Source organism: Caloenas nicobarica, chromosome 5, assembly GCF_036013445.1.
Source record: "Caloenas nicobarica isolate bCalNic1 chromosome 5, bCalNic1.hap1, whole genome shotgun sequence".
NCBI lineage: Eukaryota > Metazoa > Chordata > Aves > Columbiformes > Columbidae > Caloenas > Caloenas nicobarica.
Genome location: NC_088249.1, coordinates 47,244,038 through 47,532,395, shown reverse-complemented (window position 1 = coordinate 47,532,395; position 288,358 = coordinate 47,244,038). Strand labels below are relative to the sequence as shown.

The following is a 288,358-nucleotide window of genomic DNA, read 5'->3' as shown; positions in this document are numbered from 1 at the left end:
TTAGAAGCAGAGTCAGGCAGTGCAAACACATGCGATGTTAGAATGGGAAGCAGTTTGTCATGAAAGGATACTTTTGAATCTTCTACCTTTCATGCAGTTGTGTTGCAGTGGTGGCACACTGAACCTCAGGAGATTACTGTAAGAGTGTGACTGCAGTGCTCTTTGCTGATTATTTACTTGTGGGAAATTACATCCTCTCTTAAGACAAGGCAAATGCTACATGGATGAAGGCCATTTTCTTCAGTGCAGTGTCAGCAGCCTAAGCATTGGTGCTGCTTCTGCCAAGAAGTGTGTGTTGCCTTAGAGTCAAAACTGTTAATGGTGCTCCAGCCTTATAAACTACCTCAGTGACCTGGTGGAACCAGACTGTGAAGTCTTTTTAGAAGAACATTTACTCTCAGGCTGCAGGCCACCCAAGTGGTGGATTGTAGTATGTTGTTTGTCCAGTTGTAATCAGAAGTGGATTGTATAGGGAATGAAAAACAAGAACTGAAATCTTATATTGGATCATAGTCCTACTCTTGTAACTTTGCAGGTTTTTTGATTTAAATCATGCTCTGGCTGTGTTCAGATGAGTAAAACTATAGTGAGGAAACTGCACTGCAAGAGGCCTGGGGACTTGATGCTTTACCACTGGAGGTAGAGATGGTTTGACAGTCCCATAAGAGGAGCAGGATATGGAAATCCTGAGCTGGCCAGTCTGCTCTGAAGATGAGAATTACCAAGAAATACACTACATAGTTTCAGAGAGGTGTTTTTCTAAGCAATTTCTAAATGATTCTCACTTTTGAAAGAAATACAGATTTTACAAAAATGTGTAGTCCTCACTCGGCATGCAATAAATGTAAATCATCTATAGTGAAGTACTTTGGTATAGGAGAGAACCTTTTCCATTGCAAAGCTGAATTTGCCCCTTGCTTTATTTGATATTTACTTGCTGGCACAATAGCTCATTAAAGATGTTCTCCAGTTTGAGCGTGTGTATGTTAGGCAGCCAAGCATGTGTGCCACTGTTAGTGCTGAAGAACACTGTTCTGCTCCAGCTTCTTAGGAGCAGCTGTTCCTGCTCCAGTCCTCTCTACCTGATGCAGGCCTGGAGAAACCTTTTTGCTTCAGAGGAAGGTCACCACCCTGCTTTGTCTCTGTGCCAGGAATGTGCTAAGCAGTTACGGCATGTTATCAAGGAATGGGTTTATGTGCCATTTGCAAACAGAGAAAGGTTTTAAGGCATTTGGATGCTCAGTTCCCATTAAAAATGGAGAGGAATGGGCATCTGAATTCCCCTGGCAGCTTCCAAAACATCAGTCCTAGTGGTAGTATTAATTCTAATTCATTAGTACTAATTATAGAAGTGCTTCCAGGAATGAGTGGATGACCTGCTCAGCCTGGTGGTAGAGCTAAAAGAGGAGGTAGAAAAGTTGAGAAGCATCAGGGAGGCGGAGAGGGAAATAGAGTGGTGGGATCAAGCTCTGTCCTCCGTCAGACACGAAAGGCCACCACCAAGAACCAAGACCAAGAGAGTCCATTACCCTCCCCCCACCTGACCGAAGATGGTAGGTCAAGGGAAAGGGGTGAATGGAAACAAGTCCACACCCAAGGTAGCAGGCAAAACATCCCCTTGCCCACCCCACACTCCCAGGTGCCTCTATACAACAGATACAAGGCTTTGGAAGAGGAAGGCCAGTCAATGGCTGATGAGAACGAAGGACCATCTACACCACAGGTGCTCACACGATCTGAAAGGCCTACCCCCTGTATTACAACCACCTCCACAAGAAAGAAAAGGAGGGTTATAGTTGTAGGTGACTCCGTTCTGAGGGATACAGAGGATCCAATATGCCATAAGGACCCTCCTCTTAGGGAAGTCTGCTGCCTTCCTGAGGATATCACCAGGAAACTTCCTAGCCTGGTATGACCCTCAGACTACTACCCATTACTGGTCTTCCATGTGGGTGGCGATGAAGTTGTGACCCATAGTCCAAGGGCAATTAAAAGAGACTTCAGGGCCTTGGGGCAGTTGGTAAGGGAATCAAGAGCACAGATTATTTTCTCCTCTCTTCTTCCAGTTGCAGACAGTGACATTAGAATAAGCAGAGGGGTGCACTCTGTTAATACATGGCTCTGTGGTTGGTGTCACCTCCACAATTTTGGCTTTTTTGCTAATGGGAAGGCCTACACAGCACTGGGTTTGCTGGCATCGGAGGGAGTTCACCTTTCACATAGGGGGAAGAGGGTCTTTGCATACAAACTAGCAGGGCTAATTTACAGGCCTTAAACTAGATATGATGGAGGAGAGGGATGTAATCAGGCTCACCTGTGACATGCTGTGGGTGAGACACCAAGCATAGAGGGGCAAGGTGAAGAAGGCTTTAAAATGATGAGCTTGGGGGTGGGGTCCAAAGTGGTGATGCTCATGTAATCACGTTCAACTGGGGAATATTCCTTATCTGCCTCCCAAGATGAGAACCAGAAGGCTAACCACCTCAAGGGTACACATGGCTGTGGTGGATCTTTCTGCACCCCTCATGGGAAACCCGCACACCTGAGTACTTCTCTGAAGTGTCTATACACCAATGTGCGTAGCATGGGAAATAAACAGGAAGAAGAGAGATACGTGTTCACAGGGCCATGATCTCATTGCTGTTACAGACACACTGGCCCTCAGGAATCCCAGACCCTAGAGGTAAGAGAGGAAGTGTGGAAAAAGGAAGACTTTCCCTTGGTTGAGGAGGATCATGTTAGAGATTGTTTACACAGACTGGACATCCACAAAGCCACGGGCCCCAATGGGATGCACCTGTGAGTTCTGAGAGAGTTGGCAGATGTTATTGCTAAGCCACCCTCCATAGTCTTTGAAAGGTCTTGGAGAACAGGAGAGGTGCCTGGGGACTGGAAGAAAGCTAGTGTCACCCCAGTCTTCAAAAAGGGCAGAAAACTACAGGGCAGTCAGCCTCACCTCCATCTCTGGAAAGGTACAACTTATTCTGGACATCATATCTAAGCACGTGGAGGAAAAGAAGGTTATCCGGAGTAGTCAGCATGAGTTAACCAAAGGGAAATCATGTTTGACCAACCTCATACCGTTCTATGATGGTATGACTGGCTGGGTAGACAAGGGAAGAGCACTGGACATTGTCTACCTTGACTTCAGCAAGGCTTTTCACACCATTTCTCACAACATCCGCTCACAGGCAAGCTCAGGAAGTGCAGCCTGGATGAATGCACAGTGAGATGGATCATTAACTGTCTGGATGGCAGAACTCAGAGGGTTGTAATCAATGGTGCAAAGTCTGGTTGGAGACCTGTAGTTAGTGAGGTTCCCCAGGGGTCAGTATTAGGGGAAGTCCTGTTCAACCTGTTCATCAATGACCTGGGTGGAGAGACTGAGTGCACCCTCAGCACGTTTGCTGATGATACCAAACTGAGTGGAAAGGTTGACTCACCAGAAGGCTGTGCTGCCATTTAGCGAGACCTGGACAGGCTAGAGGACTGGGTAGAGAAGAACCTGATGGAATTCAACAAGGGCAAGTGTAGGGTCCTGCACCTGGGGAGGAATAACCCCAGGCACCAGTACAGGTTAGGGGTTGATCTGCTGGAAAGCAGCATTGCAGAGAAGGACTTGGGAATTCTGGTTGACAATGGGTTGACAAAGGCCAATGGTATCCTGGGGTGCATTAGGACAAGTGTAACCAGCAGGTTGACGGAGGTTATCCTCCCTCTATACTCTGCTCTGGTGTAGTCACATCTGGAGTGCTGCATCCAGTTCTCGCCTCTCCAGTTTAAGAAGCACAAGGAGTTACTGGAGGGAGTCCAGCGGTGGTCTACACAGGTGATTAGGGGCCTAGAGCACCTTTCTTATGAGGAAAGCCTGAGAGAGCTGGGTATGTTCAGCCTGGAGAGGGCTGAGAGGGGATCTTATCAACACGTACAAATATCTGAAGGGTAGATGTCAAGACGATGGGACCAGACTCTTTTCCTTGGTGCCCAACAATAGGCTGAGGGGCAATAGGCACAGACTGAAACATAGGAGGTTCCAACTGAATATGAGGAGAAACTTCTTTGCTTTGAGGGTGCCAGAGCACTGGAACAGGCTGCCCAGAGAGATTGTGTAGTCTCCTTCTCTGGAGACATTCAAAACCCTCTTGGACACATTCCTGTGCAGTCTACTCTAGGTGAACATGCTTTAGCAGGTGGGTTGGACTAGATGATCTCCAGAGGTCCTTCCAGTCCTAACCATTCTGTGAATGAACCAGAGGTCTAAGAGGAGAATAGTTGCTCTCTGAAAGACTTTGATTAGCCATGTTTGTACAAGAGTCCACTTGACCACAGTGGGAATTTTGGTTTGCTTTGTTTAGATTTTTGAGAAAATGTTAGGATTTGGCCAGTATAAGGGTAGACTCTTGCTATAGTTTCCCTCTTAGCTGTTTTTTCCAGCTAAATTAGAGTGCATGTGTCTTTTGAGCAGTATAGCTTGTCCATGCAAGCAGTTGTGCTAACCAACTGTCTCCTGCAGCAGTCAGAGGCAGGACTCTAGTGGACGCAAGGGCAGCAGGATCACGCCTGGGCTAACTTGCTGCATCTCAGCTTTGTGTCTGCAAATGTGCTGGTACTTCATGTTGAATTTGCCATTTGTAGTTGTAGTAGACTGTTGTTCTTTTTGACTGACCTTCAGGAATGCACTACCAATTCCGCCCTAGCTACTGTTGCATGTAACTGCAGCTCAGTTTTGACCATTAATCATTAAAAATTAAGATGTAAATAGTTGGCCATTTTAGCCGAATACCTTTTTCCATTCTCGCATCTAATGGCTCCAGAGTAGATAATTTTGTTGTCTGGTCTAGAAATGAAAAATTTTTGCAGTGCTGCTTTTTTATTTATGGTCACACATAGAAAGTACTCAAGTCCTGAAATCCCTCCAGATGTCTCTGTGGTACTTCTTCCCTACTCTTCTGAGGATGTACCAAAGAGGGAACTCTATATCCTGCATTTAGATATAAATGCTACCCACTTTCCTAATTTCTTAAATACATTTTTTTTTGACACTTAATAGTGGAAAAAAGTACTGTTCAGTATTTCTACCCCATTTACTATATGATGTGAGTTGTCAGAAGAGACATTTGCTGTTGCAAAATAAACTCCCCTGAATTCACTGCTCCAGAGGAGCCTGAAGAAGACCAGGCTGAGAGCCTGGGGCATTACAGAGTATGAGATAGTTTAACTCTGACCTTGGAGCTCTTGCCCATTAGAAGGGATGGAAAGCTGCCAGATCTCATGTTTGCATGGGCACACCAGGTAAACTGCGGCCATAGGGTTTGGCCCAAGCTCCTTGGCTAAATGGAGTCCTTACCACTCCAGTGCAATGTGTCATCAGAAGGCCTCTGAGGACAGGGAATTTGCTTTAACATAAATACCTCTTTGCCCATTTTGTTCAGTGTATTTGGCAGGGAAATTGCTAATGAGCCATGATAATGGGTGTGAGCTCCCAAACATTTAAGCAGAACTAACGAGCAAGCAATAACTGTAACCTTTTGTCTTCTGTTTTTCCCATGTCTTCCAATGTGTATTTAGTAGTAAAAAATGTTCCTGGGCCTTGTCATCTTTTGTTGTTGTTGTTCATTATGTGGCATCGCTGGGATGCATTCCTGTCTCTAATGTGAGCCAGCATACTACTTACTTAGTAGATAATCATGGAGCTCACCCTTGGCCACTGAGAGAAACTGGAAGAGTTAATTATGGAAACCATCAACTGTTCAACTTCTAAGACTGAAACAATATCAGCATGTGATACTTAATGAGGAGTGAAGCAATATGAACGCATTTTGTTCTGGGAGTTTTGCCTGTACTTTTCAATCTTTGGGGCAATTAAGTTGGAAAAGTCTTATTCAAGATAGATGTTTAAACTATGGTGATCATGTTTATTGGAGAATCTCAGCCTTAATATTTCTCTCATCCCAGAGGGTGATTCCCACATTTGACATTAAAAAAATCTAGAAAGCAGAAGTAGAATTTTTAGGTCCCAGGTCTAAATTAATGAGTAGCACAAAAGTTTGAAACTAAGAGGGAAATATCACATGGCTGTCTAGAGAGAAAACAAGAACTGTCAAAAACTAGCTTGAGATATACTCAAAGCAAAGGGAAGTAAAGCAAATAGAAAAAAGATCTTGCAATAAAATAATCACAAAGCAAGGAAACAATGAGGGAATGGGTGAAGATGCACTATGTAATAAACATAGGTTACAACTAAATGTAACATAGGTGAAGCTCCAAAAACTAAGAAACTGCTTTGCCTTTCTGTTCAGAAAAGATGATTTGGTTGGACTTGATCAAGCCAATACCTTTCCACCCTTGTTAAATACCTGGGGTGAACAAAGGGAAGGTGACTAGTAGCTTTGAGGTACGAAGGAGAAGCAACTACCACATTCAAGGTGGATGCAAAACTCAGAGAGTTAAGTGGACATCCCTGACAGGTTGGTTATATCTTTTCCAGAATTCTGCTACAACTTGTACATTAAGTCCTAGTGTGGAAATAAAGATTATTATTTTTTTTTTAATAAATCTCTGAAGTCTGAGTTTACACCATTTGACTAAAGAACAGAAAATCTCAGGGACAGGCAGACATGCTGATCTAACCTCAGTACTATAGACCAATTTGGGAAACAGAGAATGAGCAGGAACATATGCAAATTGGGAAAAAATGCAACATAGCATTTTCAGAGATTGTGCCAAATTTATATGATATCTTTAAGTAATGAAATAACTGATGTCCTTGGCAAAGAAATGCAAGAAACAGAAATTATTTGATGCCATGATTCACAGGGAGTTAGATAATCTGGAGAAGACAGGGATTAGAAAGTAGTACAAGCACTTGGGTAATGGGGAGATGGCAGGAAGTGATACTGTAAAGGGAAAAATGTTGGAGAGAGATTATTGAGACTTTATCAAGGAGCAGTCTTGGGACCAATCTTGCTTAATATTTTTATTAGTGGCTTTGGCTCAGAAAGTGGAGAGAGTTAATAAAATAGCTTTCTGTTACTGACACAAAATTGTGAGACACGCCAATAAAAGGAAGATATTGTGCAAGTAGAATTGGATGACCTTAAAGATAAAGCAGTAGAAAGGTTATGAAATGGAATGGTATCGAGTACAAGGTTATTCACCTAAGGATTAAACAACCTACTTTGCTATAAACTGGTCACATAACTTCGAGAGGAATGATGTAGAGAAAGACGCTAGTGGCTTGGTCCAAATAAGACTTGCTGAATTTTCTTTGTCTACAAATTCAGTTTTTTATTGCAGAAAATGACTGGGATAGTCTTCTGCGATATGTTTTTTGAAAATCTGTACTATATTTTGCAGCATGAGATGCCAATGTGATGCAGCTGGGGAAAAGGTGAATGCAAACCTATTTGTGGAGTCATTCAAGAGGAGCACTAAAGCTCTTCTGTATTCTGGAATAAAGGCTGCAGTTCTGGTCACTCATGTTCAAAAAAGATGAACTTAGAAATATGTTTGGTGATGGTTTGCTTTAATGAAAAGGTAATACAAAGGGAGAAGATTTGTCTCACATAGTAAAATTATGGTAAAGAGGCAGTCTGTAAAACCAACAGGGATTTGCCCTGTGTATTGGAAGGAATAATTTAAAATAACAGACAGTCTTGGCACAAGAACAGTGAGCCATAGACTGATGCTTAGGCTAAATATTAGAAGAAACTTTTTAACTGTAGGAAAAGCGAGGCTCTGAAGCAGACTTGCACTTATGGAATTTGGAACAGCACAACTTTGTTCCTGTCAGAAAAAAGAGGCGAAAATACAACTAGTTTGAGATGGAGCCTGGTCTGGACAGGTTGTATTTACCTGTGTTAGAAGGAAACAGGGCTTGGGTGGTTCGGGGGAGTCTTTGCATCCTGGGTTCTGTATTTTATCCTAGGATGAGTGAAGAGTGAACGAACTTGCCCTGTGTCCCTCGAGGTCTCTGTTTTACATACATAAAGTAGGAATCACTCCACATTTGTGCTAAAGAGCATAATTTTACTGCACTTGGTGCTGCACTCCAAGAGCTTAACAGGAGAGGAAGCCATTTGGCCAGGGAGATGTTCACTGAAGCAGGTGAGAGGTGTGTGCCAGCAGGTAAGAATCTACCTGGCAGCAATGAAATGACAGGATTTTCAGCAGTCTTTTAAATGAGAGCATCTTTTAGGACCTCCTGGAAACACATTGAATGCACAAAAAATTGCAATTCAGTTCTCTCTAGAGAAACGGACCTGTGCATCATGGTGCATAGTGTATTTCTAGGGAGGGATGCTTAGATGTGCTAGAGGCGTTCACCTAACTGTCTTAATGACGTGAATTTTTTTAATCTTACTTATCCCTCTTTCTGTAGTTTCCTGCCTGTCTAGTTTTCAGATCGCATTATGAAATTGCACAGCTCCCCGTTTGTTAATAGGTATATTTATAACTGCTATAATAAAATTTGTAGGTGTTCAGTTTTATAAAAGGAGGCACCTGAGCATGAGCCAAGGGCAGCCTAAGTATTTTTTCTGATCTGAGGGAGTCAGGTGATTGTTCCTGGGAAGAAGACCAAATGTTTATGACTTTCATGCAAAGCACTTTTTAAAAAAATCCAATTTATTCATGAACAAATTTAACATAAAATGAACAACTTATAGAAATAATGATCACAAATCATGTTTCTGTTGCTGTTTTTGAACAAAACCTTGCTTTAGTGTGTCTTTGTCTACCATGAAGTGACTTGTAATCCACTGCAGGTACAGCATCCTCTCATACCCTGTCTCTTCCATTATTTTGAGGAATCAAGTAAGCTGACATTTGATCAGTTTGATCATGTCTGTGTGCTGGAAATGTAGCAAGGTCCAGAACATTACAGAAACAACAGTATCAATCAGTCAGTGTTTGAGTGCCTGCATCTTTTCCCTAAACTGTAGAAATGGACAAAGACACTACCTTTGTGTAATAATTCATTTTTCTGCCTGGCCCTGATCAGAGGCATCATTCCAAGATGCTGAGTGCAATGTTTGGAACAGCACATTCTTGTTCTTGCAAAAGATCAAGCTTGAATGGCACCGAATAAGGTTGTCTTTCATGAAGTAATGAAATAATGCTTGTCAGCTGTTTCTTGCAGGTCACTCCTGTCAGGCTGTGAGAATTAATTCAAACTAGCTTGACATGGACAGTGCAGTGGAACACTGCACAGTGCTGTGAGGCAGGAAGAGCCACCAGGGGAACGTATGGGGCGGTGGTGCAGCTGGAGGCCTTGTGGGCATCCAGCATCTTCGCCACCCTGCACATCTCCTTGCTTCTCCTTAATATGCCTCTAGTGCAGACAGTTGTGACCTTTCCAGTCTCTCCTCTTTACTTTTGGATTTTTAGGTACATCTGTGATATGGACTAAAGGCTTTCATGCTTGTGCTGGAAGTTGGTTTGGTTTAAAGGAAGTCATCCATGCGACAACATTCTGCTGCTGTGAGTGGAACAAAAGATGTTTCACATTATTAAATGTGTGACTGTCCTCATCTCACTGGAGCTCTGATGCATATGGCTAAAAATGCTCTTACACGGGCTTCCACTGGCCCTGAAATCATGTTTCTTGTGAGACGCTATGACAATATGGAAAGAATACGGGTAGTATAGATACGTTGTTTTGTATGATTTGCATTACAATGCATGTAGTGGTCCACAGAACACAAGTAGAAAACAGCCAAGAGGTCTGACTTTTTAATGATATTTTTAAGTACTTTGAAAATATGGCAGCCAATCTCCATACAAAAGAGTCTAGCACTCATATTGTCTGCAAAGATCTCCTGGAACATCTTTTTAACTTGTGGAAACAATTTTTAAAAAAATCAGTATTAAAACCAGAAATGTGGGCTTTTAATTAATTTTGTCCCTTCTGGTCTCCTTGAAAAGTGAACATCAACAGCAGAAGTCCAGGACTTTTTTCCAGCATACTTTCATATTGCCCTGTAATGTGTCTTCCAGAAACTTCTATCAACTCCTTAGCAAGCCCACCTGAGGCATTTTTCTATGTACGGAGCAGTTAACATCACATTCCTACTGTCAGTATTTGGACATTTCATCCTGCAATGATGCTCTGTAGTGCTGTCAGGAAGTCAATATTCCCAGTCCTGTGATGTCCAGAGGTTTTTCATAAGCCTGACCTTGTGTTCCCTGGGGAAATGAATCACTTTCTCCCAGTTTCTCCTGATCCAGCCTCAGTTTAGGGCTTTGTAATGCTTAGGAGACAGTGTTGTCTTCATATTGTTAACTATCATTAATGATGCGTGCTATTGATGCATTGGCCATTGAAGCTAGAGCTGGTTTCTGTAGCCTGGATCACAGTACACAGGAGAGTGCAAAGTTGTGCTGAACACCTCTTGTGCTGGAATAGCATCCAGTTCTTTCACTGTCCCTGTCAACAACTTTCAGGCAGTGACACGGCCATGTTTTTTTGCTGCTGACCAGATTCTTAGGTCCTGGCTCTTAAGAATTGCTTGTCATGACATTGGATGATCCAGCAAATCTAGAAGGGTACTGAAACGACAGAAGTTAGGGCTGACTCAACAGGTTAATAAAAGCAAGCATCCAGCTTGCTGCCTTCTGGTTGTGTGTGTTAATCAAACTATAAACCACAGGTTTCCTGCCCAAGCCCTGTTTTGGAAGGTGTAGATTCAGTACGCTGGCTTTTATGTTCAAGTTGCATTAAAAGTAGCAAAATAGGATACAAAATGCTTCCTGTGGATGTCTGGGGCTTTTTTGTTTGGTTGTGAGGGGTTTTTGTTTGTTTGTTTGTGGTTTTTTTGTTGTTGGTGGTGGTGTTTTTGTTTGGTTGGGGTTTTTTGTTTGGTTGGTTTTGGTTTTTTCCCTGGAAGCAGTTTGAATATAATTTCTTAGTAGCATTTTTGTCCTTTTTCTGAGCAAAATGGTTTTGTCTCTCATTTAATTTATTGCCATGGGCCTCCTATTTCTGCTGCATGCTGTGATGAAACACCATTTGGGTATGTTCTCAATGCTGACTCCACTGGGAGGAGACCAGAAATCTCATTACAGAGTTGCAAAGACTTTGTGAGATTGAAATGTCTCCTGTAAATCCATTAGTGTCCATATATAACTTAGTCTTCATGTTTCTCTTCAACGGTATCCTCCTTTCTTTAAAAACTTAAACATGACCCTGTATAACTCCTTCCTCTTGGAACAGCAAAAACATTTGCTCTTTCATGAATTTATAAAATGGTTTTAATTGTAAATCAAATTATGAGTTATTTATTTGCCTTGGCAATCCAAGAGAAGAATCAGTCAATTGAACTCACGTGCTTGGCAAAGCAGCATCCGAAGGACAAACAGTATCCTCGGTTTAAACAGCATCACTGAGTGTGCTTGTTGTATGCATGTCTACCTAACCACCAGCCCTCTGGTCAAGGGCCTAATTGAATTTCAGAAGTCACAGTGTCACAAAGGTATTGATCTCTATACTTTGTTTCTCTACCTAAAACTTCTCTCAAAGGAAATGTTTTATGCAGTACCAGCAGTGACAGTTTTGGTAGAGAACAGCTGCTGCTATTGAATGGTGTATGTGCCAACCTGTCAAACTGGGGTGTTAACAACTCTGGCTTCCTCTTTGTCTGTCTTTACAGGGCAGCTTCTCCTCCTCCTCCTCAACAGCACATGAAAAAAAGAACAAACCTGGATGCAAGTAAGTAATCAATCTAATCCAAACAATGCAAGGGGTTAACCAGACCCTAAAGAAATGGGACTTTATAGATCTTTGTAAACCTTAGGATAAGGAACAACAGGTTGGTTGCATAAAACTATGTCGACTTAAAATGAGAGATGGAGGTTGCCTCTGGGAAAGGGCCTGTTAGCTGTGACTTCTTTCTGTGATTCATATGAAAGGAGTCTGTGGCATCCTTGTGGTTACCAGTGAGGTGTGAATACTGATAAGAAGCAAGCAGTTCTAGCAGACACAGCATGAGGCAAAGGGTAGATGCTCTGCATCACAGGAAAAATTTCTTCTGGCCAAGCCAGAAGTGCATTATTAGGGGAATGCTAGCATGGTTGCTGAACCTGTGAAATTAATCATTTGGGGACTTTGCCCTTTTTCTTCTCCTTCTTTCTTATTCATTGTCCAGTCCTAATTCTTTTCACAGTGTCTGCATGTACATCATAGTCTCATCCCAAGAACTTGCTGTTCAGCTGTGGAGAGACTCTAATGTTGTCTGTCTTTCAGAGGAGATGTTAAGATTGTGTATGTGCTCAAATGAGTGCTGCCACACACCATATTAATGCTGTGGCAGCTTATAATGAGGTAGACCTTAGTCGTCCATCTGTCTTTCATGGAGGATCTTGCATATCTATTATCCTCTTTTCCAAAAGAAACCGCAGGCAACTAAAATCATCCCAAGGTCTCCCTGGCTTCCTGCTTCTAATCTACATTCTCAATAATGAATCAAAACTGTGAGAGGAAATAGTGTTTGGTCCTATGCTTTTTAGAGGCCTGGGGCATGAGAGCAGGGAATAAAAGAAATAAGATATACTTATAAACCAAAAGCTCAGAGTACATTCATTTGACAATTCAAGGTCTTACTTCTGCAGATACACTGATGTAAAGAAATAGGTATGCATGCATCATGTCCTTTATTCCTCTTTCCTTAATGAGAGACTACAATGCCGTAGCCACTTACAAGTGACTTTAATATGTTTTTCCTATTTTATCTTATTCTTTTCATGCAGTGTTTTGTATGCAGTTGTTTTTGTGCTGAAGCATATATTTTTGTAGTTCCTTTCTGGATTAAAAGAGGGAAAACACAATGAAATAAGTTTCTAGTTAAGCTAATGCAGGTGTGTTTGGTAGGCATTCAGCATCTCTGCTGCTGTCGCTGGATAGGCTCTAACCTCTGAAGGCAAATGAATGTTAACAAAGCCTGACATAAGACTATCCACCACTTGAGATTATCCCTCTAAATGAAAAGCAGCTCTGGAAGTCAGATAGCCTATGATCATTTGCACTGCTGAATAGTCAATGACAACAGAAAAAGCTGAGGAGGGATGTCCAGCGAATGGGACTTCAGACTAGAAGTCCCCTCTCCAGACCTCAGTTAACAATCTGGTTTAGCTGTGGAGGCTGAAATGCTGCTGCCTTAGCCCTTCTCCTGCCAGAGCTTCATGCTAAAACAGCTGCTGAGTGGGGCACATTTCTAAGTCAACAGCCCTCTGTTTCGACACAGACAGAAAGCTGCATCAGCCAAGGAGCATATATGCGTCCCTCTCAGCCACCCCTGCTCCGCCAGCAGCAAAGCCTCAGAGAGTGTGAGACAGACAGCTGAAATGAGAAACCACTTTAGCCAAATGGCAACTCTGCCTTTGGCTACAGATGCTGTGAAATGGAAATGTACCTTTTGTTTATTCCTTTCAGGTTTCTCTCTGGGTTGTTCTCTAGGAGTCAGGTCTCTCAATGAGGGACTGTTGTGTACAGTGCTTTAATAAAGCAGAGACCTGATCTCCATAAAGGCTCTTCAGTACAACTGTTGAACGAGCTGTTCCATTTAAAAATACTTGCAGCAGGCTCTTGGGTGAAAAAGTGGCATCTCTGAACTTTTGTGTAAAGTGACCATTTGCTTCCAGGGAGCATGTTTATGTGTGTATTATACATATTTACACAAAGGTGTGTAAGTGATGCATGAAACTAAGATTGCACTTCATCTACCAAGTGAGAAGAAACTTAGCTTTTGTGGGGGGTTTCTGGTGGTTTTTTGGTTGGTTGGTTGATTTTGGTTTTGGTTTTGTTTGTTTGTTTTTCCTGTTACTGATTGCACACTAAAGTAAGAAGGAATACAGAAGAAGTTCAGCTGGCTTCCTTGGTAAATCATGCCTTATGTTTGGATCAGGGAAGGTGACAGAGTCTGAATTTTCCAAAGCAAGTGTGAAATCTCTGGCAAACAACGAGGCAGGTAATAGTAAGTATTTTGGGAGCAGAAGAGAGCAATTTTATTATTGGCTTGTTCTTGAAGGCACCTCTCCCAGTGACAACCTAATGAGTAGCACACATATTATCATTCCAGCCACTTTCCCACTTGTGTGCAAGGTGTAGGATGGCTTTGATTGCCCCTTGAAGGGTGAACACGCACTTGAACAGCTCCTTGCTTGTTTTCAGACATCTGTGTTTTTGTTGCCTCCAAGAGGATCACATCGAAAATGTCTCAGATTATTTAACAGAAAGAGGGAACTACTGAACCTCAGACTTTTTCTTACAGGGCCATCAGTGCTGCTTTCTTTCTCAACCAGATAAATAATACATTCTCTTCATTGAATATTTCACCTCTTCTTTTTGGTGTGTGTGGTTTTTTTGTTGTTTGTTTGGGGTTTTTTTTGTTTGTTTTTTTCTGGTCTGCAGTCCTACTGTGTCAAACATCATGGTGTTTAAGACAAAGCTAGGAAATTAAGTGTGTATACACATTTATACATGAGTATAAGGCTGGAGCAGCAGATAGGCAGATTTCTGTTAATCCTAATGTCTCCAGTCAAAAGTTTTTATCTGAATGTATGAGGGGGAGACAAGAGGTGATCTTCTCTTGGACTGCCAGACGAAAGCAAAACTTTGTACTGTTTGAAGAAATTGCTCAAACTTCTTCCTTGCTGCTATGCACACATCCATCTGAGAAAAGGCAGCATGTCTGACAGAAGTGAAAAGATTATTCCTGAGTGAGATTTAGCACAAAGCAGTTGGGTAGATTTGTTAGGCATAGTCTCCAATGTGAAACTGTCATGTGAGCTTTGGAAGTGCGTGGCTGGTGTGGGAGATTTTGGTAGTGTCCATTACTTCTGTTTTGGGGTTGCCCATCCATTAAGACTGCACACAAGCTGATTGAAATAAGGCTTGCCACTAAAAAAATGAGAGGAAATTCCGCCCTCAGCTGCCTTGGAGGTGATGGCCCCTGAGATGCTCTTCCTAGGCTCAAGCTCTTAAGACAAAAGCTTCATTCACAAGAGACCAAGCTGGCCTCCTTCCTCTCCAGCTACATTCCCTCCATCAGCACTTCCCGGTTGCCTTCTACTTCCTCCTCTCACCACTGTCCACCTGGGAAGCTCTCTGCAGGTCTATTGCTGCCTTCCCTGCGATCACCCCCTTGTACAATGCATAAAATGTGGGTTGAGTGTTTGTGGTTGTTTTCCTACTCTTTGCCCTCCATCGCCTCTCAGAAGACGGATGGGTTGCAAAACAGACACTGTGCAAGATAAACACGCCACAGAAATTTCAGTATGTGCTGCAAAGTGGAGATGACTCACTGGGATTCCCCGGCAGAGTAGTGAGCTGCTGTGCTGCCACTCACCACAACTGCTCAGGATAGGCCTCAAGCCTTCCCTCACGACTGCTCATGACCACCTTTTATATATCCAGATGGTAATTAAAATGCAGGAGGTTTCTGGAGCAGCTCTGTTTTCTAAACATAAATTCATTTTGCGTTGAATGTACTTACTACAGCAGTAGCAACTATAACTGGCGAACGGAAAAGCAATTAGCACCTTTTCTATGCACACAATTAATAGATATGCAATGGTATTGAATGCAATAGGTAGTTTATTGCAGCAGAAGCATGCCACACTGAGGTACTGATCTGAATGTACATACATGCATCAATATTTTCTGTGCACTGTATTACTGTCCCTTACCCAGAATGTAGTGTGGTATAGCCCCACATGTTCATCTGCAGTGAACCAAGACATCTCTTGGGTCTTGAGATTTCTGAGGTCTGTGGCTTGCTGAAGAAGGGTAAACTGCTCACCAGGATTGCAGATCTTGAGCTGTGCCATTAACATGGTTTGTGGCCTTAGGAGTTCAGTTTCACTCCTGCCACTTTGGTCCCTTTTGCTGTGAAATGGAAATGAGGGCACTTGCCCTGTCTGTAGTGCTGTGGTGGAACTTTGCTAATGTGCTTGCAAATCTTCTGCTCAAGGGCCCAGCAAAACTGCAAAGGCAGAGCTGTCTGGCTTCCATGCCCAGTGTCCCTGTGTCCCCAGACACCCTGGGGACAGAGCAGACAGGACAGATCGTGGAAACCTGGAGGGTTTGTCGATGTCTGAACAGGCTTTCTCTGCAAGACCAGTGTGCTAAGAGAAACAGCTTTGAAGGATTTCATCAGCATGCAGGAGCCTAGCTTGTTTTACCTGTAGCTTGCACAATTGGAAGAGACTAGAAGATGGACAACATAATGTCTGTTTTGCCAAACTTGTGATTTTTACCATCAAAGTCCCTGGTGGATTATTAGGCATATAGCCATTGTACTAGCACTCTGGGTGACCTTCATCAGCTCTTGGTAGCTGCCCCAGGAAAGACTAAGGACTGGAAGGTCCTGGACACCTGACCCAGGTCTCACTGGCAGGACTTTCTGCAGGGTGAGAGATTGTGCCTGTTTTGAGGCTTAATGGGGCATCAGCCTCCATGGATGCATCAGCAGCATGTTTCAATGACTCTGAAGTCAAGAATCAAAAGAAGCAAATGAATTTGTCGTTGCAAATTAGAAATTGATTTCAAGGGTGCAAGTTGCAACTAGACTCATAGCATGAGAGGTATGGGCCAGGTCTCTCTTCAGCTGTTAGCTGGGACTGTCCTTACCGGCACCTTTCTTGCTTCTGTTAGTTTCCATTGTCTTTCCCCTGCATGTCTTAATTAGCCATGTAGATGTATGTAGATGTGCATCTGTGTTTGTAGCTGAACAGGAGCCAGGCTAGTAAATGGGTTCACGCAGGCTCCTGAAGCCAGAATGTGCACTCTAGGAGGTTCCTATTGATGCAGAGCGTGTCCACATGTGCCTGCTTTTCTTCTTTTTTTTCCTGCTGATTTTTTCCTAGCAGTAATGCAGTATTCTTTATTATCAGCCCATCACCCACATGTGTTGCTAGTCCTGTTTGTTTATGAAAACAGATTTCTCTGTCTAATGTCCTCCTTACTGTGGAGGTCCAGTTGTTCTTTGTTTCAGCGTAAAATGGGTTACTGACTACAGCAATTTGGTAGGCCCTGTTAAATGCCCCAGTCTTAAGGATGTTTTCAAGAAAGAGAAGAGAGAAAGAGGAAACCAAACTCTCATTTTACCTTTCTCTTGGAGGTATCACTGGACAGTCAAGGCTATGCCTTTGAAAACATAGGGGCTGCTCAGGTTATGAAATTCTCAAACATAAGATCAGCATGGATGAGCCAGGGCATAGGGAGATGTGTGATCCCATTAATCATTGCAGTGCAGCTGCCAGCTCCCTGATTTTAATCGAGGCCTTCTAATATTTATGGTGTTCGGAGGGTTTTTTTCAGTACTGCTGATAGAGGATTTCGTTCCTCTCTCATGAGGCCAGACACAGACAGCAGAGATGCGAGCTTAATTCAAGGTTGCTGAATGACTTGCAGTTACTGGAGGAAATTATGTTATTCAGCATTGTTTCCCTTCTGAATTCACTGCCTTGGCAGCATCCTGAGGAGTTTTGCATATTTGTCTCTTTAAATTTCATGTGCCTCAGAATGCTCTATCTTCACAGTTTCCAGTCCTTGCATTTTAATTAAAGATCTACATGGAAATAAACAGTCTCAGAGGGAGCATCCTTCCAGTATCCCTGGCTTGAGAGGCTGAAGCAAGAGTGGAAGTGTTTCTTAACAAGGGGAGGAAGGAGAGATTGGAAAGTATGCTGTTGCCAGTGTAATAGGTTGTAATTTGAATTTGGAATTGATTTGAATTCAAATTACATCTCAAATTATAGATTTTAAAATATTATTATGCTTAAAAGAGCTCCTTTCACTCACAATGATGTGTCTGTCTAGGGACACACTTCAGTGCTCACTTGCAAACAAGACACATACAGAACTGCAAATTTTCACACCCCCCTTTGCCTCTTTTACCCCTTCTCAGCTGCTGCTCATTACCTTCTTTCCAGCAGGAAAAAAACAGGGATGTTTGGAGGAGGAGAACAAAACAGACTCATCCCTCACTATTTGCAAGGCAACAGTGGCCTACTTAAACTCTGCCTTCCTGTGATGTGGCAGGTGAGCCGGATTTTCCAGAGGGAGCTTTCTTCCGCCTTCACAGACCTGCATAATTGCAAATGGAATGAAAGACTAAGAACCACGTGGCCACTTGCTCTCTCCTCCCACTATCAGTGGGATGAGGAGGCAAATCTAGGGAAAAAAAAGGTGAAACTCATAGGTTGGGATAAAAACAGTTTAACACGGCAGCAAAGAAAGAAATAATAACAATAAAAGAATATACAAAGCAAGGGACACACACTGCAATCTCTCACTGCCTGGAAAACCAATGCTCAGCCTGCTCCCAAGGAGCGATACCCTCTCCTGGCCAGCTCCCCACTTTATATACTGAGCATGATGTCATATGGTATCAAATATCCCTTTAGCTAGTTTGGATTAGCTGTCCTGGCCGTGTCCTCTCCCAGCTTCCTGTGAAAATTAATTCTATCCCAGATGAACCTAGGACATGTGCAAGACAGTGGAACTGACTATGGGTGTTTATGCCAATATATCTGCTTTGATTTATGTGGCATTGATCATCTCTTTATAATAGAGTTAGTGTGAGCGTAATCTACCTCCCTCAACACGGCTTGATGCTGCATTTCTTTTGCATCTGCTTACTTTAGCAGTTCAATAGGCAGCCCTTTGTCTACGCTTTGTAGGTCAGCTGCCATGCAAGGAGCCTACATGTGTGCAGTGCCTAATTGGTCTCTCAGCTCTTTCTCACTCTACTTTGTTTTGCTTACAGACCTCATCCTTTCCCTCCCATTTTTCTTTCCCAGGAGGAAGGCAAGACAATGATGACAATGCATCCTCTGCTAATGGGCTCTGCTGAAACAGTGATTTTGGCTCCAAGGGAGACTTAACAGGTGTCTTGCACTTCACTTACTGACCTTCCTCAGTGAAAAAGGGAAAAGAAGGATCACACACTTCCAGTGATTTGAACTTTTTCCTGAACCTTTGCTGAAGCTCTTCCTGCCCTGGCAATATCTGTAAATCAGCTTAGGCTTGTTTTTTACTCTGTGACCCCGCAGCATCTCCCACAGTGCATAAGGCAATGTGATCGGTCTGCATTGACTTCTCAGAGTTTCAGAGCAAGGATAGTAAGCATGAAGGTGCTTAGCTGGGAGTTTTATATGCCGTTACATTAGCTAGGTTCCCAAACCCTTCTGAGCTAATGAGAGTTTTAGAAGGGGCTTAATTCATCCTAAAGATCTCATCCTTACATAATACTTGTTAGTTAGAAACTACTACAGACTTAATATGACTTCATTTGGAGAATGAGCAGGAGCTTATTGTTAGAGTCTAGGGATAACTGCCTCATGGTATTTAAGCACCTTAGCTCCTCTCACTTTCTGTTCTCTTCTTGCCATAATAATGCTAACAGATTTTTTTAAATGATAATAAAGTTGATTGATATTCTGTGCAAAGTGCAGCTCAGACCTAGTTGATTAGTCAGATATTTTTAAATCTGTTTGGATTTTCAGTAGTAGAAGAAAAGGCAGACAATAAGATCTCACTTTAGGTTTAATGCTAATGGAGGCTGTAGATGCAGTTCAAACTCTGCAAGGCTTCTGGTGGGAATGTTTTACAAAAGACACTTTGTATCCTTTGGAACAAATGCCACCAAATAGTGGAATTTATTTCTTAATTATTTTTCCAGGGCCCCTCTGTTTCCAGCATGCTCAGAAACACTTCACATAGAGACTTGCTTCTTTGGAATGGCATGAGGAAGGAACGGCAGTGGGGATTTGCTTTCTATGCGTGGCATGGTTTGCCTTGTCTGTATGAGCTCTTTTTTGTTCCTAGGATACACTTGCTTGACTTAATTTATGGGCTTGCTTTATTTTTTTTTCCCTTTGACTGAGATCTGTTTTGACTTTCCCACTAAGCTCCTTTATGAGCAGGGGCGAAACCAGCAACCCTGAATTTATTTAAGTGGAATTAAAGCACAATCCTTGTGCTGATGCTGGGGCTGGCCTGCAAAAGCATGCTCAGCCTCCTGAGGTGCTAAAGAACCTCATGTTTCATTCAAAAGCCAACTGCGCTGAATAGCAGAGAGCCAATTCTGAGAACTGCAGTGGGGCTCTAACAGAAGTAGCAGCACAGAATGAAAGATGGGGCTTTAAAAGGCAATGGGATATAAATTAAAAAGATAATAGAGTTAACCAACCACATTACATTAAGGGCCCGGCTAGTTTTGTTATCCCAGAAGCAAGGTCTGAAAAATGATGTAGTACCTCTGCTCCTGTGGTGCAATAGTGACTATTAAAAATGGGTGAGATAGTTAATGCACATGTAAACATTAAGAGTCATTTTCATTAATAAAAATGAAATTCACCTTCTTCAGTAGCATGAATTGCAAATCTTTCTGTATTGAATCATCAGCTGATGGTCCTTGAAAATTCAGCCCTACTTTGTGTCTTTGCATATATTTTTCTTGTTCATATGCATGTTATGTTTTGATCTTCCTTGTCCCCTTTTACAACGATGCAAACTGAAGCTTTCATCAGAAATGCAAGAGAGCACAATATAAAAACCTGTGGCTATCATGAGCATGGCAAAGGTACCAGGCATGTAAGAGGCACATCTACCCCAGCAAAAGATGGTGTTTCTGTCAGTGTTCAGAGTAGCTTTGGTAGCTGGTTTATCAGTGTGATCCTGATGCTAACCCTCATGCAGTAGATTCAAAGTGGTTAGCTGGAAGACAGTCTTTTGGTGTAGCACCCATTGTATTGGTGGGTGAAGGGAACTCTCCATGTATGTGGGACAAGGTCTGTTTCTTTTTTCCTTGTTTTTTTCCCTGAGAAGAGCCAGGGGTAGAGTTCGAGAATCTGCCTTTTCCCTCTCTTAACTGGTAGGCTAGAACTACTGTGGGAAACACTGTGAGAAAACGTAATGTCTGTTCATAAAAATTTGGTCTCTCTGCCTGATGTAAATAAACAAGACAAAAGATAAGGTAAGTTAATGAATCTTCCAGTCCTACTCTTGAAAGGCACAGATGGCTTAGGAGATCCAGTAACTCCAGAGAGGCAAAGGCTTAAGATCCCTTCTCATGCCTGTAGAAGGTGGCTGCTAGATCAAAACTGAAGCTGGCTGACTGGAAGTGACACAAGAGAAAGTTCTATATCCCATCCTGTACTACTCCTGCTCTGCAGATTGCAGTAGTGGTTCATCCTCAGGAGTGGTTACTCCTACATTTCAGCTGACACTAGATTATCTTGAAAAAATAACAGGACCTTTATGTAAAACATCTCCAGAGTATCCTTCTGGTGCTAAAGGTCCCAGAAAACTACTTTTCATAGTGGCTTTAGTACAACCACATATGCTGTGAGTTAGAAATTTTTGACCCTGTCAGATGTTGGCTATGTGCAGCTGGGCTTGTGTTCATCTCTTTTTATTTAAAAAGGTTAGAAGGCGAATGAGTGGTATAATGTAATATGTTATTTGTCTTGTAAGGAAAAAATACAGCGTGGTCTCTAGAGTCTTCCCTACATTTTCTACTTTTTTTGCTGTAGTCATTATTGGTCCCAGGATTTTTACAAGTAGTGAAATTGAAAGCACACAAACAAGAAAGAAACTAGACAGAAAAAGAATTACTCTTGTTGTACCAGGTGGAGGTGAATTTATAAAGATGATGGCTGGATACATGGCTGCTCCCTGAGGAAGAAAGCCCATTACTGGACTTCAGGGTACTGATGATGCAGTGCTGGGCATTTTACTGTCTTCTCACATGTGCTCCAAACTGAATGCTGCAGATAATTATTCTTGATCATCAGCTGGCAGGAATTACATTAGAGAATTTAAAGTCAGCTTTCCTGCAAGGCAGTGCCTCTATCGTAAAGCTATGAAGCGTGCAGGTGTGTCTGCACAACAAGGCAGAGGAGTGATTATAACACTGGCAGCTGGCCTGGGTAGCAAAACTGAAAATGTAGCATGAGAGGCATCAGCAAATGCTAACAACTAAGGTAAAGACATTGGCTTGCACACACCAGTGTTTTGCTGGACCCTTCATCAGCTTGTGCTGTCTTTTTTTAAAGTGTTTCTTCTGGTTAGAGAAAAGCTAATACAGCTGGCAACCCTATGTCACAACCAACCCTTTGCTTTCCTAAGGAAACCCTTCTAGTTGCCCTGACCAGCTGGCAGGTCACTGGAGTGCTCAGAAATGGGCTGGGCCACACAGATCATGCTCGTAACATTCCTGAGTTAGTTATCACTCCTGAGTTTGTTATCATTCCTGTGTACAGGTGCAGAACAGTTTGTATGGTGGCCCTCCAACAGTTAGGCAATTGACAAACCTTGAGGATGGGATTTTCATGACAGAGCATCAGCTCTTTGAATCACATAAGGTAATGGCAATCAGAGAACTGCAGCAGTTCATTGTTAGGAGCCATCAGCCAGATGAGGCTTACTATAGGCTGGGGTTGTTTTTTGGGTATCTTTTGTGCTTTTGATTAGAAGAGATCTTGATTTCTTCATTTAGAAATGTTAGCTGGGGAGCCTTTGTTATTTTTTAGTCCACAAACTTACCTTTCTTACAGAAGATTTATTTTCCCTTCACAGAAAATTTCTACTCAGTCTCCTCCTGGTAATGAACAACAGCAAAGTGTCTTGAGCGATGCACACCGCTAACAGGAGAAGCAGCCGATGTTTCCTCCTGTTACTTCACTTTAAAATTTCTTTGATTAACCTTGATAATGTGATTTTTTTCTCACATACTTCTCCCTTAGGAATTCACTGCTTGTCACATCTAATGATTTATTCACTCGTCAACCTTTTTTTTAGGTGGACAAATATCCTGCAAAGATAAGGCACTGGCCTTTGAAAATACAGTGCCAATAACTAAAATGAAGAATGTGTTACAGTAAAAAGTAGAAATATGGGTCTAAAAGCCACTCTAGTATTTTCAGTGATGGGAGTAATTGGGGATTTCAGTTTAATAATTCAGTGCAGCTGAGCTTAGTATATGTTAAGAGGTAGAAATGGTCTTTCAAGAAGAAGGATTTCAGGGGTATAGTTAACAACTCAATCTAGTATACCCTTAAACATGCTGCTGGAATTGCTGTAAAATAACCCAGTAGAGTTCTACAATTTCTGAGCCAGCTTTGTCAAAGGAGGAACATGCATCCTGAGTGACGATTATGCAAAATGAGGGGAACCATCTGAGAAGAAGCCAAAAAGCCTGGAAATCCCAGCCCTGGTGCTTGTTCCTGCCATAGTCTGCAGCAAGTCACTTCTCATCATTATTGGCTTCTGCACAGGTGACAACAGAGGGGAGGCACAGCAGGCTGCGGGGAAGACCAAAGACCTGCCTGACCACAAGCTTCCACGATGAAGTGCCTCTTCATGACACAAGCCCTCCAGGGTGCACCAGAAGGAAATCCTTTCTCTGTTTCTTAAGAGTAAGTCAGTACAGAGAGTGGGGGAAGAAATCATTGACGTATGGGTGAAATATAGCTGTCCAGGGAGCAGTACCACCTACTGTCTCCCACAGGGTTGCTAGAGGAAGCTCTCCCCAGGTACAAAGCTCTGAGTAAGTGCAGTGGTTGTGATCCAAAAGCCTCAGGAGGTTCCGGGCCAGCTTCTCCCCTTATTGAACAGGTTTTAGGGCATCAGAACAGCTTCAAAATTAAAGGGCCACATGTATCATTAGAGTCCAGTCCTGGAAATTGTACTCACAAACACTGTAAACAGATGGCTCCCTACATGCAGTTCCATGCGATTCATGACCTTGCTGTCTGTGCAAGTGCTGTGCTAAAGAGCATTTTCAGGTTGGACCCCTTAGTTCTCATCATGTCCTGCTCACACAGGAACACTTGCGGTGGAAGCTGTGATCTTTACCTGTTTATGTTCATTGGCTCAGTAAAATTGTTTGAAACTATTAGCTCTGTGTAGCCAGGAGAGCAACTTGTCAAAACAGTTTGTTGGGTGTCCCTTTAAGCATCACGAATATGTTTGATTGACATTTTCCTCTTTATTACGAAAAGATTAAACCTGTTCTCCATTTAGGGTGTGAGGCCAAGCCTCACTGAGGTGTGGCTAGGAGGCAGGTTTATAATCTTCCACTCAGCTACAGAATAGATCTGCTTTGGTGTCCTCTGAAAATGGGAGGGGTACTACTACCCTGCTCCCCAGCAAGGATGTGCTAACTCAGGGTTATAAAACAAACTGGAAATCCAAAGCACTCACTAAGGGACAAGGACTTGGGAAATATCCCTCAACTGTTTTTTTTCATGGCCTCCAGGAATGTGGTGTGTCATGGTGCCAAATGTACAGGCCTGGGGCATTCCTTTAGTGTCCTTCTGTACAAAGATTTGTCCCTGTGTATGTGAAACTGGGCTATGGTTTCTGACTCCTCTTGGCTGTTTAGATGTCTGTACAGTTTGAGCTGCCTCTCTCTTCGTGGCCAAAATGTGTCAGCAAGTCTCCTCAGGCACAAACCTGAGGGTTCTTGTGTTTCTGCCCTCTGAGTTCAATTTCTTGCTACTTCTATCTAGAATCGCCCTGAAAGAGCTGTGTGCGGTGTGCAGCAGCAGAACTGAGCAGCCCAGGCAGCTCCTCTATGCCCTGAGCTGGTTGCAGGTGGGGAGTCTGCTCACAGCTCTGTGTGGGCTGGTCCTGAGATACTCTCTGCTTCCATGTTTGTGTCTCCCCACAAGAGCTGCCTTCCCTGGTGAAAATGAGGCTGTCATTCTGTGTGAGGAGACTATGAAGATAATAACCATGCCAGGATCAGAAGCTGTTCCTGGACCAGCCATTTTTCTCCCCTGCTGACAGGTGTAAAAACATCTGTCTAATAGATTTAGTTCAGATTCTGATTCAGCAAGATGCCTTAAGCATGTGGACAGGTCTCTGGGCTTCTTCCTGCTCTAATGCTGGTGTTGGTAGGGTCAAACTCAACTGCTTTATGTTGCAGTCAGATGCTGGAAAAAACTTATTTCCTGTCTGTATGTTAGGTGGATGAGTTACACTGCAGTTGTATGTTACAACTGGAATGCATGCGTTGTGTGAAATATACTGCCCTGACTTTGCAGTGATTATAATACATATGGAAGTTAATCAGGCTTTCTCACATTTGCTTTGCAAGGTTTGTTGTATACCTTGCTTCTATCCCTAACTTTCTGTTGACAGCGACAATGAGTGAAACCAAGCTCTCTGCCCACTCTTTGAAGTCATGGAGTGATAGTACACAAGTGGTCAATTGCTTTGCATATAATCTACACTTCAACAACTTTCTGTCCTTCTGTTTCTCATTTTAGTTTCTGGGATAACCTGAAATTATATGGGAAGGTTGAGGGGAGGCATTTATAGCCATTCAGTACGATCAAGGAAACCATTGATGTGGAGGAGGGGGGAAAATTGGGTCACGAATCTTTTAGGGAGAATCTTCTCTCTCCTTGAAGTGCCAGGTTCAGTCACAGGCTGTTGGGTGTACTGTAGCATTTGGTGGGTTTTATGCTTTTTTAATCATCTGCCTGATTGTGGTTGTGGTGGTGGTGGTTTATTTGTTTGTTTCTTTTTTCCCCTCATTAGCTTAGCTTTGTGATATCATGACAAATTTCAATGAAAATCATGTTTTCAATCCAGGATCGGACATCTCAGCTTCCTCTAAATCAAAATTTGCCTTGCACTAAAGACTATAGTCTAGAAACTCTGTAAAAATCCGTAACCAGTAAAGAAACATGAGAGTATGCTTAGGGGAAGTTTCTAAGCTTTTTACAGCTAACAGTTGCTACATCAGGTACCAATAGGCTACACAGTGCCATCTTAGCCCTTGAACATGAAAATGACACTGTTTCTATTTTGTTCCTAGATCACGTTTCTTAGGTGCTGGTGCATTATTCAGATTTGCATGAATTGTATTTTGTTTTGACCTGGTCTGTATTGCATTGGTTGCCAAAATACTGAATAAGGCTTTATCAGGGAGGCAGGTCCTCAAGTGGTCCACTTCCCTGTTCTCAGGATCCGTGGCCAGGTTTTATCTCTGCCAAAAAGAGCATTTCTCCTAAATATTGCCACTAAAAAAAAATCTTAAACTTGCAAACATTCATGAAATTGAAATGCTGCAATAGAGATTTTCACCACCTCTGTGCAGATATTATGGGCCTCTCTGTTAATTTAGCTTCTGAGACTGTTGATATGAACTCCAATTAATTTCTGTAAAGGCCACAAATCAAGTCCCATCAAAAATAGAGAGCATGGCACAATATCATTATTGCTTACCTCCAAATGAACCTGAAAAGCAAAGCAATCAATCCAGACATAATTGCCAGTGTGACAAATTAATTGTTCCTGAGTGACTGAGGGCCTCTTCCACTGGCAGTCTGTCAGTCTCAGAAACAGCAATGCAATGTGGCAGCCCTCAGGTGGGATGAAAACACCCTTTCCAGCAAATGTCAATTAATAGCAGTAGGTTGTTCTTTCAACATATTGCTGCACCTCTTTCAAACATATTGCTGCACATCTCTAATTTCACCATGACCAGATGGAGATGCCCTGTGCAGTCTGTAACTTCCTGGGTATGACCAGGATCAACCAGTCTTGGCTAAGCTCTACTTCAGCCATATGGTTAAGCCATAAGCAGGTACTTAAAGCGTGAGCTTAAGTCCTGCTGAATTAAAAATCAGTCAGATACTTAAGGGCTATATTTAAAATGGAGCAGTGAGGGAGGAAGGGGACACCCATCTAGCCAGCCAGATCAGTTGAATCAACCCTGGTGATCAGTGTGGTGACAGATGTCACAGCCAGATCACCCTCATGCCACAGAACCACAAGGCCAGCCACCTCAAGGGTATGTGTGGCTACAGTGGATCCTTCTGCACCTGTCATGGGAAACTCACATGCTCAATTACTTCTCTAAAGTGTCTGTACACCAACACACATAGCATGACGAATAAACAGGAAGAATTAGAGATCTATGTGCAGTCGCAAGGCCATGATCTCATTGCAATCACAGAGATATGGCGGGAAGACTCACATGACTGGAATGTTGTCATGGAAGGCCATGTACTTTTTAGGAAAGACAGGCCAGCAAGGCAAGGTGGAGGAGTTGCCCTTTATGTGAGAGAGCAGCTCCAATGTATTGAACTCTGCCTAGTGGGGGGATGAAGAACAAGTTGAGTCCTTATGGGTAAACATTAAGAGACAGGCTAATAAGGGTGACACAGCCGTGGGTATTTACTACAGGCCACCTGATCAGGAAGATGAAGTTGATGAGGCTTTCTACAGACAACTGAAAGTAGCCTCACAACCACAAGCCCAGGTTCTCATGGGGAATGTTCATCACCCTGACATCTGCTGGGAAGACAACTCAGCTAAACACACACAGTCTAGGAGGTTCCTACAGATCATTGATGATAACTTCTTGACACAGGTGGTGGAGTAGCCAATGAGGAGTGGTGTGCTACTGGACCTTGTCCTAACAAGCCAAGAAGAACTGTTTGGAGATGTCATGGTTGGGGGCAGCCTCAGCTGCAGCAACCATGAGATGGTGGAGTTCAGGATTGTGCACGGAGGAAGCACTAAAACCACGGACTTCAGCAGGCCAAACATCGGCCTCTTCAAGGTCCTACTTGGAAGAATCCCACAGGATAGGGCTCTAGAAGGTTGGGGAGTCCAAGAGAGACAGTTAATATTCAAATATCACTTCCTCCAAGCATTCCTATGAGCAATAAATTAAGTAAAGAGAGTAGGAGGCCAGCATGGATGAGTAAAGAGCTCCTGTCAAAACTCAGATGGAAGAAGGATGTATATGTAATGTGGAAGAAGGGACAGACCACATGGGAAAAATATAAGGAGGCTATTAGAGTATGCACGGATGCGGTGAGGAAGGCCAAGCTCCACATGGAAGCAAATCTGGCCAGGAATGTTAAGGACAAAAAGAAGGGCTTCTTCAAGTACATCAGCAGCAAAGGGAAGGTTAGGGAAAATGTAGGTCTGCTGCTGAATGAGGTGGGTACCCTGCTGATGGAGGAAATAGAGAAGGCAGAATTACTGAATGCCTTCTTTGCTTCTGTCTTTACTGCTAAGACCAGCCCTCAGGAATCCCAGACTCTGGAGGTAAGGGAGAAAGTGTGAAGAAAGGAAGATTTTCCCTTGGTTGAGGAGGATCAGTTTATAGATCACGTACACAAACTGGCCATCCACGAAACCGTGGCCCCCAATGGGCTGCACCAATGAGTGCTGAGTGTCCTGGGTCATTGAGGGGGGGCAACGAGAGGACGTGGTCTGAGTCAGGTGACCACAAATTGACCAATGGGAGTATTCCATCCCATTCACGACTTCCTGGATTTACAAGGTGGACCCGAAGGACTCTCTCTCTCTTCTGCTGGGTCTCCTGCTGCTTTGCTTCGTCTCTGTGTTTTTCTGCCATCCCTGCAAGCTGAGGCCTCGTGACAAACCGAATCTAGTTCTGGCTGGCTGAAAGATCCTGCCGATGCAGCTGCTGGGAATTGCAAGTCTGGTTCTGTAATATTTGTTCTGCTTTATTTTTCTCTATGTTTATTTAGTAGCGTTAGTAAAACGTTTTCAAATTTTCCAGCTTGCTTCTCTCTGTTCTTCTTTTCCTTTCCTCTCAAAATCGCCTGTCCTTAGTGAAAAAGGGGGAGGGGGGGGGCGCGGAAAACGGGAGAGGGGAGGAGGGTTAAGGAAAATACATCTGCCGTGGTTTTTGATTGTCTCCCCACGATCAAACCACGACAGATAATTGGTGGAGAATGCGGGCAAAACTGAGGCTCAAGAAATAGTTAATATTTTGCCACTAAAAAGGGGTGGGGCCGCCCGCGCCTGGCGCGTTTTCTTTGTCTGGCGGCCACGTGTTTGTGCTCAGCGTTGCGCGGCGCGGCCACGAGGTGGCGCTGCGTGCCGTGTCTTTGTGCGCGACTCGTCTCGGCTCAGCCACGTGGTGCGGCTCAGCTCGGCATAACCACGTGTTGGGGCTCGGCTTGGCGCGAGATTTGGAGATCTTTTGGCTTTTAAAAGTGGTCAGATGTACCTTTCAATTTTCTTGGCACGGTGCCAACTCATAGAGTTATGAAACTTGTGGGTCTGAGTGTTTAGGATATTATTTGGTGGTATTAAGGCAGAAGTGAATTACATTGGTTTGAAAATGCTGTGGTATAATTTGTATCAGTTATTTTCTACTTTATGGATTGCAATACCCTATTTATGTTGGGTGTTTCTTGGGAATAGAATCTCACATTATATCACAACAAAGAACTGGACAATGCTTATGATTGTACTGTGTGGTTTGGCATTGGCTTACTTTATTATATTGCAACCGATAATGAGTTTCTATTCGTTTCTGCTTTACCTTGAGAAACCTCCGAGAGGGGTAAAATCCAGCTATGTGTTTGCTAAATGGGCTAGCGAATCTTTAGAAAGGTTGACTAATCATACTTTCGCCTTCTCGTTTGAGCAGATTACCAACATTTTTGAGTGCTTTGAATATCCGTGGAGTTTTGATAGAACTATAGCGGTGTTCTCTGCCATGACGAATGTCCTAGTATTAATACTAGTGTTAAGAGAAATTATATTAAATAGGAGGTTTATGTCCCTTTTGAGCAAAGAGAGTTGCACGGTGTCTGTTGAAGCTGGAAGGGCAGCTGAAGCTGCAGCTGCAGCCACCGCACTCCCAGTCGCAGACACCACGGCTACACAGGCTCAAGCTTCTTCCTTGACTGTGGATGATGTTGCTTGTCCAAAGGCTAATAGGGCCCCTCCTTCCTCAAACACGGGGCATGGTTGCTGTTGCAACAATAACAACCCCTGTGATAATGGTGAGCCCATATCAGCATTAGTTGCCGGTTGTGAGAAAGTCACTAGAAAGGCTACTTGTACTGCAGATGATGGCAACAGGCCAGACTCATCCCAAGGGGCATCATCAAAGGCGGAAGCGACCACTACTTGGTCCTTTTCTCCAGGTGAGCTGAGAGATCTGCGAAAAGACTATAGTCATCGTGATGGCGAGAATATTGTAACCTGGATGCTCCAATGCTGGGATAATGGGGCTGAAACGATAGAACTGGAGGGCGGAGAAGCAAAACAGCTGGGATCTCTATCAAAGGATTCCACCCTTGATAGGGCAATTGCAAGTGAGCACAACTCCACTACCCTCTGGACCCGACTCCTGACAGCTATGAAAACAAGATTTCGTCACAAGGACGATTGTCAGTGCACATCAGGAAAATGGAATACTATGGAGAGAGGTACCCAGTTCCTGAGAGAATTAGCTGTGCGAAAGATCATCTGTTTTGGGCCGAACAGCCAAGAGGGGATAGACCCAGATAGAATCGAGTGTACACGATCTGTGTGGCACAGATTAGTACAAAGTGCACCACCTTCATATGCTAAGTCATTGGCAGGAACGGTCTTGTCAGCTGGTGTTAGACAAAGTGTTTCTGACATGATTGAGCAGCTCCGGGAATTTGAGGACAGCCTTGCTGGTTCTCTACGGGCTTGTGTCTCTGCTGTGGAGAAACTGTGTGAAAAATCTGATGACTGGTTTGAAAAGCTGCTGCAAGAAATCAAAGTACTCAGAGAAGACACACACGCTTCACGAACCAATGTTGCAGCTATTAGGAGAAGGCGTTTCCAGTCTCCGGAGAGAGAACAGAGGCAGACCAGCACCAGAAGTTCACTGTGGTCCTTCCTACATGAGCAGAGAGAAGATATGAATAAGTGGCATAAAAGATCTACTTCAGAACTTCAAGAACGAGTACGTGAGTTAAAAGGGAAAATTCCTAGGAAAAGGGCTGCCCCAGTTTACAGAAGGGATAGAAGAGATTCTGATGCTTGTGACGGAACCTCTAATTCACACTCAGAGACTGTGCAAGACAGAGATTAGTGGTGCCCTGCCTCCAGCCAGGCGGAGGAAAGGGATAACAGAGTTTATTGGACTGTACAGATACGATGGCCTGGTACAACGCACCCCGAGGAGTACAAGGCTTTGGTGGACACTGGTGCTCAGTGCACGATAATTCCTTCAGATTATAAAGGAACGCAATCCATCAATATTTTTGGAGTGCCTGGGGGATCCCAGGAACTGACTGTTGTAGAGGCTGAAATGAGCCTAACTGGAAAAAACTGGCAAAAGCATCCCATTGTGACTGGCCCAGATGCTCCGTGCATCCTTGGCACAGACTACCTCAGGAGAGGGTATTTTAAGGACCCAAAAGAGTATAAGTGGGCATTTGGTATAGCGTCTGTGGACACTGAGAAAATTGGACAGCTGTCTGATTTGCCTGGTCTTTCAGATGACCCTTCTGTTGTAGGACTGCTGATGGTTGATGATCAGCAGGTGCCAGTTGCTACCACGATGGTGCATCGTCGACAGTATCGCACCAACCGGGACTCTTTGATTCCTATTCAGAAATTGTTTCGTCAACTAGAAAGCCAGGGTGTGATCAGTAAGACTTGCTCACCTTTTAGTAGCCCAATTTGGCCAGTGTGTAAGTCTAGTGATGAGTGAAGACTAACTGTAGGCTATCATGGCCTGAATGAGGTTACACCACCGTTGAGTGCTGCTGTGCCTGATATGCTAGAACTGCAATTTGAACTGGAGTCAAAGGCAGCCAAGTGGTATGCCACCATTGACATTGCTAATGCATTTTTCTCTATTCCTTTAGCAGCGGAATGCAGGCCACAGTTTGCTTTCACCTGGAGGGGCATCCAGTACACATGGAATCGCTTGCCCCAGGGGTGGAAACAGAGTCCTACCATCTGCCAGGGTCTGATCCAAACCACTCTGGAAGAAGGTAAAGCTTCAGAACACTTGCAGTATATTGATGACATCATCGTATGGGGTGACACAGAGAAAGAAGTCTTTGAGAAAGGTGAGAGAATAATTCATATTCTTTTGGATGCTGGTTTTGCCATAAAACATAGTAAGGTCAAGGGACCTGCACAAGAGATCCAGTTTTTAGGAATAAAATGGCAAGATGGTCGGCGTCAGATCCCAATGGAGGTGATCAACAAAATTTCAGCTATGTCTCCACCTGCTAATAAGAAGGAGACACAGACTTTCTTGGGTGTTGTAAGTTTTTAGAGAATGCATATTTCTGACTACAGCCAGATTGTGAGCCCTCTCTATTGGGTGACTCGTAAAAAGAACCAATTTGAGTGGAGACCAGAACAACGACAAGCCTTTGAACAAATTAAGCGTGAGATAACTCATGTGGTGGCTCTTGGACCAGTTCGGACTGGATTAGATGTTAAAAATGTGCTCTACACTGGGGCTGGAGATAATGGTCCTACCTGGAGCCTCTGGCAGAAGGCACCAGGAGAAACCTGAGGTCGACCCTTAGGTTTTTGGAGTCGAGGATACAAAGGATCGGAGGCCAATTATACTCCAACTGAAAAGGAAATACTTGCAGCTTATGAGGGAGTCCAAGCAGCTTCAGAAGTGATTGGTACTGAAGCACGGCTCCTCCTGGCACCTTGACTGCCGGTGCTGAGCTGGATGTTTAAAGGGAAGGTTCCCTCCACGCATCATGCAACTGATGCTACGTGGAGTAAATGGATTGCACTGATCACGCAACGAGCTCGAATTGGGAGTCCTAATCGCCCAGGGATCTTAGAAGTGATTATGGACTGGCCAGAAAGTAAAGACTTTGGGATGACCCCAGAGGAGGAGGAAGTAACGCGTGCTGAAGAAGCACCACCGTATAATACCCTTTCAGAGACTGAAAAGTGGTATGCCCTGTTCACAGATGGATCCTGCCATCTTGTAGGAAAACATCGAAGGTGGAAAGCTGCTGTGTGGAGTCCCATATGACGAGTCACAGAAGCCACTGAAGGACAGGGTGAATCTAGTCAGTTTGCAGAAGTGAAAGCCATCCAGTTGACCTTGGACATTGCTGAACGAGAAAAGTGGCCAATACTTTATACTGACTCATGGATGGTGGCAAATGCCTTGTGGGGGTGGCTACAGCAATGGAAGAAAAACAACTGGCAATGCAGAGGTAAACCCATTTGGGCTGCCACACTGTGGCAAGACATCACTGCTCGGCTAGAGAGCCTGACTGTGAAAGTTCGTCATGTAGATGCTCACGTGCCTAAAAGTCGAGCCACCGAGGAACATCGAAACAACCAACAAGCGGATCAAGCTGCTAAGATTCAAGTAGCTGAAGTGGATTTGGACTGGCAACATAAAGGTGAACTCTTCTTAGCAAAGTGGGCCCACGATGCTTCAGGGCCTCAAGGTTGGGATGCAACCTATAAATGGACTCGTGATTGAGGGGTGGACTTAACTATGGACACTATTTCACAGGTTATTCATGAATGTGACACTTGCGCTGAAATCAAACAAGCTAGAAGGTTAAAGCCTGTATGGTATGGGGGGCGATGGTTATAGTATGGAGAGGCTTGGCAGATTGATTATATTACACTTCCACAAACTTGTCAGGGTAAGCAGTATGTACTGACAATGGTAGAAGCAACCACCGGATGGTTGGGAACATATGCTGTACTCCATGCTACAGCCCGAAATACGATCTTGGGCCTTGAAAAGCAAGTCCTTTGGCGACATGGCATGCCAGAAAGAATTGAATCAGACAATGGTACTCATTTCAAAAACAGTCTTATAGACAACTGGGCCAAAGAACATGGTATTGAGTGGGTATATCACATTCCATATCATGCACCAGCTTCTGGGAAAATTGAAAGGTACAATGGTTTGTTAAAAACTACACTGGTGGTGGAACCTTTAAAAATTGGGATTCACATTTAGCAAAAGCCACTTGGTTGGTCAACACTAGAGGATCAACTAATCGAGCCGGGCCTGCACAATCAGAAATTCTACGTAGTGTAGAAGGAGATAAAGTCCCTGTAGTACACATGAAAAATACGTTAGGAAAGGCAGTTTGGGTCACTCTACCTCAGGCAAAGGCAAGCCCATTCGTGGGATTGTTTTTGCCCAAGGTCCTGGTAGCACCTGGTGGGTGATGCTTAAAGATGGAGAAGTTCAATGCGTACCTCAAGGGGATTTGATTTTAGGTGAAAATAGTCAAGACTGAACTGCATGATGTTAATTGCCATACTAACAGTGTCTAATAAGTGTCTTTCAGATCAAGACAGTGGCAATGGAACCAGAGCTAGTTTCTTGGAGTGGCGCCTGACAACTTCTTTGAAGTTGATGTCTTTAACCCACAAACAGTGGTCATGAGATGTACTAGATGTGTGATAAGTGAACTTAAATGAGTTTTTCCAAAGGATGGTCCATGGACTAAGAGAATGATGAGCTACACCTGCATATATATATGTATATAGTTGTTGTAATTAATTAGATCTCATTGATAGATTGTATTAATTAGATTGTGTTGATGAGGTTTAAATATGCCATGAATGGTATGTTATAAGGGGTGGAATGTCCTGGGTCATTGAGGGGGGGCAACGAGAGGACGTGGTCTGAGTCAGGTGACCACAAATTGACCAATGGGAGTATTCCATCCCATTCACGACTTCCTGGATTTACAAGGTGGACCCGAAGGACTCTCTCTCTCTTCTGCTGGGTCTCCTGCTGCTTATGCTTCGTCTCTGTGTTTTTCTGCCATCCCTGCAAGCTGAGGCCTCGTGACAAACCGAATCTAGTTCTGACTGGCTGAAGGATCCTGCCGATGCAGCTGCTGGGAATTGCAAGTCTGGTTTTATAATATTTGTTCTGCTTTATTTTTCTCTATGTTTATTTAGTAGCGTTAGTAAAACGTTTTCAAATTTTCCAGCTTGCTTCTCTCTGTTCTTTTCCTTTCCTCTCAAAATCGCCTGTCCTTAGTGAAAAAGGGGGAGGAGGGGGGGGGCGGAAAACGGGAGAGGGGAGGAGGGTTAAGGAAAATACATCTGCCGTGGTTTTTGATTGTCTCCCCACGATCAAACCACGACACTGAGAAAGCTGGCAAATTTTATTACTAAGCTGGTCTCCATCATCTTTGAAAGGTCTTGGAGAACAGGAGAGGTGCCTGAGGACTGGAAGAAAGCCAACGTCACTCCAATCTTCAAAAAAGTCAAGAAGGATGACCCAGGAAACTACAGGCCAGTCAGCCTCACCTCCATCCCTGTAAAGGTGATGGTACAACTTATTCTGGATGTCATCTCCAAGCATGTGGAGGAAAAGGTTATCAGGAGCAGTCAGCATGGGTTCACCAAGGGGAAATCATGCTTGACCAACCTGATAGCCTTCTATGATGGCATTACTGGCTGAGTAGACGAGAGGAGAGCAGTGGATGTTGTCTACTTTGACTTTAGCAAGGCTTTTGACACTATGTTCCACCACATCCTCATAGGCAAGCTCAGGAAGTGTGGGTTGGGTGAGTGGGCAGTGGAATGGATTAAGAACTGGCTGGATGGCAGAGCTCAGAGGGTTGTGATCAATGGTGCAGAGTCTAGTTGGAGGCCTGTAGCTAGTGTGTTGCTTGGGGTTCAGTATTAGGTCCAGTCTTGTTTAACCTGTTCAGCAATGACCTGGATGAAGAGACTGAGTGTATCCTCAGTAAGTTTGCTGATGATACCAAACTGGGAAGAAGGCTTGATACAGCAGAAGGATGTGCTGCCATTCAGTGAGATCTGGACAGACTGGAGGACTGGGCAGAGAAGAACCTGAAGAAGTTCAACAAGGGCAAGTGTAGAGTCCTGCACCTGGGGAGGAATAACCCCAGGCACCAGTACAGGTTAGGGCCTGACCTGCTGGAAAACAGCATTGCAGAGAAGGATGTGGGAGTCTTGGTGGACAATGGGTTGACAGTGAGCCAGCAATGTGCCCTTGTGGCCAAGAAGGCCAATGGTATCCTGGGGTGCATTAGGAAGAGTGTGACCAGCAGGCTGAGGGGAGGTTCTCCTCCCCCTCTACTCTGTCCTGGTGAGGCCACCTCTGGAGTACTGCGTCCAGTTCTGGGCTTCCCAGTTTAAGAAGGACATGAAATTACTGGAGAGAGTTCAGTGGAGGGCTACAAAGATGATTAGGGGTCTGGAGCATCTTTCTCATGAAGAAAGACTGAGAGGGCTGTGTCTGTTCAGACTGGAGGAGGGAAGGCTGAGAGGAGATCTTATTTATGCTTGTAAATTTCTGAAAGGTGGGTGTCAAGTGGATGGGACCAGACTCTTTTCAGTGATGCCCAAAGACAGGATGAGGGGCAACAGGCACAGACTGAAACATAGGAGGTTCCATATAAACATGAGGGGAAACTTCTTTGCTTTGAGGGTGCCAACACAAGTTGCATGGGAAAGCAAGCACATCAAAGCAGCATCTGGGCTGTTAGAAAATTAACACATGAAGAACACAGTATATTATTTGTAGAAGGTTTTAAAATAGAAGCTTCCGTGTCTCCATCTGTACAATGGAAGCAAGAGCATAAGCGACTTTTTAGGAAAGTGATTTCACAGTAATCTATGTTAATCTCTGTAAGATTTTGGGTTGATTTCACATTTGACCTTTTTCCATTCTTCTGTCTGTTGAACACAAATCATTAATGCCCAGGGCTTACAGATTAAAGATCACATTTACGTAACATGACTATTTAAGAAAACCCTCAAATTATGTCCTGTGGCTTCAGTTTAAATGCAGTTCTCAGCTAATTAGTCTAGTAAAGTATCTATGTTTATAAACAAAGAATAACTATAGTATCCTGGTGGAGATCAACAAAGGAATTTGGAGAATGCAAGTGTTGATAATCATAGTTCCTGCGCTATAGTTAGCTGGAGCAGACAGACGGCTGCCCTTAAGTAGACCTCTTTTGGTGCCAGGAGTGTTACATATAGGACAAAAGGCTGTAGAGCAAATTGCAGGATGAAAGGTCAGATTCTGATGGCCCACCTCATTTTATTCAGTCCTTTCTCAGTTAAAGTTATCATGGAGCATTTCCCAAAGAAAATCAGGAAGATTCACAGGAATCTTAAGTAGATGGAGACCAGGATATTGAATTTCTTTTCTGAGAGGAGGCTGAATTTCTTTTTTCCTTTTTTTCTTTATTTCTTTTCTTTTAACCTCTGCCTGAATTGCTAACTAATCAATATCAGTAAGGTAATTCTGCCTGACTATACAGGTATTCTTGTGTGTGCATTTAGGTACTTTTGGTATCTTGAAGAACTATGTTTTTTAACACGTCATTCCTCTGGCTTGGTGTATGGGAATGTAGTGAAAGATTTGGTGAGGAGGTTGGTTAAATGTAAATACGCTCAAGTGACTTGCACCTGTCTGTAGGAAAAGCACATACATCACACTAATTGTTTTACTGACCTTGTGTGCTTGATGAGTAGAACCTCTGTCTTAGATAACATAGGCCTGTGAGAAACTCTAGGCGCCTTATCACTATGTCTGAGATTCCTGCTTTGTTGTGAGAAAGAGCAGGAGGCTGCGCTTGCCTGAAGCCTCGAAATCCAGGCGAGCTCAGCAGGCTCAGTGATCTTCCAGCAGGGCTGAACTCACCAGCGCCTGCGTCCCCCTTGTGTCACCTCTGCCTGGGAGCTCAGGTGCGACTTTGGAGATCCCCCGGTAGAGAGGTAACTAAAATAAAACTTGCTCTTTGCAATGCATTCGTGGCCTCTGGCTTTTCTTGTGACGTGCTTGCGTTTGTTTACACACTTGGAAAGTAAAGAAAACCTTGTTTCTCTTTGAAAGCAAACAAACACCACTACCACCACCACCTCAACCCTGATGATAGCTTCTGTTTTGGCTTTGCATTGAGCTCTTACTTTATCACATAGACTTTACAAAGCATACATAGGATGATCTGCATGTCCCAGATGATGAACAGAACTGTGCTATTTCAATTAGACTCTTTCCAGAAGGATGTAAAAGGCCCATCAGTCTGAAGTATTAGCAACATCAGCATTAATTTTAGTGAACTTAAAGGCTAAAGGGTAAAACAAGATTTTTCATAGAAATTACTTCAAACAACTGTGAATCCCAGGTCTTCTTTTTTTTTAATGCGTTTTCTGTCTCTGCATTGAGAATGTGTATGCTGCTGGTGGCTGCAGGCTGGTCATCCAGAGGTGCCAGCTTTTGGTTTGCTTTGCTCTCTGAACTCACCAAGCACTTCCACTGACACTCATCTCTACAGGGAGATAATGAATGAAGCATGCCAGTGGTCAGTCTTAATGACAGAGATAGAAACAGAGAGAAATGCTGCTTGAATAGACCCAGTAACAAGCTTTCAATGTGACTTAGATGCTGCTGCCTCCATCACAGCCAGTCTCACTTTGCTTTTGCTCTTGCAGTTTAAGTGCAGACATGGGCCTCTGCAAGAGCAGGAGGTTCATCTCAACCTGGTGCTCTTAAATAATCTATTTTACTGAAATGAAATTTAAAAAAAAAAAAAAGAGAGTGTGTTATACATCAACTTTATACCATCTTTCTTATAGCAGAGGAAGAGGGGATCTTGTTCACACCCCAGTGTGGTTGGAGCAACCCCGCTGGGGTTGATAGCATGTGAGGAGTTCACCATGAACTCAATGCCCTTGGGCGAAGCTCTGGATCCTAAACTTGTAGTGCTGCAGCATTCACTTGAGCCTGTACTTGTGCTTTCAGGCACTTGTCTGCCTCCCTTCCTCTCCCACCATCCTCACCAGGCTTTGGTTATAACTGTAATAGGAACTGACACTCTCCCGAGGGCCACATCAAATTTCTTGAAGGCACTGGAAGCTGAATGCTGGCCAAGAGGACTCCCCTGCCTGAGACTTCACCTCCTTCTTTCACTAAGCCTTAAATAATGAAATCTGGTAAAACAAGGCAGTTTAAGTATGTACAGCATTCCTTATTTCCTCTTTCCTTAGAAGGCATTTTTTCAGGCAACTTTCTGGAGAAGCTGATTTAATTATACAAGTGTAAGGTGCTACTTATCACTTGATACCTCTCTAGCCTTTGTACATAAAGTCGGACTCAAAGCAGGGAAATAATTAGAGTACACACATGCACTTGTAGTATCCCATTTGCCACTGTTAGCATGCACTGCAATATGGTGGTGCTTCACACACCAGAGCAAACTGGCAGGAGGGTGACATGAATAAAGGCTACTGTTACTAGTTCCTCTGCATGTTTGCAATTTCTAATGGCTGCACATTTGCAGTGAACATGAAGATAGTTGGGTTTCTAAGGCTGTGAAATACTTTGCACTCAGAGGGATGAACATGGGCTGTGAAAAGATGTCAAAAGCAACCGAGACAACTCTTTACCCACTAGCAGCAGCACAGCTGAGCCCTGTTTTTGTACTCTGGTGTGTCAGAGGAATAGAGGAGATAAAAGATGAGGCTCAGGCACCAGCTCAGCAAGCACCTTCCCACAGTGCCCGGCCTGCCATGGAGAGCAGTATGGGGAGTTCACAGACTTCCCAGAGAGTCCTTTTCCCCTGACATCAATCCCTGCTGTACAGCAGGAGGTAGGGATGGTTTTGCTTCCAAGCTCATCACAGCCCAATGATTTCTGTCCTGAGTAGACCAACAGGTCAGCTGAGGCAGCATCCTGCTGGCAGGACCTGCAGCTCTGGTTGCTTTGAAGGAAGATGCAACTACCTCAAGGGGACATTCTTCCTGCCTCCAGCTTGTGGTCAGCCTGAGAGCTGATGAACCCTGGAATTTTATCTCAGCTAAGAGAGCTGCAGATACTGTGGCGATGAGGAACGATTCATACAGATGCAGACAGAGATGCACAGGCACAGAGTTCTTGTTAGCAGTGAGAGCAGAGCTAAGGAGAGCTGGGCCAGGCTGAGCTGACTTTTATTTACAGTTCTCAATTTATAGGTTTACAGATACGGACCTGGACTAAGAGGTTAGACAGGATGTTTTTAAAAAAAAATGTTACCCCAAACACACCACACTTGTGACTGTTTTCAGTCATGTTCCCATGCATATCTCATGGGCGGTGTTCCAACCCACTCATTCACACGCCCAGGCCCAACATTCACACATCATACATATGGGGGCAGTTTTCCGACCTGAGATTTCATTCTCACTGGCCTGGGCTATCACTCCTTACACTCATAAAAAACATACTTCTGTATAATCTGTCCAAGGCCCTTTAGCTGGAACCACACATCCTGCCGTTCCCACAGATACTGTTCTGAAACACCTCGATGCCAGATCTTTGTTTAAATCTTGCCTGCATGCTTTACCTCTGTAATAGCTGATGGCTCTCACAGGTCAGAAATCATCTGCTACAGTGATACTCAACCTGTGTCTGTAGTGCCTCCACTGCATCTCATGCAGCCTAGCAGTAGCTCCCCTCACATATGCTGTTTTTGAGGTAGGCAGAGAGCTGATCACAGTAGGCTGTGGACTAGAACAACACCAGGATGAGCAGTCACACTTGCCCCTGCTTCTGTTACAGCCAAGAAGGAAAATAAATATGCTCCTTCCCCTCAGGCAGCTGGGGAAAAAAGAAACCACAGAGGAGCACCACAAAACCATCACAGGACAACATCTGCAAATGCTGTGCCAGGAGAAAAGGATGTCTTTGGGATCAGCTACTGGGACTGGGCTGTTTCCTAGGACTAGCTGCTCAGCGTGTTCCTGCGATAGATAAACTTACTCGACACAGACAGGGTCTATGCTCAAGAAAAGTTTATTGTAGTAGAGATAAGCAAAGCAGCGCTGGGTACGTGGAGGAATCTGCTTCCACCTACACGCGCACCTGAAAAAGCTTATAGTGGTCATTATATACCCCCACTTTGTGATTAAAATTCTCTATTTTTGGGAATTATCCCACCTACTAATACATATTCATACTAATAGAGATGCATGCTCTGTCTTGGTGTTAGGGTCTTCTCTCCCCATCTGGTGGTTGTCAGGATGAAGGCTCTCCTCTTCCTCAGTTTGTCCTTTATCTGAACTCGGGGGTCCTTGTAGAAAATATCACTGTCCTTCTGGCTTTTGCTGACATTTCTATTATCTCCCCCAATTGGTCATCTTCTTGTCCTTCAGTCCACGATTTATCTGTTCCTGTTCCTGTGTTTCAGTACATCTGGTTTCCTCAAAGAGACTCAGAACATCCTTATCAATAACATGAGCCATCTGCGATCTCATTTAACTAGCAACAGGAATCACTAGGTCACTCTGACATTTACTACAGTCCTGAGGAATTTCCTTGAGTATCTTTTATTTCTATTTTTTATATATATACACTAGTAGAGTATTAGTATTTTGTTATTTTATTAAACTGTGTTTCTCTCAATCCAAGTTTCTCCCTTTCCTTTTGAGTCTCTCTCCTGTTGGGAGAGGGCAGGGTTGGGGGAGGAGGTGAGCAAGCGGCTATTGTGGTTGTGTTGCTAGCTCGGGTTAAACCACAACAAATAGCTGGCTCACAAGTATTTTAATTAGTCCTCCAGGCTCATGCTCTTCTGCCTGAATTTGTAGCCAAGGCAAGGGGATGCACCTCTTCAACTATCCTTTTGGTGCATAAGTACTTCTGTTCTACAGGCATTTATTTTTGAATATATCACTCCCTTGCATCTGTAGCATTACACCTGTGTTAGAAGAGCTTCTGATCACAGCTAAATGAGCTCTGCTCTCAAATTCTTTATTAAATATAACTTTACCTGCTGTTAGAGGGGTTAAATTGTGATATGGTCTAGTGACTGTAAAACCAGTGGTGGAGAGAAGACGCAGAGCCTGACTGGGCTACTGCTTTTGCTTGATATCTGCTTTATAGGGCACATTCAAAATGCACCCAAAGAATGCCGGGCACCTCTGGAAGTTCTCCAAAGGCAGGGAGCAGCCTGTGCTGCAACCGTAATTCAGCAAAGGCCAGGGTGCACAGCACGCACATCTCCTTGGTGAATAAATTCATGTTTCAGCTTTTCTGAAGACTAAGGAAACATTTAATAATTGCTTCTGAAAAGCTGAGAAAGAGAAGGGCCTGAGAAGGGATCAGGTTAAGGCAATATTAAATAGCAGGTCTTACTCCTGGAATGTTGAAATGAGGTTTGGACCCACAATCAAAAAAATGTGGTGATGCCAGAGGTGTCTGAAGAAAAAACTTTGGTCTTTCACATCAGCATTCAGTGGGTGCTGTGCTCCTGGGTTACCTAACACAGGCTTTTGCATTTCACTAGGGGGCTTTATAAGTAGCTAATTGTTTGCAGATGGATGTACCCAAAACAGAAAAGTCCTCAGCTGCCATGAGCTGAGCTCTTGTGTGAGCCCCATGGTGCATGGGTAGGTTTGCAGGGCCTGCAGTGCAAATGTATGCAGTGGTGCTGTCTGCAAAAAAGAGGAGCATACGCTGGTGGTGCCACTTCTCTTTTCTGTGTAACGCTTCTGTTATAGTCCCTTTCCTGGAGCAGGACTGAATTGAGATGAGCTTCCTCCACCACTTCAGATGCTCTGACCTGCCCACCTGTAAGACGAATGCTGCAAGCAGCAAACCATGGGGTATTTCAGTATGGTTGCTGAAGCTTTGTGCTCTGCTTTGTGCTCCCTGTTTTAATATAACCATAGAATCATTTTGGTTGGAAGAGACCCTCAAGATCATCGAGCCCAACCATAACCTAACTCTGGCACTAAACTGTGTTCCTAAGAACCTCATCCACATATCTTTTAAACACCTCCTGGGATGGTGACACAACCACTTTCCTGGGCAGCATGTTCCACTGCTTCACAACCCTTTCCATGAAGAGATTTTTCCTAATATCCAGTCTGAATCTTCCCTGGCACAACTTGAGGCCATTTCCTTTCGACCTATCACTGCTATTTGTGAGAAGAGACCAACACTCTCCATGTTACAACCCCCTTTCAGGTAGTTGTAGACAGCAATAAGGTCTCCCCTCAGCCTCCTTTTCTCCAGGCTAAACAGCCTCAGTTCCTGCAGCCGCTCCTCATAAGAATTGTTCTCTAGGCCCTTCACCAGCTTCGTTTCCCTTCTCTGAACTCTCTCCAGCACTTCAGTACCTTTCTTGTAGTCAGGGGCCCAAAACTGAACACAGTATTCAAGGTGGGGCCTCACCAGTGATGAATACAGTGGAACGATTCACTTCTCTAGTCCTGCTGGCCACACTCTTCCTGATACAAGCCAGGATGCTGTTGTCCTTTTTGGCCACCTGGACACACTGCTGGCTCATGTTCAGCCGGCTGTCAATCAACACGCCCAGTTCCTTTTCCACTAGGCAGCTTTCAGCCACTCTTCCCCAAGCCTGTAGTGTTGCATGGGGTTATTGTGACTCAAGTGCAGGACTCAGCACTTGGCCGTGTTGAGCCTCATACAATTGGCCTCATACAATTTTGGGTCAGGCTGTGCATTTCTGGAGGTACCCAGATGTTATGTTCAGAGCTGCTACCTTTATTCTTTTTGTGGTTATAGTCCGAGATACGGTTTTGATGTTGGTTTTGTTTCTTTGTTTTCTTCCAGTGACGCTGTCTACCCATGAATGGACCCACAGAGAAAGAGACCATGGTTTCAGGCAGGCAGCATGGGTGGATGGGGCAATGTGTTTCGGCTCCAGGACAGGAATTCAGGGTTTTATCAGTTGGCCGAGTGCCTAAACTAGGCTAAAACATCCACTGAATCTGGGGGGAGCATGGCTGGGATCCTGCCTGTGATCACATGCACAGCCAGCTCCTGGTGTTCCCAGAGTTGCTAAGTATTTAATCCTCTGTGGGCTGAGACTTGAAAAGATTGTGTTTAACCTCCTCTGAATGGGAAACACTCTTGATGGGGTACAATGGAAATATAAAATCAAGTTCAAAGAAACACAGGAATGTGGCTTGCCAGACTTGGGTATAGACTGCATGGATTTATAAGGATGTATCCCACCCTCCTATTTGATCATTATCATGTTGCAATGAGTGGTGAAAAGCACATGGCTGTGGTCAGCTTTTCCTTCTCTAGCACTGGGAGGCTCCCAGCAGTGTGTCAGGAACCTCTTCAGACCACAGCAAGAGAGATGTCAGACTTTACAGCCGGGACTCAGCAACATTTAAATGCAAATATTGCTGCTTTAAAATTTTAAATTCCTTTATACTTTGGGAAAGTCCAAATTTGAATATTTTTCTTCAAGCCCCTGATGATTCTCCAGTGGTCTGAGTGAGCTTAACCAACCAACCAACAACAACAAAACAAAACAGCAACAACAAATGATCCACCACCACCACAACAAAAACAAAGTCAGGTTTAAAAGAGCAACAGTACTGAGCAGACCTTGTATCCAGTGGGTTGCTTCATCTTTTCTTTACAGCCAAATGTCAGAACTGCAGGCAAAAATATTTATCTCTGTACACTACTTGAAAAGACCGTGAGGAGTCATGGCTTCTCCTTGCTGCTGTTCTATTCAGCAGCTCTGGGGAAGGTAAAATCCCTCCATGAGCAGATGCCTCAGCTCAGGCTACTGAGAGTGTCCCCTCCGAATATTATCTCCCTGCTGCAAAATTGCATTGCTAACTAATACCAGCTGAGATCTTTCCATAAGGGACTAAATAAATAAGGGCTTCTCCCTGGCCCAGACTTGTTGCAGAAAAACCACCCACAATGTGTTTGAGGGGAAAAAAAAAAAGAAACAAGCTTCCTAATGTGCAAATCCAAAGAAACTGAAAAGGATTAATTCCTCCCTGTTGAGGTATATTGCAAACAAGGGCTTTATCTTCCAGCTTTAGAAAAGGCAGTGTCTTTCTTTAGAGCAGGTCTGGCTCCTCATGGCAGAGGGGTTATGGCAAGGAACAAGGGGGTGAAAGTGAAGCAGCCTGGCTGTGGTGGACCCCCCAGCCTGTCCCCCTCTGCAGGCAGAGAGAGAGGTGGAGGGTACTGCTATGGTTCAGGTAGGGCTGGGGGGCTGCCAGAGCCACCCGCTTGCACACCCAAGGACTGCTGCAGCTGGTAGACCAATGCCAAACACCTGGGGCTACACAGCTTTGTCCACCACATGCAGTCTTATGCTGGTGCTAATGTGAATTTATAGTCTGAACCAGCTTCAAACTCCTGCTTAATGTTAGCATCTGGATTCTGCAGGGCACCACTCTGTGTGGTCCTGGAGAGACACACCAGCAGATGGCTCCTGTGAGAGCCATGCAGCAAAGAGGCAAAACACCCTAGAGGAGGCAAAAAAATCCTCCGTATTTCTAAATGAGGAAACTAAGGCATAAAGCAGCAGACACTGGAAAAATGTCAGAAATAAATCCTCTGCCTCCACCAGGAAGGCGACGAGCAGTGCAGCCATGTGTGGGGGCAGGCTGTGGGGAAGCAGCAGCACCATCACCCTGAGCCTGGGTCTTGATGCAGTTGGTTTGGGTACACAGCAGCTGGGAAGTGTTTGGGTTTAGTCCTCATGCCTCAGGCCTGGATGTGGCCCCAGAGGTTTTCCCAAGACCACTGCAACCTCTTTGCTTGTGGCTGTGAAGACATTGGGTCCCCACCATGTGCAAGGAGATGATGAGGGAGCTGAGACCTGATGCTTGAGCTTCAAGAGCCCACACCACATGTGAACCACAGAGGACATTCTTCCCCACCTTGCTCCCTACCATCATGCTGGTGTCTTCTCCTCAGCCTTGCTGGCAAGACCCTGAGAAAAAGGCAAGGGAGAAAGTGTAGCTGAGCACTTGCCCTGTCCAATGAAGCAAAACAAAACAAATAAACAAAAAAACCCCACCCACCTTTGGAATCCTCCAGGGCTGAAGAAACAACTGACATGTGAGGTGTACTAATGTGTCCTGATGGATCTTTAGTGGGAGGCAGGAAAAGTAGTGAGGCCTTTCCTGGCAAGGAGAGCCAGCTGCCTACTCTGCTGAAAGCAGAGAAGTTGTGAATGCTGCTGTTCCTGCTGAGGGAGGTACGACCATGCAGGAGTGCTATAGCCACTGGGAGAGCAGGGAGCTCAGGCAAAGGTATCTGTACTGACACCCGGAGGGTGCTGCTTTGATGGATACCAGCTCACTCTGGTACGGTGGGACTTCTTTCATTTCTAAAGTTGCAGTCAGTAGTCACCAAACCTGAGGGTATCTCATTTCTGATACCAATTTCCTGCCCTGACTGCTGATCCAGACCATAATCACTTTGATTTTTCCCAGGGCCAGGCAAGAAGCAGGCTGGAAATGAGTTGAGAGCCAGGGTCAAATGAGAAAGAAGTATGATCCCCCAAGGAAAAACATTTCTTAGTTAATGAAGTGTGAACCCAAGTGGCGGGGAGTGGATGAGCCACCAACCAGTATTGATTAAACATCTGAGTACTCTGAAATACAATGAAAGCCACAGCCATCCTGGCTGGGAGCCACAGTGTGGGGCACAGGGGCCAGCCCAGTGTAGTGAGGTAATTAGAGGCATCAGGGTCACATGTCTGTCCATTTCTGGTGTTTCCATGCTCCTCCCACTTTAAGAAGAGGTGAGGCAGGAGAAAATGTGGCACAGGTCATTTTTCCTGATTGGAATTGCAGTGCCACTATATTTTGTTGTAGGTAGTGTCACAGGGCTGGGAGGAAATTCCAAAGCCGTAAATCCTGCTGGTGTTTGGCTGAGCACATGGGGAAGAGGGGAGCTAGCAGGCAGCTTCTGCCCAGTGTCTGGAGAGTCCAGGGTGCCCTTTGTGGCTGCTCTGACAGCCACATTTATCACATGCCAGGGCCCAAAAGAAAAATGTGCCACTTGTTTTATGGTCAGGAGGAGCCTGTCTGTAAATATTGTGTTCATTCTTCTAATAGGGACACCATCAGTGGCTGGTCTCTTATTCATTTTGGAGATAAAGTAAATCACGAGATTCATTTCCCTTTTTTAAAAAATTTTTTTATTTTGGATACCCTTGTCAGCAGTAAAGTATATTATATACACCATAAGCAAAAGCCCTCATGCTACAAAAGAAAATATATTAATTTAGGAAGCCGCTTCATGCCAGCAGTTTTTAGCATCTCTGTTTACTGCTGGCTGGTTCTTCCTAGGCCTAGAGACAGGTCACAGCCACTGGCAAATCACTTGGGCTCCACAAAAAGCTTTTTTCATAAATAAATAGCATTGTCCGATAATTTAAGTTGGTGGGAACTTACCATCCTCCCTGAAATGTGGAGGGTGCTGGTTGTGGAGCCAGGAGCATTGCTGGAGTAGCAGCAGGGCCCCAAAGCACCCCATATAGCCTGGGACTCCCAATTCCAAGCTCCTGTCCGGTCTAGGGCATCCCAGGGCCAATCTGAAAACCTGCTGACCCCTGCAGTGTAAAGATACATCCTGGGGTTTGGCCAGCCTGTGTTGGTGTAAGCCCTCCTCTACCATTACCACAGTTCCAGAGGGAACAGCCAGTGGGTGACCAGGATCTGGAGAACAGGTTATACCTGGCACCTTTGGAAGCTCAACTCTGTCAAGCTCCGACCACTAAAAATCAAAGCTGCTCAAACAGATAAGGAGCTTTGTCAATGCAGTAGCTATATTCAAGATTAGAGTAGAGTGATGTCCCAGATTGGATTTCAAGTGCAAACCCTGGGAAAGTTGTTTGCAGAAGGTGATGAATATTGTCACTATTGAAAGGTACACTTTCGTAAGTTTACATGGGAAGTGTATCAAGGAGTTTTATAAAATATCCTTATCTGTAGTTACAGGAAACTGGCCTGGGTGGTCCATCAAGCTCCTTCTTTATACTCCTAGTAATCTTCAAGATACTTACCTTGTAGCCAGTAAATGAACCAGCAGCTTGTGAAAGATGGAGAAGCAGAATGTTATGGTTGCCCATGCCTGTATCCAATGGGTGGGTGGCTCTTCTGAGGACTTTGGTGCAAAAGTAATTGCAGTTTTTGCATTGTTGAAATTTGTCATTTGATATTGGAATATATTTTTAAATAAATCTGGTTTTGTTATATATCACTTTAATGTGCTTTTATTGCTTTATGGTTTTTTGCTACTGACATTACTTGCTGTTTATTTTATATTTATTTCAGACTATAGAAATTATGTTAGACAAAAAGCAAATTCATGTAATTTTCTTATTCAAGTTCAAAATGTGTCATTAAGCAGTGGAGACAACTCGCAACATCAACAACGCATTTGACACAGGAACTGCTAATGAATGCACAGTGCAGCAGTGGTTCAAGAAGTTTCTCAAAGGAGACAAGAGCCTTGAAAATGAGGAGTGTAGTGGCTGGCCATCATAAGTTGACAATGACCATTGAGAGCAATCATCGAAGCTGATCCTCTTACAACTACACAAGAAGTTGCTGAAGAACTCTATGTCGACCATTCTGCAGTTCAGCATTTGAAGCAAATTGGAAAGGTGAAAAAGCTCGACAAGTGGGTGTTTCATGATCTAACTGAAAATTTAAAAAATAATCTTTTTGAATTGTCATCTTCTCTTATTCTACACAACAACAATGAACCATTTCTTGATTGGATTGTGACATGCGACCAAAAGTGGATTTTATACAACAACCAGCAATGACCAGCTCAGTGGCTGGACTGGGAAGAACCTCCAAAGCACTTCCCAAAGCCAAACTTGCACTAAAAACAGGTCATGGTCACTGGTTGGTGGTCTGCTGCCGGTCTGATCCACTACACCTTTCTGAATCCCAGCGAAACCATTACATCTGAGAAGTGTGCTCAGGAAATCAATGAGATGCTCCGAAAATTGCAATGCCTGCAGCCAGCATTGGTCAACAGAAAGGGCCCAATTCTTCTCCACAACAACACCCAACCACACGTCACACAACCAACACTTCAAAAGTTGAATGAATTGGGATATGAAGTTTTGCCTCATCCGCCATATTCACCTGACCTCTAGCAACCGACTACCACTTCTTCAAGTATCTCAACAGCTTCTTGCAGGGAACACTTCCACAATGAACAGGATGCAGATAATGCTTTCCGAGAGTTTGTTGAATCCCGAAGCATGGATTTTTCTGCTACAGGAATAAACATGCTTATTTCTCATTGGCAAAAATGTGTTGATTGTAATGGTTCCTATTTTGATTAATAAAGATGTGTTTGAGCCTAGTTATAATGACTTAAAATTCACAGTCCAAAACTGCAATTACTTTTGCATGAAGCTAATAGGCTCCAGGCTATGTTTTCTTGTTCGGCTTTACTGTAAATTAAATAACCACATACACAGAAAACATTAAAAATACCTCTAAAGCAGACTACACTGTTTTTTCTTTTTCTTAATAACTAAAATGAGTGAAAATGAGCAAAATGGAATCTTAGAGTTAGGGATACAACTCGAATCAAATTAGCCAAGTCACGAACTGGCAGCAGGACAAAATGAAGTCAACAGCTGATCAAATCATCAAACAAGTGCATGCAAGATTTGAGTAATGAAGACACACAACATATGATGAATTTTATGAAACAATGAGCACTGCTCCTCCTTACTCTAGTTGCACTTATCACTTGCCCACACATACTTTCTTTACGCTTCCTTAAAATCTTTGTCTTTTTTCCTCCGAAGTAACTGAAGAAGCAAAGGTAACTTTGTTTATTCTGATCCAGTTAAGTTACCTTTTGATGGTGGACGTTTGGTGTGAAACCAGCTGAGGAAATGCTAAGAGCTTGCAAAATGAGAATGGTTGGAGTTTATTCTTGTTATTATATACAGCACGACAGTCTTATTAGATAAACCTATTTCACAAGACAGAGGGTCAGATTTGTCTGTAGAAGCAGGAGAGGAAATCAAGGGAAAGCTCTCTCGTCTGCTTTTCTTGAGAGCTTAGAGAAGGTTCTGACCACAACCAGCTATTGGGACTTTTGCCTTAGCCTAGCTGCAGCCCCTGAGCTGCTCTGATGCAGCCAGGGCTACACGGGCTATGTTAAGTGGTAAAGGAGAAGCAGCACACGTCAAGCTGAAACCTAAAGAGTGTGACAAAGGGGGCTTAAGCCCTAAAAACATGATTGCCATACATGCTGCTATTTTATTTGAGGTGTTCAGTGTGGGAATGTAATGAAACATCTCCTAGTTATTAAGCTAAAGAAAGTAGGTGTGTATCTAGAGGCAGAGAAGAGCTGGATGTGCACAAGAGTTCTGCAATATGTCCTCAGTCAATCTCAAATTCTTATTGGCCTAAACATCAGCTTGTGATCATATATCTACTTTTTCCACTGAAAATTATGGTAGCTGTCTATGCATAATGTTTCTTCTCTTGTTCAGATGATTAGAACTGCCCTATGTGTGTGAGGGAGAGAAAGCTCAAGGATTTAGGATTTGTGGGTAAATTCAGATACATATCATTTTAGATGCTATATATCTGCTGTTGTACTACATGTTTATTTACAGGCTCTTGCTGTCACAATGAAGAACAGCCTCACAAAGGCCCCTCAGCTGTCCTAGTGCCACAGAGATTCCTTACTCCTTCCAGTTTGCATGTCCCATTTTCTCAATGTGACATATTTATTACTAGTTTCAGTCTTGCACAGTAAGCCTACCTTACAGACTGTGCACTGTAAAGCAGGAGAGAACACTTAAAGAAGACAAGCCAGATGGCATGGGGAATTCCTCCAGGCTTGTTCTGAGATGAGGCAGAGACTGTTAGATGCAAGTTTGCATCCTCTGCAGATAAGCTAACAACACACCTGCCAGTATTGATTGCTGAAGAGCTGAGCTGAAGGCACTTTACCAAAAGAGGCTGCTATTATTTGTAGTAGGAGAAGATTGCCCACATACTGAGACTCTTTTGGCTTCAAGTGCCTCATTCAGCATCAGAATGAAGGAATGAAAGTCAGATGAGAAGACAGTTCATGAGAGCTTCATGGGGAAACAGCATTGTTACATTGAGCCAAACCAGGACTGGAATCAGTGAAAGCTCTTGATGGTAGCTTCACTGCTCCGCCAGCAGCGCACAGTAAGCTCACAACTCAGGATTGCTTACAGTGAACATACGTCAATGCAGAAAGCATTTCGCCACTGTGCTTGCTGTTAATTAGCTTCAGTGATGCAAAGAAGCTGGAGAATAAGCGGTAGCAGAGTCTTCAGCCTGCAGGGACACCAGCATGCCTCATGGCAGTTGGCCACCTAATTTGAGGCTGCTCCCTCCCAGGCTCCTAATTCTGTTTTCTGAAGTGACTGGTAGATCTCCTCACCATCCAAGGAGTTCAAGATAACTACCACGGAGCTGCAGTTCGCTTCCTAATTGTGTGAATGAGAATTTTCCTTTCCAGAAAACCTTATTTTCTATTGTCCGATTCAAAGGAGGTTTGTTTCCTTTCCAACAGGTACAAGATTCCTCAATATGTATATTAGCAGTTATTGAGCATACTAGGGACATGGAGCTTCAGGACAGAAAGGGAAGCATCTTCCCAAGAATGTCTGCAGCAGCAATATAATGGAAGAAATTTTGGTCCAGAAATAGAAATTAAAAACACCCCTAGTAGAAATGTGTCCTGGGAACTCTAATGATCAGTGGTAGTCCTCTGTTTTACACCTCACTTGGCGAGCTGTTCTCATGACAAACAGTCACCCTAAAACTACAGTAAAGCAGAAGAAAAGCATTGCTTCCTCAATCAGCGACTTTGACAAGGGAGGCTCTGGAGACAACTCTAGGAAGCGGAGGAGGAAAGGGGGAAGGAAGAGGTTGTCTGTACCTCTGTGTATGTGCATATGCACCCTTCAGCCCCTGAGGCTGGGCTGCATCTCGTCTCCTTAATATTCAGTCTATTCAGATCTGTTCTGGGACACCTTCTCAGAATTGCTCTTATTTGCAAGTGTGAGATGACCTTATTCCCCTTTATATTGCTGCTGTCTGAATGAAAACATCAGTGGAGAAAGCAAAGCAGCGCAGTAGGCTGGAAAATAATTTGTGTACAGTGCATGTGTTCCCATCCTGAGCTCCTGGGCCATTCTACTTTGGCTGTGCTCTTTGGCCAGTGGGTTGTGAGACACTTGCATGTCGAGCTGCGTTCTGCCACTTGGCACGAGCCTGCTCCCCGAGAAGCTGGTGACAAGGAAAACTCCTGGTGTCAGCACATCCCCAATGGCTGCGTTTCGTCTGCAAGTGAGAAAATAGGAGATCCCATGGCAGGAACTTCCCAACAGCTGTGGCCCCAACAAACTCATTAGTGACCAGCTGACCTTGATGAGGCAAGATGGGAAGCCCCTCAGCCCAGGTGTTGCCACAATACAGCTGCACTGTCCAGTGTTTCAGGCAATTTGGACATAGGATCAACCAGCACTTGAGCAGGAAATATGTTTTGGTGGTGAGCCTGTCAGCTCAACAGACAACTAGCATGAGCATACCTCCTCCCTGACTTGCCTTTGCAGCTCTGGACCCTCGCTATTGCACTGTATGTGGTCTGGGCTGCCATCAGGCATCTCAAAACCCACCTCTATGGGTGTGCATGTGTGTGTGTAAATCCCTGAGAGCACGGGAGCTTGAGCTGAGGAAAGGCAGATTCACCAGAAGAAGGCAGGAAGGATTTAGTGTGCAAGCATGGAGTTTCTAGAGTCTGGCATGAATGGGGTGGCTTTTGTGGACAGAACATTACCTCTGAGTCCCTGCTGCCACTTCTTGGCAATACTGGTTTTCCTAACATAATGCAGGACACAGCTGGCCAAACCTACAACCAATCCCTCGCTGCTTTGTGGGGTCCAGAGCACTTTGCTGGGTGGTGCTGTATGTCCCCCTCATGCCCTGTGGTGGGTGCAAGAGTCGGTCCGAAGACCAGTTTCTGCCTGAACATCACCATCATGACTTGGAGAACAGATGGACTGATAGAAAGAATTGGACAATGACTTGGAGAGAGGCCTGAAGAAAGGAATTGTGTTGTGCAGGTCTCTCCAACCCGGGGGCTACAGGTAACAATGACTGCTGTATGGGCTCCACCTGCTGCCTGAGACAAACTTGCCCCCACCTCCTGAGAGGAATTGTGTTACAAAGGCCTCTCTGACCTGGGGACAATAACTGCTGTCCAGAAGATGGATTTTCACCTGTTGTCTGAGCTAGACTTGCCCCCTACCTCCTCCCTGTAACAAAGGCCAACGAAGAAGAGCATGCGCAGAGGCTCGGCAAGGGTCTTGAGGTCACTCATTGGACCAGTAAGAGACCCCTGAACCGAGGCGACGCAGGCGCAGACGGGTTCTGGCAAGCAAAGCGAGGACTTTTTGGGCCTGCGCAGTTAAGCCTGGATTGCGCAACAAAGGCAGAGATTGGCCTCAATCTATGGGAGTGAGGGGGTGAAGAAGCATAAAAGACAATTCCTGACAGGACATCCTGGAGATCTCCCCACCGAAGGATCCCGGATCACGATGGAGGACCGGAAGGACTCTTCTCATAGGACCTGAGACCAGAGGGACGCCTTTGAAACTCATGGTGGTAGCTATAATCCAAATTCCCCCTTTTTCTTTTTACCTTTCCTTTTTCTCTACTCTCTCTATCGCGTGCCACTTTACGGGCAAATTAATAAAGCAACACTGTTTGATTGAATTATAACCCCTTGGCATTTTGGCTGCCTTAATTTTGCGCTTCGAGATCAAGGTAAACAAACCATCACGAGTCCATCACCGAATGGACCGTGACAGTGGGGCATGCACAGCACCCTGCCGAGTGCTGCCCTGGCTGCCAGTGCTCTCCTGGGCGTCTCTGAAGTTCAGACTCTGGGCAGTGAAAGTGTGGGTTGATCCATCATTTATTTCCAGTCTTTGACATCCCTACTGTGCTGTGAAACCATGGAAAAACCAGGTCCCCACTAACTGCAGGCAGCAAACTCAGGAGTCAAAGGTGTAGTTAACAAAACTAAATAAAACAAAAGAACCCCGAAAAGAAGTAATACTGCACTGGAGGCAATGCAACAAGACATTTTCAGGAAATTCCTGCTTGGAAGCATTTTGAGAACATGCCGGAGACTTCATCTCTTAGATCACTGTCTCAAAGACAACTGAAAACTAGTAGTGAGCCAAAATCATTTCTACTGGCCAACAGCTTGTTATAGACAGTACATTAGTTACAAACTCGATTCCCATTTTTTGGGTCCCTCTTGCCACTGTTTGTACCCTGCTCAAGGACAGTGATTTTCTGACACACTGGATGAGTGCTGCCGTCTCCCCGACCATGGCTGCCTAGGGGCATGGCTGAGGTTTTCCATGGGTGAATTGTCACTTTCTGGGACCCTGTGTCCCTGGGTGATCTATACCCATGGTGCTCAGTGGCTTTAAACACAATTCTGGGTGTTTGGTGTCTCTCAAAATTGAAACATGAAGGCGACTTAAAAAAAGACGATGCTGAAATTTGCAGGGCTCATATGGTGCAGCTCACAATTCCACATGGCCACAGAGGCTCAGAGAAGGCAGAGACAGCATGGCGCAAGATACCAAACCATCTGGTCTCGTCTTTCCTGTCTTTGGGCTGGATTCTCATCTCCAGTGACATAGTGGTAGTTCCCTTTTCCTTATAGGAGTCCCTCAGTTTTTTCCATTCGTCTCACAGTCTGGCTCTAGGTTTTTTGTTCTGTTTTGGCACCAAATAAGAAGACCATAAATTCTCCTCACCATTTTTGCAGAGGGCACATAACCAGAGCACCACAGCCTTTGGAAGCAGTCCTGTTAAAAAGAAGAGTAAGGTGATGGTGTTAGAAAACATCCTCAGGGAATCCTTTTCTACTATCGGCATTTGAAAGATGATCAGCTGTTAGATAAATCTACCATAAAATATCACTTAGTCCACTTATGCCAAAGTGGGTAGGTCAAAGGTGGTCATAATCATTTGCAAAATGTCCCTTCAGGTTTACAGGCTAACCAGTCAAGGATGTGAGATAGGAAGTAGTGGGAGTGGAGATTTTAAAAGTTGTGCTGGTCCAGAAAGCACAGCCATGTTGTGATGCCCACCCAGTGTTTGTTGAGGATGCACTATGCAACAAGGGATCGGCATGTCCCCAGATGCTCCTGCCCTTTGTGACTGTATGCCCAGCACGTGCTGCATCCTTGGGGCAGGGGCAGCAGTACCAAGGGAAGCTTGCTGGAGACAAGGAACATCTCCAGCCAAGAGAATTTCAAAAATGAAGTTAAAGATTTGGTTTAGGTGCACCTTGCATCCCTGCCCAATTGCCAGCCCCTGTCCAATGGCCTGAAGTAATGCCATTTTCCCCAATGTCTTTTTCCACTCAAAAGAGAGGCTCTGCTTGTGGGGAGCAAATGTATGAATGTGATTTGGGTAATCAGTGAGGCTGAGGGATCATGCTTAGATCAGAGAGGGAATAATAAGGTAACGAAGGGGAAGAAACAATCTTCAAGTGCTGCTTCTTGTAATCAGGCATTAGGGCTAATGCAGCATCTTTCTGTACCCATGTATGATCATTGCATTTACATTTCTTGCCTCAAGACACAACCAATTTCAGGACATATTTATAAGCTGACAATACCTGCCTCTCTGAGGTGAGTGCAGGGCATTTCCTCTGCTGCAAGAAGGCAGCCAGCTGTTTCCAGCAGCGTGTACGCTGTATGCAGGGCAGGACCTTAGCCAGGTTCTGGCCATCTGCAGGGGCAGGTACTGAGAGAACAGTGGGATGAGGAAGGTCCTCAACATGAGGGGCAGGTGGCCGGCACCTTTTCATCTTCCTGGGGGTTATTTCCAACACATGTTTAAGGCAATTTTATTACTGAGTACAATATGCACTCAACTCCATCTAACTGTGGGGAAAACCCACTATAGTGGCCTCCCTGCACAGGCACTGCTGGTGTTCCTGTGATGTGGGAAGAAAATAGTCAGAGCAGCCACCTGCCTGGAGTTTATTTGAGCAAAATCACCTTTCCAAGTCAGCCGCAGTCTTCCTGTGACCCTGGCAGCTTGGTTGGCCTCTGAGGGCTGCCCAGGTTTCAATGAATAAGACACTGATGTGATTTGAGCTGAGCAGCACTGCAAAGAGACAACCTCTTGTAAGGACAAGTAATCCCCCCACCAAGAAAAGGTCTTTTCTTTCTGTTCTATAGCAAATAAGCTAGAAAATATCTTGAAAGAAAATTTTGTTTCCATTAAATACGTGGGACAAACTTTTGCCCTTTTGGAGTCTGCTAGTTCTACTCAGGCTCTGAGTTCTTACACTGGTCAGAAGTGACTCAGGAAAAAGCACAGCATCTCTCATCTATATTGGCCCAGTACAATCTGTTCTTTGTTGCTCCCCCTCTGCTCTTCACCTCAATGTGAAGGTATCCTGTGCTTAGGCTGCAAAGGAAAAATCCATCATTTTTTCTTCTTGCTTTAATTGTGCTTTCCAAATGTTGGTATATAGCCAAAGGGCAACATGCAACTGCTTGTATAAACTTTAAATAGGCCCATTTGCTCTCACTGTCTAAGTGAGAGGTCCAATCAATGTCAAATGTGGGCATCTGTTGCTCAAAGGAAATAGTGGTGTCAACTTGTCATACTTTGCTCATGCTCCTGCATCCTGTGTAGTGAAGTGGCAAGCCACACACAGCTGGAATTGCTGCCAACAGAAGAGTAAAAGTCAATAGGTGAAATCCACACAGTGCCTCATTTGGATCTTTGAAACTGGACTCATACAGGGCTCCAGTGTTGTGTGACCTTTTGCTAGGCTGCCAAATAGAGCTGATTTTTTTCTTTTATGTGAAAACAAACAAAAAATAATCTGATTTCAAAGGATTCATTGTCAAAATGCTTTCCATCTGTGCAGCATTCTGTTTGTTATTTGCTTTTGTCTTCTGTTCCCAAGGGGTTAATTAAGATATGTATCCTTCCTAGGCTAATTCTTTGCTGCAAAGAGGCTGAAAATGCAGATTTGTTTTTAACTAGGAAAACATAGCCTTATGTCCTGAATCGCCACTGACAGAGCTGGAAGCAGCTTATGAGAGCAGTCAATATATGTCCCTCCTGATGAAAAGTTCCTTCTTGAAAGGCAGACCGTGTGTTTTACACAATATCCCTTGCTAACTGCCCATTTCTCTGTTATTCACAAATCCTCGAGTTCCCTGGAAACCCTGAATATTTTGACTGTGTTTACAGTTTTGACTGTCCAAGGAGGTCTAATTCTAGTTGCAATTAATGCATATTAAGACACATACATACAGATTTGTTTCACAGTTTGCTTTTAGACTCTGGACAGGCTAGGCTGCTGTACCACGGCATGGCTGCTGATGCATGAAGGGTTACATCCTTTGAGTTTTATCTCAAGCAGTGAAGTTCAACATTTCCTGATTCCATAGAAGCCAATATGTTATCTTGCAGTGTTAGGGTTTTCTCTGGATTTCCTGAAGCAGAGACTAAGACATGCATTCCAGAAATTCTTGTTAAATAAATAATGTACTTGTAAGGCACAGCAAAGAGAGCAGCTTGAGCTGGATGCTTCTGGAGGAGGGACCCTGAGCAAAGAAAATGTTTGCCAATTACACCCTTACATTTTATAGTTTCCTACTCCTCACATGTCAATTCAAGCCAATTGTCAAACTAGAATCTGGGCTCTCCCCATTCTTCATTGGATCCTTTCAGTTTTGTCAGGCAGGACATTTCTTATCTCCGTCTTTTACCAACCAGACTGGATGTCAATTCTAAATCCTGTTTATCAGTTGCTATTTTGCACCTGCAGCTGGGAAGAAAAATAAGTCCTTGGCAATAACCAAAACATTGTTCTGTTTGTTGTCTGCTTTAGATATGCTGTTCTGTTCCTTTACTTATCTCTAGAGATGCAGTACCTGTTGACAATCAAAAGTTTCTTTATCTTCTGGCTTCAACCAACTCTGGGGCCTTTCTAGGCAGAAAGTTTGAAAGTTCACAGTTTGCAGCCTAAGCAAAGTTAGTTACTTATGCTAAGTGAGTTATGCTAAGCAGTTTCTAAACAAGTTCTATAAGAAGCAGTATACCAAATAAGCTAATAAGCTTATAAGACAGTCTATTCCCTAACATGTAGTTTATGGAGAGCATGGGTGAGCATCTAAACATTCCTGCCTCAGGGACCTGGTTATTGCAAGGGCTTTTGCAATGTGTTGTATTCACTTAGAGTCCCACTTTTTAAAGAAACAAGAGTAAGAACAACAAAAACAGAAGTAAGGGGGTGGGAGGAAAGGAAAAAAATTAAAAATCTCCAGAAAAGCCTGAGGGTCAGAAAGTGTGGGTGAACTTACAGGCCTGGTCCAGAAGACCAGAAAATTCAGTGGGGTCTGCTGCAGTAAGAACAACAAGCCTTTTGTCTCCAGGCTAATCAGAGTGTCATCATTTGGCAAACAAGTACCAATTTTGTGACAGCAAACCCAAAGTACAAGGACCCTCCAGGTGATGCCCTCATACAAGACCATGTAACAGACCAGAGCCATACCCACTGCCAGCCAGCTCCAAGTCTAAGGATCTTCCAGCGGGGTGCCATGGGTGGCAAGTCATTACAGTCCTACTTGCCAATGGCCTCTTTCTTGCTGAGCCAGGAGAGATTCCTTATTTCAAGAGAAGGGTCTGTATCAGGACTATACATGGGTATGTTTCTTCAAAAAGAGCAAAGGCAGGCTGTCATCAAAGACATCCCAGTCCATACTGAATTCTTAAGAAGAGCCAGTGGAAAGATAATGTCAGTGTAAGGATTTCTGCAGCTCAGTGTCCAGCCTATGAAGACCATAGGCCCTACTTTCTGACTCAATGAGCAACACGGAAGATAAGAGCATTTTGTCACCATTGAAAAGATTAATGTCGAGCAGGAGGATTAGTTCTCTGCAGCATAAGAGATTAAGTTTGGATTTTGCAAGCTTTCCCATTATTGGCTTTCTCCCTAGACAATCCCCACAGGCCTGTATTACCCTCCCTGGCCAGCACTGAATCTCAGGGAGTGTCTCTCAGCTGTATTTCCTTTTGCTCTAACTACACATTAAAGCAACCATTGCACTGAGACTCCGCTTCACTGTGCAGATTTACTTAGCCTCTTCCACACACCTCCAATGATAAAACTTACCTTCTGTACTAGAAAGGGGAAAGAAGCAAGCTTTCTCCTGCCAGGCAGAGGGCCCTGGCCACAAGTCCTATCCCTGATCCAGCTGTGCCAGCCAGAGGTGGTACCTCCTTCTCCAGCTGTAGCCACCACTGTTCATCAGCTCTTCTGGCAAACCAGTTCATGTGAGCAGTCATGGTCCTGCTCTAGGCAAAATCAAACAGAATATCTCACAGTGACTACTTATATTGTGTAAACTAATCCAAGTTGTGTTGCCTAAAGTGAATTAAGGGGTGCTGTGACTGGAAAGTCAGGGGAGAAAGCAATTTGTCATCCTTTCTGAACCTGCTGAAGGAAAGGCTTCTTCTGTATTCGGGCATCTGCACTGCCAAGAGCCAGGAGCAAGACACAGGTATATGCCAGATGGAGAGCAGAGGGGATGTGATAGCAAAGGATGTGCTGACAGCCTCAAAATGCAAAATGCCTATGGTCTGACTTCACCTAGGAGTGTATGGTCCAGCAGCTGCCGCTGTTTCAAATAAGCCTGGGAGGTTCCTCGATTCTTCTGCTCTTAAGATAATTTTCAATGGTGTTTTTTGCCTCACTGGTTTAATGGCCTCACCCTGGGCAAGGCTGAAGGCAAACCTGCCACTCGCTGGCCAGGGCGCAGGGTGCAGAGCCCACACGGATGATATCTCCAAGCATTTTGGCATTGTGCTTAGCTTGGGTCAGTCCATTTACCATGGTCTCCTCCAGACAGAAAGCTTGTCACAAAAAGACTGTGGTGACCAAGACGGAGGGCCTGCCCCGAACCGTGGCTGTTCAGGTCTCCGGCTGCAGGGAGTGCCAGAGCCTGCTGCTGCCGGGGGGAGGGAGGTAGCATTCCACCTGCATGAGGTGTGAGCACATGCAAGATCTGCTCCGCATGGTGGTGAAACTTAAGGAGGAGGTCAAGAGACTGAGGACCATCAGGGAGTGTGAAAAGGAGATCAACTGGTGGAGTAACTCCCTGGTGTGTCAGTCAGAAAGGTCCCAGGGAGACATCCCCCAAAAGGTGATGGACCCCCTGCCCAGTCAGGCAGAGGGGGAAGACCTGGGAACCCCAGGTTCCAGTATAGGTTGGGGAATGACCTATTAGAGAGCAGTGTAGGGGAAAGGGACCTGGGGGTCCTGGTGGACAGCAGGATGACCATGAGCCAGCACTGTGCCCTGGTGGCCAAGAAGGCCAATGGCATCCTGGGGTGTATTAGAAGGGGGGTGGTTAGTAGGTCGAGAGAGGTTCTCCTTCCCCTCTACTCTGCCCTGGTGAGACCTCATCTGGAATATTGTGTCCAGTTCTGGGCCCCTCAGTTCAAGAAGGACAGGGAACTGCTGGAGAGAGTCCAGCGCAGAGCCCTGAAGATGATGAAGGGAGTGGAGCATCTCCCTTATGAGGAAAGGCAGAGGGAGCTGGGTCTCTTTAGCTTGGAGAAGAGGAGACTGAGGGGTGACCTCATTAATGTTTATAAATATATAAAGGGTGGGTGTCACGAGGATGGAGCCAGGCTCTTCTCGGTGACAACCAACAGTAAGACAAGGGGTAATGGGTTCAAGCTGGAACACAAGAGGTTCCACTTAAATTTGAGAAGAAACTTCTTCTCAGTGAGGGTGACGGAACACTGGAACAGGCTGCCCAGGGAGGTTGTGGAGTCTTCTTCTCTGGAGACATTCAAAACCCGCCTGGACGCCTTCCTCTGTAGCCTCATCTGGGTGTTCCTGCTCTGGCAGGGGGATTGGACTAGACGATCTTTCGAGGTCCCTTCCAATCCCTAACATTCTGTGATTCTGTGATTCTGTGATTCTGTGACATGGGGTGGAATAGAAGAATTCAGTCTATAAATGATTGGCTACAAGATTGGTGCTAGAGGCAGGGCTTTGGGTTCTTTGGTAATGGCTGGTTTTATAAGACACCAGTCCAGACAGTGATAGGTGGGAAAGGTTTATCTCACAGGGGCAAAAGTATGCTGGGTCAGGAATTAGCAGGGCTCAATGGGAGAGCTTTAAACTACATTCGAAGAGGGCTGGGGTTGTAGCTGGGCTTGTACCAGTGGGGCAGCGCTCTAGTATTGATGAAGACCAGGAGGCCTCCCATGCCCCTAGGGTGAAATCAGTGTGCTCAGCTCGCTCCCTGAAATGCCTGTACACCTATGCACGCAGCATGGGGAATAAGCAGGAGGAATTAGAAACCTGTGTTCAGTCAGGAGATTATGAGCTGGTGGCAATCACAGAGACATGGTGGGACAGCTCACATGACTGGAATGTGGTCATGGATGGCTATGTCCTTCTCAGGAAAGAAAGGCCAGCCAGGAGAGGTGGTGGAGTTGCTCTTTATGTGAGAGAGCAACTACAACGTATTCAGTACTGTCCAGGCACAGATGAGGAGCGAGTTGAGATGAGGAGCGAGGTGAGAATTAAGGGGCAGGCTGGCAGGGCTGATACTGTTGTGGGTGTCTATTACAGGCCACCAGATCAGGGTGAGGAAGTTTATGAGGCCTTCTACAGGCAGCTGAGAACAGCCTCACAATTACAGGCCCTGGTTGTCGTGGGGGATTTTAACTACCCTGATGTTTGCTGGAAGGACTGCTCAGCCAGCCATCCACAATCCAAGAGGTTCCTCCAGTGCATTGATGACAACTTTCTGATGCAAATGGTGGATGAGCCAACTAGGAGAGGAGCGCTGCTGATCTCATTCTCACTAACAAGGAGGCTCTGGTTAAAGCAGTAAAGGTTGAAGGCTGCTTTGGTTGCAGTGACCATTAGATGGTGAAGTTCAGGACCTCATGTGGCAGGAACAAAATACCAAGCAGAATCGCAACTCTGGACTTCAGTATGGCCAACTTTGGCCTTTTCAAGCAATTGCTAGGGGAAATCCTGTGGGAAAGGGTACTTGAAGGTAAAGAGGCCCAAGATAGTTGGTTAGCATTCAGGGACTGCTTCTTCCAAGCTCAAGATCAGAGCATCTTGACGTGTAGGAAGTCAAGGAAGGGAGCCAGGAGACCTGCTTGGTTAAGCAGGGAACTGCTGCGTAAGCTCGAGTGGAAGAGGAGAGTTTACAGATCATGGAAGGAGGGGCTGGCCACTTGGGAAGAATATGAGGCTGTTGTCAGAGGATGTAGGGAGGCAACTAGGAGAGTTAAGGCCTCCTTAGAATTAAACCTTGCAAGAGGGGTCAAGGACAACAGAAAGAGCTTCTTCAAATACATGGCAGATAAAACTTACACTAGAGGCAATGTAGGCCCACTGATGAATGAGGTGGGTGCCCTGGTGACAGAAGATACAGAAAGGGCAGAGTTACTGAATTCCTTCTTTGCCTCTGTCTACACTGCCGGAGGCTGTACTGAGGAACCCCGTACCCCTGAGGTAGTCAGGACAAAGGAGGAGTCTGCCTTAGTTGATGAGGACTGGGTTAAGGACCAGTTAAGCAATCTGGACATCCATAAATCCGTGGGTCCAGATGGGATGCACCCACCGGTTCTGAGGGAGCTGGCTGAAGTCATTGCTGGACCACTCTCCATCATCTTTGCCAAGTCTTGGGAAACAGGAGAGGTGCCTGAGGGCTGGAGGAAAGCAAATATCACTCCAGTCTTCAAAAAGGGCAAGAAGGAGGACCTGGGTAACTATAGACCTGTTAGCCTCACCTCCATCCTTGGAAAGGTGATGGAACACCTTATCCTTGGTGCCATCTCAAGGCATATCAAGGATAAGAGGGTCATTAGGGGCAGTCAACATGGCTTCATCAAGGGGAAGTCATGCTTGACCAACCTCATAGCCTTTTATGAGGACATAACGAGGTGGATAGATGATGGTAAAGCAGTGGATGTGGTCTATCGTGATTTCAGTAAAGTATTTGACACAGTCTCCCACAGTATCCTCACAGCTAAACTGAGGAAGTGTGGTCTGGACGATCAGCTAGTGAGGTGGACTGTGAACTGGCTGAAGGAAAGAAGCCAGAGAGTCGTGGTCAATGAGGCAGAGTCTGGTTGGAGGCCTGTATCTAGTGGAGTCCCTCAAGGGTCGGTACTGGGTACTATTCATTATATTCATCAATGACTTGGATGAGGGACTAGAGTTCACTGTCAGCAAGTTTGCTGATGACACAAAACTGGGAGGAGTGGCTGACACGCCAGAAGGCTGTGCTGCCATCCAGCGAGACCTGGACAGGCTGGAGAGTTGGGCAGGGAAAAATTTGATGAAATATAACAAGAGAAAGTGTAGAGTCTTGCATCTGGGCAAGAACAACCCCAGGTTCCAGTATAAGTTGGGGAACGACCTGTTGGAGAGCAGTGTAGGGGAAAGAGACCTGGGGGTTGTGACAACCTTGAAGTGCTCCCTCCATCCTCAGCAGAACAAAGGGCTATGTTATGCCTTAAATGTCTGGTTTTTGTTGCTTTGGGAGGAAAAGATAGATGACATCTCATCTTATCTTTCCCAAAGTTTTATGGCCATGGAGGCAGACACCTTGTAAGATAAGGGTAATTAACAGTGTTGCTGTGAAAGGCCTCATGGCCTAATTGGGATGATAGAGATGAACCATCTGTCATACAACCAGCTACCAGAAGAAACCACGAACCAACAGCCAACCCTAACAGGCAAAACAACTCACTTCTGGTCAGTACTGTGAACTTTCCCCTAGTTTGAAGACCCCAGACCCATTTCCAGAAGAGTCTTCCTAATTAGCATGAAGAGCGATCAGAGGGAGGAGACAAACCACCCTCTCCTATCTCGCATGTAAATGAACTGGGTTACAAAACGACCTCACACATGATATGAGTGGGTGGTGTGTAAATCTTCAATGTGTCCCTCCCCTCCAGAGGTTGTCGCGGGACCGATGTACCTGTGGAGTGGTGATATCTTACTCTCTCTCTCTCTCTCCCTTTCTCTTTCTGATGTCTTAGTTTTCCTCCCCTCTGTCTCTCTTCCTTTTTCTTGAACATGTAAAAGTAATATCATTTTAAGTTCTGCTGCTGAAGGCTTGTTAAGTTTTGCATTATTGCCAATCCACTGTTTTTAGAAGGGCTTTTGCATCAATGTATTGTTAAGTTTTGTGTTATTATAACATACTTTTGCCAAGTCACTAATCGCTGTAATCTGTATACCACCATGTGCTTTTAGTAAATTCATAATTAGACCCTCGGAGTGATTGTCTGTCATTCAGTTCACATTGCTGTGCAGAATTACCCAGAGCTGACTCACACCTGATCTCATCTGTTGAGTCAGGGCGTGTGTCGCATTTACAGTTAACTCATCCCTCATCCCCTCTGCTGGGACGGGACAGGGGTCCTGGTGGACAGCAGGATGGCCATGAGCCAGCACTGTGCCCTGGTGGCCAAGAAGGCCAATGGTGTCCTGGGGTGTATTAGAAGGGGGGTGGTTAGTAGGTCGAGAGAGGTTCTCTTCCCCCTTTACTCTGCCCTGGTGAGACCACATCTGGAATATTGTGTCCAGTTCTGGGTCCCTCAGTTCAAGAAGGACAGGGAACTGCTAGAGAGAGTCCAAGGCAGAGCCACGAAGATGATTAAGGGAGTGGAGCATCTCCCTTATGAGGAAAGGCTGAGGGAGCTGGGTCTCTTTAGTTTGGAGAAGAGGAGACTGAGGGGTGACCTCATTAATGTTTATAAATATGTAAAGGGTGGGTGTCACGAGGATGGAGCCAGGGTCTTCTTGGTGACAACCAATGATAAGACAAGGGACAATAGGTGCAAACTCGAACATAGGAGGTTCCACTTAAGTATGAGAAGCAGCTTCTTCACAGTGAGGATGACGGAGCACTGGAACAGGCTGCCCAGGGAGGTTGTGGAGTCTCCTTCTCTGGAGACATTCAAAACCCACCTGGACACATTCCTGTGTAACGTCATCTAGGTGTTACTGCTCTGGCAGGGGGATTGGACTAGATAATCTTTTGAGGTCCCTTCCAATCCCTAACATTCTGTCATTCTGTGATTCTTTGATTCTGTGATTCTGGGTCTGTGTTCCACTGACTGGGCAAAATGCATAGAGGCATACTTCCTCCTATTTGTGCTAAATGCTTTAATCTCATAAGGCAGAGTCCCCGAACTGGCGGAGCTCTACCTGTTGGCAAAGCTGCACTTGAAGGAAGATCAAGGCTTTGCTTGGGAATCTCAGACTTGCTTTGATTGTTTGCCTAGTAAGGCTTTGTATCATCATAGGGTCAAATATGCTTTAGAGACAGTAAAACTGAGTCACAGAAGAGAAATGGGTGTCTAACTTTACACACGAACACACGCCAAGCCAGAGAACATGAATCTCAGTGTATTAAAGGTCAGGCTCCCAAACTAATAAAACAATTTAATTATCTGACATCTTTTCATTAATTATATATTTCTGTGCAAACTTGGGACCATTTTTAACCTCCTTTAAATTCATGTTTTGGAAAAAAGGAAGTGCTTCATGAGGTAAGGTGGGTGGCCAGCTCTGATTCTCACACCTCTCTGTTTCATCTGTGTAAGAAATAGCAAAGGAGGAGCACGGTGGCTGCTCCAACCCGTGGCTGGAGGGACACCGCTATGCCAGGTGTCTCCTGCCACACTTGCTGGACTGTCTTCAGCAAAGTGCTGTGGTTCCTAACAGGCTTTCCCCCTAAAAACTGAAGGCAGGGTGAGGAGGAGAGCTTGTGTCTTTATTTATTACATAGGTTTTAAAACACTGAGTTTTTTTAGTCTTTGTATTTCCTATATTGCTATTCCTCATGACAATTCTACATCAAGCCTCAGCAGTCAGGTTGATTCTAGGCAGCCAGGGACAAACGTGGCATGGATGGGGCAGCCTAGGGCACTGGGATGGAGCCTCTAATCCACAGGTGTCAAACACATGGCACACAGGCTGAATCCAGCCCTCCACCTTGTTTTATCTGGCCTGGCACTTTGTTTCCACCCATCAGCAGTGCCAAGCTCCTTGTCCCCATCACCTGTGCAGCGCGTGTGACATGCATTGCACTGCAGGAGCAGGAGGCCGTAGCTACAGGAGAGCAGTGAGCTACAGGAGAGAGGTGAGCCTGTGTTAGAAGAGTAATAGGTGAGACTGATGTGGGGCACTAGTATGTGCCTTGGGGCATTGAAAGACAAGACAGACAAGAATTACATGGGGAGGGGTAGCAGGGATGGGATGCTTAAATGGGTACTCTCAACTAGGCAAACATTTCATTTAATTTTTTAATAAATTAGGCAGATACATGAACTTTAGAAATTACGTGTTATTTTTTAAAAGTACCTGTAAAAAGATACTTTGTACCCAGCAGCCATGGTTCCACTCATGAATTCTACATTGTTTTCCACGGATACGGCCAGCTCTGCAGTCCAGCAGTGGTGGCCACGCTTGCACAATGACATGCTAATGTCATTTAATAATATGTCATTTAATAACAGACAGGCTCTGGGGCATGAGCAGTAGTTAGGCATAGTCCCACAGTCCCAGCCACTTGCTAAAGTTCATGTATCTCACTAATTTATCAAATGAAATGTGACTGCCCAGTCGAGAATACCCCTTTAAGGGGAGATGGCTTGAGCAGATGGGGTAAGAAGGAAAGTGCCTGCTAGGATTTGTAATGGTGAAATAAAGTGAACATCTCTACTGGGCGGAGCCGGGGGTGGTGGAATAAGGAGAATGCTCCTCATGGAGGCTGATAAAAGGAGAACATCAGTAGGCATTTCCACCCTCAAAGGAACATTCTCCTTATTCCACCATGGAAGACTTTCTGGACTAATCCTATAGTGTGAAATTATTTTCTCATTCCTGGTGTAAGTCCTCATTCTCTCTTCTGGATGCAGGTTAAATTCAAATATGTGTTTCTTATTTTTAATAGCCTTCTCGGTTTTTGGTTTTGCTTTTGTTTTTGAGGTGCCTGCTTTTGCATTTCTCAGATGTTTCCTGTAGAGACAGTCCTCAGTGATTCCCTACAATGACACTCATGAAGACAGATTATTAATTATGAATCACAGATGCCATGAAGAATTCCCTGATATCGCTACCAAGAGGGAGCTGGAGGAGGTAAGAGTTAAGGGAGAAAAGCAATATCATAACAAAAGAAGTTTGTTCAGTCCTACATCCTTCAGGAAATTATCTTGTTAATGTAGTGTTGCAATCTTCTGAGAGTATCTCTCTCCCGGAAGGACTTCTTGGAAGCTCTAAGTGCCTTTGGTAAGCCTTTGCATTTAGGCCATACATCTCTGGTACGGATCATTTAGACACTCTAGCTCCTGCTTCAGAACAACAGGGCAGACCCTAAGCATTGGTTTAACTCTTTATATTTTATTTGGGACAGGATTGATGCAAGGCAACAGTCTGTAATAACATGCTGGACAGAAGTCTTTACCAAATAACCCAAAGCAATCAACCCAGTGGCCATGCAAGTGCAGGACAAGCCCATGCTAAGTATTTGTGGAACATCTCATGCAAAACTCTAAGTGTAACACAAACAGTAGTGAAGCTATTCAATGGGCATTAGCACCAGCTTCTAAAAAATTAACCCATTGGACTTTGGGGATGTTCTGTTTTCAGATCCAAATTTGCGCTGTTTTTTTATGAAATTCCAAGCCAGTGAAAACTAACTTTTGTTTTCAGCTCAACTCTGACTCACATCTGTGAGACACTTATGTCACCAGAGCTGATTCAGATCCACCTGAGTTGGTGGTGACTCTTGGGGATCTGAGTACACACTGCTAAGTGGGGAAACCCAAACCTTCCCTAGCGCAGGATCTCCGCTTTCTGCACAATCCCTGTTACACAGCCACATGCAAAGAAACAGGGAAATGCTCTTTCTTCTACATCTGCTCCTACACCTACTGTTAAACTGGTACCTTTTATCTGGTCTTAGCTCATGCTGAGGTTTGATTTTAAGCCTACATGATACAAATAGCTTCTCTAGTAGTGATTCCATGGTGTTTCCCTACACCCATGAAGGCTGTCCTTTGTTTCTTGAAGTCAGCTGGATAGTCCTTTACCTGATACCTTTACCTGATACCCTTGTGTAACATGAGCTTCATCTTGGTGTCCCACCATGTGTGAATGTGTGGCTTTGCACAGCGCTCTGTTAATTACAGCTGGACTGTAAGCAAAGACCCATTCTCTCCTAGTCAGTGAGACAGAAAAGAACATTTCACAAACACAATCTGTTTTGTGCTATAACTCAAACATGCTGCTTCTATTGGACAGAGAAAGAGAAGGGGATTTTTGCTGAGGAACACATGCCAGCCAATGATGGACCAGAGGGGTCTGCTGGCTGGAGAGTTTCAGGTGTGACCGGAGCTGCCAAGGCTCAAATTCCCATCCTGGTTTGTGGCACAGTCATTCATTTTGCTGTTGGCCCTGCTGATGCTCCCAGCAGCCTCTGGATCTGAAAAGCCCTTTGTGCTTCTGGCAGGTTGAACAAAAACCAATGCATGCATAAAAGAGGTCACTTTGGATTTCCATACAGACAGGTTTTCTTTTTTTTCTTTTTTCTTTAATGAGATTTCAGGAGAGGGTGAGGGAAGGTGGCTAAAAGAACATTACTATGTAGCTTGTAATTGCTTATACAACTTTTTAACCTATCTGCATTAACAAAAGCATGACAGAAGAGAGGCAAGGGGCTGGCTGCTCTCTGGAGCGTGGTAGGGAAGGGCAGGGATGCACACGGGAGTGGAGAAGGGCTCTTCTGACATTGCATGTCTAATCTAATCTAAGCCATAATAATTTCCTACTGGCTCAGCATCAGTCACATCATTAGCCTAACACTGAAATTAGATCTTGCTTGTCAGTGACATTTGCTTTCCTATTTGGACCATCTCTGCACTGCAGTACTTCCTGGCTTAATTCATGTGGGACCAACAATCCCAGTTACGTCGATCCAGATGTAGCAGACAGCTTTTACTGAGCACTCCCTGCAGACCAGGGAAACCATCAAAGTGAGTGTTTCAATATGCCACTGCTCTCTTGTGTAAAGTAAGAATGACTCCTTGTTACAACTTGGGGTCTTACTCCCTTCCAAATCCCTGCATTAATCACAAACAAAGAAACAAACAGCAAATACTAAAAAGATATGTGAAGTGTGAAGCATATCCATTATCTAAATCCATACTATATCTATGTCTATGATGTGTGCAGTCCAGCTGAGACAACTGAGCTAGGGGGCCAGATTCATTGAGCTGTTGCTCCTCTTCTTCTGTAAGGCACTAGGAAATACAGATGCAGTATTTCTGGCCCCTGCATCAGACCTCTGGTCAAACAAGCTTGTGTTGTGATGTTGTGTATTAAACACGGTTTAGGCAGCACATTTCTCAGTTTTGAAGCGTCAAAGTATTCAGAAGTTGTAGCAAGGAAATGGGAGATCTGCTTTCCTCAAATCAGGGCTGCCAGAGCCACTATACTAACAATGCTGTAAACACCGAAATTTTCCCTTTTCCCCACACACCCAAAATGATGTGTCATTAAGGGGTCTTTGCAATAACCAGTTAGTTCTTCACACTTCTGAAAACTAGAGAAACCTGGGTAAGTTCCTGTGTACATCATAAATTTCTACAGAGCTTTCCATGCTTCTCAGGGTGCAAACTTCTCACAGTACTCACTACTGATAATTGCACCTCAGGGGTGGGAAAAGGCATCCGAGCCCCAGTTTGAGAGCCTCCTCTTGCCCCAGGAGGCCTGCAGCTGAAAAGGTGCTGGGTCTGGATCTGTAAGTAGGATATGCTTCACTTCAGGCACAGGCAGTCTGATGTTTTACTGTAAATGTATGAACTGTGACACTGCAAGGAGGATTCATCTCCTCTTAGCTCCAGACATTTCCAGTGCAGTTGTTTCCACTGAAGCCAGACATTGTGGGCTTCTTTCACATTTGACGGAGAGAAACAGGCATTTCTGGGGATTTAGCTCATCCTGAAGAAGATGTTTAAAAAGTCAGATGAGCCCTAGAAGTGCTTTCTAGGAGGACTTTATCCTTAAACATCTTAAGGAACATTAGTCATTGAAAAGACTGAATTTTTTTATAAACTCCGAAGTCTAGACTACCGTTTAAAAATATAACATTTTAAACAAGCATTTTAATGCGAGCAAACGTTCAATTTACCCTTGTTAGCAAATACAAAATGACTTAATTCACAGTTTTTCAAATACCAGCCAGGTTCCCAGTTAGGAACTGCAAACACTATATAGATTATCTTCTCCTGACATCTTGTTGCCTTGCATTTCTGGAGGGCTTAGAAGAGATAAGGTGGGTTCCTTTCTTCACCTCTTACCTAATCACAAAGTAATTTTGTGGTCAAGATGATTTTTAAATGTGTCTGATTAAGGACCTTAGCATTCAATTTGAAAAGACTTAATTTAAGAACTAGCACCTAGAAAATTCAGTTTTAGCTTAGGTCTTATTTTCCTATGGAGGCTTTGGGGTCCTGGCTATTCCATTTCCTCCTGCCTTCTATTTTTAACAACTTGCCTGCTTCTTGTTACATTTCCTCTACTCTGTATACAAAGGCATCAGTGTGAGATAGCACTGAATATTTTGTGAAAATATATTAAAAAAAATCCCACATATGCACATAAAAGGAGGCTTTCATGATATGGTTCTTTTCATGACCTGGAGCAAGGAAGAGGCACTCTGCTTTTAAAATAGCTGTTAAACTGGAGGCATGAGTTAAACTCTTAGACCTTCAGGTGGCATAGACACCATAGGTGTTGTAACATTTTACTTTAGCTGGGGATTTACACACATAATGTAGTTTTATGACATTTTCCTGCAAACTACAGCAAATTTTCATTATCAAGACATATCAGTTTGACTTTTGTTATTTATTTGTTAGAACCTCTTTAAGGGAGAGCTGGAACCAAATTGCTGTAGTCCTAGTAGGGGAATTGTACTGATCTGGGCATTCATTTATTATCTACTGCCAAATAATCCTCTCCATTTGCTTGTCTTTATCTACTTTAGATTCTGGAAGTGGCCTGGAAATTTCACAGACTGACATTATATTAATGTAAGGTATTGATATACTAATTGTCCAGGAGGCAATCAGAAGACCTGGGGACAACATAATCATCTTGTTGTTCTACATGCTGCCTATGATTACTTATTTTGAAATCATTAGCTGAAAATACTGACATGTTAGGTAATGAACAAAACTCAGGTCAAAGAAACAAAATTACTTTTGAGTTAAAAAACAAATAAACAAACAAACAAACAAACAGAACCCCTGCAAATGCAATGGATTTCTAATGAATCTCTCCAGAAAACACAAGTACTCAGAAGGCCAAATATAATAAAACTGTGATCTGAGTGGTCGAGAAGTGGGGGGGTGAGGAGCTTGGAAAAAAGAACTCTGGCTTTGTAGCTACATGTCATGGTTTAACCCCAGCTAGTAAATAGGACCATGATAGCCACTCACACACTCCCTCCCACCCTCTGAGTGGGACAGAGGAGGGAACCAAAAGGGGAGAAACTCATGGGCTGAGATAAAAACTGTTTAATGAGACAAAAAAACCCAACCAACCAACCAACCAAAAAACCCTCTACTATTACTAATATATATAAAATGAAACAAAATAAAACAAAACAAAACAAAACAAAACAAAATAAAATAAAATAAAATATAGTCAGTGCAATCACTCACGAATCTCCAGTTGTGCTCAACAGCCAGTCCCGGAGAGGAGGGCACTCTGGTCTTGAACATCTGATCAAGAGAGAGCAAAAAGGTAAAAGGCAGAAAGGCCCAAAGCCTAACTGTAAAGTGGGAGAACAGCCAAAGAACGAATTAACACCAAACTCCCAATGGAATGGATATCCTGAATGGAACTAATTGAACTAATGAACCAGAAAACCCAAACTCATGGAACCAACCAGTCAGAAAGGCCAACTCCAATTATATACCAAGCATGACATCAATGGTAGGGAATACTTCATTGATCAACCCGGATGTCAATCTAGGTGCTGTCCTGTCTCTGCTTCTCTCCTACCAATTTGCACCTGCAACTGGACGTCTGAAGAAGTTCTTAATTTCCCTGACAACAGCCAAGATATCAGTGAGTTCTTACATTCTCTTCATACTAAGTCAAAACCACAGCTATCTACTGAAATAAAAACATTAATTCTATCCCATGGAAGAAGCAGTGTTGTCGTTATTCTCATAGTATATCTGATCAAAAGGCCGTACTAGCTATAAAGGAGAAAAGATTCTAACTGCATGAAGAAAATTAACACAACTGCAGTTAAGCCAGCATACTAGTGAACTATAACTATAGAACTGACTAATTTATATATACATTTATAAATATGTAAAATGGAAAGGATGTAATTTTTTGAAAGTGCTTTTACTTTGCAATTGAATCCTCTAGTGTAGCCCTCTGCCACTCTGCAGCGTAGGATTAAAAGGTAAAACAGGCATCATAACTTTCCACCAGGGTTACTGATTTTGAACTTTTTCCCTTGTAGCAGAGTAGCTGGAATTGGAAATTTGCTTGGCTTGAGCAAGCGATGTGAGGATGTGGAATCATCTAGAGACAGTGGCACAACCACATATGTTGGGGGCAATGGTGCTGGGAGTGGGAAAATTCCTCTGAAAATGCTCCAGCTGAAATTTAACATAGCTCAGAGTAAAATGAGGAGAAGGAAAAACAGCTGTGTGCTGCCTGAGTGATACAACTCAGGGGTGGGATCCTGCACCTTTTGTGTAATCAGGGAAAACACAGACATCACCTGGTAATACTTCCAAGTTGCCGTCATGGTGGGCAGAGTGATGAGCTAAGACCCTTGCCCTGCTGCCAGGCTTTACCCTGGGACATGCTGCTAATGTCATGGCATTACAGCCTCCCACTGTGGCTGTGGCAGTAGAGGAGAGCTCAGAATCCCACAACTGCATCCCATTGCACTAATAGTAGAGTGATTGTGCACCACCACTGATGCAATTTGTTCAAAGGAAGAGCAGGGCAGGACAGAACTGAAATTGTGAAGCCCAAGTTTATGCCTGTGGCACAAAAAAGAGGAGAAGGATTTTCACCCCCCATTCCTCCCCACACCTAGGTAGGAGGTAGGCAGAGGAAGTGGATGAGGGTATAAACACACTCTCAGAGTGTGGGGTGGTCTTCTGGAGCATAGCACGACAGCTTGCAGGTCAGTAAGAGGGAGCTAGGCAGGGGATTTTCTGTGCAATGGAGAACAGTTTCATGTTGCTCAAGGTACAAACAAATTGAGCCTTTTCTATCTCCAGTTTCTGAATCCCAAACAGAGAATGCTATTACAGCTGCAACTCAGGCCAAATTGGAGCTGTACAGCATGGGTTCTTTGCATATTGTGTGAAGCAAAAAATGAAAATTAATAGGCCAAAGATTCAGGGCCTTCCCTTTCCATGGTACTAGAACAGAAAAGCCAGCAGCTATTGTAGAGCAAGGAGTTTCTGCACATTTTCTAACATACTGAGACCTGGCAGGAGAGGAGGAAGAGGATTTAACATTTAAGCCAGCTTAATTTGCACTACCAGAACATCCCAGATTGGATCCATCATAACCTACTCTTTCTGGTTGCTCATTAAAACCCGTTTTGCACAAAGAATATGGAGCAGCTTGAATCTGCAGAGATGAGTCCTAGTATTAGCTGTTCAAGTGGCTCAGGCAGCTGTGAAGAGTGAGCTCCTGGTAGCACAGAGGCAGGCCACAGCAACTGAGCAGATGCCTGAATCCAAGCCAGGCACATCCCTACATCAGGGAAAGGTTTATTAGTTTGCCCAGGTGCTTCCTGTCGCTGCAGGCTCTGGAGCCCATAGTATGCAGAGGATGGGAGAGGCTTATCTCACTTTTTGAGCTCCATCATATTTCGGTTTGCTTTTTTTGAGAAGGCTGCCAATGCAATCACACATCTGAGAACTGTTCCTTACTTTTGATCTGATCCTCATGTTTTCAACTGGCATAGTGACAAGGACCACACCAGTACATACAGTTCATAACCCTTTACATGTTAAGATGCTATGAGATAAGCATACAAGTAATATGAGGGAATCCGAATACCTATTATGACTCCTGCTTTGAAAACTTATCTCTGACTCTGTTTTCTAAGGAGAATAATGTTGCAACAGTCAGGAGAGCTTTAAGCTTCATGCAGAGCTAAAGATCACATCATTGCAAAGCCATAAGGGAGACAAATTCTAATGGATAGATGGATATAGGCTGATACGCTAACATATCTGTATAACTTGATAGAGGTTAATGATGATGACAAATTTATAAATGTATTTGGATCTACAGTTATCGTTTTGCTGCACTATTTTAAAATGATATTATTATTACTATTTTGGATCCATCAAAAAGCTGTTGCTAAGCACAGTTCAAAACTTCCTGGCTTGCTATGTGACATTTCAGTCATATACAAAATATTACGATATATCATTACAAATTTTTATCCTTAGTTAACACAGTCCTGACTTTTCATCACCATCAATCCTGTCACTGGGCATGACACATATAAATGACTAAAATTATTTTTTTTCAGAGCACTATTCCCAGATAGAAGCCGGCAAATTTAGCTTGCATCTAGAGACATGATGGCATTTTGCTCTTTTGCCTCAAATCAGTGTGAACTCCCTAAAAAATCAATTTCTATATTACAGGACTGATTGTGAAAAGAAATATGAATTGTATACTAAGCTGGTTAGAAATGAGAAACGAAAAATTTGAGCACTAGTATCTCCCAGGGAGGCCAGGTTCTCTTGAAGATGCAGACCCTCTACAATGTACTTCTAAATAATCCTTTGTCCCCCAGAGTGAGAACCAACAGGTCTGCCAATATGAGTTGAAGACACTCTGCTATCTACAATAACCTAAAAAGTGCACTCTTTAGGCTAATTATTGACAGAGATTAGTTTTGATAAACTTTTGGATTTTTTTTTCCACAGGAAACCCTTTATGTTATTGGTTATCATTCATGTGGGCATCTCAAAAGAATATGTAACCAAAACCAGGTTAAATTCCACAGCCCTGGTGGCAGATTTGCATTACAAAGATAAAATCCCTACCCCTTGGCAACAGAGTAATATGGAGAACTTTATGCCAAAGCCAGATATCCTCACACCTATTCTATTGTCATCAGAAGTCCAAACTTGGACACACAGTTTGCTGAAAGAGCACCTGATTTATTCACAAATTTGCCACAAAGACATTCCTAAGCAGGACCAAATACAGCTATGATGTAGATGGAGAGAAAGTCTCTGTATCTCTTCCATCTAATTCAGCACCTGTCCAAGACAGTACTTCCATTACATTCCTGGGACAGGAATTAGCAGGGCTCATTTGGAGGGCTTTAAACTAGATTCGAAGGGCGATGGGGTTGTAGCTGGGCTTGCATCAGTGGGGCAGCATGCTGGAATACATAAAGACCGGGAGGCCCCCCATACCCCTAGGGTGAAATCGGTGTACTCGGCTCGCTCCCTGAAGTGCCTGTACACCAGGGCGCGCAGCATGGGGAATAAGCAGGAGGAGTTAGAAACCTGCATTCGGTCAGGAGATTATGATCTGGTGGCATTAACAGAGACATGGTGGGACAGCTCACATGACTGGAATGTGGTCATGGATGGCTATGTCCTTTTCAGGAAAGACAGGCCAGCCAAGTGTGGTGGTGGAGTTGCTCTTTATGTGAGAGAGCAACTACAATGTATAGAGTACTGTCCAGGTGTGGTTGAGGAGCAAGTTGAGAGTCTGTGGGTGAGAATTAAGGGGCAGGCTGGCAGGGGTGACACTGTTGTGGGAGTCTATTACAGGCCACCAGATCAGGGTGAGGAAGTTGATGAGGCCTTCTACGGGCAGCTGAGCATGGCCTCACAGTCACAGGCCCTGGTTGCAGTGGGGGATTTTAACTTCCCTGATGTTTGCTGGAAGGACTACTCAGCCAGCCAGCCACAGTCTAGGAGGTTCCTCCAGTGCATTGACGATAACTTTCTGATGCAAATGGTGGAGGAGCCGACTAGGAGAGGTGCGCTGCTGGATCTCGTCCTCGCTAACAAGGAGGTTCTGGTTGAAGCAGTAAAGGTGGGGGGCTGCCTTGGTTGCAGTGACCATGAGATGGTGGAGTTCAGAATCTCCTGTGGTGGGAGCAGAATACGGAGCAGAATTGCAACCCTGGACTTCAGCAGGGCCAACTTTGGCCTTTTCAAACAATTGCTGGAGGAAATCCCGTGGGCAAGGCTGCTTGAAGGTAAAGGGGCCCAAGATAGTTGGTTAACATTCAGGGACTGCTTCTACCAAGCTCAAGATCAGTGCATCCCGACGCGCAGGAAGTCAAGGAGGGGAGCCAGGAGACCTGCGTGGTTAAACAGGGAACTGCTGGGCAAACTCAACTGGAAGAGGAGGGTTTACAAATCATGGAAGGAGGGGCTGGCCACTTGGGAAGAATATAAGGCTGTTGTTAGAGGATGTAGAGAGGCAGCTAGGAAAGCTAAGGCCTCCTTAGAGTTAAACCTGGTGAGAGGGGTCAAGGACAACAGGAAGAGCTTCTTCAAATACATGGCAGATAAAACTAACACCAGAGGCAATGTAGGCCCACTGATGAACAGGGTGGGTGCCCTGGTGACAGAAGATACAGAGAAGACAGAATTACTGAATGCCTTCTTTGTCTCTGTCTACTCTGCCGGAGGCTGTCCTGAGGAGCCTCGTACCCCTGAGGCCCCAGAGGAAGGCAGGGCAATGGAGGAGTTTGCCTCAGTTGATGAGGACTGGGTTAGGGAGCAATTAAGCAATCTGGACATCCATAAATCCATGGGTCCAGATGGGATGCACCCACGGGTGCTGAGGGAGCTGGCTGAAGTCATTGCTGGACCGCTCTCCATCATCTTTGCCAAGTCTTGGGAAACGGGAGAGGTGCCTGAGGACTGGAGGAAAGCAAAAGTCACTCCGGTCTTCAAAAAGGGCAAGAAGGAGGACCCGGGCAACTATAGACTGGTCAGCCTCACCTCCATCCCTGGGGAAGTGATGGAACACCTTATCCTTGGTGCCATCTTAAGACATAGCAAGGATAAGAGGGTCATCAGGGACAGTCAACATGGCTTCACCAAGGGGAAGTCGTGTTTGACCAACCTCATAGCTTTTTATGAAGACGTAACAAGGTGGATTGACGATGGCAGAGCAGTGGATGTGGTCTACCTTGACTTCAGCAAAGCATTTGACACCGTCTCCCACAGCATCCTCACGGCAAAACTGAGGAAGTGTGGACTGGATGATCGGGTAGTGCGGTGGACTGTGAACTGGCTGAAGGAGAGAAGCCAGAGAGTCGTGATCAATGGGGCAGAGTCTGGTTGTAAGCCTGTATCTAGTGGAGTGCCTCAAGGGTCAGTTCTGGGACCAATACTGTTCAATATATTCATCAATGACTTGGATGAGGGAATTGAGTGTACTATCAGCAAGTTTGCTGATGACACCAAGCTGGGAGGAGTGGCTGACACACCAGAAGGCTGTGCTGCCATCCAGCGAGATCTGGACAGGCTAGAGAGTTGGGCGGGGAAAAATTTAATGAAACATAACAAGGGAAAACGTAGAGTCTTGCATCTGGGCAGGAACAACCCCAGGTTCCAGTACAGGTTGGGGAATGACCTATTAGAGAGCAGTGTAGGGGAAAGGGACCTGGGGGTCCTGGTGGACAGTAGGATGACCATGAGCCAGCACTGTGCCCTTGTGGCCAAGAAGGCCAATGGCATCCTGGGGTGTATTAGAAGGGGGGTGGTTAGTAGGTCGAGAGAGGTTCTCCTTCCCCTCTACTCTGCCCTGGTGAGACCTCATCTGGAATATTGTGTCCAGTTCTGGGCCCCTCAGTTCAAGAAGGACAGGGAACTGCTGGAGAGAGTCCAGCGCAGGGCCACAAAGATGATGAAGGGAGTGGAGCATCTCCCTTATGAGGAAAGGCTGAGGGAGCTGGGTCTCTTTAGTTTGGAGAAGAGGAGACTGAGGGGTGACCTTACCAATGTTTATAAATATATAAAGGGTGGGTGTCACGAGGATGGAGCCAGGCTCTTCTCGGTGACAACCAACAGTAAGACAAGGGGTAATGGGTTCAAGCTGGAACACAAGAGGTTCCACTTAAATGTGAGAAGAAACTTCTTCTCAGTGAGGGTGACGGAACACTGGAACAGGCTACCCAGGGGGGTTGTGGATTCTCCTTCTCTGGAGACATTCAAAACCTGTCTGGACGCCTTCCTGTGTAACCTCACCTAGGTGTTCCTGCTCTGGCAGGGGGATTGGACTAGATGATCTTTCGAGGTCCCTTCCAATCCCTAACATTCTGTGATTCTGTGATTCTGTGTGATCTGTCCCTACTTCAGCTTCCCTGAAGCCTTCCTGTGGAAGACACAAACTACGTGAGCCATGTGGACACTGCCATCACAAGTGGTTTCACTAAATGATGTTTGATGTCAGGAGACTGGAATGTCTATAGATTAGAGGACTGATAATTTCATTTCAAGGCTGTGCAGAAGGTGAAGCTGCGTTTGAAAACTAAAATCCGGCAGCAAAATCCCACATCTTTTAGTGTAGTGAAGGAAGGAAATATATAAGCCTTCTCTGACGAGCTTGGCTCTGAAGAAAATTTCCCTTTCTAGTCACAGTGTGCAAAGATACAAGAACTGGCTTTCTTGTAACGGATCCTGCCAGGACCACAGGCCAAGCACAGCTCTTCATTACTCTAGCATAATTTACTGTGAAGCTAATAGAAGCAAGAAAATAACATTTTTTTCAGAGTATATTCCTTGTTTGTTCTGATCATCGGCTGGTATCCTGCATTACTGGTAGCTATTCAGAATCTACCCTCATTCTGAGCAACCTGAAATTATTTATTTATCCTTGCAATACTTTTGTGGTGTAGATGGCCTGTAGTTTCACTGAGAGTTAAAGCATGGTTGACAAGAGTGACTTGCTAAGGCCACACAAAGTCTGCAGCAGAGCTGGGATCACATCTTGCTTCCAGCTACAAAACCAGAAATCCACCCTGGTGATATGAAGGCAGTTCACATGAGGGTAAAGTGAAATTAGAGTGTGCGTTGTTGATCTGAGGTCTGTGGTCCCACTCAGTTACAGCTACTCAGACCTCTTGTTTGTGGGCTAATCTAGTTTGAAGTTTGCTAGTGTTCACATACACCCACTCAGAACTGACAGTGCACCTACATGTAAGATAGCTAGAAACAGGATTTAATTAGATTATAGGATGGACTGTGGTGATCAAACACAGGGCTCAGCTACACTTAGCTAGCCACTTTCATCCCCTTTTCCCTTTATTTTCCCATGTTTTTTCCTCCTCGATCCACCTGAAACCTTCCCTTTCCCCTCTTTTGCTCCTCGCCCTAAACATTGTATATTAATTCTTGCACATTCCCAAAATGCTGTTCCCATTGCATCCCATAATGTGCCCTGTAGGCAATAACCACCCTTAGTTTTCAAGGCACCTGGGAGACAGTTTCTTGGTTGGCTTATCTTGGCAGGCTTCACACCAGGTTCCAAGGTCTAATCAGTCTTCTCTGATGTGCTTGGCAGCAGCCAATGTTGTGCACCCTATTTCGCCTGATGAGATTACTGAGGTTTCTTTGCCTTTGCTCTCCCTGCATCTTTTTGTTTACAGGGATTACACTTTTAACTAGGTAACCCAATACCCACAAGTTAACCATGAATCACACTGGATCCTTTATCCTGTGTTGACCAAGAAACTAAGGTGAATAAAATGCTTTCACAGCCTTAACCTGAGAGCTTTCTACTTAGCCTCTCAGTGAATTAGATCTTGTTTTTTGGTAACGGCCAAAGAGGCACCCATCCACCTTGCTTCATCTCTTAACCCCTGTTGCTGCATGTAGTCAGGGTGAGCTGGTCCAGGCCCATTGAGTGGTGAAACGGGCTGTGCTGGGTTGTCACACTGGGACCCCAGGTAGGAAGGGCAGTGAATGGGGATCAGAATCCTGGCAGGCACAGGAAATTCCCACAGCCACATCCCTCAGTGTTCAGAATCAACTCTTTCATCTCAAGCCCCCTTCTGGAAACTGGTTCCCAAGGTGACTTCCACATAGGAATTAGCTATCAGGAGTTAAAATACTATTAAAGAACTAACAGAAGCTGAATCTGGATATTTGAACAGAATTCTTATTTTACATAAAAAATTAAATTCATTTTTCCAAATGATGTGAAATCCTTACCAATAAATGTCCTCAAGCTCCTCTGACTATATTAAACATGAATTCTAAGAATTCTGCTTGAAACAGTATTTTTGTGCAGATTAGCTAAACAGTTTAAGAAATCATTTGGCAGGTTTTTACTCTTGTCAGCTGGCTTTAATTCTTAGCTAAAATACCTTCTGCACTAAATTTTCTTCTTCAGCTAGTAAATACATGCTGCAAGCTTTTTAGGGAGTTAAACTTCACTCTACGAACATGCAGATCTACTTACACACATGACACACACACAGGGGAATACTTTACAACCAAAAGGTACCACTTAGTGAACAGGCAGCGATATTCCCATAAAAGCAGAATGGCTCATGCGCTAATGTGGGTTTCTTCACTCCTGGTCACTACATACTGAAAAATAATGTTCTTCAAAACAAGGCCCGCTCCTCCTCCCATTGAAGCCAAGTGGGATCAGGTTTGGGCCCTTAGGCTGAAAATGCAATTTAAGTTTCTTAAGTGCTGGGTTTCAGAGGTTTACAAGGATATTAAATGCCACAGGATAGCCCTGATTAACTGGCTATGATGAAAATGTCTTGTCTTCCAGTTAGGGAATGAAGATGAGAGGAGCGTCAGAAAGTGGAAAGGGAGGCTTTTTCAGAGCACCATACCCCTTCCTTATTTCAGAAAGGGCAGAGTGAGCATTTATGTGCCTCACAAAGATATAGGCTGTCTGCAGGGGTGCAGCTCTGACCTAAACTCTTCCAGGCATCACTAAAGTGCTCCTGCCTGCTGCTACACGGCAAGTGGGGCGTTTAGTGCATGACACGCTAATGCCAACACAACCCTCCATGGTCCTCAAAACTGGCTGTAGGTGTCTAATGCACAACAGTTTTAAGAAAGATGAAGCAGTTCTCAGTGTGCTGTTGCGATGCACCACGAGCAGCTCACTGGTCGTTGCCAGCAACAACATCCCAGTGCCACCAGCCAGGCCGAAACAGAACCGTGTGATCTGCGAGCACTGCAGATGGCAGCCATGGAGCAAAAGGCCGGGTCACCGGCGCGGCCTGCAGGGCTGTCGTGCTTGGCGACGACCCGAACTGCGCTGCCCGCTCTCCTGACTGGGAGAGAGGGATGACCCTGCGGGGCTGGCTGCCGGCAACGCCCCATTCACCGGGGGTCCTGGCTGGGTTTTGCCCGCCAGACTTCCCGGCCGACTCTCAGGCCCGGGGCGTGGCCCCTCGCCGGCCCCTCAGCGGCGCCCCGAGCCCAGGCCCCGCCCCGGCGGGGGTGCGGTGACCTGCCGGCAGGCCGGGGGGCCGGGGCGGTGGCAGCCGGTAGGCCCGACCGTCCAGCGGGGCGGGGCGGGGCAGTGGCGGCACCGCCCTCTGGCCCTCCCCCGCTTCCCTCCGCCCCGCCGCCAGCGGCCGCAGACTCCATCGGGGCAGGACTGGCGGAGTAGCCCCAAAGTTTGCGGAGCGGCCAGTGCTGGGGCCATGTGGCTGCTGTGGCTACTCCTGGGTTCGGCGGGTGAGTGCGGGCAGTGGCGGCGTCCCGGGGCGCTGCCCGGGAGCGAGGGGGCGTGCTCCGCTCGGCGGGGGAGGGCGCCAGGGCCTCCCTCCGCCTCTCCTCGGCGTCTCGTTGCGGGCCGGGCTGGGAACGCCGCCGTCCTCCCCTCCCATCCCCATAGCTCCTCTCCCCTCCCCTTGGCGGGCCGGGCGCGGGGGATCGCCTGCCCCCACGGCTCGCTGGGTGGGCCGGGCCGGGCGGTGATACCCATGGCGGGGGTGTGCACACGTCGGCCTCCCCTCCCTCTCTCCCCTCAGGGCGGTCCCGACGCCCCTGCCGCCGCTACTGTAGGGTGTGGGAGGTCGGCGTGAGCGTCGAGCCCGGAGTGGTGGCGGGGCCGGGACGGGCGGGAAGGTTCTGGAGCGGCCGCTGGGGTCGGGCGTCCCAGGGCCGATCGGGGCGTCGAAGGCACCGCCGGGCCAAAAGGGCCGCGGCCCCGGTGGTACAGGCTGGGTCAGGCCGACCCGGGCCTTCCTTCCGAGGCTTTCCGAGGCGGAGGAGGCCGTCGCGCATGCAGCGGACCCTCCGCCGCTCGACAGACGGGCCGGGCTGGCGGGACCGCGGCGGGCCCTGGCCGGCGCAGCGCCAGGGTCCGCGCACCAAGTGAAGCGCTGAGGCCCTGCCTGGGTTGGAGTGTTGAAGTAGGATTTCCTACTTTTTGTTAATACTCAATTTTGTATAAGTTATTTCCTCCCTCCTCCACGATCGACATGTATCTGTCAAAGTCGGCGAGCTGATGATGTTCTGTGCGGCTTTGCTGCAAGCATGAATTATTTCTGCAACATGATCTTAGCAGGTGCTTTTCCAGACAGCATAAGTAGCTTGCCTGCATGCTGCTGTGTGTGTTCCTGAATCGCACCTTGGCGATGAAGTGATGACACACAGTGGGTAAAACTCAGATTATGAAGTTAAATTTTTTTTGAAGAGTATTTGTTGTCATGAAGAACTGATACGTTTCACAGCTTCCATGATAAATAAAAGTTTGGGTTGAGTTTGATGTAGATGGGTAGGAAGGAGGAGGAGAACTGTAATAGGACTTGCACTGTTAACTGCAGACTTCATCTGTAACATTTTTTAAGTCTTGTGTAGGTTTGTGGGTGTTTTGCAAAACTATTTCAGTGGTTCCTTTTTCGGAATGCCTCAGGCAAAGCTCAGGTTTGTTTATCTGCATTGTGTTACCTTCTTCCTTATAAATTTCCATTTTACTACAGTAATGTTGCCAAAATTTCACCTAATTATTCATAGCAAGGTATATATTGCCATGTGTTGAATATATTTGCTTGTAATATTACCCTTAGACTAACATGGAGGGTTCCATGCTACAAGATACTGATCTTTACATAGGAAGATTTCCCAGTCACCCACATCCCATGTTCCTGTTCCGTCTTGGACTGGGGGTAGTGACCAACAAGACCTGTCTCTTATAGGGAAGTTAGTACTTCAGCTTTTCAGGTGCAAACTTGCTCAATAGTTACTCTGCAGTTATTTAACCAGAGGCTATGGCTTACTTTGGGGCAGATTCAAAGAGCTTTCTGAAACTTTTTTTTAATGTGTTCTGTTTTTAAGAATAAAGTATGCAGTCTTTAGGGATTTGGTTCTGAATGTTGCTTCCTCTGGATATTTTGGCATACCTGCCAAGCTTCCCACAGGGAGAATTTGTTTCTGCGTGGCCTTCACTCTGTTTTGAATTTTAGTTCTGATAACTCCTGAAAATATTTTTTTTCCTGTTGAACCATTTTTGGGTACAGATGGAAAACCTTGAAACCATGGGGATCAATTTCAGTTAACAGACAATAAACACTATATAGTGTCTCTGTCTGAACAGTTCTTTAGTCTGCAGAAGTAACTGTTGACTTGGATTGTATGAGCGAAGATTTGCAAAGAAAAGTTTGATCTTTCATTTGCATCTTTATTCTTAATATGCTTTTGATCCTGAAAGGGTGCCTGCATGGGAAAGGTTTAATTTTGTTATGGTATATAATGTGAACTTATACCAGGCTGGTTTAATTTCAGTTTGTAATTGCAACTGATAATTGATCAGAAAGACTGTTGATCTGAAACTTTAAATTCTGTTCCCTGCACGGGAGCTCCCCAGTCCCCTTGCTTTCTTTTTCCAGTCTCCGCCTCATTTCAAGTCTCATCAAGCTCTCAGGCATGTGCACACACATGCACACCCAGTCTCTTTCATCTGTCTGTACTCTTGCCAGTAGAAGCAGATTGTGCCCAGCTCTGATCCCCCTCCTGTTGTTCTGTGTGTGCCATGATTTGACCCAGTTCCCAGCGCTTTGCTTTGGCTCAGTGTCAGCCTGGGAGTTCTTGGATATAGGTTGGGTCCTGCAAGGATACCAGTTACCAGCGTAGACTGTAACAACATCATCAGGATAAGTAATGTAGAATCAATTTTCTTAGCTAGAAAACAGACATTTATGTTTATCTTCTTATATATATATAGAGAGAGAGAGAGCATATATATACAAATATATATATTTTTCTTCTTCTGAGCTATACACAGTTACAGTGAGTTTAGGAAAGGATTGCTTCAGAGAATTGCAAGTACATTATAGCAGAATAAACCAACAAAATGTAAACAGTCTCTAATCGAAAAATGAACTCTTTATAATCCTGACCACCACTGTGCTGTATCTTCAAGACATTTTTTTTTTTTCCCAAAAAACCTAATTCTACTGAATACATGTTGAACACAGTTTTATGTAATTTTTTCTTCAACCTGTATCATCCATTAAGGAGAGAAATTATGACAGGAGTCACAAATATTTAGGTAAATGAACTGCTTTTAAAAAGTATGATTACAAAGTGAGTGGAAAAAGATTACTTTTTTTTCTGACAAATACAAGCTTTTCTTTTTTAGGTGTGAAGTAGGTCTTAAAAGTATCAGTCTTCAACTGGCTGGAGAGTCAGAATGCAGTGCACAGCTGGAATTCCTGAGTAGAGTCCCCAAGATGTCACAGTTCAGTGTAAGAATCTTTCTGATGTGTAAGTCAAATACATAATGTAGATGTCACATCTCTTAAAATATACTCAACTTGCTCTGTATTAAGGGGAGGCTTCTGTGTCTTGGTTCCTCAAGTCTTTTGGTCTAATATTGTTGGAATCAGGACCCTGTTCCACAGACAGCATAAACATGCAGGGCCACAAAAATGCTTTCATTGCAATTTGCAACTACATCTCAAAAGCTTAGAACAGAATATCTCCAAAATCAAGACGGGGTAGGAGCTGCTTGAAGAGTAATGTTACCACATTAATCTGCATTGTGTAATGTCCACTAGCTTAAGACTTCCACGTGCTACTAAGGAAATACCTGTTGTTTCCTTACATGGGTCTTCAGTGGTATTGCCATTCAGAAGTATTGCTTTTAGTAGAATATATTTGCTGAAAACCTCTGTGTACTGCATGGGAAGACTACTGCTGAATACTTTCTGCTCTGCTGCAGTGTAAGTAGAGGAAGCAAGAAAACCAGTCTCTGCTTTGAGACTCGTACCTGTCCTGTGTATCCAGTAGATCTATTTTGTATTTTGATACAATCCTACAAACTCCTAAACTGGGTCTACCGTAACCAGCGTTTTTTCTCTCTCTGAGTACACAAGGCTTGTATGGCATGTCAGTGTGTTAGAGATGGACAAGGATTCTTGTAATAGCTTTGGCAAGTAAAGAAACTTCCAACTTGGCAAAGTAACAGGAGAAATAGGTGATACACAACAAGCATTGGATATTTGTTGAAGACTTAAGTCTGCCAGTGGTCATGATGAAAGCAGCCAGGAAGTACTAACCTTAGTGCAAAGCTCCATATCCATGCTGGGGAGAATGGGATTTCTCACAGGAGCCAGCGCCCACAGACAGGTTCTCGCAGGTCAGTTTCTGGTTATTGGATGTTTCATGTTTGAGACTGTTATCAGATTTTACTCTTGCAAGTACATTTTTGATGCAGGGACTGAAGTAAAAAGATAACGATTTTGTGGGTTTCATGTAAAGTTCAGGGATTTTGAATATTGTCAGGGAAAGGCATGTATCCTTGGCTAGATTTCCATAGGTTCCTGTTGCTTCTTGGGTGAGGGGAGTTGCAGGGCTCAGGAGCTTCCAGCTGTCCCATCTCACTTGGGATAACTTAGCCACAACAGTAGCCTGCAGTTGCCAAGGGCTGTGAGGGTGAAAGCATGATTGCAGTTTTGCAGTCACATGTTGTGACAGCCTCACGGTTTCTCTTGGTCCCTCCTATAGTCCCCACCGACAATCCGCAGAACTATGGAAATCAAGGGGGTATGCCTTTCCGTCCTTTGGCGATAGAGACCCCCAAAATGACAACTTTGCCTCCTGGACGAGCCCCCAAATCTCAAAGAAACTATTATCTTGCTTATAATAGGCTCAGGCAGGATCTCTCAGCAAAGCATATTTTATTAACGATTTTGCAAAGCCTACCTAATGTTCTACCTAATGGTAGGTACACTGAACAGGGCAAAAAGCCCTTGCTTATATTCCTCTAATCCTGGCCATAAATTCCCTCCCTGGTTTCCCATTGGTTGGGTACTACAGGGTTCACAGCCTATCCGACGCTTCCAGGATGTCCTGCCTCAGTTTACCTCTCTCACTACTCCAATTCTAATGAGCCTCTCCCCTTATTTATTTATTTCCATTTAAGGTATGATTTCTCGGCTGTCTTACCTTCTCCCTCAGCTTAATTTTTAACCACTTTGCATTCTGCAATTAGTGCAAGGAGGTTTTGTTTTACATTCAAGGTCTGATAGCTGGATGTCCCTCAGTGCCCTCTCACTGGATGAGGCCTCAGATCCACAGCTGTGAAAACAATATTCCTCCTTCAATAGCTCCTTGCAAGTGGAGATTGGTAACTATAAAATAGGTAGTAAAAATGCACCTTTTGTACAAACGTGAAATAAAATGTTATAAACTTACAGTCTGCAGTGCCTAATACACTGAGAAACTAGCAAGCCCCATACTTTGGATGAAAAAATTTCCTGGTGGTACTATAATATGTTTATTGTGACAACAGTAAACTGCATCCTACCTCCCTTTGTATGCTGATTATCTACCAAGTGAGGAATAAAATGGCTCCCTTTGCTGTAAATCTGGCACACTGTAACAGGGAGATGATGGTTTTTTAGGCAGCAATGATGAAATGAGCTTAGGTTCAAGCATCTCTCTGTCAGGGCAGTAGTGTAGGAAGGCCTAATACAAAATCAATTTATTCATCTGTGGACAGACTTAGTTTGTGTCGTGTTAGTTGTTTTGTTTTGTGTTGTGTGGGGGTGTGTGTGTGGTTTTGGTTGTGGTGTTTTGTTTTTTGGGTTTTTTTTAATTTAAGTTTGTTTCTCCAAACAGGTAAATCTTACCAGAATAGTTTCTGTGATGTATCCTGTTCTGTGGTTGCTCTTTCTGTCTGTGTAAGCAGTAATGGAACAGACCTGAAAAATCTGTAGTGTGAGATCCACTGTGATGATAGAAGTGCTCTCCATTTTAGTTTCTTGTCTGTTGTGGAAGCTAATGATGAGTTTTATGAATTGGTTGGAAGCCTTGTAGGCTGTCAGTGTTCTGTTGTCTTACCTGCTGCTAAACGAAGCTATGGATGGCCTACCTTTAGTAGAAGGCACTCTGTGATAAGTATTTAAACTGGTGTTTTCAGGGTTTGAACTTGAAAATGGTTTCATTAGCAGCGGGTAGGTTTTGAAGATGAGGAAAGAGAAAGATCTTGTGTCTCAATAGTTGTTGGTTTTGGGCAGTTTTGTCTTTCAAGTATTAAAGGAAAACTACTCTGGCAAGATCTCATAACAGGATATGCTAAGATGTGAAGTGGAATATTTCAAGTGAAACCAGTTTTAATGATGTATTTTAAGGTATCTCTAAAGAGAAACAAGGAATGACAGACTGCCCTATGCCTGGAATGTAAGTAGCTCATGGCTGGAGGTAACTGTATAGTCAGCCATTAGTATAATCAGTTTATCATGAATTTATTTTTGAGGGGGAGCTCATATGTGTTTAAAAAAAAAAGAGGAAAATTCAAACAAATAGCTCAAGAAAAAGAAAAAAACTTGGCAAACACCCTTGCAGAAAGCAAGTTCTGATAATGAAACTTAAAACTTATATGATCAATAGAGGTATGCATTTATTGTGGACTGATGTGTATCCAGATAGTTGCTTATTTGACATGTAGAAACTTGCTAAACTGCAGTAACTTGATTGCATATTTGAGTGGTTTTTTTTCATGCAGCCTCTTGTGCTTGTAAAACTGTCTGATTAAAAAGGTAGCTTAAGCCAGCCTTATATTGCATGCAGTGCTGGCTATCAGGATAGAAAAGTCCTTCTAAGGGAGAAGGTGGTGTAATGCTAATTGGTGTGTGTTTGTTTTTTAATTTGCACGTGGGAAATGCTGAGGCAGTGAGGAAATTTCTAAATGGAGCTGTTGGTATCTGCTCATACTTGTTCTCAGCTACTTGCACAGATGTCCACATCTTGATTGCAAAGGAACTAGTGGAATCGGATACCTAATTTAGCTGCAGCTTATACAAATATGTCCTCTTTGAAAGTTTGGTAGAAATAATACTTACTTCCTGTTAGTGTGAGAAATGTGTTGAAAGACTGAAGAATCATGTCGTGGGTAATCAAAAGGGCCCAGATGAACAAAATAAAAATGGAAGCAATTTGTGGGAGGGTGGCTGGTGGGAACTTTCTTCTCTGTGATCCTTAGGCCTTCTTCCTGCCATGGCCTGAACAGCTGTAAATTTGGGCACAATTACAACATAACAACAATACCTGCTGTATTTTGTGTATGAGTAAACAGTTGTGTAAGTTGCCATGTCACAGTGAACAGTGAGCTGAGGTAATGAGTGGAAGGTGGTATGGCTGTGAAACTCAAATTATCTATGCGCTGTAAGAATGAGCTTTTAACCTGCTGTATGGGATCATTTGGGATTAGGGGTTGATGAACTCATAGCAGATCTGGGGAGGTCCTGATACTGTGTCCTCTTAGCCAGGAGGTTTCAGTTTTAAAATGGATTTCGTATCTCTCGGGCAGCCTGTGAGGCTTAATTTATTAAAGGTTGGCAGGTGTATAAGTTGAATATGGTTGAAGGGTGCTGTTGTGTTATGAAATAGTTTGTTTCTATAGGACCAAAAGGACAATTTTGCTGGTTTTAGTGCTATATTTTGTATTGGTCTTTCTGTTGTTGTTGTTATTGTAATTATTATTATATTTTCTTTGGTTGAGATCCTGAGTTGTTTTTTTCTTTTAAATTAAAATCCCCAAGTGCCACACCTTGCTATGTGCCTCTGGTGTTGGGATGTTACTTTTCATTTGCTTAGACAGTTTATTATTCCAGATGGCTCTGGGGAAACGTGTTGGGGAAGATTTCTGGTTTGGGGCTCTTTAATAAAAGATTTCGGATGGGAACCAGTTACATCAGATGAGGTAGCCTATGTCAGTCTATATTGAAACAGCTGAGTTTGTTGGATGGAAAGCTCATTTTTAAGTAACGTTTTCCTGTGGGATTTTATCTCTGGTTTTGATAAAATGCAGTAATATTACTGCAGCAAGTAGATTGTGGTCCCATTAAACATTAAGATGTAAATTCTGGCTACGAAGTATAACTTTGTGCTCAAGTTCCTTCAATCCTTGGAGTCCTTTCTCTTGTTTTATATGTTTTGCCTGAATTTATCACTTAAATTGTTGACAAGTCAGATGACAGAGCTCCAGACAGAATGCAGTTGGCAGCCGTATCTGTATCAGCTGAAGACTTGTACACTGCTGGTTGGACCTCTTCAGAGTCTTAGTGCTGCAGGATCTACTCCAGGTTGTATTAATGATCAGCAGTATGACTTTGGGCAAGATCTGTTTCTTTCCTCACTGTACTCGCTTCCTTTTTACCTGCTTAATCAGGTTTTTTTTGACATGAACTCTTTCTTCCCATCTTTCTTTTATGCTGTTAGTGCTACCCTAATTTTAGTCAAGAGCTATATGCTACAAATAACAGGCGTATTTTTCTACAGTTCAAAATAGCTCTTTGCCTTGAAGAAATATTCTGTTTTGCTAGTCGGAGCTGGATGCAAGATAAGTAGATTTTTCTTGATGATTTTTTTTCTCAAGTATTCCTATTTTTCCTTTATCTTCTTTTTGTTGTTGTTACAGTAACGCCATTAAGATTCTTCAAACAGAGGAGTTTTAGGTTTAGAAACCTGTGAAACATGATATAGACACACAAACATGTCATGATAAAAATCCATGTATTTGGCAAGTTGCATTTCTTTCCCCCTTTTATAAGACAGGGCAAGAGTTGCCAACTTGTAATACTGTTGCTTGTCCAGTGTTCTTCACAGGTAATCTGTTGTGCAGGACTGTATTGAACCTGCTAGCTAGTGGTTGCTTTGCAGGGAACATGGTCATTGCCCACACATAGCTACAGAAGGTGTTACGGAAGTTTAGGTGAACTGGCAGTTGGATGTCTGAAGATGAGAGACTCGGAACGTGGTGGCCTAGGGTTCCATCTGGGGTGCCAGACTGTTAAGGAAGTTTCTTTTCCCTATGTTTCCAGCAGCAGAGACTCAGGCATGGATTCCAGAAATTCTTCTAAAAGAAATGATTTATTTGCAAGGTACAGTGTAGAGCAGCTTGAGCTGGGTGCCTCCTGAAGAGAGAGCCCTAGCAGAAAATAACAGACAATTATATCCTCACAATCCAATTACCTTTCTGTAGTGAGAGTGCCTTTCCTGTAGTTTATCCGCTTCATCTTTCTTCTTGATTTGGATCTTACATTCAATGCAATATGAAATGACTTATATAGGAAATTTTGCATAGGATGATTCTGTGCTGCTGGACTTGCTCTTCTTCTCCCTGTCATTCCCCCTATCCATTGCTTAGCTGTGCTGTGTGTTAAGGCCCAGGATGGGGCTGTGTGGAATTTCTGCTGTAGCTGAGTTTGGAAGGTGGTTTTTGGATAGGGCAGACTGCATGGGACTTGTTCTCCCTAGGTTCTTGGTACAGTTTTACAAATCAATTGTGCATCTTGAGTAAATTACTCAGTTGTTCATGGATCATTTATGAAGTACAGTTAATATTTACTTGACACACAATGAAAGGCATGCATGTGTAAATGGCTAAATAATTTGTGAATATGGGCACTGTTAAGAGAGGCTGATATAAAATATGCAAGAGCAGTTGCTCGTGTTGTTTAATATGGGGAGTAATTCTACTTTGCTGTGCCTGCCAAAGCACATCAGTTCTTCATGAACGGATAAACTGAGAGTCAGCTCTTATGACCTCCAAAAATACACGTTGCAGTCAATGAACTTCAAAGGCAAAAATAACTCCTAACTTGCTAACCAGTCTCCTGACAGTGGCACAAGTTGCTCTTGTGGCTAGGGCCAAAACTATGCAATCTTAAGAACTATGTGGAACTGCACACTACTAGAACATACATAGTCTAGCTGTAACCAGAAGTGCATGTATTTTGTCTTGAGAATGAGCGTCTCCCAGAACTGTTTGGGGCTCTGATATTTGTCTTAGATGGGTGGTCTTGGGGATGGGAGACTAAATCTTCCATCATCAGAACAAGAAACATGTCTTATCTTGAACTTGGCATACTGTAAAACGGTCTACAGCTTTGCTTTTTGGGGTAGCTGGAAAGACACAATACAGATGCTGAGATCAATATCTGCTCAGGCTGGCAGAATGCAAACTGCGATTGTGAAATCCTGGAGTCTGGAAGAACTGCACTTACTGCTCAAGCAGTTTTAAAAGACTAAGTCATTAAACTAATTAGGCATAATTCAAAATTGGCTAACAAGCAACAACAGTGTGTGGTGATTGATGTCTAGTCAAACTCAAAAAAGGCTCTTTTTGTTTTTTTTCTATTTTAAGAAAGGCTTTTGAAAGGTGGAAAGAAGGTGGAGAGGGACCAAAAAAACCATGTGGCTGATGTTAGTCTCATGTCTTAATAAAGTGCTGGCTGAACTTCAAATGCCTGATGCTGATCAAAATACAAGCCTATATGGAGTTACACCAAAAAAACAACACACACATGCAAAACCAAACTAAACAACAAAACCCCACCATATTGTGAACTTTTAAATGAACAGATCATTCACTTTACTGTGTAACCAAGGTTCTTGCCCTTTATTAAATCAAGTCCTATTAGAATTCTGATTTACATTCTTTTAAGAAATTTTTGTTTGCTAGCCCTATCTTTGAAGGTGAGATCTACATCCAATTGTTAGGCATTTTCTGCCTTGTGAATATACTGTCTTTGAATATCAGCAAGTGTGAAGGTAAGAGAAAAATGAAGCCCTAACTATTAATAGTTCAGCTCTAAAACAAACCACAAACATTTGTCCTTTTATCATCAGATGGAGGGCTTCCTCACAGGTCTGCAAGCAGTATATGAGTTTCAGCAGCCAATTCTTTTTCACTTGTCTGAAAACAGAGCCACTATGTGTAATGAACAAACCGGTAGTGTACTTTTGACTAAAGATCGAGTTGATTTGACTAGAACATTAACAGACTACCAGGGAGATAAAAAGGCGGTTGATAGTAGAGTTTCTAAGAGTATTTGTAGACAATACAAATATACAGTACCAGTTGTACCCTAAAAATCTCCCACTTCTAAATTGCAAGTTTGAAGTAGTGTTGTCAGCTTTTTTTTTTTTTTTTTCCCCTGTAAGGATTGGTGACAGCATCACGCTTTTCTGAAATGTTTATTTCATTGCAACCTTTCTCTCCCAAAAAGGAGTCCAGAATAGTTTCAGTGACCTTATTTCATACTTGAATTATTTGTCCATCATGCGTAAGAACGTAATAGACATTTTTCTTCCTCCTTCCATTTTTCATAAAATGTAGAAACAAAATGTTTTACAGCATAATTTTGTATTTGCACTGCAACTTAAAGTGATTTTGTTTTTGAAATGCCTGTCCTTTTCAACAAGTGAGATATTTGTAGTCATTTCATGGAGAACTCCTGATTCAGAGTTCCTGGATGTAGACTCTTTTGAGGTAGAATATAAAAGTGTGTGTCTCTTAGTTACATCAACAGAGTCCACCTAAAAGCAGCAGGTACTAGATGACATTCGTTTGCACAGCTATACCTTTTCATCAGTCTCACTTTTTTTTAATATAGTATAGGAAGTTTTTACGGTTCTTATGCAAAACTATGCATACTTGTTACAGCAGAAATGCCCAGTGTGTCTTCCTGCAGTAGCTTTGATATCTTTCAAGCTGTCAAAGGTAAAGACTCTCTGTTAATGACTTCTATGTGAGTTAGACTTGATGTCTCATCAGTTTGACTATCCTTAAAATTTCTAATGGATCCCATTAGAAAATCTGCTGGTGGACTATATAGGTTTTCTAATGAATTGTTGTAATGGAGCTCTGCCTTGCTATTTGGTTAACAGTCTTTGGGGTAGCCTCAGGCTGCTTACTTTCCTATTTCTTGTGTTAACTGCAGATAAATGTCCAACTTATTGGAGCTTAATGGCCAGTTAGTTGAGTCAAATGAAATCTGAAAATACAAAAAGCAGTTCTGATCACTGGCAGGATATTCTTGTCCTGACTGAAGTTGAATCCAGAGTTGCTGGCCTGCTGACTGCCACTACTCCTTTATAAAAAGTTTCATGGGGAAACTGTGTTCAACCTGCAAAGCACAGTTTAGTTAATTTTTTTCCTGCACTGTTCGTGCTCCATTTGTTTGCTCATCAACTGTTGCAGAATTAGGCAGCCCACTTTTGCGAACAGACTTTCCCATTTAAGAAGTGATCAATGTAACTTCCTTTTGGCCTGTATTGAAGACACCTGTGTAAGACCTGTCAGATCCTGTTAAAATTAAAGCCACACGACTTGGACTTCTAGAATACCTGGTGGTTATCTCTGTTTGGAATGGGAAGCATGTCTGATATGGGATATCACAAAGGGGCAGTGACTTTGGGAAACAGGGCACTCTTTCCGCCTTTGCCAGTAGGATGGGAACACAAGGGTGTTTGGGAACACAAGCCTTCCAAGCTACAAGAAAACTAACTTGGCATAGATTTAGTTAATATTCCAGTGGTGTTTACTTCAGTTTGGAAGGACTGTGTTGGCCTTTTGTTTTGGAAAAAATGAGTTATTGAAATGCTGTAGTAAATGATTTGGTTAGAGAACAGTTTAAGTGAGCTCAACTGTCAAAATTAAACCCGAGGTGTAAGCAGCTGTACCAAGAGTTAGTCATTGCATGTTTCCAGGGCAAAGTCATTTTGGATACCTTGAAATGTACGGATTCATAATCTGTTTTTAAACAAGCTTCCCAAGTTGTTCCATTGTCCTTCTTCAAGTCACGCCCCAGCATTAAACAAAAGTGAGGGGTAGGTATGTATATATTCCAGAGGAAAACAAAAAATTAAGACCTACCAGCAGTTCTTACTGAGCCCTCATGAGTGTAAGTAAGAGGACAGTTAATTTCTGTATTTAAACTGACTTGAATTTTCTAGGCCCAGGGGATCGCTATAGAGTCACTGTGTGAACTGAGTCTGTTTGGTAGTTGAGCTGGGAAGTAGGAGTTTCAGCTGTTATGGGGTGGGCCTACCTGTATTTTAATCAGAATCCCTAGACAGGGTATTAGTTGCATACCTTCTCATTTGGTTATGACTTTGCCTGTTTACTACTGAGGAATAAATTATTCAAGATACACCTGTGGGCTTTAGTATTAATACATGGCATTTTTTATGATGCATCTTAAAAAGCAGTTTATATATTTGGAAAGCTACTCATCAGTGTATATATCTTCAGGTACTCACCTCCTCAGCATCTGAACAGCATGGAAACATAAGTTATGGATGCTTGCAGCATTCCTATGGAATAGGAGAGCATTAGTAATCGTCAACAGATACGGGAAACTGAAGCCAAGGGAAGCGGAGTAATGTGATAATATAGACATGTGTGGCATGGCTGAACCCTGTCTCCAGTCTTCTCAAATTCTACCCAGAAAGCTGTTCTTTCCTGAAGGGGATCCTGTCTGTAACGCTGAACTATGTTGCAAGTACTGGCATTAATCTTCCACCTCCTGAAGCTTATATTGCCAACATTCCTGTCAGGGAGCAGGCTGAGTCAGCACTCTAGCATTAAACCATTGTGTTGTTTAACGCGGCATTGTGGTGTTTAATGCCAGTTGGATGACATGTGGCTGCCAGTTTGTAAAGCTGAGTCTGTGTCTGCCTCAACTCTGGCAACTGCTGTTGAAAGCTCTAGGAGTGTGAGAAACTTACGTTTAAGTGCACATAGTACGTAGGGCTGTACACTTGATAATCTTGATGAAGAATTGAGAAGGGGCGGGATAGATAACAAAATATGCAGTGAATGCTCATGACCTCCTGTGTCTCTTTGGTTATTAATAGTACAAATAGATAATGGCATCAGTGGAAAGCTTGGGTGTGAAGTATGGTAGGAGTAGACAGCGTTCTCTCTCCTACGTTGCTTTTATGTGTTAGTGATAGGCACTGTGCCTGGATGGTATTATTGGCATGCTTTAGTGGCTAGCAAGTGTGTTTTAAATCTGAGTGCTTCAGCTTTCTACTGAGCTGGTTGAATTTATTTGCGTTGGTTATATTGGCTGGCTTAAAGACATGCTATGTGCAGACTTAAGGTATCTTGAAATAGTAGGTCTTGAAGACCTTCTTTGCTTTCTTGGGTGAATTCTGCCACTGAACGTATGTTGTAGATCATATTTTAAAGTGATTTTTCCCTGACTCTCATTTTGCTGCCCTTTACTTTGAACACAGCCTTTATTGTTTTATTTTTTTTGTTTTGTTTTGTTTTTCCCTTTGAAAATGTAGTAAGATATGGCTACTGAAATTATTGAATTTTGTACATGGAACACGCGCTGTGCCTCTATGAAGTGGGAATATTTTATGCATGGGTAGAGTGGGCTACAAATCAAGGTCATGTGTGATCATGTACAAATAGAATTAAGATATCATCCTAGAGATAACAGTGATCCTTGGCAGCGCATAACAGGAGGGAAATTGTTTGCCTTCTGCCTTGCTCTGTGCTTTACTTTAAATGGAGATACCACTTACCCACCTCAGTTTCATTAGTTTCATAAGTGCCTGTAAGTGCTCAGTTATCTCTTAATTGCTGGAGCTGATTTCTGATTGATTTGGTAAGTAGGACAGTAGGAAATGGTATGTTTCCCCTGTCAGTTCCGCTTCACTGATTTTGCCAACGTTTCATTGGCGGAGTTTTCCACATACCTTTTCACTCTTCTTGCATGGATGCTTTGTCCCAGGGCCAGAATAAAACTGGAGGTGCTCTACAAAAATAATGAGGCAAACAGCATTAGATGGGGTTGTAGATTTCTTTTTGCGTCAGCAGCATGTCCAAGAAAGGCTGGACCAAAGACAGACTGGAGTTGGAGGGCTCCACCCTGCATGTATGACAGTGTATCACTTCTGTTTCTCTTACTTGGTCAAATAGAGAAGCTTCTCCTGGATTTCTGTCTTTCCTTCCTGCTGGTGCTCAAAGTGGTTAAAGATCTGCTACTTTTGTCTGATGCTGTTGCATGTAAGCTTGGCTGAGAAGTTTGTTTCAGTTGTCCCTTTTATATCCCTACTTTGAATCATGTGTGAGCTATTTCTGATTGTTTTCCATCATAATGGGAATACATAGTTTTGGAGTGGGTGACAGTTATAGTTATATTTTGCTTTATGTGAGGAATGTACTTTAAATCGTACCATCAGAGGTGAGGATTTGGAAATGTGCAGGTTCTCCTTCCATTGTTTCCTGACTGCAAAAGGGTGAGTGCCTCCAATCTCCCATGGTGGAGTATGGCAGATTTCTTTTCTGGTAGGCGTTTGGACACTAGAGGGGGGAACTTTAAAATAGATGTTCTGGAAAATATGTGGTACTTGTTTTTATTAGCATAGGATAATCTCTGTGTAAGATATGAACAAATACAAATGAGGAAGCAGTACAGTATCGCAGTCTTACATACCTAGAAATGAGAGGCAGGGAAGGACTAGTGGTTTTATCTATGTCGTTTAGCTCCTAGGGCTGCTGTAAGCAGCTTTCATCAGTTTTGTCGGATGAAGGCCCAAAGGTAAGTAACTACATCAGGACTTCAATCATAGTATCTTCTGATCACTCTCTTATAATTGGAGGTATTGTCTTTACCTTACAGAATCTCAACCGTTGAACGCCTGTGCAGGGCTTGTCAGTGCAAAATGTTCTCAAAAGCTGTGCTACATCCGAAGTAAACAACACAGTCTCTTAGAGCATGTCTTTCATCTGAGTCTGGTTTGCCAAGGAGGCATTAGAAGGGAATGTGTTTGGGGTTTTTGTGTTTGTTTGTGTTTTTTTGTTTTGTTTGGTTGATGTTGTTTAGTTTTATTTTATTTTTTTAAATAGACATAGTGTCCAAGTGGATTAAGTTCTGTCTTAGTAACAAAATAATTCTCTATATGTGTTTATTTGCATACATTTTTGAGGCTGTGTGTCCAGATTCTTCTTCTCTTTAAATGAACTTACATGGATACGTTTCAGTGCATTCACTCTCTTTTTTAAACTGCTATGTGCCACTCCTGCCTGCAGGTATGGGTGGGGGGAGAGGTGACTCAGGTTCGTGGGTCCCCTTGGTTGGAAAACAGTATACACAATATTAAGGTCCATAAACAAAAGGCTTTTATTTTGCAACTTGGCCTAATTGGCAAATAGGTTGGTGGCAGAAGGATTTACGTGATTGAAGTTCAACTGGTAAACATGAAAAGTTTGTGGCATATATGGGGCTGTAAATCTTGTGTTACTATGTTACTTATAAGAAGGAAAGCAAAAGAATAGAAGTATAGCAAAGAAAGGAGAGAGATATCACCATCCTTATTGTTCTACTTTGTGTAGGATGGGGTTCATAGTCTTGGATCCAGCAATGTGCAGCGTCCCCAGGTGTCTTGTTCAGTTCCTGTGGTGAGACTGCTGGGCGGAGCGGTCCTCAGGATGGTGGGTGCATGCCACAAAGTGCTTGTGCAGGTGAGCTTCTTATAGACCTCTGGATTGCCTGCTTGCATAATCTTTGGTCTGTTGTGCAGGTGTTACTGGAGGTTGACTGCAAAAGATGAAAAAGTCCTGAAGGGTCTTGGCAGGCTGGGGTCTTTTCCATTAGTGCCATGCCTGGCCTATCAGAAGTCAGAGCTACGTACCCTTCAACACATCCTCCACCTCCTGTATCAGCCAGCCAGCCTTTGTGGCTGTTAGCTTGTCGTAGATATGTAAATTGCAATTCACCTTGTCACTAATGTCCCATCTCCTGCTCCTTGGAATGTCCCATCTCCTGCAGCTGAATGAACTAACTGATTTTGCCACGATGTTTGAGCCGTTATCCTTTTCAGTCTCTGACACTATGAATATAAAAATGAATTTACAACCCAGTTGTCAGAAAAAAAGTCTTCTTGTTTTGAGGTGTTCTTATATCTCTAACTTTATTGAAATGATGGGACTGGAAAGAATGTCACTGTAGCTAAGCTGCTTTGTGGGATTCCCTAAAGACTGTTCCATTCTTGTTTCAGTTTCCATTTAGCAAACTTCCTTGAAAAAGTATTGGTTTCAAAATAAAATAGAAGTTAATCTTTTTAGCCAGCTACACTTTGTTCTGTTCACAGTGTCAGTCTTGCCTCTCTTTGGAGGAAGAAGAGCAAAAGAACTGGACATAAAAGATGCTGTTACTTTGAGTGAATAATTTTCCATGGAGGAGTTGTTAAAACTGAGAGTTTTGACTTGAATTCATTGCAGCTAGGATATTGTAAGGAACATTTAATGAAGAACTGTTGCTTTTACATAACTGAGGACCTGGCGCCTGACCCCAGCAGGGAGGAAGGACCAAGAGACAGACTATGAATCCTTAATGTAAAACAGTGTCTCTTCCCAGAATATATACTGATACCTGTATGCATACTGATACCTGTATTTACAAGTTAAATTAGGGAGAAGGGTAGCCAAAGTACCAGGAATCCATATTTTAAATAGATTGATAATGGGAAGGGTATTGTTAGAATTAGAGGAATAAAATATGTAAACTGAGGCAGGCGTCGGGTAGTCTGTAAACCCTGAAGTACCCAACCAATAGGGAACAGGGGAGGGAAATTGTGGCTGGAATTTTGGGGGGATGTAAGCAGGGGCTTTTTGCCCTATTATGTGTGCCTACCTTTAGGTAGAACACCTGGTGTTGCAATATCGTTATTAAAAAAATTGTTTTGCTGAGAGATCCTGCCTGAGCCTATTATATTTGCAAAATAATTGTTTCCTACAGATATCTTGAGCAATAATGTACCTTCACAGTATTTTCCTGAATCTATAATGTCTCACAGAAAAAAAAAAAGTGTAGACTTTTCTAGGCAGCAAATTGAGTAGGGCAAAATAGTAGTTTCAAGTTCTGAGTACAGTGGCTTAAACCTTCACTTTCCACAAGCAAAATGCTTGATTCTGTGCTGCTTTTCACCAGTGAGATTCAGACAGCTTTGGAGGAGCAACTCCAATGTAAAACTGGTGCAACAGAAGGAGGAATTGAGTCTTAGGCTGGTCTATGAGGAATGAGTAATTGGATTTTGGTTTCCAGTGGCACACTGAGTTTTGTGCTCTGGTCAGGGGATACATGAGGGCAAGGAAGCTTTGATGTCTATACGTTTAAAGTTTTACTGTGGTTTGCATCTTGATGTGCAAATTTTTTTGTGCTAAATAAGTGTTTGATCGCAAAGCATCTCTTTTAGCATGTGCTTCTTGCTGATAAGGTGCTTCTGAAGCACAGAAGATACACTGACATACTGGAAAAATTGCGGTGTTACCTCTCTCTGGCAGTCTCTGTAAATAACATGACAGTCTGCTGTGTCTGAGCGCGATGAGAAGTCAGTATTGTCTGGCCCTTCCTGAAACATATTGTTTACAGGGTTATCTGAAATACCGGAGAAATTCTTAATGAGCACTCAAATAATTACAGTAATGAAGCTGCCAAGTTACCTTGCTGATAACAGTCTCTGTGAGACAGTCTTTCTGGCTTTGGGATGAACCTTCCTGACTGGTGAAGGATGTTTGTAACATTGGCAGTAGATTTTTAGAGGAAGAAAGAAATCAATTTTCCTCAGAGCGCTCATTTCTTTGACATTGAATTTCTGATTGTATCTTCTCTACAGCCTCCAGCTAGCTGAGAGGACTCACGTTGCCACTCCTAGTTGTTTCTTGTGTCTTGCCCCCTCCTCTTTGGAGTCAGCATATGGCATGTTATAGATGACATGTTGATCATATGAGTAATCTTAGTGACTGTGTAAGTGGAAAGAACTTTCATCATCAGCTTAAGGAAGTCTACGTTTGGGATATTGTATCATAGATACGTGCAAGTGTCCTTTGAGTTCATACTTGGAATCAGCTAGTATTACTGGTGCTGGTAACGCTTAAGTTCAGTTCATTTTGTTTGTGCAGTCATCAGTCATAACGCAGTCAATATTTAGTGTATTCCTTTTAAATTTATTTCTTTGGAAATGTGAAGAACACGCAACCACAGTGGATAATTTAAGTGCTGCTGCCAGAGCCACATCATCTGCTTTGTGTGTGAAACATATGAATATGGTATAGGACATGTACAGCCTGTGTTGTGTTTACCAAGAACGAAGTTCTTTGCTGCTGGAGTCCTGGGCAAGTTTTAGCATTGCATTATATTTTCTGTATCTTAGTTTTCCATTTATACTTTCAGCTAATTCACAGAACATGGCTAAGTGTACATGGTAAAAAGTAATGTTATTTTTGTGATCACTTCCTGAATCAGAAATATCCATATACTAACTAGCAGCGAAGTAATGAGTGCATAAGCCTTTCCTTTCAGTGTTATAGACTACGTTGTGTTTGAGTACATGAAAATTAAATGCATAGGAGGTTAGGAAGATGGTGAAGACCTGTAGCAGGGGTGTCACACTCATTTTCACTGGGGCCACATCAGCCTCGCCGTTGCCTTCAGAGGGCCAAACGTGACTTTAGGACTGTATAAATGTGGGAGTAGTAGCACTTATACAGTTCTAAAATTACATTCGGCCCTTTGAAGGCAACAGCGAGGCTGATGTGGCCCCCACTGAAAACGAGTGTGACAACTTCGACCTATAAGGAATCACACTCAGTCTTTTTTGGGTGATTAAAAATTTCAAGTTAAATGAATTGTGTTTATTAATTGGGCTTAACACATCTGTTTTAAAATGGACTTATCCTTGAACAAAAGAGGAGCCCTGTTGCCTAACTAGAAAGCAAAGATAATTGAAGTGCTTTCAAAAAAATGAACAAGTATACAGTTCATTTCTCCTGCAACCACTCCAGTTACATGGCGATTAACACTTAAATTATTAATGAAGTGTTCCTGAAGGAAGCCACTCGTCACTGTTGGCTATCCTCTTTCCTCTGTGCTAGCTGCCAGGGTCGTAGGAGTCTCCTTCTGCATGAAGCAGTGTGAGATGCACACAGGCTTTCTTCCAGACTTGAAATGGAGAACATGGCTAAGTTGGCAATGTCAGTTTTTCTAGTTCTTGAATGCAATTTAATTTTATGTTGCAGTGAGTGATGAGCATCCTCTTACATATGGGCAAGCAAAGGCCTATCTGGAAATTAGTTAGTCAGGGAGGCACTTGGATAGGTCTCTATGAAAACAGAACAGCGTGATGTATTCTGTAATACATAAGGCCACATATTATCCAGTGACATCACCTGTCTCTCATGATGGTGCTTATCTTGTGTCCTAGGCAGTATGGCTTATTGTCTTCTGCTAATGTGTAATATCTCCTGCTAACAGGATGGTATAGCTGTCAAATTGTTGTGGCAGTGTCACTAAGCATTAGTGTTTATAAAGAGAAGAACACCCTTTTTTGGAAGCATCTTGAAGGATAGTGCCATTTTTTGTTCATAATAAAAACAAGATTTAAAAAGGTCCTGCATTCATGGTCTAAATGATCTAAGCACAGGATTCATCTTCTTGGCCAAATATTTTTGCCTTTGTAAGAGTGATTTTTGTGCAAAAGTACTGATCTCCATATACTTGAGTAACTTGCCAGTATTGAGAAGTATAATGAAAGGGAAGTAAGTGAAGGGAAAATTTAGGGAAGATAATTCTGTTAAATGAAAGCCCCCTCCTACTTCTTTTGTAGGAGAAAAGTCTTTGCTCTTTTAATTTTTTTTCCATTTGCTTTGCATCTTGTCTGCAATATGTGATCTCTTTCTGAAGGGTTTAACTAATTTTCTGAAGTTATAGCAGGGTCTATTACCCTAAAGAGCTTTGTACCTCACCTGTGAGGTCTGCTTCTCTAATCCTAATGAAGTGGATTCAGAAAAGAGAGAAAACCTCAACATATGGATGATTGCAGGGCTTTCTGACTGGGAAGGTGGCAGCTGTGACTCTGTAACTCTTTGAGAGGAGATCTGAACAGAATGTGTTGTCTTTTTAGAAAAACAGAAATTATTGCAGTAGCTGGGAATCAAAACTAAAGAAATGAGTCTACGAAAAATCTTGGCTGCCTTCTTAAGGATGTTTTTTTGCTCCCAAATGTTTTCACTTCAGGTTTCCCCAGGAGAAAAATGAGTGTTGAATGTTCAGCAAGATTCCCATTCTTTTAAATATGGGCCTGTATGTTTAAAGGGAGGGTATGTGTGGCAATGGCTCCAGTGCCAAGAGACTGAAAATCTCAGTAAGTCTGGAGTAATTCTGCATAGGTACTGTTGTGGTTGAACCCGAGCTAGCAATACAACCATGACAGCCGCCTACTTACTCCCTTCCCCCTCCGCCCTGTCTCCCCCAAATAGGGGAGAGAATTGAAGAGGAAGGGAAAAACTCAGATTGAGATCAACACAGTTTAAAAAAATAACAAAATACCAATATGCTACTAGTAAATATATATCTATCTAAAATAGAATATAAAATAAAAGATAGTCAATGCAAGTCCTCACAAACTCCGTCCACACAGAGCAGGCAGTCTCAGGAAACAGCACCTGGTCCTGAATAGCTGATCCCAAAGAGAGAAAAAAAAGGAAAAAGGTAGAAAGGCTCAGAGGCCTCTGCAGAACGGCAAAATGCTGAACTAAATGTCCCGAACTGAACTCCCCTGGCTCCAACAAAAAGAGGGAAGAAGAACGTGAGAGAGAGAGAGAGCAAAGAGCGCCCAAGAGACCGTAAGATCCCAACTATCCTTAAATATAAAGCTTGATGCTAATGGGAGGGAATACTCTTATTGATCAATCTGGATGTCAGTCAGGGTCTGCCCCATCCGTGGTGCCCCTCCTTGATGCCTCACATCTGTGGGCAGAGCACTCAGAATGTCCTTGGCTCTCACACCAGAGCAATTAAAAACATTAACTCTGTGCTGGGGTGTTATCTTCTTGTTCTCAAACTAAGTCCAAATATTGACCATGCTAGCTATGAAAAAGAAAGGTTTCTAACTGCATGAAGAAGATTAACTAATTTCCAGTCAAACCAGCACAGATACTTACTTAGAACATCTAAACCCAAATGAGCAGCAGCCAGTATGGGCTACAAGTGGGTTGGCAAATTGTTCTGTCAAGTAAGAATTAGAGTTTTCGTAACAGCAGTGATGCATGGGCATGATGGCTTGTGGAAATGCAGAGACTGAGAACTGTGTTGGTTGGTCACTGCTGTTACATGCTTTTGTTATGTGGTTTAGGAGAAGCCTTAGATAGTGCCCATATGTGTTACACTAGTGGTCTATTTTGAGGGTGATGGCTGTCAGTCTAGCACTATATGTTACCTACCAGAGTGTCCTTAAAAATACCTATTATGTACTGTTTTTCTTGTCTTCTGAACTTGTGTGTGGGAAGGACAGAAAGGAAGGTGCAAATGTGTATGTGAGTGGTAGTGGAGAGCCACAGTCAGAGCTAGCTAGGTGCTGATTTCTTGAGGCTGTAGAAGAAATTTGAACATGTCTGTTACAGAGAAAATATGTTCAGGTTCTCCCTGTATTCCAGAGACATCTCTTCCTGCTTGCCTTATCTTACCCAGATTTGATAGCTGCTTGGCATAAGTCTTATTGACTGGCACTAGCAATTCTCTGCTCATTAAACTGAAAGAAATGACTGTTGAAACTCAGAAATGCACAGGTTTGAGCTCTGCTGCCTTTGTCATTATCCAGTCAAGACAGTTTGATTTTTCTTATTTCTTTCTCGAGATTAGGGGAAAAAAATAGATAAGCTTTCATAAAGTGTGATCTCTTTTAATTCTGATTAATCAAATATAGTCTCTACCAATAAAAAAGCGCATTTGTGAGACTCACTATTGCTAAATTTACACCCTGCAATTTTCAGACATTAGTTGCCACTAAATTGGCAGAGTGACTGGAGCCAAATGTACCTGCTTTGCAATTATATCTGCTGGGTTGGTATTTATGGGAATGGCCAACTAGGCCAATGAGACTCAAAATTAACCCTTAATGTCAGCAGCCTGAAACTGCTGTTTCATTAGTATATTCATCATGGCTCACAGGAACCTCTGTTATGGCCAGTTTTAGGTGTTACTGCAAGTGATAATGCTTGCTTCCCTAGAACTTTGAAAAAAAGAACGGGAAATCTGTGAACTTATTGCATCCTAAGTTTCAGTCTGGGTTTGGTGTGAAAACAAAGGTATCCTGCCTTGGAACCTAGTAGATACACAATCTGAGAATAAAAGTTTATTATCGAATGCGTAGAAGCCATTTCTTTTGCCTGGGGATCTTGAGTTCTCTGGGTTACTGAGATATTATGGACTTGTAGAAAATTTTCACAAAATTCCCGAGATCTTGTCTGTTCCCTCTGGTCCCCATCTGTGTAACTCTGTAGGTGATTCCTCAGCTCATCTGTGTGCTCCACAGCCCTCCCAATATTTGCCAGTTTGGCGCTCTCTATCTGGACATGTCTTTGTCCTGGCTTCTACAGAAAGTACACTTTGTAGCATAGATAAATATGATGAATGACAGGAGGAAAAAGGATGAAAGCTGGTACACCACATAGACTAAATGGAGTATGGACCACACAGTGGACCACATAAATCCTGGACTGTGTCATGTGTGGCCCTTCCCAGAGACGTTGACAACAGTTACCTACAGTGCTCGTGGGGAAATGTTCATTTTTCTCATGCACGCATCAACAGTTTTTCTGCTCTTTTGCCTAATCTTCCTCTGTCTGTCTTCATTCCAGTATTCTTCACTCTTTACTGTGCTTCACTCTTCACTGTGCTGATAAACACAGCAACTGTTCAAAGAACCGAAATCCAAGATTGCATATAATGCAAACAGACACGATTTCACTGCTAGCTTGAAAGCAGTTTGTCATATATGGCGTGTGTGGATAATATCTTCCTGTGGTAGTATTTGCTGGAAAGAATTGGTCACCAGTGCCTTGCAGAAAGTTTGCACTGCCACACTACACACCCTACGTTAACGTCTTATCTGCATGGGGGCATTGTATATGTTCGTCTACAATGGGAAAACATCATTGCTAGGGCTTCCGGTACAATGAATAAGTGAACAGATAAGGTGAAACTAAATTGTGAAAAGAATGAGCCTCTCACTTCAATATAATCCTTGCCTGTGTCTTCCTACAGCATTGACAAGATGCAAATGCCATTTATTTTTCTGTTATTGATATGCTTAGAGAAAGCAGCAGAAATCTAATCGGTGCAGCAAATACTGAGTCACTTTATCTTCTCTATAATTTTCATTAGAGCACATCAAAACCTCAGTTTGAATGGGAGAAAATTGTGTTTTAGGTAGTTGGTTATAAAAACTGTTATTTTTCACTTGAAGTGATTATTTTCTAGGTCTCTGATAGTGATTATGGGAAATTTCCAACTTGAAATAAATAATGAGTTGTTGTATATATCTGTCATTCCTGAGCTTCATCTTCTGCTTCCGCTTAACTGTCTCTTTGTGGCTTGCCTAGTGGAGGACATGTGACCAGAGTGATGGGAAAATGGCAAGCACACACAGTCTGTTATATAAGAGAAACCTCTCAAGTCTAAAGTAATGGCAAAATCTCTTCAAATAGACCTAGGACGTGACATTTGAAGAGGCTAGTGTTCTGTGATGTCTCACTGTTGAATTAGACCAGTATATTAGCAGTGATCTCCAAAATATTGTGAGAGTAGTGTGAGGTCCGGATGGTCTAAATAGTGTCACTGGGGCTGCACCATGGCTTTTTGTGTTTTCAATATAGGGTGGATGAAATTTGCCTGATTATAATCCAACCTGGTGATCCTCTGAAATCAAGGTTCTAATTTGGCTTGTTGTGTTGGAATTGTTTTTTCTAAAGGTGTATATGTCCATTTCTGCATTGTGATTACAGCTGGAGGGGAATTAGTTGTCTTTGTTTTTGAAGATTCAGGGATATTCTAAGTTTACTTTGCACCATGTTTTGTCACTCAACTCACTTGGTCTTCATGTATGCCTTCTTTTCAGTTTAATTCTTATCTCTTTGTTGGATTTGCTTTTGTATTTGGAGAGGTTATTTATTTCCAGGTAATGCTTCTGTTTAGGAACAGTACACAGTGTTCACTGGATGTGTGCTGTCACTAGCACCTATTACACACTACACTACTCTTAAACTGTTGCCTTTCCTTGACTGTAATTGTCTTCTGCTAATTCTTCTCTAATTTTAACTGTCATTTCAATGTATTATTTGGAAAAATATTCTTGTTTCTTTTTCAGATTTTTTTTAGGAACCTTGGGAGAGAGGTTTCTTGTCTCCTTGTTTTCTGTTCTTAGGGCAAGACTTCAAAGCAGGAGCTGAGTTGCTTCCCAAGGTAGGGAAGTCTGCAGATATGTCTCTGTCTAGATTAAAATAGTGGGTATCTGTCATTAATCTCCTCGCACTTGGAAATTAGCTTAGTGTTGTTCAATGAGAGGTTATAAGTTTTTTTTTTTTCTTTATTGTTAAGGACATTGTTGATGTTTTATTCGGTTACTCTGGCCTGCATCCTGGCCTTTCTTGGACTTGGCCCTTCTGTGGAGCCTGACATCCCAGCTGTGTCTTGCAGGCTCTTTCCAAGGTCTGGAGCTTTCATGTAGTCGCACAGCCTGAGTTCTCCCCTTGTTAACAATACCACAGCTTACTTCCCCTCCTCATGTGCTGTACTGACACGCAGTCAGATCCTAAGTGCATAAATTACTTTCCCGATATCATCAGGAGGATATCGTTATCATAACGTCATCTTGTTTTGCTTTCTCCACTGTGCTTATACAGCAAGTTCCCTTTCAGAGCCCTGCATGTTCTGAATGTAGCACATTTGTCAAATGGTCATTCACTGCTAAGATGTCAGGGTGGGATACAAGCCTTCACTACCTACATGCTTGCTGGAACACAGCATGGCATGTCTGGTTCTGACATGCATCTTTCCTTACTGGGGAAGACTGATATGCAGCTGCCAAGACAGTTACTGTTCTTGAAAACTCTCGTTGCTGCTTAAAGAAGGAATTGTGGCATAGTTGTTAAGTACAAGTGACTTTATTAGATTAAGTGATGTCCGTTGGAGTTGAAAATGGCAGGAGCGTTTTGATTTAGGTTATCTGGTTTAGCTTGAGAAAAGGCTGCAGTCCCATCCTGCTCTTAACCTAGGGCTGTTGTTCTGCCCTAGGGGTTTGTTTTGTTTTGGTTTTTTTAATGTGTAGCTCTTGATTAAACTGCATTCATTTGCAGAGGTTGATTCTGTGAGAGAGTTGTGTGGAGGGACAGAAGACTGCAGAAATACTAAGTAGTCTTGTAAGTGCTAAGTGACTACTCATTGTGTAGTAGAAGGGGTAAGATTATACCTCCTTAGCATCCTTCTGAGAGATGAGATTGGCGTTCTCCTTCATAGCTACTGTTTTTCTCTTCCTCTCCTCCACCTCCATGTTTTTGTATTACTACATATTTGGGCATTGTTGGTTTTGTATGCTGGGATGTAGAGAGAGAGAATGTGTCCAGTATCAGCTACCAACCTCCAAAAGACTTCAGTGCTTCTTATGCCTGTAAGTTATATGGTATACTTTAGCCACTGCCATAGTGAAATGCTCTCAGAGCAACTGACATTATAGATTTTTTTTTTTTTAATAATTAGCACTGACACAGCCATACATAACTGCTGCCATTCCTTGTCATTACTTTTCAGTGAAGCACCCTTTGAGTCATCATCGTATGGCACAACAGAACAGTATGAAGTAGCACTTGCATGTGGATAATTAAGCTAATAGTGAATTCAGTTGTTTTCTCCACACAGAACAACTGTGGGATTTTTCTTACATTGGCTGTAGGATTTAAAAGAATCTGCCCAGCTAGTAAGGCTGAACATCCCAGAGTTTGCACAGCTATCATCTCTGAAGGCCCTTAAGGAGAGGTATTTCAATACATGTTTTTAAGCAAGAATAGGTAGTTAACAGCAGCCTTTTGTCACCTCTTACATCTGCATAGTGCAAAAAAAGTCCTTGCAGAAACAAGCCTCAAAGAGCAATTAAAAACCTTTGATCTTTGAAAGTAAATGTTCAGATTCTGTGACTGGGAAATTTAAACCTAGTTGTGCTAGGTAGGTTTTTATTGACATGGAGTATCATGTGAGGAAAGTTAAACGTAGCCCCTTCCAATTGTTAGAAAAACAAACAAAAAAACCCTCAAAGTGCTCATTGTTAAAATGGAATTTCTGTTCATCGCTTTTGTTGTAGGTTATTCCTTTAAATTATATTAATTTTGGACATTGAATTCACTTTTGTTCTGGACCTGCACCTTGCTAGGTATTGGTTTGACATACGTTTCTTTACCAACTCATCCCAAAATGCATGTACCTGAACTGATGGGATTTCTAACGGTTCTGCAGCCACGCCATAAAATCCCAAATATAACTTCATTTCAAATTCTGTCTTGTAGGAAACAATTATTTTGCAAATATAATAGGCTTAGGCAGGATCTCTCAGCAGAACAATTTTTTTAATAACAATATTGCAACACCAGGTGTTCTACCTAAAGGTAGGCACACATAATAGGGCAAATACATCCCCCCAAAATTCCAGCCGCAATTTCCCTCCCCTGTTCCCTATTGGTTGGGTACTTCAGGGTTTACAGACTACCCCGACGCCTGCTTCAGTTTACGTACAATACCCTTCCCCCTAAATTAACTTGTAAATACAGGTATCAGTATGTATACAGGTATCAGTATATATTCTGGGAAGAGACTGTGTTTTGCATTAAGGATTCATAGTCCAATGTCTCTCAGTCCTTCCCCCCTGCTGGGGTCAGGCGCCAGGTCCTCAGTTATGTAAAAACAACAGTTCTTCCTTAAACGTTCCTTACAGTCTTTATTCAGTCTTTATTCCTTTTCTTGCACTTCCTATCATTTAATTGAATGCTACATTCTTCTTTAATCTTGGTGTTCACTTTGTACAAGATCTACTGTCTAGTTCTGCCCTTTGTCCTTACTGGTTTAGACAGGCTCATGATTTATACTGAGTGATGTTGTCAGAAGTATCCTATTGCGAAGGAAAACGTTAGACAAAGAGGGCTGTGTTTACTGAGAGCAACAAGTAGCTAAAACCTGGGCATAACAGCAGAAAGTAACTGTATACAGATCTGTATTTAGCAGATTGGTTTCATCTTGTATGAATATTTAAAGGCCAGATTTATGGGTGACTGATTAGGTGCTACATTGTGAGAGCATTTTAAAATGTCATGTTCTTTTGTGTTTTGCAGACAGAATGTAATTGTCTCCTTGAATATACTAAAACTTATTAGTAGTACTCCTTCAATCTTCAAGGTGTTTATCTCTCTGTATGAGACTGTATTTCTGTCTTTCCTCCCTATCAGTAGTCCAGTTAAGATTAGTGCTCAGACCTCCGTCTGTTGAAGAAAGAAGATTCAGCTCGGAAATCTTATCACTACGTGGATGTTGGCCATGAGTACATTTCTCTTACCCTAACTTAGAGTAAGCAGTGAAATGAGACTGGTGGAGAAAGAGTTTCATCATTAAGAGTTGTTGTAGACAGGGGAACGTAAATGTGGGTAACTTTTTAGGAGAGAGAGGGCATAACGTATGTGCGGTGAACAATCCAGGGCTTGACATGGCCGCAGTTTAGGCTTGGGCTGCCGCTTGTTGTCCTCTACCGGCAGAGACATGGAATGTCACGGCACGTGGACAGCGGCTGATCGCCAATAGCATATGGGGGTGGGACGCGTGATCAGCGCATTGCAGCCAATCATTATCGTATGTTTAGCGCGTGCTTAGGAGAAAGTTTGATATATGTTCTGTTGTTGCGGATGATAAAGGAGAATGATTTAACCCATATTGGGACGCTGTCGTTACTCTGGCCGACTCTTTCCGTCCAACGAGGCTCGTCCAAAGGATCCACTCTGATATCTGGTAGCAGAGGATGGTTTCCCGGGACCGAGTAACTCTGGGGACATCATGAGCCGAGACTGTGGTAAGCAGCGAGAGGCTGGGACTGAGTCAGGGGTGGGAGAGTGTGCTGCTGGAGAGCGGTAATAGCCCAGGGCAGACACCGGTCAAGGTCGCTCCTTGCCTTCCACAGAAAAGGGAAGACCGCGCTTGCTATCATGGAGCTTGAGATAGCGGCGGCACTGCTGACGAGTATACTCTCTAAGGGAGGAGTCGAGTCGTCGCAGAAAGAGTTAATCAAATTGATTACTTTGGCCCAAAAATGGGGACATTTTAAGGATATTCCTTTACTTTTCTCACCCACGGAATGGAAAGCGGTCGGTGAGACTATGTGGGAAAAGACAATTGAAGGAGAGGAGGAGAAAGAGATTAAGCCATTAAGAACGCTGTGGCAGTCGGTATTAGAGACTTTAAAAACTATGAAAGTGGAGCAACAAGCGGCAATGGCTGTGGCAGAAGCCCTAGCCCCAGAAAGTTCTGAGTGCAGTGATGTACAGTTAAAATCGCAGAGAAATCGATGGTATCAGTTTGGGGGTTTACCAGCGGTGTGTGGAATGTCAGGGACTCCGCTTCAGTCCACTCTTGAGATAAAACGTTTAGCGGAAGGAGCTGCTGCTGGGGAGCAAAAACTGGAAGTTAACTGTGCAGAGTCCCCAAGCGCGACTGATCAGAAAGCGGAAGTGCAAGGCGACAACTATCAAAATGTAGGCGATGCCGAGTGCCGTCCTCCGCCTACAGCTCTGCCTGACCCAACCACATCATTATACCCCCCTCTTCCTCCTTCTCCACCGGCTGAGTGCATGGTGACATCTAGCGAACAAACCATAGAAACAACTACTATGCCACGACCCTCCCAAGCCACGGAGGAATTATTAAAAGTGGTTGTCCAAAAATTAGAACAACTAGATGCGGAAGTAAAAGACATTAAAAAGACACAAACCGTGGTGTTTCGAGAGTGAGGGAAATCTGGAGCTGTTGCCAAGTCCGCAGCTGAACAGAGAGAGCTCCCTCAGCCGGCATCAGCTGCTGCATCTTGCCGTTGGTCAGGCGTAATTAGAGATGCTATCTTAGAAGGCAATTGGTCTTCAACTTCTTTAGCTTGTCCAGTGCAGCAAGATCTACAAAATGGAAGGGCCCAGTGGGAGCCTCATGATTGGAAAATCTTACAGCAAGCAAAAGCTACAGTCACTAACTATGGAATATGGTCGGAGGCTACAAGACAAATTGTAACGTGGATTTTCTCTGCTGATCTAATGTGTCCGCAAGACTGCCAGAATTTGATGAGACTACTATTAACTCCTGCGCAATATTTGTTATGGGATTCTGCGTGGTACCAAAGAGCCCAACAAGAAGCCGCAATTGTGCGCGGACTAAATGATCCATTGTATGGAATGTCAGCTGACATGTACGCTGGACGAGGGATTTATAGCAAGCTAGAAACGCAACTAACCTTTTCAGCAGCGATGCATCGACGAGCTGCACAACTTGCGCTAGATGCCTTTTTTGCTTTACCAGGGGCACATGCTCCCTCATTTAGTGGAGTACGTCAAGGCACCACCGAAGGTTATTCAAATTTTATTCATCGTTTGTATGAGTCAATTATGCAAAATCCAGATATGGATGAAACGATGAAGGCTCGAATATTCCATCTTTTAGCCTTTGAAAATGCAAACACTAAAACCAGGCAGATTTTAGCCACATTACCCTCAGAAGCTCCAGTAGAAGAGATGCTATCCCAAGTAGCAAGAGCGGAGGAGCAATGTCAAGCCAACACTATAGCTGCTGCAGTCCAAGGAACAGTCAAGGAAGTTGTACAGCCAATAATCGCAGTCATCTGTAAACCATCATCGGGGCCTCGAGCACAATTTTCAGGAAAGTGTTATCGATGTGGGGAAGATGGTCATGCCGGGCAACGTTGCTCGAAAACAGTATGGTGTGAAAAATGTCGATCGAATACGCATGCAACGTACGCATGTCGACGTTCGGGAAACTGGTCAACAAGTGCGAGGGGAGTACGTGCGATGACACAAAAGCCTACTCCAAACAATTCAGAGCCATCTTCAACCCAGACCCAGGTTTTTTACAACTCCACAAACCCAGCACCAGAGGGAGCCTCGGATTTGATGTGGAGACAGCAATAGACATTGCCTTGTCAGACACCAAGGTGCAGAAAGTTCCAACTAATGCCAGGGGTCCATTGATTCACCAGACTAGCCTAACAGGAGGACTGCTAGTGGGGCACTCTTCAGCAGGAATTAAGAGTATCATCGTCATACTGGGGGTCATCGATGCAGACTACACTGGAGTGATTTACTCAATGATATATACTTTAAATCCTCCTATCTTCATACCAGCTGGAAGCAAAGTTGCTCAAATAGTAGCATTAGGAAACCAGTTACCCGAAGTGCCTAATCCTCCCATGAACCTACGAGGTGATAAAGGTTTTGGTTCCACGGGACCTGCTGTATGCTTCACCACTACCATGTCACAAAGACCAATGATGAAAATACAACTGTCTCAGGGCAATTGCACTGTCTCCATCACAGCTATGTTAGATATTGGAGCAGATGTTACTATTGTAAGCCAAACAAAGTGGCCTAATGTGTGGCCAGTAGAGTCCTCACTCTCTGCGTCAGTAGCAGGAATAGGAGGTCAAATTGTTCCGCACATTAGTGTTAAACCAGTATCATTGCGTTTTCCAGAGGGGCAGTGTGTGTCGCTAAAAGTCTATGTTACGGCGCTACCGGGGAGTCTCGAAGCTTTAATTGGGCGAGACGTATTGGGACAATTGGGTGTTGTTCTAACGTCTTCGCCTTTTCACTAGTGGTCACTGGAAAGCAGTCGCCCAACCCTCCATTGACCTGGCTAACAGATGACCCAGTGTGGGTTGACCAGTGGCTGTTAACAGAAGAGTGACCGCAAAAAGCAAAGGAATTAGTAGATGAACGATTAGCAGCTGGGCATATAAAACCATCAACTAGTCCTTGGAATACTCCTCTTTTTGTAGTTCCTAAGAAAAGTGGTAAATGGTGTTTACTACACGATTTGCAGAAAGTAAATGAGCAAATGCAGTCAATGGGAGCTCTGCAACCTGGTCTCCCATCTCCTGCAATGCTACCTGAAAATTGGCATATTCTTATAGTTGATCTAAAAGATTGCTTTTTTACTATTCCTTTGCATTTTCAAGATACTCAATGATTTGCGTTCACTGTGTCGTCCGTAAACAAAGCAGAACCAGCCAAACGGTATGAGTGGGTAGTATTGCCACAAGGTATGAAAAACTCACCTTCATTATGTCAATTGTATGTAGCGTGGGCATTGCAGCCAATTCGTGACTTATGGCAAAAAACCATTATCTGTCATTATATGGATGACATTCTTTGCTGTCAGGAAACAGAGTTTACCGAAGAAGCTGTTCACATACTACACATTGAGCTTCCAAAGAAAGGCCTAGTAGTTGCTCCTGAAAAAGTACAGCGAAGCGCTCCATGGAAATATTTAGGATGGATAATCTCTGCATCTCAGATACGGCCTCAAAAAATTGAGTTACATACAGAGTTGTGCACTTTGAATGATGTTCAAAAGTTGTTAGGTGACATCCAATGGATCAGAACTTGTGCTGGTATTTCAAATACAGACATAGCACCACTTACTAGTTTATTGAAAAGCAAAGATCCAACTGCAGCAATTACCTTAGAACCTCAGCATCAAACAGCCTTGTCAAATATTCTTGAAAAATTGAAGCAAAATTGGACAAGACGTTGTATTGCCAATCAGCCTGTATCATTATTGATCAGTAATCAAGAATCTCCTTTAGCAGTCATTTGTCAGTGGCAAAACAAAAGCGGGGAAGAGTCTCCCTCTTCTCTTTGTACTTCTTCTTGTACTCTTACTTGTGCCACTGCCAAAACTGCTAAAGTCAGTGAATCAGACGATTTTAGGATTTTGGAATGGGTGTTTCTAAGGAGTTCGGCCAAAGTTTCGCATACAGACAAGGCCAGAGGCAATAGTAGAGTTGATAAGAAAAGGGAGATCCAGAATAGTGGAGATAAGTGGCCAAGAACCTGCAGACATTAGTCTACCAATTTCTAGTATAGATTTAGAATGGTGGCTTAGACATTCCATTCCGATTCAGGAGGTGTTATTAGGGTTTTCTGGGTTGGTGCATTCACAGCAACCAAAAGGTAAATTATGGCAGTTTCTTAAGAATAATCAGTGGTTAGAGTGTAGCAAGGTTCAGAGACAACCGGTAAAAGGTTTGACAGTATCTACAGATGCAGGAAAACGTCAGCTTCGAGCAGTATGTGTTCGGCAGGAAAAGAATCAGTGGGTGCAACACCTGATTGAAGGTACCAAAGAGGACTCTCTTCAAACCTTGGAGCTCACGGCTGTTGTATGGGCATTAACAAAATGGTTACATACTCCTTTGAATGTAGTCACAGATTCTCTTTATGTAGCTGGGGTAGTACCGCGTATAGAAAATGCTCTTTTGAGACAATCCGATAACCCGCGGCTGGGAAAACTGTTTATTCAGTTAAGATCAATTTTAGGCCAACGAACAGAATCTTGTTGTGTGCTTCACATTCATAGCCATCAGTGGAATCTTGGGTTGGGGGAAGGAAATCAGAGAGCCAATAATTTAGTTAGCCCTGTGCAGTACATGCCACCCGCAGATAAATTCCAGCAGGCCAGACAGAGTCATGAGAACTTTCATCAGAATGCCAAAGGTTTGCAAAGACAATTCGGTTTGACTCAGAATGAAGCCTGTACTATTGTCCAAGCTTGTCCACAATGTGGAACTCAAACTTTAGGAATCGACAGTGGGGTTAACCCTAGAGGTCTTAAGGCATTAGAAGTGTGGCAGATGGATATAACGCATGTTCCTGAGTTCAGGAGGCTCAAGTATGTGCATGTCACAGTGGACACCTTTTCAAAAATGATTTGGGCTACGGCGTTGCCAGGAGAAAGAGCGCAGCATGTGTGTAAACATCTAACAGCGTGTTTTGCAGTAATGGGTGTTCCAGAACAAATCAAAACAGATAATGGACCTGTATATGTTAGTCAGAAACTGAGATATTTTCTAATGCAGTGGGGAATCAAGCACGTGACAGGCATACCACATTCACCCACGGGACAGGCAATCATTGAACGAACGCACCAGATGATAAAAGGGTATTTAACCAAGCAAAAGGGTGAAGAATTAGATTGTCAATCACAGTTAAGCAAGGTGTTGTTCACTCTAAACTACTTGTGTCTCACAGGAGATCATGAAGAGCCTCCAGTTATTATACATCATCATCAAATTAAGTTAGGAAGAACAAATACCTTACCAGAGTTGTTAGTAAGATATCGTGATCCTGTAACTGGTATTTGGAAAGGTCCTGTAGCAGTAATTTTTAATGGTCGAGGTTACATGTGTCTCTCCACAGATCAAGGACCACTGTGGGTTCCCAGTCGTTCAGTGAAAGCAGAATTGAAGAAGTAACATGTGGCTCCAGAATCTCCTTCGCATAATTATGATGATAACAGTAATGATTCTGAATAAGTGTAATACAGTTTGGTTCCCTTCTCAGCCAAAGACGAATGTTTGGGTGACATTAGCCAATGTCACAGGGCAGGATTCTATCTGTTTAGCTAAGGTATGCGCCTTTTCATTGTTTTGATTCTAATTGTGATTCGCTTGTGTATAATACTAAGTCGTGTTAATAGGGGTTTAGAACGCATGGTTCATCACGCCTGGATTGTTCAAAAAGAAAAGGGGGGATTGTGGATAACTTTTTAGGAGAGAGAGAGCATAACGTATGTGCGGTGAACAATCCAGGGCTTGACATGGCTGCGGTTTAGGCTTGGGCTGCCGCTTGTCGTCCTCTACCGGCAGAGACATGGAACGTCACAGCGCGTGGACAGCGGCGGATCGCCAATAGCATATGGGGTGGGACGCGTGATCAGCGCATTGCAGCCAATCATTATCGTATGTTTAGCGCGTGCTTAGGAGAAAGTTTGATATATGTTCTGTTGTTGCGGATGATAAAGGAGAATGATTTAACCCATATTGGGACGCTGTCGTTACTCTGGCCGACTCTTTCCGTCCAGCGAGGCTCGTCCAGAGGATCCACTCCGACACGTAAACATCTCCCTGGCTGTGACTGATATAATTTAATTTTCCAGTTGGCGCTCTCTGCCCATCCTGATGAAAGATGAATTTGGATCCTGTGGTGGGTCAGACCAGCAGCCAGAGCTGATGTTGCAACCTGCAACAGTCCTGTTTCCTTAGAAAGTATTTCAGATATCTCTGTTCTAAGTAAGCTGATGATTAAAAGCTGCGAAAATCTAGTGGTTTTTATCACCAGAAATGATGGCAGGTAGTGATTGAGCATGAGGTCTACAATTCCAAGATTTTCTACAGTCATACGTGGAGAGGAGTTTAAGGTTTTGATATTAATGGTAGTTTGGGATGTGAGAAACAAGACTGAGATTACTTAACTGAATTTACTCTCTCTGTCCATGCACTGTTGAGAATAATTTAGGCTGTGTTTTCAGAGTGATTAATACCATATGACCAGATAGCGCAGTTTTGATGCAGACAGTCTGTTGAGTTTCGTGAGGTGCAGAAGCGTTTTCTGTGTGAGGACAGATGATTGATCATAAAGTTTACCAAGGCAAAGTTAGACCACCTCTTTTTTTTTTTTTTTTTAAATCCAAGCTCTTAAGGCATAGCAGGCAGACTAATCTGAGGTTCCTCACTGTGTCAGGTACTTGTACTTTGATTCATCTGACACTAGCTATAGTAGAACTTTATTTACTCTCTCTTCAAAACATGGTCTGAATCTGTACAAGAGGATGATATACCTAACTGTATCATAAGGGTGCTGCAGAGAAATCTTTCCTCAAAAGTAGAGAGGCTGTGAGCAAAACAAAAACATTGTTCTATTAAGAAGTGTGTTGAAAGTTACTGATTATGGAGGGTATAAAATCATTAGGATTCACTTTGCTTTTAGCACGTTTGAATACAGAAGTTACATCTTCAGTTTTTTGGGGTTTTTTCCTTGCTGTTTTTGCTGCTGCCCCCAACGAAGATGCTCAATTGCGGTTTTTTGATGTGTATTTATATTGCTTATTATTTTGACACCAGTGCTCATGCTCTTCTGTCAAATTAAAGCTTGAAATTAAATTTTAAAGGTGTGCATTTCTAGCCAAGAAACATCTGGAAAAGGATTATACATCAGACACCAACCTGGTTGAAGTCAAAGCAAAGTTTCATGCAACAGTATCTCTCTTGCGAAACAGCACTGTATATATATATATAGATAGTCTATATATAGTCTATAAGGGTCAAAACCAAACAGTTGGCACGAGTCAGGACAGGAGAGCCAGAGCTGCTTCAGAAATGGGAAGGTCTGTCTGTCTGTCTTCACAGCCTGTGAAGATGACTATTGTTCTTTGATGCTGAAGCTGAACTTCCCAATAATCTGTCTGAACGCAGACTGTGTCTTCAGGAGCGGTGCCCTCTATTAAGAAGTTGAAAGACAAGCAGTTCTATTACCATGCTGGTGTTTGGAGTAGAGCCGATATATTGCTAGGAGTGATTTCAAGGGAGAAACACCATTGCCCTGTGATTCAGAACACTGTGCTAAAGGAGGTATCTTCTGAAAACTGAAAGACGCAAGTTAGTGGTCATCATTGACTGCTATTAGAAAGCCTTAATAGTCTATAAATAACTCTGCTCACTGACATACCAAAATCGGAAACATGAGCTTCTCCTGGTGCAGCAGAAATTAAAAGAATCCACCAAAGTCTGCTGGTCTTACCTTTTCACTTTTATTTGCGAACTATGCACATTACTTCAACAAACAGAAGATCCTGTAGACTTGTCTAGTAACTGCGCAGCAACCCCTTCTGTTTCTCTCCTCATTCTGCTTATCGTGATGTATGAACATATACCTGGCTTTAAGCTGCGTGGAAGTTAAAGTGATTAAGAACCTGCCTGTGGAGCTGATGTGCAGACAGTAACTGGTCAGCTTTCTTCTGTCAGAGAGCAGGTTCCCTTAGTGTTTCCAGGGAGTTGGGGCTACCTGCTTTTGTTCAATTGCACTGCTGTGGAATATTTTTTTAATGTCAGTGTCTTCTGCTCTTTTGGAAGATCAGAAAGGTAGTCATAAACTGTGGGTAAGATTAAATTATTAGAAGAGAGTCACTGCTCAATAACCTGAAGATGACAATTGGTGGAGTATGTTCTCTGTATTTCAGGTTTTTCTTCTGGACTGTGTTAACTTTCTGCTTAAGTGGCTGGAGATAATAGCTAAGCTCTTCTAAGAGAATCAGAAACATATAACTAGGGAAAATGTTTCCATTCCAGAGGATGTTAATTATTAAAGGGTTCTGTGTCATTGCATGCTCTAAGTCGTTGCACAGTAATGGTTTTCATAGTTTACTGGGGGGAGAGGAACTGGAGTGGAGTCTGTGATGAACCAAACAATCCTAAATTTGGTGTATTGATCTTGCTCTATAGCAGGGATGTCAAGCTCATTTTCACCGAGGGCCACACCAGCCTCATGGTTGCCTTCAAAGGGCTGAATGTAATTTTAGAACTGTATAAATGTAACTACTCCATACAGTCGTAAAATTACCTTCGGCCCTTTGAAGGCAATCGCGAGGCTGATGTGGCCCCCGGTGAAAATGAGTTTGACACCACTCCTCTAGGGGTTGGGTGGATGAGTCAGTCTGAGTTGGTCTTCTGCTATAAGTTATCTTGGGGGACTGAGAGCAAGCAGGATGAGAAACTGTTCGTTGAAGATGTTACTTGTGTGGCCATTATAGCTGAAAGAAATGGGGGGTCATGTGCTGACCTCTTTTGCCATGAGTATCTAGGAGTTTCCACTAACCAAAATTAGGGAGAAAGGTAGCCATGAGGTAGCCATTATCTTGCGAAAGATCATATATGTTATTCACCAGGGGATAAAAAGGGCTCAACTCTGTCATTCCTTGCTTCTTGTCTGGAGCAGCATATGCACTTCTTGGAGTTAAATGCTTAAATTCAGAAGTGAATGAGTTGGACTCAGTCTCACTGCTGTCGCAGTTCAGGAGTGATCTCTGTATTGTTGAGGCAGAATGTCATCTTGGTCTGGTCATCAGGAGACTGCAATAGTGTGATGGGACACACAAGCTTGTTATCTCTTCCTTCGTTCCTACCCCCCATTTAATTTCTCTTAAGTACAGTTGTTTGATACAAACAATGCTGTTTGATTCCTATTGGCAAGTAATTACATGTATATTGCTAAAGCAGAGACTGGGATCATGAAATCTAAGTTCTGTTCCAAGATCTGTTGTAGGCCTTCTGGGCTATTGTGTGTAAATCTTTTAGTCTTTTTGTGAAGACAAAAATAATGTTGTCCTCAGAGTACTTATATAGCAATACATCCCTCAAAGGTATTAAGGATAAGATGTATTTACCTCTGCTGCTTCTGTAAGGAAACAATCTGTTTGGATAGCTTTAGTTTGGATAAGAACAGTGTATAATCTCCGTTTGACCTTCTTGCTGTGGAATGCTCCTCCTTCGAGGTGCACCCTGTTCAGTAGTCTGAAGTATTTCTTTTGCTTTCCTCCTCATCCTTTTTCTGTTTACACTTGTACTACTTTGGAGTATTCACTCTGTGCCTGTTTCTCTTGTACCACGCTAAGTGGGCTGAGAGACTGGAGACCTAGGAGATATATGTATTTTTGGTGTGTACTCGGGCAGCTACATTGGAGAAGAGCAAATGTGGGGACTCTAGTGAAATATCCAGTCCCCCAAAGATAGAATCCAGCCATGAAGTCTGTAGGATTAAAGTAAACCTGTTTACCTCAGCTCACTTCCTGCACATTGTGTTGCAAGGAAAAAGCAAGTGGTTGTTTATTAGGGAATGCCAAGTGCTGAAATACAGCCACCTACTATGGGGAATTTGTGAATTGCTTATATTAACACTGTAGGATATTTAGAAAAAAAAATATACTATTCAAGGCATATTGTATTATTTATGATGGAGGTCATGATGTGGTAATCACTGTCCAGTTCAGTAAAGGCAGCTTTTGCTGTGAAGAATGAGTGAAGGATGGACATCTGATAGTAGTCTGCATTCCCTGCCATTTTAATTTTTCTGTCTAGGTTGAAAGAAGCTATCCTTTTTAGTGCTCTGAAAAGGATTTTCCTGTTGACTTTGGCTTGCCTCAGTAATATTTAGTATTTAATTGGAAGTAACCATAGGAGCTTCTGCTCTTTTGACTAGGCCTGATCCATTTTCAAACTTCAAAATGTTAGATATTGAATATATCACATCTCATGAATCACAGTTGGAAAACTGAAGGCGAAATCGAACCTGAACAGTGAGGAGTTCCTTGAATAATCACTAACTTGCTGCTTCAGTGAAGAAACAATTTTTTTTTGAGCACTTGTATTGCAGTGGTGCTGTCAATCTGCCTTCATAAATAACCCTCATAACTTCTAATGTTGCATAAGCAACTTAATAATCAGGCAGTTTAAATGAGGATAGGGGAGGATAAGCATTAAAACTGTTCAAAGGAATTTAAGTTGATAGATGATCATTGGCAGGTGTTTTTTATTTGTGACAGATGGCTTCACGGCAGAGTAAGAGGAAGCTTGTTTTATTCTTTGGTTCCCAAAGCCAGCCTGAACGTGCACTGGGATGCTTGTCCTCTGTTCTGGCAAGGCAACGTTGCAGTAATGCATAGGAAAGCAGATCAAGCTGAAGATTAGTGTTCATGGGGCTTATGAACTGGCAGTTGCAAACAACCTTTTGGATGGTATTGAAGTTGTTTATTTAAGAGATGGAAAGTAAACTTAGTTGTCATTCGTGTAATTTCCTTTCCTGTTTGGTGCTGTTAATAGGCAATCTTTTTATGCCCTACATACTTGAATTCAGTATGGGACTTTCCTCTTAAAAAGTTGTGCCCTGTTTTAACTTTAACAATGGATAAAGTGCAGTAAAGAGTTTGAGTAAGTTTGCCACAGACTCTGGGTGGCTGCAGAAGTCCTACCTTTGGTTTTGTTTCATCAGCACAAATAGGCTCTGTCTTCCATTTCAGTGCAGTGTGGAGCCAAGTCTACCTGAATTCCACTACTGTTATCTTGGTGACAACGTACTTGTATTGCCAGTGAAGTTTATGCATTCACATGTTAAACTGAAGTTTGTAGGCAAAGCATAATGTTTGGAGTTTCTTCATGCTCAGCTTTTGAATTCCTCTTCTGGGTGCATCATCTGCATTAGTAGATATCTGTAAACTATATGTGGAGTGAGTCAGATGCTTCATATCAACATAAAGAAGTATGATAAGATACATCTGTCCTTAGTGGCTAAATCTACAGAAGCAATTGGTCCTGAATGTAAGCATTTGTAAATAGTTTTGCAGTCTCTGCAGAATCAAATCTTGCAATATCCTACCAGGCACTTAGCACTGCTTACTTGCTATCTTTTTGAGATGATGGAAGAGGATCAAAAAGTGTTCAAGTCTGCCATTATCTGTCACTTTTCTTTAGTTGTGTTTTGCTGATGAGCACATATTGGCAGTTCCAAAGGTGTCTTTTTGATGCCATCTCGCTGCAAATTCCTGCTACTGGCTTGTTCTAGTCTCTTTCCTTTTGTTTTCAGAACATGTTGCAGATTTCAGTAGAGTGAGAATGGATTTCTGATGTGCTGAAATCAAACCCGGTGTGGATTTAAACCTGGCAAGGGTATAAGCAGAAAGAAAGAATGAATTCATTCAAATATAGAGCATACTGTGTGCATCATGTGGTAGGAAAGTATCATGAGTACCCCTTCAGCCTCACAGCTACATGCCAGCCTGGATCAAAATAATTCTCTTCACATTTGAAAACCTTTAAGCAGTGACCAATTGAAAGTATGCAGTGAAGATCCCAGGGTTCCCACAAAATACATGCCAGAAGGCTTTGCAGTGAAGAGTTCATGCTTCATCCTTGGTGACAGGTCCTCTTTGCAAAAGATCTGAAGTTACTGGTGTTAATGAGGATACTGAACACCTAAGTGTCTTGTACGTCTTCCTCCTTCGCAGGGTTAGTGCATACTCTTACTGATTACACTTTCTGATACAGAGGCAGCAGTGTTATCAGTAGTGATCAGTTTTGCAATGTTCACAATTCTGGAGTGATTTCAGGTAAAAGGCTTTTTGTGAAAGATATCTTTTGAATTTCTTTCTTAATACACTGTGAAGTACTCAGTATGGCTTGTCCTTTAATAATTTTTTTCCCTGATTCTTTTTTAAAGTATTAAATATTTAGATGCTAACATTTTTGGAAGTGGCTGCTAAAACAGATTGACCTTCCTTCCTCAGTCCCCTTCAAAGTGAAGCATGAGTCCCTTTTTTTTTTATTCAGACCAGATGGCATGCTTCTTCAAGTGAGCAATGTGTTTCAATGAAAATGGACTGCTTCTTTACCCTTCTTCCTTTCTTCCTTTAGTAACTGAACACATCTGTGTAGTTCATATTTGAGTAAAATTCAAAATTGGTCAGAGTCTGCAGGGTAAATATGTCAACTATTGGAAAACCAGCTCTGCCAGATTGAAGGAATTTCTGCCCCTGCCAACAGATGGTATAGCAAATTGGCTGCACAAAACCTGACATCCGTATGGACCTTATTAGAAAAATGGACACGATGATATAGTTTGGTCCTTTCCATGTCTGTCTTGTGTGTGTCTGTAATGCTGCTCCTCCTCGTACGCGTGCACAGAGCCCCACTTCCTCCAAGTCATGCAGTGGGCTGTATTCTCAGTGGGCAGAAACACCCCACTCCTTAAGGCTGGGAGGTGATGACTGTACTGAGGATTTCTTTGAGGGCTTTTACATCTGATAGAAGAGACTTGCAAGTGAAGGAAGCAAAAGAAGCAATACAATTTAAAACAGTTTCACGTGTACAATTGTTTGCGATAGTTGTTTATCCACCAATGGATTTTTTTGGAGGCGGAGTAATGCATGTAAACAGTTTCTAGATGCATGGACTCTCAAGTTGCTGTCTGTAACCTGTGACTCTCTTCTAGCAGCTGATGGTCATGTTTTAAGAGAAATAGATGTTGCTTTGAAATTGGATTGAGCCAGAGTTCTGTGTTCCCATTCCACAGCAAAACTTGTGCAGGGCTGTCAGCAAGTAACTTGATTTGCCAGTATCTTTTGTTTCCTGTTTGAAAAGGTTAGTAATACTTGCTTCAGAAGAACACTGAGGATAAAAATATTGTATGACAAAGGAAATGCTATAACCAAACAACTTACTGGGTGACAAATAAAATTTGGTACCCCTGGAATGTTGCATAAATTTAGTAGGGTAGAAGTACAGCGTTTATTTAAAGGAGTTGCTAAAAGTGACAGGGACTTGTTAGCTTTTTTGAGGGGGTTGTTTCTTGCTTTGTGGTTTTTGCTTTTGAAACTCTAAGTTTCTTAAATGATTGGCTTGGTCCAAATTTTTTTGTTAGAGAAGTGTGGAGATCATGGCTAAAGCTTTTCAGGCAAGATAACAACAGTAGATCTGACAGGAGCCAAACGTTGGTTATTCTGCACAGGATGTGTTGCAGTGCTTGAAATGCATCCAGTTATGATTTCCTCAATAACACCGTGATGCTTAGGGTGGAGAGTTCTTTAGTTAGGGCAGATAGCTGTGAGATCTGGTGTCAGTACTCAGCTAGCAACTTGCCCAAATCTAGAAGAGGTCTCACTTGGGTGTTGACAGCAGGATTTTTCATTTTTAATAGATGCAGCTTCCATATAGAAGTGGAACAGATTGGCTGAGAGTTGTTGGTATGAGATTAGACAAGAAGGTATTGCAGAGCAACAGGGAGAGATAACATGAGAATGGCATTTTTTGATGTTGCTGCCTGAATGTGCTGCCTAGGTGCTTAGATTCTGAGAGACCAAAAGCCTCAGTGATTCCTAGTTATCTTGGCAAGCTTGAAATAACTCAAGTTTACATCAGAGATTTATTGTTAGCCAGGATATTTCAGTTTTATAATTTTTGAGAACTTGTAAATTCTCTCTAATAAATAATGACAGCTAATAGGAAAGTCTTCTAGTGGTACCATACTGATCTGAAAGCTATTTTTTGGAAGTAGTGTGGAGAAGGGAGTTATATTCTGCTGTTGAAGCTCTCCAGTGCTTTATATTGTAACAAACTTGAGAACATGACATATTGGCTGTGCCTTCACGTTGCAAAGAATACCTAGATGTCTCCTTTTTTTCATATCTTGATCTGGTGACAGGATGCCATAGTTTAATAATACTGTGGCAGGTTTTCCCCAGTTGCAGGCAGAGGTGTTATTTGTGCACTGGGAGTTGTTTGCTAATAGGAGGCTGCGTAATGCTGACAGTTTCACCCTCTGTAGCTGTCTGAGAGTAGCAATTTTGATTTGGTGATACTTTCCACGTACAGGTGAATGATGTAAAGACTGATTTGAATATGTTCAATCACTGGTTTAAGAAAAAGCAAAACAAAAAACAAACCCAAAACCTGTCCTGCTTTAACCCCAGCTGGCAACTCATCACAACACAGCTGCTCACTCCCCCTCAGTGGGATGTGGGAGAGACTCAGGTGAAAGTGAGAGAACTCATGGGTTGAAATAAAGAGAGTTTAATATAGGTAAAGCAAAAGCCATGCACACAAGCAAAGCAAAAGAAGGAATTGGTTCACTACTTCCCATGGACAGGCAGGTGTTCAGCTATTTCCAGGACAGCAGGGCTCCATCACACACAACAGTTACTTGGGAAGACAGACACCATCACTCCAAAAGTCCTCTTCCTTGTTCATTCTCCAACTTTATGTAGTGACTATGACATCATATAGTCTGGAATATCATAGAATCATTTTCAGTCCAACCATAACCTAACTGTAGCACTAAACCATGTCCCTAAGAACATAATCTATATATCTTTTAAACTCTTTCAGGGATGGTGACTCCATCACTTCCCTGGGCAGCGTGTTCCAAACAACCCTTTCCGTGAATAATTTTTTCCTAATATCCAATCTAAATCTCCCCTGGCGCAATTTGAGGCCATTTCCTCTCGTCCTACCACTTGCTACTTGGGGGAAGAGACCAACACCCTCCATGCTACAACTTCCTTTCAGGTATAAGGTCTCCCCTCAGCCTCCTCTTCTCCAGGCTGTTTAGGCCGCAGTTCCCTCAACTGCTCCTGATAAGACTTGTGCTCCAGGCCCCTCACCACCTTCGTCGCCCTCCTCTGAACTCTCTCTAGTACCTCAATGTCTGTCTTATGATGAGGGGCCCAAAACTGAACACAGTATTCAAGGTGGGGCCTCACCAGTGCCGAGTACAGTGACACAATCACTTCTCTAGTCCTGCTGGCCACACTATTCCTGATACAAGCCAGGATGCTGTTGGCCTTTTTGGCCACCTGGGCACACTGCTGGCTCATATTCAGCCGGCTGTCAATCAACACCCCCAGGTCCTTTTCCACCAGGCAGCTTTCCAGCTACTCTTCCCCAAGCCTGTAGTGCTGCCTGGGGTTGTTATGACCCAAGTGCAGAACTTTGCACTTGGCCTTGTTAAACCTCATACAATTGGCCTCAGCCCAACGATTCAGCCGGTCCAGATCCCTCTGTATGGCTTTCCCCCAGCAGATCAACCCTCCCACCCAACTTGGTGTCATCTGCATACTTACTAAGGATGCACTCAATCCCCTCATCTAGATCATTGATAAAGACATTAAACAGAAGTGGCCCTCATACTGAGCCCCAGGGAACACCACTCATAACCTGCTGCCGACTGGATTTGGTTCCGTTCACCACAACTCTTTGGGCTCGGCCATGCAGCCAATTCTTTCTCCATCGAAGAGTACACCCATCCACACCATGAGCTGCCAGCTTCTCCAGGAAAATGCTGTGGGATATGGTGTCAAAGGCGTTACTGAAGTCTAAGTACACAACATCCACAGCTTTTCCCTCATCTACTAGATGGGTCACCTTGTTGTAGAAGGAGATCGGGTTGGTCAAACAGGACCTGCCTTTCATAAACCCATGTTGACTGGGCCTGATCGCTTGTTTTTCTTGTTTGTGCCATGTGGTGTCACTCAGGATGATCTGTTCCATCGCTTTGTTCAGTTGAGGTCAGCCGTCTCAGCTGTGTGTCTTCCCAGCTCCTTTGCACCCCCAGCCTACTCACTGCTGGGGTGGTGTGGGAGCAGAAAAGGCCTTGACTCTCTGTGGAAGCGCTGCTCAACACTAACAAAAACATCCCTGTATTATTGATGCTATTTTCAACAGCACAAATCCAAAACACAGCCTCATACTAGCTACTATAAAGAAAATTAACTCCATCCCAGCCAAAGCCAGCACAAACCCCCTTGCTAGTTGAACACTGAACTGCAGAGCTTAATTAACAGTTATGCTGTAAGGCTCTACTAACGTAGGGCTGCTGTTTGGCAGCACCATGTCTATTCAGTGTTTTGTGGCAGGACTAGCCAAGGGCAAACTGTTCCCGTTGCTGATTTAGATGTAGGGACTCAGGCATGAAGTAGAGTTGGGTATAGCATTTCCCTGGGAGCTGCTGGGAGCAGTGAAGGCCATGCCTTAGTGGGCTGGACCTGAGCTTCTTCCAGTGTGCTCTAGGTTCTAGCCTTTTCTCATTGCAGTGTAGAGACCAAACCCAGTTTTTTTGGATCAGAAGAGCAGTGATGCAGGGAATGGAACTGAGATTTGAATGAAACTGCTAAAAGCAAAAAGACATAAAATTGCCAGCTGCATAGCCTGGGCGTACTTTTTGCTGGCTGTCACTTTCTTTCTTCAGGGTGCTACAGCCAGAGAGCTACAGGGGTTCTGGGTATGTGGCCAGTGGCTGAGATTGCCCCATCTGGCTCAGACGACCTTGTATTCCCTGCTTTTCTGAACTACCTCATCTTTTAACAGCTCAGAGCAAATTTCCGTTAAAGCATCTGCTCTGAGCTGGCAGATTCTTAGAACATCCCCAGGAGAGCCAGCCATTTGCAAGAAATAACATTTGAGAGGAAATACGTTGTTTGGAGCATTAAAAAAACGCCACCCTGAAGCATTCCTATCATGTCTTTTGAAACAGTGATGTTAGCAGTTTTGCCTGTGTCAGGGATGCAGCATTTCACTTTGTTGTAGAGGAGGAAGAGAGCCATCTGCATTTGGCTGATTTGGGAGTTTCCGGAAAGCCTCATGCTTAGAGGCTCGTTTCTTTGGCAGCTAAGTCCTCCAAAGATGCCTGTATGGAGCAGGTTCTTCTCTGGGACTGCAGGAATAAGCTAGGAAAGGGTCTTCTCTGAAACTGCTGGTACTCAGGTGTGGTACACTATGTGCCCCATGCAGCATTGACAGAGGAAGATGAGGGGAAAGGATATTCTTTCATTCTCTGCCTTGTCTTGCAGCTTCCCCCTAGCTCGACCACATGATGTAACTGTTTCGGTACTTATTAAAACTATTGAGTATCATTCTGTGTTTCTGTGATACCTGCATTCCAAAACCAATACACAAAGTGGGAAACGTGGTAGATTAAAATGACTGAGTAGAGCTGTGTTTAACCTTGAAGGCAAATCTATAGGTTTGCCTCTTGCACTGTTCTCTTTATCTCCAGTATCCAGCTACTAAACCCCCTCCACTTGGCAGACTCGCAGTGTGCCGACTGTCATAGTGGATAAATGTATGCCAGGGGATATATTAACACCAAGAAGCTCAATTCTAACTTTGATCAGGAGCAATACGCTTAAAACTTAATTGAAAACCTAGTATGAATTAATGTGTTACTTAGTTCCCAGCCATTGGCTAACAACAACAAAACTATTCTGCAAGCTAAGTACTGATCTGACAAAGGCACGAGAGTATTGAGCTGGGTTCTTGTAGCCTCATCTGTTTTACCTGTGTTTAAATTAACCATGTGAAGGAGAGATTTTTTTTTTTTTTTTAAACAAGACAAACTTTGCTTTGACCTGAGGGTACATAGAAGGCTGCACATATGTTTCTATAAAGAAAATAGCAAGAAAGAAAGCTGTAAAGGGGGGAGTGTTTAAGGAAAAAAAAAAAAAGTGCTACCAAGTATCATACTAAAAATACTGATAAGGATAATGACAAAATATCCAGGGCTAAGATACCATTTGTCTCATCTTCATTCAACCACTGATAAACAGCTTGCTTGGTGCCTGCTTTTGCTTCTTCTTTTAAAATCTCCTGTAAACTTCCCTCTTTTTTGTTTGTTACAGAGAGCCAACTCTTGCCTGGGAATAACTTCACAAATGAATGCAACATTCCTGGAAACTTCATGTGCAGTAACGGGCGCTGTATCCCAGGGGCCTGGCAGTGTGATGGGCTGCCGGATTGCTTTGATGACAGTGATGAGAAGGAATGCCGTAAGTGACCTTAACATGCTTAATATCATAAGGCTTGGTTAGGTACCGTTACTGGTGTGTTCTGTAGTGTATATTAGGTAAGTAACAAAGCTGCTGCCAGTTTCTTAATTTAGCTATTGTTGGAAAAAATGTACAGCCTGCCTTACTATAGTAAGAACCTTTAAGGTTCTTCAAACTCTCTGATTTTAATACAGCACTTGGTAGCAGGTTGCTAAACTCCTATTCATGGATGGATAAATTGAGACAGACTTGACTTGTGATTCTTCCAGTGGAAGAATGATGCTCTGTGAAGTTTAGGGATCCTGCGTATACTGCTTCAACACGCAGGCCTAGTGCTGTAAGTTGATCTCCACTACCATCAAAATTAGTTCCTTTCATTTAAAAATTGCTGACTGTATCCTGTTATTTCTGTTCTCTCCTGTCAAAATGTAATTAACTCTCTTCAACTTAATACTTGATTTCTGGAAAATAAACCAAATGAATTGGCTAATAACGTTTACATGTTTCAATCCTCCCTACAGAACTCCCAGTTCTAGAGAGCTAAAAAAAGTCTCATCTGGTTCTCCTCTGTGATTTCATTGTTTTGTTAGCATTCATTAAGCTTTAGTTAATGTTATTCAGCCATTAGTTAGCATGAAACTTTCTGGCCTACACGTTTTACTCAGATGGCTAGATTATGCTGCAGCGTAACACTATGATTTGAAATCTGGTTAGGAGAGAAAAAACCCTCAAATTTCATGTGATTCTAGAGCAACTGAAAAATTTCTGAGAAGTGACTGCTTTTCATCTGATGAATGTTTCTCCTTTACATTTATACTTTATAGATGTTTTCATTAAACTTAAACTGAATCATAAGAAGCTTACATTTCCCAGGACACTTCAAGACATCATTAGATTTGAATAGCTTCTTCCAAATTAGCTGACTAGAAATACCATGTTCCATTAAATACCCTTGCTTATTTAACTTGATGCCTCTTCTTTAACCCTATTTATCCATTCCTTTTAAAATAAGGAGGCTTTAATTACTGTGCTGTGGAAATCTCCACACATAGTTCCGATTTAAACCGGTGAGTTTTTCTCCCTTTCTAAGGCATTAAAAGTATCTATAAAATATCTGATGCTTTGCAGTCTTTATAAAGCATCAGGCTTGTGTTGCAACATTGAAGAAAAGTTAATTTTTCTTGCTTAGATTTTAACATCTTAGGAAAGGATGGATCTGTTGTAAGGATTCATCATTGTCATGCAGGTCTGTTTAAACCCTAGCAGAATTTATGTTAGTGGGAGCTTTGGGAAGAATAAAAAATGTCTGAAGTTTAACCTGTACCTTTTCGGTGAAATATTTCTGATGACAGCAGCTGTGTGACGCTCAGGTTCTTCATTGCCTGGCTCCTGAATATGCTGCTACCATGACTTTTGGTGTGCTGTTTCTACTTCTTAAAACAAGGTGAACAATGGCACTTCTCTGTATATATAGCATACGAACCAGGAGGTTTTCTGTCTCAGAGGATGTTGTCATCGTCTGCCTTGCATGAATTTTGTTTCACCTGGTGCACTTAGAAAATCTTAATGAAAAAAAAAAAATCTTTAATTCACCTTAATGAAGATTTTCTTAATGAAGGCTGGGCTGGATATTTACCCATGAATCAGTAACAGGAAAATACACTTTGTGACTCTGTGTTCAAAAATTTCCTTACCAAAATCAGTCAGATCTAGTGAATTGCAGACAGTAATGAATATGGTAACTGACAATAAAATATAAATAAATAGCTGCAAAATTACAGTTCGTAAGAGTTGTTCTTGTCATGACAGATTTAAAAAACTAAACAAAAGACAATTCTGCAAAAACTGAAATTCATAGTTGCAGCATAGCCTAGATCAGTGAGGTTTATTTATTTAAATACTCCCAGCCCACTTGATTGGTAAACAGTTTCCTTTTGATCCTGCCCAAATTAACAGAGATAATTAGACACTTCTTTCCTCTTCTATACATCTATCTGCTATCCGATCACCTTCATAAATGTAAAGTTAGCATGGAAAAGAGACAACAGGGTGAGGAGAGGTTTCATATCCTGTGCTGGCCTGCTATTAACAGGTCAGAGAATCCAAAACAGAACAGAGATATTCCTCATTTGAATCTCCAAACAAAAAAATAACATTAATGCAGGCAACATTCTCTAATGCAGGGGTGTCAAACTCATTTTCACTGGGGGCCACATCAGCCTCGTGGTTGCCTTCAAAGAGCTGAATGTAATTTTAGGACTGTATAAATGCTATTACTCCCCGCTGAAAATGAGTTTGACACCCCTGCTCCAGAGAGCTTCAGTCTTCCTGTTCTGTATCTCCATCTTCTCCATTTTAGTAGGCAGCTTTTAACTCTTTGTGTGCTGCCATGAGAAGCATGTCTAATGAACGAGCCAATGTGTCTGTGAGATGCTGAATATGCCTGTGCAGCTACGGTCTGTGCACCATGGTAGAGACATGGGGTGTGAGAGGAGTCACTGGAGGCTGGGAAGGGTTTGCATTGTTAATTGTTGGCTTATGTCTGAATTGAGGAAGTTGGCTTACTGTCTCAAGGATGGATGGTCCTTCTAACTCAGAAAACAATCCTTTTTGAGTCCTGCTAATTAACTAACCTTGCTAATAGCCTCAGAGGGACAATTCAGTCACTTAGATGAGTATATACATACAATGTGTGTCGCTAAAAAAGTTTGATTAGCTCTTTTGATGGATTTTGAAAATGATCCTATTCTTATGGTGTACTGTTATAGTGTTACCAACCAGACTTTGGATGAGAAAGTAATCAAAATTTGGATGGGCTTATACAGCCTGAATCTGGTGTTAGAGTTTCTAGCTCAGAGTTAAGGCACTGAAAGGCAGCCCTAGTGTCTTGTCTGAGAAGGGCAAAGGAAGAAGAAAAATCAGTTGTCTCTTCTCCCCCCTCCAGTTTGTGTCAATCTGTAAAGATAGGCTTCTAGATTACTTTAGGTTGGAAAGGATTCTGGAGTTCATTTGGTCCAGCTACCTGCTCAGAGCAGGGCTAATTTGGATCAGGGTTGCTCAGAGCCTTGTTAAACTTCGCACTTTTCCAAGGATGGAGAATCCGCAGCCCCACTGGGCACCTCTTCCAGGATTTGAATATGCAACCTGGGAAAATTTTTTTTCTAGTACATGAATTTTTTTTCTAGTTTCCAGTGATGAGAAAGAAGCTGAACCAAGCAGATCCTCTGGCCTTAGTGAGTGGGAGAAGGGAATGTAGGAGCCCAGAAATTTTTCTTCTTGGCTGCAGAAACAGCAGCTGAAAAGAAACAACAGTTGGTATTCAAAATGTGTGTGTGTGTCACATCTGGTTGTGTAATTATGCCAGTGTGTCTTGTGTTATTTGTGTCAGGCAACTCCAGGGAGGACAGCCATGCTTCAAAGTATCACGCCAGCATTGCAAGAGTTGGAGTGTATATGTATAGATATAGGTATAAAACTTTTAAAATTGTTTTAACCTAGACTTTTGTTACCTTTCTCCTATCAGAATAGGGCTCTACGTACTAAAAGTTACCTTGCAGCAAAATTGGAGTCCTTTGTTTTCTGCTGTGATGTTGCTTTGCATTAGCTGAGTTGTCGATAGCGAAGACAAAGCCGCAGAAGTTGCATTAGCAGCAGGAGATTGCTGAGTTCCTAGTGTGTTACTACTCTGAGCCATGCTTTAAGCTGCCTTATCTGTGATTCCTCATTCTAACTAACTCGTTCACACTGAAAGGCTTTAACCTTGCTTTAAAGTGTTTATGTGTGAATAGCAGTTTGGTTACAGGATTCATTTGGTACTTTGGACTGGTATTTCTGTGAAGTATGCTGTGTTTTAGTGTGCCAACTGAAGAAGTTTCATGCACGCATGTGTGGTTATGTGCAAAGTCTTTCTCTTTTGGATTGCCTCGCAGTTGAATGTGGATGTCCAACAATCTTTTATTAATTCCATTGCTGTAGCATCTCATCCTGTCTGTCCTCCTTCAAGCAGGAAAACTTAAAACTCATGGTCTGGTTCTCATTTTCTGCAGCCAGTGAGTGAAAAGTGCTTGTCTGGTTCTCATTTTCTGCAGCCAGTGAGTGAAAAGTGCTTGTCTGGCTGTAAGAGGGAAATAAGATGCAAAGCAGAATTACCTGCACGTTGTCCATTTGTGTCTTATCTCTTCCCTCTCTTCCTTTTGTCCCTTTTCTGTCTCCTGTTTTGCAGGATTGTCTCTGTTAACTGGGTCACTTTGTTTGGGGGCTTTTTCTTCATTTCTCACACTTGCCAGAAACCATACCATCTGTCATCTTCCTTGCTTCCTCTGTGCTTTGACCTGTGATCGATTTAACACTTCCCATGCCAGCTATCTGTATGATGTTTAGTGCACAGAACATTTCTTGTACTCTTGCCTTCTGTCATGGTGATGTGACGACAGAAAAATTTCACCTGGATTTATGTAGGGAGGAGGGTTGAAAAAAGGCATAATAGGGAGGGAATAACCTGAGACAGTGCCTTCTCATCATAAATAAGAATTGCTTCTCCTTGAAGCAGAGTATCTCTTTGGCTTTTCCTCCACGCCACTAATTGAGCTTGAAAAAGAATTAATTGACCATAGCAGTGCAAATGTTTTGTGAGTTTTTCTAGTTCTCTGTAGTTTGAGTAATCTGCTGTCATCAGTGCATCTCCCAAAACGGAGAAGCCTCTTGTAGTTCATTCCCCCGGCTGTGCTGGTTCTTATCTGTTGGACTGCTCATCAGCCTGTGTAGTCCAATAACTGTCATGCAGGTTTCTTTTAAATGTTAGTGGGCTTTTAATGACTACTACTGCTTTTTAGCTGTGTAGGTGATTTATAGTGAAAGGCTCCTCTTCACACATGCAGAATCTTTGCTAACAGGACTTTCCTGTGGAGCTTATAGGTGCTGGTTGCATACTAAGCATATATATATCTGGGGTTAGTGCTTGCACTGGTCAAGGTGGGAGCTGCATGCTGTCAGCTACTCTGTTCTCTGTTAACAGATATGGAAGATCCAAAATGGAGAACCTGAATGGAAAGAGCCTAGAAATGTGTGCTTGCACGTTTCAAAACATTTGAGGTAAATGGATTATCTTTAGTGCTGACCTTTATACCTGCCTGCTGAGATACTCCTTTGGGGCCAAGACCTGCATCCTGCTGTTGGATTCTCTCCTTGAGAGTTAAGAGTGCACTAATGTAGCTAAACTCATAATTTACTCTGTCATCTTTGTTTCCTCTCTTCTTTGCTGTTTGTGCATCTTTGTATTAGATTATTACAGGAAGAACAATGTGAACACTGAAAACAGCTTTTGTCAGCTAATGAGCAAGAGCTTATGGAGAGGTGGCATGTTGCTGCCTTTGTCAGTTAACGAGCAGCAGATGGTGCAGATTCAGAGCATGGCACATCATCTGTACTAAGTGCCTGGCATGACAGCAGCCAGAATTAGACATACCAAATATCCGGAAGTCTAGATTTTCCTTCATCGCTCTTCTGAGAGCTATTTCTTACATGCCAAGTTTGTGTGTTCAGCTGTGAGCAAACAGTGGCACACAGTGAATATGGTGACTAGCTGTGTTAATCCAAGGGCTGAAGAGTGTTGGCTGTGGGCTGTAAAAAAATCCTATGCAAGGATAGCCTTGGGGCAGTATGTTTTTGTATTAGGAACTTCTGCCTCTCAAATGTTTCTGTTACGAGTTGCCACTGTTGCTCATTCAACACAAGCATAAAGGTAAAGCAGATTTTTGAGTAAATGCTGAGGGATATGTGATTGGAGTATATAGATGTCTGAGCAACAGAACATCATCCATGCTTGTAAGAATGTGTTATCAACACACTTCTGCACTGACTAGCAAGAGCTGACCTCTGTAGAAACATCTGGAACTGTGGTAGTAAAAAGCTCATTTCATCACCACCAATCCCTCATCATCAGATCTTGCCTCGATTGTGCTTCATACAGAGTCTTTATAAGCAAGTCTTCTCCATGGGGTAGAATGTCTTCATTAAATGAATTGCTTCATGAAAATGGTCAATGTGTATTGTGAATGATCTGTGTTTTTATGGCTGTAACCATACTTCTGGTGTTGGTTTTGGAAGCATTTTTAACTGTTTTTGGCAGGCTAGTAGAATAATATTTGACATAGTGCTGTAATTACTTATTCATTGTTGATATATTGGCATACTAATCCTTGATTTCATCTCCTCTTATGTGTCTCCTAACCATGTTTTTGATTTTACCCTGTAGAGTTTGAACTGTATGTTTCTATATAATAAAAATGCCCTATTTTGTCACATTCCTCTGTGTGTCTATGTTTTCTATGTTGGATATCTTTTCAGTTCCATTTAAACTATCTAAAGGCACACAGCATTTTATATAAATGCTTTGTAGTCTTAGAAGACTATGAATCTTCTGCTGTCATCACGAGGTGGAGTGAGGGGGTAGGAGATTTGACACAACTAAGACCAAATTATTGAAAGTGTTTGTATCTGCACACTTATTCTTCATTGACCCTGCACTGATGGGGAATTAGACTTGGTTAGCAATATGTTGTAGTCTGAAAATACAGCCCACTATAACCATTTTCAAGTTTCTCCAAGGTAAGAGGTAAGAGAGAAAGTCTGGAGAAAGGAAGACTTTCCCTTGGTTGAGGAGGATCAGGTTAGAGATCATTTACGCAAGCTGGACATCCACAAATCCATGGGCCCTGATGGGGTGCACCCACAAGTGCTGAGAGAGTTGGCAGATGTTATTGCTAAGCTGCTTTCCATCGTCTCTGAAAGATCACAAAGAACAGAACAGGTGAATGAGGACAGGAAGAAAGCCAACATCAGTCCATCTTCAAAAAGGGCAAGAATGATGACCCAGGAAACTACAGGCTGGTCGGCCTCACCTCCATCCCTGGAAAGGTGATGGAAAAACTTTATTCTGGATGTCATCTCCAAGCATGCAGAGTTAGCAGGAAAAGGTTATCAGGAGTATTCAGCATGGATTCACCAAGGGGAAATCAGCTTAACCAACCTGATAGCCTTCTATGACGGCATGACTGGCTGATCAGTGGATGTTGTCTACCTTAACTTAAGCAAGGCTTTTGACACTGTGTCACACAGCATCCTCATAGGCAAGCTAAAAAAGTGTAGGTTAGATGAGTGGGCAGTGAAATGGAGTGAGAACTGTCTGGATGGCAGAGCTCAAGGGGTTGTGATCAACAGTGCAGAGTCTAGTTGGAGGCCTGTAGCTAGTGGGGTACCCCAGGGGTTAGTACTGAGTCCAGTCTTGTTTAACCTATTCAGCAATGACCTGGATGAAGAGACTGAGTTTGCTGATGATAGCAAACTGGGAGGAGTGGTTGATACAGCAGAAAACTGTGCTGCCATTCAGTGAGATCTGGACAGACTGGAGGACTGGGCAGAGAAGAACCTGATGAAATTCAACAAGGGCAAGTGTAGAGTCCTGCACCTGGGGAGGAATAACCCCAGGCACCAGTACAGGTTTGGGCCTGACCTGCTGGAAAACAGCTTTGCAGAGAAGAACTTGGGAGTCCTGGTAGACAACAGGTTGACCATGAGTCAACAATGTGCCCTTGTGGCCAAGAAGGCCAATGGTATCCTGGGCTGCATTAAGAAGAGTATGACCAGCAGGTCGAGGGAGGTTCTTCTTCTCCTCTACTCTGCCCCGATGAGGCTGCATCTGGAGTACTGCGTCCAGTTCTGGTCTCCCCAGTTTAAGACAGACAAGGAATTACTGGAGAGAGTTCAGTGGAGGGCTACAAAGATGATTAGGGGTCTGGAGTGTCTTTCTTATGAGGAGAGACTGAGAGGGCTGTGTCTGTTCAGCCTGGAGGAGGGAAGGCTGAGAGGAGATCTTATTTATGCTTATAAATATCTGAAGAGTGGGAGTCAAGAGGATGGGACCAGATTCTTTTCAGTGATGCCCAAAGACAGGATGAGGGGCAACAGGCACAGACTGAAATATAGGAGGTTCCATATAAACATGAGGGGAAACTTCTTTGCTTTGAGGGTGCCAGAGCACTGGAACAGGCTGCCCAGAGAGATTGTGTAGTCTCCTTCTCTGGAGACATTCATAACCTGCCTGGACACCTTCCTGTGCAATCTGCTCTAGGTAGATCTTGCTTTGGCAGGTGGGTTGGTCTAGATGATCTCCAGAGATCCTTTCCATCCCTGACCATTCTGTGATTCTGTGGGATTCTGTGATTCCTGTACCTTATTGTTCCATCTCCAGTTTAAAAACTATTTAGTAGACGAATGTTTTGTGCTCCCTCTTGTGTTCACTTGCAACAGGTTTTACTGTTGGCAACACATTTGGGAATGGAGAGTCATTGGGAAAGTGTAACAAGCAGTTAAACAGAGTTATGGATGAGATATAAAGAATCTTCTCACAAGAACAGTAAATGAAACCCACACTCTGCAATTAGTAGCCTGGGCTGCCTAGATTATGTGAAGAATCTTTTCCTGTGCTCTAAAACCTTTCAGCTGGGAAACCAAAACTCTCTCAGAACAAAGATTAGTTAGGTTTAAATCTTCAGACTGGCAATTCAGGTGCATTTTGACTGACTTATTTACATCTGGTTTTTACAAAAGAGGTCATTTTTGAAGAACTGTATGTATTAAAAACCTCACCCCTATCACAAGGATGGATATTATTTAAAAAAGAAAAAAGCCCACTGAAACCAAAGTCATGGCTGATGAAGTTGCTGTGTCATTGGAGAAACTCTTGAGTGCAAGAGCTCCTGTGCTGCCTGGTGCACCTTGCAGTAGGAAGGACGAGGATTGAGTGGGGACTGCGCGAGCTTCAAACCCGTGTCATATGCCTGGAAGCCTCTGATGAGGACTGTCAGACCGCCTTGTACTGCCTTCTTTCGTGTGGGGTAGATTTCAGAAGAAGGCCTTTAGATTTGTTGCTCTTCACTGCTTTAAAAAAAAATAATTCATGGAGTTTGACCTTGATCAGGAGCATGTTTCAAGTCTGCTCTATGGGAAGATCGCAAGCTGGAATTAAAACACATTATGTAACAATGCTTTTCCCTTTTTAAGTCCCAAAATTAACATGGAAGCAGAGGCAAAATTTCCTAATAAATGTATCAGTGCTCCAAAAAATAATTCTTAAAGCATCAGTTAAAGTCTGGTGTTAGCTAAGGCTAGTGCTGTAGAAAATTGAGGGGCAGGCTGATATTTTCAAGAGGCTCATTCAGATTCCTCGGATTAGTATCCAACATTGGATACCTGCAACAATTTTTTTAACTGCCCTATTGTGCGTAAAGGTGAAGTCATCTAATCTGCTGCAGTCTTGCTGCTGCTAGCCATGTGCACTTTCAGCTTTGAGAAGTTTCCAGTGATGGTTTCTGATAAGTTTAGATTCTTTCTTGCTAGCTAACAGCTTATAGTAGTGTGAGCTAAACGACTGTGAAGTCTGTGTTGTATCAAAGCTCACTACATTTTGGAAAAGATAAATAAGCAAGTAACAAATACTTGCAAGTGATTTAGCAACCTGTGACTTTAAAAATCCAGTATTAAAATCACTTCGTCACATTTGAGGATTTTGCCTTATGATTCTCACACCATTCAAAATTATTAGAGCTGACCTTGTACTCTTTAGTTCATCAAATCTGTATCTGCTACTTTGGGAAGTGTGGAGTGGCTGTGACATGTTTCATGGTACTCACCAGAGTTTTAGGTAGCTGTGAACTTTGGCCATTGTCTGTGTGCAGTTATAGATATGGTGACAAGCCTCTGCTGTAGATGGATATGTCCAAAGACAGCAGAATGGTTGATAGCAAGTAACCAAGCTAGCCATCAAATACTGACTGACTTAACGTGCTCTGTAATCCCATATGGGCATGAACAAGGACAATACAGGCACAAGGAACAAGATAAAGGCAGTACGTTGAAATAACTAGTATAATTACAGCAGCTCAAATACTTTAAAGCTGTGTTCCTCCTAAAATATATGTGAAACGGTGGAAGTGTAGGGCATGTGGGATTTTTTTGAGAGTATGATCTTAGAATTTAACTCTCTATAAACAGGACTAACAGTCAACATTTGCAGTGTCCTTCCTTATACTACACCTCCATCTAGTGCGTTTTAAATATCTGTGGAGAAAGTGCATGTCTGTAAGGAAACCAATAAGTAGGTAATCTTTTTTTTAATTGACTACTTAATGACAGGGGAGGTTTATATATGGAAGGAGAAAACCTTAACACTGGGGACAGAACTAAGGAAGAGAGAAGCAGTCTACCAGAGCTTCTACCCTGGATCATGGCAATGAAAAGCTGCAATAAAAGTAGATTTCATGTATTCATGTTAATGGAGTAAGGATCATCGTGTGCTAGGATTCCAGGCTTCTAGGTGTTGTGCAAACAACAATCTTACAAAACTATACAGAAACAACCTTTAGTGATCTTGGTCTTAATTATAATCCAGAAATAATTTGTGTAAAAGGCTAATAAAATTAACACCTTTTTTCTTTTTCTAAATAACTAGAATATATAGCAGAGAACTATAAATTCCTTTATAAAAGTAGTTGTATGTATTGTAGTTATATCCATGGAAGACCTCTGGACTTCTATTCACAATTTATGAGCACCGAGTGTTTTTAAGTCTCCTTCAGTTTTTCTTGCTGCTTCCTGTTATCTCCGAGTTGACCTGGAATATTTGTTGCAGGCAGATGACAAACATGAAAATTCTGAAGCAAAGCTGAATATGAAACAATGCATGAAATTAGCATCTGCATTAACTGGGAAGATGCTGTAAGCCAGCTGCTGATCTTTTTGTTATTTACTTAGATGGCTCTCCAACTTGGAATATCAAGCTGGAATAAACTCATTTTCACTCATGATTGAGCAACCAAATACTTACTAGTTATAGTAAGATTTATAATGAACTGACCATGGTGAATATTTCATTTAAAGCTCAATTACAGAAATTTACACGAGTGAGGGCAATTGCAACAGCTACTTATGTTTGACAGCGTTTTATGCGGAGAGATCAAGAGGGTTTGTGGTGCTAATTATTTAATCCTCTTGATGGTCTCCTCTAGATGAGGGTCAGTAAATAGCCAGATTAGAGAGCTTGGGGACAGGTTTAACAGTTACATGGAATCAGTAGTATAACTGAAATAAAAAGATAAGGCAGCTAGTAGCCCAGGATGGGGTGAGGATTTGCAGTCCATCAGGCACAGTGATGTCCTCTGAGGAGGGTTGCCCCTGCTACTGAAGTCTGTGAAGGGTGAGGTTTTGTCCTGCCTGAATGCATCCTGAGTAACTTAACAACTTTGAAGTTCGCTTAATTTATATGGTGTAACAGCTGATTTAGAATTTGTCCTTTTCTATGATGTTATTGTTCGGGTTGTTTAATGAGTAGTAACTTCTAAAATACCTCTTTTAGTGAGAAATTGTTTTACTGTTTTACAAGCTTATTGTCTGTACTCTCTTCTGACATCTCATGTGCTTTGAGATAATTTTGAAGGACTGAAACATAGACTTCTAGAACATGAAAGATTACTTTAACGCCTTACTGTCTGGCAAGAAGTAAAGGCCACAGACCCATAGTAGTCCAACTCTGAAGTGCTTTCTCTTTTTTCCCTTTTCAAAGGAAGAAGTTTACTCTTCAGGGCAGCAGACTCCATCAGATTTTTTACTTTAGCATTGTCACTTCTCTCTTGCTGTAAACCATAGTGTAAATATTGACCACATAGGTGAGTGATACTTCACTATGTTAGAGGCAACCTCTTGTGCTGGTTTGACTGAAAATGGGTTAATTTTCTTCATGCAGTTAGAAACCTTTCTTTTTCTTAGCTAGCACGCTCATTATTTGGACTTAGTTTGAGAACAAGAAGGTAACACCCCAGCACAGAGCTAATGTTCTTAATCTCTCTGTTCTGAGAGCCAAAGACACTCTGAACACTCTGCCCACAGGTGTGAGGCATTGAGGAAGTGGGGCATGGATGGGGCAGAGCTTGACTGACATCCAGACTGATCGGTAGGAGTATTCTGTCCCATTAGAGTCATGCTAATTATTTAGGAAGAGTCAGGACCTTCCGGGTTGCTCTTCTTCCCTTCGCTCTTTTTGTCGGAGCTGGGGGAGTTTCGGTCGGGACATTTAGTTCAGTGTTTGCCGTTTTGCAGAGGCCTCTGGGCTTTTCTGCCTTTTTCTTCTTTTTTTTTTTTTTTTTTCTTTGGGATCAGCTGAGCGGACCAGGTGCTGCTTTCCTGGGACTGGCCGCTCGGTGTGGACAGAGTTCGTGAGGAATTGCCTAGAGTATCTTTTATTTCTATTTTTTATATATATTTACTAGGAGTCTATTAGTATTTGTTATTTTATTAAACTGTGTTTATCTCAATCCAAGTTTCTCCCTTCCCTTTTGATTCTCTCTCATATGGGGTGGAGGGGGAGGGAGTGAGTGAGCGGCTATCGTGGTTGTACTGCTAGCTAGGGTTAAACCGCAACACCTCTGATGGGGCTAATTTCACTACTTAAAAAAATTGCTGCCTTTAAAATAAAGTACTTTTTAGGCTCACTTTCTCTGAGTTTACATTAGTAGTAAATGACTAGCAACTCTTTCACCTGAGTGGTTAAACAGGCAGCAAAGGTAAGAGTGACCCAAGTGCTTTTTATAGGTGCAATGAATGCTCTGCAGTTGACTGTGTTTCGGATCAAAACTCCTTAAATTCAAAAGTTGTTTTGTCTTGAATTGGAGAATTGCTGGCATAATAGTCTGTTCAGTGGATTTTATACTGGAAGTAGTACTCAAGTACTAGCTTTTTTCTAGATAGGAAAAAGCAAGCAGAGTAACTGAAACTTCTCCATGTCATTCTGAAAGACAGCCCTGTTGAAGATCTGTGAGCCAACAAATGATATTTTCCTTCTGTGCTGAGGCAGCTGAATGACTGCAGGTAGTGATGGCTTTCCCACTGGGAACTGAACTGAAAATAAGGTAGGGTCCAAACAGGAACTAACTAACCCCGAACAACTGTTAGCATTAATTGCATTAGGGCTTGTATCAGTTCTTGGGGTGAAAGGGGTCATATCCTGCTGCCATCCTGCTTGTGTTATGTAGTGTTGTAAAATCAATCCTACTCTTCTGTGTAAATTGAAGTTAAAACATGTTCTTCAAAGAGCAGGAATAAGTTCAAAAGGTGGCTACCTTTAACTCCTTCATGTAGAGTCTTCACTGAAATGCTGTGCCTCACCACGCGTGCATCAAGAGAGACTGGATTTACAGTGCTATTTGTGGCTATGGCATCTCTCAACATAAGTTAACAACAGCATAGAGGTTTAAGATGGTTCATTATCAAAGCCAGGAAAATACCTGTGGCTCTGCAATAATGCAATAAAGCATCTGCACACAACAGTTTCTGTCTGGAGAGCTGCTCATGTCTCAAGCAAGTAATCAGGTGTTGATTAGCTGAATAAATCATCATCTGTCGTTGGATTGAGATGTGTGGGTGTGAAGCAGCAGTAAAGGTATTTTGCCTGATTGCTACCTGGAGGAGTTCTAAGGCAACAATTTCAGTTCAAAGATGCTGAAATACTGTGCAGTTTATTGCTGTGCAGTTTACTTCTAGCTGCGGGTTGTCACTGTCTGCTATTGGATCTGCTATATCCTGTTTCACTCAAGACTGCAAAATAGCTGAGAAAGATTTCAAAATAGAAATGTTTGTAGAGTTAAAAGAAGGAAATGTGTTTGCCATAGTGCCCACATCATGTGGGGTCTCTGTTGTGTGCTCTCCTTGCATCTGTTGCATGCAGTAAGCTGTGCCTTGTGTAACTAGGTGTGAAATGCTGGAGGTGTGGGCTAGCTGGGTCAACAGTAGTGATGCAGTCAGAACATTTCTTCTCTAGAGTTTCATTAGCAATACTGTGTACTGGCTTCTGTAAGAGAAACTCAACTTGTTATGAATGTATAATGTCTTCTCTTTAAGCATTGTGTCATTATTATGGGGCACAGCTCTAAAGTTTTACTGTGATATCTGAACAGTAGGTTAGTATCTGCTTACAGTTACCTATGAAATTGGTTTTTTTTCTAGAAGTAGGGCCATGCTATCTTGTCCTGGCTATATTCCTTATATCTGTAGTCCACAACTACCCTTTGCTTACTGATAATTATAGAAAACATTTTATGTCTTTGCTGCCCTATCTATGGAAAGAAAAATCACCTGCCCATCACAGAAGATCTGTTGAAACCTTCTAGTCCAGTTTTAAGTCCTTGTAGCCAAGTCAAGAATATCAGAATTGCTTTTAGAAAAATAGAATCATTTTGGTTGGAAGAGACCCTCAGGATCATCAAGTCCAACCATAACCTAACTGTAGCACTAAACCATGTTGCTAAGAACATCGTCTATACACCTTTTAAACACCTTCATGGATGGTGACTCCACCACTTCCCTGAGCAGCCTGTTCCAATGCTTCACAAGCCTTTTATACAAGGGGGTATCCATATACAGTATAAGGTTTTACGCAGTACGTGTCAAATCTAATTTTTTTTCCCCTGCTGTTTTTCATCTCTGCTGGGAAATAATAACATGGATTACACATTTTGAAAAATAGTGCTGTTTCACACATGCTGCCCTAAAGATAGAAAAATGTTTTCCTGTTAATGCTGTAGAGCTGTGCCTGCAAACTGTCACATCTTCCATAGAATGTACAACTCGTCCTGATGGGAAGCTGCCATTTTTTTAGAGCCTTAAAAGAAGGGGCTGGGAGGATTGGTTTCTGCATAGCATAAGGAGTGACTTCACACACTCACAGGTACAACTGCCAAAATAGTTTTCTTGACTTAAGCAAACCAGCTTGGGGGCAACATTTGGCAAGCTTATACTGTGGCCAGCAGTTTTCTACCACCATCTTCACCACTTGCTTCCCATTTGAATTGTAAGAGATAAGAAGAATATTTCAGTGAAGAGCAATTTCTTCCCATCGCTAGTGGAGTCAGAGGAGGCTCCTCCAGTGCATGGTGGTTCACCGATACCTCTTTCTGAAAATCATGGCAATTCCCTTTTGTGTAATTTAAATACAGGTTCATGTTAATGTTTCAGTTCTGGAGTGCTTCTGCCATGACTAGGTAACAAATGAAGAACAGAACTGGAATGAACCTTTTCTGCCATAGGTTGACAAATTGGTTGAATGTTGGTTTATTTGGGGTGGGTTTTGTACTTGCTGTATTTCTGCAATTGGATCCAGACGCATCTGGTATTTGTGTAGCCTTTCTTTAGATGCAGTTTTGTAAGTTGCTGTGTCATTTCTTGCTGTATTTCACATGTGTCCCTCAGTCCTTTCCTCTTCCCCTCCAACATGTGGTCTTTCAGTTTCTTAGGTTTGGGAGACCTGGGCTCAGGAGGACTTGCCAGTTCCTTTAAAAACAACCAACTTCTCCCTTTTCTTTAGCTGGTTATAACACAAAGGCACATAACACATTAGGTCAGATGATCCACACGTGTCTGTGTCCTTTTTCACTTCCCTTTTGTCATTTCCTGATATCCTGTTAATTTTTATTACCCTGAGCCCATTTCAGCCAAGTGTAACAGAATTACATAGATTGGAAAGATAATGTTGTCCTTTGAAAGCTTGTCAAGGCTGAAGTCACTTAAGGAACCAAATAGTAGCTGCTGTTAAATAAATGTAAAGCTTTTCACATACATATCTGCCTGAAAACTTGAGACCTGTGCAGTAAAAAGATACAATGAGCAAAGGAGAAGAAAAACCTTTTTTTGTAACAGCCATGTAATGGGCATAGGATTGCAGAGGAGTGCTGTGAATAGTGCAACAGGTGACTTGAACCTACTACAGGCAGTCGTGATCTTGGTATACATATCCGTTACTTGTGAGTGTGCCAAAAACCTGAAGAAAGTGGATAGTCCCTTCATGTTAAGGGTATCTCCAGAGATCATTGCAGAATAGGAAGGTATGTTTCTGTTCAGGAAGAAATGACTGTGCTTTCTATTGGAACTTTATGAGCAATGCCTAAACAACACTTGCTTGAAAACCTCAGAAAACTGTGCCAGAGGACAAAGGATGTCAAATTGAAAATAAAGCAGAAATTCCCCAGTGGAGTTCTCCACAGTCAGGAGACATGGCTTGGACTAAGCCATTAATGGTTTCTCATTTTTCCTACATTTATGCACAGCATATGAGAAATGCATTTTGCATCTGGAATTGGAACTTGAAAGACTGTGTTCTGTTTGGGCGTGAGACTTGTGTCTAATAAACAGCTAGCTGTGTGACTGAGGAATCACTATAGCATTTGAAATACTCTTTTATCTTTTCGGGGCATCTAATGTAAATGTAAGTTTGAATTAGGATTTTTTTATGTATATATCATGTCTGTTGCAAATACAGAGAACTGCATTTGGGATTTGTTTTTTCTTTCCCTCAGAATTTAAAAAAAATAAAAATCAATGCATTGTAAAAGGGAAACTTAGAGATAATTTGAAGGTGTTTAGTTTCTTGTTTGTTTTTGGTCTGTGGTAACTAGTATATGCTCTTTCGATAAACATTCTAATACAGAATTTTCTTGTTCGCTGGCTGCTGCCTCAAGAGGAGGAGATAGAAAAGATCTGGTGAGAAAATGTTGAACTAAACATTATATAATTATCTAAGTAGTACTTCCATTAAATTATTGCCCTGAATGTTTTCTCCCTCTTTTTGATGTGGTGTCAGGATGCTCTGAACAGAAGAAAGAGTGCGTTTTCCAGAAGCTTGACTTGGTTCCTGGTCATTCTAGCACCTTTTTCCTCCAGATGTGGTCAAACATTAAATATTGCTTATAGCTTTACTGCAGTAGCTATAGGTAAAGCACCAGATGTGCTTTGGGCCTTCTTGCCTTAGGGGCCAGGACAGCTGAGGTTGCTGTGGTGTGTGTGTTGTACCTGAAACAGAGCTCCTGCAGCATTTGCCACTGCTTGTAGCTCTGGTCAGGAAAGGGCAGGCACACGACTTCTGCTCTTCAGAGGGCCAGAGGCTCAGGTGTTGATGATTCTCAGTCTGTCTGAAAGAGTAGGGAGAAGAAGAGTAAGAAGAAGTAACTTTGAAGCCTTAATTTGGCAGGATTTTCAGAGATGGCAGAGGGCATCTCTGAATGTGATTTGCCACAAAATTTTAGAGTCTCAAATCAGACCCCAAATGTCTGAAGTAAAGCTGCTTGAAGAAATGGGACGCAGTAAATGTTAATAGGGGCAAAACCACAATTGCTTCCCCCTTTTCTTATTTCTTCTGCCTCTCCTCCTCTTGGAAGTGTTCTGGCTCAAAATACAAGTCTAAAAAAGGAAGCTGTCCAGATGCAGTCAATTTGGTCTAAGGAATGTAAATGCACTGCGTGGTTTCAAAAAGGTGTTAGCTTTCAGAAAAAGAAAACCAACATGTGAAGGCACTGGGCATCACTTCACATATGTGTGTTATTACCACACACTCCCAGCAGCAGCTTGGCTAGCTGGTTAGTGTGGTGAATATTGGTCAAATACAAATACAGACTGCTTGCTTTGATGGTGGTCTGGGAATCTGTTGCTGAGGTGTTTGTTTTGCTGCTTTTGTTTAAAGACTGGGAGTATGGTACTGCCTCAGACCTCTGGTTACTGAATTATTTAGCTGAGATCAGTCTGCCTCAAAACTCTAACACATAAGTTGCTGTTCAAAGTTGTGTGAAGAATTGCAGGGGCGTGGATATCTTGGCTGAGGGTTTCCATTTTCAGTAGTGTTAAACACAGCAGCTACTTCAGGGTAATTTATTACCTATTTTACTACAAAGTAATGGTTCAATTTTTTCCCCAGGTGGACCTTGGATACTCTTCAGAAAAAGTGGCAGTTGAATATGTGAAATTCAGTGATACATCCTATTTTACACTTCATAATTCTAACTGAAAACTACTGGTGTAATAAAGAAAAAAATATAAGAGAGGAACTGCAAGAATTTGCTGTCGGAGGTCACTAAATCAAGGGAGAGTTACTGTAGCTGTGGTTTAAGACAGTTTATATGTACTCTGCTGAATGATGGAAGAAGGCTTTGCTACAGCCGCACTTAGGTTTTAACCCTGGAAGTGAGGATTCCTTCCAAACTACTCCTGAAGCTGTTTGTCCCTGTCGGATATACCTTTTTTTTTGTCTGGACTCTGCTTGTCCCTGACCTTGTCCTGGCCTTATAAAACTGCACAGGTTGGCGTATCGATGTGCCGTATGGCTGCATAAAAAGACTGCCTGTTGCTGTGATCTCCAGATCTGTCACATCTCAAAACCTAGGAGTTGCACATGTGTCTTGTAGATTTGGCGTAGGAGTAGGAAACATTTACTCAAAAGGCCTACAAGTTATGGAGCTGGTTTTTTTTTCTGGTGTTCTCCCATCAGTGGTCTGTGCATGGTATTACTGTGTATTCACATTGCACCATACGCACCTTCCTGCAGTTACCAGCATGGTCTTCCTGCAGTGACTGGCTTTGCTTTAGAGTGGACTTTTTCTGAAGAGTTCAGCATTCTGTGATGTGGTCCATTGTGTCATGTGCTAATTTGAAAAAGCAAAAGGGAGAAAAAAATCTAATCACGTCTCATTGTTTTTTTTTACTTTGGGAGTTGCTTTGTTCTAGGCTGGTGATACCACAAGACTTAACTTGTGCTTGCCTTGAGCATTGTGGTGGAAGCATTTGCATCATTATAGCTGAGGGCAGTATTCTCTTCTTGCCATGAAGGGCTGCTGTACAGTGAAGTAAAAGAAGTAAAACATGTGAAGTACTTGAGATCATAACGAGATTCTGTAATCACAGAATCACAGAATCACAGAATGTTAGGGATTGGAAGGGACCTCGAAAGATCATCTAGTCCAATCCGCCTGCCAATCATTTGTTAAACACATTTTAATGCCATTGTTAGTATTTAGTGTTATATGAATAGCTGTACTGGTACTATGAAATAGATGTAGTTTCTGTCCTGAAGAACTGTATAATGGATGATGGACAGCAACAGATGTGATTCATATAACTCATGTTCCTTTTGCACCCAATTTTATATAAATCGTGCTGAATAAAGGCAGTGTTAATTATAGCATTTTCTTTTTTGAGCTTGATTTCTGAAGCCTGAAAAATACTTCGATGAAGGTCTCTTGTGTTTCTTATTCTCACAAAGATACTGATTCACTTGATATCTCTGCATTCCTCCTTTCCTCCTCCAGATGATCCTTACTCTTTGAATACTTTATTTGCCCAAGTTTGCCTCCAGATCTCAAATTCTCTGAACTTGCTGCTTGTCTCTGTTTACCTTGGACTCTTCAGGGTTTGGCTCCTCTGAGCAAGCAAGAGAAGCTTGGTGGTGTACAAAATTTAGACTGCTGCTGTTGTTTAGTGTTTGTGGACTCAATGTGACATATAGCTCCAGGTCGGGGGGGGCTGTGACTAGTCCAGCTAGACTTTTGGCTCTGAGGGTTGTTGCCTCCTTCCTGAGGACCTGCTTAGGTGTCTGTCTCCTGGACTTGTGCCTGGGGCACTGACATTTACAACAGATTTCCATGCAAAGAGGAAATAGTTGCTTTTGTTTTCTGTGAAGTATGACTCTCTATTTTAGTATTTTTCTTCCAGTGCTTCTAAGTTGGTCAAATTCACATGAGTCTTTAAGAGAAAGTTAGGAGTATCAAATTCACAAACTTGTACTCCAAAGTGTTGAGCAATTTAAATTTGAGAGGCCATTTGACTTGTTTTAAGTTTCAATGTTTCAATCATTCTGGAAATCATACTAATTGGAAACATTTCAGCCCAAGCAAGTGAAATCTCACAAAAAACTTAAACCAGTTGAAAGCAGGCCTTAGGGAGTTTGGAAGGCCCCTAACATCAGTGCCACTAGTGCTGCCCAGAGTACCCTAACCTATTCTGCTACAAAAGTATCTCTAACCTTTGTAAATTGTTTCCCTCATCTTTCCCTTCTTCTATCTATATCTTTTCCTAGCGAAAGCCAAGTCCAGATGCGGTGCCACATTCTTCCCCTGCGCTAGTGGGATCCACTGCATCATTGGCCGCTTCCAGTGCAACGGCTTCGAGGACTGTCCTGATGGCAGCGATGAGGAAAACTGCAGTAAGTGCGAGCCTGCTTTCGAGTGATGCCGCTTCTTTTTCTTTCAACTGATTAATACTGCTTAGAAAGGAAGCATTCACTGACCTTTAGTTTCTGAGTTAAATATTCTCCCTGTCATTTATGACCAGGATAATCCTTGTGCTTTTCACTTTGTAAATGACTTTCTCTTTTTTTTTTTTTTTAAGGTCCAACTCAGTTTTGTTTTGTATATAATGCCTATATGATACTTCAAGCCCCTTTGGAACTTTGAAATTAGATTTAAGCTGTATGTTTTCTATACAGGTTCTCTGTACTTAAACGTAACAAATTGGGCAAATATTAAGTATGACTTAAAATTGTTTAATTTTTATTTGTCTGTTTCTTGTCACTGAAGAATGACCTATTTGTTCATCAGCGCATTTAAGTTTGTCTGTTTATACATGTTCACCAAAAAAAAAAAAGCATATAAAGGGTTATTTAATGAAACAGGTTCTTGGAAGGAGAAGGAGGTTCTCAAAGTCAGACATGCATGCCAGTGCACTAGCTTGAGCTACTGTTCAGCAAGGAAGTCTCAGCAGAGAGATCAACTGAAGTACTACTGAACTTGCGCTAAACTCCCTGTGTGTGGCTGCACAGATCCATTTGTATCTCTAAGTCTTAAGAGGTGTATATCACAGCAGTAAGGAAAGGTTATGTTCGATCCAGCAGGTCTGTTGCTATTATCAGGAGCTGCTAAAAGCGTGGGTCTGTAGATGGAAGCTTGTGGCAAATACTTGCTCATTCTTTTGTTGGAGCATGCTGTATTTTTCCTTTTAATGAAATTTAAAGGCCAGGAGGAGGACAACAGACACCAGCTTTCAAAGATAACAAAAGGGGTGATCTTTACAGTGATCTGTCACTGTCTGCTTGTTGGAGGACCTGCCTTTCTCATTTTTGTGTTTTCCTCCACAGTATGAACATCTCTTAAGGTGCCATCTCTTGTTGGCGTAGAGAATCTGGTTTGGGCTCTGGGAGGACTGTGGCAGGGAGACAGCAGCTCTGCGTAGCAAGTGAAGCTAGAGAAAGAAGATTAAAGGTTAAGGAAATAACTTTGGGTTATGCTTAAACAAGTAGATTAAGAAGAAGTTTTGACGAAAGCACATAGAATATCCTTGAGGTGATGGACTGACAAGTGACAGGTCTCAACTGATAATGCACCAGCTTATGGAGTTGGTTATGAATGACATAATTTCCCATGAGCTTGTAGTGTGTAGCTGTGATGGGACCTTACAGCTGATAACATGCTGCTGGATCTCCCTGTTTCTCTATGCCATTTAAGGGTGCACTTGGTATTTTCTAGCATATACGAGTGTCTAGCTTATGTAGAGGAACAATACGGTAGGCCCTAAAGTGACCTGGAAAATCAACATGCTATGCAAGTGTGCAGCAGATTCAGACCAAAGGATGCTTAGCATGTTCATGATCTATGTGTTTTGGGGAGCTGGAGGAATTAAGAGTGTTTGTCCTATATACTGCAGGTTATATGCACGGCAGGCTTTAAAGTTCTTTTGTGTGTGTGTGGTTTTGTTTTGTAGATTTTTATTGTTTGTGGTTTTGTTTTGTAGATTTTTATTGTTGTTTGTGGTTTCGTTTGTTTGGGTTTTTTCTAAGACTCTTTAAAGCAGCTTTTACTTTAAGGAATAAAAAACAGAAAGCCAGTTATTATTTAGGAACTGTAATCCCCTTTGTTATTGTGGTAAAGAAGCACTTTGAAGCAGATAAGGCATATAAACGGCTTTTTTAAGTGGGAAAGTTGCTTTCCATTTCAGTCACTTCATTACCAAAAACTGGCAGGAGTTGAGGGAAGAGTGCCAAAAATTATTAAGGGACAGAGAGACTGATTTATGAGGAGATATTAAAACCTGCTAAATTATGCATATCTCAGCTAAGTGATGACTGTGTTGGAAGATGAGGCTATATACTGTGTATGAAGGGTGCAAACACTGTTCAGGGAGGGATTATGTAGTTACGTATGCTGGGCTGTAGCTAAGAGTAGAAGGATGAAATTAGAAAAGAGAAAACTGAGATGAGTATCAGGGAAACTTCCTTGATAGCGAGATGAATTGAAGCAGTGATGTAATTTGCTAGAAGTGGTGAAAACTACGCTGCAGGAAGCTTTAAATTAAACTAGACATAGCATCTTATAGCATAATTACAGCTGGGTTTGGCATGGGTGAGAAGACTGCTCTATCTAAATGAATCTACTTAAATACTATTCTCTTTTGCTCTGTATGCAATACTGGGCCTTATGTGAAAGAGCCTTCTGAGTGCTACTGTACTGTGCATATTACCTGTAAAAAGGAGTCGAAATTCAAAGACAGAGAGGTTGATAAATGTCAACATTGCTTTTGTATCAATTCAAAATAGTGAGGAGAATGGGGAATATAGAAAAAGACAGAAGCAGAGGTAAATAAACCACTGCCTGGCAGTTCTCAGCCAGGGTTGTTGGCTTATGAAACTTGAGCTAAACTGAGTTTGTCATAATGGAAAGCAACAGCCAGTGTTTATGGTAGGCAGTGATACCCTCCATATGTCTTCAGTGTGAGCAAATGCTAAGCACCAAACAGTCATTGTGATAGGGGCTCTCATGAAAGTGAACAGAACACTTATCACAACAGTGGGTGGACTAAATGTCTGTCAATTGTAACAAATCTTGCATGAATTAGAAATTTCAGTACTCTTTGTTTAGAGAGCCAAGGTTGGTTTTGTTGCCAAGTTACTCTCACATATTCAGCAAATTGACCAACTGTTGAGTTGTGACCTTTTATCGTTGATTGCTTTTAATGACTGTTTCACTGTCTGTCTGCATAAAAGAATTTATAATGAAAGATCTCACTTCCTCTGTTCGCAGCGGCAAATCCCTTGCTTTGCTCTACTGCCCGATTCCACTGTAAAAATGGTCTTTGCATTGATAAAAGCTTTGTGTGTGACAGTCAAAATAACTGTCAAGACAACAGTGATGAAGAAAGCTGCGAAAGCCCTCAAGGTAGGCACAGGGTTTTTATTCTATTCTGCAATATTATACCAACTCAAATTAACATGGAACAGGCTCAGTAAAAAAATGATTGTGTTGGCTTGCTGTGTATCAGCTAGAGCTGTGGTTTCCTAATTCTGCAGATAATGAGTATGAAACATGTAGAGTGTGTGTGCATACATTTCATTGTCAGTGCTCAGAAGACTGGTATCTTTTTCAGATTAATAAAAATGTACTTTGCAGAAGTGCTTATAATCTTTGATCCAGTGCTTCATGAAGTTGCTGGGAATCCATTTAGTGACTTCTATGATTTATGGATTGAACCCAGGGGGATCAATAATAAAACTTCAGTTTGAAGTAGTTCAGCAGTCTGCCGATTTACCAGATGAGTAAATCTGTGTAGGCTTGAAACTTTAGATCCTTATTGTTCAGTTACTTTCCAAAAGGTATGTTTCACTGCATGACAAGTCTACTGTGAAGTAATTTATTCCTATCCTTCCTTGTTTTTGTATTTAGGATGAGGACAGGGAAGAAAATTTTTTGTTTGAAAATTGTTGTGTATTGAGTCTTGTGAGAATCTCAAAATACAACCTCTGACTTTTTTTCTTTTTAACTTATGCTGTAAGTCTACATCTAGTGCTCCTCAGTTTTGTTTTCTGTAACTTAATACCACAGTATTTTATAAAACATGAAGTATGTAGAAATTACTTGAGGTTAACAAATTACCTGTATAGGGCATCAGCTGCTAAACATTTTAATGTCTGAGTTACTACCGAGAGTTTAACATGGTGCTAAATATTCTTGACAGCTCACAGAGGAAGAGGGAAAACATGCAACAGCAATGCCAACAAGATAGGGTTTATAGCAATGGTATATGATGATCTCTTCTGTGCCATTCCTAACCCATGAGCTCTTTCCTTTGGCTCCATATATAAGGACTGAAGGGGTCTGTTGCATTAAGATAATTAATTTAGCAGAAGTTAAGCCCTGGGCAAGGCGGCTAGGTTGAACTCATGAGTGATGCAAATAACCTCAAGTTGGCACTATGTCTTGATTGTGCTCAACGGCCAGTCTGGTGCACAGATGCACAAATAGTATAATATATACTATAGGCCTGGGTGCATTAGTGTTGAATTCGCACAATTAAGATTCACAAATAGTGCAGGCCAGTCGTGATCACTGAATCTTAACGCTGCAGAGATTCACAAATCGTATAATATGTGCGCTGCACAGATGCATGAATAGCGTAATATATACTATAGGTCTGGGTGCATTCAATGAGAAGTTTTCACCACTAGATCCACACATGATGAGTTTTATTAAAGCAACAGATGCAAGTTCTTCTAGATGCTGTTTATAAATACACTGTCTGCAAAAACATGCTTTAGTTGCAAAAATACACTTTAGTTGAAATAAGATCTTAGTTGCAATAAATAAGTATTGGTACCATATATATATAAATTCTAAGATGACTATATAGCGCTATTAATGTGATTACAAATACAAGCTTGAAGTCTAAACTTGGTATAACTTAGTGCACAAATCTTGCCCAAGAGCGTCTTCCTGAGGGCAGGCAAGATAGGCTCAGCCCATCAGCTGATCCCAAAAGTCCTATTATGCTGTTCCCTTGACTTCTTAGTGATGGTGTCTTCCCCCCCGCCTTCCTCTATTGTTAGGGTATTTTATACTATTTTCTACGTTTAGGTGGAGCTTGAGGGACTCTAGTCATACATACCTTTGTTATTTGTTGGTTTAGAAACCCTCGCTTTGATTTTTAAGGTAAAAACCTCACTACGCATGCTTGAAGATAGGCCAGAGGCGGGTACCCTTTGAGATGGAGGTATGTTTTGGTATTATAATGAGATTACAATGAGCAAAGTTCATCCATCAGACAAATTTCTGGCTCAGTAACAAGCATTTTGGATGGAAATGCATACTTACCCTTTTTAATTGACAGCAGCTATACCTTATCTTCAAAACTGACAGCAGCTATACCATCTGGTTATTGTGCCTGTGCCTTATTAGCAGGGCCCAGCCATGATACCTTCATATCAGTCCACCCCTCGTATCTTTTAATTGATACTACACTGAGCTTCCTGGGGCACTACCAATTAAGAATGCAGGCCAGGTGTGTGGGTTGAAATCACACAGAGCAGATTTCTTCCACTCTGCAGAGCTGCCTTACATGCTGAAGATGTGGATATAGATTTTTTTCTCAATAAGTGTATCCTTGGTATTTAGTTTCAATAATCATCCTGGTAACTAACATGCTTGCTGGGCTATATCACAGCCTGGGAACATAGCTCTGCTCAGATCAGAGCCTGGGAGAGGGATTCTGGCCTCCCCTACTCCCTGTCTTGGGGAGAGGAGGTGTGGGGGTGGTGAGGAAAGGGTGAGGGACTAGCATGTGTGTATTGCTGCTGCAGCAATTCCGCTGCCTGTGTGCTAAGGGCTGAATTATTTTTCACTGCAAGCCTAAGGCAGCCTAATAACATCAATGTGAGTGGTAAGGTTTCTTGTTGGGTTTCTTTTTTTTAAATTATTTTTTATTTGCTTCTGAAGTTGAAAGTAGCAGTGTTATTTTCCAAGGTTGGAATGACTGCTTCCTCTACAGATTAATTGGCTGGATTGATTCCAGGTTGTTTGTTGTCATGATAGTCTGCTTTTGGAAGTGACTGTCAGTCTCAGGAGAAGAAAAGAGCAGTATTTCATTAAGCCATTACTTTTATCTTTGGTCCTTCCACAAAAGTTAGATGAATAGGAACGTTAAGCAAAGAAATTATCTCTTATTCTATGCATGAAAGAGCTCCAAACAAGGAAGAAGGAACTCGCTCTCATATTAGGACCAGAGCAGCAATGGTTTGTGGGCTTTTTTATTTAAAAAAGGAGTCCAAGTACAGGGGTGGAAATGGGCGTTCTCAAAGTGAAATGCTGGTTGTGGGGAGTGTGATTGCCTTTGCCCCTTGGCAGCTCAGAGCCTCCCTACATTGCTGTTTCACCATCTGTAAGTGGATGATGCTCGTGTACCGTCTTTCAAAGTGACAACCGCATAATATCTTCAACTTCCCTTCTGAATGCAAATGACAATTCCTTCTGGAGTTCACAGCTATGGGTATGTCTGTCCTGGCTTCCAAACACACTGCCTGCTTAGAATTAGAGGCTACCCTGGACAGTCTTTCATTTCTCACAGTTCTTTCTACAGCAGCTCTAATTACTGTAATTACAATGAGTTTCTTTTTAATACAGTATCCAAGAATCCTGGTCATAGAATCATAGAACAGTTGGGGTTGGAAGGGACCTTCAGAGGCCATCTAGTCCAACTCCCCTGCAATGAGCAGTGACATCTTCAACTAGATCAGGTTGCTCAGAGCCCTGTCCAGCCTGGCCTTGAATGTTTCCAGGGATGGGGCAGCTACCACCTCTCTGGGCAACCTGTTCCAGTATTTTACCACCCTCGTTGTAAAAAAATTCCTTCCTGATGTCTAGCCTGAATCTCCCTGCTTTTAGTTTAGAACCGTCACCCCTTTTCCTATCGCAACAGCTCCTGCTAAAAAGTCTGTCCCCATCTTTCTTATATGCCCCTACTAAGTACTGAAAGGTCACAATAAGGTCAATAAGGTCTCCCTGAAGCCTTCTCTTCTCCAGGCTGAACAACCGCAACTCTCTCAGCCTGTCCTCATAGGAGAGGCGTTCCATCCTTCTGATCAGCTTCATGTCCCTCCTCTGGCCCCTCTCCAACAGGTCCATGTCTTTCCTGTACTGAGGGCTCCAGAGCTGGATGCTGTGCTACAGGTGCAGTCTCACCAGAGCAGAGTAGATGGGCAGAATCACCTCCCTTGACCTGCTGGCCACATTTCTTTTGATGCAGCCCAAGACACAATTGGCCTTCTGGGCTGCAAGCGCACATTGCTGGCTCGTGTCCAGTCTTCCATCCCCCAGCACCCCCACAGGGCTGCTCTCAGTCCCTTCATACCCCAGCCTGTATGGCTACCGGGGGCTGCCCTGACCGAGGTGCAGGGCCTTGCACCTGGCCTTGTTGCACCTGATGATGTTCACATGGGCCCACTTCTCTTTTGTCCGGATCCCTCTGGATGGTGTGTCCCTGAGGCATGTCAACAGCACAGCAGAGCTTGGTGTCATCCGCACACTTGCTGAGGATGTACTTCAGTCTCACTGTCGATGTAATTGATAAAGATATTAAATAATACTGGTCCCAGTACAGACCCCTGAGGGACACCACTTGTCACCAGTGTCTATCCAGACATTGTGCCATTGACCACTATTCTCTGGGTACTTACAGACAGAGCAAAGCAAATCTTATGGTTGAACTTGATCTTAAGGGCTTCTTCCAACCAGAATTATTCTGTGATTCTATAAAATTAAGATAGAGGGTTTTCTTCCCACTAGCGATGTTATCATGTGGAATGTGATAGCTGTAATTCAGTGCAATTGAGTGTAGTCTGACATGAGAGGCATATGAGATTGCCCTCATATGCTATTTTTCTATCTAAAAATGTGTTGATTTATAAATCACTAAGCTTCTAAAACACTGTATGATAGTGTCATCAACAGTTAACAGATGGGGAAGAGGGGACATAGATCAGCTAAACAAAATGCTCTCAGATTGACATCCTGGTTGGTAGCAGTAGAGCTTCATCCGTGCTTGCCTGCTTCAGGGTTATGTCATGAGACTTAATAAATGTTTGCAAGCTGTTTTGAGATACTATGATAACATGTGGAATAGAAATGTGAATTATTAATTGATACTTTGCTCTCCTCCTGCTCTTGGGTATACTGACAAGTGTTTTAAATTGACACCTCTTCCTACCCTTTATGAACTTCAAAGGCCTCCTTTTATCCTGCTGCCATTATTGGAAAGCTCCAGTAGCATAGGGGTTTGGTTTGTGTCAGATACTCCTCCATGCATTAAGATAAAGAATGGTCACTGCAGGCTAGGAAAAAAGTAATGTGACCACCTATTGAAAAATGTATTGACCCAGCTTTGACATGAAACACTTCAAAATGTGCTGACTTTGATGAATAATAGGTTTGGTAGCATGCTGCAATTTCAGATGAGCCTGAAAGCATGGGTTTAGAAAGATTAATTTTAGTCATAACTAGAGGTGGACTCATTTGAGAGGAGGGAGACAGAGGCCCCAGGATTTAGTTGTGAAAATGGGAAGAAGGTCAGGTTTTTGAGAACAAATTCCCATCTTCTTTTCTCCTTAGGAGTTGTAACTGAGTGTTGCACATTTTACAAAGGTTTGCATGTCATGGGGGAAGTGTCAGTTTAAAAACTTAAACAGTGACAATCTGGCAGCAAGTCAAATAATTCCTCTCTATTTCCTGCCAGTAATTATTTGTAGCTCTGGTAACTGCCATGGTAAACTTGAGACCTGTTCCTTTAATCCCACCCCAGCTATACTTTGGTCATCTCCAGTTTCTGGCATTGAAGTAGTACGGCCAGATGTTTCCCTTAGTATGTGCCTGAGTTTTGGGATTGGCTGGAGGATATATCTGCTTGGATTATCCACACAAGGCACATAGGTGAATTGCTCTTCCTAGGGCGTTATTCCAGTTTTAACAACACTTGCAGCAACTGGAAATTTCTGCTTCTCAATCCAGGAAAGTTCCTCTCCCACGTACATGTTTTTCTCTTATTACTTTAAGATCTCTCCCTGTGCCTCAAATTAGCTACAGTGCTGAACCTTCACAGCAGCTGCTTTGGGTGTGCTCCTCAAGCCTGCCTGTCACGGGGGGTGGAATTTCCTGCTCTCCGACAGGTATCCACTCAACTGGAAGCAAATTCCTCTTTCTTAATATTTTTGAACAACCATGTAAATTTGTTCGGCTCCAGGACTGTATTTGATTTATTCTCTTAATTTTTATTCTTCACAGGACTTCTTCCTTTAGTTTCTCCTCTATTTTGTACTTTTAGTATAGAAAGCTTTAACACCAACAAAAGCATACCGGACATTTTAATTCAAACTCCTTTTACTTTCAAGGCCTTTTTCTTCCTTCCGAGTTTGCTAAATACCTTTATTAACTTTAACCCCATTGCCTAGGAAAGAAGATTTTGTTGCTGCAAGTCTATATTCACTCTGATGAGTGCTGTAGAGAGGTGCTCTTGGCTTCAGTAACATTCCTACAATTCTAGGTCTGCAATTGTTAGTCAGCAGTACTGTTGTGGTCAAGTTATAAACCAAATGTTTTGCAAGTGTCCTGAAGTCGATTCATGCCCTGTGTTTCTACAGTGTATTTGCTAATGCCCATTGTTGCATGTGAATACCTCCTTTTGCATGCCCATTGCATGTGAATACCTCCTTTTTTAATTTTGCATATTTTCTCATTGAATTTGCATTAGAATTTTTATATACCTCAGTATCCTGTAATAAAACAGATTTAGAAGCATGCACAGTTGTCAGTTGCCTGTATAAAAATTGGCAGCATATTAAAAATTGAAAAATCTGACCCTGTGTCAAGCAAGTGGAAAACAGTTCAAAAGGTTGACTTACTAAAATTGGTTTTTAAGTGATAATGTAAATTCTGTAATGATAATTTCTGTGGATTTAGGTGAGAGTGAGTTGAGCTTGGATGGGACTGGCTGTAATGGTGAACACTGGTTCATTGCTGGTGTTTGCACAATTGAGTTGCAGTATAAAGTGGGTTTTAGAACTGGGCCAGGCATACTAGTATAATATACTAATATACTAATATAATTTTAATGAAATACCACAAAACCTAATTTATGAAACACAAATAGCTCCCAGAGCATTCCACTCTGTATGGAGTTTGTAACCAGCCCTTTGCATGTGGCAAATTGAAATTCTGAAATTCCCAAATGTTGTGGTACCACTTAGACATCCCAATGCTTTGTAGTCTGATCCTGGCTGCATACATTTCCTTTTATTGAGTCTCTCTTTGACTCATTATTGACTCAGTCTGTAAACCGAAGCTCAACTTGCAATTACTGTGCATCAGCTTAGCCCAGATTCAGTCTACAGCAGAAATTTAATACTCAGATGTAGACAAAATAGAAGCATAAACTTAAGGAAGGATACAAATAAAATGTCACTGAATGTTTTATTAAATGAAGGCTTTGCCTGAGCATATTTAGCTCTCTAATATCCCTGTTTTATAACACTTGCTAGATGAAAATGTTTTTGTCAGCTGTGAGTTTCTTCTTTCCTGTTCCTCCATGCCCTAATTAAGTCCAGGCTTCCTCTTCTTTCCCTTTTTCTCTCCTCATAAGATGATTCATTTGAGAGGGTTCTTGTCAAGAAAAAAATCGTTCCATCTGCAGGGAGGCTAAAAGGTAAGGTGAGCTACAGTAGGCAGATGTTCATATTAGCTGGTATGATATTTCAGATGACAAGTAAGTTCACCTATGCACTTATTTCGACAGCTTCTGGATGGACTTTATAGTCCCTGCTGTCTCCTAGGCCAGTCTGTCAGTAGTAAAATTGGTTACTGGTCACTTCCTTTCAACAGGAGATAATAACAGAGGCATTATTGTAGATGGTCCCAGACTCATTCAGAAGCATGGTAACTTTTGAATGGGACCGAGAGAGGAATTCTTACTTCACTAAGCATTGAGGCTTTGCAATTATAGTAGTGTAAAATAGATGTGGGGATCTCAAGGAGAGGTCCAAGCAGCTGGTACAAGTGGATTTGAGTCACTACATCTTGCAGCTCCCTCAGCTTGTGTAGAAGCTAGGGTTTCATTGCAGAACAGACACATGTCCTTTCTTGTGGATCAGCATGTTGCTCCTGCAAGCACTTTGGCCTAGCACTTTGGCAGAATAATAATAGACATGTTGCCAAAATGTTAGGCTACCACCATTTGGAGAGCAGCTGTTCTATTAAGAGGAACTATAATGTGGTAATAGAGAAGCAATTACTTCAGATCTTCAAATGGACAATGAACTTACTTAAAAGGATGTTTGTGTTCTGCCGCTTCACCTGATCTCCTGTTCAGCCCAGCTTTGATGGCTTGAAGCTCAAAGCAGTTATCAGCAGATGATGCCTTGGCTAGTGTAGAAATTAATTTTATAACTGAGGTCAAATCTTAGTCAAGGTGGTGTATCACTGGAGGCTCACGGTATTTTGTCAACTGCTCTAGTAGGGAAAAAAAGGAAGAAAAGGAGGATTTAGCAACAATCAGCTTGCCCTGAAAGCAAAGCAATTCCTTGAAGATATTATAGTAAGGACAGGGAACTGACTTTCTGTCTCCAGCTCGTATTATGCCTGTTCTATAGGCAGACATATTTCAGAATGCTGATGGTAGCCTTCACATGATAGCTTACTCCCATGATAGAAGTGCCATTCTTACAGGAGTGCCTTATTGGACTCTTGCTGTAATTCCATGATTTTTTTCATTTTTGGTTGCTGGGATTGAAATTGCACTTCTCTAGCTAGTTACAAAAACAGTACCTGTACATAGTAACCATATATCAGCTACTTTCAGCCAGTGGCTGATGAGGGGAGCTGGGAATTGAGACTGTAAATGGCATGTTCTTTTTCTCACCTGTGCAGAAATGAAATATGAGGTCTTAACTATTGTGTCCAGATATTTTTACCTTCACTTTGTGGCATTTATGCCTAATTAACAGTTTCAGAAAAAGCTGATGACAGGCATATCCAGTTTATTTGCCTGTGCTTCAAAACTTCAAGAACAGGTTATAAAATGTCATGCTAGAGGAAGAGAAGTTTAAAATAAAGGACATTCTTTTTCCCTGTGGTTCTTGAGGCTAATTAAATTCTCTTGAGCTCTCATTAATAAAAATCAATTACTTTCAAAACCATTTTCCACAAGTTTATAACAGCTGTAGGTATTTGAAATATACCATATGTCTTGGTATGTCATGCCATGTCCTGGCTGCCGAATTGCATTAACTTTTCATAGATGTCAGTGTCATTTAATTGTGCAGAAGGCTCTGTTGCTGGACTGTAGGTGCCAGCCCCCAGTCTTTTTGCTGTCAATGGAGGGAATCCAAATACAAGGCACAGATGTTAATCATTGACTTGCTGTAAAACCAAATCAATTCCAGGTAAGGTCACCGAGTGCTTTTTCTACAGTTATTATAGAAAAAGGCTATAGAGTTTGTATTTAAAATGAAACTTTAATTTTTGTTAGTACAGTTTCAGTACTGACACAACCTGTTTTTTGTTGGAAGATGGTAGTTGTCATAGCAAATGTGTCAGGGAGGAGCCACAGCAAAGGTTTCCTGGGTTAAGTACTAAGAACTACTGAGAAAGCCTGCTGCTACATTCAGCAGCTTGCACAGGGATGTGGACAGAGAGTGCAAGAGTTTTCCTTTCTTGCTCTTTAGGAGCTGAGTTGTTCTTTTTGTGCAGCAGTGGAATTCAACAGAAGACCAGTTTTGCTGCTCAGACCTGTGCGAGTGGGAGAAGCAAATCCCAGCATCTCGTGTGTCAGACTTTGGGGTAGGTTTTTTATTTTGCTTTGTTTTGATTTTCCCTGCAGCTGCTATCAGTAAAGTTGAAAGATGTGGCTCCTAAAAGTCAGACTGCAACTCTATCCCTTCTGAAACTAGTTTTGCACACACTTAAAATCTGTATCTTTTCACAACTTCAGTTGTATCTGGGAATAATTTGTGATGTGAGCTCTGTCAAAGCTTGTATATATGTTCTTACTTAAATGTAAAGCCACAAGCAAAGCCAACATGACCATTTCTCTATTCGGATGTTGTAGCAGTTTAATAAATAATCAATTATGTAATCGACCTAAAGCAGCATGTTTTCAGTGGAGACAGTCCTCTGGCACAGGGTTACCAAGATCTGTTGAAAAGTTTTACTGACATCTGCTCAACAAGAATAAATGCAACAACTCCAGGTCAGCCAGATGTTTCTGTAGCTAGAAGCTGTGCTGGTGCAATGCACTTGACTCATGGGAAGGAGAGCAGCTAGAAATGCAGGGTTGCCCTCAGAAATGTAGGCAACCCCGTGTATGTGTGACGTTGATAGGTCTGGGCAGTTTGTGTCCATTTTTTTGAGAAATCCTTGCTTAGGGTAATTCTGGTTTTTCTGTAAGTGGTTTTACCATGCTGGCATAGCTATGATTTTATTCTGCCTTACAGAAAATAAGATTTTATATCATCTTTATATCATCTCTTACAGGAGAAATAAGGGTATGGAAAACCGAAACTGAATTTGGGGGGGATACCTCACAACTGAGGTGGTATTAACATTACAATGTGTGTACCAGACCTCACTAATGTCTTCATGCCCTCTCTTTCCAAATACTGGTCCCAGCCAGGTCACGAGGAGGGTTAACTTTCTGCAGCTGAAGCAAATGTCATTTGTTTCACTATTGCAGGTCACAATTTGCTATACCAGTGTGCAGTGTTCACTGTGGAGCACAAATTGTTTCAGCATGATTTTTAAAACCCAAGAAAGTTGCCAGCCAGGGTTCCAGAGGAAGGTATTTTATATAGTGCTTGATCTAAAACTAGCAAGTGAAACTTGATAAGCAAGAGTATTGCCACAAAAAATAAAGTTTCTTGCTAGGCTTTAGATTAAGCTGAGATTGATCCTCAGCCAAGCATTTCAGTACCTGTAAATCTGTGAAGGATGAGGGTGTTGAATACCAAACTTTCAAGGCTTCATTTATTCTAATAGCATTATTGCACCACAGTAAATGCAGTGATTACCAACTAGTTCTTAAGTGGAAGTAATTTTGAGGAGCTGGTGTACTAAAACCTGTGGGAATTAAAAACTAGCTTGTTCCATTTGTTCAACTGTTTATTCTTAGGTCATCATTTCACTTTGCCTCCTACATGCTGAATAGCTAACAAACAACAACCTCGTTTTACTCATGGGTGTCCAGGAAAATGCTTTTAGACTTTTTGAGACAAGTTTTTCCCTGGTGCTCATGATTTACCCTCTATAGGAGAAGACTTAGGACTGTCATTCTACAGAACAAGTTCTAGAGCTGAAAGTTTTCTTCGAGAAAGGTTTTCTGAAATAAAACTTGAACTATTGTGTCAATTAACTTTGAAGTCCCTGGTGGCTGGAGCCTTGCTGGCTGGCTTGCAAGGAGGCGGTTTGGACTTGGCTTGAGGGAATGGGATAATTACGTGCAATTAAATGAAGCTCTGCAAGGTATTCAGCACTGATGCTTGTAAGAACCTGTAGATATAGGAATATTGTACGGGAAAGAGAATGTCCTTACAGTAACTAACTAACTTGCTGTCAAATTTAATTTTCTTTTTTCACACTCTAGAAACAGAAAACAACAATCATGTGACTTCAGGAAAGCAATGCTGTGGGGGAAGTTATATCTTTGTTTAATAACTGAACGACTGAGATCAAGCAAGAAAAGGCAGATGAGAAGGTTATGTGTTCTGTTCAAAAGCTAACAAATTCCAGGCTGAATTTTTTCTGCTGTTTTTGCTTGCTATTAATGCCAAATTTGTCTGACCAGATTAGAACAGGTATGTTGGTGATCGGTTAGATAGAGAGGTTCTTCAGAGATGGTCTCAGACAGCAGGGTGGCTACAGCAGTTATGAGAGGACCAAAGCAGTGAGCAGAACCTGGCTTGCAAACGGGGTGGAGGTCATTGGTAGAGACTTAAGCCATGTTCCCACTTTTTTTTTTCCCATTTTTTTTGTGAAAGGATCACTTGGCCATAGTCTTGTAATTTCTATTGTGTGGGAGCCAGCTCGTATAATTTAGACTGAGACAGTGGTAAGCTTCTGCTCTTACAGTTGGTTTTGTGGTGAATCAGCTGCCAAGGTTTACATTCCTGAGCCCAAATTCTTGCTCTTCCCGTTGAACTTGCAACACAAGTGTGATTGAATCACCGAGTGTTTGCAGAAGCCACTGCTGGTCTCTCCCTTGTTTTCCAGACCGCCTTTTCCATCACCTCTTGATACGTAAATCCCAGAGAGTCAATGATTCATTGGCAGCCACGTGAGATCAGATTCTAGTCATGACTGATAATTGCAAGAAAATATCCAGAGAGTACCTTCCTGGCCAAGGTGGACGTAATTCAAGACTCCATGTGGAAAGGAGCACTGGCTGGAGGTGCCTGAGGAAACGTGAAGAAGTGGTATTGTGAGCTTGCGTATAGGAGAGAGATCGCAGCATGATGCCTTTTCAAGCTATATGGCCCGTCTGAGGTGAAAGCCAAGCAACATGGAAGACCACTGTGAAATGAGTTAACCTTCAAATAATGAATTTCCCAGGAAGGTACAGGACTGCTTTCAGTCTCTGTCTTTCATATCTGTACATATGGTCAGTCTTTCCAGAAAGCCTAATGCAAATATGGAGTAGAGAAAACATACTGAACCTATTCCTGTGCTCTTTCATTCATTGTTTCACCCTCACCGTATTCTCTACTTTCTCTTGTTGGAAAAACTCTTCAAGCAGTTTATTTTTGTTTGTTTATTTGTAAAGAAATTAAGTCAAATTTGTGCTTCCCCTGGTTGTTTTTGTTTTGTTTTATTTGCTTTGGTTTTTTGTTATGTTTTGGTTTGGGTGTTTTTTATTGCCTTCTTTCTTGGCCCCCATCAGGGCTTCTTTCTCACATGTTGCTCTTGTTTGTTTGCTTTTTGGTTTCTTTGTCTCTTCAGTTTTTATATGATGCTCTTTCTTCATGTGTTTGGTTTTGGCTTTTCTGGAGGTATCAAACAAGAGGAACTATACATCAACCCATATTCAGGCTTCAACCCACTACCTCCAGTTAAAATACTACAAAATTTTGTTATCCTATTCCAGTAAATGTTTCCTACTTAATCATTGTTCTTAGGTCACCCTGGAGGGGCAGGAAGTTGTCTAGGCTTAAAACATGCAAACAAATGAAAGAAACTAAAAAAAAAAAAAGAAAAAACAAAAAAGAAAAAACAAAACTAAAAAAAATCACCACACACACACATATACGTGAGAAATCATGCATCTCTCTGAGAAGACTGGGTATACATTCCTTTCTGTTCCATCCAGCTCTCCTCTCAGTTGGCAGTATTCAGCATGTGTGGGTTTTCTATTATAATTTCAGCAGAGATTTAATATTACAAGTTTAATGGTGTCTGCAAGTCACAGTCAGGTGAGAAAAGGAGTCAATTTCTGCTCCAGTTATGCTAAAGCTGTTAGAGCAAGAATTTCTACCTATTTTACCGCATGATTTGTACTGCTTATATTTTATGGCCTTGATTTATAGGCTACGTTACAGGTTTCTCTGATGCTGCTGGCAGTTCCCTGCCTGTGGTTTGCTAGGTGGGAGCAGTCTTCTGATACTTTTGACATGAGGTGTATGTGTTGGCCGCAGTACATTCCCATTGGCCACCAGAACCAAGGCCTTGCAGTGGAATGAGGAGTCTTGAAAGAAGTTACTGCATTTAACATCTGCTAGAGGAGAAAGTTTCTGCAGGAAATGGGATAGTAGTCTGGTTCTAGAGTGTGAGCTGCAGTTGACCATTTGGCCAGCCCCCTGCCACACACAGCACACGGCAGCAAACGCAGCATTGCAGCAGCTGGTATGCAGAGCGGGAACTGCCACAGTTAAAGTTGTGCACTCATATATTAAAGGGAAGGAGGGAGAGGAAACCTTTGCAGCTGGGTTGAGAGCAGGCTGCCACCAACAGTTGTCTTGAAGCATTCCTTACTGCTATGAGATCCGTGAATGGTGCTTTGGAGAAAATTCTCGCCTGAGTTTTTGATGCTTTTCAGCCACAAGTCTTTATCATTTTTAACATGGTGGAGTTCTCTGTAGCACTCTTCCCCAAGCTTTCCAGTTGTGGGAGCTGACTGAGGAGAGAGAGGAGAAGGGGAGTGGGGGAAGAAAATCAGACTTTCAAATCCATCCTTTCCAGGGGCTACAGGACTGCATCTCCAAAACCGTTATGTTACTCTTACGGCAGTTGCCTCTGGAACTGCAATTGCAACATACTCCGTCTCTTCTGCTGATAGTTAGAAGGGACTTCTTTAGCTTTTTCCTTTTTCTCTCTTTTCCATACCCTTTTCCCTTCTACTTTTACTACGCAGTGAGAGAGCCAGGGAAGTGAAGAAGGGCCTGCACACATCTGCCTTTTTCACAATGAGAAAGGAATGTGTCTCTCTTGTGTATGCTATGGCTATGTCCTAACAAGAAAACAAAAAACTATGACAGTGGATTTTTTTTCCCCAAGTGTCTGTTTAGATGCACAAGTAAGGTAAACTTCTAGTAGGTTCCGTGCTTTTAGGCATATTTGCAACGATCACCCTTTATATGTAAGTCAATATTTTGGGGTTCTTTTTAGAGGTAAATAATTAAGCACCAAAGAAGACTTAATACAAGCAAACCTTCTCTCCCTGCTTGCAAAAACACTGACTGGAGCAGATATCACACAGACTTTATTTTCACTTCCTTCCTTGTTAGAGGCTTCAAAGAGGATCTCCATTGCTTGACAGTTCAGTTTGCCCTGTGCAGCACCACTCTGTTGTGCTTTGTTCAGTCTTAGTTTCAAGGACTCAGATCATGAGGATTTCATTACCATTCCTGGGTGGTTATTGTACCTGTAGTTCTCACAACAAGTTTTTCTGTTCTAACTTCACCTCTGCTCTAAAGCCAAATAAAACTCTTAAAGTGTGACATTCCTGACCTGGTTTCTGGGCCTCTACAAGCCTGTAGTGCAGGTCACTTATTGTGAGTACAGAATTACTCTGACCTTTAGCTTTCCTTTTTGTGTGGTATGCAGAACAAACTCTCTTAGTTCTTTGATTTCTCAAATAGAGCTGTTTGGGTGAAGCCTGATGTTGAGATTAGAGAGCTCTGACGGACACTGGGCTGCTTCCACTCTTTCTGTGAACCGTACAGTGAATGTGCATCCTGCATTTCATGAACACTCCATCCCATCTGCATTTTTTTATGAAGGTCTCGTGGACCAGTTGTTGCTCAGTCTTGCTAAATAACTCTCTTGCAAGAAGATGCTGCTTGTCCTGAGGTAGGATCACGTAGTGCTGAGCTTATCTTTTGGTTTGTTACTTTTCCGGTGGTTAGATTTAAGCTGAATTCAGGCCCATTCTGTCATTAGGAACTTATTAAGCTACTGCTCTATGCCTTCACCCTTAAGCATTCACTGTGGTTCAACCTGCCCTGATGTATTTCTGTCCTCTGTTTTATCTGCTGTGGGATTTTTTCCCCCAACAAGTCTTGTGTATTTGCATAGGTGCTTCACTTCAAAAGAGTATGGGAGGCAGATGTTATGACTTCATTTTTTATTATTTATTCCATTGTTTGGGCTTTTTTGATCTGTGGAACTCAAAACAATGATCAAATAAGGATTCTCTTTCTTTTTTCTTGGCACTGGTTTATCTCTTAATGGATGGGAGTGGTGAGGTTTGTGACTGGTAAATCACATGAAGACATCCTCAGTCCAGCTGAACTTGTTACCTATTTCTGTTTTTGCTGGATCTCAATTTCTAAACCCTTCTTCTGCCCTATATAGTTTACAGACTGAAAGTGTATCTTGTGGGCCTGGGGGAAAAAGCTTGGGCATTTCTCCCTTCCTGTTTTGCTTGTCCCTTGGGCAGGATCTGATTCCCGGTGGCCAACATGGAAGATGCCCTGAGGAGCACGGAGGGGAGAAGGATCCAGGCTCTTGTCCCCAGCCTGGCCCAGAGAGTGACGAGGCCCTTCTGTGGGGGTGACTGTTCCTGGTGTCTGACTGCTGTGGGTGAAAGGCAGCTCTGCTGCAGCCTCAGCAAGTACTCAACAGCATCTGTTTTCTTAGGCACTTTCAAGCTGCATGCACATGATTTCAGGAAGCAGAAGCACATTTTACTTGTCAAGTATTGCATGAAATGACCAGAAAACAGATCTGGTTATAAGGAGACCTTCCCTGGGAGAGTAGAAGAAGAAGAGGAAAATAATAGTTGTGTATTTTTTACTGCTTTAAAACAGCACCTCTCACAGCTTACCACGTACTTACTGACTTGTTTGTTTCCATTTCAAACCTGGATGTAATTAACATAATTTTATAAACATGAATGTACAGAAGGATAATACAACTTGAGGGACCTTGTTCTTCAGAGCATTATGTATACTGCTTTCTCTGGCAGTTCCTTTTGCAGAGCAGTTTATGTGCTTCTTCAAAGTATTTATCCTGCTTAAGAACAATGTTAAGTATCTTAATTAGCTTGAAAATGTTCTGGGATTTTTGTGCTTTAATGTATTTAAAGATATGTTCCATGGTGAGACTTCAAAGTGACATTTCTACAATTCCCTTCACTGTGCCAAGTGGGCTTCTGAACTGCATAAGCTACCTGCTGACATCATCAGATGAGATGAGGTTTTTGCAGATAGGCCCACAAGCCATGTTTGAAAGTGTCACAGAATCATAGAATAGTATGGGTTGGAAGGGACCTTCAAAGGCCATCTAGTCCAACTCCTGGCAATGAGCAGGGACATCTTCAACTAGATCAGGTTGCTCAGAGCCCTGTCCAGCCTGGCCTTAAATGCTTCCAGGGTTGGGGCAGCTACCACTTCTCTGGGCAACCTATTCCAGTATTTTACCACTCTCATTGTAAAAACTTTGTTCCTCATGTCTAGCCTGAATGTCAAGAAGAGTTGGTGACACATCACCAAGCCTTTTATCAGAAGAGGGAGGGAGAACCTTGAGGGAAGGTGTATATTCTTTGCTGGTGTGCAACACATTGACGTGGTGCATATGCTTCCCTTGTACATGGCCAAAAGAAAAAGCATAAACTGCCCGGAGGCTGGGGTGGGCACAGGCAATACAAGCCTCATCCAGAGCTCAGGTGCTGTGCCCATCTCTTTCAGCCCTCAGTTCTCTGCATAACTTTATTGCATCTCCAGGTAGCTGGCATGTTTCTCTTCATTAAAATCCATTGCTGGAAGAATCTCCTGGAATGTCAGGCAGCAACTTCTACATCTGTAAGTGTGTAGACATTAGAAGCTGTCAGAGGGAATTCAACAAGGTAGAGAGAAAGATCTTTTTGTCCAAAAGAGTGAAGTCCACGAGAGTCCTGCTTTTTCTTTCTCTCCCTAATGCAGTATCTTTTAAAACTTCCAATCATATCTGCTGCTTGTTGAAAGGTATTTTCATTCTGTTGTTCATTGCTCCATCTCACACTCATTCTCTGGCAGCGCTGCACCAGTCCTCTGTCTCACCACTGTTGGTGAAAAGCCTTTCCTTTGCCCTTCAAGCAGAGTGCCTTGAAGTGCAGACAGTTTTTTGGTGGCCTTCGTTTGCTGAGTTGGGGGTGCTCTGCTGAAATAAGGGAGTAACTTAACTATTGCACAGCACAAAAGGAAGAGGTCGTTGTTCATCTTGGTAGTTCTGAAGGCAATCCGTTCTCTCTTTAATTGGGGAAAATGCTCAAGTGTCCTCACACCAGCTCATTTGGTAGTTTCTGGTGAGTCTGAAACGCATGTTGCCTGTGAGCATGGTGTTTCAGGGTCACTCTTCCCTGGGGCGGTTTTCCACTTCTGGTGATAAATGGCCTGTTGGTAAAACTGCTGTTTGTCTGATGTGGTTGGTTCTGTTGGTGGAGAAGCAGTAGTGGGAAAAGTGGAAAAGTAGATGCAGGTGGGAGATGTGGCCCTTTTACCACTGTGCAGTTTGCAGCAGGGAGCTGTTCTATAATAGGAATGTGTGAGTGAGGAATGTCTGCAAGCTGCGAGTGAATGCAATTTCAGAAGAGAGTGTCAACCTATCTTTTCCCTCTCTATTTCATGCTGCATCTTAGCCATCTGTTCTGTCAGCCCTGGAGAAAGCTTGTGCCTTTTCTTGTTTCACGCGCTTAGCTAAGGTTACAGAAGTTCATTCCTCACAAGGTGAAACTCCTGTCTGTTGTCATTTAAAAGCATTTACTATGACAAATTACAATGCCACCTCTGCTCTGCCCAAGTGTGCTTTAAATGAAGCACATGTTTGGTTCATTGAGGGAGAGCTATCATCACTCTTAGTGTTAACGTAGCACTCATTCTTACAGGACAGAGTGAACTTCCCATTCTACAGATTCAACCGTCAGTTCATGCAGCCTATCGCTGCATCTTTTGCCATGTTGCATATAAATATACATTTTTAAAACACTTCACATAGGCTTCCAGTGCTCAGGTCATTCAGTCTGTGTTCTGTTAGGTGCATCCTACCTTCAGTGTTTTCCTTGCAAACTAGCAAAACCCAAATTAATTGCAACAGCTTGCTCAGAAGAGGCATGTTCAGAGAAGTCTGGAGGGTGAAGTCCTAAGAGCTTGTACAGAGAAACTGCTTTGCTCTGTGTAAACACTTAGGATGTGGTGGTGGTAGTTCTTCTGGTTTTAGGTGCCTTTGCAGAGGAATTGCACTGAGGGTGGTAGGGCACAGACTTAAGGTAAACTGTAATTTGGGTCCTGTGGAAAATGCCAAGTAAACTGCAAATCAGGTATTGAAACTTGCAATACAGGACCGTATTTCTTTTCACCTGAAATAAAGTCTTGAATATTGAGCAATCTTCTAGCATGGTGGTGCGGCATTGTTCCTGATACAAGTGGGCACTTAACTTGCTTAATTCCTGTTTCTACTGTTTGCAGGAGCTTTTTTCTTCCCTTCATCTCTTCACACTGTCACAGGCAACTCAGGAAACTCATTTACCCTAATCCTGTCTTTGACTCATGAGACTCAATGAGCTAATAGGTTAAGAATAAATTGCTGTAGCAGTTGCATTCATAAATATCATGAACAGCTTTCTTGAAGTGGTGTTTGATTATTTGAGACCAAGTTTCAAAACATTGAAATAGCTTAAAAATAATAACTTGGCTAAAATAATTACGTTCTGTGGATATGTTTCATTTTTCATAAGTCTCTATTTTTTTCCCTTTTCAGAAAATGGACAAGAAGGCTGTAATAAAGAGTAATTAAATCTGTAACCCAAGCACGACACAAAAAATTCAAAATTCAATCCATTTTTTTCGTTTTGCAGGTCATTATTGAGCACTTGCACAAAAGAATGCACATCATTAGCATTGACAAAGAGCTGACCATTAACTCTGAAATTCTTAGCTTCTAGGAGCTTCTCTCAGAGTATCATTATGTAAATGAATTTTTTTGCTATCTTGAGTAGTTGCCATGAGAATAACTCTGTCTAGAGCACTGCAAAAGCTAGGCAGAACTATCTGTTCTATTCAAAGAGTGTCATGTTGCTTTGATTCATAATTAATCTTCAAGACTCTAAAGCATCTTGACAGTATAAAACAAATCTGATTGCTTGACAGGTGAGACAAAGTGTCTTGCATTGCATTGCATGCATTGCACTGAGGCTCAGTAGATTACTGCTGCATAATTACTGGCTTTCCTAAAGAAAAGATGTGTGTTGTGTGAGATTGTGCTCCTGTCGAAAATGTGTAGAAATGAATATGCTTTAACAGCAAGCACTTCTGGCTATCTGGTAAGAAAAAAAAATAATAATAAAAAAAAAAAGTAGTATCAGATCCCTGATTTTTATCTAGCACAACACAGGATGTGTTTGTTGCAAGGTGTGGTGATATTTGACAAAACCTTATTCCTGTTGCATCTGGAGGTCTGATGTATTTGATCATGTCTGATCCAACATGAGGGAATGGAGAAGATCCCATGAAGCACCCCACTGCCTGAAGCTCTTCTGGCTGGAGGGCAGCTCTGTGAGTTCCCATGTCAGGTAGTTCACTTACCAAAAAAGTAGAAGAGAAGCCTTGTTGAAGTCTATTTTGTGGGTGGTAGTCATGCACAGGCAGAAGCTGGTGGGGGCAGGTGATAGGCGTGGGAGGATTTATTTGCACTGGGAGTACAGTGTACTTCTGTAAATCTGCAATGTATGGTACATGGTGCCAAAATTACTTATTGTAAATGCTGTCAAATGTTTTTGGAAATAACGTACACAAACTTGTCCCATCCTTCTGTGAAAAAAAGATTCCTTCTAGCTTTCCATGGTGAGGAAGGGAATTGAACAGGCAGATGGTTCACAATCGTACTTCAAGGCATGTTAGTTTACATGTCTTTAACCTTAAAAGGTTGTTAGTGTTAGTCCATGAATTCTGATTTTGAAGCTTGCAATGGGTGACTTGTTATTTTACCAATCTTTTCCTTTTTAAAACAGAACAATGCACCCTTTGGTGGGATTGCTGCTCTGGACAGGAGGTGGGGTTCACCTGTTAAATAGAGAATTTTATGCTTTGCAAAGAACTTTCCTCTGTAAGTCTGTGTTATGCCAAGAACATGGAGAACCGTTTATCACAGAATATTTAATAAGTTATATATGTAGCTAGAGGTGTCAATTTTTTTTAAAATAAAGAAATCTGTTCACTTTCTTGTGGCTTTAATGGTAGAGTGAAATGCAGTAACTTGATGATTACTCAATACAATCTGCAGTGTCCTTTTGGCACAGTCTGGTTTGAAAACTGCTCTGCTAGGCTCAGTCCTACAGTGAATCCTTCCACTAATGCTTCACCTTCCTTCATCCTCACACCAGCAAGGTAAATGAGTTGCGTTTCATTGTTCTGGTCTTTGCAGCCAGATACTGATGATGAAGATGATGCTTCATTCTGAAGAAATGAACTATCACAGGCATCTCGCCAACTGCCATCTCGCTGTCAGGAGAGGCTTGCTAGCTACAGCATGAGTGTTCAGTGGTAACGCCTTGCACCTTCTGCAACAAGCATGGTTGGTCTTGTGTTCCAGGGATCAGCAGATCCAGAACATCCCTGCTGGTGGCAGTTTTGTTTTCCGTGATCTGGTTCATGCATATGCAACTCAACAGTGTGGCTTTCAACATGCAAAACATTTTCTTCTTCCTGGTCCAAGACAGAAATTGCATTGAAAGCTGAACTAGTATTTGCAATACTTCTCATATTTTGCCCCAGAGCTGTGGATATGTCTGTTTCATATTTTTATTACTTGAAAATGGACCACTTCAGACACTTTCCTGTAAAAAAAAAAAAAAAAGAGCTAGATCTTTCTCAAGATGAACCTTTAAAATTAGGAACTTCACACTTGAATGTCAGAGTTGTGTATAATTTGCTATGATGACAACCACATGGCCTCTGTCACAAAAGACTGAAATGTCTTGAGCTGTTATTAAGTTTGTGCCTGTTCCAACAGGTTCTTTGCTCCTGTAGTACAGATAAAGAAGTCAGCTCTGGGCTGTGTTGTAGCTGAGCTTTTCTGGTGTCTTACAGTCACTCTGTGGGGCATTTTCAGCCTTTCATGTATTATGGTTATGCTAGTTGTATTTGTAGTTTCTGTTTTGCTATTAATAGTGTGGTTTGTGTGTAAATTATTAGAGCAAAGGGAAGATCATTTGATTCCCTATCAGAATAACTTGCCATTGCCTCTGTCGCTCCAGAGGACAATGTTTTCCTTTCTGGTTCCCATTACTATAATCAGATGCATTCAGAGCATTCTGTTTCTGTTTATTAACATGTAATTATGTGATTGATTCTTGCGTGCCAAGTAGACACTTTTTCCAAAGGAATTCTGTATTTTACGTGAGTTTTCAGACCAGCTATATAAAACAAGTGCTTATGAGAGGCACTGTGACATGCAGCTTGAATACTAGTCTTTCAAACTTCTGTCCTCTGCACTTCTGCCTTGTGTACCTGCAGACCTTTCTGCTACTTTAATTGTTGACTCCCCTACTACAATGCTTAGTTAGATATTCAAAGCACTGGCTATTTAACTTGCCAAGAGAAGATGTTTAATGTGGATTTTTTTATTGATGAGGATTAAGTGGGAGGCTGACTTGCCTTTCTGAATGGATCTCTTGTGTCAAGGAAAGCTGCTGACCAAGAATGTTTTTAGATGTTGTTAATGATCCAGAGAATGTACTGTCAGATATTTTCAATCTTTTTTCTTTTTTTTGGCATCACTTCAGGTTAGCATTCAGCTTGTTGTGTCTGCATCCTTTGGCACTATGAATTCTTTTTGTTCTTTGGGATAACTGGCTCTGATTACTTCTGTACCCTTTGTTTCTTTTGTTCCCTGATGGCAGGGGATAATATTGCCTCTGAACTTCTAAAATTATCCAGTAGCTGTAAAAATAAACCTAAAACATCTGTACAAACAAGCCCCCTGTTTTTCAGCCCCAAAGAATTAAATTGTATGTACATGGATGAGGCATGGATGATTAGTAGTGTCTTCTTTCAAACTGCCTTGTACAGAGTACAGGATCAGTCTGAGACCATGATTCCAGAATCATTAATTCTGAGGATGTGTGCTATTGTATCAGCCAGCAGTATTTTTGTTGTTAGTCACAACACTGGATTTAAGTCAGTTGAAGGAGGACAGATGATACCTATCCAGCATGAAGTTTTCAGGCACGATTGCTTACTTGTTTTTAATAGATTTCTTATCACAAACTAGCATTTTGCATAATGTGGCCCAGGTATTTTTGATTTCAGGTACAGTCTGTGGCTTCAGGACTTGTGCTGGGGATGCAGTGGCTCAACAGAATGCACCTAATCTAGGAAGGGTATTGAAGCCTCATAGGTGAGCAGATATTCACTGCATGTTTCATTTGCTTCTATCCTGACCCGAAATAGACCTTCTCACCTAAAAGCAGGTCTCTTAATCTTCAGAGACGTAAAGAAAGATGTTTTAATATCTTTCCTTTATCCTGAATTCTCCAGTCCATTATGGCTTCAGAATTTATTGCGGTTTGTGGTATAGACTGATTGCAAAGTAAATGAGAACATCCCAGCTGCTTCTGCTAGTGTATTTTATTGCTGCATTGACAGACGCAGGAGCAGGATATCGATGATGAGTCTTGTGATCTTAATCTGCTGTTGTATTGATATTGTAATGATTCTAATGATTGTCCCTTCCCTAGAATGAGCATTTGCTAGAAGTGTTTGTGGAGCTTAGCTTCATGAATGCATCCTCCTTGCTGCTGCACCTTAATATGGTATCCAGAACTTGCAGTGGGTTACCTGTTTCCTGAAAGATTATATCTCTTTAATGATCATGTTCACACTGTTTGGGCACACGTCAGCCTCTGTTCCCTTGAAGTTACAACATACAAGCCTTTTGGAGTTTGGGAGATGATGCAAATGCTGTGGAGGTACTAGGGATAACAGACTCACTGCTTCTTGATTTTGTGACAATCCAAAGCCTGTACACGTATGAGGATGGTCCTGCACCCCCGCAACTCGACAAAGAACAGCTTTTGTTTGTCAATTGTTTCAAACCTATATGTGAGAAGACACTTTCTCCTTTTGGCATCTCCAAAAGTTGCTTGAGTCTGAAAGGATACTTCTAAACAATTAAAACTAAGAGCTGTTTTCTGTTCTGAAAACAATCGTGAATTTGATATATTTCTTTACATACTGAAAAGAATTAATATAAAAAACACTTCATATAAAATATGTGGGATATACAGTTCATTGATGTGAATTCTGTATTCAGTGCTGCTCATTAAGCTGCTTCTGTTCAATTTATTTGGATAACTAAGTGAAGCAGTCCTCAAGTTACCCAAATTTAAAAGATATAAATAATTCTTTCATGGATAAATGTGGTGGAAATATGGTAGCTACCACTTTAAATCATTAGCTCAAAGAAGAGGCCAGTCAAACTGAAAGTCCAGCAAATGAGGTCAGGATGTTGTGTGAGATGAAAACACCATTACCTTAAAGAGTATGATTTTCTAAATAGAAAAGACCGAGCAGAGGCTGGAACAATTATTAAAATTTATAGCAGTCAATGAACAATAAAGCAGTTATCTATTATTGCATTTCCTCATGGTGGACACACTTTCAAATGGATATGATTTACCACAGAGCTTCAGTACATAGCTCTGTAATACTAAGCTAAGCAAAAATACCAGCATTGCAGTAATAAAGTCTGAAGAGTGAAGATCTGATACTGGTAGTGACATTGGTTTTTTACTTACCTGGCTGGGTGCTGGTGCTGGTGGATGCCATACTGAGCTCCTCTGGGTTGTGTGGTCTTGGAATTGCCCTTTATTAAAAGGGCCTATAATTGCCCTATTATTAAAAGATTCGTACTAAGAGAAATTTTGGGACTTGCATAAATTAGATTTATTTCAATTCTGTGGAGGTTCAGGGGGAGGGAAGGAGGAGAAACAGTGAAGAAAAAAAAATAAAATTTCATAAATGCCAGATCTTGAGTCATTTTCTTTGTAAATAGATCTGCAGTGTATGTCATTAGACACCGATTTCCATTTCCTTTAACCCAGTTAGAAGGTACATGCTAGCAGTCCCTGTGTTTTGTGGGGAAATGTGCTAAGAGGAAGGATCTTGATGTTACTGCTCTTGCAATCATTCCTCTCATGGGCCAGGTGAGTTTTATACATAGTGCAGAGGATAATTGGTTGAATCTTTTCCTTATTTTTCCAAAATTAAGTATTGATCATCTTAAGATAGAACCAAGTATTGGGCATTGCAAAATGGAGCCCAGAGGTGAAGGAAAATGGAGTTGTGCAAGCTTGTGTGTGAAGACATGCTCAATAATGCATTGATACTGGCATGGTGAGTTAAACTCAGCCATACAAATGTATACCTCAACTGGACCTTCAGTGGACAGCCCTTGGATCACTTGATCTCAGCAGGAGGGGAAGAGACTGCTCCCTTCCATTGATTTCTAGATTGATTTCTGCCAAAGGATATCTCTTCTCATTCCCATGTCCTAGCTGGAAACAATTAGCTAACCTGTACTCTACAAGATTGGTATCACATTCAGATGGAGGCTGTCTTATTTCAACAGCATGGTATGTTAATAAACTTACTTTAGCATCAGTCTGAAAAATGAAATGTCTGTTGTTTCAAGCTTCAGCGAGTGCTTGAAGTTCAAGGCTAATGTTGGAGGATGAAACTTTTACCAAATACTGATCAATATGACAGTATTTGTTCTAAGAACTTGTCAACCAGTCTTGAGATTTTTTTGTTGTTGTTTCAAAAAAAAGGGAGAGAGAATGCTTAAGTAGTTTAAATTGCTTTGTAGATGTTACTGAGGTGAATTCTTCAAGAAATCAATATTAGGATTTTCAAAATGTTGAAGACCTGATCTCAATACAACATATTCCATTTTAAATGGGTAGTAAATCATCTGGTATTGTAATTAATCTGGTGTAAATGAGATTAAAATCAATATTAGATTAGTGGCTAATTGGGGGCCTCTGATTGCTGTGGATATGTCTTCAGGGGCTGGGAAGAAATTCCCATGGCCAATTCTGTTGTACAAACTCTTTTATTTGTTCTTTCCCACATTTGCTACCATGCTTTTCCTCCATGTCTGAACTTGGAAGCTCTCATAATCTAGAGCACTGTATAATACAACTGAAGAGCTCTCTTTGAGGGAGAGGTATTCTGAAGTTGTCTGCTAATCTCTGCTAGGAAAGATAAAGCTGAAACCAGAGCAGATAGTGAAAATTTATGTTTATTAATGAATAGATGTTACGAAACTCAAATCTTCCTGCCTAATATTGGTGCAGTTGGCTTGTACTGTTCTTTGTCAAGTCCCAATTCTGTTTCATTTTCTCACAGGCTTACTTTATTGTTTTGTGTTCTTGAATTCAGATTGCAGTACAGCTGGTTGACAGATGAGGGGGAATTGCATTTGTTTTTCTTTGAACAAACTGTATTAATTAAAATGCTTCCCACTGGGCTTGCAGTTTGCTGTAAGTAGCATGTATCACTAGCTTTTAAAAAACAACAGGATCATAAAATTATTTTAGATTAAACACTGTATGATTTAAGATGCACGGTATAAGCCTGAGGCAGAACAGCAAACCTGGATGCACAACTCTTGAGTGTCCCACAGAAGACTGTATTTTTTTGTTGATGGATAAGAGTGTATTAACTAAAAGGGGGAGAAAGTTATTTTTTTTAATCAGCAAAGGAGGTTAACTGTTTGACCAGAGCAATCAAACATGAAAGTTAATACAGTTTTGACAGATGTGCTCTTTTTTTATATACATGTCCATATACTACTGGAGAACAGGCTGCCTAGCATGTTTTCTTCCTGCCAAAATGCTTTCAGTAGTGAACAGAAGGCTTCATCCATGGACAAGTTGTGGCTTTAAAAGTATATGTCTGTATATTTTGCGTCCTGCTTTTCAACCTAGGTCAGAATGTTCTTCTAGACAGATGAAAGCATTTGCATGCATATTTTTAGGACATTTATGATCAGGAGTTTGTATTGGAGTTATGCTTAGAGCATGAGAAACTTTTGATCCAGTAAGAAGAAACAAATTTATTTCTCTGTGAAGTGGGAAGGATTGAAAGGAGAATTCCAGGGTACCTGGTTTGCTGTAAGATACCAAGAACAATTTAAGGAACATGTACTGTGTGTATTTTAGGAGGAAGTGTCATTAGTTACTGAAGAAAGTTAGAGCCTTGGACTATTTCTGTACAGTTCAGTCTGGGTTAGGGTTTATTGAAGTGACTCCTTTGAAATGTTAAAAATGCACAGTATACAATGGATGAATGAATAGGATCTTTCCTCTACTGGAAAAGAAGGAATTTGCATATAGTATTTAAAATGTTTATCACACACCAGAAGCCCTAGCACTGAATTTATTGCAATGAAAAGTGCTTATGCATTGTGGCGTGCATTCACTGAGTATAAGTAAATAGAACAGAGGAAGTTGGTCTGTTTGGCTTTAGATTAAGGGAAATTTCCCCTATTTAGGGAAGTATTGGTCTTGGGTGATGCAGTTTTTTTGGGCTTGTTTTTGTTTTTTTCACTCAGCCCATTATTAAAAATGCAGTGCCATATAAAGGATCGTTAAATAAGAATGTACAGTTCATGAAGTGAAATGCTTTATATCTAGTTAGCAGCGAAAGGGCAAGCAACTAGTAAGCAAATGAATACTTATATTTAGAGTTACAGCAAAGAAACTATGCCAAAGTCGGAAAGAAAGTTTTTTGCTAATCTTTTCCCCATAATTTAGAACTACAGTGATGATAATGGTAGAGACAATAGAATAAGAAGCGTGCGTATTTAAGACATCTGTGCCGTTGAAGTATGGCAAGTAGTTGGTAAAAAAAATAGACCTAGATTAATGCAGTTGACTTATTCTGTCTCTGCTTCTATTTTGGCAGGGCAAAGCAGTTTGGCTTTGATTTCACACCTGTCTCTGGTATGCTCTCAGTGGGAGTTCATTTACTAAAGATCCCCAAGGTGGAAGACTCAGTGCACAAACAGGATTAAATTCCACCAGAAATATACCATTTGCATCCACTTAGCTCAGAAAGACCCAGGATGAGCTGCTTTTCCCTTTCATCCACTATCATAGTTAGTAAAATCTTTGTCCAAGAGTATGGAACAGTTGCTTGCCCTCCTTCTAAGGTGATTGAGAACAAAACACCTGAAGAAGGAGCCTTTAACTGTACAGCTTCAGGCTATTTAGGTGGAAATGCTCTTTTCGTTCTGGTTTTTTTTTTCCTTTGCAGGAGAGAATTTGAGAGTCCTTGGGCTGGTAAGGGGGAGAAAGAGGAAGGATGCTGCAAAAATGGCATGGGAGGAGGCAGCTCTGTATTCCCTTTTCGTCCTTAAGTGTGCCTTATGTATTTATATGTTGCATTGTATTAGAAAAGCATAAGCAGTATTGGACAAGAGATCAGAATTGCCATTTCCTGTTTCCCAGGTGAACTATTGGATTGCTAGGCCAGGACCTACACCCTAGGTAGGTTCAGTAACTTTGGGGAGATAAATGACCATGGATTTGAACTCCCTTGACCAGGTGACATCACACAACCCTGATTTCCTTTGCTATCAGGTGCTAGTGAAGGAGGATAATAGAAGAATACTGCCTTTGTGATAAATGTCATAATGCTGCAGTTCTGTTATGGAATTGGCATGCAATGAAGAACACACATAATATTTGTTCTGTACAATGAGTGTCAACTTTGAAGTCTCTGTGTAAGATGCAGCATTGAAAAGAAGGTGTGCAGCACAGAAATTGTCATTATTTTTCCTTCATCTCTACAGATTCTATTAGTTCAATACTGGTTTAATTACTTTCCTGGATATGGTCTCCTACTACTCATCCTTAAAGCATTGTGGTTTTGTTCCCAAAGGCAGAAAAACTGTACTGAAATTCGGCAAGCCACTGTCAAAAGGATGCAATTTCTCTGAGTCTACAGAGACTGACAAAGGATGTAGAAAGTGTCAAATGTTACACGTCCTATGAGGTTTTTTGTCTAGACAGAATATTAGAGTAGGGTTATAAAGATACTCAGGAACATCTGCAATTTTTAAATGCAAACGCAAGAGGACTGTATTACGAAGTACCTTCTCAGCTGCCAGTTGCTTTTCACTGAATACTTTCATTTTTTTAATAAATCCAAATGCCTGCAGTTGCTTCCTAATGAACAGCTTTGGCCTGTGTTCAGCTACTCGGGTATAATTAAGCAACTAATTGCTTTCATTGGTTGGGTTTTACCCAAATCCAGAATCAGTGTCTCCATCTGACACATAGCCTTTTGAGATTTTTGGTCCAAAATCTTAGTGCAGAAAAAGAATTAAGATGTACACGGGTTTTCCTTCACAGAGGACTGGAAATCGGGGAGGTAGGATTCAGATTGCTGACAGCTAGCCTAGAAGTCCCTTTAGGACACACCTCAGGAGAGAACTACTTACTGTCATCGTGTTGGGTGTGTTCTTGTAGACATTCTGCTCAAGTTGACAATCCTTGTTCTCAGTGTTTGACATGAAACACTTTGTACTGATGCAGTGTGGCCTAAGAGACTCTTCAGTCTCTCAGTCACCTCTGCTCTCACTTCTGGCTCGAAGTTGTTTCCGAGGTTTCCTCTTTTCTTACCCCTTTCCTGTACCACCCATCATCACCTATGAGAGCTCTCACCATTTCACTTGAAGTGACCTGACCCCTGGCTCCCATACCAAGGTGGCTGAGTGAAATGGTTGGTGAGAATAATGTCAGAGGAGAAAAATATGAATCAAACCTGAAGATGTTTGGGGACTTCTGACATCTGGACCACTCTTACTGAGCTGACAAAGTTAAAGCCAAATAGGCCATTTCCCTATAACAGTCCATTTCATTTATTTCTATCAAATATTCAGCTGCCATAGACCTCGGGTATGTTTGGATTAAACTTGTTAAACCAGTACTTCTTTGTGAGCAGTGTGTATGATTAGAATGGTAATTAAACTGAGGTACTAGAGAGTGTTCAGAGGAGGGCAATGAAGCTGGTGAATGGTCTGGAGCACAAGTCTGATGAGGAGCAGCTAAGAGAACTGGGGCTGTTCAGCCTGGAGAAAAGGAGGCTGAGGAGAGACCTTATTGCTGTCTACAACTACCTGAAAGGAGGTTGTAGCATGGAGGGTGTTGGTCTCTTCTCCCAAGTAGCAAGTGATAGGACAAGAGGAAACGGCCTCAAGTTGCACCAGCGGAGATGTAGATTGGATATTAGGAAAAAAATGTTCACGGGGAGGATGGTGAAGCAGTGGAACAGGCTGCCCAGGGAAGTGCTTGAGTCACCATCCCTGGAGGTGTTTAAAAGGCGTTTAGACGAGGTTCTTAGACATGGTTTAGGTCGTGGTTGGACTCCATGATCCTGAGGGCTATCTTCCAACCACAATGATTCTAAGATTCTATGATTCTAAACTATGCCGCAAGGGACAAATTCTTGTGTCCAGCATCTTGCCAGCCTGAGGATTTTCCATTAGGCTTAGGTCATTCTACTAATCTTTACTGGTTTCAAGGGGAAACAAGCTCATTTTAAACCACAGCAGTAATTAAATCTGCATGCCTACTGGACCGATTTTTATATTTAATTGAAGTAGAAGTATTATGGTGGGGTAGTTGAGATAAACGACAGCCACATTTGCAAGACTGGCATAATCTGTTTTTTCTTTTTTTTTTCTTTTCTTTTTCTTTTTTATTTGTTAGGTTTAAAAATTTTTTCTTAGTGTAGTACATGTGATAATTGTTGGAAATATGCACTAGCCTGGAATGTTCCTAGCAGGTATTTTCCAAGTTTTGAATAAGAGCATAGAAGATTTCCATCAGATGGAAGATGCAGAGTACATAAAAACTTGCAGAATTTCACGTCAAACCATATGTTGTATTTTTGTGACTATATCTGCATAATGCTATTGTTAGCCATTAGCAGAATGAAGAAGAAAAATTTATTTGGTTAAGAAAATTTTAGACTTGTTTACCAAGAGCTTTGCAATTTTGTATGATTAGAAGTATTAACTATAGTCAGTCCATGAAAGTATGCAGCTGAATTTACATTTTGCTTCTCTTTTTAAATTGAGCTTGGTAAACAAGTAGGGATTTTTTTCCCCACTGAATTGCAAATTAACTGTAAAACAGAAATCATTGCTTTCTGACAGTGTACCAGTCTAGTTTGTTCAGAACCTCCTAGTTAATAGTACACACGTAGCTCATGGGTTCAACAACTCTTAGACTACTGAGACAGAACAAATACTGTGTTCATTTGCTTTACTGGTAAGGGATCGCCAATCATAGGTCTTTATGACACTTAGAGAATGTGTTTTCTTGGCATTCTTGGACTCTTGACCTTCAATGTTTTTTCTTTTTAATTACCTTTTTAGTTACTACCCATCCACTCTGGGAACTCACAAGGAATTCCTTTTGGCTATTAAGTTTACACGTTCTTTGTAATAGCTACTTGGGTGATTATGATGTACACCTACTCCCGACTTGATGAAAGTCAGCACTCTAGAATTGATGAAGACTGGGAGGCCTTTCATACCCCTAGGGTGAAATCAGTGTGCTCAGCTCGCTCCCTGAAATGCCTGTACACCAATGCACGCAGCATGGGGAATGAGCGGGAGGAGTTAGAAACCTGTGTTTGGTCAGGAGATTATGATCTGGTGGCAATTACAGAGACATAGTGGGACAGCTCACATGACTGGAATGTGGTCATGGATGGCTATGTCCTTTTCAGGAAAGACAGGCCAGCCAGGTGAGGTGGTGGAGTTGCTCTTTACATGAGAGAGCAACTACAATGTACTGAGTACTGGTCAGGCACAGATGAGGAGCGAGTTGAGAGTCTGTGGGTGAGAATTAAGGGGCAGGCTGGCAGGGGAGATACTGTTGTGGGAGTCTATTACAGGCCACCAGATCAGGGTGAGGAAGTTGACAAGGCCTTCTACAGGCAGCTGAGAGTGGCCTCAGTCACAGGCCCTGGTTGTCATGGGGGATTTTAACTTCCCTGATGTTTGCTGGAAGGACTGCTCAGCCAGCCATCCACAGTCCAGGAGGTTCCTCCAGTGCATTGATGACAACTTGCTGATGCAAATGGTGGATGAGCCGACTAGGAAAGGAGCGCTGCTGGATCTCATCCTCACTAACAAGGAGGGTCTGGTTGAAGCAGTAAAGGTGGAGGGCTGCCTTGGTTGCAGCGACCATGAGATGGTGGAGTTCAGGATCTCGTGTGGCGGGAACAGAATAGCAAGCAGAATTGCAACCCTGGACTTCAGCAGGGCAAACTTTGGCCTTTTCAAACAATTGCTGGAGGAAATCCCGTGGGCAAGGCTGCTTGAGGGTAAAGGGGCTCAAGATAGTTGGTTAACATTCAGGGACTGCTTCTACCAAGCTCAAGATCAGTGCATCCCGACACGTAGGAAGTCAAGGAAGGGAGCCAGGAGACCTGCGTGGTTATACAAGGAACTGCTGCGTAAGCTCAAGTGGAAGAGGAGAGTTTACAGATCATGGAAGGAGGGGCTGGCCACTTGGGAAGAATATAAGGCTGTTGTTAAAGGATGTAGGGAGGCAACTAGGAAAGCTAAGGCGTCCTTAGAATTAAACCTTGCAAGAGGGGTCAAGGACAACAGAAAGAGCTTCTTCAAATACATGGCAGATAAAACTAACACCAGAGGCAATGTAGGCCCACTGATGAAGGGGGTGGGTGCTCTGGTGACAGAAGACACAGAGAAGGCAGAGTTACCGAATGCCTTCTTTGTCTCTGTCTACTCTGCTGGAGGTTGTACTGAGGAGCCCCATACCCCTGAGGCCCCAGAGGAAGGCAGGGCAATGGAGGAGTTTGCCTTAGTTGATGAGGACTGGGTTAGGGAGCAATTAAGCAATCTGGACATCCATAAATCCATGGGTCCAGATGGGATGCACCCACGGGTGCTGAGGGAGCTGGCTGAAGTCATTGCTGGACCACTCTCCATCATCTTTGCCAAGTCTTGGGAAACAGGAGAGGTGCCTGAGGACTGGAGGAAAGCAAATGTCACTCCAGTCTTCAAAAAGGGCAAGAAGGAGGACCCAGGCAACTGTAGACTAGTCAGCCTCACCTCCATCCTTGGGAAAGTGATGGAACACCTTGTCCTTGGTGCCATCTCACAGCATATCGAGGATAAGAGGGTCATTAGGAGCAGTCAACATGGCTTCACCAAGGGCAAGTCGTGCTTAACCAACCTCATAGCCTTTTATGAAGACATAACGAGGTGGATAGATGGTGGCAGAGCAGTGGATGTGGTCTACCTTGACTTCAGTAAAGCATTTGACACCGTCTCCCATGGCATCCTCACAGCTAAACTGAGGAAGTGTGGACTGGATGATTGGGTAGTGCGGTGGACTGTGAACTGGCTGAAGGAAAGAAGCCAGAGAGTCATGGTCAATGGGGCGGAGTCTGGTTGGAGGGCTGTATCTAGTGGAGTCCTTCAAGGGTCAGTATTGGGGCCAGTATTATTCAATATATTCATCAGTGACTTGGATGAGGGAATTGAGTGTACTATCAGCAAGTTTGCTGATGACACCAAGCTGGGAGGAGTGGCTGACACGCCAGAGGGCTGTGCTGCCATCCAGCGAGACCTGGACAGGCTGGAGAGTTGGGCGGGGAAAAATTTAACGAAATGTAACAAGGGAAAATGTAGAGTCTTGCATCTGGGCAGGAACAACCCCAGGTTCCAGTATAGGTTGGGGAATGGCCTATTAGAGAGCAGTGTAGGGGAAAGGGACCTGGGGGTCCTGGTGGACAGCAGGATGACCATGAGCCAGCACTGTGCCCTTGTGGCCAAGTAGACCAATGGCATCCTGGGGTGTATTAGAAGGGGGGTGGTTAGTAAGTCGAGAGAGGTTCTCCTTCCCCTCTACTCTGCCCTGGTGAGACCTCATCTGGAATATTGTGTCCAGTTCTGGGCCCCTCAGTTCAAGAAGGACAGGGAACTGCTGGAGAGAGTCCAGCGCAGGGCCACAAAGATGATGAAGGGAGTGGAGCATCTCCCTTATGAGGAAAGGCTGAGGGAGCTGGGTCTCTTTAGTTTGGAGAAGAGGAGACTGAGGGGTGACCTCATTAATGTTTATAAATATGTAAAGGGTGAGTGTCACGAGGATGGAGCCAGGCTCTTCTTGGTGACAACCAATGATAGGACAAGGGGCAATGGGTTCAAACTGGAACACAAGAGGTTCCACTTAAATATGAGAAGAAACTTCTTCTCAGTGAGGGTGACAGAGCACTGGAACAGGCTGCCCAGGGGGGTTGTGGGGTCTCCTTCTCTGGAGACATTCAAAACCCTCCTGTGTAGCCTCATCTAGGTGTTCCTGCTCTGGCAGGGGGATTGGACTAGATGATCCTTTGAGGTCCCTTCCAGTCCCTAACATTCTGTGATTCGGTGTGATTCTGTGAAGTCCTTTTCTGTCTCTTACTGTAGATATGGTCCAAGACAGCTTTAACCCTGTGTTCTGATGTACAGGTTTGTATTGCTCAAGCCTTTTGTACTATAGTCACATGCTCTAAAAAGCAGTTTCCAACACAGGTAATGGGGTCAAGTGTCTGGGATCTGGTTTTTGTTGCAACAAGATTTTGAAACATACTGGATATATTCCAGATATACTTGCTCTTACTCATCTTTTGGAAGCTGTCATTTATTGATGTTGTATCATATCTGAGGTGTTCCTCTTCAGCCTTTTGCTTTTGAGAACACCAGTCTTCACTCCTGATAACTGAAAGAATAGTTAGCTGTAACGATTCCTTTCCTGGGGAGCCTGCACTGTGGATCTTTGTGACAAATTTATTGTGGGCACATCTTTTGCTTTGTTGGAGCAACAGGAATTTTTGCAGAATTTATCAACTTGGTTTATTCCCTTTATGTAGTGATGTCTTGCCCATGGGGTGATTGCCAAGTAAAAGCTACACTTTTGAGAAGAACTTGCTTTCTGAGGAAGTCAACCTATAAACTGTCCACCTTGCGTTGTTGCAGCCTACTCTTTCTGATTCTTATAGTGAAGCCTTGAAGATTATAAAAGAAAATTTACCCATTGAGTTAGGTAAGTGGCTCACAGAGACTGTGGAAGAGTAAAGAACAAATGTTCTGTTTGCAAACTTCTTTTGTCCTCCTGCAAATGTACTAGCTGATTAGCTATTTGCAAGATTTCTTGACAAATGAAAAAACTTCAATTTGATTAAACCCAGCAAGATTGAAGCTTTGGCATTAAGCTAGGAAAACTATTTTAAATAAGTTGACTTCCTTGTTGTTTTTGTTTAAACAGTAATTCATTATTTTAATGGGCCAAAAAGCTAATGTTGCCATTATTATAAGAGACTAAGGACATGGGTTTAAATGAAAATAACCTTAATAGTAGATTGATTTACATGGGGCTATGTGGTACGGGCCTCTGAAATGTCCTCTGGTTTGCTGAGATGTTACTGGTCCTGTTTGAGTACCAGTTGCGCTCTGGAAATTGCTGGGGCCACTATCCAGGGCATCTGCATCTCGCATCTGCTGGCACAGCATGGAATTCAGATACTTTTTCGTAAACAGCAAGATTTTACATTTTACAGTGTCCTTCATAAAAGGCATATCCTAAATCAGTAAAACACTACATGTACAATTGATGTGGACTACCCTAGCAAATTAGGAGACATTGTTAAATGCTTACTTACAGCTTTGACAGACTTTGACATGTGGATTTAAATGTTTGCCATGCACAGAATGTACTCCTAGGCAATTATTTTTCTAGACCAAGTCAGAATTTTTCGGGCAATTCTCTTTCTAGGCCAAGTAAAAATTTGGCTTTCCTATTTGATTCTTCCGCTTCCCCCACCTCTCAAGGGAAGAGATGTTTGTTACTTTTTTCAAAATTCATTGTAGAGCTGGACATCTAAAATCATTAGTCATCCTCAAAATATTAGGCTCAATGTTAGAACCACAGTCAAAGAAAATTCCAGGTTTGAGCTTGATGTAAGCTAACTGTGGCACTGATGGAGTACCCTGTGTTTCAGGGGATGACGTGCTAGTGGCATGAGATGCCAAGTGGCAGCGGGCACGCTGAATATTCTTTGAAGAGTGTACAACTCAAAAGCATATAATAAATATGTATTGGGGCAACACTCATTTAAAATGATAAAATTTATAGTACTCCTCTATGCTACATTGCTGGTACTTTATGCTACATTACTAAAAGCAATTAAAAGAACATTTTGGTTTATAGCACTATGTGAGGTAAAAGCACTATGCTTACAAGAACACCTTGGTTTGAAAAATTTTAATTTTCAATCAAGCTTGAAAGGACAAAGTGCGAAATTACCTAACTCGCCATTAATTTCAGTAGTAATTATGTAAAAAAAAAATCCAGGCATATAGAAGATGAGAAGCATGGCATAATTAGTTGTGGAGTTTTTCTCTGCTGTAATTACAGTGATGAATATGCATGAGGCTGTTTGAGGAAGGGAAACACAGCAAGCAATTGTATTTAATTAAACTTTTAGCTGGATTAGTTATGGAGGCTGTTCTTTGTTTTAGTTATGGAGGCTGTTCTTTGTTTTAATCCCTTCAAAACTGCTGTGAAACTTCCGAGAGTAGTTAACACCCCGGAGTGTGAAAATGACTTTTTAGGATCTGTTTTTCTTATATAGGGGTCTCCCAGGTCATCCATCACTTTGAGTCGTAGGTAACTATTGTATTCCAATTTTCCACCTCTTGAAAGTTCTGTGAAAAGCCCGAGGGAAGCAAATTGCAGCTTTCTGTGTGTGTATGTGTGTGTGTATTTAAAATGTTCAAAGAGAAAGATGTAGAGTTGCACAGGTGAGCATGAAGTGGAGGAACCATCATGATCTTTAGTAGTATGAGAGAAGTGACTGCTTTACAAAGTGATGTTAAGATCAGAGTCAGGTCCCTAGCTTCTAGAGGTCTTTTTTATGGGTTCTTTATCTATAGAAACATAAGTTAGCTGAAAAAAATAGTTTGTAAAGGGAGCGAGGAGCTATGAGGAGTGTGTAGATGTGATTTGGTTTGGGTTTTTATTCAATATTTTCTAGATATTTGGTATATTCCACTTAGTCTAGAATCCAGTGTGATTTTGTTCTTTTTAAATTTTCTTTCCTAATTTGTGTTTAATCCAGTTTTTCAGCTGATACATAGGCACATTAAGTCATACCACAGAGTGGTGGGGAAGACAGTACTGAGTTGCTCAAGAATAATAAGGTGCATCTTAAATCAAAAAATCTACCTCCTTTATGATAGTAAAGAAAAAGTAAATAATCCATTAAAGTGTGTATATCAAGAGCAGGGTATGGCACAAGGAAGCTGGAAACTCCCATTTGTGATTCTAGCTGACAATTTTTAGCTCCTCAACTTTAGGTGAATCATTTTATTAATTTAAGCCTTGCTTTTCATTTATGGAGTATGTTTACCTGTCTTGTTGGATTACTGTAACATTTCTGTGATTTGTCTGAAAATACTTGAAAAAAGAGTACTATAAAAGAAATTGTATCATTAGTTATTTGCGTTTGTACTATAAAGGAGTAATAGTAAATGGTTTTGTTTCTTCTTGTTTGAAATTAATATAAACTCTATCACTGTTTACTGCAGGGCGATAATTAACCATGGCAGATGCTCTCTGTAAGTCCCCTCCCACCCCCCCCACTAAGGAAAGGCAATAGGAGGAAAAGGGAGAGAGACTTCCAAGTTGGAAAAAGTTTAAAATGCTTTACTAATGCTACTAAATAAAGAAAATAATACAAAATATATAAAACCAATCTTGAATTTCCCGGGGCAGCACAGCATTGCCCCTGGTGCAGCTGGTGTTGCTCCAACGGCTGCAGGGCAGGCACCCGGAAGTCCTGGGCTGGACTCCGCAGCAAACAGGAACTGGATTCAGAGATGCAGGATCTGGAACCAGGCCTCGGATCGCAGGTATGACAGGCAGGGTCCTCTTCAAATGTCAGCCATGGTGGAAGAGATCACCCTCGTGATTTCCCCCTTTTATAGGGTGTATGACATGGATGGGATGGAATACTTAGTTGGTCAATTTTAGTCACCTGTTCACCCCTCCTTGCAAATACACCCCTCTCACTTACGGGATGTGCAAAATTTATCAGTAACCTTGGCTGCCATAGCAGTAAGTCTAAACCCGGATCTCTTCTGCAGACCATTGCTATCAGCTCCGGAGTGAACAGTATCTGAAAACACATGCAGCCAAATTCAGAAAAGTGCAGTTACTTAGAAGAACTTAGCTGAAAGGAAAATTCACTAAAAGAGAAACTGGTCTTGTTTTTAACAAAACCGGGACAACTCCTAACCTTTTTTGTTTTAAGAATGATTTTTGAAATTGCTGCAGATGCTCTTATGTGTCTGTGTATGGAAACATGTCTCAGCTATTACAAAAGGTGCTCCCTAGAAGCTTTTCCCGCATTATATGGTTATTCCCCAGCATATATTCTACATGGTCTCTCAGCTTTTGTTTAAATATAGTCACAAAATATCATTTAATGTGTTTTCTCTTCTTTCTGTGAAATGTATCATTAAATTTGTCCTGCATCTATTCCTTTTTACCCTTGTTGCCTTTCTGGTCTGCCCAACAATCTAAAAATGAGTCACCGAGCTTAATTTTTATAACTCATGGCTATTATAAATACTTAAATCATGTCTCCTCTTAATCATATTTTCTCGAAACTAAATAAGTCCTTCATTTTTCTCTTTCGATATTTAAGCCATGTTTTCCCATTCATCATCTTTGTTTCTCATTATGTACTCTCACCAAACTAATTTCGTTTTTCTTCAAATAAAATGGCCAAAAGAGGATGCCAGCATTCAAATGCGGTTCCATTGGGCTTTTGTAGAATCATGCAACAATACATTTAATATCATTTGCTTATGGTAAGCCAGTTTTCTATTAACCTTCTTTACCACTGCTATGCTTTATAACAGTATTCTGTCAATAAAGGTTCATTTTTATGTGATACGTTAGCTAATTCAGTGCCTTTTAAACTATGCTTAGCTATACTAATCATTATTATTTGCCTCCAGTCTTTCCACGCAGAATGTTAACTATAAGTATGCTACCAAAAATCTCTTCGTTTGTCCTTGCATACAGTACTTATCTTGACACAGTGATTAAGAATTATGATTCTTGCCTCTTAATACAAACTTCAAAATACTTTTTTCTTTCTTGCATTGTACACATGCTTTTTATATCAAGAATTGCACAATTCAGTATGACTAGTTCAGTCAGTCAGCCAGGGTCAAAGGGAAAAGAAATGTTTCCACAATCTCTGTGGAAACAAAAAGCAAGACTTCATCTTCAGTGAGAATAACATCTGGCACTCTCCCATTCAATGGGCTGTGTTTAGCAGTGCTGAATAAACAACCTTTCATGAACTGCAGCAATTTTCATCGTTCTGTAATTAAAGATTTTTTTTGCTTAATCTATTTATATGAAAACTTGCTGAAGTGAGACCAACATTTTTATAATGCATATTTCAAAAAGAGGAATGAATGTTCTGGATAAAGTCCCAGGTATTATAATACCTTGATTTACTGTCTGCAATGTTATGCTGAGTCCATCCACAGAAGAAAGCTATCGAAGTTTTCTCTACACATTAAAGGAGGAGATGAGATCTTCCTTCCTTTATGAATGCATGGTTAGCTTCTAAGGCTTGTAGAATTTTGTAAGGTCACCTGGGAAAAAGCTTTTGAAGGTGCTGGGGTCCATCAGTGCTGGTCACTTTTTAAGTACCACATCCTAAGAGCCCAGGAGCAGGCAATTCCAAAATGTCGGAAGTCAAGCAGTCCAGGAAGCACTGCTTAGATCAATGTTGGAGTGATCCTGAATTGCATTGGAGTAACACTTTAATTTTCTCCTTGGCTTCCATCCAGCTACCAAGCCTGGACCTTTTGTTTCCATGCTTGATGGCAGATTTTGGCTTCGCAGGTTTTTACATTGCTGCCAAATTAATTCTAGAACTTTAGTTGCCATGGCTACTGCTAAGTATTTCTTAGTTCTCTATTTATGTGCTCAGTTTGCAGCTTTCCTTTTTTCTTTTCTTTTCTTTTTTTTTTTTTTTTTTAAGTTTAAAGTGTGGTGTGTGAAGTGCATAGAATAATTATCCTACGCTGCAGAAGATAAAAAGGAGGGCATGTGCGAGGTGAGGCTCTTGATCTTCAGCCTGATGACTCAGCGGCTCTTTCAGCAGCTGCAAAGACTTGAAAGCACTGGTTTTGTAGCATGTGATCAGGATGGGGGGTTTAAGTCTGAGAAGGAAGGCATGGGTAACACACTCATTCTGATGCACTGGATGAGATGTGATGAGACTGCTGCTAATTCTGCTGACTAATACTGTCTTGAGGTTTATCTGTGTCTTGCTGACTAGTTGCATAGACTTATAACTATATATAGTTCCAAGTTTTCTGCTTAGCTTTAAATTCTTTGGAACAATGGCTGTCATCATCTCAGAGCCTCTACAGTACATTATACAGAGAAATCCTATTTCATTGCTAGAGCTCCAAGGTGCTACAATAAAACCAATAAGGATTAAAAAAAACTATATGGATGGATGGATAACAAGTACTCTATATTGAGATGTCCTATTCTGTTTATGCAGGCAAGGTCATGAATGTCTTTTCTGTCATCTGAAAAAACAGACAAAGACAGAGCACCTAGTGGAATTTAGACTTAATGACTAGTATTTGAAACACTTAGGCTTTTCAGGAAAATGTTGGTCTTGTCAGTACAGAAGAGTTTGGGAGAATGACCTGAGAGCCCAAGAACATCATTATCTGGTTTTCAGGTGGGGACAGCAGGGCAGGGAGCCAGGCAGATATGGAGAAAATGACCGATGGGCAACTTCAAGAGCTGGAAATAGAGCCACCCTCTGCTCCCACTTAATAGCTCAGGGGCTGTGCTGGCTGCTGTGGTTCTGGTCCATGGCTATTAAGGACACTTGTGAATAGCACAGATTAAAACATTTCAAGCCAGGACATATGGCAGATCAGTGGTTGTCCGGATGTGAAGCCATCAGTGTTGTAGATGTGCCTGGAAAGAGCCTGAGGTTTCATCCTGCTGCTTTCCCAGAAATGTTATCTATTTACCAAGTAAGCACAGATGTAATGATATTGTATTAGTTTGGTCAATTCCCATAGATAAGGTCTTTTAGGTACGTACAACACATCTGTTAACAAATATATCTTCTATGTGTGGAATGGAGAAACCCAAAGCAGGGCAGAAACACACTTTGAATGCAGTTGAAAACATTCTTGCCTTTGGTGTCTAAGGAAAATATGAAGCTGCTTGGGTAGGGGAACAAATGGTAACTGAGCGTGAAACTCCATGAAGCCAAGGTGCTGTGCTCCCTGTGTTAGATCTTGTTTGTAGCTTGGAGAAGGGCAGTAGGGCAAAAAAAAGATAACTGCATTAGAAAGGAAATCACTAGAATAAAGAATATTCTGGAAGTCCAGTGCACAAAATCTACATAAGACTTATTTTAGTGGAACATAAAATCATCAAGGATGAGAAATTTAAGAGGTTTTGGAGACTTAGCTGCATGCTCTAGGATCTCCTGGCGCAAAAAGTAAATAATGTGCAGAGGCTCTGCCTGTCCCTATTTGATTTTTGTGGCTTTAACCTTCCAAGCTGCAGCTCTGCTCTTTAACTAGTTGGAATTTAAATGTGTTGTTACAGTAGCGTCTTTGTTGGAGATGGACCGTGACTTGTGCTCATTAAGGCTACAGATGTCTGCTCAGATTATGTATTTGAAAAGCTTTTTCTCTGATGAAATGTGAAAAGCCAGGCTTGAGGATTGCAGAAGATAAAATAATAGCCACTCATCCTTGTGTCTGGCAAACTTAATGCAGTTACTCTCCAATCTTTTTAAAAACTTTGAGACAGGAAATTTGTTCATAGTCAATAAGACAGCCCTCTGAGCACAACCCATTGTGTTTCCTTTATCAGTGTTCTCCTACATTATTCACAAAGCTTTTTACACTCCAAAAATCTCTAGTCTGCAAATTCAGCATTTCCCAGATAATAAGGTTTAATAGGCATAAGTGTCATTGATAAACTGTTTATATGTGACATGATTAGAAAACAGATCTTCTCAAGGTGGGGGGAAAAAAAGGCATGAATTTAAGCTAAATTAGCTTGCCCACTCACCTTTTTTTGTGAATTTGCATTTAATAGCACAGCAGACAGAACTTTTTAGCCAGCCTGGATAATAGCTACTTCTTCTCAGAGAAGGTGAATTATCAAGAAATTCAATTCAATTACTTCCGCGATGTGTAAACGTTTACTGAAAGTTACTAGAGCAGAACTAAAGAGTAATGGCTTTTTATTTCTGAAGTAGTTGTGCATGTCCAGCTAAGACTTTTCAGGTGTTCTTATATTTCACCTTCTCCCTATTACAATGTGCACAAAGCGAATCAAGGTTCATTGGGCGATCTCAGCTAGGTACCCATCATTCCCTTCCACACCTCTGTATATTCACCTGGCTCTACAAAAAACCAGAATGTTATCAAGGAATTACCAAGAAGTTATTAATTTCAACATGATCAGATATATAGTAAGATGAAGAAAAAACTTGATGCGAAAGTCTCTTATATGTAAAACTGTCTCATAGTTCTGCTACTTTTGTTTTAGCTGTGCTATAGAGCAGTTTTCTTGCTTAGAGCATTATTTTGAAAACCACTAAGGGCAGTTCGTTTCTTTTCCGTGAATGGGAAGTGCACTTTCCAGAGCTACAAGCCAAGCAGTGCTGATAGGCTCAGGTAATGTTTCTTTCGTCTTTTGCAGGTTTGAGTTTACTGACTTTGCTAGAAAGAGGGGATTAGATGCAAGTTGGTCTTTCTTGGTTTGAACTACACCACAGCAGAAGTAAAACACCTTCACTTGTGAGCATCCCCTTAAGATTGTGTCTTCTTGGCCCAGAAACCCCACCTGTAAGGCAAGAATAAGGTTGTTATGGTGGTGGAACAAGACTTTGTTTTGATGATACCTGAATCTTCCTAGGCAAAACTCCGTCTCAGATCCAGTGCACTCTATGTCTGTTCCTGTAAGGGTGTGAAGACTATGCATGTTTAGGGAGATGGATTGTTTGCATGGGGAGAGAGAGTAAGTACTTAGCACTGCCCAGGCCACAAGAGCAATCATTTGACAGATAAACCAAATTCTTTCCTCTTCACAGGGAATCTGTAGTCCTCAGTGCAGCTCAATATTAGACACAGGCTAGAACTAGCTGAACTGATAGAGATGCTAATTCAGATTCCAAAAGCAATATTGCTGTGTTGGCCAGTTCAAAGGCTGCACCAGATAGCACTATTCAAAAAAGCACCATCACAGCTATACTTCTGGTTCAGGGATCTCTACACAGACCCGTATTCCCTAGTGTAGGCATGCCCTCAGATTGCTCTTGTTCTTAGAGATACAGTGAACTAATTGGGAATATAAGCAACAGATACAAAAATCTGGAAAGGAATAGAGAGTTATTGGTAAACAAATGATGTTACATTAACCACAGTAATCCCAAAGCTCCAAAACAGCATGTTAACTGCAAATTTACACAAGATCTCTGCAAGATACGTGGGTTGTTTTTGTATGAAAAGAATCATAAAACCAGATAAAATAGATGTTTTGTTCCAGACTGACCTAAAGCTGGTCACCAGATCCCATCTGGCTTTTGACAAAGTATTTTTTCTTCAGTCATCTAATTTGTTTGGATTTATGGAGGCTTTTCATGCAGGACTTAGAAGATTGTATCATAAACAGATGGATAACCTTAAAAGTTTAGAAAAGAAATTGACATATAATTCACTTCTCTCATTTTTCTTCCCTTTCAGTAAGATGGGACTGTACTGCTGCAGAATGATCCCATGGTAACTAATTAGGTCTCATCAAGTCTGCAAAGGCATCTTGTTCTCTGTCTTACGCCAGTGCACTGTAACCAGTGAGCCAAGTCTTGTGGTCTTTTACTGGGATGTCATAATGTATGTACCTTCTTTGCACTGAAGAATTGCAGGTAGTGGTATTCATCCATGGGTCTTTCCTTGCAAATAAACTTGTTGATATTTGCGTAAAAATGATCTGCTTGTCCCTATACTTCCTACACTGGCCCTTGTCTGTGATATGTGACATTAATGAATTTCTCAGCTGGTGATCTTAGGGAGTGTATTAAAGAAGCCACAGTAGTATGTGATGAACTGTAATTAAAATTATTAATGCATGTAAATTCCTTTCCTCCCTTTTGCTTTGATTTACATTCTTCCTGCAGACTTTATTCACTTTGTTGAGTGAGCCAGACCTAGTGTTGACTGATAACAATGATTTCTGCTTTCTCTCCTGCACAGTTGCATGGGGAAATAAATTTAGTAAGGATCCTTGCTGAGGTGTGACAGTAGGTATCAAGAAAACTGTGGTATATCTTACCTAACTAATGCATAAGTTATTTATAGTGATGCTGGAAAATGTGGTTTGGTGTTTAACAATGGAAGTGAATTGCCAAAATCAAATATTGGGAGAAATACCCAAAGCATCTTGATGCAGAATGATGGGTGCTTGAGGAAAGCTCTTTATTGTGCCAGACACAGTCAGTGACCAAAAAGCAGTTTTAGTTGTTAGGTGAAATAAAGGAAAATCATATGTTAAGATTTACTGTCCCAGCCTTCTGCAGTAGGGAATGAAGAATTTGGATGAATCATGCTCTTGTAAGTGTGTGGATTTTGGAGGTCAAGGGATTGGGGTTGTTTTATTTGTTTTTTACTCAGCCTCTCATTTTTCTTGAGGTAGATGACTGTATTGTACTAGAATAGTATTTTTCTTGTTGAGGCTATAAGGAGTTATAGCCTGCACAGAAATAGAAATTCTACACAAAAAAGGAAAACAGTACTCAAAGGCTGTATGACCTGGTGAACAAGGGGCTGAAATGGAGTCACGGGAACATGGTTCTATGGCGCTGGCACAGGCCTCAAATGTGGCAGAGTCACATCAGTGTGTTTATGCCATTTTGCTTCTCTGAGCCTCTTTCTTCCTTTGCATTTTGTTGCTCTTTATTGTGTTTCCTCAGAAGATTTGCATGGAGTTCAAGATCCATTCAGATGTTGTCAAGAGTCATTATTCCATTACCTTTTTGCTTCTCTGGGCCCAGAACACAGGCAGGGTTCTCCTCTATTATGGCTCTGTACAAATCCAACTATAACTTCTCTTACAAGTCCGGGTAACTTTACCAATTCATCAGTGCCTTCTGCAAGTAAAACATATACTGTATGCTATCTGAAGTACCTCTTCTGAGCTGATGTTCTCATCATCCCTGTAATAATGCTGTTTAGGGTCATGCTCCTGCTCCTACTCCCTGCCACTCAGTTACCAGTTCCAGCCATTCCCTTTACCATTTCCATCTCAAATTGAAGCTCACTGTATGATCTTTCATGGCCTCAGCCCAGCTCATGTTTTTCTTTTCGTCATTCTATCCTAACCTGTTTTTTTGTATGGTTCGGGGTTGTTTGGTTAGGTTTGGTTTAGGTTTTTTTGTTTGGTTGGTTGTTTTTTTACCATTTACTTCTTTCACTGCACTCTTTGCTTTTAGAATTTCACGTCTTATTTGTAACATATCTACCAGGCTTACCTTGTTGGTTTTGCTGTTCCAACATCCTTTCTTCTTTTGAATTTTTTCCAGCAGGAGGTCTTCTGATCACTAGTATCCAAATAACCACCCTTTACTGAGCGGCTATCTGTATTTTCTCCCATACTTACTTTGGACTGTTAGATCTGTGGAGCGGGAGGTAGTTGCCTTTTTTTATAAACTCTATGTAAACTTTGACTGCACTGCAAGTTATCATTAAAAGTGAAGATCAGGACTTGTACTTCTCTGATTCTTGTGTGCTTTGCTGAGTACAGCTGAGGTTCTGTGCTTATGCTTCAGAACTGGGTGTCTCACTTCTGGAAACAAAAAGTTGTGGCTGATAAGTAGGGATAGGGGAGATACTCCCATGACAGTGCACATGCTTCCTACTACGGTGTGTGTTTTCTTCTTTCTCGGTTTGTCTCTTCCTAGTTTATCTGCTGGCACTTTTTGTAGGTGAGGATGGACCGAGTGGTAGTCAGCCATCTGATTTGCATGCATATTCTTTTAATAAGCTAATTTTCCACAATCCAGAGAAAAAAGGAAAACTTGCTTTTGTCACACAGTGCGTTAGCAGAAAACACAGCATATGTCAAGTAAGAGCACTTTTATATTTGAAACAAATTGGAGGTTTCCTTTTGTCTTGCAGAGGTAGGCAGTGGCCAAGATTACGTGACCTCAGAAAATCAGCTGCTCTACTACCCTAGTATTACCTATGCTATCATTGGTAGCTCTGTCATTTTCGTACTCGTGGTGGCCTTTCTTGCCTTAGTCCTGCATCACCAACGGAAACGCAACAACCTCATGACCCTGCCAGTGCATCGGCTGCAGCACCCTGTCCTGCTGTCCCGGCTGGTGGTCCTCGATCACCCACACCACTGCAGCGTCACCTACAACGTCAACAATGGGATCCAGTACATGTCCAACCAGGCCTACCATAGGCCAGTGGACCTGGACTCTCCGCCATCCTATTCAGAGGCTGTGCTTGACCAAAGGTATGTATAGGACCTAATTCTGTGCTCACCAAAGTTTCATGCTACTGGTTACAGCTCTGTTAATCTGTGCCTCTGCTCCCCATTAACCTTATTACTGCTTTTGACAGAAATACAACATTGCAATTCTGTCACATAGGTAGGGCCAAATTTGGGTAAATTTGAGTTTCTCTTGCCTATGAAAAATTCGTGTTCCTCAGGTCCCCCTACTGTTACTGATATTGAAGGGATTTAAGGCAAACTTAAGTCGTGTTCTCTTAGCACATGTTGTTGGTAGTAGAGATTTTGAGGATGGCAGGAGAATGCGAAGAAATGTATCACTTGGCTAGTAGTGATATCTTGTGCTAGTCTGGAATCAAAACATGAAAATTGAATTTAGAGTTTTGCAAAAAAAATCTAGGTTGTAGCTCATAGTATTTTTTTAAAAATTACCTTGATCATATGTGGTAAGTATGTAAAGGTAAGAGGTCTTCACTTCTTGCATAAAGGAATTTTATAGTCACTCTGCTCTGTACTAGTCTCCCTTTACCAATAGAAGAAAAGAACATGACTCTGAAATGTAAAGCACTGTTCTCATTTTAAATAGCTGAAAGTGCTTTGAATTCTTGTGGATGGGTGTGGTTTGGGTTATGATGTTTTTGTAGTTATGACACTGGTTTTATTTTAGATAATTAGCCTTCGTTTTAACCTGTCTGTAAAGTCTTTCCACACAAAACTCCTAGACTGACATCTCCTGTACATAAAGAGGACATGGTATGAACTTCAATGATCCAGATTTTTCACTGTCACCCTGTCGATGTTTTTTAGGACGAACTCTGGGGTCTAAGAATGATAGTATAATCATGTACATTCCTATTCTCTAATGCATTTGGCAGCAGCTCCTTGTCTTAATGTAGACATAATAATGATATCTTTTCATTAATAAGGACAACTAAATGAGCAGCTGTGATTGTAATCACTTCTCACATGGACTGATACAAAACATAAGCAATTTCAGAGCTGATTGCTCTCAGGACCTATTTATCAATCTGCTAAACTCTTCACTCCCTTTACTTGTTTACTGTCAGAACCAGAAAGTTTTCCTGAATCCTGTACTCGTCTGTGCCTAGTTAGCAGTTGCTCTGCATGTGATATCTTGACAGCAAAAGTGATTTGTCATGTGGAGATTCAGTTCGTTATTTATTTGTAGATCGTAAGCCATTAATCTTTGTCACACAATGGAGGTTTCCTCAGAGTTTTCTTGTGTTCACATCATTATCTATAGGTGTAAATCCACTGCTTACCTTATTTCTTTTAAAGTGCTTTCTCAAGTTGCATAAATGCCATACAGGAAAAATTCTTACCTCTTGCAGCTGTCTTTGAGTGTAAGCTGAGGTTGTTTGGAAGTGCATACCCATGAAAATCGGAGTGTAGAGTGTTAAGCAGGATGTAACTAGCTATGTTGCATCTTGACCAGAAACCTTGCTGCCCAGTGGTCATGTGGATGTTTTGGAATGACCTGAATAATGTAGGCAGGTCTGTTTGAGATCTCCTGAGAGATATGGAAAAGCTAAGAAATATGGTTTTGTTTCTTTTCATGATTGGAAAACTATCTGCTTTCTTCCATACAACTGTTTTCAGTAACCTCTTACTATGTTGTGTATCTTACAGCAGACCTCCTTGGTTTGACCTTCCTCCACCGCCTTATTGTTCTGAATCTGGATCCCCTGATCAGCCAGATCTTCCTCCTTACCGATCTCGGACAGGAAGCTTGGTGAGCACAGACGCCCCCATGGCAGGAAGCCCTCTGGGCACAGCTGGCAGTTGGACAAGAGGCATCCATGGCAGTCTGGATGGCAACAGAACTCTCGAGAGGACAGCAGATCAAAGTAATTCTCTGGTCAACCACATTGCTGAAAGAGAAGTGTAACTGCTCCAGGATTTGGGATGGCAGGAAGGCATTTACTTTTTCAAGTCTGTATAGGTTAATCTGCTAATAGGTTTCAGGGGAGCATGCGTCTGAATGATGAATTGATTTGAATCCAATTAGTATTTCAATTCCGCATTTTGGGCTCACCAAAGACAGAGCTGTGAGAGCTAAACCTAGAGTGACATCAGCTCTCCACGATATTTCTGCGAGCAAGTCCCAGTTCAGACTAGTAAGAGAAACATCAGTGCTGTGTCAAAGAACTGATGCGATGTATTTCTTGGACTGTTTACTGTATATGAATGTATATATGTGCATGTATAATATATTAAAATGTTGCGCACAAAACCAATGCCAGAAAGACTGCTGTTTTCAGACTGCCTCCCATCCTGCTGACATACGAACTGTTTGTTCTTACTGCCTGATGCCAGCTGGTGGTTGTTGAAGCACATGAGAGGCAGTCTTTCCGCTTGGAGTTCTGACCCTTCTCTTCATTCTGGAACATTCTCACTGCGAATGTAGTTTTCAAAGTTTATGCTTGTGAGGATGCAGCAGCTCTCTAACTGAGCAAACAAGGGTTTTTTCCCAGATGGTAATATCTAGGCCAAATTTGCATGGGTTTTCTCAGGAACACCACAAAGGTTGACTTATCTGTCAGACTTCAAGGCTGAGTACAGAGGCACTGAAGCTTCTCAACAAATCAGCGCAAGACTTCGTTTCAAGTGTGGCAAAACAGTACTCCATGTGTTCCTTCTTAAGAAGAAAACAACAACAACAACCAACTTAAAAAACCCCAACTCAGCTATTTCTTGAACACCAAAACCAGCCTGAGGCAAACACTCATCACGGAAGGCTTTAGTGTGAATGACTAGTTTGCTATACATGTTAAACAACTGAAAGCAAGTCGTGTAGTGAAATGTGTTGGACTTGTTGGCCCTGACTACAGCATGTATACATACATGCATGGATACACATGTTTAATACTATGTCTGTGTATGTAAGTAGTGTATTTCATAGGTTTGGTTCTGCTGCACCAGTAGAACTGTAAAATGTCGAAGTTTCACTTACGATTTTTTTGGGGTTTTTTTTTACAGTTTGCCATTACTTGTGTTCATTTGGTTGAAATTCTAGCTTCTGCAGTAAACCAGAATTATTTGTGTCTATTTTGTTCTAACTCTTGGAATGGTCTCCTGTGAAGCGTGTTTCAGTGCAGTGTTGAATCACCCATGTGAAAGCATCTCAGAGGTAAAGGTATTCAGAGTGGCAAGAGGGAAGGCAAGCTGTAAATTTAAATGCCACTGCAGTCCCGTGCTTGTGCTCAGTATACAGAAAACAATGCAGTGTCTTTCTCTTGTCCAGAGGAAAATTTACCTTGAAAAAATATTTATATTTGTCTGTCAGACACATTTCGAATTCCTCATTCCATGTAATGAACAGTGTCATTAAACAGACTTCGCTGTTTAATAGAAATGAAGGAAGCTGACTGCCCACACCTTCTACTTTCTTCCCATCTTTTTAGGGTAGCTTCTTCCACCCAAAGGTTATATGCTCAGAACCCAAGAATTTTTGAGCTTGAGTGTCAGTAGGGTAATGAGTTAAGTCTCAGTTCCCACACAGACACCTGAATTTTTTTGCGGATTTTTTTTTTTTTTTCCATTTCCAGCTCTGGAGTCTACTGCCATGGTATGTAAGAGATGACACAGTGGGGAGCACTGGAGAATTCTAATGCTGATGGGCTGGGCTGACTTTGGAAGCAGATTAACGACAGCCTTTTATTCCAGACTTAGGCAGCCTGTCTTGAAGTGTGTTGATGAAGATGCTCCTAGGTCCATTGAAAGCAATGTACAAGATTGGGCCAGATTTCATCATTGCTGGGAGCTCAAGTAATTATGCTGTCCTTCACAAAGCAAGACTTGGCTAATTAATTACTCCATCCATCTTAACAGGCAGAAGGTTTTCATTGCCACTTCGCAGACAGTTATTCTTTATTTTACAGGTAGGTTAAATTTGAGTACATAGCTGAGTTAATAGTAAAGGTGGGTGCAGGCCTGTCTCCTGTGAGCACTGGCCCCCGCTGTCCCTTTCACCTTTCATTTAGGCTCTGCTTGGCCTCTTTAAGAGAGCTATGTAATGCTGTATCAGAATTAGCCTTAACATTTTTCTGTTACAGCTTTTTAAACATTATATTTGACTTTAAAACATACTATTGAAGAGTTTGCAGTAGTTTCATTAGACTTAGACATCTTTTTAATTTTAAAGTTGCCTAAGGCTGTATTAGTGAATCTAAATCATTGTGTCCAGTGTAACTTACATGGCACATATCCCTCACACAATCCTTCCATGGGGGACCGCATTTTACCACGCGTATTCTAAAACACCAAGGTGTGTGCAAACCAAATATTGTTTGCCTATGGCACATGAAAAACACTGCCTTGCATTGCTAAGAGGTAGGAAAAGAGTGGACATAGCCTGCTTCTTCTGCCTTCTGTGTCAGTCACTGTCATATATGTATATATATTAAAAAAATAGATATACTCTTTCAGGTTGTATATATTCATGTAAGTTTTGCATTAAGGTAATCCATTTGGACTTCACAAAAAAAAAAAAAGGAAAAAAACATTCTAAATGGTGTGAAGTTTTCCCTTCTGGCTAAGGGTGTACTTATCTTTGTATAGGAATCTTAGTTTTTGAGAATACAAGTTACAAAAGGAGATTGTGCCTTTCTGGTTGAATGTTGGTTTGGGAGACTGTCTAACTACATTTCTGGGTGTTGGTACATATCATTGTCTAGAGATCCAAAAAGATAAATAAGTCTTGTCTTCCTCTTTTTTGTTATTTATGGGGACCACTGAAATTTGAGGAGTATCTTGTTCCAAAAAGGCATGCTGAAACTTGAAGGGGGGTTTTCATCTTAGTTTTCTGGTTTGTAGAACAGATTTGCTAGCTGGTTTCTTCGGAAATTGCTGTAGTATCACACCGAAATGGTTTATAACGTGTCACTTCTAGTAGTGTTAGTACAGCATTATACTGCATTATTCAGTGGACAGATAGTAATATATTTGATTCCAACAAAACAATTTGAAGAAATTACTATTTGAGGTAAATAAATTTCAGGAGTTTTGAGTATCTGTGACCTCTGCTGAAGTCAGAATGCTGTATATTTAAAATTAGGCCATTAGTGAATCCACTTGACAATAACCTGAAGTTCCTTGTAAGGCAAATTACATTTTACTTCTTTGTTATTGTGCTAATGGAAAACTGGCAGTAATGTATTTAATAGAGAACCTGTGAATAATTTTTTTGACTCTTCATCTACAGTGACATACATGACAACACTGAGTGCTTTGCGATTTTTAAAAATAACTACATCCGTTCTTTCTCTCCTTTGAAGTCAAATCAGTTTTATTTACACCACTTCACTTTGATATAGCTAATAGGGCCCTTGTGATACATATAGAAGCTGGATGGAGGAAAGAGACAATGACTCTCATTTTAATTAATGCTGCAGGTTGTTAATCTTGTGTGCTTTTTAGACATTTTAGGAAAGACAAATGGTTTTAGTAGATAAGAAAAACTATTAACGATGAAAAGGATAGAAGGACACTTCTAAATTTAATTTTTAATGAATATTTAAAATTGTATAAATGAAGGAAGAATTTAATGCTGTATTTTTAACATGGTGATCAGATGGCAAGTACTGTTCTTCACTGTTGCTCCTCGGAAGCTATTTTGCATATAATGCCTGGAACTAAAATGATAAGTGCTCTTCTTGCAGTTTGTATGAGATCTGAAATATTTTTTTATTAACACAAGGCTATATTGCACCCATGTACTAAAATATGTGCAGAAAAAATTTCAATACTGCGCTGGATTCTGCCTGAATGTAGCCCAGTACAGGGTTGTGGCCTTCATTTGTTCTTTATTTTTCTGATTTGAGGGGTTTTGTCAACTTGAGATGTTACATAAGGGCTTTAGTGGAGCTTCTCTGTTGAAACCCAACCTTGTCTTAAACTTTTGTAAACTGGAAATCTTCAAAAATGTGTTCTGTATTCTTGAATAAAGTTGATGTTTTAATACTGTTCACAAGCGAGGATGTCCCCCATCTCATGAAGTCTCAGTTGTTTTGGTTTTATAGCCTCCTACATGAGGCTTCTTCCAGCTGCTTTTGCAGTCAGTGTTAAGCTTGGTTAAATCTGTGTGGGTTTAAAACATATTTTTAAAAGGACATTATATTGGAAATCCACATGTACATATGTGTATAAAAATATACTGATACATATGTTTCTCATTTTGCCCTTCTGTTTGTATTATCAAAGATGAGGCATCTGAAACAGTCGTGTTTTGTTGTTGTCTGCTTTGTAGCAAAGCTCTAGAGGCTTCAGCAGAGATTGGTACTCTGTGCTGGTTGCTGCATACAGATTTACTAGCAGAGCTAAGGGGCCTTTAGAATTAGCTTCTACCTTCCCCTTTCCACCTGCCACTTATGTTACGTGCACAACATCCCTGTTTATCTCCAGGTCTGTGACCCATGTGCCAGACACATGAGCAAGATCTAGGATGCTCTTGGGGAGGCTGCATGTCTGGCTGAAATCCCATGTCAGGGCACTTTCCCCAGGCACCACCACTATCATGGGAACCATCCAGCCCTGCTTGACATCTGGATCACAGCCACTCTTCTTGTGAAGGTGCCTCATTAGAGACAGTCCTGTCACTCAAAGGACTAGCATTAAGAAGTACCCCGTATGTTACAAAGTTATTTCCACAGACTGAGGAGAACAGGTTCAAATGTTCAAATCTCAATATTTCAGTCTGTATTAGTATATAGAGGTTGACATATTTCACTTCCATGACTCATCTCCATTTGCTACCTTCACAAAGGCACATCAGTTTTATCATTATCCTGGTTATTTAAGTCACATACCCTCACTGAAATTCTCAGATGGTAATCTTTGATGCCGGCAAACTGCCCCGAAATAAATTAACTGTGGATCCAGAATTCACACCAGTGGCACAAAGGAGACAGAGCTGTTGATGCTGCCACAATGGGCTCTCTGCAGGAGAGGGAACGCTGGGTTCTCAAAGCTGGCTTATTTAGTCAATGTCCCAGCAGGAGCTATGCTTGAGAAATGTTGATTCGGAAGACAGCCGCTTATGAAAATAAATAGCATAGTCTCCAGCTGAGGTCCCTGATTAATAATTTTTCTTCTCTCTGCTTCAATTTGTTTAAAGATCTTAATTTTTACACCTGAAAATTAAGTACACAGTTGTATTTCTGCAGTGATTTCTGAGTGTGGCATCTTTTCTTGCTGATTTGCAAGCAGTCTCCTAATCATTCAGCCTCAGTTAGCTATTGGTGAGAGAACTAAGCAGCTTTTCACCTGTTCGGGAGCTGTAGTCCAAAATGATGTGCTTTTATTAGCTGAAGTAAATGCACCTTCATGTGGAATTTCACAGCTCTTCTTTGCTTTTCAAAGCAAAGTTGAGGGTATGCAGATTGCATAAAGCACTTTGGAAAAGTACTCGATCTCTCTAGGGAATTTTTTCTGTTTATCTGCTAAACTGTGAATAGGTAAACTGAAACATGAGTTTCTGCTTCTCAAACCTCAACAGTATTCCTTACAGCCTTACTGAGGGGACTACTGCAGATGAAAAGGTAAAGCAGTTTTGCAGCTGATCCAGCCCTTAGCATTTCTGTGGGAGTGGACACAAAGTGGTTCAGTAGTGAAGTTGCTTGGGTGCTGGATACCATGCAGAAGAGTTATTTTCACTGAGAGCTGATTTGGGACCATCACTTCCTATATGCTTCCCAACAGTCACTGTACAGGTAACTACTTCTTTGGTTTTTGGGTTGGTTGGTTTGTTTGTGGTTTTGTTGGTTGGTTGTTTTGATTTTTTGGGGTTTTTGTTTGTGGGGGTTTTTTTTGTTCTAAGTAGCTATTCCTGCCAGTTACCCTGAGGTAAAAAATTTCATGTCTCATTACTTGATACCACAGTGTCATGGTTGAACCCAAGCTAGCAATATAACCATGACAGTCACTCACTCACTCCCCCTCCTCCTCCTGCCCCCAAATAGGGGAGAGAATAAAAAGGGAAGGGAGAAACTTCTGGATTGAGATAAATGCAATTTAATAAAATAACAAAATAACACTAGTATACTACTACTATTACTAATATGTATAAAATGGAAACAGAACATAAAATAAAGTATATTCAATGCAGTTCCTCACGAACTCCCTCTGCACTGAGCAGCCAGTCCCAAGAAGCAGCACCTGGTCCCAAACAGCCAATCCTGGAGAGAAGAAGAGAGAAAAAGGCAGAAACGCCCAGAGGCCTCTGCAAAACAGCAGGATGGCAGAAGGCCGAACTAAAGAAACTCACAAACAGAACTCCCCCAAACAGGTTTCTATCCCAGCTTCAAGGCACTCCAAGCCTAGCTAGAAGATTCTATCTCTCCTTAAATATGAAGCATGATGCTAATGGCATGGAACATTCTTATTGATCAGTCTGGATGTCAGTCAAGGTCTGCTCCATCCATGCCCCTCCTCGTAACTGCCTCACACCTGTGGGCAGAGAGCTCAGAGCCTTTGGCTCTCAGACCAGAGCAATTAAGAACGTTAACTCTGTCCTGGGATGTTGTCTTCTTGTTCTCAAACTAAACCTAAACAGTGACCATGCTAGCTACAATAAAGAAAGGCTTCTAACTGCATGGAGAAAATTAACTTGCTTTCAGTCAAACCAGCATGTGTAAGAACAATAGGAGCAATAGCTCAGCTTGACCCAAACCAGCTCACTTCTAAAGGAGCACCCTGGCAGCATCAATTTGATTGAATGAATGGACTATTGCACTTACTTGGAATACTTGCTATTTCCTTAACAAATGTGAGTCATGTTGCAGCACAGTGATGAAGAAGTATGATGTTTTATTTGACAGAGTAGATTTTTCTTCTCATTTGTTTGTGACAGAATTATCTTAGGAAATACTCTTCACCCAACACTGCATCCAAAGCAGCACTAGCTTGCAAATATACGGTGTAAGGGGAGGACGGTAAGGTTTGTGGTTAGATACAGTTATAACCCCTTTGGAAGTTTCTTAAGTGTTCCATCTGTTATACCTGAATAAGAAGTATTTACATGCTGCACAACAAGTGTGTTTGCAGACTAAGGAAACATGGTTGATAATTGTCTGCTTTTTTGGTAGTTTCTGTTCACTCAAATGCAATGCAAAGTCAAGAGCAAGAGTTCTCCATGCATCTGTTGCTGTATTTATTGTTCTTCCTCGGCAGTCTGTGCAGAGCAGAGGAGTTAGCAGAAGCAGTAAATTTGGAGAGTACTCTGCTTCAGAAATAACGGAGCCAGCTTAAATATCCATTTTCAAGGTGTTGTGCTAGATATGCTGGTTAAGACATAGATTACCTAGATAAAATCAAACCTAGGCTCCTGCAGGAATAAAAACCCAACAACCATGTGCATCTGAGAGATGCAGCAGATCTTCATGAGCAAAGCCAGTTTCTAGGAGCTGCCTGCAGGTCAGGGTTAGAAATTCCTGTGCCGTGAGCCTGGGCGGAGCTCGTACTGATGCAGCACTCATAGATGAAAGCAGTGGCTGTTATGGTTTTGGTAGCACATGTTGGTCTGTCTGCTATCTGATACCAGAAATATGTGAAAATCATTCTAGACATATTGTCACCTTCCTTCAGGAAGCTAGACAGAAATTCTCAGGCTGCTTTGTTGGAGGAATGTTTTTCAAGTAACTAATCACTCTTGCTACTCTCTCTTCCTTTTTATGAGTTAGTCATGGTTTAACCCAAGCTAGCAATCAAAACCACAACAGCTGCTTGCTCGCTCCCCCCACCCCCAAGTAGGAAAGTGAATCCAAAGGGAACGGAGAACCTCCTGGATTGATATAAGAACAGTTTAATAAAATAGCTAAATAATACTAATATACTAATACCAATAATAATTATATGTATAAAATAACATTAAAATAAAATAAAAGTGATACTCAATGCAATTCCTCACTAACTCCTTCTGCGCCGTGCAGCAAGTCCTGGGAAGAGAGCACTCTAGTCCCGAATGGCTGATCCCAGGGAGAGAGAGAGAAAAGGCCAAATAGGCAGAAAGGCCCAGAGACCAACTGCAAAATGGCAGAACAGCAAAAGGATGAAATAAAGGAACTCCTGAGCAGAACTCAATTGGAAAGGAACTGAACTGGAACGGGTCACCCAAGCTGGAAAACCCAGCTCCCGTTAAATATGAAGCTTGATGCTAACGGCATGGAATATTGTTATTGATCAGTCTGGATGTCAGTCAAGGTCTGCCCCATATATGCCCCACTTCATAGCTGCCTTGCACCTGCAGATGGAGAGCCCAGAAAGACCTCGGTGTCCCAAACAAAGGCTAAGATAACACTAAGTTCTTACATTCTCTTCATTCCCCCTCAAAAACACTGGAAAGTTACTTGAAGAAAAACATTAATTCTATCCCAGGATGCTGTCGTCTTATCCTCAAACTAAATCCAAACGATGACCATGCTAGCTATGAAAAAGGAGAGTTTCTAACTGCATGAAGAAAATTAACTTGATTTCCATCCAACAGCACACAGTTGCAGGGACAGGAGGAGGATTTGCACTGTTTTTTAAGTGAGGAAACCTGAGACAGGGAGAGACATCAAGATGAATTTCAAGAATAACAGAACTTGCATCTTCCAAGATCCAGCTTCCTTACCAGTGGGTAGTACTGTCTTGTGCATCCATTTGTAATCTTTTAAATTCATTCAATTTAACAGAAGATTTTTGCATACTTACGGAAAAAAAAAAAAAAAGAAGTGGTAAGTCTGGACCTGCAGGTAACTGTTTCAAGTTCTCTTCCTTTTTCAAAAATTTGGGCAGTAATTGAAAATAAGAAACAAATATTTGAATTCCGTATTTTCTTCTAACCTCTAGGTATTTAGAATCATAGAGTCATTCTGGTTGCAAGACACCCTCAAGATTGTCGAGCCCAACCATAAACCTAAATCTGGCACTGAACCATGTCCCTAAGAGCCTCATCCACATGTCTTTTAAACACCTCCAGGGGTGGTGACTCAAGCACTTCCCTGGGCAGCCTGTTCCACTGCTTTACAATGGTTTCCATGAAGTAGTTTTTCCTAATATCCAAACTAAACCTCCCCTGGTGCAACTTGAGGCCATTTCCTCTTGTCCTATCACTGGCTACTTGGGAGAAGAGACCAACACCATCCATGCTGCAACCTCCTTTCAGGTAGTTGTAGACAGTGATAAGGTTTCCCCTGATTCTCCTTTTCTCCAGGCTGAACAGCCCCAGTTCCCTCAACAGCTCCTCATACGACTTGTTCTCTAGACCCTTCACCAGCTTTGTTGTCCTTCTCTGAACTCTTTCCAGCACCTCAATGTCTTTTTTTGTAGTGAGGGTCCCAAAACTGAATGCAGTATTTGAGGCGCGGCCTCACCACCGCCAGGTCAATTGCCAAGGGGAGCTGCTCTGGCGCCAACCCGGTCTGCAGCAAAATGGCAGATCTTGAACAGGGATTGTTTTCCCAAAGCAAGGGAGTGCCAGGGTAGTGTCAGGAGCTGCCAGCTCTCATGAAAGTCACTGATGAGACCTGTGCATTGCCAGGGCAATGGTGACCATGGTTATAAAAAGCAGCCCAAGGAGCCCTAGTGACCAGGAGCTCTGCAAACAAAGCAGGATGAGGCAGTTTGCATGGCAGTTTGCGTGGAAGGGTGTGCATGAAGGGTGGAGAAGGTCTGCCAGCTCAACCAAGGAGTAATGGCATCCACCCAGCAGAAAGCCATGGCTTCCATAAGGTCGGCCCCCACCACAAGTGATGCAGCTGTCCAGACCAAGATGCAGTGGGAGGACATTTCTGCTCAAGTGTCAGGCTGCAGGATGTGCCCTGCTCTTACACCAATACCAGATGGCAGCAGTGAGCACAGCTGTGGGAGGTGTGACCAGGTAGAGGAACTCCTCTGCTTAGTGACAGAGCTCTGGGAGGAAGTGAGTAGGTTGAGGAGTATCAGGGAGTGTGAGAGGGAGATAGACCACTGCAGTCTCACCCTACCCTTCCTCGGAAAGGCTCAGCACGTGGCCATGACACACAGTTCAGAGCACTCCCTACCTTCTCTCTGCATGGTGGAATTTAGTGACTTGAGGGATAGGGGGCAACGGCAGCATGTTCCTGCCTGGTGCAGAAAGAGGAGTGTCTCTGCTGGGACTACCCCACCTGCCCAGGTTCCCTTGTACAAGTAGTATGAGGCTCTGCAAGTGGAAACACACAACAATATTGAGGAAGGTGGTTCAACTAAGTTGGAGGTGCCACAGGGGACAAGTCAATCTGCACGTTCCATCAAAACAGCTGCTATGAAGAAAAAAGGCAGGTCATGGTCATAGGAGACTCCCTTCTAAAGGGAACAGAAGGCTCAACATGCAGACTAGACCCGCTTCTGAGGGAAGTCTGCTGCCTCCCTGGGGCCAGGGTTAAAGATGTGAAGAGAAAACTTCCTGCCCTGGTAAGGCCCTCAGATTATTATCCAGTACTAATTTTTCAGGTAGGCAGCGATGAGACTGCAATGGGAAATCCAAAGGCAATCAAGAGGGGCTTCAAGGCCTTGGGATGACTGGTTACAGGATCAGGAGCACAAGTGGTGTTCTCCTCTGTCCCCCAAGTTGCAGGATATGATGAGGGAAGATACAGGAAGATCCACCACATCAATACCCGGCTGTGGGACTGGTGTCACCAGCAGAATTTTGGGTTTGTTGATCATGGGTTGGTTTACATGACACCTGGCCTGCTGACAACAAATGGGATGCACCTGTCTCAAAGAGGGAAAAGGATTCTTAGACAGGAGTTTGCAGGGTTTGTTGAAAGAGCTTTAAACTAGCTGTGGTGGGGGAAGTGGAGAAACCCAGGCACAGCAGAGACAAACCCAAGGGCAGCAACCCAACATTTGAGGGATGGCATGCTAGTGAAGCCCTTTGGTCTGCTGTCTCACCAGAAGAAGGGGATGGAGGACTGTGCAGTAGCAAAGACACAGGGGTTATAAATGTGTTAGAAACCACAGAAGTACCTGAAAATCGTCACAAAGGAATTAGGGCTTCTCACTGCAAGAAGGTGGCAGGATCAATAGCCCAGCTGAAGTGCATCTATACCTATACATGCAGCGTGGGCAACAAACAGGAGACAGAAGCCACTGTGCAGCAGAAAAAGTACCATGTAGTTGCCTTCACAGAAACATGCTGGGATGATGCCCACAACCGGAGTGCTACATTGGATGACTCTAAACTCTTCAGAAGGGATAGGCAAGGAAGGAGAAGAGGTGGGGTAGCCCTGTATTTTAGGGAGTGTTTTGATTGTCTAGAGCTTAATGATGCTGACAATAGAATCTTAGAATCATTTTGATTGGACGACACGCTTAAGACTGTTGAATCCAACCGTAACCTAAATCTAGCACTAAACCATGTCCCTACAAACCTCATCTACACATCTTTTAAACACCTCCATGGGTGGTGACTCAATCACTTCTCTGGGCAGCCTGTTCCATTGCTTCACAACCGTTTCCATGAAGAAATTTTTCCTAATATCCAATCTACATCTCCTCTGGTGCAACTTGAGGCCATCTCCTCTTGTCCTATCGTTTGTTACTTGGGAGAAGAGACCAACACCCTCCACGCTACAACCTCCTTTCAGGTAGTTGTAGAGAGTGATAAGGTCTCCCCTCAGCCTCCTTTTGTCCAGGCTGAACAGCCCCAGTTCCCTCAGCCGCTCCTCATAAGACTTGTGCCCCAGACCTTTCACCAGTTCCGTCGCCCTTCTCTGCACTCTCTCCAGCACCTCAATGTCTTTCTTGTAGTGAAGGGCCCAAAACTGAAAGCAGTATTCAAGATGGGGCCTCACCAGTGCTGAGTACAGGGAGACAATCACTTCCCTAGTCCTGTTGGCCACACTATTCTTGAATAATGCCAGGATTCTGTTGGCCTTTTTGGCCACCTGTGCACACTACTGGCTTATGTTCAGCCAGCTGTTGCCAGCACCCCAGATCCTTTTCTGCCAGGCATTTTCCTGGAGAAACTGGCAGGTCATGGCTTGGATGGGCATACTCTTCACTGGGTAAAAAACTGGCTGGAGGGCCAGACCTGGGTGTGAAGAAATTAAGAAATCGAGTAAAGGGAGTAGGAGGCCAACATGGATGAGTAAGGAGCAGCTGTCAAAACTCAGGTGGAAGGAGGATGTTTATGTAATGTGGAAAAAGGGATAGGCCACCTGGGAGGAATATCAGGTGGCTGTTAGAGTATGCAGGGATGTCACGAGGAAGGCCAAGCTCCACATGGAGTTAAATCTGACCAGGGATGTCAAGGATGACAAGAAGGGCATCAGAAAGCTAGGGAAAATGTACATCCACTGCTGAATGAAGTGGGTGCCCTGGTAATGGAGGACACAGAGAAGGCAGAGTTATTGAATGCCTTCTTTGCTTCTGTCTTTACTACTAAGACCAGCCTGCAGGAATCCCAGACCCTAAAGGTAGGAAAGTGGAGAAAGGAAGACTTTCCCTTGGTTGAAGAGGATCAGGTTAGAGATCATTTAGTCAAACTGGGCATCCACAAATCGAGTGTTGAGGGAGTTGGCAGATGTTATTTCTAAGCCGCTCTCCATCATCTTTGAAAGGTCTTGGAGAACAGTCAGCCTCACCTCCATCCCTGGAAAGTGATGGAAAAACTTACTCTGGATGTCTTCTCCAATCATGTGGAGGAAAAGAAGGTTATCAGGAGTAGTCAGCATGAATTCACCAAGGGGGAATCATGCTTGGCCAACCTGATAGCCTTCTGTGATGGCATGACTGGCTGAATAGACAAGGGGAGAGCAGTGGATGACTTGACTTCAGCACTGGACTGCCTTGACTTCAGCAAGGCTTTTGACACTGCCTCTCACATCATCCTCTTAGTAAAGCTTAGGAAGTATGGGTTGGATGATTGCACAGTGAGATGGATTGAGAACTATCTGAATGGCAGTGAAGGCCAATGGTACCTTGGGGTGCGTTAGGAAAAGTGTGACCAGCAAGTCGAGGGAGGTTATCCTCCCACTCTGCTCTGCCCTGGTGAGGCTGCATCTGGAGTACTGCGTCCACTTCTGGGTTCCTCAGTTTAAGAAGGACAAGGAACTACTGGAGGGAGTCCAGCAGTGGGCTACAAAGATGATTAGGGGTCTGGAGCATCCTTCTTATGAGGAGAGACTGAGAGAGCTGGGTCTGTTCAGCCTGGAGAAGAGAAGGCTGAGAAGGGATCTTATCAATGCTTATAATTATCTGAAGGATGGATGTCAAGAGGATGGGACCAGATTCTTTTCAGTGGTGCCCAACAATAGGATGAGGGGCAACGGGCACAGACTGAAGTACAGGAGGTTCCATATAAACATGAGGAGAAACTTCTTTACTTTGAGGGTGACAGAGCACTGGAACAGGCTGCCCAGAGAGGTTGGGGAGTCTCCTTCTCTGGAGAAATTCGAACCCACTTGGACACATTCCTGTGTGATCTATGCTAGGTGAACCTGCTTTAGGAGATGGATATGACTAAGTGATTTCCAGAGATCCCTTCCGACCCCAGCCATTCTGTGATTCTGTGTTAGTTGACAGCTGACTGAATATGAGCCAGCAGTGTGCAAGGTGGCAAAAAAGGCCAACAGCATCCTGGCATACACTAAGAATAGTGTGGCCTACACTATTTACAATATACTGCTACTACTACAACAGAGATGCTGCTCGCCACTGTAGGGAGAAAATTCGTGTGGCCAAAGCTCAATAAGACTTGAAGCTGGCCAGTACTGTGGGGGACAATAAAAAGGGCTTTTTTCAATATGTTAATGGCAAAAGGCAAACTAGAAATAACATTGGCCCATTACTCGATGAGCATGGTCACCTCATAAACAGGGACACAGACAAAGCAGAGATGCTTAATGCTTTCTTTGCCTTGGTCTTCAACACCGAAGATGGTGGGGCTAGAGAACCATGGCTGTGAGAATGATAAAGTCCAAATAAATCTCAAACCTGTGCGGGATTTGCTGCTCCAGCGAGATCCCTATAAGTTGATGGGGCCTGATGGGATTCATCTGAGGGTACTTAAAGAGATGGCTGATGTCATAGCGAGACCTCTCTCCATGATTTTTCAATGCTTCTGGGAATTTGGAGAGGTCCTAGTAGGAAACTGGCAAATGTTGTCCCAGTCTTCAAGAAGGGCAACAGGGATGACCCTGGCAACTGCAGGCCTGTCATTCTCACTTCTGTGCCTGGCAAAATTATGGAAAAGATTATTCTGGGAGTTATTGAAAAACACCTGAAAGACAACACAGTCATTGGTCCCAGCCAGCACGGGTTCATGGGAGGAAAGTCTTGCTTGACCAACTTAATTTCTTTCTATGACAAGATTACCCACCTAGTTGACCAACAGAAGCCAGTTGACGTGATACTTTGGGATTTCAGGAAAGCCTTTAATACTGTCTCTCACAGTATCGTCCTGGTCAAGATGTCCAGCATACAGCTGTAGAAATACATAATGCAGTGGGTGAGCAATTGTCTGATGGGCCAGGCTGAAAGGGTAAATGAGATTATGTTGGGCTGACAACCAGTCACTAGTGGTGTTCCATAGTGATCCATCTTAGGGCCAGTGCTCTTTAGTGTCTTCATAAATATCCTGTCCTTAGACTTGACTAAGTCACTGATAACACAAAATTGGTGGGAGCTGTTGACACTCTCAAGGGCAGAGAGGCCCTGCAGAGGGATCTGGACAAATTGGAGAACTAGGCAATCACCAACAGCATGAAGTTCAACAAGAACAAGTGCCAGATTTTGCACCTGGGACACAGCAATCCTGGCTGTACATACAGACAGGGGGATGAGATGCTGGAAAGCAGCTCTCTGGAGAGGGATCTGGGGGTTCTGGTTGATGGCAAGTTGAACATGAGCCAACAGTGTCCCGTGGCAGGCAAGAGGGCCAACCGTGTCCTGGGTGCATCAAGCACAGCATTGCCAGACGGGTGAGGGAGGTGATTGTCCCGCTCTGCTCTGCACTGGTGCGGCCTCACCTGGAGCACTGTGTGCAGCTCTGGGCAACACAGCATTAAAAAGATATAAAGCTACTGGAGGGTGTCCAGAAGAAGGCCATGAAATTGGTGAACGGTTTAGAGGGGAAGCTGCATGAGGAGTGGCTGAAGTCTCTTGGTTTGTTCAGCCCGGAGGAGAGGAGACTGAAGGGAGACCTCATTGTGGTCTACGGCTTCCTCACAAGGGGAGAAGAAAGGGTAGGTACTGATCTCTTCTCTCTGGCAACCAACAACAGAACCCAAGGGAATGGCAGGAAGATGTGGCAGGGGAGGTTTAGGTTGGACATTAGGAAGAGGTTCTTCACCTAGAGGGTGGTGGAGCACTGGAACAGGCTCCCCAGGGAGGTGTCACAGCCCCAAGCCTGGCAGTGTTCAAGAAGAGACTGGACAACACCCTCAGACACATGGTGTGAATGTTGTAGTTGTCATATGCAGGGAGAAGAGCTGAACTCCTTGATCCTTGTGGGTCCCTTCTAATTCAGGGGTGATTCTCTCATTCTAGGGTATATTGGAAGTGATTTTTTGGTATATTGGAAGTGGTTTGTTGCAAATAATGCTGGTTTAAAGATGCAAACTGCAATTGCAGCGTGTGGAGAGTAGGGGCACATGTTCCTGAAGAGGCTGTAGGAACACTGTCAGATGGCTGGCACCAACATTTTTTGCTTTATGCAATTGGGAAAGGAAAGGGAAGGGAAGAAGCTGGGAGAGAAGAGGGAGAAATGTCATTTTGGCCCTGAGCATATAGGTAGCCCAAAGTGACACAGGGAACTATAGAGAGAAGACAGAGAAATGTCATTTTGGCCCTGAGCATATAGGTAGCCCAAAGTGACACAGGGAACTATAGAGAGAAGACAGAGAAATGTCATTTTGGCCCTGAGCATATAGGTAGCCCAAAGTGACACAGGGAACTATAGAGAGAAGAGAGCAACCTGGCCTCCTTTTATGCTCGCATTTGAAAAATGAGCTCAAGATAGTGCTTTGAAGGGTGACTTGGTAATAGTATTAAAAAAAAAAAAGTCTCCACTTTCTTTTATTGATATCAATATCAAGAATGAGATGACTAACATGTGGGGGAAAGAGTGGTTTGAAATTATTTTTGGATTTTTGTTTTTCCTTTGAAAATTTAGGTGAAGTTAATTATGGAATGACAGCAGCATATGATCTGAAGTAGGTGCTTTTATCTCCTCTCCTGCTTTTAAAATAGCTGTGCTCTTATCTCTGCTTTGAGGAAGGGAGTGCGGGGGACGGGATTGGAGGGAGAGCACCCCGGTGCTCTTGTAGCCTGGGGGTCACCAGATGAATGAAGTGTCTTGTGAGATCCGAGGCCATTAAAGACTGCCAGCAAAGACTGAGTAAGACTTTAGGAGCTGATTTCCCATTGTGCTGATGACCAAAAGAAGGAAAAAAGCCACGATCTGCAAAAGAAAAATGAGTAACATAAAAAAATTAATGAGCTCAATTACTTTAATACTGTCCAAAATATGTTCTCTTTAAATGGAAGTGGAAGCAGACAAGAACTGGGAGCTGTGATGAGTGTTTTCCTTAATCCCCACTGACAGCCTCAGTCACACAAACTCTGACATTAACTCTTACCTTCATTAATCACTCCTGAGTTGCAACTATTAATTGTTATTAAGAGCCTACCACTATGCTGATAGTTTTTTTGTATTAATCTGATAAAGTAAGCAGAGGAGCTCTGTTTCCAACATTGGCTAGGTACAGCATAGAGAATCACTTACTGTGCACAGGAAGATGGGCTTTGAGTGTGTGCTTCAGGCCATAAGGGAAAGGTGTGATCTGATATTGAGACGGGATGGAATACAAAATTCCAGGAAGACGAGACCCTGGCTTGGGAGAAAAAGGGAGGCAGGGAGCTGTAGGGCTGATAGCATTACTGCACACTAATCACATCAAGGCAGAAATTGCCTTCACCCTTGTTTTTTTGTTGGAGGTGTACATATGTCACGTGTGTGGTGAGATCCTAGATAGCTTGTGAGCTGAAATCAATATTGCTGTGTCACAGTGGACCTCCATTAAGCTGCTGGGTAATGAGGCTTATAACCCCCATGCAGAGGTTAATACTGCTAGGATTAGGGTTAGGGTTAGGGTTAGGGGTTAGGGTTAGGGTTAGGGTTTCTTCTTTTCAAGAAACAGGCACTTATTTCACTGGAAGCAGAGTCTGATGTGAGCTTCTATAATTATGGGTAGCCAGTGGTTCATCTCTTGTCCTGCTGAGCTGTGCTGAGCTGAGTGGACTTTTGATGGTGGTTGTTCTACTTCTGAAGTGAGAGAGCTTTTAAGGAATTAACCATTCCTAGGGTTTTTATTTTTCAGGTCACTGAGGCCTGGTCCATGTGAGGGAAGATTGCAAGACATGCTCAAGATTAAGGCTTTGGTCTTTGCATTCCTCCAGTGACTGGGGATGGTAGCTGAGCCTGCACAGCAGCCCCAGAAGTTAAGTCTGTCTGAAAGCCCTTAAATCTCATTATGTGGTCCAAGCAACCCCTTAAACAGAAGCAATGCAGTTCATCTTTACCAAAGGGACTGTGACCAGTCCAAATGCAAAGGGTGAGGAAATGAAGGGGAAGGAGGGCTAAAAACATGAAGTATCATCTGGAAATGAGCTTGTACTGTACTCTTTGGAGTGTCTGACTTTACACTGTCAACCAAGCAGGGGCCTACAAAGGATCCCTGAGGCTATTGGGGGCTTTCCCCCACCACTCTTGGCTGCTAGAAAAATGCCACTGGGTCTGTCTGTCCTTATCTCTGTTCAATCTGGAAGTGATGCCCTGAAGGGTGCCCTGAAGAATTTCTTGTTTTATTTGAGCCTATAGTTAGATCTCTTCTGTCAGCTTCATGTTACGTGTCCCTCTGGTGAAGGTCTGGTGTTTTTGTGCTTGCTCAGTCTGAGGACTACCTTCTGCCTTTTCAGCTTAACATTGTTGCTAGATAGGCCAAAACACCTGACCATGCAGCCTACTAGAAAGTTAATATTAGACTAATAACAGATGAGATGTCTAGCAGTAATTAACTTCCAATTTTAGAACAAAACCTATCCCAGAATTGAGAAGTCAGCCATGGACAGTTGATTATCTAGTGATTATTGACAAATTTTGTGGACATGCTTAACCTAAAGTAAACTTTGCTCATTATAATATCATTTTAATACAAAACCACACCTCCTTGTCAAAGGCTACCCACCTCCAGGAGAAGACCTCTACTTACTGAGCATGTGTAGTAAGAATAGTGTTATATAACTTGTATGCAAATATTGTAACCAGTCAGCCTACAGGACTGCCATGAGGGGTGTATATACTGATAGGATTTTATATAAATGACTGAGACTTTTGTATTGCTGGTATGCTAGTTTGAGCTAACATCCAGACTTGTACAGCTCCATGATAAAATTAGCATCTCATCTCTGTGTGCAGACTTTGGCTCATTGGCACGCACATTAGGTAAAGAACCCTGTTTTAGGGACAACAACATGACTGCTTTGTGGTGCCCTGCCCATGGAAGGTAGTTCAAGCAATTAAAGGCCATCTCTGAACTTTTCTGGGATATTTTCAAAACCCAATATCTGTCAGTGATTCCTATTGCAATTCGGGCTGAGGTCAACTTGTATGGGCTTTGTAGCCTCAGGTATGATGAGTTTTAGAATCATAGAATCATTTAGGTTAGTGTTGTGGTTTAACCCCAGCTGGCAATTAAGTACCACGTAGGTGCTTGCTCACCCCACTCCCTGGTGGGATGGGGGCGAGAACTGGAAGGGTAAAAGTGAGATAACACATGTGTTGAGACAAAGACAGTTTAATAAGTAAAGCAAAAGTCACGTGCGCAAGCAAAGCAAAACAAGGGATTCATTCACTCCTTCCCATTGGCAGGCAAGTGTTCACCATCTCCAGAAAAGCGGGGATCCATCATGCATAACAGTTACTTGGGAAGACAAAACACCATCATTCTGAATGTCCTTCCCTTCCTCCTTCTTCCCCCAGGTTTATATACTGAGTATGACATCATACAGTCTGGAATATCCCTTTGGTCATTTGGGGTCAGCTGTCACAGATGTGTCTCCTCCCAGCCCTTTGTGCACGCCCAGCCTACTCATTGCCGAGGTGGTGTGAGAAGCACAAAAGTCCTTGGCTCTGTGTAATCACTGCTCAGCAATAGCTAAAACATCCCTGTATTATCAACACTGTTTTCAGCACAAATCCCAAACATAGCCCCATATTAGCTACTATGAAGAAAACTAACTCTGTTGCAGCACAGTTGGAAAAGACCCTTAAGATCATTGAGTCCAGCCATAAACCTAACACTCTACCACTAAACCGTGTCCCTAAGCACCACATCTACATGTCTTTTAAGTATCTCCAGGGATGGTGACTCCATCACTTCCCTGGGCAGCCTGTTCCAATGCTTGATAACATTTTAGTGAAGGAATTTCTCCTAATATCTAATCTAAACCTCCCCTGGCACAAGCTGAGGCCATTTCCTCTTGTCCTATCACCTGTTACTTGGGAAAAGAGACCAAGACCCACCTTGCTACAACCTTTCTACAACGAGTTGTAGAAAGTGATAAGGTCTCCCCTCAGCCTCCTTTTCTCCAGGCTAAAAAGCCCCAGTTCCCTCAACTACTCCTCATAAGACTTGTGCTCCTGACCCTTCACTACACAGCATGTGAGCCTCACCGCTGCTGAGTACAGTTCCCTAGTCCTGCTGGCCACACTATTTCTGATAGTTTGTCCCAAAGCTCACCAGCATGGATCAGTTCTGGCTGCACTGCTGTGGCTTGACCAGCTGCTTGGATCTCCACTCACTGTCTTTAGGCAGCAAGTGAGAAGAGGCAAGTAAGCATCCCTCTCTTGAGGCGGCAGGTTGGAGAAGTCTCTCCCTAGCGGTACACCAGCAATAGCGTGGTTTCACCGGGCATCCTCAGCAACTGAGGCACCACTTATCCATTTCTGATGCAGTCGTATTTTCAGTCAGCAGCCTATGCAGATAGAAGTGGTAGCATACTTCTCTGTAAGCAGGACCCTGGATTCAGGCAGATTAGCAGTGCATTAAATATGATGTGTTTGTGGTTTTCAAGTGTCTTGTTTTGTCCAGTCAGAAATTATAGCTTTGGCTGTAGTCTGGTGACTCGAGGAGTCACAATTTAAGGAAGAACCTTTCAAATCCAGTTTCTAAACCAATAAAACATCTGGAATTGTTACTGCAGAGTTAATGGCCCAGTGAAGAAACAAATCACTGTGTGACCCTTCATGCTTGTAGTCTGCCTGACCTCCAGTTTCCCCCTGCAGCCAAGCTACCCTCATCACCCAAAAATCAAATGCAATGCAATATAATCAAATGCAATGCAAAGTAGTAGTCTCCCTTCTCCGTCTGGGCTTATTTTTCATCCTGTGCTACAAAACAAGGGGGGCATGCAGATTTGAAGTTGAATTCATTGCCCCCCTCTGGTTCAGCAAGAAATTACCCAGATTTTTTCTTAGATCAATGCGTTGCCATTGTGTCCTAACAATCTTGCACTCCCTGGCAGAGACATGAAAAATGATCCTTTGTCTTCCATGTGGCACTGGCACTGTGGGTGGCAAATGCTCACCTTTTTTATGCCTGCTTATTTTATGGCATTGTGCATTTTTCTAAATAAGCTGTGTGGCAGCCCTTTCATTAATAAAATGTGTTGCTAGTCTACGAACTGCTAACCCAGAGCAATCTCTGTTAGATATGACCCCACTGAAGGCAGCGTGAAGGGGCTGGTGGTTCGGGGGGGACTGGGTTTATGTCCAGTAACAGCACACTTCTTTGCTGAGAGCTATGCAGTTAGATAAATAAGTGAACCCATCAAGATTTAGCCTGATGATTTAGAAAACTATCTTTGAAATGCATGAAGAATTTAGTCCTATTTAGTGTGCAAGTAAACCAGTGATTCTCAGTTAAAGGTAAAAGAGAAGGGGAAAGCGTCAAGAAACTGGCACCAGGGTGCTTTCAGACAAGCTTCTGAAAAATGCCAGAGTGCAACGCTTAATTATTTTCCAGTTGAATAGTAGTTCCAAGGCTTTTAATTTTTGAATGTTGAATGCCCTCCTAAATACACCCTGCCCGTCAAGTGAGACTGCTAACAAAACAAACAGATGATGATTGGATAGAGTAAAAGGACATAGTAAAGATGTGCTTTGAAATAGCCAGGCAGAGCAAATTACAGAGGAGACCAGGGAAAAGAAAGTGATGGAAAACTGAGAACAAACTATCATAGTATTCATGTTATTAACCAAGTGGTCCAGGTTGTGAGTAGAAAGGTGTTTAATTATCTTCCATAATGTGATATTAAAAACAAAACAAAACAAAACACATTTTCTATCCTGATAATATTGGGGTGGTAGATAGGGAGACATAATTTTGACCAAGCACAGGCACATCCAGTCGCATGTATCTGTCTGTGTCTGTGCATCTCACTGCTGTCTCCGGGGCTGTGTGTGTCAGCAATGACATTTCTTTGTTTCCTATTTTAAGCAATGCCCAGGAAAAACAAAACAAAACAAAACAAAGCAACAAAAACCCCACACCAAACCAAACCACAACCAAACTAAACCAAACCAAACCGAAACAAGCCCAAACTTCTTTTGTTTGACTCTTTCCCAGATTAATGCAATTTGAAATTCTGTGCCAGAGTCTGGAACATGTGAGGCAAAAGTTGAAACTGTGATCCTCTGAACCATGGAATCATAGAATAATTTGGGTTGGAAGGGACCTTCAAAGCATCTAGTCTAATCCCCTTGCAATGAGCAGGGACATCTTCAACTAGATCTGGTTGCTCAGAGCCCTGTCCAGCCTGGCCTTGAATGTTTCCAGGGATGGGGCATCTACCACCTCTCTGGGCAACCTGTTCCAGTATTTTACCACCCTCGTTGTAAAAAATTTGTTCCTCACATGTAGTCTGAATCTCCGCTCCTTTAGTTTAAAACCCCTTGTCCTATCGCAACTGGCCCTGCTAAAAAGTCTGCCCCCATCTTTCTTATAGACCTCTTTCAAGGGGTCTATAATATTGAATATTAGACTGTATTGTATCAAGCTAAGTATCTTCCCTCTCAGTCAGGAAAGGGATTGGGAAAGGATGGCCCTTGGGCTGACTGCTTCATCACTCTCCTCATTCTACTCCCTCTGCCCCATCTCTGTGCCGCCTTGTGCTCCGTGATGGCAGGATGGCTGATGCTGCTAGTTGGCCTTTCAGTGGTACTTTCTCTCTGGGGATTGCAGACTGCTTTACAAACAATATGACTTAAGCTTTATAAGCTGCTGTTAGGAGACAGAATGACAGAAGTAAATAAGATACTTACTTCAAGTCCAAAGTAAAAATAGGTAGCGGACTCTGCCCCTTGACTGCAACCTAAGGAAAAACCCTGATTTTGTTGCTGTTCTTCCCAAGGCTTCTGCTGCTGGAGCAACGGTGTGTCTCCCCTTTAAGCCTGCTTTCCATGTCCTAGTTTCTTGCAGCCTGCTTTACTGGCCTCTACCATGGCACTGGAAGCAGTTACCTAGGTGTTGGCCACTTAGGGAAGTTACAAGTGATTCATTTAAACTCAGATGAAGTCCCTCAGGTTGGGAAGAGGGGAGGTTACACCTCTGTCTCAGGCCCAGCTACCAAAGCTGGGAGGAAAGGAATGAGTTTTAGAAGAACACTTATCTACAGACTAACCTCCTCCCTCATCTGCATTTGACAACATGAAGGTAACAAGCCAATTAAAATCCAAGACATGCACATCTCCAAAGCTTTGTTATCTGTGTCTGACATTCTGATACTTCCAGTAAAAATTAATTGTGCTCTTCTGTTGGCCGAAGTCTCCACAGCAGCCTCATTAACACAGAGCCAAATGTTTCTCTCTTTCAACTTGCTGAACTAGAAATCAGTTTTGTTTGCTTGGTTTTTGTCTGCTGTGAACAAAATGGTTCTGTTTCTGCTGTGCCTGTGATTGCACCCTGAAAGGAGGAGGAAAGCAAAGCAGCCATCAGTCTCTCCATAATCATCAAATGATAGTTTTGCAGCCTTCAAGCATCATTTTGCACCTCCTCTTGCTGTATGGCAAGTTCCCTCCTGCACCTGTCTCTGATTTTTAAAATTGTTATGATCACATCTCCCATAGCAGAAACAAGTAGGAGCTGAGTGCCCTGATGGCCCAGCTTGCTGCTACTAAGTTTTGTGCCAAAACAACCCTGACAGCTGCTCAGTCTCAGAGAGATACTTTAGTGTCACTTGGTGTTTTTTACTGGGTTTAGTGAATAATAAATATGTAACTTAAGCAAGAGCAGATTCCTTTCATGCAGGCACATACCAGTTCTGTGTGCATGCACTCACTGCTGCCTCTCTGGAAGGAACTGAAACAACCATCACCCAGTCCTGGCTCAAAATCCTCACACAGGCTCTTATGCAGTCCTTACAGAGAACTAAAGCTTCTCAGCTTCTTTATGTAAGCTAGGAAGAAATTATGATCCACCTTTTATCCTGGTGTTCCTCACAGAGGTGAAATAGCCTGAGCACAAGTCTTGCTGCATGAGTTGGGTTGGGACCCCTGGATCCTGGCTTGCATTTCTTACAACCGAGTTGTGTGCACTGACTCCAGCAAAGAGGGTTGATGATGGGGAGATCTTTGAAAGCATCTGAGGAATTTGGAAGTGCAACATGTGTTCCAAAATGTAACACTTTGTGCATGTTGAATATGCCACTGGCATGGCTCTGCATTACTACACAGTGTACAAAAACATACATTGCCTGTAAAAGTTTTGAGAACAAAAGCACCAGGCATAAATAAATGTCTAGACAAAAACCTGGTTGACATGTGGTTGTTTTTCATTACATGGATCAGCTTTTTGCTGATCTGTGCATGATAAGATCAATCCTGCTGACAGTGACTAGAGAGCTGCTTTTAGAGAAGGAAATGTTTTTGGTCTTATCCCTGCTCTCTCAGTGTGCCGTGTGCCATGACAGCTGAGGCATCTCAGAAGCCATTCATTAGTTCTAGCAATATGTGTAGCTACGTTTTCGCAAGAAGTCGGGAGTCATCATAGTGATGTATAAAAGTGAATTTTTCCATACTTTGGAAGACTGTTGGGTCAGCAGCTTTGGGAAAGGTCAAAACCTCAACCTAATGTGATTTGAGGCTTTTTAACCTCATTTCAGCTCGCCTTGCTTAGGCAAACTTCTCTGTGATCTTCCTGAAGAGCCAGGGTCAAACAGGACAGCTCCAGGATGGTTAGGATCTGCCCAGCTTTCCGGAGCGTTTCTTCATGGCCTCTGATGGCATATGACCCGCTATCCTGGATCACGGGTGAGGAGCAGCATCTGCAGCCACCAGGAGGAGGGTGAGGAACAGGGAACACAGACCTCTGCCACCAAGACCACAGAAGCACAGGAAAACACAAGTTTGCTTATTGAAGGTGGAAATGGTGTATAGCAGCTGGCTTAACTGGTGGCAGCTGGCAGAGCTGGTGTCTGTCCTCAATAGGACTGAGATGGTGGATAGGGTATCTGCCAAGTCTTATCAGTCAGTGTCGCCTTGTTCAAGCTGAGCTTTGAGGGGAGGGAGAAGCCCCTACCTACTTCTGGGGCTCACCAGAGCTTCTGCCTGTGGAAACAGATCCTTTCTCAGGGTAGCAGCACAAGGGATTTTAGCAGGGCAGGAGGCAGGATGGGATGGAGCTGGGTACAATGGCAGCAGCTGAAATGGGCCTCTTCTGAGGGGCAGGGAGAAGACAGATAGCTCTGATCCTCCAGAAAGATGTTGAAGTGTCAGTGCCTTGTGGTGAGGGTTGCTTCCCAGAGTGACCTGTTTCTGCACCTCCTCTTTTCACAGGGCCCTCTCAAGCAGCCTCAGGAGCTCCAAGAAGGGACATGAGAGGTGATTTCAATGGCACTGGGGAGCGGGGACAGGATCCATTGGTCTCCCACCACCTGGGTGGGATGAGAAGCAGTCAGCTGAAAATTCATCCAGGCTGGGGACTGGGAAAAATATCTTCGTGAAAAAGGCAGCAAGGCATGGGTTGGGCTGCAGGAAATGTCTTGTGCTAGCCAAAGCAAAAGGTCATCAGAAGGGGTGGTGCATTGTCTCCTGCTCAAGTCACTTTGCAGCATCTGCCCAACTGACTTTTCACAAGCTGTGGTATGGGGACATCTCAGTTATTTACTGACCATGTCCTGGTGTTACATTTGCTGTGGAGTATTCTCCAGGCATTACTACTTAGGTTGCTATCCTACTGTCCTTTCCAAACTTCCTTCATGGCTTTCTGTTTGTGGTATGAAACAGAGCACACTCTCTAAAGAAACTTATCATAGCTTTGAGCAGTTCCTAGTCTGGCCTGGTGACATGTAGGCAACAGTTTGTGTATGAGAGAAATAACACAGACGTGGTAAGGAGTTAGCCATTAACCTTTGCAAAGTGTTGTAGAAAACTGGTGATAGAGGAAGGATGGGAAAAAAATCAAAGGTCTTTACACTGAGGGCAGAGAGAGAAGCTGCAATTAACAGGGTCAGATGTGGAAAATGCAGCAGGAGAGAGGACTGATACCAGAATTTGCACTGGTGTCCTCCTGTCCAGACCCTATCAATCTTGCCAGGAACTTGACAGGAAAGAAAAGTCAAAGAGCAGCCGAGGGATTCTGAAATCAAAGAGCTTTGAAAGCTGGATCAGAGAATGGAGCAGTTTTTCCATCTGCTTTAAATTTATTGTTGCTAATGAGGAAGTAGACTCTGGTCTGAATGAACACATTGGACCAGAGGGCTCACTTGATATTTCCATCACGTTCAGAAATGGGTATCAAGGGACCATCTCCAAGTTAACCCTTTCACTGTCAAGCACATACAAATGAGCAATTCAGAGTGACATGGCACAAGGAGGGAAATGTTGGGCCCTTTCAGGCTGACAGAACATGCTGTTTGGGCTCCCAGACCACAGGGTCCACTTTGTCCGTCTGACTGGTGGGAGCTCCTGCAGGCAGAGCTGACAGTCCTGGAATCGGTCCCTCCTGCTGGTCGCTTCATAAGCATGTGTGCTGCTTCTGCTTTGTTGCTGATATTGGCTGTGGTCAGTCTCTTTCTGTGGGGCTGTGAATCCAAGATCTGCAAGTACATTTGCTCAGCAACATATAATATACATACAAAGCTGGAAGTGGTTGTGTTGAACACTTGTTTACAACTAGGCTCCATGTCCCCTCCAGGTTGGATGCTGTCCCTGTCAGCAGAAGTTGCATGAGGGGATGGACCTCCTTCCCCCTGTATCCCCACCATGGTTCCTGAGCAACAGGGACCACACCACATTTGCATGAAGGAGCAGGTGAGAAAACAGGCTGATGAAACCAAGAGGAGTGTTGGAATTAATTTGAGGCCTTTTGCAACCTGTAAGAGTTTATCTTGAGATTGGTAGCCCCCTTATTTAAATACCAAGCACTAATCTCCCCATCCCAGAGTCCCTAAAACTCTTCTGTTCCCTGCCCTTTCCTGCCCACTGCTCTAAATGCTGATGCCATGGTGTTTGATTTTCTCTGACTTTTCCTGATAATGATGAAGGCACAACAGCCAGAGACGAAAGCCACAGGGATCTGCTCACTGAGGTTATGATTCCAAATTTTCTTTCCAGGCTGCTGCCTGTCTGTGAAGCAAGAGCTGTAGTCAAGACTCGCAGAGCTGCAAACCTTCAGAGGGGGACAGAATGTGCAAGAGGAAATGTTGGCATGAGAGCCGCATCCCTGACTCATCATTGAAGAGCCTGTCCATGCAAGCCAAGGACTCTCTGTTGCAACAGAGGGCTGGGTGGCTCATGCTGCAAAATTACACTCCATCTCTTCTCTTGAGCACTGCAAAGCTCTGAGACAAGATGGCCATTGGAGTAGACACCAGTTGCAAAAATTAGTTCAGGGGCTGAGTTCAGAAAACTTGCAGAACAGGTGAATGGATGCTTGAGTGGATTCATCTCCTGTGAATCCTTGTCTAGCAAAACATAATTAAACCTAGCACACAATGAGATGGATTAACCCCAGCCATTCAGAACAGGATACAGTATGGCCTGAATTTGGCATTTCCAACTTGACCACATCCTATCTGAATGAGGTAAGTGTAAGGTGTTAACCTGCCTATTGCAGCAGTTTAAGTTAGTGTAGTGCAGGCATGTGCGCTCTCAGGCACTGGAGGCAGAAGCTACTAGTGAGTTAGCTCAGCTGGCATGCAGTAACTTGTCAAATGGCGGTAGGTTGTCTGGCAGGACTCTGAGACTTGCATGACCTTAAGTCTGTAAAATGAAATTATTCTCTAAGGATTCATTCACAGCCAGTCTCAGTTTGTGACCAGGCGAAGGTGTGTGACAATGTCTCTACTGTCCACCTTTCTGCTCCTCTGACTTTGCATTTCCTAAGATATTTCTTCTTTAGTTGTCTCCTTGAATGTCAGGATATGTAGTTTTAGGGACATCTGTCATCTGACTTCAGCAGTGTGCCACTGGGCCTCTTAACAGCACTTCTGAGACTACTTGTGATTGTGATAATGTGGTAGATATCAAACAGAAAAAGGTCCCAGAGCAGATGAAGGATGCTGTGGTCATTAGTTAATGTGATATTTAGGATTATGTTTTCAAGTAAAGTGTTAGGAAATAAAACCACAGTGAGTTTTCAAGGACATTTTGTCCACTGAGAGTGTTGAAACCTAGAAATACACAGCGTTGATAACAAAGCAGGGTTAAAGCTTGTTGCATCAGAAAGAGTACAAATTTTGTTGCCAGCTAGTAGCTGGAGCACAAAGCCCTTACGTAGCGGTTGATTCTTTTATTTGGAGGCCTTCCCGCCCACTAAGTTGCTGACTGACTGACAATTGTCTGTTTAAAGCACTGTCTGCTCTCAAATCGCCCCTCTACACTGCTACCTGGATCCTCACTGCTGTACATGGCCTGGCTCACTGAACAACTGACTGAGCTCGGCACTGAAACCCACAGGACTGGGTGCACCTGCTACGTACTCTAAATGTTATACAGCTTAGGGGGAGCTAGTCTTCCTGGCTCAGGCCAGAATTAGTAGATATATTTTTAAGACAAGCTGTTTTTTCAGGTGAATATAGGTATTTATCTTCTAAATTAAACATTTTGTTAAGCCTAATCTTAGTTAGGTTAGTTAGCAATCAGTTAATGAGTGTTAAAATAGGACCATGGTGTAAGTCAATCTCAGCCTGCTATTTCTCATCACTAGGCTGACTGGTGAACATTTTCAGTCTCGTTGCTTGCATAGTAAAATCGATCCTTTCTGTCCCTGCCTTACTCCATTTTTTTTTCCTGTAATGCTCCCAGCACCAAATAAAGAAGGCAAGCTGTAGTCATTGGAGCAGTATCAATGTTGTCATTGCCTTCCTAACAGGGCCTGGCTGATAACAGAGCCCTGTGCTCCCTGCAATCATGCCACAGACATATAAAGCCAAGATTAACACCAGAGAGCCCCAGTGCTGGGTCCTAGCAGCAGACCTGCCCTTCAGAGCATGCTCCAAACTGGACATGAAGGTGCTGACAAGGCATGAAAAAGATGTGGGGGGGTGAGGGAATCCATGGAGATGGCTTGGGTTTACTTTTATTTTATTTTCAGAAGTGCAGTAGGACTGCACAGTAACACGATAGCTGCATATACTGACTGGGACTCTAGAGACAAGCGATCTTTTTGGTGATGCAATTGCAGGGCTCCTAGTGGAGGGCTCCTGAGGGGTTTGAGGGGAGGAAGAGAGCCAGAAACACTGGCTATGGGGCTGTTCTATCACTATAAAAGAGATTGTAACATTTTATGTATAAGTCAACATACAGTAGATCTCAAGGGGATACTGTGTACACATACACAGGCATGTTGCAAGAAGAGCCAGAGGCCACGAATGCATTGCAAAGAGCAAGTTTTATTTTAGTTACCTCTCTACTGCGGGATCTCCGAAGTCGCACCTGAGCTCCCAGGCAGAGGTGACACAAGCGGGGACGCAGGCGCTGGTAAGTTCAGCCCTGCTGGAAGATCACTGGGCCTGCTGAGCTCGCCTGGATTTCGAGGCTTCAGGCAGGCGCAGCCTCCCGCTCTTTCTCACAACAAAGCAGGAATCTCAGACATAGTGATAAGGTGCCCAGAGTTTCTCACAGGCCTATGTTATCTAACACAGAGGTTCTACTCATCAAGCACACAAGGTCAGTAAAACAATTAGTGTGATGTATGTGCTTTTTCTACAGACAGGTGCAAGTCACTTTGAGCATATTTACATTTAACTAACCTCCTCGCCAAATCTTCCGCTACATTCCCATACAGGTACTAAGGAACCCATAAACCTCTTCCTGGGCCAGCCCTAAAGGACAGCACCTGAACATAACTAGTTCATTGCAGGCATTTCTCCATCAGGAGTCGGATGTCCAAACATCATAAATGCTGTAATAAAGTGGGTTAATAAGGCAAAAAATGGCAATGATGAAGTCCTCGGTTGATTTCAGCTAAAAAAAATCTGTATTTAGAATGGCTGAAGCCTTATTAGGCCCCATCCCTGTCCCCTACATCTACTTTCCTCAGGTTTATTTAAGTGATACATCACTCCACCCATGAGATATCACTGGTCTCTGCAAGCTCTGCAGACACTCATGAAGGCCTGCTGAGGCTATTCTGCCTCCAGGACATATCTATTCCATAGCAAATCCTATACCAAATTACTGAAAACCAAGCAACACTGACAAAAACAAAACACCCTGGGCAACCTGGAGCTTGCCGTGAAAATGGAATTCATGTCAGTGAGTCAATCAGAATCATCCAGGCTTGATTCATTTGGAAGTGCCACAATCCCTTCCTCACTCTGCATGGGTATATGCATCACACAGATAGCAGGGAATTAAAATACATGAAATTTATTTCCTGTGCCTACCAAATTCATCTCTCCAGTCACAGCTATATGAAAAGAGAGGCAAGACTAAGGGACAAGATGCCACTGGGGACGAGTGCATGGGATATATGCTGGGGAATTGTCTGGATAGCTGCCTGTTTACATGGGAGGTCTGAAATTGAGACAAAGCAAAGGCAGTTCTTCCAAAACAAAGAGATGAGCTGTGGCCTACATTCACAGTTTCTTTCTGAAGTCTTTCATATGGAAGAGGAGAACCTTTTAAAGTGGGTCAGGGAGAGGTGAAGACTTGCTTTCAGCTATAAACCCCAGTGGGATGCAATTCCTTTGAAGAACATTGTAATAGTGATTCAGGTTTTAGTTCAGGAGTTGAACCCTGCTGTATTTTCAAAGCTGCATCGTACTGTGCTCCTGAGGAACTGAAGAGAGTGATAAATTCTGCAAAACACTGTTTCCTTTGTAGGCAGCAGAAAATCATTTCAGCCTGCCCTGTCCTAGGGCGCACAATACTCTGGCATTAACATGTTTTCTTGGCAATATGCTCAGTAGGCTTCTAAGTTATTTTGCCGACACACTTCAAGAGGTTTAATACCAGGTCGTTCGGTTAATTATCCTGTCTCCTGCAAAACAGGTGTAAGCTAGCTTTCTACCTGCTATGCAGAAAACAGAGGTAAAGTGATATGCCTGAGAGTCATGGCAGAGACAAGCACACAGCTCAGAAGTCTGCATTTCCAGGCCTTGCTTTCACCCCCACCCAAGATACCTGCTTCAGTTTTACTGTGGAAGCATAGGAAAGGTTTTTAATTTGTTTCTTTTTCATTTCATTTAAAGGGTCTTTTCTTTATTGAGAATTGTTACCACACCCAAAAGGGTAGTTTAGAATGTGTCTATTTTAGTGCCTTTAATATTAGCCAGAACTTCTAAGATAGCACCAAAGGGAGGTCCAGGAGGTCACTGGAAAGCAATGGATGAAAATTATAAATAAGACTGCTTGCAGGGCTGATGTGGTAAATGAGAATGACAGTGATGTTTGAAGTTTACCATCTGTGCCCAGGAAAAAGGAAAAACATCCTGAGATACAGATGGCCCTGTACACTTTCATGGTGTCATTTTCAGAGGGGAAAAAAGAAAAAAAAAAAGTTGTCTCTAAATGCACTTCTTGTAACTTGCAGTTATGCAGTGCACTCAATCATGCTTTAGTGTTTCTTTGCTTTCATGCTGATCTTCAGATTATTTGTCACCAGATGTGTCTTTACAAAAGAATATCAGCTGTCTGTCAACATCCAGTTCAAACTTTCTAGATTATCCACGACTTTCTGCCATTCTGGTTATTAGTGGATTAAAAAAATAAAATAAAAGTAAGGATCATGTCTCTATGTCAACCTATAAATGAGATAAATGCAGAAACAGGCTTGAGAATGAGGCACCTATGCCTAAATCTTGCAAAGCACTAAGGAACAAGAATGCTTCAGGCAGTGCGTAACTTACTAATTCTGGTCATAAATCTCGAATGAACTTTACGGGGACTGAGTCCTGTCATGTGTGGCAGAAACACAACTCAGTGAACCTCATTTAGGTTTCTCATCTCTTCCTTTCAGTGTGGTCCAGAGTGTCAAAGCAAATTTGGTATTTATTTTTTTGTAAGGAACTAAAAAGCCCACTGCAAGGTCCAGATTTTCAATGTAAAGTTTCTCCTGTATCTTACTTGCATGGCTGATTTATAACCCTCTAAATTACAAACAGAAGCACTGGTAGACCCTAGCTAACAGCTCTAATGGATGCTATTGTATTTCTGCTGCTAGTTGGCACTCAACCTTCACTATCTCATCAGCATAAAGGGATGCTGTCAACTTGAAAAATTATGTCTTCCTTGGAGAGGGGAAAAGAAAAAAAAAAAGCCATACCTACTATTGTTTCAAACCAGCTTTTACAACAGCAATAACTAGAAGAGAATAGGGATGCAAACAGGATGCTATTTAACTGTCTCTGTTCAGTGTGTTTACTTTGCACATTTGACAGCACTTTGTGGTCTGTCAGTGTTGCTGGTGTGCATTAGCACTTCCTCTGCCAGACTGGCAAGATTGATGCCTCCTGGGAGGCGGGGATGCAGAAGGGTCAGCGAGGAGGGGGGATGCTTTCATCCCAGACCTTATATTAACAGCAGCAGCAAAAGTGAGCGAAAAAGCTACAACAGAATCTGTACACACACAAAAAACAGGGATCAAATATATAGGATGGCATTGTGCTTAGTGCACTGTTTAAAATTAGTTTGTAACATGTTTGGGAGAGAAGGAACTCTCCCTCCCCCATCTTACTTCTTGCTCCAGTGCCCTGCTCACTGCTATTTAAAGATAAATCCATGCAAAACTTGAATTGTCTGAGATGCACCAATTTGGAAACATTCCAAGTTGTTGGCATCCCTCTAAATACAACACTGTTCTTTCCCTTGCGAGTGCCAAAGCTGTCTCTGGAGGAATTTGCACCTAACCCAGCAAAAAAAGGAAGAGGTCCTGTTTCTTTGTGATTAAAACGACTGCCACAGTGCAGAGAACCTCCTGCTACTACCATCTCTGCCAGGTTCTCCTAAAATGTGTTCAGCTGACTCAACCCACGAATGTGTTAGCAGATGAGAGGCCTTTTGCTAACCAGTGCATATTACCCTTTCTGTTTTGCTGCTTAAGTGAATGGTTCTGTTTGGGCTACTACAAGCACTCAGTTGCTCCCAGTTTCTGGGGACAGCCCAGACTGCTGCTTCTCGCCGAGGAACTGGTGAGGGAACGGCAATGGGAGACCAAGCTCGCCATCTCCTGGGAAAAAACGGCATTTACACGTCCAGGAATGTTTATTTTATTTCATTCCTCCCTTTCATTCTCACTCTTCTTTCTTTGTGAAAAGACAAAAGTTGTAGGAGAAGGCTTCAGAAGCTCGCCAGCTTGCAGTGCTAGCTCTGACCCTACTGTGGTTCCTCTTCTTCCCATGACATTTGGTAAAATAAGACAGTGAATTTACATCACATGGTGGGTACACGTTTGGTGTTTTTGTTACATACTTCATATGTACTCCAGCAGCAGCAAGCATATGAATGTGTATGTGGTACAGGTAAAGCTATTCCCCAGTATAACTATCTCTAACATTTCAAAACTAGTGAAGCTGTATCAGGGATGAGCACAATCTGCTCTGTCCATCAGGTTCTCCTTGACAAAGTCCGAGCAGTGACTATAACCAGCTATAATCATTATCCTCCACTTCCTTCTTTTTGTGTCTACTTTTGTGTCCATTTAGACCATAAGCTTTTGAGAAACAGCTGCTTTCTTCCCTGTATTTATGTATACATGCTGTAGTCATGATCACACTGTGAAGGTTGTAGATGCTTAGAAACACAGAATTACCGCAGACGTGAACCTGTCACCCACACAGCTTGAACATCAAGTAAGTTTAAACTTGAGACTGGATTCAGGCTCACTTTCAAAGGTCTAAGAGATGTATTGAGGCTCAGAATACGGGTTTAAGTCACAGAGAGTGTGGCAGAGCCAAGAAGTTTGCCTAAGTTGTCTTTGCTTTCTTAATTGCAATCTGTGTCCTCTATTACCCCTCAGAGAATCACAGAATCACAGAATGTTAGGGATTGGAAGGGACCTCAAAAGATCATCTAGTCCAATCCCCCTGCCAGAGCAGGAACACCTAGGTGAGGTTACACAGGAAGGCGTCCAGGCAGGTTTTGAATGTCTCCAGAGAAGGAGAATCCACAACCTCCCTGGGCAGCCTGTTCCAGTGTTCCGTCACCCTGACTGAGAAGAAGTTTCTTCTCAAATTTAAGTGGAACCTCTTGTGTTCCAGCTTGAACCCATTACCCCTTGTCTTACTGTTGGTTGTCACCGAGAAGAGCCTGGTTCCATCCTCGTGACACCCACCCATTATATATTTATAAACATTAATGAGGTCACCCCTCAGTCTCCTCTTCTCCAAACTAAAGAGACCCAGCTCCCTCAGCCTTTCCTCATAAGGGAGATGCTCCACTCCCTTCATCATCTTTGTGGCCCTGCGCTGGACTCTCTCCAGCAGTTCCCTGTCTTTCTTGAACTGAGGGGCCCAGAACTGGACACAATATTCCAGATGAGGTCTCACCAGGGCAGAGTAGAGGGGAAGGAGAACCTCTCTCGACCTACTAACCAACCCCCTTCTAATACACCCCAGGATGCCATTGGCCTTCTTGGCCACAAGGGCATAGTGCTGGCTCATGGTCATCCTGCTGTCCACCAGGACCCCCAGGTCCCTTTCCCCTACACTGCTCTCTAATAGGTCATTCCCCAACCTGCACTGGAACCTGGGGTTGTTCCTGCCCAGATGCAAGCCTCTACATTTTCCCTTGTTATATTTCATTAAATTTTTCCCCGCCCAACTCTCCAGCCTGTCCAGGTCTCGCTGGATGGCAGCACAGCCCTCTGGCGTGTCAGCCACTCCTCCCAGCTTGGTGTCATCAGCAAACTTGCTGATAGTACACTCAATTCCCTCATCCAAGTCATTGATGAATATATTGAACAGTATTGGTCCCAGAACTGACCCTTGAGGCACTCCACTAGATACAGGCCTCCAACCAGACTCTGCCCCATTGATCACGACTCTCTGGCTTCTTTCCTTCAGCCAGTTTGCAGTCCATCTCACTACCCGATCATCCAGTCCACACTTCCTCAGTTTAGCCGTGAGGATGCTGTGGGAGACGATGTCAAATGCTTTGCTGAAGTCAAGGTAGACCACATCCACTGCTCTGCCATCATCAATCCACCTTGTTACGTCTTCATAAAAGGCTATGAGGTTGGTCAAACACGACTTCCCCTTGGTGAAGCCATGTTGACTGTCCCTGATGACCCTCTTATCCTTGATATGTCTTAAGATGGCACCAAGGATAAGGTGTTCCATCACTTCCCCAGGGATGGAGGTGAGGCTGACCGGTCTATAGTTGCCCGGGTCCTCCTTCTTGCCCTTTTTGAAGACCGGAGTGACTTCTGCTTTCCTCCAGTCCTCAGGAACCTCTCCTGTTTCCCAAGACTTGGCAAAGATGACGGAGAGCGGTCCAGCAATGACTTCAGCCAGCTCCCTCAGCACCCGTGGGTGCATCCCATCTGGACCCATGGATTTATGGATGTCCAGATTGCTTAACTGGTCCCTAACCCAGTCCTCATCAACTGAGGCAAACTCCTCCATTGTCCTGCCTTCCTCTGGGGCCTCAGGGGTATGGGGCTCCTCAGGACAGCCTCCGGCAGAGTAGACAGAGACAAAGAAGGCATTCAGTAATTCTGCCTTCTCTGTGTCTTCTGTCACCAGGGCACCCACCCTGTTCATCAGTGGGCCTACATTGCCTCTGGTGTTAGTTTTATCTGCCATGTATTTGAAGAAGCTCTTCCTGTTGTCCTTGACCCCTCTCGCCAGGTTTAACTCTAAGGAGGCCTTAGCTTTCCTAGTTGCCTCTCTACATCCTCTAACAACAGCCTTATATTCTTCCCAAGTGGCCAGCCCCTCCTTCCATGATCTGTAAACCCTCCTCTTCCACTTGAGCTTACCCAGCAGTTCCCTGTTTAACCACGCAGGTCTCCTGGCTCCCCTCCTTGACTTCCTGCGCGTCGGGATGCTCTGATCTTGAGCTTGGTAGAAGCAGTCCCTGAATGTTAACCAACTATCTTGGGCCCCTTTACCTTCAAGCAGCCTTGTCCACGGGATTTCCTCCAGCAATTGTTTGAAAAGGCCAAAGTCGGCCCTGCTGAAGTCCAGGGTTGCAATTCTGCTCGGTATTCTGCTCCCACTACAGGAGATTCTGAACTCCACCATCTCATGGTCACTGCAACCAAGGCAGCCCCCCACCTTTACTGCTTCAACCAGACCCTCCTTGTTAGCGAGGACGAGATCCAGCAGCGCACCTCTCCTAGTCGGCTCCTCCACCATTTGCATCAGAAAGTTATCGTCAATGCACTGGAGGAACCTCCTAGACTGTGGCTGGCTGGCTGAGTAGTCCTTCCAGCAAACATCAGGGAAGTTAAAATCCCCCACTGCAACCAGGGCCTGTGACTGTGAGGCCACGCTCAGCTGCCCGTAGAAGGCCTCATCAACTTCCTCACCCTGATCTGGTGGCCTGTAATAGACTCCCACAACAGTGTCACCCCTGCCAGCCTGCCCCTTAATTCTCACCCACAGACTCTCAACTTGCTCCTCAACCACACCTGGACAGTACTCTATACATTGTAGTTGCTCTCTCACATAAAGAGCAACTCCACCACCACGCTTGGCTGGCCTGTCTTTCCTGAAAAGGACATAGCCATCCATGACCACATTCCAGTCATGTGAGCTGTCCCACCATGTCTCTGTTAATGCCACCAGATCATAATCTCCTGACCGAACGCAGGTTTCTAACTCCTCCTGCTTATTCCCCATGCTGCGCGCGTTGGTGTACAGGCACTTCAGGGAGCGAGCCGAGTACACCGATTTCACCCTAGGGGTATGGGGGGCCTCCCGGTCTTTATCGATTCCAGCATGCTGCCCCACTGATGCAAGCCCAGCTACAACCCCATCCCCCTTCGAATCTAGTTTAAAGCCCTGCAAATGAGCCCTGATAATTCCTGTCCCAGCATCTTTTTACCCCTGTGGGATAAACCTTTCCCACATATCACTGTCCGGACTGGTGTCTTATAAAACCAGCTGTTATCAAAGAACCCAAAGCCCTGCCTGTAGCACCAGTCCCAAAGCCAATCATTTACGGACTCAATTTTTCTATTCCATCCCACATCATCACCCAAAAATGGAAGGAGGGAAGAGAAGATAACTTGAGCCCCAGACTCTTTCACCATTTGTCCCAAGGCCTTGAAGTCTTTCTTCATTCCCCTCAGACTACGGGATGCCGCTTCCTCCCCATCTGTCTGGAAGATCAGCAGGGGATAATAGTCCGTTGGGCGCACCAGTTTGGGGAGCGCCCTGGCGATGTCCCTGATCCGGGCTCCAGGTAGGCTACAAACTTCCCAATGCTGAGGGTCAGCTCTGCATATCAGGCCCTCCGTCCCTCTCAGAAGGGAATTGCCTACCACAATTACCCTTCTTTCTTTTTTATCGGAGGCAGTCTTGAGGCGTGGAGTCAATCGCCTCTTCCTATGTGACCTCGTAGGTGGCCCTTGCACCACGTCCCCACCTACATCTTCTTCAATATCCAGGGCCTCAAACCTATTACGGAGGGGCACCCGGGGAAGCAAAGCAGGTAGGGAGGGGGGCTGCCCGCGACGCCTAACTGGAACTCGCTTCCAACCCTCCTCAGCTGTTTGACCCCCTACTTCTGCCTGACAGCGACAGGGCAGGGGCTCTCTCAGGTCTTCCCTCTCTGCCCGCCAGGGCAGGGGGTCCATCACCTTTTGGGGGGTTCCCCCTTGGGGCCTTTTTGCCTGGCACGCCAGGGAGTTACTCCACCAGTCGATCTCCCTTTCACACTCCCTGATGGACCTCAGTGTCTCAGTCTTCTCCTGAAGTTTTGCAACCATGACGAGCAGATCTTGCACCTGCTCACACCTCACACAGGCTGAATGCTGCCTCCCTCCCCCGGCAGCAGCAGGCTCTGGCACTCCCTGCAGCTGGACACCTGGACAGCCACGGTTCGAGGCAGTAGCTCCGTCTGAGTCGACACAGTCTTCTTTAAGCAAGCCCTCTTCCTGGAGGAGACCATGGTTGGCAGGAGGAGACCATGGTTGGCAGTATGTAAATCAGTTTCACAACTGTAACAACTCAAAAGGATGATAATCATGTAGAACAAGAGCATATACTCAAATCTTACCCAAATAGACAGTGAAGTAAGGCATAAACATCTTACTTGACTTTGTTTCTCCATCTTAGGCATTAAGATACTCATTGTGGGCAGATCACAGAATCACAGAATCACAGAATGTTAGGGATTGGAAGGGACCTCGAAAGATCATCTAGTCCAATCCCCCTGCCAGGGCAGGAACACCTAGGTGAGGTTACACAGGCAGATCCAGGCAGCAGAGAATCTCTGCAGTGATAGGAAAGCCACAGGCACTCAGCAATGTTAGTGGCTACACTCACATGCATAATTAACCCCAGAAAAGAGGTTTACAGAGGGTTGAGCGGATGCAGGAACAGTCAGGTTCTTATACACTTAAAATGGCAAGGGCCATTTAGCGACTGCCACATACACCCTGTGGGAGTATAATAATACTATTAAAAGCTATAGCAGATGATCTAGTTACTGACTAGTCACAGTATAACATCTTTATTTGCACAGATAGTTGTATGTTACTCCAAAAACTGATGCCTACATTGAGGCTTCTAAGGATACCTATGGATTTTTTTAATGTAACTAAAAAAAATCAGGACCTTTTACACATTCTCATAATTCTGGCTATGGAAGTCCTCCTCCTATAGTTTGCAAGGTTTAATTCACCAATGTTTGTAGTGCATCTGTAGTGGTTTCAAGCAGGGGCCAAATGAATGTGAACCATGAGAACTGTTCGAAAATGCTAGGCAGGATTACCGAATACTGATGGTGGGTCAGCCAAGGTGTTATACTGCAATGCCACAGGGCTGTGTTAGTGCAGTGATATCCCTGATGTGGTTATTGGAAAGCGGTAAACCAACTGGAGACTAAATTACATAACTTTAATCAAATTACACCTTGGAGGTCACAGTTAATCAATCAGCCAGGCACACATGTCCAAAGCATTATTAACCTCTTGCATTAAAAATAGAGCGAAAAATCAGCAACTACCTGCACAACAGCTGTGTAGATGGGGGAAAAATATGTGGCACTTAGTGTAATTACTGCGTCATGGAATAAAGTTTCTGACTAAGGGGTGAAGAAGACAGAAAAGGGTCTGGGGAGGGGGGATTCCTCAATTTCCAGTGCTGCCACTGATATATTGCAACCATAAACACTTACTTTACCTCTCTACAGCTTAGTGAGATGTATCAGAATAACTACAGTTATGAAGCACCTGAGGAAATTACACTGCTAGATATGTTGTTCCTAGTACCAAGAACTGAGACTGAGCTGGGCTGCGTGATTTTTAAGAGAAATTTTTCACTTAACAAGAGATCTATCACGGATTTTTTACCCAAAAAGCCTTTTTCTCCTGTGCAGGAAGTCCCATTTATATTGTTAAATATAAACTATATTATCTCCAATGAAAATCAGATACCAAACAAACTGAAACTAACATTTTTTACTCAGGTCAAAACAATTCTAAACCAGATTACTAGTAACAAAATGACTTGTTTGAAGTGAAATAATAATGCTTCGGTTATAAACAAAGCAAAACATTTGTTTAGATGATAGTTTTGGAAAAGCTTGAATACGCGAACTTCACACAATAAACCCAAAACTTAGAGTAATTATACATTCACCTAAACATCATGAGTATTGTAAAGTCTTCTACTGTTTTAACCCAAAATTTAAAGATCATTAACGGAAGTGGAAGCTAGGAATCACAAAGGCATTTTCTTCCTAAATTCTTCTTGCTCTCAGTCATACCATCTATACAACTTATAGCCTGAACACCCTAAAATACACATTTTCTTACAGTAAGAGAAGGCAAAATGTTTTAAACGTTTTTCATCACTTTGACACAGTCAGATCCAACACAATGTCTGAATTGTAAAATTACAATCTGAATTTAACTTGCATACTTGTGTTTTACAAATTATCAGTTTTGCTCAGTGTAATTGAGTTATCACTTGATAAACAATGTACATGTACAAGATGGTTTTTATTTTTGTCAAATACTGGAATTAAGATGGAGTTTTTGAGCTCCACTTTGCAGTGAAGGCTTGTGGTTTCCTGGGGAAGGAGTTCATTCAGGTGATTCACATACATTGACAGCTCTGTTCTTCATTAATGTCCTTGGACTATTCTTCTCCAGAAATGAACAATTGTGGTGACCCCATTCAAGGGAGATACAAACTGTAAGTGAAGAATGGCCACTACAATGCTGAAAGGCAGAGAGTACAGAGCTTACTAGGTTTAGCCATCAAAAGCAGAGGGGGATTTCACTTCTTCGTAGGTATGAGGGGAGAAACATAAAGGTAGGAGAGAAGTAAGCTAAAGAGGACAGTGTTGGCACAGGAACAAGCTGATAATAAAGTAGTGCTGAATATACATCTAGGCTAGCCTACCAAACAGCAGCAATACGTGGAAAGAGGATAGAAATCTGATGTAAGAGAGCAATCATTTTATGAAAAAGATCACATATGATTGCCTGCAATAGCAGGCATGTTAGTCTCTCTCTCTGTAGCAGTCTCTGTAAGTAGGACTTTAACGCGAAGTAGTCTTGCTGATCGGGTATTGACAGTCCTATCCGGTCTCTCTTGTTTTATATACCTTTTCTTGAGCAGTCTCAGCTCTTCTGGCAAAGGTGATAAGAGTCAACAAGGAAATATCTAACACCATAGGCAGAGATTTGAAGGCAAGCTCTCAGAGCCTCCTAAATCTTGGGCTAGAAAAGACGAGTATCTTCTTGCAGCATGTCTTGAGATATACCCTTTGAAGTCATCAAGCGTTTGTCATGCCTCTGATCCTGTGGACAGCCCCCTTTCTTAAGTGTCTATAAGCAACTTTTAGCTACCTGCAGATAGTGCCACTCTGACACCGGAGAAGTCTTTTCACTTTTAAGCCTTTCTTTACAACTATTCTGTAGTTGTGTAATGGTTTTGTATGAGAACTTTATGCCAGTATTAGTTCTTCATTTCATTAGGCCCTACTATATAACTTCAGTATTTACCTCAAGGATTTCCCTTGTGTATTGACTTCCTCAGGTCCTCTAACACTACGAGTACTTCATTATGCATGATTTACCTCCTCAGTGGTTCTTACCTTTTAAAATAAATAATACAATATAAACTGAGATTTTTTTTAAGGACAGGCTGCAAAGGCAACAGAACTTCCTCAAACTGAAGGAATGTGTTACAGATGTTTTTCACAGCTTGAATCTTACAGAACAGATTGTTGAATATCCATCTTCTCTTTTCAGATTTCCCTATTACATATGAAATTTACGAGTTCACCCTGATATGTGTCATACATCTCATCTTGATGGACAAACTGTATCACACTAGTATGTTTTAAGGGCACAGGCTTCATTTACACTTAAACTAGCCCACACTCTGTGGCAATGTATAAAATTAATTAACAAGGTCTGTAGTTTATGCACACTTCTTGAATGATTTCATGTTTCCAAACACATGAGACAACGTTTTCTGGCTTGAAGGAGGGCCAAATGTTTTATGAAAGGTGCGACTTTGCCAACAAAGCATTTGCATCCAGTCTTCCGGTCTGGAGCATTATAGAAGCTCATGAGAAGGAAGAGTCTGAATTTTGTTAATATTCTGCACTTACTCCTCCACACTTTCAATGCACATGTATTTATCAATTTCTAGGTCAAGGTCATCACCTGTAATATTGCACAGAACTGGTGCCCATGAAACAAGGTGCCCTGAAACTGTATTATAATGAAAATAGTTTAAAAGATGAACCAATTTGAATAGGAAACAAAAAGTCCTTCTTCAGCAACAAATGTGAACCTCCATTAAACCAGCCTAGAAAGTAGGCACCACCACAAAGAGGCTGAGGTAACCTAGGACATCTTTTCTAAACTGAAAAGGATTCACGAAAATCAATCAACAGTTCATTTTTTAATTAAAAAATCTATATAAACAAATAACAGAATACTTTTGAGAAGTATAGGCACATATTGCCACAGAAGGTTTTCCTGCAGTACAAACAATGGCCACCAATTCTTTACTTTCACAGTCCGGTTTTTGTGCACCAAAAATAAAGCCAGAGCCCAATAAACCCAAACATGAATTATCTAAACTCCTTTTTTCTTTTCAAACAGAAGGAGGAAATTACCTGCTGCTAAAGATGTTCAGACTAGTCATTTTGAAAATCGTGCTATGAAGCTGATCAGAAGGAAATTTGTTGTAGCATAATTGTCCTATTTCAAAGCATTATCCTCTAATAACAATCTGCAGCATGGCTGTTCTTCATTGAGAAGGAGAAAATGCTACATCCAGCAGGCATTTCAGTACATGCACATTCCAGAGAGAAGCACTCTCCTTGTCTGCTAATGGTGAAAACTAGCTCATTAACCAGTTTGAGCCTTTTAGATCCTAATTTCAGGACAGAAAGATAGCACTTGCTAATAAAGCTGCAGCTATTTGCTGTTTCCAGTTACGACCCTTGTGATTAAGCCAAGCTCTGAGCCTGCAAATACTTTTCTGAAAGAGAGACCAGCTTTTGTTCAACACCATATTAGGAAAACACTTTTTGGCATCAGACCAAAGGAATGTTTAAGCATTAGCTTTTCAAAAGCTATCTTAATAAAGAAATCTCTTTGTTTTGTTAAAACAGAAAAAAAGTGTTACACTAGGCTGCAACTTATGAGCACTGTAGATAGAGAATACTCCCCTTCCTCACTGCTTGAATCCATGCCCTTCAGCATTCATTTGTTTGCAACAGCAGAAAGTTGATCACGGATCCTTCCTAGACCTTCTAGCATAGTGTCCAGGGTTTCTTTGCTCAATTCCACAGTCAGTGCAGAAACAACAGGGCTATTTCCACATAATGCAACATCTTCCTGAATCTGAAAATAGAAATGCAGATGTTAGCTTTTTGAAAAATTCATTCACGTTTCCCAGTGCCGCTATCAAAGTCAGTGATTAACAGATAGATTCAGAAAAAGGCTTTAAATTTGTCATCCAGCTCAGTTCTGAAGGACCATGGCACATTTTCTATGCTGTGTGCCTCACTAGTGAAGTGTGCTCCTATTGACAGAGTGCAAGTAAGCATATACTGCCATGAATATGAGGAAATTCTGAAGAGGCTTGTAGCAGGAAGCCACACCTGTATCAAAAGCATCTTAGCAAATACTACATAGCATATTTAACCCCATCCCAAACACAGCAATTAGATTTTTTTCCTCCTCCTCTGGAACTCACCCATCCCATTTTTACTGGTTGGGGAATCCAGAAATCTGTAGAATATAAGCAGTATATTTATCTATACTCCCCAAATGATAGATGAGGCCAGGGAAGGAGGTTATTAGTAATCAGAAGTAATTTCCCAACTAATGCAGGTAGCTAAACATTCTGATGAGTGGCTTAGAATTAAAGGGTGATGACTTCATAATTTATCTTCTTTCTTTCTGTAGAGAACAACGGTGACCAGGAACAAATATGCTGCCTTCTTCTATCCTTATACAAAGAAAATGCTCCCTCACAAGAAAAAGAGGGCTTTAATCAGAGACACCATCCCCAGGCTCTGTGGTATTTCAAAGATCATCTATGAGAAAGTCTGTTAATTGCCCATCAGGCAACAGGCAAGCACCAGATGCCTGTCTGAACTGTTCTGCACTGCCACTGGTAAATAAGGTGTTGGGCTTATTTTGATCCTGTATCCTTTACAGCCACTGACATTACCTTTAACTGAAGCAGGCAAGTAGGGACTGCCATTCTGCTGATGCTGTCTGAAGATGTCTTGATGTCCACCCTCCAGTCCATGTCAACCAGCCGAGGCAGGGAGACTGAGGGATTAAAAAAAAAAAAAAAAAAAAAAAGGGTCTGTTAGGCTCGGCAGAACATGATGACACCAGACCCTGGAACCTGTGACTACTACCATGTACATCATTCTCCACTTCTGGCCCTGGGAAGTGTACAACTTTAGTGCTACTACATGGTTTTACATCATCATTTTTATTCTGCAATAAGCCAGTCTCTGAAGGCCTCCTCATGACACTGGAAGGACAAACAGGGTTCTCCCATTATCACGTGCAAGGATGGCACAGCGTGAGACAAGCATATGTAAATTCACAAAGCTGCTGGTAGAAGGGGAGCAGTAAGATGTCTTCTCCACTTCCTCATCCCCTGCCTTGCTGCCTGCAACAGTGAACTAGTGCTTCATCCTAAGTTGCTCTGGGAACTACATGCTCTATTCTGTAACCAATAAGAAAGCACACAGGAATGCTCTTAAAATCCAGCAGCATAAAACATGTTATTTCAAGCTCCCCAACCTGTGAACCAAAGCATCCTGCAGTACAGCATATGTATGGGTAAACTGCAATCTTCACATCCTGTCAATTTGTTAAAATATTGAAAATATTATCCTAATTAGATGTAGCCTAACAGAAATCATTCAACAGTCTAGCACAATACTGACATGAATAGTTCAGGGTTGGGGAATCCATGAGCTTTCCAAGAGAAGAAGGACAGGTCTGACTTGGTTGCCCTGCCAAGAAATCTGTGCAACTATCTCTTGCAGAGAGTGAAGGGGAATATTCTCTCATAATGGTGTGTACTTAATGGAGATTGCTGCACTATGAACCCTCAAGAGTCTCTAAGCACCATGCAAACTGGCATAAAAACTGAGATTAAGGTTCTCCCAAAGAAACTCTGGTACCAACAGGCTGGCTGCAAGCGCTTTTTGTCAGTTCTTTGGAGCATAATTTTTCTCTACAGTGTCTTTCAGCTACCAATAATAAATATATGGAACATTTGAAGAATAAATTCAGATTAAACTAAAGCAAGTATTTAGATGGGTGGCATGCAGACATCTTTTCTCTGTGTTTGAACAAAACAAAGATTCCTACTTTTGCCAAAAAAAAAACCACAAAAAAAACCAAAAGAAAAAACAAAAAAAGAAACAGTATTGACGTTTTCATCTCAGAATTACAAGTGTTTTCTCACACAAACAGCAAACCAGAGGAAAGCATAATTACTTATCCAATCAGATAACAATAGCAAGTGTTAAAAGATGAGGCTTGAATCCTTGACTGCCCAGTGGTAAAACACAATTTACCACCAGAATCCAGAAATTTGGAAAATGTCTGTAAGGTAAATTCCTTGTTTAAAATACATGAAAAGAAAAAAAGTTGTAAGGTGCAGTTTAACATGCATACTTAAAGTCCTTCCCACTTTGGTACTGTCACATTTATAAGACCTGGAACACCTCTTGCACTCTTTTCAACTGCATTCTGGTAAGAGTCAAGCTATACTTCCTATGTTCAAACATGCAGCAATCAGTTTCATAGGAAAGCCAATAAATTCTCACTAGAAGAAAGTCCACACTAAGGACATGGAAACAAAGACAAATCATTTTGGTTTGAAAATGGCATTTGCAACTAAGGGGCTTGACTGCTGTAACTATGTCAGAATAAATGAAAACAGGGTGGTTGAAGAAATTGCTCCTGTTTGTGTCAGCTAAGGGCTTTCAAAGAAGTCTGAATGAAACATAGGACCAGCCCCATACAAGATGCATAGGGAGGTGATCATTTATTCTCAAACTCAATTAAAAATCTCAGCTGTGGTACTTGGTAGGTTTGAGTGTCTTTGCAAAGCCTCATCAAACCTGGTTGTCAGCAGTTATTTGACTACTATTTAAGGGCAGCAGAGTGGGATGAAGAGGCAAAGACTAAACCTCTGTTGAGTGCTAAGGTGCCCTGGTTTTGTTAAAAACAAGACCAGTTTCTCTTTTAGTGAATTTTCCTTTCAACTAAGTTCTTCTAAGTAACTGCACTTTTCTGAATTTGGCTGCATGTTTTTTCAGACGCTCTTTGCTCGGGAGCTGATAACAGTAGCAATGGTCTGCAGAAGAGACCCAGGTTTAGACTTATTGCCACAGCAGCCAAGGTTACTGATAAATTTCAAATGTCCCGTAAGTGAGAGGGGCATATTTGCAAGGAGGGGCAAACAGAACAGGTGACTAAAATCGACCAACTAAGTATTCCATCCCATACACATCACACACCCTATAAAAGTGGGAGATCACGAGGGTCTTGCTCTCTTCGACCATGGCTGGCATCTGAACAGGACCCTGTCGTGCTTCCGATCCAAGGCCTGGTTCCAGACCCTGCCTCCCTGAATCCAGTTCCGGTTTGCTGTGAAGTCCAGCCCAGGCCTTCCGGGTGCCTGCCCTGCAGCTGCTGGAGCATACCCTTGTATGTTACTTTGCAAAGACTGATTGCTAGTGGCTTGGGAGGGGCAGGAAACCATCCACATTGTTAGGATAACATCGATCAATCAGTTGGAATGTCTGTTCCTTAAATCCCTGTCTTGGCCCTATGTGATACATGTCAGATATTTAATGAATACAATATTAATCCATCATTTTCTAGAAGACCATCTCATTCCAATATTCATCTAATGAATACAAAGACATGAGAGTCAGAGCAGAGCTCCTGAGTGGTGCTCCAAGAGCTACACACCCAGCTTTGCTTCTGGGTTGTAAAGACCTACCTAGTGTGTCATGTCGGCGTGTCATCTCCTCTAACACACTAGAGTGTTAAGAATGCAGGAAAAAAACATCACGTGTCTTGGAAACACTAGAATAATGTTTAGTGTAAACAACTGCTGTATTTACTGTATTAGCATTACACAACAGCTACCTATTCATACTCCATTAAAATTTTAAAGGACAGTGTATTTCCAGGTCTTGCCATACTGGTTAGCTGTTGGACATTATCTCCTCTGCAGGCAAAGGGTAAAGAGGATCCATTCAGTTTTCAAACTACTCTGTTATGTATCAGCTCTCATTTATAGGCCTCTAAGTGCTACAGATGTAAAGGAAACCTCTTAGGGAGAAACCAAAGTGTTGTAGCTGCATGGAACACCTAACTGGTATGTAACTCAGTGCCCATGATGCTGTTGTTAAAAGTTTGCATTCTTTAATTACATCACTGTTTATAAAGGTGAGGAAAAAGCAGAGTTATGAATATACGCAATATACTTCCTGATGCATGCAAGAGAAACAATGCACAGAACTGACTAAATGTGCAAAGACAAAGTGTTCCCCAATATATACAGATTCTTCACAGTGCACTGTTCTTGAATATGGACGTTACTTAATTACCTGAATGGGGAGGTCAGAGTGCTTCACTTTCAAAAGTTTTGCAAATACTTGCTATACAGTGCATTCTGCGAGGCAGCAACAGACGGAGCATTAAACAGAACTGCATGATGACTGGGAACAATTTAGCACAGCAGCACAGATCTTCATACAAGCTTTTTGGTCTCTGCTAACTCTGTGATGCCACAATCATACAGCATCATCTAAGGCAAATGGGGTATCCACACGCTACATTATGAAAACATGTTGCCACACACTATTCAACACTCTAAGCTCCAATGACCTCAGGAAACATTAACTGCATCAAGATGTGAGCTACTACTTACTCTGACTTGCTTGTGCCTCATTCCTCCAAGCAGTGCTGTGAAAAAGTGAAGAAGAGAAAAACAGTATCAGCAGAGCTTTGGGGAGGAAAATAAATAAATAAATAAATTAAAGGGTAGGGAAAGCATTCAGAGTAGCTTATGCCTGATGGAAGGGTCACCAGGCCTGCACCAGTAAGCAGGGGAGACTGCCTATGCTACTAAGTGCCAAGGAAAGGCTGTCACTTGTGGGCAACAGTAGGCAAACTGGTGACTAATTATTTGTTCTTCTGTAAGTGCAGCTCACTTATGGTATGTACCTTTGTCCCCAGTTTTGTCAAAGCAATGGGCTACCAAGCAGTGAGGTAGTGGTAGAGGATAGCAGTTCTGCATACAGTACCTCCACACCTAAACCAAGGTGGTAAGTGGACAGGCATCTAGATGATACCTGATCAGATTTTGTAGTGCTGAAATCTAGCCCTCTAAGTTGTAGCATTTTTCTACCACACAGGTGAGTTGTTAAGATAAAAGGGGCTTTGCATTATGTGAATGAAGCCCACACCCATTCCAAAAGCCTTGGGAAAAACTTCTGTGCCCATGGCTGTGTTTTGTTTGCCATTCCATTCAGATGACATATTTCATTCACTTATGCTCATCCCAGCTTGTGTGAGTATGCCCAAGGCATGCACAAAATACATAGAAACAAGATTTTGCATGCTGCCAACTATCCACATATCAAACCAGGCTTTAACTTTGCAGCTGAAAGCAAACAGCACGTGGGTAGCACTCACATATTCTCCAAGATTATTTTAGTCAAAAGGTTTTTCAGATTTTGGTGGAAGTTCTCTGGGAAGAGAGAGAGGATATCTTCTGCCTTCGTCAGGCCACGGTACACAACATGCCTGGTGAGGTTGTGCAAAGCAAACACCAGCTGTAGGAAAGGAAGAGGAGAAAGGGCCCAACTGGGTTGAAAAACATTACATGCAGCACAAGACAGGCCTTCAGCAGCCAGTAGAGACACAGCTTCTGTATCAGCCCTGCGGAGGAGGACTTGGGGGTACTGGTGGATGAAAGACTGGACATGAGCCAGAAATCGGCACCTGCAGCCCAGAAGGCCAATTAAAAGGAGTGTAGCCAGCAGGACAAGAGAGGTGATTCTGCCCCTCTACTCCACTTTGGTGGGACCTCACCTGGAGTACTACATCCAGCTCTGGAGCCCTCAGTACAGGAAACACATGGACCTGTTGGAGAGGGTCCAGAGGAGGCCACCAAGATGATCAGAAAGATGGAACACTTCTCCTGTGAGGACAGGCTGAGAGAGCTGGGCTTGTTCAGCCTGGGGAAGAGAAGACTCCAGGGAAACCTTATTATGCCCTTCCTGTAACTAAAATGGGCCTATAAGAAAGATGGGGACAGAGTTTTAAGCAGGGCGTGTTACAACAGGACAAGAGTGACAGTTTTAAACAAGAGGAGGGGAGATTCAGGCTAGACATGAAGAACAATTTTTTTACAATGAGGGTGGCAAAACACTCAGGTTGCCCAGAGAGGTGGTAGCTGCCCCATCCCTGGAAACATTCAAGGCCAGGCTGGACGGGACTCTGAGCAACCTGATCTAGTTGAGGATGTCCCTGCTCATTGCAGGGGAGTTGGATTAGATGACCTTTGAAGGTACCTTCCAAGCCAAACTATTCTATGATTCTGCAGTGAGACCAACACCACCAGGGCCTGGGACATGCAGGTACTGCCCGCCAGCTTTAATAGGCAAGCAGCCGAGATCCACACTGTCCTCTAGCACGCATGCCTCACGCACTCCCCTTTTGCCTTCCTGTGAGGGTCCTGTGGACTGTGCCTCCGCGGGAGCATCGTTTGACCCAGCACGTTTCATTACAGTAACGGCCGCGGTCCTTCGGAGCCCCACGGCAACATGCATCTTCCCGAAGGACTAGGCCAAGCTCTGTACTGGCGCCCGCACCGCTGCTGGTCGCTCCTGGCGGGTCCTCCTTCCCTCCCTCCCGCACGGTGAGGCCCAGGCGGGCACATTCCATCCTCCCGCTCCTTCTTACGCGCCCCGTTTCTGCGCAGCGGGAGAGAACGCTTCCGAAGGCACCCCGCCCGCTGCCGCGCCGGCGGCTCTCCCTCCCGCTGCCCGTCCGGCTTTACCTGCTCCGCTTCCTCCGGGCCGGCCGTGAGGCCGGGGCAGACGCGCTGTGCCAACGCGGCAAGGCCGGCGGACGGGCTGGAGAAACACTGCTGGCACAGCTGCCGCACGGCATCCCTCGATGGTGCCTGGCGGGAAGCAAAGTGGGAGGCGCTCAGCCGCGGCCAGAGAGAGGCAGTCCCCGCCGCCGGGACGGGCCCCCGTCCTCCAGTAGCTCGGCGGCCCGCTCACCCTCAGCAGGCTCTGCAGGGCGGCGAACTCCGCTTCCCGCACCGCCGCCATCTTGGCGTTGTCAGCTGAGCCAGCTGCACACCTCCCCCTGTTGCGCCACCACCATCTTGCCGCTGTCAGCTGAGGGGGGCGGGGACGGGGGACGGAGGCCGGAGGCGGGGCGGGCGGCCGGGAGCTGTAGTCCTCCCGTGGAGGGGACTTCGCGTTCCATGCCGCGGTCCCATGTTGAAGGCGTAGCGGTTCCGCCCGCTGTGGGGCTTGTGGGAGTGCGTGCGCCGTGCGAGCGGGACCTGCAGCCGGAGCTGGGCCCCGGTATCAGTACTGAGGTAGCAGGGACGAGGGCAAGCCCTAAATATCTGGTCTCGCCGCTTGCTGATCTACTCATTTTTTTACTGTCAGTGCAAATCTCTTATGTTGAATGCATAATTTAGCTGTGAACTCTCTATTTTCAGCCAGTGGGAAGTGAAGGTGAAACATTTGTTGTGGCACTGGTGCAATGACATGGACCATTATCTTAGCAAACTGTATCTTTGACTTCGGAAAGGATTAAAATAAGTCCTCTTTCTGAGAGAGAAATAGTCTTCTCTTTGTCTTGTGTAATTCACAATATATCTGGTTCCAGGGCATCAGTAATCTATGATCTTTCCCCATCATTGCTTCTGTCACAGCACCTCTATCCTCATTTCCGTTTGTGTTGTTCGGTAAGCAGAATAATACAAGACAAGAAGTGCCAATATGTAAATGCTGTTTGCACTGGGCTTCACAAACTTGACAGGGCAATGAGCAATAGGAAACAAGGCTCTATGGAAACTATTTTGGGATATGATTTTATTTTCTGTGAGCTCTTGAAATAAATTAGCATGACTGATCAGTTTGCAGACCTGCCATGTATCTGTGCTACTTTCTCTAGCACTTTATCGCCAACAAATCTAACCCAGCGCAACAAGCACGTTAGGTAAAGCTTGGAGTCTGCTGTGTGGAGTCATCATCGTTATGGTGGGCCCTTAATGGGAGAGCTGGTGTGCTGCTGAGGTCAGGTGGCAGGACGAAGTGGGCATTGGGTCTTGTGGATGGCAGTTCTTTATCCAGGTGACTGTATTGTACAACTCAATATTCTGATCAGAAAAGGAAAACAAGTGACACGACGTTGTGTATTCCTGAGAGGAAGTATCTGAAAGATTTGGTGATGGTCTTTTCTACTGATGCCACAGTGATCATTTTCACCTACATAAATATGGCAGTATCTGTAAGCTACACACTGGAATAGACCAAAAGGTAAAGGGAAGGATGGTGGGATCCTAATTTTTGTTCCCCACATGGAAGGTTTGCAGAGTTAGTGGGCTAAACAATAGCATCCCAAAGGAAAAAAAAGAGTAGTGGTTAGAGGTCAGGGTTTAAGAGCCAGGAAGCTGGAATCATGTTCTCTTGACCCTGCTTCAGTCATCAGATGAATCAAAGTAGGTCACTTTTGACACCTGAGCGTAACTAACTGTGTAATATAAAGTCCTTCATTAATAAATGTGGGAATTTATTAACATCAGTGGTAATCTTAGAGGTTGTGAAAGGATAAACAGAATTAAGGCATTATGGAAAAACAACACTCTTGTAATCTAAGCAAGTAAGCCTAAAGGAAATACAAGGATTGTTCACAGGATATCACTTAATATTGTAATTGCATCATTGACCTCTTATAATCTGCCTGCTTGTCTTGTTCCCAAAACAATAAAACTAGCATTTTCTACAGTCAGAGGTAAGAAGCATTTTTCTAAGAAGTAAAACTTCTGAAATACTGTATCCAACTGGGGAAGAGGGTCACTGTTTGGTTGTTGGTTTGGTTTTGTTTTGGGGGGGGGGGGGGGGTGTGGTTTTGTTGTTGTTGTTTGTTTTGTTTTTTGTTTGGTTGTTGTTGTTGGGGTTTTTGCTTGTTTGTTTGTTTTTTCCCAGGACTTTTCTAAAGCATTGACTTTATAAGACATGTAAAATCAGATTGATCCAATCCTAGGTTAAGAACTTAATTATACAGAGTCACTTTGTCAGACAAGTAGGTGGATAGATGCAAAGGGCTAGGGGGGAGGGAGTAGATAAATATCATTGCTAACCATCACAGAAGTATGTCGCAAGAGAGAACATTTACCTGTGAGTCACATACAGGAACGAAGATGGTGCTGGCCAGCTAGCATCGTACTGAATTCACTCTCTAGTCCACCTCCTATTGTTGCCATTTCCTCACTCTGGGAGCCTTCTAATTATGAGGAAATAATGACAGGTTTGATTTAATATCAAAGTTGAAATGCTGTTTGTAGCTGATGGTCAGAAGCCAATAGAAGTGCTTAGTAAAATGCTTTATCTGTGGTGAGTAAATTCTTGCCCTCCCTTGCCCTCCCTTGCCCTCCCTTCCTTCCCTACTGTCTAGCTGTCTTCAAGGTCCAGACCTCCAAAATCAGATTATAAGGGATGAAGGGTGAGACTGCATCATGTAAGGAAGGCTGGCCCTCTCATCAGTGTGCTTATCAGAAAGTTTTGAGAAACACCACTTCAATTACCTGCTGTGCCAGAAGCAGTTCTCTCAGTTTGAAAAAAAAAAACCAAACCAACAAAAAAACCAACTTAGAGGAATGAGATGGGTTGGATGACCTCTTTAAGTCTTCTCACAGCCCTTTTTTTCCACTAGTTCATGTCTATAATGGAGTCCCGCGCAGTGGGACTTGGCTGTGAGCTCTGAGCCTGCAGATGCATCAGCACAGCACTACATGCAGGAATTGGCTTGGATCTCAAGAGCTAAACTGCTGTTAGTCAAGTCGTTGAGTCTGAAAATTAAACTCCACTTCCGAGTTGGGCACATTTGCCTGCACCCAGGCCTGGATGACACAGCTATGGTACTGACTGATTTGGCTCTCTCTCTTTGTTCAGCCAGCCTGGCTTATCTGCAGATTGTCCTTTCTGAAGTAGTGTAGTTATGTCTATATAAAAAACATGTGGACAATAGCACTACATGGGGGCTGGGTGAGTGAACGATCTCTGGACTACGAGACTCTTAAAAAGTGGTGATAACTTTCGAAGTCCAGGATCTCCTGGACCTGGGGACGTGGGTGTATGGGTATGTATACTTACCTGTTGCCTGCTGTTATTATCTGTGAGTTCTGTTCCCAGCCATGTAAAAAAGCCTCCAGAATTGGTATTTCATGTGAGGAGAGAGGATTAGGGACCATGGCTGGGAATCATTTGAATGAGAAGGAAGGTGAGGCAAGAAGGGGTGACTTTTGAGGGCTAGGTGGGAGGTTTCTGGTGGGAGTTGAGGACCTCCCAGGGCTTCCAGTAGGAAAATAGTTCTTCATTTGCCTTTTCCCTTAAAATAGCAAGTTGTCCTAGTTTTCTGTATCTATTGGTACTTGGCAAGGAATATCCGGGGGAACTCCCTTGTCAGGTATATATACAGCTCTCTCTGCTGGACTCTGAGGGATTTAAACTTTTCCCTACCTGGAAAATATCAGGGAGGAAGTTGCATATGTGCCCTTTGCTTTTTTTGATGGAGAGGGACTGCCAACCCTTAAAAAACCAAAACAAAACAAACCAAACCCCAGCTTTTTAAAAACTGAGGGTTTTGTTTGTTTGTTTTTAAAAAAAGGAGAGAGAGGTAAGGGGAAGAACTGTGTGTATTACATATACAAGGCATGGAAAGAGCTGTGTGCGTTTAATGTACAAAGTATTTATCTTCAACAGAAGTCAGCCATCATGACAGAATAGATTCTGTGATACTGCAGAGTAAAAATCATGAGATGGAAAGCTGAATGGCTGAATGGAAGAACTGCAGTAAATATGCTCTGTGTTTTTATACATAGCTATAGAACTCCAATGACAGATAAACACTTTGGAAAAATGTTATCTTTGTTATAGTCCATCTGAAGCGAGAGCCCAAAATAAATGTATCTGAGAGGGACTATGTCATGACGAGAAGTCAATCTTGCTGTTCCTAAAATAGTCAAGGTAAAAAATAAGCATAAAAAAGCAAGCAAATAACTTGACAAAACCTAATCCGGTCAGTTATTCATTTACCTTTCCCACAATTCATGGCTGCAGAATTGTAACCTTTTACACTTCAGGGAAAGAAGCACACAGTTCTAGCGCACTTCGGCTGTTCAAGGCTGCCTGGAAGGCAAATCCTTGGGATATTAAGGATTTGATGGGAAGAACTATTAGGGTTTTCCCCTGTAGCGTCTGTTCCAGAACAATGGTTTCTTCCTCATAGGCTTTCTGCTGCAGGGCAGGGCTGTACTCTCTAACCTCACTCTGCTGGGTGTGTGCAATTTCCCTGCTGCAAGGAAAAGTGAAGCTGTTCTCCTGTCTTGAAGAAAAGAGCTCTATACTAGGTGATTCTGGTTTAGAGATCAAGCAAGATAAAGTGTGAGAGACATCTTTTCCTCAGTTGCTCTTGCATGATTTGTTTTTCAGTGGTGTTTCTTTAGCAACAAAGAACAAATACTAGGAAAGAAATCTTCACAGAGCCTTCAGGCAAGATTGGGTTTACTAGTACCAGCTGCCCACTTGGAGTCATATTCTCCAACCAGTCTCCAACTTTCTGAAGTCCCATTTATACTATCTGATATATTGACGGATACATCAGTCTTTACATGCCAGGGCTAGGGCAGAAGTTTCTTCATGTTGTTGTTACTGGGAATCATGCTTAGATATATTATCAGGAGGGCAAATTTCCCCCTAGATGTCTGGTTGCATCAACACTAAACAGTGGCAGAGAACATTTCCTGAGGCCTTTACTGTTGAATTGCTAGTGCTGTTCTTGGTATGGTTTCTACTCATACTGTCACTCTCCCCCAGCAGCTCTCAGGGTATGGGTCAGGAGTTGGCATGGACTAGGAAGCAACCCCAATGAGCACGTGCATGTGGCCACCCTGTCCAAGAGGCCAAGAGCCGAGAAGCTCTTGGAAACTGTCTTATGCCCATTGGGCTCTTGGCCAGGAATCCGTTCAGAGCATGTTTAATATACTAGCACAGATCTAACTTCCACATTCTTGTCCTCACTCCCTTTGCTCCAGTTAAAATGAGCTTTCCAGCAGACGTGATCTCTCTCTTCCACCTAACCCACTACATGAACATCAGTCACCAGAGGCTTCCACAGTCCTCCTCAGCTGTTGTGCCTAAGGGCAGAGAGAGACTGCAGTTCATGACCAGGCACAAAAGCTTAAAAGCCAGGAATTAAATCATCGGGCTACAAAACATGGGTTCTTTTAGGGATGTTGGCAGAGACCTGTAGGGGTGGTGCAGAGTGCCCAGGCCAGAGGTGTTTTGCTTGCCTGCAGGCTGCCTGCATCACTCAGCTGGGGGCAGGCTCTCAACTCTGCTGCCAGCAGAGCCACGATTTTTTTTTTCCCCATATTTCTGGCTAGCATTGCTGTGTTGACAAAACTTTGTAGACAATTGTGATGCTTCCCATAGCTAGTAAGGGAATGGCCTTCAGTTTTTAATATGATTAAAAACTGCCCTGGAGTATAAGACAATATCAAGTGTCTTGCCACCTTAACTCAGAAAGTGAGAACCAAGCATGTCCTGATTTTTTTTGAGGCGATGACCAACACAGAAACTAAGCATCAAACAAGATGGATTCACTTTCCATTCAAATCGTGGGAGAAAAATGCTTGCAAAATGAATGGAGCAAAAAATGACCATGAATAAAATGCAGGTTGCTTAAACCGCTAGCTGATCCTGGCAGAAAGCCTCTGACTTCACTAGGAAATGTAGATTTCTAAGGACTTATTAGTCATAAAAATAGTGATGAACTTAGAATAGCCTCCTCAACCAGAAAGATTGAACTGGTTTGAAATGTAAAATATTACCAATATAAAAATGTTGGCTTTATAAGCAGACACCATACCCTTTAACCAGTTTCGCTCTACTGGCAAAACAGTTGAAGTAGAGCCAGCTGTGTCAAAAGAAAAATATTTTTCCGGTCAAGATGCTCAAGAACCTGATTGATTAATGGAAGCTGAAAAACCATTAGATGCTGTGAGAAAGTCTTTGTACTAATGTAGCTGCTCTAACACAATCTCAAAAGTATAGAGAGACCTTTACAACATAAGGATCTGTTTCTAAACAGTAACTGTTTCAGATGCTTCTGATGTCTGCTTTGGCCCTTTTGTGCTTATTAAAGGCAGGCGCCAGATATGAGGTAGCTGTGGTTAGATACCAGCAGGTCTCTAAATAGATGCAAGGGTCCACCCCTGCTGAGAGCACTGCAAGCCAGGAGTCATGTGGACTTATGACTCAAACATCCCACAAGCAAATGTCCTGAAAAAGGGCTTGTGGGGACCAAATTTTCCAACTATAACAACTGGACTGGAGGAAAAAGCACTATGTTGCTGTAGTGTTTTCCAGCTAGTAGTGATTATTTTTACGGTTGATAGTGAAGGCAATACAAGCAAAGTACCCCACATATAAAATCATAGAATAATAGAGTTATAGAATGTCCTGAGTTGGAAGGGACCCACAAGGATCCTCAAGTCCAACTCCTGTCCCTGCATGGGACAACCCCAAAATAATACATTGGTTCTCATTATTTATGTTATGGGTACAGCCAGGGTTTTCACAGTTCGTACCCAGAATGGAAAAAAATAGTAGTCTATAGCCCCTGAATGTATGTAATCTATGTATTTTGAGACTTGCTTATAGAAGATTACCAGTTAGAAGTTAGGAAATCTATGTTCTTTCTCCTTTTGTTTCTTACTAGGTAAGGTAAAGAAAATGTATATGAAACTTGTAAGATGGTGTTGCATATCCAGCGCCAGAAATCCCTGTGCCAGAAATTCTGCTGCATACTGAAAGAACTCTTATGCGATGATGTTTGGCATTAGACCACTGGGGGACAGAGATGGAAATGTCTGGCAATTCTGAAAACAAACAGAAAGGTGAGGACACTTCTCAGGTTTTTTTTCCTACCAGAAAACTTCTGGAAAATCTGACAAAAATTAAATTAGAGTAGCTGTTTTAAATATATATATACAGGAACAAAACTATGCACTTCTTCAGGAATGAGGTATGCATTGTTACCAATATAACTTGCATGCAGAGATTTCTGCTAAGAGTATTTATGGCGTAACATAGTACCAATTCTTCACTTCTAAGTATACCTATTGCTAGAGATTGAATCTCACTACCATGGGGATATTTATTGTCTCTTTTTCCTGGTGATATCTCTGAAATGGAGGGACATCTTTCACAATGGAGAGCATTAATATTGTGGACTTGTAACGAAAAATATGTAAGTTAAAACTGATGTTATAATGCAGATAGAGAAGGAACTCATTTTTAGAGAGCTTGGGAAATAGCCATGACATTCCTATGTATTTTCATTGCACTATGCACATTGCACATTGCATTAAAGACTGGAAATAAATCTGGCCTCCAGAATGTGAAAACTCTAATTGCTCAGTGCCAGAAATTTTACAATGTGTTGTCTTTATTTGAAATAGCTACTAGGAAGAATTCTAAAAGACTGTAGTGCAACAATAATGTAATTTTAAAATTCACTCTAAAATTTCTTTGCATTGTAAATGAAAATATTTAATATCAAAGCAGATTTTTTTCCAGAAAAAGCAATAATAATTTGTCCTTGTCTTGCATTTTAAAAAAAACAAAAACCAAAAACCAAAACCAAAACAAAACAACAGGGAGCTTTACTTGTACCTTTTTCCTCTACTTCCATAAGTTCATGTCACAAGCTGATACAATGTCAACAGCATCCTAATGTTTGTAAGAAAATGCAAATTCCTAGTAATAAAGTTGCTTGTTGTTTTCCAAATTAGAAGATGCAGGACTTATCTCCTAAATTAATGCAGTAGAGATATGACATCGAGTATATGTTGATCGAACTGGATGTAGACTAAGTGGTGACCAAGAGAAAAGCTCTGTGCCCCAGCCAGTCCCAGTTTCAGGGTACAGAATTTCCAAACAGTCACCTATCTGCTTGCCAGCACTTACAAACTTGAGAGGAGAGTCAGCAGGAGAAAAGCCTGCTTGTGCAGCATCCACTGTGGTGCAGACTAATGCATTAGCTTGAAAACATCTTTGCCTTCAGTCAGGAGACATGGCACTGGGGTATTAGAGTATCAGGCATACCTTCCTTTCTGGCAATCTTGCTGCAGAGACAGCTGTATCCTCCAGAGGAAGAGTGAACTGGAGTTACAATTTCTCTGGATGCTACAGTAAGATTTGTTACAGCTTGCCTGTCAAAGCCCTTCAATTTCTCCTAGGTAAAACATGGGCAGGACTACTTACATCTACTTTTCTGAAGAAAGCATTAGTCAAGCACTAAGTATGTTTGTCTTTTTGAAATAAAGCACCAAGCAGTTAAAAATATCAAAAAGCTATACAAATGAGACTACTTGACATCAGCCTTTGATTTAGACACCTTTGCGGGCATGAAAACAAAGCTCTTGCATTTAGCGTTCTGACACGTACTTCTTTTTACTGCAATTCAGACAAATTGATTGGTCTGCATGACTGGGGAAAGTTTCTGTATTGATCACTGGACTTGACAGGTAGCGCCTGCCTTAAGGACTTGCCTGTGTTTGACTCTTTTCATCTTAAAATTTCCTACATTTTTTTCTGTTGGTGAAACCCATTGATTTTGTGAGAATGAGAGTAGGGTAGGACCATTTGGGGACAGGATTAGCAATGCTGACCTGACTGTGCGTGGTTGTGCACCCTGTGCATTGTCAGTCTGTTGTCTGTTGCAGTGACTAAACAAGGTGCAGGTAATGTAAAATTAAGATCTTTCTTGTTTGCACTCATGTGGCATTTGGCCCCATCTCTACTCACTACACAGCTGCCATCCTGCAGGTTTTTATAGTTATGATTTTTTAAGGAATGGAGCAAAACCATGTGGTTAATACTTGGGTTTGTACTCTTCATTGTCAGTTCTCAAACATCTTTCAGGTGACGGTATTCCTTCCTTTCTGGCCTCTCACCTGAAGCAGCTAATGCCTTTTCAGTTTGAATTGCTATTGAGACTTTTCAAATGGAACTGCAAATTAGAGGGTGAGACCACTGCTGACAGATGTGATCCGTAATGCTCTGTGCTAACAGATACTCTCTGTGGTGCTATGTAAGCCTGTGGACACCTGTCAGTATTAAAACTGGAAAGTGAGCAGCCTAACACTGATGTGAAGAAGGCACCGCACATGAACAGTTCATCTAAGGTAATTTTCTTCTCCCACTGCTGCAAGATGGTCCCTGTAAAATTTGATAGACAGCTCAGACTGTGCCAGTTTACAAGATTATGAATGTGTTCAAACTGCAGTGTCATCGGGACAAAAAGAAGCTGGAAAATTTTCCAGCAGAAAGGATTTAGCTTAAGGATAATACCAGGCTTTTATGACTTTATCTAAGGTCTCACCCAGATGTAACAACCATTCCTTGATGCTCACAAAACTCCTGGGAGAAAATTCTGTGTAACATATCTCAAATCAATGAAACTGCATCCTCCTTTTGAAAGTAAATGAAAGCATGCTTTGAAACATTTTCCTTGAGGTATTTGCAACTCTAACACCATAGCAGAGTTAGTTCTGGCAAGACAGAAGGAGCAAGCCACCAAAGACAAAAGCAAGACATTTTATATCTCTCATTAAAGCAAAAAAAAGTAAACGAGCCTCAGAGTTGGCAAAGGATAAATATAAATTTTAAAACTCATTGAAGGGGGTATTTCTTCCTCCCTGCTCTCCTTTCAAATGTCAGTGTCCCTCAGCATGACTTAGCCGTGCTGAAGCTAGACAACAAAGCAGAGGCCAGCACCAGCATGGGCTACCAGCTCTCGCTTTCAGCCACAGGAGACCACCACACTGTGCAAACAACAACGTAGAGGGGAAGGCAGCAAGGGAAAGCTCAAACACACTGAAGTTCATTGGTTAACTGTGGTTGACAACAGCTGCCAGAAAGGGCTCCTTCAAGACACGGTGTGTAAAACAGCAAGCCTCAAGCATGCACCTTTCAGTTGCATGGTTTCTTTCTTCCAACAGAGGACTTACCTTCAGTAGCAGGTAATTAGTAGGGTCTATTACTGGGAACCACCACTACTGGCAGGAGAGTAGTTCTGCATGTTGATGGGGCCCCAGGCCATCTTGGTGACCTCTGGCCAGTTTAGGCTTCAGAACTGAGTGAAACAGCAAGGACCGGCTCCAAGAGTACAGTGATGCTAGTATCAACAAACCAGCTGTAGAAACATTTCATCAGTTTAATATTGTGTATTCATTACAACGTCTTGCTACACCACAGCCCATTGCAGTCAGCTGCAGGCACAATCCAAGGTTGCTGTGACACAACCTATAATCTCTGTTTAACCATTTTTAGTCTGCTAAAATTTTTTGCTTGCCTAACACTTTTCCACAGTCTAAACCCCACTTCATCACTGTCCTCTGCACTGCCTGCCTTTAACCACTGGGTGCCAGGGTCCTCCCAGCAGGAAGCCACTCACGCACTAACTCATTCTCCTGCGATGGGAATGCTGCCTGCAGATAAGCAAAGGCTTGTGAATAAACCAGTGTGATGTTCTCCAAAGCAAGGCATAGAGTGTAAATGTAGAGCTCTCAGAGCTGCTGGCTTCTATAACGTGAATCTCTTGTAGATTTGTGGGGCACCACACAAAATGCAACAAGAGGCCAGTGTTCAACCTCTTCATCTAGCTGTGCTTGTGCTCAATTCGCATGTTGGGCTGTTAGGTGCACCCTGGGCAGTGGCATTTCAAGCTGGCCTCAGGCACTTATGTACTTCAAGAAATTGCATGTCCACATTTACCTCACGTTGCTGGTCTGGCAGCTCAGGCTGCCTGCAGAGCTGGGAGGTAAGAACAGCTGTAAAGTTGTGAGATTGTCAGAGCTGCAACAAGAACCTCAGCTCATTTTGTATAAGAACAGGTGAAAGAACAGTCACCATTAGTTTAAATTACATCTCATTAAGCAAAAGGATTCATATCCCATTATCAAGGAAATGCTGGAGTCATTCAAGCCCCTTTGTTGCAGTTGCTGCCTCTTATTGGTCTGAAATGACAATTGTGAAGGACTTATCTCTGTGTTACTAGCTAGGATTGTCTTTTCATTCCATGTTAATATGCTGACTAGTTCAAAGAAGTTCAGGTTTACATGCTAAGAAATAGTAATAAAATCATAAAGCCTCAATTTATTTCAGCAATGCCTTGATCACACATATTTACAACAGAAAATAATTAAAAAGCAGTTTCTTTCTCTGATTGTTTTGAATGGTTTAAAACTCAGAAAAGATGAGGTATATCCCATACACTCAGAAAAGCCTCTAGTAATGCCTCAAAACAGAAGAGCATAATTGTAAAAAATAAGAAACTGGAATATAAATTATATCCTCCTTTCTTCTGCTAAAGCCCTACCTTATCACAACCACATGCTTAAATTACCAAGGTATCATAAAGGTAAATGTCAAGATAAATGCTTTGAAGATGTCCTTCCCTGTATTATTGACATCACCATGGACTATTAAAATTAAAGTGCTCTTTAAAATGTAATTGATTTTTCATTATTCATTATTTATCTGCTGTTGCCACTGTTCACTTTCTAGGGTGTAAGTAGTAAATCCCCAAGAGGGGTGTTTCATATCTCTGTAAATATATGTCAGATGTTTCGCCTCTGGGCTTTCAGAAATAGCACAAATGCAGCTGTATTTGTGCATCTATTATTTCAGGACATGAGCCAGCCTCTCAAAGAAGCTTCCTGTTGGCAGAGTCTTGTAAAGACTCAGCAGAGTTTTGTAAAATATCTGCTATCAGTGACTGAGGTGTATGAGGCAATGAATGCTGCGCTCTACTGATCTGCTCTGTCATGGAAATTCCTATCTCAAATTATTCAGAGGCAAGAGGTGTCATTCAGTGTCTTGAACCTGCCATAGCCAGCCAGTTGTGTCTACAGCCTCTGTGGAGCTATCTGCGTGCGTGTGCGCGCGCGTGTGTGTGTGTTTGCACGTACACACAGGGAATAAGGGCTCTGATGTAGACTCCTATGACTGTGTCAGAACTAAACTGGCCTGAGACAGTGATCACCCTCACATAGATTTAGTCCTTTCTAATGAGGGAATAATGCAATTTCCTTACTTGACGCCTATTGTAAAGTAAGAGTGCATTGTTTGTTGTGAGAATTGCTTAATTTTATGCTTGTATTTCTTTTCACCTCAGAACAGCAGAAATTATCTAATTGTGTTAAGACCTCAGGTTATGAAACATTATGCCACAAACGAATTCACCTAGCTCTCTGCTGGCCTCTTACCAATAGGATAAGAATTAAATATGAAAAATTTTCCTTTCTTTTAAGGAAAGCTTTTTGAGTGGATTATACAAGATACACAGGAGTCTTCATCTCCAGTGCACATCATCTATTAAATAGCAAATGCAGCATGGTTAACAGAAATTAATACCAACTTTCTCTTGAAGAAATACCTGTAACCCTTGTGTGTGCATTTGTTGTATCTCACAGTACCCATTCCCAAAGGAGTGGTTTGGAAGCAAACATAACAAGCTTCTTTTGAAGCACTGGAGTGCTGAAACTTGCATGTCTTTTGCCAGCATTGGGACTATTTCAGTCAGAAACAAACTGGGATTTATGGTGAACACTCTTGCAGCAGGAAATGCCAAACAGAATGACACACCAGCAGTTTTTGTCCATATATATGAACATACATAACAGAGTGAGTGTGGCCAGGTGCCAGCTGGTCAGTGAGCTCTGCCTGGGAGAGCACAGCATGAGGAAGGAGCATGAACTGGCCTTTGCAGTGCAGGACAGGGGTGTGGGATCATGGTTAGGGTGGCCAAGACAGAAAAACCTTTGTTGACTTGCCATGGGCCATACAGGACCCTAGTTGCAGGCAGAAAAATCAAAGAATCATAGAATGATTCGGGTTGGAAGGGACCTTAAAGATCATCTAGTTCTAACCCCTCTGCCATGGGCAGGGACACCTCCCACTAGATCAGGTTGCTCCAGCCTGGCCTTGAACACTTCCAGAGGTGGGGCATCCACAACTTCCCTGGGCAGCCCGTTCCAGTGCCTCACCATCCTCATGGTGAAGAATTTATTCCTTATACCTAATCTAAATCTACTCACAGTTTAAAACCATTACCGCGTCTCCATCTTTCTTGTAGCCCCCTTTAGGTACTGCAAGGCTGATATAAGGTCTCCCCAGAGCCTTCTCTTCCCCAGGCTAAACAACCCCAACTCTCTCAGCCTGTCCTCATAGGGTAGGTGCGTCAGCCCCCTGGTCATCTTTGTGGCCCTCCTCTGGACCCAGACGAGCAGGTTCATGTCTTTCTTATGCTGGGGGCCCCAGAGCAGAACACAGTACTCCAGATGTGGTCTGATGAGAGTGGAGTAGAGGGGCAGAATCAGCTCCCTTGACCTGCTGGCCACACCTCCAGGGTGCGATTGCCTTCCTGGGCTTTGAGTGCATATTACTGACTCATATTCAGGCTTTCATCCACCAATACTCCCAAGTCCTTCTCCACAGGGCTGCTCTCAATCCACTCATCATCCAGCTCGTATCCATGCACAGGATTGCCTCAACCCAGGTGCAGGACCTTGCACTTGTGCTTTTTGAGCTTCATGAGGTTCATATGCGCCCACCTCTCTAGCTTGTCAAGGCCTCTGGATGGCATCCCTTCCCTCTAGAGTATCAACCACACCACTCGGCTTGGTGTCACCTGCAAACTTGCTGAGGGTACACTTAATCCCATTGTCCATGTCCCCGACAAAGATGTTAAATAATACTGGTCCTAATACAGACCCCCGAGAGACACAACTCACTGATCTCCACCCAGACATCAAGCTATTGATTGCAACAACGTGAGTGCAACCATCTGGCTAATTCCTTGTCCACTGACTGGTCCACCCATCAAATCCATGTCTTTCCATTTTAGAGAAAAGGATGTTGTGCAGGAGTGTCAAATGCTTTGCACGAGTCCAGACAGATGACGTCTGTTGCTCTTCCCTTATACACTAAGGCTGTAACCCCATCGTAGAAGGCCACTAAATTTGCCAGGCATGATTTGCCTTTAGTGAAGCCATGTTGGCTGTAATGAATCACCTCCTTATTTTTCATGTACCTTAGCACAGTTTCCAGAAGGATCAGCTCCATGATCTTGCTGGGCACAGAGGTGAGACTGACTGGCCTGTAGTCCCCTGGGTCTTCCCTTTTTTTCCTTTATTAAAAAATGGTGGTTATGTTTCCCATTTTCTAGTCACTGGAAACTCCGGTCTGCCATGACTTTTCACATGTGATGGACAGTGGCTTAGCAATGTCATCTGCCAGTTTCCTCAGGACTCATGGATGTATCTCATCAGGTCCCATGGACTTGTGCACATTCAGGTTCTGTAGATGGTCTCAAACCTCATCTTCTCCTATAGTGGGTGGTACTTCACTGTCCCAGCCCCTGCCTTTGGATTCTGTGAGATGGGCAGCATGGCTAGAACACTTGCCGGTGAAGACTAAGGCAAAAAATTTGTTGAGTACCGCAGTGTTCTCCATGCTTGTTGTAGCCAGGTCTCACATTTTGCTCATCAGGGGAGTACATTTTCTTTCATCTTCCTTTGTTGTCCTATGTACCTGAAGAAACCGTTCTTGTTATTTTTCCTGTCCCTAGTGAAGGCCCTACACTCCCAGGACATATTCCTATGATCTCCCCAGGATATGTATCCCTGCCCCCACTGCCTATGCATTTTGGTTTTGTGTTTGATATGATAGCCAAGGTTTCTTTTGCCTGAGCCCACGAGTTTCAGGAGAACTATACTTTCACTAAGAAAGCCCAAAGCCAAGTTTGGCCAAAACAGAAATATTTCATTTCACTTCAGTCTCTGACAGCCTTTGATGTCCATGTTGCTATTATCCTACAAGACTCAGCACAAGGTAGCTCCTGATTAAGAAATTAGACAGACTGGGAACAATGAGATACACCAAGATGAAAGCATAAGGGTATTTTCAGAGTTGCAAGGACCCTAACTCTGTAACGGTGATAGGCATGGAGTGGAAAGCATGTGAGGGGTGCTGTTTGGACTTGAAAACAAACAAAAATGTTTTCTATGTCGCCTTTCACTGTGCTGCAGGCAGCACTGTCCTGGGCCACACAGCCGTGCTGTGCCTGGCAGCTATGCTTCTGCAAGGGATGCAGAACAGTGGCTGTGACAGACACTGAGACCATGTGAGGTGCAAACCAAGCTGTGGTGTGGCAGGAGGGGGCTGTCAGTGGTGTGACTCATGCTCAGTACGTGAGGTTTGACAGGTCTGTTTTAGAGGAGAGCAGGGTAACAAAAGGAGTGGGTGCTGTGGGCAAAGGCTAGCAGGCCACCACCCTGGGCAAAGGGGACAGAGGCAGCCAGCAGACATGAGAACTGTACTCTGCATTGGTTGCTTATTTCTGAAAGCATAAAGTTCTTGTGTTCATATCGTAAATACTGCACTGGTTCTTATTAATTTAATTTAATTGATTTTTTTAAAATTCAGAACATTTTATGGCTATGTTGATTTATGGTCTTTTCCTCTCAGTAAGCTGCAGAATGGAGCTTGCAAAAACCCCGGCCTCTTAGGACATGGCTGTATTTAATCCTGGCACCCACAATACATAGCTTAATGTGTTATCTGAATCTTTTTCCATGCTGAGAAGAGCACCTAAGCATTGGTGTGCTTGTTGTTTTGTTTCCTACTGACTGGTACATCCAGCAAACAATCCGACTTCATTCCTTGTCCCCACAATGACAGCATTGTACAATGCCACAAATCAACATCGGCTGATGCATGGTGCCTCATGGTACCAGAGACTGAATTGAAGGGCTACTGAGGAGTGTCACAGCCTTAAAAAAAGATGTGGCTGAACCTAGAATTTGTTTTGGTTTGTGTTGTTTTGGTTTGATAGTTGTCATTTGAACCAGGCTCCTCAGTATTTCTCTGTTAAAAGCATCATCTTCTGACATGGATACAAAATTACCTTAGTTGAAGGGTAAACCAAATGACCACAAGTCTAACATCACCCCTGGGAAGTCATTCCTTGGCTTATAGCTACAGATGTTGCCCTGTCACTGAGGTACTTGGTTGCTTTTACCCAGGCTGTGCATCCTCACTGTGACAGATTGTATTGGCACAAGAGCCACTCCCTGGGGAACAGGAGCTCAGGGAGACAACTGCAGACATGGTTTTATTGGTAGAGTGTTCCCCTGGCAACTATATATTTGCTGAGGATCCATGTCAGCTCAGAAAAAAGAACTTATGCATGCAACAGAAAGGCTGGACATTGGTGGCTGACTTCATAGTTTCAGTGCATCCACATACTATACAAACGACAATGAAAATACAGTGGTGTAAAGCATGATTTAAAGGATTCTCTGCTTTTGCCCATAACTCTTCATACCAATGCTACATGGGAGCATTGCTGCCTGAATCCTCATGTTGTGGTATCTTGCCAATACACAGTGATGTAACGTTATGCTACTTCATTATACAGTGATACAAATGACATGAAGCAGAAGCACTACTTTTAAGATGCCTCCACCAGTAAAAATAATTCTTAAATCAACACAAAGACAGGTTTTTGGTAGTAAGAGAGCTTCGTGTCACCAGCTATTCTGAATCGGCATGTCTGGAAATTAAGCAGAATGAACTCTCAGACATAAACTGTGATAGTTTAGACAAGTATGGTTAGTTTATACCTCAGGAGATGTACCTAAAAGTAGGACCTCATAGACCAATCTGGAAACAGCACAACAAAATGTCAGTCAGCCTTTTCTCTTCATTGTGCTTGTACTGTGTAGTGAAGTAAGGTAAACATGGGACAGAGTATAACCATTACAGCAGTCCTGCCAGCAACACTTACGATGTGTTTCCACTAGTGTTTTAGTTCAGATCGGAAGTGTATTTTTGATGCAAATCTCCTGATCATCTCTACTGCCTGTGTTTCATTTTGCATCAGAGGCTGGTTTTGGAGCACAGGGACTAGACTCTGTTGAGTGAAATTAAACTGGAAAATGTTCTCCAGGAGCACACCTAACATGCTCAGACCTCAAAAGGCATCCAGTTCAGGGGACCCAAATGAAGGTGATTTGAACTGAAAAAACCTGGAATATGTGTAGTGTGCATGTCACATCCTTAGCATCAACTCTGTGTGTAGAGTATCTGCTCTACAGATGCTTGACCTTACCATTCAGATGTAACCTTACCTGATTTTTACGAGGATTTGAGAGGACCTACTGAAAATCAGGTTCCTAATTTTTTCTTTTATCTTCCCCATACGTGAAATGGACCAAGTGAAATTTTTGCTCTTCCATAGACTATGATCATTAGTAAACTAGTGCTTACACAGTATCACTGCAAGTGACATGTCATTTCTGTAAATGTACTTGTAACATTGGGGAAGACACATTCTTTTATTCTATAGCTTCTAAAATACTTCACAACTTATGTAACTGGTAAACACTTCAATTGTTGCTGAAAACGGCGCCACTTCCAGAGTGGAACGTGTCAGCTGAATCAGTACACAAATTTACAATATAACTATAGGAAGAGGGCAAAAAAAGGGGAATTGCATAAAGAATCCCATGTCTAGATAAAAATCAGCATATTACAACATAAGTCAGATTTGGACTAGCATTTATCTCTGCTTTTATAAGATTGAATGTGATTTTTAAGTGTTCAGGATTCTGCCGGCTACATTTCATTGGGAAATATAATCTGGAAATGCTCTAACTCAGTAAACAGAGGCAGGAGCATAAGTCCTAGAGAAAAATGCTTTCTATAGTAGAGCATTAGAGCACTCATAGCATTCGTGATATTTTTCCTGCCTGCTTTTCTCAAAGGAAATGCATTTGAGATACTGCTTAATGTAAGGACTTAACATAGATAAATTAATGTCAAACAGTGTTGGGAGAAATTGGTATATTAATTCCTTACAGAAAAATATGCTACATTTTCAACAGTCCATGCTAGAACTTTTTATCTTAAGCAGAAGCAAACAGGAAGCATCACTCAGTATCACCACTGATTCAGATTTGATTCAACCAGGAAAGAAAAGTCTGTAGTAAAAACCAAAACCAAACAAACAAAAAACCCACACCAAAACAAACCAAAAAACCAAAAACCTCTTTCCTTCCTGGAAGAGGAAATGTTAAAATAGGAATAGTCTACTTACAAATCCTGATAAAAGAGATTAAAATACCTCATTTTTTTGCCAAAAAGAGGCTCTAGCTTGGTTTTGACAAGGCAAGTATAAATACCTAACCAGTTTCAGATATGAATACACAGCATACTAAAAAAGGTCCTTCTGAAGTGGAAAAAAGGTCCTTCTGAAGTGAAAACACTAAAGCACACAGAGATCCTAACTACCTTGATTTTCAAGACTGCTGTCACAAGCTCCAAAACAGTGTAAATCAATTAAATTATTCTGTGAAATATGAACGACTATCAATCCATAAAATGTAAGAGTACAGGCAATGGAATACTTGCTGACTTCTTGCTGTTGGAAGCCGGCGAACAGTATCAGTACTGCAGTTAAAATGGCTGTGATTATAACATGTAATTTAATTTTTGTGAAGTCACAGAATTTTATTAACTAGGTGTCAGGTGCTTTCTTTATTGAGCTCCTAACTGACAAACACAGGTAGTATACAAATGTTCCAGAGATTCCCCACTCTTTTTTTTTTTTCCCCAGAATACTATTTGGTTTGTTAATTACAAAAGGTTGCAAACCACTTTCCTTACCAGATTAGGTTTGGGCTTGGATATTGATTCTCAGTTAGAAACTTCCTGTCCCAATTCTCTCTTGGTCAGCTTAAACCCACAGTTTGAAAAATGGATGCCTTATTTTTTATATGTTGAAGAGAAACTTCACGTTCAGAAGGCTCACAAATAGGTAAGCCTCAAGTAACTGCACAGTTCAACCCCCAGGCATCTTGAAGTGGGACTCCCGGAGTCTAAAAATCTCCTTCTGCTGGAGTCATGAGAATCAGTGTGTTTGGACAACCATTCCCATTTCTCAGGATAAGGAAGCAGGAGAGGAGTTTTGAGTTTTTTAGGTCTGACACATGGCTAGTGACTTGACTAAAGAAGCAGTCATGTTTCTTTGACTTGAACAGATGAACCTCTCAAAAGGCTGAGCCCAACTCACGTCCTGTCTAGAGAAGGGAGGTTGTTTCCAGCATACTTTCTTGGTTGCATCCAGCAGCCTGCACTCACCTCCTCCTGCAAATATGATCTACTTGATTAGCTGGAACCGAGTCAACACTCCCAGACTAAGGCACAGGATACAGGAGGATTTTATTACGAGTCGTGTTTCCTGGAGGGAAGTCCAGCTAAAGAGGAGGCTTGCATTCTCTCCAGTCTATTGTTCAGACTTGGACTCTGGCATTTTCTGTTTATTTATTCAGACAGCCCATCTCCTTGCATACCAATCTGTATGTGTACAGTAAACACTGTAAGCTCATTGTGGTAATAACATATTGCAGCTACAGGAATCCAAATCTTCCTGGGTCAGCTACTAATCTTGGTTCGTTCTGCCCTCTTTTCCCTGCTGCCAGGCTCATGCAAGAAGGTAGGTGCAGTCTGTATCCTGTGCATGTGAACTGTCATTGATGTCCTGATCACTGCTGCATACTGCAACTTTCATCAGATGAAAAAAATACCTTTATGTCAGCAAAATTCCTTTTTCAAAGGTGATGGAGGTGACAGAATATTTTATTGCTTAAACTGACATATTTATAACAGAGGAAAGATTTTTTTTTTGTTCACTTTGTGACCATTGTGTGTAGAAAAGGGGTCAATATAAGGAATCAGATTATGGCTAGTTAGAATGGAGCTCCTTGACTTTGCAATTCAGTCTGTGTCTACATATTTGACAGCAAAATAGCTTAACTCACATTAGCCCAGTTATTCCTCTTTTCCTTCTCCCAGGAATGTGTGCGATCTTTGTGCCATTGAGTTTTCCCCAGCAAGACATCTGCCCCTCACAGACTCTGGAAAACATAGATGCAAAAATAAACTCGAACACATCTGCAACTTTAGACAAGGTGTGATTGAAGTGCAGGGAGCACCTCTGGCTAGCTTTAACTTAGCTAACACAGGTAAAAATAGTGGTGGAGATGACTGAGAGAAGCCATCTTTCTATATGCTTTTCCTGTTCCTACAGCACATACTTTTGCCTACTGTTGGAGGCAGAAAACTGAGCTAAAGGGACCCGTTCCGGCCATTAATATGTTACATGCCTAATAACCAAACGCAAGCTGGCTATGGTCCCTGCTAGCCTGCCTGAGCTGAGATTTATGAAATCAGACAAGTTCCCTATTTCCAGTTGCTTATAAAAACTGTACAATTAGACCAAGCATCTCTCAGTGGTAGAACTACTCATTTTTAAACAAGTTGATCATTCGTGGTGAAAATGGATCTGTCAGGCAACATGTAGCTGCACTTGCTTTTGCCTCTCACTTCCAAAATCCCCTGCCTAGGCCTGAACATCATCTCTCCCTCACTGAGCAACCTCATGTGCTAGGTGCAGCCTAAGACAGTGAGTCCCTTCAAAAGGCATATTCCCCAGCTGCAGGTGAACGCCAGTCTGTTGCTCTTTATATATATATATATATATATATATATATATATATATATATATGCGCTTCATTTGGTAGACCTCCTGGCCCATGACATAATGCAGTGCTAGCCCAGGCATTGCTTTACCAAAGTCTCATTAAATTTATTTTTGCCCACAGTTCAGGACTGTGCCTTTTGTTAGCTATGACCTAGCAGATGCACTTCCTGTTGCAGAGGGAGGATGTGAGAAAGGATGCCTGCCCAGGGCACGGTGTGCATGGATCTAGTGAGTAATGATCTACAGTAAATTGCTGCTTACTTGGAATGTTTTTGCTGTTTTGATTTCACATGTTTCAGCAAAGTGTAGAAATTCTAGGGAAAGGAGGGAGGGACAGAAGGAGGGAAGGAAAAGAGGCAGGTTATTTTATTTGTTGAATTTTTTTGGTTGCAAAGCCCAAGAGTTGGCCCTTTGACTATTCTAGTGAGTTGGCACTACACATACACACACAAAATCTTTTATTTCCTTTATGAATGGCTGAAATTCCAGTCTTGCCTGACAGAAGGGTAAGTTCCACATAAAGAATAGTCTCTGTGGAGAGTTTTTGAAAATAAATCAAAAACCTGACAGACTGAGAAAAATTCTGAGAACTGGAGACGTGTCAAACTGATTTACCCAGCTTCATACTGGTGCAGTTAGGATATAACTCTTCCACACAAACACAGAGCCCTAGGCACAGATTCCACAGCTGCTGTTCAAACACCCATGTTAGCTCTCTGGAGGAGAGCGTGTCTGTACACACAACCATTTGGCCACCCTACAGTATTGCTCGTAAGCAATATGAACACATGCATATGGGTATCTCTAGTTCAATACATTTATTCTGGCAATCCAAAGCTGAATTCTGCAAGGGCACAGGCTCTACTGGATTGCAAAGACTTATCCTATGCAGAAGATTTCTACACAGTCTGCACCTTCATTTAAGCAACACTTTTAGCATTGTATATCCTTCTTCCCACTTTACGATGCCTTTGTGGTACAAAGGCTCTATCTGATAACAATAGATAATTTGGGATCAGAGGCATCTGATAACATGAAGGAATACTCCATGAAGCTGTCCTTCACTTTACCATCCACACAATTACCACAAGGCATGCATATTCTGGGTATTTGAATCTTACTCTTTATATTAAAATGCAGTCCACCTTTGAAATGCCCCCACTTGTCTACCAAGTCTTCTCAACCTCTCTAGTTTAATCCTACAGTATAGCTTCACTGCATATATCACTTCTATGCCAGAAGTCACTGACACTCCTATGCCAGACGAGACCATCTATTCAAGGGGTTTAACTGGTCAAGAAAGAAGGATATAGTTACAGAGTTGTAACCCACTAATTCTGCCAGTCCCTTTCTCTGTGCAGATAAACTGAATGGCTGAGGATTTTCTTCTTCACCCTGACACTCCCCAGCCTTCTTCCCCACAGCACAACCCCATTCCTGGACAGATAAAATAAGATCCTTTCGCTACTAACGGCATCTTTCAGTTGAGCTCAACCTCAGCACTGCTAGATCTGGAAGAAATGACTTGGCAATTACAGTGAGAGTCAAAAGCAGATAAGTAAATAAGCACCAAGCTATAAACTTGTAAATTCACACTATGGCACCCATTCTGTCACTTGTCCCTTTATCAAGGAAGGCAAGGTCACCACTGAGACTTGAGGGTAAGTTCTCAGCGACTGTACCAAATCAGTGCCATATGCCACACAACAATAAATGAGAAACCTGCTCCAAGAGGAAAAGTCATGTCTGCTCATCATCCCACCAACTGTGGGACAGCTGGGAGGGTTCAAGTGTCTTCCGCATTCTTTCTGAATATAGATATAGACAGAGCCACTGTGATCACTTCTGGTGAGACACATGATTTCTACTTGGTCCCTGACTAAACTGTTTCTTGTGCCAGTCAGCTCAGGAGATTAATGTGTCCTGCTGCATCCACACAGATTCATTAACTTCATCTCACTCTGAGAGCTACATCTAAGTGATGGTACTGAATGCATTTAGCTGTTTTAAGGAGGAAAGCCTACTTTTTCTTACTAAGAGAGCTCTACCCCTGGCAGTGGCTTTCACCATGTCAAAGTGCTTCTGTCCCACAGAGCATAGCATAGTCAGCAAGTGAGGTGTAGGAAGTGAAAAAACAGACAAACTGAAAACCAACAGATGAATCACAGCAAGTCAGGGATGAAACTTCCTGTAATTAGAACAGCATGATTTGTCATCCTTTCATCAATAGGAGTCATATAACAACTAGTGATTAATTTGTTTTGCCATAAGAAAGATGTCTTATGCCATGTGCATGCTCTTCTGTGTACGCAGCTTTGAAAGACAATATAACCCAAAGTTGTTGCCAGCAGACAGCTGATACATGAAATATCAGACCTCTCTGGGGCTGGTAACTGAGCTGTTCATCACCTTGCCAAAATTACCTACTGTGGTGACCTTTTTACTGGCACAACCTATAGATCCTAATGACCTGAAAGTAAGTCCCATGAAGCAGGTTCATGAGAAAGCAGTGTATAGGAGAGAGAAGCTTGTAGTGCTGCTTTCGGGCTTTTTGTCACACTACAGGTACACACTGAGGTTCCCCTGGGCTCTTAGGCTGGTATCACTGTGCAATGTGCACAACAGTGGGCCCAATTGCCTTTTTCCAATGCCATCAACAGAACAGAGACAGTTCAAGCTGGCCGTGGGGAGCAAGGGTAGGGTCATTTTTGTAACCCAGTTCATTTTCCTGCTCCAATTTGCTGTGCAGTCACAGACATTTGGTAGCACAAGGGAGGGATGGTGCTAGGCAGAGCTAATGGCCAAAGCCGGTGTGAGTGTGAGATGGCCTTTTTCAGTGGCAATTGCAGCTCATTTAGGCAAAACTATCATGTGAGAAACTGCAGTAACATGAAAACAGGCTGAGAGCTGTAGTGATAAGTAGAGAATTATGGGCCAAGAGAGGTATGGAAAGTAAAAGGTATTGCTTTCAATGTAAGAAGCAAGGGGCAATTATATTTGTAGCACTGTTCTGCATAGATATGAGTGAAGATTATATTTTTAAAAGCTGGAGGAAAAGATATCACAGTAATTTTGATATGAAGTGACTAAAGTCAGGCTGAGATATATTGCTTTGTGGATAAGTAAGGGTATTATTTGAAAGAAGACATACAGAAAGTTATCTGCAAAATTTAGACATTGCCTGAATATGAGGACCTAGAGAAAGAAAGGTCTCAGTTAAAAATAATGCCCAAATAAATGTGTATAGGTAGCAGGGAGGTGGGGGTGGGGAAGCAGCATTTTATAGTATAGTATAGTAAACTGGAAAAGGAAAAGATAGGACTGGAGTAGAGAGTACAACCATGCACTGGTAGTTAAACTGGTTTTGTGTTTGTGAAATTTACCTGGAGGCAAGATGAAGAGTGACCAAAAGAAAAAGCCCTCCCTTAGGAAGCAGAAGGAGGATACAATGATGAGACAATGAAGCAGAGAGAAGAAACCATAGGAGGACCATCATGGAAAACAAAAGGCAAAAGGACACCCATGTGTTACAAAAATAGCTGACATGTCAGAGAAGATGGGAACTGCTCTGACGACTGGTATTTAGAAAATGTGACATGCCACTGTGATGCCTAAGGTATAGAAACTAGATTGGAGAGGGTTTAGCATCAATGTATAGGATTTCAAGTAATTAATTAAAATATTCAGTTTACTGACCTTTGGGATGAAAGGCAGGAAGGAGATGGAGCAGATGGAGATGCTGGAGAGACAAATGAAGTCAAGAATGGGATGGAAAGAATTAAAGCAGGAGGATGGAAAGAAGGGTCTGTTCTCCTTGCTTGTGTCCTTTGGAAATTTATATCATGGTTTCTTCTAAATATAAGGAAGACTGGTTGCCACTGTCTTTGCCTGGCTATGATTTGTGGTGTGACCTTAAAGTATCATAAACAAACATGCCTTGCTTCTTTTCTTCATTTAGATCTTCTCTCCCCCTGGGCTAGTGTGTTTGTTTTCTGCTTGGAGGTTTGACACCGGTATGACAAAGGGTGCTCTACAGAGGAGGAAGCTTTAGAAACATAGAAATTAGAGACAGACAATTCCTCTGTAAAAGATCAACTAACCCACTGTACTTACTAGGCCAAGGGATAAACACTGTTGTGCCTATTCAAAATACTGCAAGAAGTCTCTCGGAGCAACTGCTCCACCAGGAGCATTGTGGTCAATGGGGCAGAGTCTAGTTGGAGGCCTGTATCTAGTGGAGTCCTTCAAGGGTCAGTTCTGGGGCCAGTATTATTCAATATATTCATCAATGACTTGGATGAGGGAATAGAGTGCACTGTCAGCAAGTTTGCTGATGGCACCAAACTGGGAGGGGTGGCTGACACGCCAGAGGGCTGTGCTGCCATCCAGCGAGATCTGGACAGGCTGGAGAGCTGGGCAGGGAAAAATTTAATGAAATATAACATGGGAAAGTGTAGAGTCTTGCATCTGGGTAGGAACAACCCCAGGTTCCAGTATAAGTTGGAGAATGACCTGTTAGAGAGCAGTGTAGGGGAAAGGGACCTGGGGTTCCTGGTGGACAGCAGGATGACCATGAGCCAGCACTGTGCCCTTGTGGCCAAGAAGGCCAATGGCATCCTGGGGTGTATTAGAAGTGGGGTGGTTAGCAGGTCGAGAGAGGTTCTCCTCCCCCTCTACTCTGCCCTGGTGAGACCTCATCTGGAATATTGTGTCCAGTTCTGGGCCCCTCAGTTCAAAAAGGACAGGGAACTGCTGGAGAGAGTCCAGCACAGAGCAACGAAGATGAGTAAGGGAGTGGAGCATCTCCCGTGTGAGGAAAAGCTGAAGGAGCTGGGTCTCTTTAGTTTGGAGAAGAGGAGGCTGAGGGGTGACCTCATTAATGTTTATAAATATATAAAGGGTGGGTGTCATGAGGATGGAGCCAGGGTCTTCTTGGTAACAACCAATGATAGGACAAGGGGTAATGGGTACAAACTGGAACACAAGAGGTTCCACTTAAATTTGAGAAGAAACTTCTTCTCAGTGAGGGTGACAGAACACTGGAACCGGCTGCCCAGGGGGGTTGTGGACTCTCCTTCTCTGGAGACATTCAAAACCTGCCTGGACACATTCCTGTGTAACCTCATCTAGGTGCTACTGCTGCTCTGGCAGGGGGATTGGACTAGATGATCTTCTGTGGTCCCTTCCAATCCCTAACATTCTGTGATTCGGTGATTCTGTGAGTGGATCTTACAGCCAAGCCATTGTAACAGTACTCATCCTAATCTTTCTGCCTTGTTTCATCCTAGTTTCTGCTTCCTCACAATAATAATGCTCTCACTTCTACAAGCCTAACCATGGTGCCTACTTTTTGTAGCTTTGTGTCCTACATGGTGTGCACAGCCATATTTAGCTCTTTCAACTCATGTGGCAGCATCTTTAAATCAATCCTCATCACATCTACTTTTTAAAAACTTAATTCCTTTATGTTTGCTGATGTATTTTTGATGACAAGATATTCAGGACTGAATCCAGTATTCCAGGGGGTTTACACTACAATACCACTAACAGAGGCTTTTGTTACAGTTTCTTTTTATGAACTCTACTATCCCATTGTTTTCTTGTTTCTGTTTCCCCCCCATCATCTCAAATTACAGGCATGTCTAATTTACTGTCTGCTTTCCTGCTATTTTAGGTCTCTTTCAGCATTACAGCTTTTGAAAATTCTTCTTCCAAATGAATAGCTGTTATTTGCATTATTTTTGCCAGATGTAGTATAGCTGCATTTTTCTCTGTGGAATTACATGTTGTTTCCTGAATATCATTTGTGCCAGAGCTTTGACTTGAAAAATTAATGGAATAATGAACCCTTAACCTTACAGCTTGGAGGTGTTTCCCTCCCTTCCCCTCCCCAAGCTTGAAACCATAAAAATGAAAATTAAAAGACAACTAAAGAAAAAATTAAATATTTTGTTCTCTTTGCAAGAGTTGTTTAAGCCTCATAGCATCACTGATACATGGAATTTTCTCACGACAGCCCCAAGAGAAAGGTAAAGCACATTGTTAAATAATTTGCACAATGTCACTGAGGACTGCCAGACTTCTTGTCCTCACTGGCTGAGCTGGAGTAGGAGGTTGCTGCTCCCAGCCTATCCCCAGCTGTCTGCCCCATGCTCCTTGCTAGAATCTGCAAGGTAACTTCAAGGGTAGCTACAGCCTAATCCTTTGCTGTCAAAGCCATCCACTTCAGTTGAAGTCAATTTTTTCTCACTTGCTTGTGTGCTCCCCCTGGCCCTTCTCTCCCTCTCTCTTTCTCTCTCTCTGTCTCATGGGACAACTGGAACAAATATATGCTATCCCAGCAGACGGAAAGGGAAAGAGGTTTGTGGTGGATAGAATAAGAATAAACTGAAGGACAGTGATCTCTTAACCTGATTTACCTGCAACCCTCAGCTCTTTGAAAATCAGTGCCAGAATTAGGAATGCTTTTCAGAAATGATGACTCTCTTCATTGCCCTCCTTATAGAACACACTGTGGGTCTTTTCCCATAACTTATTTCTGGGAAGCACATGATGCTGAAGACCTGTTGGATCACATAGCTAAAGCAAAGGTGATATGTTGTGGATTCATCCCACCACCAAGTGCGTTATAAAGCAAAACAATAAAATGTCACATCTGTTAGTCACAACTCTTGTGGTTTGAATCTTATTGAAGACCAGGCAGTGTGAGGGCAGGATGTGAGTGCTGTCTTGCTGCAGTGCGCTGCAGAGATGATGTGTGGTGTTGAGACTGTGTCAAAAACAAAATTAAGGCTGTAGCTGTTTTTCACATCTCTGTTCATCATATAAATGTCTGTAGCAACACCGTTGATGTCAATTTGCCTGATTTTCAGTTCTTTGAGATGATGCTGTAGACTTGAACAAGGCCACGGAAGAGTCAATTTCTCTCACACAAAGCACATGGCAGTCCATTTGCATCATGTATTGGTTTCAATGCTGAGAGCAGACATCTGAAAATTATCACTTGTCTGTCTAAGGCAAGGAGCTTTCTTTGGAAATTCTTCTCTTTATGCTCTAACCAAAGCTAAAAGGATCTAATAAAGGTAATTTTTCCACTTGGGTAAGCTTTAGGGAAGGATTTACCTTACCTAACTTTGAAAGCTAGGTGTGTTTCGTGTAATCTCAGCCAGCTCAAGTTAGAGTAAAATTAATCCCACCTAAATCTTTTCTCTCTCTCTGCTGGGCTAACATTTCCAACTATCCTTCTTGTCTGCCATTGCCATATATTAAAGCCTTCCCAGTACCTATGCTCCTGCATAAGGTAACTGAGGGTCTTTACTCCCAGTGACAAGGACTCTTTCCACAGAAGCCTCGCCTTTTCCTAATAAGGGAAATCAAAGAGGACCTCCCCCTTCCTCACAGTGCAGTGGCAGGGATCTTTTCAGCTCTTTCCTCCCTCTTCTCCCACAAGCGGGAGTCCAGCCATACATCAGGATGGTAACAGTAAGCCTGTGTTGTGGCAATGATGTCCTTTGTAGTACTGAAGCTAGAACCCCTTGTAAACCCAGAGTTCCACAATTCCGCATGTGAAGGTATTTGTCCCACACCTGGAACATGTTGTCAAGTTTTGATGCATAACCATGTGAGTTAAAATTTGGGGAAAAAATTCCAGCTTGTGTGCTGGGGTTTTTTTTAGAAAACCTGAGAAAAACAACAACAACAACAACAACAACAAAAACAAAACCTGAAAACCTCCTCTTTCAGATGGAGCATGTCACCTGACCAGGTATGTCAGGTCACCATTCTTTTCACCTGCAAATTCCTTAGGGTCTTTGCTGGTCCATGGAGAACAGTTTCGCTATGATAAATTACATCCTTGCTTCTGTAGTCGATCTACCTGTAGTGGCACTCACTTCTTGGCTATTACATGGACTGCAGATTGAGACCACTGTTCAAACTTCACTTCAGCGATACTGTCTCTGAAAAATTAGTAACTGTTGGCTTGAAAAGAAAGTGCAGAATTAATGACAATATGCACTTCTAATTGTTAGTAGATTAACAGATGCACTAAAATTTTATGTGCTGGATAGTTATGAACTCTCATCATATGCCACATCAGTCTGGGACAGGAAACATGTTTTCGTATGTGTTCATATAGCTTGCAGTAAAGTCCTGTCTGCAAGCCTCAGGTACTGATTTGATGTTCATAATAGTAAATCCTATTTGTATAACTAGTAGTAGCAATAGACAGCAGGTAAGGTTCACAGTACCTCAGTGAGCCTTTGTTTTACACAAGTAGAGACAGAAAAGGAGGGAGACATGAGAATACCTCTCCTATAAACAAACACATACAGCAGGTATTCTCATCTAAGCTTGCTATGGATATCTACAGAACAACTTAAAAGTGTTAAGAAAATCCTATCATGGGCTGATGGATTAACATACTGGTTCCAGAGTAGCATCAGCTTTTCTCATTTTAAGGCCAGATGAAACTTATTTGGAAAGTTATGATTTGAATTTTCTTAACAAGCAGTGTATTGGCTTACAAAGCATTATCCGTACCATGCATAAATTAATTCACAAAATCCTCTTAAACAGTTAGAGAAAAAGATGCTACAGGGTATTTCATAAACATGGAGCCAATTTCAAAGCAGTATATTTCACAATTTGTGTCCAACTTTTTTAAACGCCCTCTATTTTACAAATTTGATCTGTCTCCTTTAAACACTTAAAAATCTCAGCGCTTTAAGTTAATGAGTAGCTCTCCAAAAGTCGCCCTCACTATTTTAGTTACAGGTTCCATTCGAATGGTCTCTGATTGCAACTAATTGCGGCTTTTTATTGTCCTTAAGGACTCGAATTACACGTGGTTTTTTTCAGTAGTTTTCTGTGTGATACCAGCTGCAGACTGTGACAGCTGAACAGAGCAAACTGCACGGGGCTGCAGCTGCCAGAGGAACCTTGAACCATGAGATCAAAATAAGCCCTATCTTTAAACGGCATATCCCCTTCCCCGTGCTGCACGTTTAATGGGCCATAACCCGCCGTTTCTTTATCTACAGCTGGGTTTAAAGGCAAATTTCGCGCCCCGAGCCAGGCCTGCGAGGAGTCGGCGGCAGCTCCAGCAGCTCGGGAGGCTGCGGGGGGCGCTGGCGGAGCGGCCGCCAGGGTCCGGGCCGGCCGCCCTGCCCTGGGAAGGGCCTCTGGAGCTCCTCTGTCCTTTCCCTTCCCTTTCTTTCGCTGAAGGCCAGAAGAATTTAAACTTCCTGACTCTGCTGGGGCGGGCTTCCCCCACCCCGCAGCGGTAGGGGAGGCAGCCCCCGCTACCTCCATTCCTCCTGGCCCAGCCGCCTTTTGTCTCTGCTGGGAGGAGCCAGCAAGAGGCAGATTGTAAAAATAAAGGCTGGCCGGCAGCCAGGAAGTGTAAAATCCTGGCTGGTTGGTGGCAAATTTCGCCAGATCTCGGCGAAGAGGCAGCACGTCCGTCGGCCGGAGCCGGAGGGGCGTGGGGCGGTGCGTCCCGGGCAGCCGCCCGCTCTGCAGCCCGGCCAGGGTGAGTGCGCGGGGTGCTGCGGGCGCTGGCCCCGCTCACAGCGGACTACGCGGCCGCGGGGGCTCGGCGGCTGCCGGGCGCGGCTGTTTTGCCCGCGGAGGCAGCGGAGCTGGCAGGGGTGCTGGTATCGCAAGGGCACCGTTGGTGGTGCGAAGGGGATGTTTACCGGGGGGCGGCTTGCTGAGCCGGCTCCCCTTGCCCGGCGGTACCTCTGGAGCAAAGCGCAGGCATAAGACCTGGGTAAGTTCTCCGTTTAAAATATTAAAAATAGACCCTCCGGCTGCGTAGCGCTGCCGAGTGAGTCATTTCCAAACCAGATGTCTCAGTCTAACCCCTCCTCCCAGGAGACACAATAATTCTGAAACCAGGGGTGAAGGGAAAGAGGTTTTTCTCCCCTCTTTCTCCAAATAAATTGCCCTAGCACATAACCGCTGCAAGAGGAGACAAAAGCCATACGTAGCAGGCCATCTGTTTAAAAAACAGCTCCATCCTTATCTGTCTTCCCTCGGGCCTCTCCCCCAGGGTGATGACACCCATGTTTCCCCAACAAATATTCAGAGCCTCTCTGCCCTAGTAATATTTACAATGCTTTCCGTTTTCATGGACATGATCTACTTTTTGGCTCTTTCAGCTGCCAAACCTGTCCCCTGCCACCTTTTTCTCTGTGGGACATCAGCCACAGCTCAGTGTCATGCTAGCAGTGACCCCCATCAGTGGAGCTCCTGGTTGTCTGTGCTGAAAAGAATAGTCCACAGCACGGCTCTTTTTTTTTTTTGCCTTTTCCAGTCATATGGTGATTTGTTCATGCAAGCGGGCCATCTCGACTAGAGTGATTTCTTGTTTGCTTGTCAGCAACAAGTGCTGAGCCTATTTATTGGCAATGCTGCAGTTTTGAGGTATAAAAGGCTTCAGTCATGGTATCTTGATCTGTGTGCAGGAGCTGTTTATGTCTTACATATAGTGCTGTATGTGCATGCATACTTTATATACCCATAGATCTTATTTCACAGTGAGGCAGCATGCACAAGATACATAAGTTGATGTGCAGGCTATGTAGTTTTTTTCTAAAACAGATAGCACAGTCCGACTGTGCAGAAGTCCCTAATGGTATAAGTAGGTCAGTGGAGACAAGACATTGTGCTCTTCTGATAAACTGACTTTCCTGAAACTAGGAAACTGCCTAGCTAAGGGTAAAATCCTGTCCTCTGATCCCTGTGAAGAACTTTGTTAGCATTTTGGCAACAAAAAATGACCTGAAGGTGAAAATACATGCAGTAAGTTATGCCAGCCATTTTACAGCCGTGTGAAAGATGTTAGGTTTGAGAACATAATCTGTGGTAGCAACTCAAATCTAATGGCATTTCCATGTAGGTAAGTGGAGAATCATGATATAAAACACTCACATTCTTTTTTTGCTGTTTAGATTCAATTTATCTGATTAAAACTATTTATTTTTTTTACAGCCAAGAGAGACTATTGTGATCGATTGACCTGTCACACAAGCTGAAAGAATCCGGCAGAAGGTTTGTGACTTTTTTGTTAGCCATAACATGTAAGAGATTCGTGAACTTAAAAGTGCTACCAAAATACTGAACTAAAAAGAAAAGAAAATATGATTCTCTTGTGTTCTAAAAAACAGGAAAAAGCAGACTTCATATCCCAAGTAAATGAAAAATTCACAAAAATCTAAGCCAGTGTGCGCTCTTGATACACAGTTCATAGGCAATGTATGGCATTGTTGCTGAGACTTTAGTGCCATGGACTTCTGAAACACATCAGAGGGACAAAAATTCTTGGACTTGGGCTGAAAAACAGCTGCTTTTTGGTGAAACTAGGAAGAAGCTTTTCCAGAGGTGGATTATTCTGTGGTTTTCTATGATGGAGATGTCCTGAATCTCAAAATAGCTGTCAAGTCAGGAACGGTGCATTGCACTGGGTTCTACATGGATGGTACCTGCAAGTTGACAGTGCCAAGGGTGGGCAGGGAAGTTCAAGTACACTTGAGCCCATATGAGAGTCTTTTTTGCTATGTCAGTTTAATAGTAATATTTCCTTCTGGCAGTTTTACAGTAGGGTTAAGGTGATAGTTTCGCATTTGTCTTCAGCCTTCAAGATAAAATTCTTTGTAATTATTTTTATGCAGTGTGTTTATGGGCTGTCTGATGTCAGCTGAGACTCTGATAAGACTTGCAACGTTCACTTTCAAAGTTCAGCTGGAACGGAGGTAATGTTTGCTGACTCCTCAATCCCTTTTGGAAGAATTTCAATTCCTTAAATTTCCAGCAACCAAAAACACAGAACAGGTGAGATATTTAATCTTTTCTTTGAGAAATAAGTAGATGTAGCTTCCATTCTTATGGGAAGAGTAGAGGAATGGGACTGGAATGCATCATCAAGGGCTTAGAAGTAGCTGGGGAATCAGTGCAATTCAGAGGATGGAAGATTATGCTGAGGATTTTAGCAAAAAAACAGTTATACTAGAGCTGGCTGTGATGTATAAGCAGGCTAATTAACTGCCATGTTTTCTAGTCCCAGAGTTAAACATGTTGGAGTATACTTAAGTTTTATTAAAAACAACAGGAATGTGAAAACAAAAAGCAAAAAAAGATTAAGAAAACAAAAAGGATTAAGTATGAAGTGCCAGAAAGCATGAAGATGATAGATTGTCATTCTAGTTGTATCAGAGATAGCTCATAAAATAATTGCAGTTGCTGACATTTTGTTTGATTTTTGAGGAAGTGTATCCTGTATGCTTTCTGATTAATGTTCCTAAAAAAATATACATGTCATTACATTTAGACTGATGTGACTTTTTTTGCTTCAGAAACTGTGTTCTTCCCCCCTCCATGCTTCTGGCTGCCATCTCTGAGAGAGCATCCCTGTGGCTGTCCCTTGTCTGTTACCCTCTTGTAACTTTATGAATTAGTTTGTGAATTTCAGGACATTTGACCAGGGAAGGAAAGATCTAAAAACATAAAGTTTCTCTGAGCTTTGTGAAAATGTTTTTAGAGCTGAAGTAAGCGCTCTTAGTGGGGTTATCCCCTCCTACATGTGTGAAATTCAGAAGGGATTGCAATGTGGGAGGGCAGAGCAGGTTTAGTTCTGCTGCTCATGTAACTACCAACTATGAATGGTTTACTTGTTGATCAGCTATGGCTTTTATTCATTTTAAATACAAGCTAACAGCTTTTCAGTATGCTAAGCAAAACTGCTGTGATCTCTACAGACTATTCAATGCACTTTGTAGTTTGTTTTGAATGAGTTAATACACATATTTCCTGAATTTTGGAGCATATGCTATGTGGAAGTGATTTGAAACAGGTTAAAGCTGTGAAATTAGTTTCTGGGTTTGAAAACGCATTTGTCGATTCAGTCCTAAGGCCCTTCTGCAGAAAAAAGTTGGCAGCTTATTCATACTCATGTCATTCAAATGATACGTTCCTGTCCTGTTTTGCTCCAGTAGGGATGCACGTACTAGTGCATCTATTAAATGATATTCCCAACAGTGGAAAGAAATAACTATTTATGTGCGTGTCATCTTTTTTTTTTTTTCTTATTTTCATTCTATGGCTTGTTTTAATCAGCTCGTTTTTATCAGCTATGCTGATTAAAAGTCATTCTTGGTAATCAGCATAGTTTAGGACTGGTAGGCCTGGGAATAACATAGGCCAATGAACTGGGGGCCCGTGCTCCTTGAGGTACTACTTTGCTATTGAATCAATTGTGGTTTTTAGAGTGTAACAGTTTGAATAAAGCCTTGCTATAGAATTGGAGACAAAGCAATGGTTATTTTAACTCTGCTGTCTGAAGCGAGCTACATCTTGTTGGGTGAAACTCAAAAGAGGGATGCAGATGAACTTGCTGCCTAAAAAAAAAAAAACTATGCTCGTTGCTGTGGATTAGGACAGCACTGCACTGAGCTAATTTTGAAAGTATGGTTACTGTAGTTGTCATGGATACAACTTTATGGAATGCCTTAAAAACTCTAATGCTTTCAGTTAATCAAAAAATGATTATGTATCTCTACTGTTCCCCTCTTATCCCTTCCTCCTCTCTATTAGATGGAGTTCTTATTTAATCAAAGATGTAATTGTATTTTTTCAGTCCCAATTCAGTCCAGCAGTTTTATGATTCTGAAACTCCACGATATTTTTGCTTCTTGCCTTTCACAGGTAGGTTTTTGGTGTGGTAGTTGCTTATACAAGGAACACAATTTGTTTCAACCACATTCTATGTTATTAGAGTATCTAATTAAAATTTGTCTCAAGCTTCTTACTGGTCAGCTAAGTGATTCCAGTGAGGTGTTCTCGACCTAAACATTTCAGAGTGTTTTGCATACATGTGGCACCTTTTAATAGCCATAACAATTTTGTCCATTTTTGAGTGACGTAAGTCCAAACAATTAAGTAATGTTTGTAACATAACACAGAAAACCTGTGGTAGAGAACAAAATAACTTGTCGTCTCAGATGCTACTCCTATATTACAAAATATTTCTTTTTCTGTATGTTCTTTACTATGACCTGATCTTTTTAATTCACATTGAACTGTCTCGCTCTGTGTCATTACTGATTACTTACATTTTTTAATGAGGAATTGTACTATCATGTGAGGTAGCAGCCTTACTTCTAACTGGCCATGAACTCCAAAGGGGTTGCAGTGGTCTCTGAAGCTTCTCAGACCATGCTGGGACATAAGCAAGGTTTTTCCCCCTCGTCTTCTCATATATTTCCTCTCACGCTACTTAGAGTTTCACTTTGAGTTTCAGGTTTGCTTTAACCTCAGGAACTCAAAGCATAACTAAGTGGAAACTACTGAGTTTCTTTTTAAATGTTACATTGCTTTGCTACCAAAGCTAAGTTAGATCTGTTTGTGAATTTGTTTGAGATGTATTATGAATAAAGGCCTGATGTGGGTCCAATTTGAAGAGGGGAATATGCAAAAGATGTGGAGGAAGATAGGGATGATGGAGTCTCATTTATGGAGAGGGGTGTGTACTAGGAAGATAGGGAAGATGAGATCTTGTTCTGGGTAGTTGAAGATTAGCAGTAAAATTGTTGGATATATGGGTGCATAGCAGAGTGTCAGCACTTTGTATTGAGAGGGCTGTTCTCTCATATTCTGTTGGTGTCACTTCTACATTCTTTGCATGGATTATTAAAATCTATCAAGTTTCGTTAAGGATAGGTGAGGTAAATAGAACACTTCCAGACTATTTATGGAGCACCAAGTTGCTGCCTTCATGGTGGGGTAACCCAGCAAAAGAATAATATTAATAATATTAAAAAAAAAAATCGACACCTTTTCGTGTTGATTCAGCTTTGGAAAGGAGAGGTAGATCAGATGAATCCTTGTTCTTTCTAACTCCATGGAATAATTTGAAAAGCTTCATTAAAGGATCTTTAGAGAGATATTTTTGTTTGGTGAATAGGATCCTGGCTTAGGAGGTGGAAGACCTGGGTAAGTAATTTCACTGGCTTTGCAACTTTATTTCCTCAACCAGAAAATTGAGATAATTACTTTCACTCTTATTAATAATCATCCAAGAGCTCTTGATGAAAGGAGCATTTTGCAGGACTCAGTGGCCCATCCACCAGGGGCTGAGGCTGCCTGGGATACCTCGAGGCTTTCCCATGGTGCAGGATGGGAGATGTGGGATGGGCAGGTGGGCAACCACAGCAGCCCTTGGCACCGCACATGCTGGGCCCAGCCAGGGGCTGGCAGGAGGTGTGCAATGGGTCTGTAGGTAATGCGCTTTGGCTTGCTGAAGTCCTGAATTTGCCAGCTAGCATGTAACCTGCACAGAGAGTTTGAGGAATCACCTTGCTGTCCCCCATGGGACAGCATCTGGGGCACAGCCAAATGAGGTGTTGGTGGAGCACTGTCCTTCTTTCCACCTGGATCCTGTCCTTGTGCTGAGAGTAGGAGTGTGGCCCCTGAGTGTGCCTCTGGCCTGTGATCCCTGATCATAGCTTCACTAGAGTTTTCCCTTGCAAAATTTCTGAGCTGGTTTTGTTGGTGGGATTTCAGAAACGAGTGGCAGTAATATATGGGTGAAAGATGCTGCCTTTTAAAGTCTGCAGCTTGAATCAATCCTACTGACAAGATTGTCAGACCTGAAGGCTGGTCTTGCACTCTTCCATTTACCTTCCTGAGCTGAGAAAGTCTCTTGGCGTGGGCTGTGCTCATGGTGCTGGCACAAGCACACCTAAGGGTACTTTCTCTTGTGAGCAGCTCCTCACGTAAGGAACAGTGTATCTACACTTTTCCTTGCTGCTTCAGGGCTTGACTCAAACCATATTAAGACCAATCTTTAGATTCCTATTGTTTTTGATGGGCTGTGAATTAACCACTAAAATTTTCATTAGTCAGATTTCCAAAGATGTGAAGGCATGAAAGGATGATGGTATAGGCAGGAGACTGGGCACCAGGCTGCCTCCAGAATTTTTGACATCTGACATACATCTAAGACAGCTTCTGATCAATGTTAAGCAGAAAGGACCTTTGTTAGTTATTGAATAAATTTCGATTTGATCATCTAAGCCGACCTTGTTTATTTTTAAGAAACCGAGCAGTTGGGGTCTATAAGAGGAGCTGAATGTGTGGTAAATTTAACAGTGACAAAAGCTGTCGGTGTTTTCTTAGAATATAAACTAAGTTCATGCATGCGTAGTTGTGATGCTTTTCCTCTTCTCAGTATGGCTGCATAGCAAATAAATGAAGGATTTTTGTCAGAAGTAGTGTCTTCAGATCTTGTCGGTTGAACTAAAATCAAGGGTTTTGCCAATCACATACTTTGTTAAGGATTTACTGGGTTGGAAGGAAAATTAGCTAACAAGTATCTAGATGGTTCTCTGCATATTTTTGGTGTGTGAGGTAGGGTGAAACCACTCATTATGGGTCCATAGGCCTAGTACAGTGGGGGATTTTTCTGAAGATTATGCTCCTTCCACACCCAAAATTATTAGAAAAAATTCTGATGTATTTTATGGTCATAGGTCTTCAATGTCACAATTGCACAAGTCATATGAAGGAGAGGAAAATGGACAAGTGGATCTCTTTCTTCATGAAGGGCCTGTTTTTTTACCACTAAAAAAAAGTTTAAATGGCAAAGTATCACTTAATTCTGGATAACTCCTTATTTTCTGTTGCTCTGTTTCAGGAGACCTGGGAAATGCTTGTTTGAATGAATTGACGATCCTGTGATTTCCCTGCCCTCTCTTTCCGTCCCTTGCCATTTGGTTTAAAGTTACTTTTTGACTTCTGGATTTTTGGTGTGAATTTGGTGTGAAGTACAGGGTGTTTCAAAAAGATGGATCTGATTTCAAAGATACAGTGATTTCAAATTGGGTCTTTTTGAAACACCCTATAGTGTTTTCGTGCAAGTTTTCCTCTAAGAAGCAAAAACAGTTAGAGTTTTTGCTGCCTCATCACTTCCATTAGCAATTGTTGCTCTGAGTCTTGAAGAGAAGGCATCAGAGGAATTCAAAATGGTCTGTTCTTTTGTTAAATCTCACCATGGGCATTTTGTTTGTTTGGTCCAAGATTATAATGAAGATTCCTAATTTGGAGGAATTGCTGCCAACATTTTTTTTTTTTTCTCCTCCAGAGAGTCAGATGTATTATCGTCTGTTGGGAGGGAAAGGTCTTTTCATGAAATCATTTTATAATGATTTCTCTGGTTTTCATGGCTAATACAAAACAAATAAAAAATTCCTAGCATGATGACTGTAATGTGTTTATAAATGCCTGTATCTATGTGTGTTGGAAAAGTTTTTGTCTCCATGCTTGATTCTTCTCTTTTAAAGATTCACATTAATCCTAAAAGTGTTTACTCAGATGTGATGAATTACAAGTGGATGAAATTGCATTGTTGTCAGATTGATTCATTGTCCTGCTTTGCTCACCCAGTTGAGAAGGTTGACCTTCAGCTCTGAAGAGTTTATTTGCTCAAAGACATGGGTTTTACACAGATGACATATCTCCCTTCTTAGAGATCTAGAGGGTTTTGATAGCTGGGTTTTGATATGATAATAAAGGATATGAGAAAAAAAAGACCAGGGTGTAGGGCAGTTGGAAGGGATGGAAGAGCAATACCTATCTCTCTGACTTCCTTATGACAAGCTTCTTGCCAAAAAAGATGTGCAGGGTCATTAAGGAAGATGAGGTGAGTGGGAAATGTTCTTAGGATATATCAGCTGGCAAGCAGTTTGAAATGCCCTGATGCCACATAAAGCATTGCCCCAGCAGCTGGAGTGTGTGACAGTGAGAGATGATCTTGGTGTGGCTGTATCTCTTATGTGGGTGCTGCACTTAAGTCTCCAGGTCTTTGTGCCTTTTATAATCAATGGTGAGAGTGTACCTTGGTGGCTAGAACATGCACCTGGGTGTCTCCCTTCACTTATATAAAAGGGGGAAAATAATGGCTTCTCTGTAAAGTTTTTTCTCTAGTTCTGTGGTTGATAAATAGTAGTACTATGATTATTAGAAGTAGGTTTTATTTTGCAGTCTTCTCAAACACTTTAATCTTAAGAGGAGATGGAATATGTGAGGGAGTTTGGACTGAAGGCCTCTAGGAGGGAAATATCTCTGTATTTCTGGCTAATTCTGTGGGAGTTTTCATGGCAAACTGAAGAGGAAAATTGTTCCTTGCTATACTCAGCATTTTGCTAAATACTGTTCATTCGCTATAGCTAAAATAACCTGAATGCCATGAGGACTTCTTACTAACCTATAATTATGTTAATACCTTTCTTGCCACAAGGGTAGTTTTTCTCAGTAAAAAGCCAAAAATTGCACACTGCAGAATGCACACTGTGGACGTTGCCAACAAACTGCTGATGCAACTTCCCTGCAAAAATGAAGCAGTATTTACAAAGCTATGTTACTTTGCGGAAAACTTTCAATGGAAGCTGATTGCTGTGAAAGGAAAATCTGGTCTGATGGAAGTGTTTGATCAGGTTTGGGTGTTTTGTTGTACCTTCCTGTGCACAGCATCTGCACAGGATTTGCAAACTACTTATGCCAGAAGTTTGTTTTTGAGTAAATACTGTTACTTCAAGCTTTATGAAACTCTGAAAATAGTTTAAATAGGCTGTGGGCATGGGGAGAGTATGGTCCTTCTCACAGACTTTGGCATTTCCAGTACGGGTAACATGAGGGTCAGTTACGTTTGGGTACCAGTTGACGGCTAGCAAGCCTTCAGGGTAACACTTTGCTGTGCCTGCTGTCTAACAGTGATCGGTGTAGGCAGGATAGGAGGCATTTGTATCTTTGAATCCTGAAGAAATGAAAACAAGACTCTGAATCTGGTCCTAAAGCTGAGGATCTTGTCTTAAATTCCTGATGAGAATCTAAAGTAAGGTTGACTTGACAGTAACACGGGATGGCAGACTGGAGCTGGGGGAGGAAGGGGTAGAGGGGTGTCTTATCTGCTCTTGGCAGACAAGAGCTTGTTATTATCTGTCCGGGTGACTTCAACAGAGATTAAGGAAAACAAAGCGTATATTTCCATGAGCAGAAACAAGCACATTCCCGTGGTAAGAAGTGTTCAGGAAATTTGTCATGAGGCCCTGTGCAATGCCACAGTTCTGCTGCTGTGGAATCAATCTCATAAATCTATAGCCCAAGCTCAGGCAAGACCTTCCTGATCATGGTGTTTTACCGCTTGCAGAGAACAGCCCAAATAATTTCCTACACAAACTTTAAATATATATATTTTAAGA

The 288,358-nt window shown here is 42.7% G+C and overlaps 2 protein-coding genes across 3 annotated transcripts; one reads left to right on the top strand and one right to left on the bottom strand.

The window, feature by feature from the left end:
* The first annotated feature begins 81,279 nt into the window (after positions 1-81,279).
* Positions 81,280-203,073, top strand: LDLRAD3 (low density lipoprotein receptor class A domain containing 3). 2 transcript variants are annotated; one of them, XM_065636856.1, is made up of 6 exons: positions 81,280-81,397; positions 128,053-128,199; positions 148,142-148,267; positions 151,137-151,271; positions 196,668-197,013; positions 198,661-203,073. In XM_065636856.1, exons 1-6 carry the CDS (start codon positions 81,364-81,366, stop codon positions 198,917-198,919), a joined length of 1,047 nt encoding a protein of 348 aa, XP_065492928.1. In that variant the 5' UTR covers positions 81,280-81,363; the 3' UTR covers positions 198,920-203,073. The 2 variants fall into 2 exon arrangements, with proteins under 2 accessions (XP_065492928.1, XP_065492927.1); XM_065636855.1 differs by having other exon boundaries at positions 81,300-81,397; positions 198,664-203,073.
* A 35,045-nt stretch (positions 203,074-238,118) lies between these two features.
* Positions 238,119-248,571, bottom strand: COMMD9 (COMM domain containing 9). Its single transcript, XM_065635963.1, has 6 exons — positions 248,471-248,571; positions 248,242-248,367; positions 246,873-247,012; positions 246,106-246,140; positions 242,359-242,462; positions 238,119-241,523 (listed from the first exon to the last, which is right to left on the bottom strand). The coding sequence occupies exons 1-6, from the start codon at positions 248,519-248,521 to the stop codon at positions 241,383-241,385; spliced, it is 597 nt and encodes a 198-aa protein (XP_065492035.1). The 5' UTR covers positions 248,522-248,571; the 3' UTR covers positions 238,119-241,382.
* Positions 248,572-288,358: the final 39,787 nt, after the last annotated feature.

Excerpts from the sequence above, each read along its gene's own strand:
- LDLRAD3 (XM_065636856.1), top strand. The coding sequence starts at position 81,364 with ATGTGGCTGCTGTGGCTACTCCTGGGTTCGGCGG. Across the intron at positions 81,398-128,052 it reads GCTACTCCTGGGTTCGGCGG|AGAGCCAACTCTTGCCTGGG; the intron begins GTGAGTGCGGGC and ends TGTTTGTTACAG. Across the intron at positions 151,272-196,667 it reads AAGCTGCGAAAGCCCTCAAG|AGGTAGGCAGTGGCCAAGAT; the intron begins GTAGGCACAGGG and ends TTTGTCTTGCAG.
- COMMD9 (XM_065635963.1), bottom strand. The coding sequence starts at position 248,521 with ATGGCGGCGGTGCGGGAAGCGGAGTTCGCCGCCCTGCAGAGCCTGCTG. Across the intron at positions 248,368-248,470 it reads CCCTGCAGAGCCTGCTGAGG|GCACCATCGAGGGATGCCGT; the intron begins GTGAGCGGGCCG and ends GCTTCCCGCCAG. Across the intron at positions 242,463-246,105 it reads TGAGGCACAAGCAAGTCAGA|TCTCCCTGCCTCGGCTGGTT; the intron begins GTAAGTAGTAGC and ends TTAATCCCTCAG.